At 40.4% G+C, this 288,358-nt stretch overlaps 2 protein-coding genes across 8 annotated transcripts; one reads left to right on the forward strand and one right to left on the reverse strand.

The window, feature by feature from the left end:
- Positions 1 to 378: 378 nt before the first annotated feature.
- On the reverse strand, positions 379 to 180,378 carry cblb (Cbl proto-oncogene B, E3 ubiquitin protein ligase). 7 transcript variants are annotated; one of them, XM_063050589.1, is made up of 18 exons: positions 179,728 to 179,843; positions 157,241 to 157,301; positions 89,619 to 89,765; positions 75,472 to 75,628; positions 70,790 to 70,911; positions 58,222 to 58,359; positions 58,010 to 58,097; positions 57,229 to 57,360; positions 50,841 to 51,038; positions 44,258 to 44,443; positions 38,991 to 39,356; positions 27,985 to 28,085; positions 23,997 to 24,152; positions 16,960 to 17,039; positions 12,789 to 12,923; positions 10,129 to 10,272; positions 4,697 to 4,819; positions 379 to 4,091 (listed from the first exon to the last, which is right to left on the reverse strand). In XM_063050589.1, exons 3-18 carry the CDS (start codon positions 89,726 to 89,728, stop codon positions 3,811 to 3,813), a joined length of 2,517 nt encoding a protein of 838 aa, XP_062906659.1. In that variant the 5' UTR covers positions 89,729 to 89,765; positions 157,241 to 157,301; positions 179,728 to 179,843; the 3' UTR covers positions 379 to 3,810. The 7 variants fall into 7 exon arrangements, with proteins under 7 accessions (XP_062906659.1, XP_062906658.1, XP_062906657.1 ...); XM_063050588.1 differs by lacking the exon at positions 157,241 to 157,301 and having other exon boundaries at positions 12,789 to 12,893; positions 179,728 to 180,378; XM_063050587.1 differs by lacking the exon at positions 157,241 to 157,301 and having other exon boundaries at positions 4,697 to 4,816; positions 179,728 to 180,378.
- A 71,388-nt stretch (positions 180,379 to 251,766) lies between these two features.
- LOC134347504 (general transcription factor IIH subunit 4-like) lies at positions 251,767 to 253,113 on the forward strand. The gene has a single exon (XM_063049839.1). It carries the CDS (start codon positions 251,767 to 251,769, stop codon positions 253,111 to 253,113), a length of 1,347 nt encoding a protein of 448 aa, XP_062905909.1.
- Positions 253,114 to 288,358: the final 35,245 nt, after the last annotated feature.

The raw sequence follows: 288,358 nt of genomic DNA on the forward strand, positions 1-288,358 counted from the left end.
CGCCTGAAACAGCATGGATAATTTAACTACCTCAACACTGAACGAATTCCACAACCTATGGATTCACTTTCAAGAACTCTGCAACGTATGTCCCTAGTATTATTTATTTATTTACCTAGTTTTTTTTTTTATTTGCAGTTTCTCTTATTTCGCACATTGGCTGTTTCTCAATCTTTGTGTATAGTTTTTAATGTTTCTTTATTCTCCTGTAAATGTCTGCAAGAAAATGAATCTCAAGGTAGTATATGGTGACACGAACATACTTTGATAAGAAATTTATTCTGAATTTTGAACTTTTGAATGTTATGAGAAAAAGATCACAATATATGAATACAAACTGAAAATAAAAATTCTTCAATGTTACAAATAAGAAGCAGACACAATTTATTTGTTAATACTGATTTTATAAAATATTTTACATGAACAGATAAAGATTGAATACTTAAAATTGAAAGATAAAAAGGATGTTGAATAAAATATAAATTAATTGCACACATTAATAGTTTGCCATGTTAGACAAATAGAAAGGCATTCTTTTCAACACAACGTTGAGTTAAAATGAAGTCTAAGAAACTACTGCCTTTTTTAAAACGTGAGTTCAGAGAAAAGGGGTACTGTACCTGATTTCAATGAACTCCACCAACAGAATGAAGAAGCTTCCATCTGGAGGCAATACTTGGTAGCGCACTGCATTACTTCACAGAGATAAAGAGCTGCTGTTTAGCTCAATCACAGAGCAACAATGAGATAACTGCACCAGAAAATATTCCACAAAAGATTTTGTTCACCATTTAAAAAATGCACACACACTTTGAGCACGTTCGACATAAGTGAACCTACTATAAATGCAGAGGGGTGAGGTGTGATTGTCAACTTTCTCTAGGCTTATGATGCAAACTATTTACTTTCCTCTGCAGGACAGCTAGTACCTACAACCAGCTATAACCAGGACTATACATTTTTTCACAGAATGCTTCCATTTTAGAGGGTACATGGGTTCCACGTAAAGACCAAATGGAAAAAAACTCCATTGATTAGACATCCAGAAGTATTACAGACTTGTGCAGCACTTCCAGCCTACAAACACATACAGCTCCAGCTACATGTGCCTTGAAAGTGAAACCTCTCTATTTTGCCTTTAAAGCATATTTTAGTTTTTAAGCTTCAAACATTTACACACAAAGGCTTAAGGAAAATACACAAGGAAGCCAACAAACTCACCAGTGCAAAGGGACTAAATAGCCTCCAGTTGAAAATGAACAAAACCCGAATTTCAGAAATATCCAATAAACGTGCTTGGCAAAAGAATGTTATTCACATTTATTTAAACAAGTTATTTGGCATGGTAAGTGCCACTCTTGATCTTGATTTCAAAATTATTTTCCTATGAATTTCTAATGTTTAGACTGAAATAGTAAGACAAGAAACCATAAAGGTCAACCCTCAGCTAAATATGTACCCATTGCAGAGTTTTGATGCCAGCCATGACTGTTACAAATTATTTGCCTCTGTCTCAGAAAAATGTTTTAAATACAAAGTAATATAATGCCAATATTGGTTGCTGATGTAAATACTATAATATTTAAATGACTTACTACTTTAAGTAACTTCTATGGAAAAGCAGCAATACTCCACTACACTAGCAGGAATTATTATGTGCAAAGGGAAGGCAAACTGCACTTCCATCCCCTAATGACAGGCAGTACTTTGATTGGCCATGGCATGACATCGGTGACTGGGATCATTATGACCTTGAACAATACCATAACATCAATATCAAATAGAAATGAAAATCATAACGGAGGTGTATAATGGGAGACTAAAGTGATTTGTCCATTCAACACAATTCTGCTTCCACTGCATCGAACCTAGAGGAAGCTATGGAGAGTCAAATACATTAATGCACCAATAAACACATTAAAAATGCAAATACACTGCATTATTCCCTCTTAGTTACCTCATTGTTTAAGATTATCATCAACAATATTTTGTTAGCATTCCAGTAGGGGGCATTATTAAACCATAAAACATAATTTAAGTCTGCAGCTGAGACAACCCACTAAAGAAGAAACTGAAATCAAGGTACTGTAATTATAGAGTTGCTATGATTTAGAGAAAATGTACTGTACATATTTAATAATATCAAGACCTTGGCAGGAAGTATTAATACTTTTAGTTGACCTGTGAGTGAGTTTACATCAAGGCATCTTAAAATTGTACAGCTCCTATTACAGAGAAGTTGAAAGAATTTCAATTGCAATTAAGGGTTTAACTATAAAGTCCTAAAGCAATGAAGTAAACCAATTTCCTGTAATGTCATTGTCGAACATAATTTACAAAAGAACCATGATTTACATATAATGACAAGAGATTTGCGCTCAGTTTAAAATCCACTAGAAATTATGGTACAAGGTAATGCTTATTTACCATTTCTTTCACCATGGTAACCTAGAGAAAGGCATCAACAGGAACAAGTTCTTTTATTATCCATTATTAGATGCAAGGAAAGAAATAAACATCTCGAACTAACAAGGGTACTGATCATTTCAAAGCTGCAATGCTATTTGACACAATATTAACAGTGCAAGATGTATTCCTTTGTTTAATTTGAATAGTTATCCATTATCAATTCTAATTTACAGTGATACCAGACTTGGAAAAGTGACTTCACTCATACTTTTTCCTAAAGAGGATACTGATGCTAGTAATGAAAACAACTGTATTGCTCCCCGCCACCTCCGGCACAAACAAATACAGCAAAACCAAGAAACCAAGACTCTACCTCTGCTACACAGTTCCATCAATATATTGGCACACAATTGAATGCAGGCAGAGTTTTACATTCAGTTGGCCATCATCAGTGTGTATAGATCTTGTGCATTGCCTCTGTTGCTTTTGCTTTTCTATATCCAGCATTATAAATGATTTAAAAATATAAAAAGGCAAACATTTTTACTTCAAAATTGATTCCATTAATGATGTTACAATTCATAAAAATAGGTTAACTTTTTTGTTGCATTAACCAGAAACTTCAAAATCAGTTTTGTTCCATCAGAATATAGATGAATTGGCTGCCTCATAGGAACGGAAACGGATGTAATAAATGCAGTAAAGGCTGTGCACAATGGGAAATTGCAAAGGTTACTGTCAAAAATTACCTTAAAAGGCAATATACATAGACAAATATATGTACTTTACATTCAGAAAGTAGTTTTTTTAATAAAGAAATTTCACTATCTCAGAAAAGACTCAGTAGTGAAGGCCACATGCTGTTTGCACCTGTTGAATAGATTGTAATGCAGCAAATTAAAGCATCTTCATTTAGTCTGTGTTTTAGACTGGACAATGGGATGGAGGGAGGAAGAGGTCAAACCAACAGTGTGTCCCCATCAGTGCAGATGACATAAAAGAAATACTGAAGCAGAAGTGACTGGTTCCCATTTTCCAGACATAATAAGTACTTAGGCTGACAAGGCTGTATTATCTCAAACAAGGAAGTTCAGATGATACTCAAAAAAAAAATCTGTTGATAATGATAAGCAGCAGAGATCTCAAGCAATTCACAGGAGTGAAACAGTAAACTTTCTTCTTCTCAGTTGAACCCTGATTTTTAACATTATGGCTAACAAAAATACATAGGTATCATCGCTATCTTTTATTAGAAACCTTCCCAAGAAAGCCGCAGAAGTAGGCTCCACACAGTTGGTTCAAAATTGTTCTGATTGTTGAATGTTACTTTAAAATTCAATGCTCTTGTGAAACTCAGAAGCCTATTCTCTGGGTTTTCCACTCACATGCGAACAGCCATTGCTACGGATTAAGACGTGGAGAAATAGGAGGAAAGCTGGCAAATTCTCTTAAAATATCTCTTGCCATCTCTACTTTGTTACTAGCTATCAAAAGAGCTCGTTTTACATCTTCAAACGAGTAGCCTTCACCCATGAGTTTTGCAATTTTTGCATCCACATTTTCTTCCGATTGGCTGCTCTGCAAAGAGGTTGGTTCTTGAACATGAGTTTTTTTGTGGTAACCGTCTGGTGCAGTCTTGCGGGGAAGTGGTTTAGGAGGTCTGGCTGGTGCTTGTGAAGAATCTGGAACAGAAACAGACAATGGAATACCGATTCTAGTAACAGTAACAATTGAAACATTTTCTCTACCATTATTGCTTAGGTTTATTGTGAGGTTTTGGTTTACAGCTAATTTCCCTGACATTTTATCCACAAAAATCAGGGCCTAATTTACATAAGTTTGTTTTGTTTCACTGCTATGGACTGGCAGTCTATAGTAGCTACTATGTTGTCTCAGAAAAAACATCTTTGTTTTCTTATGTAGTTGTAAAACAGACTTAAATATTAGAACCTTTAAAACACTATCAATAATTCTTTAGTAACTCACTTTCTCCCCATTCACAAACTTATTCAATCTGATACTCAAAAAAGATTCTTTTCTTTACATGCACAACTCTCGATTTATAAATTTACACAGCCTCATCTTTTTGAAGTAGTAACTTGTTCAATTAATTTAAGATACTTTTTCAAGCACTTTCTTAATACCTGGATTTTATGAAGACTGCAGACAAATGGTCAAAATAATTCAGAATTACATTATGCTATTTGCTTTCATTAACTAGTATCTGTATCAAAACACATGATTAATTTTCTTTGATTTTCTCAGATCAAGTTTTGCCCCATCTTACCTGTCAGTGATGGGAGCTGGTCATAGTCTTGTGATGTCCTATTAGATTTCTGATTTTCTTCAACTGTCCTTCTAGCAGGTGGCACAGGTACAGAAATACTCGGGGCGTCAAAGGCAGCATCTACTTAAATAAAAAATAAGATTTTTGTTTACAAAACTTTTCAACCTCATACTTTAACACATTCCTCAAATGGCTGTTTTATGCATAATATATTGCCAAGTAACAAGTTGCTATGTGTATAAGCCAAGTATTTTGTACATAGAGCCAATGAACAATCAAGCTGACTGCTTGAGTGTGTAGATTGAAATTCCCGATCTTCTTTTCTCTAGGGTAAAGGTTCCTGCACTCAACCAAACCATCCATATTTAAATAGGAAATTGATAGCCATCTATCAAAGGTCACAAATTCCTTTTCCATTTGCCTACCCTTAGCATCCCCAAGTAAGTCTGCACTAGAAAAGCCATTGGCTAGGATTCTGCTGTCAACAGCACACTGCTGGTATTCCAGTCCTTTAAAATAAACTAAATGAAGTAGGGAGTACAGTGAGGCAAGGGTGGGTGGGATGGATCAGCGTGTGAGTGTGTGCGTGCATATCTGAAGGCAGATGGTAGCTGCGTAGGGCGAACTGAGAGCCACAGTCTGAGTGTGATGGAGTACCATGGAGCACGAAAGAGGTGGGAGGGAGGAAATACAATTCAAGAGTTATGGCTTTCTCTGCTGTTCCCATGAGTAACCCATATCCAACAACGCCTCAGACCAATTTTCTTTAATGGCAGAGTAGATGTTGCATGAATGAAAACAATGCATTTGTAATTTTTAAAGAAGTGAGTGAAGTACTTTTCCAGAAGCTGCAAATTGAAATGGGCATCTGTTTCAAGCCTGAGTGTTCAATAATACACATCATTCCCAAAACCTGACAGCTGCTGTCTTCTACCAGCTTTCAAGTTATGAAAATTGTTGTTCCTCTCTGTGCCTTTTGGTGCATCAGGCGGCAACCTTGCCTTTTCTTTAGCATTTGTCTGTTTTCTTATGAGGCCAGGTTGCCAGCTTGACGTTCGACCCAGCACAGGTGGAGAGCGGGCAAGGTGCTGGCCGGACCCAGCACGGGTGGAGAGCGAGCAAGGTGCTGGCCGGACCCAGCACGGGTGGAGAGAGGGCAAGGCGCTGGCCGGACCCAGCACGGGTGGAGAGAGGGCAAGGCGCTGGCCGGACCCAGCACGGGTGGAGAGAGGGCAAGGCGCTGGCCGGACCCAGCACGGGTGGAGAGAGGGCAAGGCGCTGGCCGGACCCAGCACGGGTGGAGAGAGGGCAAGGCGCTGGCCGGACCCAGCACGGGTGGAGAGAGGGCAAGGCGCTGGCCGGACCCAGCACGGGTGGAGAGCGGGCAGATGCTGGCCGGGCACAGCACAGGTGGAGAGCGGGCAAGGCGCTGGCTGGGCACAGCACAGGTGGAGAGCGGGCAAGGTGCTGGCCGGGCACAGCACAGGTGGAGAGCGGGCAAGGCGCTGGCCAGACCCAGCACAGGTGGAGAGCGGGCAAGGCGCTGGCTGGGCACAGCACAGGTGGAGAGCGGGCAAGGCGCTAGCCGGGCACAGCACAGGTGGAGAGCAGGCACGGCGCTGGCCAGCTTCAAACCCGGGACCACGGGCCTCGAAGTCTGGTGCAGATGCCACTGCACCACTGCCCAGCTAAGTTATGAAAAATGAAGAAGTCTGTGAAAATTTATAGATACCTTATAGACTCAATAAAAATGGAGGGTGGTTTAAATTATCACAATTAAAAATATTTATATAGTTTGCAAGACACACAAGCTTTATAATGATTAAAAGTCAATGTTGCAGGACACTTTCTGAAAATTTCAACATAAAACAAGTTGCCTATTGTTAAAATTCACAGTTTTAAAGAGACATTTGCAGCTGAAGTGATAAAGCGCTGAATTTACATTTATTCTCTAAACTAATGAACTGTGTTCCAGCTTATTTCCAGTAATGAGGCTATAAACCTTACTGAAAGAGATTGCCTATTTCTCAATATACTCTAAGTAGATTATTTAAGGATCACTTGCAACGACAGGAAATTAGGAGGAAATAAATTTACTAAACATATGGAGATACGAAGAAACAATTGCATATGTTTAAAAAATATATCTGCACACCCTGTTATTAATGTCAATGATAATAACTAGCAATAGAACATAAGAAATAGGAGCAGGAGTAGGCTATCTGGCCTGTCGAGCCTGCTCCACCATTCAATAAGATCATGGCTGATCTGACCATGGACTCATCTCCACCTACCTGCCTTTTACCCATAACCCTTAATTCCCCTACTAAGCAAAAATCTATCCAACCTTGTCTTAAATATATTTACTGAGGTAGCCTCCACTGCTTCATTGGGCAGAGAATTCCACATTCACCACTCTCTGGAGAAAAGCAGATCCTCCTCATCTCCATCCTAAATCTACTCCCCTGAATCTTGAGGCTATGTCCCCTAGTTCTAGTCTCACCTACCAGTGGAATCAACTTTCTTGTCTCTATCTTATCTATCCCTTTCAAAATTTTATATGTTTCTATAAGATCTCCTCTCATTCTTCTGAATTCCAGTGAGTACAGCACCAGGCAACTCAATCTCTCCTCATAGTCTAACCCCCTCATCTCTGGAATCAACCTGGTGAACCTCCTCTGCACTGCCTCCAAAGCCAGTATATCCTTCCTCAAGTAATCATAGTCATAGTCATACTTTATTGATCCCGGGGGAAATTGGTTTTCGTTAAAGTTGCACCATAAATAATTAACTGGTAATAAAACCATAAATAATTAAATAGTAATATGTAAATTATGCCAGGAAATAAGTCCAGGACCAGCCTATTGGCTCAGAGTGTCTGACCCTCCAAGGAAGGAGTTGTAAAGTTTGATGGCCACAGGCAGGAATGACTTCCTATGACGCTCTGTGTTGCATCTCGGTGGACTGAGTCTCTGGCTGAATGTACTCCTGTGCCCAACCAGTACATTATGTAGTGGATGGGAGACATTGTCCAAGATGGCATGCAACTTGGACAGCATCCTCTTTTCAGACACCACCGTGAGAGAGTCCAGTTCCATCCCCACAACATCACTGGCCTTACGAATGAGTTTGTTAATTCTGTTGGTGTCTGCTACCCTCAGCCTGCTGCCCCAGCACACAACAGCAAATATGATAGCACTGGCCACCACAGACTCATAGAACATCCTCAACATCATCCAACAGATGTTAAAGGACCTCAGTCTCCTCAGGAAATAGAGACGGCTCTGACCCTTCTTGTAGATAGCCTCAGTGTTCTTTGACCAGTCCAGTTTATTGTCAATTCGTATCCCCAGGTATTTGTAATCCTCCACCATGTCCACACTGACCCCCTGGATGGAAACAGGGGTCACCGGTGCCTTAGCCCTCCTCAGGTCTACCACCAGCTCCCTAGTCTTTTTCACATTAAGCTGCAGATAATTCTGCTCACACCATGTGACAAAGTTTCCTACCGTAGCCCTGTACTCAACCTCATCTCCCTTGCTGATGCATCCAACTATGGCAGAGTCATCAGAAAACTTCTGAAGATGACGAGATTCTGTGCAGTAGTTGAAGTCCGAGGTGTAAATGGTGAAGAGAAAGGGAGACAAAACAGTCCCCTGTGGAGCCCCAGTGCTGCTGATCACTCTGTCGGACACACAGTGTTGCAAGCACACGTACTGTGGTCTGCCAGTCAGGTAATCAAGAATCCATGATACCAGGGAAGCAGCCACCTGCATCGCTGTCAGCTCCTCCCCCAGCAGAGCAGGGCGGATGGTGTTGAACGCACTAGAGAAGTCAAAAAACATGACCCTCACAGTGCTTGCTGGCTTGTCCAGGTGGGCATAGACAAGGAGACCAGAACTGTACACAGTACTCCAGGTGCAGCCTCACCAGTACCCTGTACAGTTGCAGCATAACCTCCCTGCTCTTAACTTCAATCCCTCTTGCAATGAAGGCTTGAAGGCTAACATTCCTCTTGCTTTCTTGATAGCACCTGCAAATCAACCTTTGTGATTCGTGCACAAGCACTCCCAAGTCCCTCTGTATAGCATCATGTTGCACTTTCTTACCATTTAAATAATAATCTGTTCTTTCATTTTTCCTTCCAAAGTGGATGACCTTGCATTTACCAGCAATGTACTCCATCTGTCAGGCCCTTGCCCACTCACTTAACCTTCTCTGCAGGCTCTCCATATCTTCAGCATAACTTGCTTTTCCACTCAATTTGGTATCATCAGCAAACTTAGATACATTACACTCAGCCCCCTCTTCCAGATCATTAATGTACATCGTGAACAGTTGCGGGCCCACTACTGTGGCACACCGCTCACCACTGATTGCCAACCAGTGTAACATCCATGCATCCCAACTCCCTGCATTCTATTATTTAACCAATTCTCTATCGATGCTAATACATCACCCCAACTCTATGTATCCTTATCTTATGGATAAATCTATTATGCAGCACCTTGTTGAACACCTTCTGGAAATCCAAGTAAATAATGTCCATCTGTTTCCCTCTATCCGCTGCACTCGTTATATCCTCAAAGAGCTCCAGTAAATTTGTCAAACAGGACCTGCCTTTGCAGAATCCGTACTGTGTCTGCCTGATGGATCCATTTCTTTCCAGATGCCTCACTATTTCTTCTTTAATGATGCTTCAAGCATTTTCCTAACTATAGATGTTAAACTAACTGGCCTATAGTTACTTGCCTTTTGCCTACATCCTTTTTTTGAACAGCAGTGTGAAACTTGCCTTCTTTCAATCCACCAGGACCTGCCCAGACTCCAGAGAATTTTGGTAAATTATCACCAAAGCCTCTACTATAACTTCTGCCATTTCTTTCAGTACCCTGAGATGCATTCTATCAAGACCAGGGGACTTGTCTATCGTCAAGGCCACAAGTTTGCTCAGCAAATAATAGTATAATAACAACAATACTACACTTATAATCAAAACTGACTGATTAAGCTCGTTATGTTCCACTACTTTCTTGCCTTATTGAACATGCTATAGTGGAAACACTGATACGATGCAATGATTGCTACAAATTTTAGAAAACTGATTTCTATTTTGTAATTTTTCCAAAGATATTTACAATAGAAATATTTAAATAAATAGAAGACAAAATAAATGTTTTTAAAAGGGGAACCAAATTACATTTGCACGTTCTAGTCCAATTATCCCGCTGTGTGCTGTAAAACAGGGGTTCAATTTTTGGGAGTACTTGGGCAGGAATAAACCCCAAAACATCTCCAATTTTAAGAATCGAACCTCAAACATTAATGCAGTTATAATACGAATTGATTCGATAAACTAAGGGTAATGTTAAGTATTTTCTCAGTCATATTTAAAATCTTACATGCACTGGGCACACAGTAAGCTGGCTTACCTGCACTGAAATGGAAGGAGTCATGACCAGATGTGGGTCTGCTGCCTGAACCAGATGACCTGGGCAGATCTGGCAGGCTAACACGAACAGGAGGAGGTGGAGGAGGCAGTGAAGGAGGTGGGCTGTCAAATGCATTATCACTTGCTAGTGGCAAAAAAAGAAAACATTTACATCAAAAACTGAGAAGACAAAGACCTTTGTTGACAAATCAAAAGCATTATTGCTATTAAAATTCATATTTTAATATTAATAATAGCTTCAAATTCAAAGTATCTAGCATGAATCTATAATAGATTTCTATAATTGATGGTTTTAATTTGATCATTGTTTTTATCTTTTGTCAGGTCTCATATGATTTTGAACGTTTGCAGCTTTCAAAGACAATAACAATGACAGCTGTGTACAAGCAAGCAAAGAATAGGGTCTCAACATTTGTTAAACTGCTCTGAAAGTAAAGCTGACTAGCTGTATTGGGCCCCTTTCCTACAACCTGCCATTCTGAAGTACTGTGAGCCCTTGTGATCGGCATCCTGCTAATACCTAACAAGGTGGCCTAACAAACTATCATTAACATGAGAAAATCTGCAGATGCTGGAAATCCAAGCAACACACAAATGCTGGAGGAACTCAGCAGGCCAGGCAGCATCTATGGAAAAGAGTAAACTGTTGATGTTTCTATGCTCTAGGGAATAAAGTAAATTGTTTAACTCTTCCCTATGTCAGATTCTCAAGTCCAAGCAACGTCCTTGTAAATTTTCTCTGCACTCTTTCGATCATATTGATATGTTTCCTATAGGTAGGGGACTAGAACTGCACACAATACTCCAAATTAGGCCTCCCAACATCTTATACAAATCAACATGACATTCCAACTCCTATACTCAATACTTTGATTTATGAAGAATGTGCCAAAAGCTCCCTTTACAACCCCATCCATCTGTAATGCTACTTACAAGAAATTATGGATCTGTGTTCCCAGATCCCTTTGTTCTTCTGCACTCCATAAACTTCCACTGCCTTGTCTTCATCAACTCTCCTGATAACTTCCTTAAAAATCTCTTGTGAAGATTGGTTAGACATGACCTACCACGCACAAAGCCATGTTGACTACCCCTAATCAGTTCCTTTCTATCTAAAAACTTATACTGTATATCTGGTCCCTTAAAATAACTTCCAATAACTTATACACTACTTATGTTAGGCTCACTGGCCTTTAATTTCCCAGCTTGTTCTTAGAGCCTTTCATAAACAATGGAACAATATTAGCTATCTTCTGATCCCCTAGTATTTTAAATATCTCTGCTAGGGCCCTTGTAATTCCTTGTCTCCCACATTGTCAGGCCCTGACGACTTATCCACCCTAATTTGCCTCAAGACAGCAAACACTTCCTTCTCTGTAATCTGTATATAGTCCATGACCTCCTCGCTCTTTTGCCTCTCTTCTGCATATTCTGTGTTTGGCTCCTAAGTACAGATGCAAAATATCCATTTAAGATCTTCCTCATCTTCTTTGCCTCTATACATAGGTAGTGACTCCGATCTTCAAGAGGACCAATTCTGACCTTTGCTATATCTTGGGATTCTCTTTCACCTTGTCTACTAAAGCAACGTCATACCTTCCTTAGGACCTCTTGATTTCTTTCTCAAGTTTTCTCTGACATTTCTTATACTCCTCAAGTACCTCATTTGCTCCTTCCTGCCTATACCTGCTATGCACCTCCTTCTTCTTCTTCTTAATCAGGGCTTCAATATGTCTCTAAAGCCAAGGATCCTTAAACCTATTATATTTGCCTTTTATTCTGACAGGAACATACAAAGTCTGTACTCTCAGAATTTCACCTTTGTAGGCCTCCTACTTAAAAAGCACACCTTTGCCAAAAAGCAACCTCTCCCAGTGCACACTTGCCAGATCCTTTCTGAAACCATCATTACCTTGGTTACCATCACTGCCATAATAACCTTGAAACTAATGGCATTGTGATTACTAGATGCAGAGTGTTCCCCTTCACAAACTTCTGTCACTTGCCTGTCTCATTCCCTAACAGGAGATCAGGTATCATACTCTGTGTTGGGAAAATGACATTGTAAACGTTAAATTTCATGCAGTGTTACCAGGAAGCTAGCATTCCAGTCTGGCCTATCACTGTTGCTTTTGAGCTCAGAATATTCAAGGAAATTCTCCTGGAAATCTGCTCCAGCCATTCCAGAAAGAGGAAAGCATGAAAGTTTAGGTATTATTAAGCCAAGTCAAAATCAAAATTTCAGTAAATAGGAAGTGGCTCTGTGAGATTAATAAATAGAGCGAATCATTCAGCAAAGACGACAATCTGAGCTTTCTGTCCCCTGCCTGAGTCAGAGGACCTGGGTAGATCACGAGGCGGATAAATCTAGGAGGTGGTGATGGTGGTACTGGAGGAAATAGATGTCAAATGCATTAGCATCCACTGGCAACAACGAAAATATTTAAGTGAGAAAACAGAGAACAAAGATGTTCATGAGTATGCAAAACAGAAGGATTATTACTAAAAAAAAACATAAAAATAATAGCCTCAAATATAAATTATTTTCTTAAGTATAATTCTGAACAAATTTCCCAAAGAAGTTCTTTTTATATTAGTTAGGATCTTATCTGTGAATCTAACAAATTCTAAATGAAGTACCTTGTGGAGGAACCAGAAGATCATAATCTGAAGGTGTTCTGTTCAGAGAAGAGCAACTTGGTTTTGGGTTGTCTCTTGCAGGAACTCTAGCTGGTGGTAATGGAGCTGGAACAAAAGAAGCCTCAAAGATATCATCTGGAAATAATAGAGAGAGATTTATCTCACTAACAGTATAATTTCAATGTTGATCTTCAGCATAATAGGCCATCTGGGTTAATTCTCCTGTATGACTTAAAAAACATAGAAACATAGAAAACCTACAGCACAATACAGGCCCTTCAGCCCAAAAAGCTGTGCTGGACATGTCCTTACCTTAGAAATTACCTAGGGTTATCCACAGCCCTCTATTTTTCTAAGCTCCATGTACCTATCCAGGAGAATCTTAAAAGACCCTATCGTATCCATCTCTACCACTGTCGCTGGCAGCCCATTCCACGCACTCACTACTCTGCATAAAAACGTACCCCTGACATCTCCTCTGTACCTACTTCAAAGCACCTTAAAACTATGCCCTCTCATGCTAGCCATTTCAGCCCTGGGAAAAAAACCTCTGGACTATCCACACGATCAATGCCTCTCATCATCTCATACACCTCTATCAGGTCACCTCTCATCCTCTGTTGCTCCAAGGAGAAAAGACTGAGTTCACTCAACCTTTTCTCATAAGGCATGCTCCCCAATCCAGGCAACATCCTTGTAAATCTCCTCTGCACCCTTTCTATGGTTTCCACATCCTTCCTGTAGTGAGGTGACCAGAACTGAGACAGTACTCCAAGTGGGGTCTGACCAGGGCCCTATATAGCTGCAACATTACTTCTCAGCTCTTAAACTCAATCCTACAATTGATGAAGGCCAATGTACCATATGCCTTCTTAACCACAGAGTCAACCAGCATAGCAGCTTTGAGTGTCCTATGGACTCGGACCCCAAGATCCTTCTGATCCTCCACACTGCCAGGAGTCTTACCATTAATACTATATTTTGCCATCATGTTTGACCTACCAAAGTGAACCACCTCACACTTAACTGAGTTGAACTCCAGTTTTGCATCCTTTCAATGTCCCGTTGTAACCTCTGACAGCCCTCCACACTATCCACAACACCCCCAACCTTTGACAAGAAAAATTATTTCTGAACACATTGTGCATGCATTCATTTCTCCATGCATTGTAAACAACAGACAGCACATTTCCTTTAGGTCATAATTAGATAAAGTCCTGTTTAGAATGAATTTGTTCTTTGGATGTGGGAACTAAAATGAGAAATCTTTCCACTCATTTAGACTGAACTCAAGGAAGCACTAACAAAAATTCAAGTTCAAGTTTGTCATTCAACCATACATAAATGCTCGTGTATACAGCTAAATGAAACAGCATTTCTCCAGGGCCAAGGTACAAAAAACAGTATCAATAGTCATAAATCAGCAAAGAATCAAATAGCACATATAAGATGGCAGTAAACATACAATCACATACAAAAAATCAAGTCCCTGAGTGACATGTCCTGCAAATTGATGGTGCGTGGATGACTGTTGGCGAGAACAAGCCCTCAGCAGTAACTGAAGTGAATGCACGCATGCAATCCTCCTTGCCTTCCACCAAGTGAACAGTGGAGGGCAGCACTGACTGGAGGGGTCTGCTTCCAATGCAGCATGACACTACAGCACAGCACCTCCTCTCCTGGACACCTGCAACAGATGAGTCCGCAGCAGGAGCCCTGGTCTGTGCTACAACCAAGGCCACACAGCTCCCCCGCCATCGGTCTCACCAATAAACCAGTGAACCAAACTTGCAGTATTCTACTTTACCAATATCCAACAAGGTTTGGCGATCACAAGAAAAATGTCCAAGACAATCACTCGCTGTTAGACTGCACACCACCTTCCCGCACCGATTCTGGCGCTTTTCTGTAACATGCAGCAAAACAATCCACACCAAATTCAGCTCATCTCCGCAATCAAGCAGTTCGCTGATGGGATAGACCTGCAGTACTTGAAGTTCTTAATGTCCAGCAATGTCTTACAATTGTAAAAAGACATTTTAAAAAAAACGCCTTCGGTTGATGTTGCGTTGTACTGAAAGTAGCTGAGGTTACCAGGAAATACATCTATTCTTTTGCCCATGGACCCTGATTAAACAATCAATCAATTTGTGGAATGAATAATACATCAGTAATTTACATTCAAGTTAATGCCATAACACATGCCAATCATTTCAAAGAGTGCTATCAAACACACTGTGACACTGGACCACGGAAGAGTGGTGACTAAAGGCTTGAACAATTAAAGCAATAATTAGCAATAATGTTGCTAGTTCAAATTAAATATTTTCATCTATAGCATCAAACTCATGACAATGTATAAATACAAAATTTGCAGATGCTGGAAATTTTGTAACAAAATGCTGAAAAAGTCAGGCAGCATTTACTGGAAAAATTCAGTTCCTCCAGCATTTTGTGTCATTTTATGTCATGAAGATACAGTGCCGATATAAAGTATTCACCCTCCCCACCCACCTTGGAAGTTTTCATGTTTTATTGTTTTACAACAATGAATCAGTGGATTTAATTTGGCTTTTTTGACTTTGATCAACAGAAAAAGACTCTTTCATGTCAAAGTGAAAACAGATCTCTACAAAGTAATTTAAATTAATTACAAATATAAAACATAAAATAATTGATTGCGTAAGTATTCAGCCCCTTTAAATCAGTGTTTAGTAGATGCACCTTTGGCAGCAATTACAGCCTTGAGTCTGTGTGGATAGGTCCTTATCAGCTTTGCACATCCGGTCACTGCAATTTTGCCCCATTCTTCTTTACAAAACTGCTCAAGCTGTCAGATTGCATGGGGTTTGAGAGTGAACAGCCCTTGTCAAGTCTAGCCACAAATTCTCAATTGGATTGAGGTCTAGACTCTGACTTGGTAACTCCAGGACATTAACTTTGTTGTTTGTAAGCCATTCCTGTGCAGCTTTGGCTTTATGCTTGGGGTCTTTGTCTTGCTGGAAAACAAATTTTCTCCCAAATCACAGTTCTCTTGCAGATCAGGTTTTCCCTCCAGGATTTCCCTGTATTTTGCTGCATTCATTTTACCCTCTACGTTTACAAGCCGTCCAGCACCTGCTGCAGTGAAGCATGCCCACGGTAGGGATGGAGTGTTTTTGATGATGCGCAGTGTTTGGCTTACGCCAAACATACTGTTTAGTTTAATAGCCAAAAAGCTCAATTTTGCTTTCATCAGACCACATAAGTTTCTTCCAGCTAATTTCAGAGTTTCCCACGTGCCTTCTTCAAACTCTAGCCAAGACCTCATGTGATTTGTTTTTCCAAAAGTGGATTTCATTTTGCTACTCTCCCATAAAGCTGCGGCTGGTGAAGCACCCGGGTAACAGTTGTTAGATGTACAGTCTCTCCCATCTCAGCCACCGAAGCTTGTAACTCCTCCAGAGTTGTCATAGGTCTCTTGGTGGCCTCCCTCACTCGTACCCTTCTTGAGGATGGTTTGATCTAGGCAAATTTACAGATGTACCATTCTCTTTCCATTTCTTGATTATTTGACTCCAAAGGATATTCAGTGACTTGGAAATTTTCTTGTATCCATCTCCTGACTTGTGCTTTTCAATAACATTTTCGCGGAGTTGCATTAAGTGTTATTTTGTCTTCATGGTGTAGTTTTTGCCAGGATACTGACTCACCAGCTGTTGTACCTTCCAAATACAGGTGCATTTTTACTTTAAGTCAATTGAAATACCTTGACTGCATACAGGTGATCTTCATTTAACTAATTATGTGACTTTGAAAACCAACTAGCTGCACTAGCGATGAATTGGTGTGTCATACTAAAGGGGATGAATACTTATGCAATCAATTATTTTGTGTTTTATGTTTGTAATTAACTTAGATCACTTTGTAAGGATCTGTTTACATTTTGACACTTATAAGTCTATTTCTGTTGATCAGCATCAATAAAAGCCAAATTAAATCCACTGTGATTCAATATTGTAAAACAATGTGGTTGAATGCATTTTATAGGCACTGTAAATTTAAGAGGTTAAATTAGCAGGTTGCATATGTTTGTAAAAACACACAGTGGTTGCAATTCTTGCCTGCTCTTATTTTAATTACTATTCAGATAATTTTAATATATTATAAGGTAAAAGTAAACATGCTTTACCTATTTCCAATGCTTTTGGTTTCTTTGCTTCAGTTGTGCTATTGTGAGTTCCGTTAGCGCATTGTCCATTTTCAAACACTCTAGAAAAATTTGACAGGATGAAAAGTAAGATAGGAGAGTGTTACAATTATACCCTATTCCAAGCTCCCAAATTAGACCATCTTCAGTTCCTGGTCTCTTGAGACCCTTAATGTTCCAGTTTTCTCAAAACAGTGAAGCATCCATGCATAACAGACCACAAGATATACGAGCAGAATTAGGCCATTTGGTCCGGGTTTGCTCCACCATTTTAGCATGACTGATCATTTTCCCTCTCAGCCCTAATCTCCTGCCTTCTCCCCGTATCCCTTCATTCCCTGACCAATCAAGAATCTATCAACCTCTGCCTTAAATATACATAAAGATTTGGCCTCCACAGCCACTTGTGGCAAAGAATTTCACAGATTCACCACTCTCTGACTAAAGAAATTCCCTTCATCTCCATTCCAAAAGATGCCCCTCTATTTTCTGGTCTTAAGACTCTCCAACCATAGGAAACATGCTCTCCACATCCACTACATCAAAACCTTTTATCAATCGATAGACTCCAATTAGGTCATCTTCCATTCTTCTGAATTTCAGTGCCCAGAGCCATAAAACACTCTTCATATGACCAGCCGTTCAGTCCCAGAATCATTTTTGTGAACCTCCTTTGAACACCCTCCAGTGTCAGCACATCCTTTCTAAGATAAGAGGTCAAAAACTGCTCACAATACTCTGTGAGGCTTCACCAGTGCTTTATGAAGTCTCAACATTACATCCTTGCTTTTATATTCAAGTGATGAATGAATGCTAACATCGCATCTGCCTTCCTCACCACAGACTCAACCTGCAAATTAACTTTAAGGAAATCCTGCACAAGGTCTTCCAAGTCCCTTTGCACCTCAGTTTTTTGAATTTTCTCTCCATTTTTATTTCTTTTACTAAAGTGCATGCCCACACACTTCCTGATACCGTATTTCATTTGCCTCTTCTTTGCCCATTCTCCTAAGCTAAGTCCTTCTGTAGCCTACTTCCTCAAAACTATCTGCCCCCCACCTATCTTCATATCATCCACAAACTCTTCGACAAATCCATCAATTGCACCATCCAAGTCACTGACATATAACGTATAAAGCAGTCCCAACACCAACCCCTGTGGAGTATCACTAGTCACCAGCAGGTAACCCGAAAAAGCTTCCATTATTCTCACTCTTTGCGTCCTGTCAATCATCCACTGCTTTATCCATGCTAGTATCTTTCCTGTAATACCATGGGCTCTTAACTTTTTAAGCAGCCTCGTGTGGCAACTATTGTTCAGAGCAGATAGGGGAAACATTAGGGCATTCTTTATTGAATGTAACAGCAATATCTGGTACAATAATGTACCAATGTCATTCCACGTTGTTCACAACAATATACTCACATTCATGCATAAAGTACTGCTTCTGCTTTAAAGGTGAAATCAACCCGTGCAAACCAATATACACATTATGTTATACCTTCAGGTAGAGGTAGCACCGTGATCCTGCACGTACTACAGTTGTCTCATAGAGACCAAGCAACCCAAGATAGATGGTGATGCCTGGTGCTATCTTTTAGGAGTTTGCATGTTCTTCTTGTGCTGCCATAGATTTTTCCCTGGCTGCTGCCATATGCTGGAGACAGGCTGGTTCGTAAAGTTCATTGACTTTTGTAAACTCGCTCTAAGGCTCTGAGGATTTCTACCAAGTAGGTACACAATGCAATGTGATGGAAACATTTCAAATTCACAAGCTGTTCCATTACTTGATTTGCTGCTGTCTCTAGACTTCCTTCATCCTAAATGAGAGTCATGATGTCATTGAGTGGTGCAGGAGGCAAGAGAGGTCAAATGACTAGCTCCTGGATCTTATTTCTTATGACAAGAACAGCAAGTGATCTTGAATGGACATTCTGGAGCTGTGGTAAACACCTAGACAGGTAAGCTATAGCCTATCCACCTTTAATACTTGCATCTTACACAATCAGGAAAGGTCACCAACACCTCTTCTTTCAGAGGAGGCTGAAGAAAGCTGTACTCATGGCCTTCTACAGATGAGCAGTAGAGAGCATCCTACCATGCGACATTACTGCATGGTACAGAAACTGCACTGCAGCAGACAGGAAGGCTCTACGACAAGTAATCACTCTGCTTTGGGCCACTTAGACAACAGCAAAAGATAAGATAGTTTGCTGTTTACTGATTACAGCTTGCATTCAATACCATCATCCCCTCAATATTAGTCACCAAGCTGCTAAACCTGGGCCTCTGAGGCAGATCACAACTGGTTCTCAACCTCGTTATTGGGAGACCACGGTCAGTATGGATTGGTGACAACATCTCGGTGACAATTAACACAGGCGCACCTCAAGGATGCAAGCTTAGCCCTCTATTCTAATTTCTCTACATCCAGGATTGTGTGGCAAAGCACAACTCAAGTGTCATTTATAAATATGCAGATGACACCACTGTTGTTGGTAAAATCTCAGATGGCAACAAGGAAGAATTCAGGAGAGAGATAGATCAGCTGCATGTGTAATGTGGCAACAACAATCCCGCACTCAGTGGCAGCCAGATCAAAGAACTGATTGTAGACTTCAGGAACGGGATGTCATGAGACCATGGACCAGTTCAAGTTGAACAGTGGAAAGGGTGAGTAGCTTTAAGTTTCTGGGTGTGAACATCTTAGGGGATCTGCCTTGGATCCAACACCATTGATGTAATCATGAAGGTGGCATGATTCTAATTATTAGTTGAGGAGATTCAGTATGTCATCAAAGATTCCTGCAATTTTCTATAGATGTACAGTTGGAAGCTTTCAGACTGGTTGTATTACAGCCTAATATGGAGGCTCTAATACACAGGATTGTAAGAAGCTGCAGATAGCTGTTATCTCAGCCAGCACCTTCATGGGGATAACGCTCCTTACTATCGAGGACATCTTCAAAAGGCAGTGCCTCAAGAAGGCAGCATCCATTATTACGGCCCTTACCATCTAAGACATGTCCTCTTCTCATTACTACTGTAAGGGAGGAGGCACAGGAGCTTGAAAACCCACATCAATGATTTAGGACAGCTTTTCCCCCTCTGCCAACAGATTTTTGAATGGTTCAGATCCCATGAATACTCCCTCTTTATTCCTTTTTATTGCACTTTTTATTTATTTTCTAATTTTTAGTAATTTTGTCTTTGGATTACTGCTGCAAAACGACAAATTTAGCATCACATGTCAATGATAATAAACCTGACTCTGATTCTAACCTTGCTGATAGTTTGTTGTATTGATAGATTTGTCCGTTTTGTTTATACCTCCAGCTCTACTGCTAGCAGCAACATTGCCTCCTTCTTTATGTATTATAATGCTTTGGTATTCTGCATCCTTTTAAGGACTTCAATTCTTTAAAGAGCAGTACTGCACATCCACATATATAGGGAGAACAATAGAGTCTATATGCAATTTGTAACATTTATGCTGCTAAAGAACTGGGCAATGTCTACCTCCAATAAGAGAGTCTACTCAACTATCCTTTATTTTATGATAATAAATCAATGTCATTATATTCACCAAGTTCCCAGTTAACAACATGGTCAGTTGACCATAAGCTAACCTGAACAAGCCAATAAACACCATGGTCACAACAGCAGATCAGAATCTAGTGATCTAGGACTTGTGGCAAGCGACTCACCTCCTGGCACCCTAAGCCTTTCCACTGTCTACAAGAGAGGGCCACAAAAGAATATTCTCTCCTTGCTTGACACCCATAACGAAACTTTACACTGTACAGAACAAATCAACATACACCACCCTAAACATTCATTCTCTTCACCACCACAGCACAGTGGCTGTAGTGTGTGTCAAAGATAAGATGATGTACTTGACCGAGATAGTCCGACATTTCCCTTCAAACCCATGATACTTATCATTAAGAATAGGGAAGCAGGCACATGGGAACACCAATGGCGGGTTTCCCTCCAAATCTAATTAACAACAGCACTGTAGAAGTAGCTTCACTACTTCCACTATAAGAGTTCAACAAGGCAATTCATACCACTTTCTCAATGGCTGTTTTGCTAGCCGCTGAAAAGAAAAATTTTAAGCTTTTCAGAGTTTCACGTGTCTATTTCCTGACTTGATTGTCTCTTATCACTATACCTGAATTATGTCTCTAAGCACTCTTTAAGATGCACATATAAACTTATTAGCAATGTAGGTTTTGTGGGTTTCTCTGGTGCTGGTGCAAGTACCACCATTTTTTATTGAAACTAACCATTCCCAAACTAAGCAGTGATTAGTACAACAAAGTATCAAGGTCTAACCAGGCAGTACACTTAATTTATAAATGTACATTCACACTCTGATGTATAGTACCACACCAAACAACGCAGCAAACCATTCAATAGCATGCTCCCTACTAACCTTCCCAATCACCTTCATATCTACCTATTCATTGCACAACTGCCCAGTTTTTAAAACTTATTTCACTGTGGCAGTAAAACCTCTTTGCACATTAAACCTGTTGAGGCTGGTTCAATTGCACAGATTACCTTGAACCTAACACTCAATACAAATTTGCTGCATTTCCCCACAGGACTGACACACAGTGCCACTCTGGAGTGTATTTCACATTAGGAATGAGTTTCAAGGTTTTTGTTTTCTTTAATTCTCATCTATTCTGCTCTCCAGTTTCAGAGATAATAATCACATTGCCATCTCTGAAATACGAGAACTTTTTTTTAGGTAATTCCCCCCCACCCCTTTCTTTATATAAAAAAATTTACCATCACTAAATGAACAGAATTCTACTGCACTTCAATAACTTTGCCATGATTATGTGTGAACCTAAATGGCAAGTACTGAGAAGCTATTTCATACTGGCTGGATATCAGACAAATCCAACTCTTCTTTCACTCACCATTTCTTTGACTTCCTTCCAACATGGACATGTACGTTAGGATTCCAAAATTATTTTCTATTTTTAAAACATAATTAACTGTAGCATCTTGTCTGGATACTGATTGAAATAGTTCAAACTTAGAACTGAAGGGGATAAAAGCTGAAGTCTTCCTGTTCTACAAGTTCACTAACAGATGAGCCAGAATTCCCAAGTCTAATGTAAGTAATTTTCAGATGTTTTTGAAATATTGATCACTGCAATATTTAGAATTAAGCAGTCAAAATGAAAATTTAAATTGAAATGTTGCCATTTAGGCAGCTTGAGAAAAGGGTGAAAGGCTGATAATAAACATTGATAAAAACATTGCAAGGTTATTAAAGTTAACCACTTAATAATTTGCACATTAAAGTTAATTGGAGAGGTTACTAAAACAAAGATCTGCCATTCAATTATGTCAGATTTAAAGCTATAAAACTTTTTTTATTCTGTAACTTACTCACCTTCACTTAATTATTCTTAAATGCATTCAATTTCCATTTAAAGCAGAAACTGAAACACTTGTTTCATTATATAAAAGAGCTGAGGTTAGACAGAGAACTTCAACAACATGGGTGTTCAACTTGTATCATAGCTACAGTTGAAATTCATCAAACTGTTCGCTTGCTTAGAAAACTGGTGGAGTAGCAGGAGACAGAAGAGGAATAACAGGCAAGTATTCAAATTAGCATTATGGAATGATTGATGTCCTGCAAGGTCTCAAATAGACCACAGTTATTCACCTCAGAAATGATCAGGATGACAGGATAAAGCGACAAACAAGGCTAAGTAGCATTGTAAACAGTGTAGGTGGAAGTAAAAATTACAAATATATTAGGAGTAGATTGATTTAATTAGCAAATAGGGGCCATATTTCATTTAATACAGGCAAATAAGGGTGTTGGGGTTAGTCCCTTTGGACCAAAATGGACATAATTATGTATTTTTCAATTGACAAAAAGTAGAAGCAACGAACACCAAAAGAGACTTTGTGGCACTCCTTGAAATGGAAAATTATGTGGGGTCAATTGTTATTTTTACATCAGAGACTGATAGAATTTCCCTTAAACTGTGGTGTTAAGGAAAAGATGAAATCATGACCTTAGGATCAGCCATAATCTCAATGACTATGGATACAAATAACTTCATCCTTTCCCATATTCCTAAGTTTGAATGGAACTAATAGCTTTAAAATTACAAGCAGAAAATCCAACAAAAATTGTTAAACGTAGAAAAAAATGGTTCTAGTCTGGATACATCATGTTCATTATCATATGATATTGTTTCCATTATGTCAAGTAACATGCAAGAGCTAGGCAGGAGGAAGCCATTGTAAAGTTCTGGAAAAGAAACAAGTCACCCTTGACTGTAATGCTTGCCCTGATGATGGTTGCTATCAAAGGTGTTATATTAAGAACAGTCTCTTGGACAAATAATGGCTAACATTAGAAATGCATCTCAGCAAAGTTTCATTGTCTTTAGTGCAAGGAAAGGGAAAAACTGGATATAGAAATGGGATGTTAAAGCTTTACATTCCTCATGCAAGTACAGATTGTAGTCCAATTGTTATTTGTAATAGCCTAACACCTGTCAATAATACACTAGTCATTACATGAACAGACATTTGTCTATGCATAGGACATCAAAACCAATAGTTCCCAAGAAAAGATCACCATCCACATTTGATAAAATACATGCTCCTACATCCATGCCTTATCACGTTAGGAACTGGGGTTCTTCTTGGCATTACTAAACAGTTACTAGCCTCATGGTTAGAGCAGCCTTTGTGTTGATTGAACTTTTATTTGTTTTACTCGTTTTTGTGAGTTTTCTAACTAAATTATATCAATATTGTTAAAAGCTTCATGGACCTCATTTAACCTTTGTGATGGGCAGGCCAACAATATCAAGAGAATCCAGCACCCCAATCTGATAGCTCACTTGATATTTTTTTTAATCTAACCCAAAGTTTTCCTTAAAGTGTTAAAGATACAAATAATTATTTTTTGTACTACAGAATTATATGTCATTCATAACGTAAAGTAATAGCCTCAAAATAACCAGACCTTGAAATCCGTGGTTTCACAGTTTGTAAGTGAGTGGAATGCGTAGATATGGACAGAGGATATGATGAAGGGATCTTGTATTCATCTTCATTGTCCTCATTAAACACTCTTGATTTTTCGGAGTTTGTCTGTAAATTTGTGAATAGATGGGATTGTCTACAAAAGGAAGACTTACATAAATAAAACACTTCACTGCAGAGACATTATTAAGCTTTAAAACGTACTTATTTTTCTGATTTTATGTACCTAAAGCCACAATTGACATTACCTCAGAAAAGCAGGCAATAAAATTGAGGTGAAATAACAACTAAAATGAAAACATTCCAAATTTATAATTTTAAAAAACCTACCAGACGTTGTTGATAAAAAAAATGTAATGAGGCACATGATATTCATATGCTTTATCTCATAATCCACAGTAAAATAATGAATAGAGCAATATGGTCAAGAAGACTTAGTCACTTGGAATTCAAGATGAAATAATAAATTTGATTAGACATTGGTTTTGCAGGAGAAGCCAGAGAGTGGCAGTAGAAGGCTGCCTCTCTGACTAGAGGCCTGCGACTAGTGGAGTGTCACTGGGATCAGTGTTGGGTCTGTGTTTTTTTTCCATCTATACCAACAATCTGGGTGATAATGTGGTATGCTGGATCAGTAAATAAATGGATAACACCAAGATTTGGGCTGTAGTGGACAGCAAGGAAGACTATCATGGTTTGCAGAGTGACCTGGACCAGCTGGGAAAATGGGCTGAAAAAAGGCAGATGGAATTTAATGCAGTCAAGTGTAAGGTATTTCAATTTGGGAGGACAAAGCAAGGTAGGACTACATACTGAGAGGCAGGACACCGAACAGTGCAGTAGAACAGAGGGATCTGAGAATACAGATCCATAATTCCTCGAAAGTGGTGCTATAGGTACATAGGGTCATAAAGAGAGCTTTGGCACAATGGCCTTTAGAAAAAGTTGGGATGTTATGTTGAAGTTGTATAAGATGTTGGTGAGGCCTAATTTGGAGTATTGTGTCCAATTTTGGTCACCTACCTACAGGAAAGATGTCAATAAGCTTTGAAGATTGCAAAGAAAATTTACAAGGACGGTGCCAGTACCTGAGGACCTGAGTTATCAAGAAAGGTTGAATAGGTTAGGACTTTATTCTCGCCAGCGTTGAAGAATGAGGAGAGATTTGATAAACAGAATAATGAGGTTTAGATAAGGTAGATGCAAGCAGGCCTTTTTCCACTGAGATTGGGTGAGACTAGAGGTCATGGGATAAGGGTGAAAAGTGAAATGCTTAAGGGGGACATGAGGGGGAACTCCTTCACTCAGAGTTTGGAAAGAGCGTGGAACAAACTGCCAGCAGTAGTGGTGGATGTAGGTTCAATTTCAACACTTATTTAGTTCGGTACATGGATGGGAGGAGTTTGGAGGGCAATGGTCCAGGTGCAAGCCAATGGGACTAGTCAGATTGATAGTTTGACGTGGACTAGATGAGGTGAAGGGTCTGTTTCTGTACTGTTCTATGACTCTATGGTTATTCACATAAAACCTTACTGTGAAGCTTACTCAAAAAAGCCACCTCTATGTTATAATAGCTCAGTCTTTTGTTAAAAATTAACTCAATGCCTTATGGCTATGGAAACAAAACATATCCAGAACTGTGACAGAGCTGCCAGGGATCCGTAGAATACAATTTCTCCACGTTGTGTATTCCTTGAACTTTTGACCATGGAGATAGGGGATGAGAGGGAGGGAAAACCACATCCAGCTGTCTTCAACATCCATAGAGTTTATTAATATTAGCACTAACAGAGCCCTGAAGCTAGTTGTCTATCTGCCTGTCTTCTTCAACATGAATATGTCAAACTGGATTTCAGAAGGAAAACAAAAGAAAAATTGACTGGATTATTAAATGGATTTATACATGATTTCCTCTTAGATCCTATAGATTGAGAACAGTTATTTCCTGCATATGTTTCATTGTGAAAACAAAATTAGTTTTTCTCTTCTGTGATTCACTTTATCTTCTTTTCTGCCGGGGGAGCAATTTTTCTTGTTTATTGAGAAACAAAGCCCTGGTCTTTGATAATAGCTTTATCGCCATAAGATGTTATAGTAGAGCTACTGGCAAGCAATATGGGAATTTGTTCAGGTATGTAAAGTATCTCTTTTTTCATAAAAAAAGCAAAATCCTATCCACGAATTAATGCCCTGTCAAACTACTCTCAGTGATGAGCAGCATACAACCAAGAGTCAATCAATCATATCTAAGTCACAGTACAGTAAGTTTAAAATAAATTGTTAATTCAGTATTTTTTCTGTAAAATCAAACAATGGTTCTGATTCAATATATGTATTCCCATCATAAGATTTAACAAGCAGCAGCGTGCAGCTTTTCTTCTAATGGATACTTAACAATGGCATGTGCAGAATTTAATAGTAACATGTGCAGAATTTAACAACTGCATGTACAGAATTTAACAATTGCATGTACAGAATCTATCAGATACAGGTATGCAAATATGGTGGTCTGACAATACTATTTATTCTGTAGGAATGTCCACTTATTTTTGCAGCAAAATATAGCTTTAGAAAATTAATTCTTAACTCAATTTCCCCATGAAAACATTACATCTGCATAGTTAGATGCTGAATGTAAGTTTGTATATATACATTCCAATTTACGATTTATTGATTATCCCCACACACTTTCATGTAAAGGAGAACTCTCCCACCTTCCCCCCCAAACAAAAATTTCCTGCAATATCATGCTTCCTCACACAATATTTGCCTTTCAGAAATTCACAAAAACTAACCAGCTTTTTAATGTACAAGATGCTCAAATGTGATGGCCCTTGAACTTAATTTTCCCTTCACTGAAATAGCTTTCCAAGAAGATGTCACCAAGTAATCCTGAAGTCCTGACTGATTTTTATCCTTCTAGACACAGATAAAATTGCACAATGGTGTTAGCACAGTGAGCGGTCACTCTCCAACTGCTCAAAATTGCAATTCTAAACTTAAGGGCAGATGGTGTTGTATCAAAATGTACGGGAAGCTGAAAATTTCTATGAATGAAATTAATTCAGCAAAGAAATACATTAAATTGGCCATTATTTTCAGTTAGTGAAAATCAGTAACACATCATGAAATATTTGGGAGGAAATGGACACAATACATTTTTTCTTTTGTTTACTGTGAAAGATGCTACAAATGCTTTTCTGGATTACTGACAAGGTATTTATAAATAAACCACTGTGGTGGGCCTCATTTTGACTACAAGCCAGACCATAGGATTCATGAAGTGTTTTTATATCAACCTAGTAGCACTTTTCTTCTTTTAAAAATCCAGATTAACTCTGACATCAATTCAAATCAGCTGGTGGTGTTATTTCAACTAACTTCTCTGGGATCAGCTACCCAGATCTCCATGAGCTAGCCTGCTGAACTGTGTTACTGTACTCATAGTATAGGGGGAGAAAGCACAGCATTAAGGTCTTAATTATACTCACTCAGCTCTGTTGGGCACACATCATTGTTATACCCAATACTGGACTTCTAAAATAGATGTTCCATTCTGAGCTCTGCACAGCTAAAAATTACAAGGGAGGGAGGACAAGGCCTATTCAAAAATTATTCAAAGTGGCATTGTGAACCTTAAGTCCATACATGAGCAGCATGGTGGAAAGAGTACACATCACCTCACAAGTTTTCTGACTCTTCAACAAGCACCTTTTACGCAGATGTAATTCCAACACAGGCATCATAGGCTACTTCAGAATTCACACAACTGGAGTGGACCTTGATCCCATGGGACGGCTTAAGAGGATGATGATAAAATACCACACTCCAATTTTTTCATGCTTTTTATTTACAATAATCATGAATTATGGAAATGTTTTCAGTACAGAAAAGCACCATAACTCTTAGCATCAGTGTGCCTGATGAAGCTACATTGTTATTTTTAATCAAAATAAAAGATAACTTACTTTGTGCTGTTGGAAAATGCTGCAAGCGTTGGTGGTGGTGGAGACTGTCGTAGAGGTGGAATATCATACTCGTCAGTACGCAAAAGTCCATTGGTGAGTGTCTATAAAGTAAAGCAATAAATTGGTAAATTAATTTATTATTGTTCCATGTACCAAAGTACAGTGAAAAAAACTTGTCTTGCATACCATTCATACAGATCAATTCATTATAACAATGCATTGAGGTGGTACAAGGTAAAACAACAGAGTGCAGAATAAATTGCTATAGTTACAGATAAAGTGTAGTGTAGGTAAACAGCAGGGTGCAAAGTCATAACGAGGTAGATTGTGAGGTCCAGTTTTGGTATAGGCGTCCATTCAATAGTCTTATAAAGTGAAAGCATTTGCCATACTAAGCCGTGATACATGCTTTTTATTATGCATCAAAGGGGCCATGCCACATTTCTTGAGCCTCCTGAGGAAGTAGAGGAGCTGGTGAGCCTTCTTGGCCATTGCGCCAACATGGTTGGACCAGTACAGCCTGTTGATGATTTCCACTCCTAGGAGCTTGAAGGTCTCAATCTCAGCACCATTGATATAAAGAGGAGCATGGGCACCACACCCCTTCCTGAAGTCAATGACCATCTCTTTTGTTTTGCTGACATTGAACATTATGTTATGATACCATGTCACCAGGCTCTTTATCTCTTTTCTGTCCTCCAACTCATTATTATTTGAGATATGGCTCACCACAGTGGTATCATCTGCAAGTTTATAGGTGGAGATAGAGCAAAATGTGAGTGCACAGAGAGTAGAGTAAGGAGCTGAGTATGCAGTTGAGGATAATCATGACAAATAACAATTATCTTTAAAAATCTACACCATCTACCATTAAGGTAACTATAAATTAAGATGTCGAATTCACCAAGAATGAATATTGAGGAGCAGTGATACAGAAGCCCTGCAAGCTTGTTCAGCCATTCAATGAGAACATTGTTAATTCATTTACAATTTTAAATGCCTGCCTTTAGAATTGGTCACAGATTCGTGATCCAAAATGTAAAAGAAAAATTAACAGGATCAACTTGCATGAATTGGAAATGATTTATTATCACGTACCAAAATTTAGTAAAAATACAGTGTAACACATTTGTTTGCATGCCATCCAAAAGATTATTTGATACACAAGAACAATGAGGTATTAAAAAGGAAAAGAAAAATCCTGGAGAAACAGCAGGTCAGGCAGCATCTATGGAAGTGACTAAATAGTTGACATTTCAGACTGAGACCCTTCATCAGAACAAAAGAATACAGCATATAGTTTTGCAGTTCCTGAGTAGTGTAGTGCAGGTAGACAATTGCCATTTGCAGAAGAAAGCATTCCAATCTTCTCCCACATTTTGTTTGTAGAAGCAAAACCAAACTTCAGAGCTAATAGATCAGAATCTTATTCTTAGGTTACAGCCTCCAGGCTGAACCCTTCATCTACTGGAAAAAGTTGTTTTCCCCCTCTAGCTGTACCATCAATTCCCTTCACTATCTTAAGAACTTTGATCAAATCATTCCTAGAATATTCATGGCACACAACCATTGTTTTGTCACTGTAAGGCCAATGAATTGATTCTTAGGTGTGGTGCCCAAATTCTCACAATGCTCTTTGACATTATCTTCCAGAGCTTTATTAGACTGTAATATAATTCTAAATCCTGTCCTCCAGGTTTGTATCCATTAACTTTGCTGTCCCTGACATTTTATTGAAACATTTCTTTTTTAGAGCCTGAACTGCAAAGCAAGTGAAGGGTTTTTGTATTGATCACAAATTTGCTAGTTGCTTTGGTCAGCTGCTGAAAGCTGATCTCCTTTATCTAGGTTTCTGACAGACTCCATTGTGTCAGTCTGAATGACCAGATGCAGTGTTTTACCACAGCACCCCTCACCCAGTGGGAGGGTTGCTCATTTATGCTGCCTATTGTCTATTGTTCCAATTATGGACATGGCTTTTGGACTTTTTCCGGGCACGAGCATGGTATGCTTTGGAGGTGGGCAATGCTTGGTACAGGATCATTTCTCTCAAGGCATCTTTCAACTTCCAAATTGCTCAGACATTTGTTTGTAAGCTCAACAACTTGCTTAGATCTCTGTTCTTGATTCTTCAGATGTATATGCACTCTCTAGTAACACACTCAAAATGCCGGAGGAACTCAGCAGGCCAGGCAGCATCTATGGAAAAGACAACAGTCAATGTTTTGGGCTGAGACCCTTCAGCAGGACTGGAGAAAAAAAGATGAGGAGTAGAGTTAAATGGTGGGGGAGGGGAGTGAGAAATACAAGGTGATAGGTGAAATGGGTGGGGGGGGGATGGTGGAGGTGTGAAGTAAAGAGCTGGGAAGTTGATTAGTGAAAGAGATACAGGGCTGGAGAAGGGGGAGTCTGATAGGAGGGGACAGAAGGTCATGGAAGAAAGAAAAGGGGTGAGGCACACCAGAGGGAGGCGATGGGCAGGCAAGGAGACAAGGTGAGAAAAGGAAAAGAGGATTGGGAATGATGAAGGAAAGGGGGGTGCCATTATCGGAAGTACAAGAAATTGATGTTCATGCCATCAGGTTGGAGGCTACCCAGAAAGAATATAAGGTGTTGTTTCTCCAAGCTGACTGTGGCCTCATCGTGACAGTAAATGAGGCCATGCATAGACAAATCGGAATGGGAATGGGAATGGGAATGGAATGTGGAATTAAAATGGATGGCCACTGGGAGATCCCGCTTTTGCTGGCAGATAGAGTGTAGGTGCTCGGTGAAGTGGTCTCCCTATCTACGCCGGGACTCCCCGATATACAGGAGGCCACACTGGGAGCACTGGACACAGTATTTAACCCCAACAGATTCACAGGTGAAGTGTCGCCTCACCTGTAAGGACTGTTTGGAGCTCTGAATGGTAGTGAGGGAGGAGGTATAGGGCCAGGTGTAGCATTTGTTCTGCTTGCAAGGATAAATGCCAGGAGGGAGATCAGTGGGGAGGGACAAATAGGCAAGATGAGTAGGGAGTGATATCCTGCAGAAAGCAGAAAGCTGGGAGGTGCGGGGCAGGGAAGGATGTGTTTGATGGTGGGATCCCATTGGAGATGGCGGAAGTCGCACTCTCTAGTAAGCTTGTTGCCCCTAATGTCATATAAATTACCCTGCACTCTGGTGCGTTTGCCCATTCCGCTGTAGTTCTTTTATCTTTCACTTCACTTTTTAGTATTTTTTGCAACTTTTCTCCAAATCAAGTTTTAGCTGCTGAATGCCTTCAGAGACCTTCTCAAGTGTGTGCTTAAATCTGCTGCAGTACAAGCCTCCGTTCTAACAATGATTTCTACAATGTCATTGTCTCTAGTTTCAATTTTCATACACACATATCCATTTTTCATCTCAGGAGGAATAGCTCTCCTAGGAACTCTTCTTATTTTGGATCCCTTTCCCTTGGAATACAGTTTCCTCTCGAGCTTTTCAGAGAAACTCATATCTGCCTTTTCTGGGAGTGACTAGTAACGTTGTTTACACCAGTAGTATCTTACCATCTGAAGATTCAAGGCAACTAAGTTTGTTTCCTAAATACTCACTCTCTTTCCACCTTATTTCAATGATTGACTAAGTCTATCAGCTCCCGTGAACCAACAATACCACATAATCCAGATAAGGTAATTCCAACAAGGATGGATTACAAGATTTTCACTCCATCTCAATTCAGATTACTGGTTGCAGAATAACTCAATTTATTGGATCATTAAAAAGAAATATCACAGAAAGTCAACATGCAACCAATATGTGATATTGACTCGGTTGGTCAGCAGGCATGAAATAGAGAATGCTTAGCTCTAGAGGCAGTAGGACTGCCTTCTTCAACCATCTTCCACAACAGATCAATGTGTTAAGTCATAAAAGGCTACCAGCAGATCAGTTTAAAGCATGGAATGTCCACTTTCCTACTTTAATATTATGTATTCACATTCAAAAGATCTGTCAGTATCCACAGAGCATTACAGCATAGAACAGGCCCTTCAGCCCATCTAGTCCACACGAAGATGATCTTCTTCCTAGCCCACCTACCTGTACCCACTCCATATCTGTCCAACTCTCTCCCTCCCATCTATGTACCTCTCCAAATTTTTCTTAAATGTTTCAATTGAACCCACATCAACTTCAGTTGGTAGTTCATTCCACACTCGCACCACCCTTTTGAGTGAAAATGTTGGTCACCTCCAGCCTTAGGTGCAAACAACTGCAGACCTGCAAGTACTCCAGCAGACTGGTGCTTAATGAGCTAATTGCATTATGTCTTTCTCTATCTCTAGGCTTAATCAAGTTACCTCACAATGTCCTATTTGAAGACCTCCTCAGAAATGGTCTTTTCCAAGTCACCCATTTAACTAAATTAACACTTTGTCAATCAAGATGTATTAGTGCTTAGTTCTTTCCATGTTATTCACATCTTACCAAGTTACCGGGCTTTAACTGGACATTGGTCGATAACCTATGAGATTGAGAAAATAACGTCAAGATAAGGAAGGGTCAAGTATGGACTATAAAGAAGTGAAAGGAGGGTGGAAAAGTGACCAAGATTTGAGTTCTGTACAATTCTGGGAAGCAGCACATTATAGTCATCAATGCAAGGGAAAATGAAGTGAGGCAGAGGGCCCAATAGGACAAAAATAAAGTCTATTCCATATATCAAACTGATATACTTCCATTCCTGTCTAACATCCCTTTCCCTCTTACTACTCACACCCAAAAGTACAACTAAAACATTTGAATCCTGAGCTTGGAAAATAAATCAGAGTAAGGACAAATGATCTGAGCACAATGATTCCATCTCACCAGTAGCAGTGAAGGTTAAAAACATATCATGACCATTGTGGGATGAAGGATAATAATGCTTTATTATTCCATCCTTTGAAGCATACCAATTTACGTGATTGGCAGATAACAAAAATAAGATTGAACTTAGCTGGGCACAGAAGGTGGGGAAATTCCCCAGCACTCTGCAACAAATCTAAAAAGAATTTGCTTATGACACAATTGCACACAGGGGTTTCCCCCACAGGTTTTAAATACGGAACTTAAGTAGATAGCTTAGAGCTCAAGGAACCGTTACATTCAAGACAAACCATTTACCTTACAACATATGATGTTTTAGTTACAACTCTGAAACTGTAATCAACATTTCTCCTATCAGGCAGAAAATACAAAAGCCTGAACATAAAACCACCAGATTCAGTTTCTATCCCGCTGTTATGTGAATGGTTCCCTAATACACTAAGATAGACCTCACAATTTACCTCATTGTAACCCTGCACTTTACGGTCTACCTGCATTGTACTCTCTGCACTATACAGGTCATTCTGAACTCTGCTATTGTTTTATCTTGTACTACCTTAATGCATTTTTATAATGAAATAATCCGTATGAATGGTATGCAAGACAAGTTTTTCTCTGTTCTTTGGTATATCTGACAATAATAAACAAATTTACCAATTACCCATTTGGTGGCAATGTTGAACCAGTATTAACTTCAGAGATGCATTTCATTTATTGGCCAAAGAGGGGTGTGAAAATATGAGGAAATAATTTCACATGGCTTGAGTTTACTTTTGTTAACTATTAGCTCCATGAAATTGTTTCATTGGACAGCCAGATCAATAATAAAATTCACTTTGGTCATTCTTCATTAAAGTCATAGATCAAGCAAAAGTAATTTTTTTAACAAACTGATTTTATATTGAATGTACGTCATTCAATCAGTGTGCCTGCTCACTACTCTGGGTATATAATTACAAAAATTCATAACACTAAGAAAATATTGCTTCACACCTCTTAAATAGGGAACCATGTCTTCTGAAATTATACATAACCCCAACCTATCAATTCCCTTTAGGAATTTTCCTGTTTCAGTAAGAATACTTCTCATTGAAACTCCATTGAGTAAAGTCCCAATCTACTCAACATTTTTCATACAGCAACCCCTTCATCTACTGAATTTTAACATAGTGAACTTTCTTTACATTGCTTCCAATTCAAGTACAGTAAAACTTAGCACCTGCTAATTAATTATATGAGAGTTCCTAATAATTTAACATCTGGCTCACAAGATGACATTTCCCACATTCCCTTCAAACTCATTGGAGCCTGTCTATTGCACAGCCTTGAAACTTAAATCTACTGGAATATTTGTAATACTGTGTAGTAGCCACCAAGTAATTGAATTAAAATGTGTTGAGTTAGAAACAGGAACAACATCCAATAATATGGAACATCTGCCAATCCAGTGCCTGCTGGATAACTGGAATTTTAATGTACATTATTCCCTGAATAAGGAGGCCAAAACCTCACAGCACTGCATGTATGGCTTCACCAGCACTCTGTAAAACTGCACCACACCTTCCTACTTTTATGTTCCGCATACCTTACAATCTAGCTCAAGATTCCATTAGCCTTCCTAACTACTTTCATCTTTGTGTTTCATGTACTTGGACTCCAGATTCATTTGTACCACAGTCTTTTGTGTTCTGATTTGACTTAATTAATAATTGGTTTCTTCATTCTTTCTTCCAAAGTGGATAACCTGACATTTCCCCCACTTACACTCTTACCATATCTTTTGCTGACTCTCTTGATCTATCAATCACTTTGAAGATAATTCGTTCGTGCCCTCCTTGTAATGTACTGATCCACTCAACTCACTGAAGAACACTCTCATACTTTTTTCCAAAACATCCATAAACTGTAACAGTCAATCTTTATGATTTCACAAGTTACTGAATGCCAATCTGAGAATTTATCCACATGTTTTTCCCCATTAGTTAGCCACTCCCTTACCTCCAACCTCACCCTTGTGCCATAATATTTATGTGGCTTGTTATCAAATCCTTCTGGAAATGCAAATAAACTACGTCTACTGCTTCCCCTTTAGTAGCCTATTTGTTCCAATCCCAAAGAATCCAAACAAATATGTCAATTTTAATTTAAAGATTTCCATTTAAACCATTTTGATTCATCTTAATATGATCATATGATTTTCCATATATCCTGATATTAAGTCCATAATAACAATTTCTATTATTTTCTGAATGACATATGTTGGATTGACCTATAATTTCCCCATTTTGTACCATTGTCTTACTCCCACTTACGTTCTTGAATAGTGAATTACACTTAAGAGTTTTTGAAAGTTTAGTCTTCTCCATAATCTGGAGAATTTTCACAGATCATAACCAATGCATCCGTATCTTAGAAGCTACTTGCTTTCAGAATGTAGGATGCAGGCCACTTGTCCTATAGGGGACTTGTCAGCCTTCAGCCTCATTATTTTACATTATACATTTGTTCCTGTGGTTGAGAGAATGTTAATTCCACCCTATAGCCTTTTAGTATATGATACTATTGGGATTTTTTTTAGGTGTTTTCTATCACAAAGAACAATCCAAAGTATTGGCTGCTGTTCCTAAGTCTGTGGAGAGAGGACTGATTAGTCTCCTAAACCAGGAAGCACAGTTTTGTTGAAATCTGATATTCAAATATTCTGATCTCCAGAAGGATTTGATAAAGAAAAGGAACCATCCAAATATTTTTGCTTCCTATTCTAGTATCACTCATGTTTACAGCAGAAACTATGCAAGAATATTCTTGACAAAGATTCCAAAATAAAATCACCCAAAATATGTTGGCAACACAAACAAAATCCAGGAGGAACTCAGCAGGCTAGGCAGCATCTATGGAAAAGAGTAAACAGTCAATGTTTCGGACCAAGACCGGCTGCAGGACTGATACTTGGATTTCCATCATCTGTAGATTTTTCTTGTTTGAAAATACGTTAGTATCTCATTTTGCTGTGTATAGGCATCAGAAATGCAACTAAAACTTTAAAAGAAAGACACTAAGAATAGGAAATGATCATGAAAGAGCTTTTATTTCCTGCGGAGCATCAAGAAAGCTCACCTCTGTCCCAGGACTTTTACTGCTGTACCATTGAGAGCATACTCACCAACTGCACCTCAGTGTGGTATGGCAATTGTCCCGTATCGGACCGTAAAGCACTCCAGTGGGTGGTGAAAACTGCCCAGCGGATACTCGGCACCCAATTGTCCACCATTGAGAACATCTATCATAAACGCTGCCTGGGCAGGGTGAAAAGCATCATCAAGGATGCATCTCACCCTAACCATGGACTTTTTACTCTCCTCCCATCCCATAGGCACTACGGGAGTCTCCGCTCCTGCACCAGCAGGCTCAGGAAGAGCTTCTTCCCTGAGGCTGTGACCCTGCTGAACCTCACATCACAGCGCTAAGCAGTATTGCACCCATATTGGACTGTCTCATACTTTAATACTTGTGTGCTGTAGCATCTACTTTTTATTCACAGTTATTTCGTAAATAACGCTGTTCTTTTGCACTTCTGGTCAGAAACTAATTGCATTTCATTGGCTTTGTATCTGTACTCGGCACAATGACTATAAAGTTGAATCTAATCTAATCTAAATAGAATAGATTGGCAAGACAATTCACTAAAATACAATGCAAAATAAAAATAAAAATCAAGATGAGTCGGTTGTACATCCCCTCAAGTATCAGACTGAATTTTGGGTTTAATAATTTATTACAACAATTAAATATGTATTATGCCAAATGGTGATCAATAGCCTGTCACACTAGTAATGCGTCCTGTACAGGCAACAGGACCAAGCACAATGCATTCTGACTAAACCTGGCAACATTCAGCCTTAAAAGTGGTATTTGAAACGACTACTATAGCCACCAAAAACAAGCTTTTCAAAAATTTTGAAAAAATTTAATCTTAAATGCCCTGTCAGGGTGGTGGTTGAGGCAAACAATATTAGAGACACTTAACAAAAAGACTCTTAGATGGGCACGTGCATAAAGGAAAAACGGAGGGCCATGTGGAAGGAAAAGGTTAGATTTGTCATTGAGTAGGTTAAAAGAGCTGTACTATCTATCTAATCTCTTAGTTAGGAGGTTCAAGAGCAGCTACTTCCCTTTATCCATTCTGTTCTTGAACTGGCAAAACCCTAATCACTATAGTTTAGCAACACTTTTTATCACTTTATTCTAAAGTGGATTTTCTTTGTTTTCTTCAAATCTGTGTACATACATGTACTGATGCTTCTGGACACATCTTCAGTGATGTTCCTGGAATCATCGGGTGTTTTGGGTCTTTCAACATCATACAACATCCTCCAGGTGACCTAGCCGGGGCTGATTAGACCCCAGCTTGCGTCCAGATGGCTAGCTACTTATGACGCCGTGGCTCCCCTCTTTTGAGCCACAGCCATCTTGAGGTCCTCTCTGCCGCATCGGTGGTACTGCGGATGGCTCTCCTCTTCCTCTCTCCCTCGATGACAATAATTGTTGTCATGGCTTGCAGCTTCCTATCAACCCCTCCCTTCGCCGTTGCCTCCAGAATCTGGTTAACATCTTCATCAAACTGCTTCCACAGTGAAGTCATGTTAGCTGCAGGCCACTTGATCCGCCTCCTGTTAGACTTCATGTTAGAGGGATTAGTTTGAGTCCTTTCTTGTAAAAATAGTGTATAATTTATGTTTTTTCTTGAGAATACTACCTATATGATGCTAAGTGTCTATGGTCTGCTGCAGGTAAATTTTTTATTGCACCTGCGCATAGCTGTAAAATGTCAATAAAGTAAACTTTAATTTTGAGCACAACCAAATAAGCAGTAATACTGAGCAGGCAGTCAGTCCTACAATTGACAAAAAGCATCATCAAGGATGCATCAACTATTAACAAAAAATTTAGGATTTTGGAATTTGATCAGGATAACCCATTTATCACAAGTGTTTCTTCTCCAAAGTGCAGTTCAGGCCACTCTTTTTTAAAAATTTGATCCTCCTTTTCATACCCTCTAACCATCAGCCCACCCCCTAATGAAATATTGAATAAGTAAAAGAATTACAGCAACACAAAACCATGACGTTTGATCCTTAGCTTATACCATCCTGGAGCACAAGGTGGTAAGGAAAAGCAGCATTAAGTGAATTTGAGAGTTTACTGGTTGATTTTTAAGATGCTATAAAGCATTCAATCAATTATTTTAAGTATCATCATTTGGTTAAAGGATGCCTGACTTCTGCTTTTGTGCTAGAAAATAAGGAACAAAAAATCTCTCGTGGGTGATGTAATTAATTGCTCAGTGCATATTTAGAGGCAAGACGCACAAAGTTATGAAATTTCCTATACAAAAAACTAATGTGATGATTGCTCATGGATACATTAAAAATAATTTTATTGCTAGCTTCACTTGTAATCATAATTGCGCAAGCAGCTAGCACTTGATCTAACATCATTTCATGATGCAAAACCTGAATAGCTCACTGCTAGTTGCACAATAGTCAGTAATAATACTCTCTTCATATGCCTTTTCATTATTACCTCTTCTCCTCATCTGCCTATCATTTTTCCCTAGTGTCCCTCCTCCTTCCTTTTCTCCCATGACCTTCTCCTATCAGATTCCTTCTTCTCCAGTCCTTTGCCTTTTCTACTTAAAACACTGTTATTCTGCATCTTGGTTATGTAATTTTAATAGACTTGAATGTCTAATATTGATTAACTTCAATTTTTTTCCTCCCACCGTAACTGCACTAGCTTTCATGGGGACAGAATTGAATTTCTTCCTTACATCCATCCTCCTCAGTCAAATGTTACCTTTGTCTCTTTGCTCTAGACTCCCTAAAAGAGGGATCAGTTCTCCCTAGCTTCCCTGACAAACCCTTTATGTGACAGCTATAATTGGAAAACAATTGTATGCTTCTTCATAGCTCATGAGCTCATCATTTAAAAATAATCAATTTTTCACTGATTTAAATTAAATTCATCACATTCTCTATTGCAATAATTATCTGACTGCAGCTTGTGCAGAAGTAGAATTGGCATCAATATTATATCCAAGTTTCAGCTTTCCATAAATCAACTAAAAAAAGCAAAGCTATCTCTTGATTAAAAACAACTATTTTATATCTTACCTTTGTACTATCATATGTTGTATCTTGGCGCCTGCTGGGTTTGCATGGAAAACTTGGATCTGTAAATTGCCAGCTTGATCTGGTATTTAAATTAACAGGTGGTGTGTGGCCAGATTTAGGAGATCGATCACATCCAGACCTGCAGTCTGCTGACGTGGTAGAACTATGTGCATCCCTGGGGCATCTTGCTTCATGTATTGCGTGCTGGTCCCTGACAGAAGCGACACCAGAAGGATGTAGTGAGCGTGCACCTCTGCTTTCTGGTGGGATGGGCGGTGGTCTCTCAGGTGGAAGAGGGGGTTCTCTGAGGGGTGGTGGTGGTGCTGGGAGAGGCTTGTCTTGTTTTCGAACCATGCATGGAGAAGACTAATTAAAAAATAAGAACATTATGTAATTATAGCTTTACATTAAGTAAAAATTCAAAACTAATTCAACAGCAATTGATGACCAACATATTCTTTCTTTTCTAGGGTGATTAGGGGGACAGACAAAATTAATCTTTATGTAAAAGGTACACTTTTACAGAATAATTTCCATTTACAAATAATTTTGGTCATTCAGAACATTACACATAAAATCTAGCACTCAAAAAAAACCACACAAAATATATTGGAGGAACTTAGCAGGCCAGGCCAAACCCTAGCTTTACAATTCTTTCTATCAGTTAGCCAAGAACGGCAAAATTAATTAACATATTGTCAGCCGTTGTGGATTCTAGAAGGGAAAGCAGAAGAGAACATTGAAGTGTTGTCATAAGCAATAAGTAGGTCATTGCACTCGGTCTTCTCCCAAGCACCTTAACTTCAGAGGTGAACTAACTATCTAGAAACTTCTTTCCAAATCCCACCACAACAGTTAATTAAGTCCATGTTAATCCTATGACCCAGTATTTGGACCATTTATCTCTATGCCCAAGTATTTCAGACGCTCACCTAAACACTTTTAAATACTGTTCAATGACATATCTTCAACCACTTTCTCAGCTGAAAGGAGGACCCCTCACATTCCCTCTAAAATCTCTTCCCCTATACTCTAAACCTGAACTCTCTAGTTTTACCTGTCTCTGATACTGGAAAAAGTTTCCTGCAATCTATTTATAATCTCTCAATTTTATATACCTCATTCCTATCTCTCAATTTTATATACCTTATATTCCCATCCCCTCTTATCCTCCTCTGCTCCAGGGAGAAAAGACCTAACTTCACTAGCCTCATCTCATAACTGAGCTTCTCCATCTGGGCAACATCTTAGTGAATTCCTCTGCACCCTCTTCAGCACCATTATATCCTTTCTAGACTTTGATGATCAGACTGCACATTGTATTCCAGCTGAGGTCTGAGCAAGATTTTATTAAGTTTGAGTGTAGCCTTCTGTTTCTGATTGCCAAGCCAATTTTGGATGCAGTTTGCCAACTTGCCCTGGATCCCCTGGGCACTGATCTTTTGAATCAGGTTCCACAACGAGACCTCACCAAAGGGTTTACTAAAGTTCAAATAAATCACACCTACTACCCTGCCTTTAACAATATATTTTGTTTGAACAATACATCTTTGAACAATTCAGTCCAACTGGTAAGATGATTCTGCTCGACAAATCCTGTCTGTGTCGGAATAGTCTCTGCCTTTCAAAATGATCATTAATGTTTTCACTCAGTTCTTTTTCAGTCTATTCCCTACTACTGATGTTAGGCTCATAGATTTATAGGGCTTTCCCTTGTTGCCTTTGCAAAAGAGGATCACTCTGCTGTCCTTTAGTCACCTGATGTACATCCGGCAAATACTGGAACATCTCAGTTAGAACCCCAGCAAATTCTTCCCTCCCATCAAAATCTGTAACAAATCCGACCAGTTCTGGGGACTTATGCTGCTTATTGTTGCTCAATTTGTGTTCTGTTTCACCCAAGTGTAAACCAAAGAGTTGAATTCAAGAGATGAGGGTAACTGCCCTTAACATCAAGATAGTAATTGACTGGGCGTGGCATCAAGAAGCTCCAAAAGAACTGGCATCAATTGGTTATCAAATTGAGATTGCTCCCAGATGTATATCATAAAAGGAATAGGGGCTGGCAGCTCTAGGTTAACTAACTCAGTTTGAGGAATGTGTTGCAAGAGATCTTCAGGAAAGTAACCTTGGCTGAACCTCCTTTAGGTCTTCTTCAATGACCTGCCTTCCATTCTAAGGGGATGTTTGCTGATTTCTGTCTTCTGTGTTCAGTTTCATTCATGACTCCTCAGAAAATTAAGGTGACCATGCCTATATGCAATAAGATCACAACAACACAGCAACAAGACCTGACAGGTAGACCCAACCCACCTGGACAAAAAAAGACACGTACATTCAAATGGAATTTGGAATTTGGAATTTAGAAGGCTGAGAGGGGATCTTATTGAAACATATAAGATTACTAAAGGATTGGACACGCTGCAGACAGGAGGCATGTTCCCACTGATGGGTGAGTCCAGAACCAGAGGCCACAGTTTAAGAATTAGGGGTAGGCCATTTAGAACGGAGTTGAGGAAAAACTTTTTCACCCAGAGAGTGGTGGATATATGGAATGCTCTGCCCCAGAAGGCTGTGGAGGCCAAGTATCTGGATGCTTTCAAAAATGAGATGGATAGAGCTCTTAAAGATAGTGGAATCAAAGGTTATGGGGATACGGCAGGAACTGGATACTGATAGTGGATGATCAGCCATGATCACAGTGAATGGCGGTGCTGGCTCGAAGGGCCGAATGGCCTACTCCTGCACCTATTGTCTATTGTCTATTGAATGTTGTTCATAGACGTCAGTTCAGCATTCAACACAATTATTCCTCAGAAACTGATTGGAAAGCTGAGCACACTGGGCCTGAACACCTCCCTCTGCAACTGGATCCTAGACTTCCTGACTGGGAGACCTCAGTCAGTCTGGATTGGAAGCAGCATCTCCAACACCATCACACTGAGCATGGGGGGCTCCCAGGGCTGTGTGCTCAGTCCACTGCTGTTCACTCTGCTGGCCCACGACTGTGCTGCAACACAGCTCGAACCACATCATCAAGTTCGCCAATGACACAACTGTGGTGGGTCTCATCAGCAAGAACGATAAATCAGCATACAGAGAGGAGGTGCAGTGGCTAACGGACTGGTGCAGAGCCAATATCCTGTCTCTGAATGTGAACAAAACAAAAGAGATGGTTGTTGACTTCAGGAGGACACGGAATGACCACTCTCCGCTGAACATCGATGACTCCTCTGAAGAGATCGTTAAGAGCACCAAATTTCTTGGTGCTCACCTGGCCCCTCAACACCAGCTCCTTAGCAAAGAAAGCCCAGCAGCAACTCTACTTTCTATGAAGGCTGAGAAAGTCCATCTCCCACCCCCTCATCCTCACCACATTCTACAGAGGTTGTATTGAGAGCATCCTGAGCAGCCGCATCACGGCCTGGTTCGGAAGTTGCGCCATCTTGGATCGCAGGACCCTGCAGCGGATAGTGAGATCAGCTGGAAAGATCACTGGGAGCTCGCTTCCTGCCATTAGAGACATTTACACCACACGCTGCATCCGTAAAGCAAACAGCATTATGAAGGACCCCACGCACCCCTCATACAAATTCTTCTCCCTCCTGCCATCTGGCAAAAAGCACCGAAGTATTCGGGTTCTCACGACCAGACTATGTAACAGTTTCTTCCCCCAAGCCATCAGATTCCTCAATACCCAGAGCCTGGACTGACACTAACCTACTACTGTATACCCTCTACTGTGCCTATTGTCTTGTTTATTATTTATTGTAATGCCTGCACTGTTTTGTGCACTTTATGCTGTCCTGGGTAGGTGTGTAGTCTAGTGTAGTTTTGGATTGTTTTACGTAGCTCAGTGTAGTTTTTGTATTGTTCATGTAGCACCATGGTCCTGAAAAACATTGTCTCGTTTTTACTGTGTACTGTACCAGCAGTTACGGTCGAAATGACAATAAAAAGTGACGACTTGACTTGATATAATATTCTTGAAAGTCAAGTGTCAGGCAATGAATATCTTGAACTTCTCCTAAAGCACTATCATTTAATGGTAATTCCATTAATATTTTGTTACGCTATTTGGCCCATTGAGTCTATGCTGGTTCACAGAGCAATCACAGTCCCCCACTAATTTTCCCATAAGCTATCCTTCCAATATTCTCATCAATTCTACCATTTGCCTACAAGTAAGGGCAGCTTATGACTGCTAATTAACCTGCATTTTTGCGGTGTGGAATGATTTCAAAGGACCTGGAGGAATCCTATACAGTCAAGGGAAGAATATGCAAGCACAACAGTGTTGTAAGGGCTGAACCCAGGCCACTGGAGGTGTAAGGCAGCAGCTCTACTAACTGTACAATGACGCTGCTCATCTTCAAGGGAAGAGTCACCACTGCCTATCAAAAACTTAACTTGAAGGGTCACAGAATTACCATGGCAACAATTACAAGTCTAAGGCCAATTATCCCACAGCAGATGACTCAGCCCAACTCCTCAAAGCTTGCCCACCATCCACAAGGAATGTTAGAAGAATGATAAAATATTTTTCACTTGCCCAAATGAATGCAGTTGCAACAAAGTTCAAAAAATCTCAACACTGTCCAGGAAAATACAGCCTGACTGATTGCCAATCAATCCACCACACACTCTCCACTACCACTTGCAGTTCTTTGCTGATGCTACTCGAACAATACCTCCCCAAAACACGGCCTCTCCCGTGGGTATGACAAGGGGAATTACCTCTGGGAAGAGCATCACAGACACTTTCCCCTGCAATTAAAAATATACTGCCATTCTTTTGTCATTAGGTCTTTTTGATCAAGTCCACTTCCCTATAAAACAGAGCCAATAACTATTGACATTGCAGTATTTGGCTGGAAAATTCATCTCTTTTTTCTTCATCTCTACAGACTCAACCCCAATGCCTCAAAGTCCCTCACTAACTCAAAATAAACTAATCAGGAGAAGCTTGATGTATAATTCAATGCATTTATTAAAATAAATTAGCACATTTAATATATTTGTAGTAGGTATAGCAGCTTTAACAAACCTGCCTTATAGATCAGAGGGAACGAAGACAAAATGGCACAAATGATTCCTTGTAACTGGGAATGAAACAATGCAACCAAACATAGTATTCAAACTCATTTTCTAACTTTCAAAACTTATTTTAAATTCAAAGATGTCTGGGACAGTAGCACTGTAAACCAAATCAGTCAGCACTGTCTAATACAGCTGATTTTTAAAAATGTTGGGCTTTGATAAATTACCTTTGGTGAACCAGTGGGACTAGCACAAGGTGACCGAACCACTCCTTTCTGAATGAGATCTAACCGAGGTGGCACTGGAGGAAGATTGAGATGTTGAATTTGAAGTGGATCTGGAGCAGCTTTTCGGCGTAGTGCAACAGGCGATGAGTTTGGTGAGGACACAGGAGATACCTGTCTTTCTGTACACTGTGAAGACCAAGTAGAATCAGGAGACAATTAATACTCCATCAGTACTCTGGTGGTAACAAATTTCATAGGAATATTTAAAAGAATGTACATCAAAAGAAATTCAGTTACAGGATTTTTAGAAAAATATCTGCTGTTTTGGGCCAAAACTAGACAACTGCTGTTGAATTCTCTTCATAACTTAGATGCGTTTTCTGAACAATACATGAGGTAACATCTATGTGTTGACTGGAAAACCAAAATAAGAATTATTCATCAGTGTACTTTGAGGTCCTTGGTTATGCTGACAGGTTTTGCCAAGTAGAGCAAAACTGTGTAAAGTACTTTGGGTGCAGTCTCACCAAGACCCTCAGATATTTAGAATTATACTCTTACTACAATAAAGACACAACAGAGAAAATTTTGCAGCTTTCAAAACAAAAGATTATAGAATCAATTTGGTTGGAATATGGCAGACAACACTGGTAAGAATGGTTTATTGAATTATTCATGGGATTTTTATTGTTAATTAAAGCAAATAGTGGACTTCCATCTTTCTATAAACTGGGAATACCAAACTTGCAGTGGCAGTAAGAGTAATAAGTTCATGGACTGTGTCCACATGACTTCCTAGATGAGTACATCCAGAAGAACAGACTGGAAAGACAAGCTACTGCAGTTTATATCTACTATCATGTGTTGTAAGAAGGAAAATTAATAAACATAAACCAAAGAAACCAAGAGAAAAATGATAATAATATTATCTAATTTTATTTATGAGTGATTTAGTGAAATTAGAAACTGTAAGCAAACTTTGCAGACAAACTGATTTATGAAGCTGCTGCTACAATGAACTATAATTGTAACAAGCGAAGTATTGTAAATAATATGAGTGTTAAACTGAACAAATGGGAATGATCTATTTCACTTCATAGAAATGACAGCTGGGAAAATATACTTCTTATTCAATACAAAGATTAGAGGCAAATTGAGAATTTTTTCCCCACTCAAGGAGTTATGAGGGTTTGGAATTCACTGCCTGAAAAGTGGAAGCAGAACCCCAAAATGCATTTTAAAAAGCACCTGTTAAATAATCAAAAGACCGTAACTTATATGAACATAGATCAAGAGCTGGGAAGTGAGATTAATCCAAAATTTAATTTTGTCCTCCATCTGTGCTGTATATTTTTATGATTGCAAGGTAGGATGGGAAGCTATGTACTGTACATTAGAAAATATCACAGCAGTGAAGAAATGGCAAATAAAAATGGCATTGTCACAACTTACATTCCTTCAATGAATAAAAAAATCCCCAACCACATAGCTAAGAAGCAAATGTATGAATGATATGGTACTAAAGGTTCATAATTTTGTTAAGGGCACCAGTAAACTAGAGAACTAAAATGAATTTTATAATTTACCAAATGATGACAAACAAGTTGATAAAGGCAAATTAAAAGAACAGGTTAAAGGCAAAGGATACCATCACACTTTTGACTCCGAAGCATAGGGCACAGAGCATAGTCTGCCCAACTGTTACTCTACCTAGTCCTATTGACCCACACCTGGACCATAGTTGTCCATTCCACGTACGTATCTATAAACACTATGAAGCCTCTTACAGTCTATAAAGATTTGTATACTTTTACAGACTGAAGAATGATTTTGGGGATTCAGCAGGGGTGTCACTCATCTAAGTTTGGGAATCATTTGAATGATTGCAACTTCAACATCTATGCTTTATATCTTTCAGGAAAGTGCAGCTTGCTCAAATAGTGCACTATCTACCATCTAAACATTCAGCATTGCTACAACAAGCACTTGTAGTTGCAGTGCATCCCTTTCAAGGTAAAGTAACCTCAGAAACTCTACCAAATAGAATGACAAGGCCATCAAGCCCTTGGGAATACTTTTATCTGCATGTCACCCTCCAATTTGAATAGTGTGCTGACTTGAAGCCATATTGAATTTTCTTCTTCATCAATGGATCTAAATCATAGTACACTTCAACAACAGAGTGGGGATATTTCTGATGGTTAATTTCCTGAAGTCCATTAAATAAAGAGCAATTCCATAAGCCGGTTTTACTTTCCCGATAGTTAGGAAGAATAACAGATGATTTAGTTGAAACAACTAAAATTGTGAGGAATTTTATTGTGAGGAATAAAAGAAGTAGATTGTGAGGACTTTCTTTGTCAGGAAATATAAACTAGGTATTGATTTCCAGAATTAAAAAAGTGCATAAAAAATGAGATGAAAGTTATTCATTCAATAGGTTGAGATTTTTTTGGGGGCATTGTTACAAAAGACCACATTTCTCAGTTTACAGGCATAATCAAGCTGATAATTCCTTTGATATCCACAAAACCTAAGCGATAATGAACATGGTGCAGGACAGTGATGATGAAACTGAGAATCAAGCATAATTTTTCTGAATGACAGTAGAGGCCCTAAAGATTCATGTCTGTTGTTCCTATTTTCACTGCTACAAGTCACTTAATTGTGTACTATAGGGCCCACTGGGCCATATTTAAGCATATTAAAATAGTTCAAGTATCAAATTTGAAGAACATTTTATAAGAAATTACCACTAAATCATTTTAAGGTGCTTTATATGCAGCAGTGTATAATTAGATATCTGTTTGCATGTAACCTATCTTGTCCACGGATCTATAGAAACATAGAAACATAGAAAATAGGCCAATCGGCCCTTCGAGCCTGCACCACCATTTATTATGATCATGGCTGATCATCCAACTCAGAACCCCGCCCCAGCCTTCCCTCCATACTCTCTGACCCCTGTAGCCACAAGGGCCATATCTAACTCCCTCTTAAACATAGCCAATCAACTGGCGTCAACAGTTTCCTGTGGCAGAGAATTCCACAGATTCACCACTCTCTGTGTGAAGAAGTTTTTCCTAATCTCGGTCCTAAAAGGCTTCCCCTCTATCCTCAAACTGTGACCCCTTGTTCTGGACTTCCCCAACATCGGGAACAATCTTCCTGCATCTACCCTGTCCAATCCCTTTAGGATCTTATACGTTTCAATCAGATCCCCCCGCAATCTTCTAAATTCCAACGAGTACAAGCCCAGTTCATCCAGTCTTTCTTCATATGAAAGTCCTGCCATCCCAGGAATCAATCTGGTGAACCTTCTTTGTACTCCCTCTATGGCAAAGATGTCTTTCCTCAGGTTAGGGGACCAAAACTGCACACAATACTCCAGGTGTGGTCTCACCAAGGCCTTGTACAACTGCAGTAGTACCTCCCTGCTCCTGTACTCGAATCCTCTCGCTATAAATGCCAGCATACCATTCGCCTTTTTCACTGCCTGCTGTACCTGCATGCCCACTTTCAATGACTGGTGTATAATGACACCCAGGTCTCGTTGCACCTCCCCTTTTCCTAATCGGCCACCATTCAGATAATAATCTGTTTTCCTATTTTTGCCACCAAAGTGGATAACTTCACATTTATCCACATTAAATTGCATCTGCCATGAATTTGCCCATTCACCCAACCTATCCAAGTCACCCTGCATCCTCTTAGCATCCTCCTCACTGCTAACACTGCCACCCAGCTTCGTGTCATCCGCAAACTTGGAGATGCTGCATTTAATTCCCTCATCCAAGTCATTAATATATATTGTAAACAACTGGGGTCCCAGCACTGAGCCTTGCGGTACCCCACTAGTCACCGCCTGCCATTCTGAAAAGGTCCCGTTTATTCCCACTCTTTGCTTCCTGTCTGCTAACCAATTCTCCACCCACACCAATACCTTACCCCCAATACCGTGTGCTTTAAGTTTGCACACTAATCTCCTGTGTGGGACCTTGTCAAAAGCCTTTTGAAAATCCAAATATACCACATCCACTGGTTCTCCCGTATCCACTCTACTAGTTATATCCTCAAAAAATTCTATGAGATTCGTCAGACATGATTTTCCTTTCACAAATCCATGCTGACTTTGTCCGATCATTTCACTGCTTTCCAAATGTGCTGTTATCACATCCTTGATAACTGACTCCAGCAGTTTCCCCACCACCGATGTTAGGCTAACCGGTCTATAATTCCCCGGTTTCTCTCTCCCTCCTTTTTTAAAAAGTGGGGTTACATTAGCCACCCTCCAATCCTCAGGAACTAGTCCAGAATCTAACGAGTTTTGAAAAATTATCACTAATGCATCCACTATTTCTTGGGCTACTTCCTTAAGCACTCTGGGATGCAGACCATCTGGCCCTGGAGATTTATCTGCCTTCAATCCCTTCAATTTACCTAACAGCACTTCCCTACTAACATGTATTTCAATCAGTTCCTCCATCTCACTGGACCCTCTGTCCCTTACTATTTCTGGAAGATTATTTATGTCCTCCTTAGTGAAGACAGAACCAAAGTAATTATTCAATTGGTCTGCCATGTCCTTGCTCCCCATAATCAATTCACCTGTTTCTGTCTGCAGGGGACCTACATTTGTCTTTACCAGTCTTTTCCTTTTTACTTATCTATAAAAGCTTTTACAGTCCGTTTTTATGTTCCCCGCCAGTTTTCTCTCATAATCTTTTTTCCCCTTCCTAATTAAGCCCTTTGTCCTCCTCTGCTGAACTCTGAATTTCTCCCAGTCCTCAGGTGAGCCACTTTCTCTGGATAATTTGTATGCTACTTCTTTGAAATTGATACTATCCCTAATTTCTCTTGTCAGCCACGGGTGCACTACCTTCCTTGATTTATTCTTTTGCCAAACTGGGATGAACAATTGTTGTAGTTCATCCATGCAACCTTTAAATGCTTGCCATTGCATATCCACCGTCAATCCTTTAAGTGTCATTTGCCAGTCTATCTTAGCTAATTCACGTCTCATACCTTCAAAGTTACCCCTCTTTAAGTTCAGAACCTTTGTTTCTGAATTAACTATCTCACTCTCCATATTAATGAAGAATTCCACCATATTATGGTCACTCTTACCCAAGGGGCCTCTCACGACAAGATCGCTAATTAACCCTTCCTCATTGCTTAAAACCCAGTCCAGAATAGCCTGCTCTCTAGTTGGTTCCTCGACATGTTGGTTCAAAAAACCATCCCGCATACATTCCAAGAAATCCTCTTCCTCAGCACCTTTAGCAATTTGGTTCACCCAGTCTACATGTAGATTGAAGTCACCCATTATAACTGCTGTTCCTTTATTGCACACATTTCTAATTTCCTGTTTAATACCATCTCCGACCTCACTACTACTGTTAGGTGGCCTGTACACAACTCCCACCAGCGTCTTCTGCCCCTCAGTGTTACGCAGCTCTACCCATATCGATTCCACATCTTCCCGGCTTATGTCCTTCCTTTCTATTGCATTAATCTCTTCTTTAACCAGCAACGCCACCCCACCTCCCCTTCCTTCATGTCTATCCCTCCTGAATATTGAATATCCCTGAACATTGAGCTCCCATCCCTGGTCACCCTGGAGCCATGTCTCTGTGATCCCAACTATATCATAATCATTAATAACAATCTGCACTTTCAATTCATCCACCTTATTACGAATGCTCCTTGCATTGACACATAAAGCCTTCAGGCGCTCTTTTACAACTCTCTTAGCCCTTATACAATTATGTTGAAAAGTGGCCCTTTTTAATGCTTGCCCTGGATTTGTCGGCCTGCCACTTTTACTTTTCTCCTTTGTACTTTTTGCTTCTACCCTCACTTTACACCCCTCTGTCTCTCTGCACTGGTTCCCATCCCTCTGTTGTGAACTAACCTCCTCACGCCTAGCCTCTTTAATTTGATTCCCACCCCCCAACCATTCTAGTTTAAAGTCACCTCAGTAGCCCCCGCTAATCTCCCTGCCAGGATATTGGTCCCCCTAGGATTCAAGTGTAACCCGTCCTTTTTGTACAGGTCACGCCTGCCCCAGAAGAGGTCCCAATGATCCAAAAACTTGAATCCCTGCCCCCTGCTCCAATCCCTCAGCCACGCATTTATCCTCCACCTCATCGCATTCCTACTCTCACTGTCGCGTGGCACAGGCAGTAATCCCGAGATTACTACCTTTGCGGCTCGAATACACATCAGCTAGAGGCTGATTGAGTGCACATTTCGTGGTTTTACGTGTCACGTCCACATACTGAATGGATGGTCCCTACCCACTATTCGTTGGGAACGGTTTTAGCCGGTGTTATGGGCTTTTAGACCTACTCCCTAGGTGGGAAATGGTTACTGCCGGTGGAAAGGGCTAGTAGTCCTACTTCCTCCCTATGGGGAATCGTGATTTCCGGTGGAATGGGATGTGAAATTTGTCTTGGCGTTGGATTGTTCGACATGTTGAATATATGACCATCACCACACTTTGTCACTTGTCAAAGGTGTTAATATACAAACATAACTTACATTAACAAGATTTAATTCTATTGCATTGTTTCAAACCTACCTTTCCAAATGATTCTAGCCTGTTCATAATCAGTGAATCATCACGATCATCATCATCATCCAGGTCCAATATTGGCATATTAAAATTGTCTAGGCAACATTTGGCTCCATCATCTCTTGGATCAAAGGGATCAACAATAATTGGTTCTGTACCTTTGATTTCACAACGGCAAAACGGGCAGCCCTGACCATCAGATTCCTATATGGGAAAGAAATCAAGTGTTATGTAAAAATAATGAAAGATTTGTCTGTCTAAAGTTGTAGTAGAATAAAATTATTTACCTTCCTCTTATTCGTGGATTCCCAAAAATATATAGGTAATACAAGGATCAATCTATATTCATCTACATTGGAATACGCTTCCAAAGCGAAATGCATTACAAAAATGTCGAATAATTTGGAATTACATTTTATTTTACACAATCATTTCATTTTTAAATCTTTTTATTAATATAATCTTCTACAGCTACAAAATAGAGATTCAACAAATTACTATATATATATAATTAATAAAGCTGAAGAAAAAAACCATATAAATGCTAATGGAAAAAAAATTTTTATATAAGAAAAAGAAGCAAAAAAGAGAACCCCAGCTAACTAAAAAAAAAACCCACTAACTATAAAACAAAAAAAAAGAGGGAAAAAACCCATAAGGAACCAACCCCCGGAGCGATACATCTTACAACCATATATATATATATAAAGAAAACAACAACCACCAAATCACATTTATATAATATAAAATTGGAAGGAAACCATGTACAAAAGAGCCCCACCTTCTCTCAAAATCAAATTGGGGATCAAAAGTTCTACTGATTTTTTTCCAAACTAAGACATAACATTACTTGGGAAAACCATTGAGTTAGTGTAGGAGCAGAGGTATCTTTCCACTTCAATAAAATAGCTCTTCTTGCCAACAATGTAACGAATGCAATTACATGTTGGTTTGAAAATGAAATACCCTGAATATGATGCGGAATTATTCCAAATAGAACAGTCAATGTATTAGGTTGTAAATTTTGTTTCAAAGCTTTAGAAATTGTAGAAAATAAAGATTTCCAAAAAGATTTCAACAAGGGACACGACCAGAACATATGTGAAACACAGGCATTTAAAAAAAAGTTTTCTGAAGATCAAGAATTTTATATTTAAATTGGAAAATCTCAAAGCCAGTAGATTTTTAAAATCTAATTCCATTATCTATTTAGATTACCTTAAAGAATTATTTTCTTTTCAAATGAAAACATGATCATTTAGAAAACCAAACTTCCTGTCTTTCCCTACTTTTATGTTTCTAATTTTCTATGTCCGTAACATCTGGTTTTAAATCCATTGCTGATTTTCATTTTGACAGCTATTCTATTATCTCATTAGACTTTAAAAAAACAGTTGAAATTCCCAACTTCGGCAGTCAAACTCCAAAGCCAAAAATGGGGCCCTTAATATCAAATACTTTGTATTCATTAATGTGTGAAAGGCTTCTCTTTGGTTTATTCTCTGAAGACTCTGAATCAGATTCTAACAGTAAGTGAAAACCAAAAAACTGCAGATGCTAGAAAACTGAAATAAAAATAATGCTGGAAACACTCTACAAGTCGGGTAGTATCTGCATTATAAGAAACAGAATTAACTTTCAGATTGAAAATCTTTCATCAAAACTGCAAAAGTGAGAAAGCAAGTTGGTTTTAGTTTGCATAAACAGTTGTGTGGGGAGGACAAAGTGAGTCTAATAACGCAGCACAAGATTTGACAAGGTGATTATACTGCTTACAGAACTGTCTTAGTGAGGATTGCTAGAGAGAGAAAAGCAAGAAAAAAGCCTGTAAAAACTAAGAATTCATGACTAACGATGTCCTGTTGCAATTACAGATGGATTTGGTGATGAACTATCTCCTCACTTCCATGGTTCATCCTTTATCGATGCCATCACCTCTGTGCCTGGACTCCCTCAACTGTTCATTCCTTTTATGTGCCGTGTTGTATGACGTGGACGATCATGGTCTTTTCATGACAAATTTTATACAGAAGTGGTTTTCCATTGCCTTCTTTTAGGCAGTGCCTTACAAGATGGGTTACCCCAACCATTATCAATACTCTTCAGAGACTGTCTACCTGGCATCAGTGGTTACATAACCAGGACTTGTGCTATGCACCATCTGCTCAAACAGCTATCCATCACCTCCTCCTATGGCTTCACTTGACCTGGATCGGGGGACTAAGCAGGTACTACACTTTGCTCAAGGGTGACCTGCAGGCTAGCAGAGGAGAGGAGCACCTTACACCACCTTCGGTAGAGACGCATCTCCACCCCACCACCCAAGGTATAGCTAGATCACACTTTGAGTAATGAGTGCGGTTTGGTCTCCTTATTGGAAGAAGAATGTTCTCATTGGGGGCGGATGCAGCAAAGGTTCACAAAATGGAATGCTGGCATAGCAGGGCTATCTTATAGAAGTTAGATTGATTATACTTATATTCAGTTTAAAAGAATGGGGGAGCTCCAGGGGTCACAACCCATGGAAAATGCTTTTTCTCAAACTTTCGCTTGCAGTTATCACTTGAACAGTCCAGGAAGCCACAAAGAGATTAGAGTGGGAGGCGAAAGTAGCATGAGGAATTAAATAGCAGGTAAATGAAAGTTCAACATCAGCCCTTTAGACTAAACACAGGTGCTCTGCAAAGTGTTCACTCATCAGCTTCTGGTGTTCCCAGAGGGGAAGAAACACATGTTAATCATTGCTTCACATGAAAGGATTATTAGGTCCCTGGATGGCGAAAAGGGATTAAATTAAAAATAAAAGCAGGTGTTGCATCTGCTGCAGCTGCATGGGAAAGAACCATGAGAAGATGAGAGGTTGGTGGACATAGAAATGGCATAGCAAGGTGGCAAAAAGGGAATGACCCCTCTGTAAAGCTGAAAAGGCAATGAAGGTGAAGATATGCCTTGTGATGAAAAATTTTTGAACGTGGTGGACAATGTGAAGGTCCATCTGTTGAATGAGAAGGTTGATTAGATGAAAGATGAAGACTAGATGAGATATGTATCAGGTTTCAAGCCATGATAAAGGACAGGGAAAAGCATCTCAGAATGGAAAATCTCTTTATCGGAGCAGATACATAGGAAATACAAAAAAGAAAGATTGGAATGGAATCCTCACAGGAAGCAGCTTGGGAAGAAATATACATGACATAGTTGTGGGAGTCTGGCAGCAAGAATAATAAATTCACAAGTTCTGTATAAGTGCAGGAAGCAGCATCAATGTAGTTAACCAATGGTCCAAAAAAATAGCTGAAGGGACCAGAGTAAGAATGAATCAAAGACGGCTCTATGTATCCTATAAAACATGGCATACTGTGGGCCCACACTATTTTCAAAGCTGTTGTTTTCATCCAAAGAAAGTGAACTTGTTGTTATTTAATATGAGAATGAGGTCTTCAGTCATTCGCCTAGCAACGATGGAGAAGAACCAGTTGAGCCTCTGTTGGCTGAAAAAGCAAAGATCATCCCACTGTGTTACATAGAGTGTAAAGGGCTATATGTTTAGAATACAGGTGAGCCTGTAGAAACCAGGAAAATGAAAACTGTTATAGTGGTAGAGGGCATCAAATGTGACTGTAAGTGGGAAAGGCCTGGATCAGGACAGCAAGGATGGCGCGGAGGTGGGAAGAAACAAGTTTGGTGGTGTAAGAACAGTCAAAACAGCCTGACAGTCCAGATTGTGGATCAACATGTGGGGACAAAAGCGGGCTTTTTCGGGGTTAGATGACTACAAGGATGGTGGCTGTGAAGGAAAGATTTCCAGAGAAAATAAGGTCACTGACACTCCTATGAGACAATTACCTGATGCTGATCGTCCAGAAGAATATACAAAGAGGTAACTGAGAGCTAAGGTTTGACCTCTGTCATTTCACAAAGGCACAGCAGCACACCCTTGTTGTTGATAACAATCAACAACAGAGTGCAAGTGGATTCACCTCATACGCCTGATCTCACACTTCCTTTGCTCTATTGAAATCTCACACATTTTCTCTGCAACTTAAAGCTAATTTGTTTTGCAATTTTCCAGTTTTGACGAAAGATCTTGGATTGGAAACATGAATTTGTAAAACTATACAGGCACTATATGACAACCCTACTGCTACAATTAAAATCAATGGATATTTATCAAATAGTTTTACCCTAGAAAGGGGCACGAGACAGGGTTGTGCATGGTCACCGCTACTCTTCGCATTATATCTGGAACAATTAGCTCACTATATCAGACAAAATGAAGATATCAGGGTAATTACTTTTAAAGGGACAGAGCATAAATTGGCCTGTTATGCGGATGACATTTTGATCTACCTAGAGCAACCAACATACTCTTTACCTAAATTGAGGCAATCCTTTGAACAATATGGTCAATTATCAGGATACAAGATCAACATAGATAAAACCCAACTACTTTCATATAACTATAGCCCACGAAGAGAAATTGAAAGTAGATATCCCTGGGCATGGCAAACAAGAGTCTTTCAAATATTTGGGCATTATTATGCCAAAAGATTTGTCAAAATTATCAGAATGCAATTATCAGCCTATATATAAAAAATTAAGGAAGATATAACAAGATAGAACCTAATTCCTTTTTTCAGTCTCCGTTCAAGGATTGAATCTATTAAAATGAATATATTGCCCAGACTATTATATCTCTTTCAGACCTTACCAATAGAGATTAATCAGAATCAATTCAATGAATGGAACAAAATGTTATCAAGATATATGTGGCAAGGTAAAAGGCCTAGAGTTTGTCTCAAAAGTTTGCAATTAGCCAAGGAAAAGGGGGGATGGGGGCTACCTTCTCTTAGAGATTATTATTTTGTAGCACAGTTGAGTGCTGTGATATGTTGGTGCAATCCAACATATGACGCTCAATGGAAAAACACTGAGGAGGGGATACTTCCCATCCCCATCCGGGCAATTTTGGCTGATAACAACCTACAAAGTTTGATAAATAATATTGACAACCCGTGGGTGACATGGACTCTTAAAATATGGAAAACTATTATAAAAGAATATAAACTAGAGGGAGATATTGCAATTCTTAAATGGTGTGCATATGACTTGGATTTTATGCCGAATAAACTGGATGCTAGATTTAAGAACTGGAAGCTAAAGGAATAACAGTTCTTTGCAATATAATGAAAGAAGGAACACTGTTCAGTTTTGAAAGGCTTAAAGAGAAACACATTAGAAAAACGAGACTTTTATCAGTATCTACAGATGCGACAGCATGTTAATAGGATGGTTAAAATGTAACCAAGGCAAGTACACGTTTGATAGAGCTATTTAGAAAAGCATACAATTCAGGTAACGGTAGTAGAATCATTTCAAGCATGTATAAGGGTTTGTCAAATCTTAAAACACATACGACTTCATACATTAAAACAAAATGGGAGAAGGAAGGAGGGATAATTATATCTGAGGAAGGAAGAAGACAATAATATGGAGGTATCAATGGAAGTGTACCAGTTCACAGAAATAGAGGGAGTTTGGATGGAAAAACTTGATAAGATATTTTATTACACCCTCTCAGAAATCCCATTATGACAGTAATCTCCTTGTTTGCTGGAGAAATTGTGGAAATCAAAATGCAGACCATTATCATATTTTCTGGGAATGCCCCGTTATCAAAGACTCTTGGAGTGGGATACACAATGCCCTACAAGACATCTTTAAATGTGAAATACCCTCAGAAAGTAAGACCATATATTTTGGGTATGTACCTCAAGAATGGTTGAAAAGACATAAATATTTAATGAATATACTGCCGGTGGCTGGTAAAAAGACCCTTACCAGGAAATGGTTATCACAGGAGAGCCCAACTTTAAATGCATGGATGGAAATTATGATGGACATTTACAAAATGGAGAAGATAACAGCATCTGTTAATCATAAGTTGGAACAATTTGATTCATACTGGGGAAAATGGTTCAACTACATAACACCTCATAGGCCTGATTTTATTCTCACAAATCAATGACTATGTTGTAAAAAATAGATCACTCCCTACTTGTACATAGTTTTCTCCTTTTGCTTGTTCTTTCTTTCCTCCCTTTTCTATAAGCCTACACCACAGATAAATATTATGTGGAGATTTGTGGCAAATACGATTATATGATATATATGTACAATATCTGAAATACATCTTATGGAAATGTTTGTTTGATGATGAACGTCAATAAAAAATAAATTACAAAAGAAAGAAACATGAATTTGGTTCCTTTTTGGACAGATGTTGCCTCATTAGCTGAATACTTTCAACATTTTATATTAGACATTTTGCATTACATTTTTCGGTGCCTTTGTGGACTCTGCAGTCACAGGAATTCTATGTTTGTCCACATACCTGCCATGCCGTCAGACAAGATGTGCACATCAAGTGACCACATGGTTCAATCTTCACATCCTTATCGTTCTCAGCACAGATTTTACACAACTGAAATGTAGAACCCATCTCACAATAGAGCTCATATTGTTCCTAATGGGAGAGAATTTTAAAAGGTTTACAAAATTAGTGAAATTTATAGAATACTACTGGTAATAGTCTGCTGTGGCAAACTATCCATTTTACCACCCACCATATTTGAACTTGTTTCCAAATGTTTCTGATGTAATCCTTATGTCTTTCGTATTTAATGAAGTTGCCTTTGTTATTGATAAATTTTGCAGAGGCCTTCAATTAAATACAAGGCTCACTGTTTGTGCAAATGCTGGTTTCAGATGTTTGGCTGGTTTGTAAAACTCAAAAACTTTGGCAAACCTCTATAGATGTGTGGTGAAAAGTGTATTGACTGGCTGTATTATGGCCTGATATGAGAACACCGATGCCTTTGAGTGGAAAATCCTACAAAACATGGGGGATTCAGCCCAGTACATAATCAGTAAAGCCCTCCCAACCATTGAGCACATCTACAAGAAACGTTGCCATAGAAAAGCAGCATTAATCATTAAAGATCCTCAACACCCAGGCCATGCTCTTCTCTCGCTGATGCCAACAAGTAGAAGTAACAGGTGCCTCAAAATGTCTGCACTCTGGCAGATTAGGGCCATGATAAAAAAAAACAATGATGTAATCTACCTTTAAGACAATAAAAATTTAAACAATACCTGGATAACAATAACTTTACCTGTGTAACCTTTATGTGATCATGAGGTGTTGGTTCACATAATCCAGTTAGATCTGGATTGTAACTTCGTCCATCTGGGTATAAATAACTAAATAAAAGAGGGGGAAAAACTTTACATATTTCAAATACTCACATCATAATTAAAATGTTGAAGAAGATTTTGACATCATTTCTTATTGTTTATTTGTAACTTATCAACATCAAATACATACAATCCTTCTCGGCATCCATCTATTAGCGCTTGAAAAAGTGGTTTATTGTGTGGAATGGTCTGCAAGATGTTTCCATCATTTGTTACATAGCCAATAGCCCATTGGCCAAGTCGGGTACAACTGAGCCTAAAGATGTAGCTGTGGCAGAAACAAAACAAAGTAACTAAGCATGAACATACAGAAGTTCCAATACTCAGATCAACTTTATATAAGTGGACTTAAAAGGCAATTCAAACAGCATTTTATTTACACAGAACAGTCAGGTTTTTTTGTAAAACAAAAAAAAAATCACAATTTGCAGCATTTAGAACTAAATTTTGTAAACCTGCCACAGGGAGCTATTGCCATGTCCAGAAGCCCACTGTTTGCTGTTTGTGCAGCCTGTATATATGAACAAATGTTTGGGATGCTGGGAGTATGAATTTGCCTGCTGCTGCAGGGTTGCAGCCATCTGTTAGGAACAATTCACCGGAATGGAACATGGTATGACCTGGGTAGGACCTGTACCATAGGCTCTGAAATAGAACTCAGTTAATGAAAGACTGAATTGCATTGAGTGATTTCTGAAATGCTACTTACTCCAGTGTGTCTCATGGAAAACCATTAGTTAACTAAGTACTTAATTGTGTCTAACATAAATAATTTACGATTACTGTTGAAAGTTGAAGACCAAGACTAGAATTCCTACTTGAAGAACTAAGAGGAGCAGGAAATGCTCATTCAGCCTTGAGGCTGCCCATGGTTGACCTTCAGTCTCAAAGAGTTTTCTTGATATCCATCAACTCACTCAGAAAAGATTGGTTTGCAGGTACAACAGTTATTAAGGCAAACAGAATTTTATTTTATTTTTATTAAGAGATATAGCACAGCAACATGCCCCTCTGGCTGAATGAGCCCATGCCACTTAATTACACCAATGTCATCAATTAACCTACTAACCCAGACATCTCTGGAGGCAACCAGAGCTCCCAGCGGAAACCCATGCAGCCACGGGGAGAACATACAAGAACCCTTACAAGACAGCAACAGAAGTTGCTGGCACAGTAACAGTGGCTAAGACAATGACAGTTAAGGGATAGGGGTATCCATTTTTCGAATGACCTCAAGTGCACAGGAATTGTGGTTGCCACAAAAAGACTAGATATCACAACAGATGAGATTAAGGTTTAAATATTTTAAATGATAAATTCTAAATTAGTGACTCCTATAGAATGCAAGTATGAAATTAGGAAGAGGGCAAGAAATGTTTTAGCAACTAAAGAGCTACATTAAATAGTAAACAAATTATGGAGGATCAGAATATTATCCAGAATGTTTAATAGATAAAGGAACAGAACAGAAGGACAGAGAGAAAAAAACTAATTTATTTAGGCAATGAAAATTTATTGCCACCATCACTGTATGTGAATGATTATGGTGAAATATAAATTAAGGCCAATGCAAGCATTTTTTAAAAAAAGGATTATAGATGCAAGTTCATGGATTTTGTACTTCAAAAGCAGAGTTTAGGTTGAAGTTAATAATATTTCAGGAATGAAGCAATTCAATATGGAGTTAAATAGAGGTACCATTTGAGTGTTCTTGTAAGCTACAGTAAAGCAGAAAATGTAGAAACGCTCAGCAAATAAGACCATAAAACTATAAAACCTAAGCGCAAAATTAGGGCATTCGGCTCACCGAGTCTGCTCCACTATTCCATCACGGCTGATTTATTATCCTTCTCAACCCCATTCTCCAGTCTCCTTTCTCCCCATTACCTTTGACACCCTTACTAATCAAGAACCGATTAACCCCTGCTTTAAATATACTCGATGACATGGCCTCCACAGCAGGCTGTGGCAATAAATTCCATAGACTCACTGTCCTCTGCCCAAAGAAATTCCTCATCTTTGTTCTAAATAGACATCCATCTATTATGAGTTTGTGATCTCCAAGCAAAGGGAACATCCTCTCCATGGACAAACCTAGGCATTTCAACATTCAATAGGTTTCAATGAAAAACCCCTCATTCTTCTAAACTCCAGTGAGTACAGGCCCAGAGCCATCAAATGCTCCTCCCCCGGGAGGAGCATTTGATCCTGGGAATGAACCCCTATCGTTCCCAGGATCATTCTCTGAACTTCCTTTGGACCCTCTCCAATGGCAGCACATCCTTTCTGAGAAAAGGGGCTCAAAAATGCTTACAATATTCCAAGTGCAGTCTGACCATTCCTTATGAGGCCTCAGCATTACAGCCTTGCTCTAGACCTTTCAAAATGAATGCTAACATTGCATTTGCCTTCCTTACCACCAAGGCAAACTGCAAGTTAACCTTTTGGGAATTTAGCACAAGGCCTCCCAAGTCTCTGTGCACCTCTGATTTTTGAATTTTCTCCCCATTTAGAAAATAATATATGCCCTTATTCCTTCTATTGAAGTGCACTTCCCTAGACTGTATTCTATCTCCTATTTCTTTGCCCTATTATTTCTACTAATCTGTCCAAATCCTTCTGTAAATCCCTGATTCCTCAGCACAACCTGCCCTTCCACCTATTGTTGGAATCATCCACAAACTTGGCCACAGACCCATCAATTCTGTCATCCAGAGCATTAACATACAACATGAAAAACAGTGGACACCACTATTGTTAGTCACAAGTAGCCAACATGAAAAAGCACATTTTACTCCCACTCTTTGCCTCCAGACAGTCAATCTTCTATCCATGTTAGTATCTTTCCTGTTGTACCACAGGCTCTTATCTTGTTTAGCAGCCTCATGTGCAGCACCTTGTCAATGGCCTTCTAAAAGTCCAAGTAAGCAACATCCACTGACTCTCCCTTGTCTATCCTGCCTGTTATTTCCTCAAAGAATTTCATTTTAAGGAAACCATGTTGACTTCAGTCAACTACATCTGGCAGTACGATGATGAGTAGAAGAATCAACAACTAATCTGGTATCTTAATTTGGCTCTTATCTAACTTGTACATTTTAAACACTTTGTTTTAATTTCAGATTTTTCAACATTAGCAATATTTTCCTTCTGTTCACTTATACCACCTGAATAGCTGGTTGTGAGTAACCATACCAGTTTCAAAAGGTGCTTTCTCATCAGGCCATCAAATGCTGTTGCACGACTCCAAATCACACTTTTGAAAATATACCATCCAACCTCCATAAACTCAACAGCACTACAGTGTTATACAAGGTTCCATTCAAATCCCATCTACCCCACTCAGACACCTTATAGTTGGACTGTGTTGCAATAAGGCAGAATGCTGATCAAATTCAATAGGCAGAGCAACATAGCATATTAAAAGAAAAAATACCATGGTGCAATAAACAAAAATTATTCTTTGTATTATTGTTATGCACTTCAAACACCCATTCAGAAGCAATCTTCTGTAATTGCGTGAAAATGGTAGCTACAGTTCATTTTAAGGCATTAGAGGTGGGTCAAAGTTGCACAGTAAGGGGGAGAAAAAACAGGATTAGGGCTAAATTTCCAAAAACAAATCTAAAGTGTAGTATGGTCAATGCACAATGAACAGTGTAACTTTCTTGTCAACTCCTTTATGCCTTATAGTCCATTTAAAAGAAGTGTAGCAAAGCATCTTTGGAAAATGTTCGAAGTTTAAAGTTCAAATCTCAAAATTATTATCAAAGTATGTAAAGTATGTATCAGCCTGTTCTAGTTATTCCCTGATTTAACAAAGGGACACATTCAATTTGTCAGTGTCAATATAAACAACCTATTGCAGTTCAACTTATTACAATCTAACTGCCTTACAGCACTGTTAATCTTAGCCACACAGGTACTTACAAAAAAATTAGTCCCAATCTTTATCAACAGGGATGTCCTTGCTAAGCACTATGAGATTAGCCCTTTCAGCATTAAACAAAGATCTTAGAAATAATTTGAAATGAATAGTTTGAACACAGCAGGATAGTGCCAATGTATTGCCAAAGGAAAGTATTCCTGTGCCCTAGGCCTTTAGGATTACATTAAATCTAGATATACAGCTGCAGCTGACAGTCTACCGTACTTTGTCAGACATAACTTGCAAGTAAAGCTTATAAATCCCATCTCTCAGTAAATTAAACTAATAATTATTTTAAATTGTCTTATACTTAGAATCAAGATAATAACAAAAGCAATCAGAGAGCATATGATATAAAAATGTACAGAAGGGTTCACAGAATAAGTAACAAAGGCTAGAAAATGACCAGCCCTCCAAATACCGTAACAAGCATATAACAGATACCATGCACCATGTTAAGCAATTTTAGACCTCTCATCCAAGCATACCAATGTAGAAAATTAATTTAAATTTAGTATAATTTTGATTATGAGAAATAGAGAAATTGTCCAATTAACATTTTTATAAACGATAAATACCAGTAGACTTTATGTGACCAACAAATAGATTAAATTCATCGAAGGTGCATGTTAAATGTATGTACTTTTACCCCTGAACTCATTCAGAATGTTTGAAAACTGGTGACTTCAGTATTCAAGTTCTGTGACCATGCAGGATAGGCTGGTTACAATAATATTGGATTAATAACCCAGAGTTCTACGAGCTGTTGTTTGCTGTTGTGTGCTGGGGCAGCAGACACCAACAGAATCAACAAACTCATTCGTAAGGCCAGTGATGTTGTGGGGATGGAACTGGACTCTCTGACAGTGGTGTCTGGAAAGAGGATGCTGTCCAAGTTGCACGCCATCTTGGACAATGTCTCCCATCCACTACATAATGTACTGGTTGGGCACAGGAGTACATTCAGCCAGAGACTCATTCCACCGAGATGCAACACAGAGCGTCATAGGAAGTCATTCCCGCCTGTGGCCATCAAACTTTACAACTCCTCCCTTAGAGGGTCAGACACCCTGAGCCAATAGGCTGGTCCTGGACTTATTTCCTGGCATAACTTACATATTACTATTTAACTATTTGTGGTTTTATTAGAATTTAATTATTTATGGTGCAACTGTAACGAAAACCAATTTCCCCTGGGATCAATAAAGTATGACTATGACTATGACTATAGATTAAAAGATCATGATCCAGAGAGATAAGTTACAAATCTTAAATTAATAATTCTGACAATTTGTAGCAGTACTGCAAAAATGGTAATAATCCTGTACCGTAGTAAAACCTCAAATATTACATCACTTTCAATCAGTGAAGAATCAGATATATTTATCTGTCTGACACACATCAAATTCCATTTCCAAACAGTCCCACGCACCTCCTGCTACTTAGAAATTTTCAGATGGGTCAGCAATAATTAACTGGGCAATCTTAGTTTCTACTCTGAAAGGCTCTGTTCTCTCCATCCTCTCACTTAAAACTTTCTTGGTTTCTTACTTTTCCAGTTCTGTTCGAGTCATTAACATGAATCTGAATTTTTGCCTTCCACTGATACTGCCTGATATGCCAAGATCTTCCAGCGCATGATCGAGTCCTAAGGTCTATGGCGGACGCAATCAGCACACCGATTCAAGACAGCAAAAATCAGCATGCTCTCAAACAGTCCATCACCTTTATCAGAGCGGGGGAGAAGGCTCAACATCGGCCTAGCTCCTCGGGAGGGCTTCCTGCCACTGCACGAGACTGGCAGCTTCAAGTCGACCTTGGGAGGCAGCTCAAGTTCCCAGAGAACATCGCAGCCACTCCACTCTGCCTGGACATGGTGTTAATATCGGAATCTACAAAGCAAGTGGTCCTGCTGGAACTTACTGTCCCCTGGGAAGACTGGATTGAAGAGGCCAACAAGTGCAAGAGGGCTAAATACACAGATCTTGTTGCAGAATGCTGGAGCAATGGCTGAAGAGCTCGCTGTGAGCCAGTTGAAGCTGGGTGCTGTGGCTTTGCTGGCCATTCATTACAGCAGACTCTAAAACTTCTTGGAGTTAAAGGACTGCAGTGCAGAAGAGCCACCAAGAACATTCTGGAGGCTGCTGAAAAGGCCTCGCGGTGGCTGTGGATCCGGAGGGGAGATCCGTAGATTAGTGCGCCACTTGGACACAAGTCGGGGGCTGATCACCCCTGGCTGGGTCGACCAGGCGAGGGTGTCTGATGATTAAAGACCTAAAACACCCTATGATCCCGAGTTCATCACTGAAGACGTGTCCAAGTAGCACCAGAAGGTGTATCCTACAACAACTGGTGCAATACAGTCCTGCACTAGGTTGTCAAAAGGGAGGATTAAAATCCTGTGCTTCCCACAAGGAATGGAAAATATTTCACAACAATTACCTTAAAAATACATTCCTCATTGTTTCACAAAAATCAATGTGACATTGGATCATAGGAGTGAAATACAATGGGTATAAAACCGTAAAACATACAAACCCCATTTCCAGAAAAGTTGGGATATTTTCCAAAATGCAATAAAAACAAAAATCTGTGATATGTTAATTCACGTGAACCTTTATTTAACTGACAAAAGTACAAAGAAAAGATTTTCAATAGTTTTACTGACCAACTTAATTGTATTTTGTAAATGTACACAAATTTAGAATTTGATGGCTGCAACACACTCATTAAAAGTTGGGACAGAGTTAAAATAAGATTGAAAAGTGCACAGAATATTCAAGTAACACCGGTTTGGAAGACTCCACATTAAGCAGGCTAATTGGTAGTAGGTGAGGTATCATGACTGGGTATAAAAGTAGCGTCCATCAAAGGCTCAGTCGTTGCAAGCAAGGATGGGTCGTGGCTCACCCCTTTGTGCCAAAATTCGTAAGAGAATTGTTAGTCAGTTCAAAAGGAACATTTCTCAACACAAGATTGCAGAGAATTTAGGTCCTTCAACATCTACAGTACATAATATTGTGAAAAGATTCAGAGAATTCAGAGACATCTCAGTGCGTGAAGGGCAAGGTCGGAAACCACTGCTGAATGCGCGTGATCTTCGAGCCCTCAGGCGGCACTGCCTAAGAAACAGTCATGCTACTGTGACAGTTATAGCCACCTGGGCTCGGGAGTACTTCGGAAAACCATTGTCACTCAACATAGTCCATCGCTACATCCAGAAATGCAACTTGAAACTGTATTACGCGAGAAGGAAGCCATACATCAACTCTATGCAGAAACGCTGGTGAGTTCTCTGGGCCCAATCTCATCTCAGATGGACCGAAAGACTGTGGAACCATTTGCTGTGGTCGGATGAGTCCACATTTCAGCTAGTTTTCGGAAAAAACGGGCGTCGAGTTCTCCGTGCCAAAGACGAAAACAACCATCCACAGTGTTATCAGCAAAAGGTGCAAAAGCCAGCATCAGTGATGGTATGGGGGTGCATCAGTGCCCACGGCATGGGTGAGTTGCATGTATGTGAAGGTATCATTGACTCTGAGGCGTATATTAGGATTTTAGAGAGACATATGTTGCCATCAAGGCGACGTCTCTTCCCGGGACGTCCATGCTTATTTCAGCAGGACAATGCCAGACCACATTCTGCACGGGCTACAATAGCGTGGCTTTGTAGACACAGAGTGCGTGTGCTTGACTGGCCTACTGCCAGTCCAGATCTATCTCCTATTGAAAATGTATGGTACATCATGAAGAGGAGAATCAGACAACGGAGACCACGGACTGTTGAGCAGCTGAAGTCTTATATCAAGCAAGAATGGACAAAATTTCCAATTGCAAATCTACTACAATTAGTATCCTCAGTTCCAAAACAATTAAGAAGTGTTATTAAAAGGAAAGGTGATGTAACACAATGGTAAACATGCCTCTGTCCCAACTTTTGTTGAGTGTGTTGCAGCCATCAAATTCTAAATTTCTGTATGTTTACAAAATACAATTAAGTTGGGTCAGTAGAACTATTGAAAATCTTTTCTTTGTACTCTTGTCAGTTAAATAAAGGTTCACGTGAATTAACATATCACAGATTTTTGTTTTTATTGCATTTTGGAAAATATCCCAACTTTTCTGGAAATGGGGTTGTAGAATCAGGCCATTCTGTCCATCAAGTCTACACCATTCCATCATGGTTGATTGATTATCCCTCTGAACCCCATTCTTATACCTCTCCCCACAACCTTCAATACCTTTACTAATTATGAACCTACCAAGCTCCGCTTTAAATATACCCAGTGACTAGACCATCACAGCCATCTATGGAAATATATTCCATAGATTCACCACCCTCTAGCTAAAGAAATTCCTCCTCATCTCTGTATTCTAAAGAAATGTCCTACTATTCGGAGGCTGTGCTCTTTGATCCTAGATTCTCCCCCTCTTGGAAACATCCTCTCCATTTCCACTCTATCTAGGCCTTTTAATATTTGATAGGTTACAATGAGACCCCCTTATTCTTCTATGCTCCAGCAAGTTTGGGCTGAGAGCCATCAAACACTCCTCATATGTTAATCCTTTCATTCTCAGGATCATTCTCGTAAAGTTCCAATGGCTCTCTCCAATGCCAGCACATGCTTTCTTAGATAAGGGGCCCAAAACTGCTCGTAATACTCCATATGTGGTCTGACCAATGCCTTATAAAGTCTCAGCATTACACCCTTGCTGTGAGATTCTAGTCCTCATGAAATGAATGATAACATTGCATGTGCCTTTCTTACCAACAACTCAACTTGCAAGTTAACCTTTAGGGAATCATGCACAAGGACTTCCCGTGACTTTGCACCTGATTTCTGAATTCACTCCCCGTTTAAAAAATAGTCTATGCCTATATTTATTCTACCAAAGTGCACGACCATACACTTCCTTGCACTGCATTCTATACGCAAACAACAGGAATTCACGAAGGGTCTCGGCCTGAAACGTCGACTGCACCTCTTCCTACAGATGCTGCCTGGCCTGCTGCGTTCACCAGCAAATTTGATGTGTGTTGACTGCATTCTATATGCCATTTTTTTGCCCATTCTCCTAATCTGTCCAAATCCTTCTGCAAACTCCCTGATTCCTCAGCACTACCTGCGCCCCCCCCCCCACCTATTAATGACTCATCCAGAAACTTGGTCACAAAGCCATCTATTCTGTCATCCAGAGCATTAACATGTAACATGAAAAACAGTGGACACAACACCCAGCCCTATGGGACACCACTAGTCACTGGCAGACACCCTGAAAAAGCCTGCTTTATTCTCACTTGATGCCTTCTGCCAGTTAGCCAATTTTCTAACAGTGCTAGTATTTTTCCTGTAATACTATGGACCCTTATCTTGTTTAGCAGCCTTATGTATGGCACCCTGTTAATGGCCTTTGGCTGACTCTCCTTTGCCTATACTGCCTGTACTTACAGGTATCTCAAAACCTTATCCTCAATAATGGACTCCAACATCTACTCAACCAGTGAAGTTAGTTTAACTGGCCTATAATTTTCTATCTTTTGCCTCCCTCCCTTCTTAAAGACTGGAATGACACTTGCAAATTTCCAGTCTTCTGGCACCATTCAAGAATATAGTAATTCTTAAAAGATCACTACTGATGCCTCCCCAATCTTTTCAGCTACCTCTTTAGGAATCGGGGATGTAGTACATCTGGTTCAGATAATTATCTACCTTCAGAACTTTCAGTTTAGGAAACGCCTTCTCCTTAGTAATAGCGATTATCCTTACTTCTGCCCACACCACACACAGATTTTTGGCATGCTACTGATGTCCTCTACCATGAAGACTGAAGCAAAGTATCTACAGCATTCAGTCTGTGTGCCCATACTTGTCCCCCTTTACTACCTCTCCAGAGTCATTTTCCAGCAGTCTGATTCAGTCTACGTATGTCCTATTGCAGAATCAAGGTACCGTTATTTTTTTCTCTTATTTTCTCTGTCATTAACACATTTAGAATAATTTCATACACAGTTACAGGACACAGCTAACACATTGGATCCCAGGAACGCCTGGGGGGGGGGGGCTGATTACTGAGGCCTCACCAATAGCTTGACCCTTATTGTTGAAATACGACATCAGCAACCAAGAAAAAAAACTGAGTAGGTGGTTCTGTGTATGTCCCAAAAACACGCCAGAGCTGTGACATCAATCAATATGCATCAGGTAATTGATGCCTGTCCTGTCAAATTGGCCCATATATATTCAACTAATATGCAATGCTAGTCATACATGGGCAATTAGTCCTAAAGAACAGAACAAATCTCCAAGATATTGAAAGGGGAAAGCCTTAAGAATCAGCAGAGCTGTATTTTTGAAATGAAGAAAACGAGGATGATTTTTGTTTTTGCTCTGTGTCAAACTAAAAGCCTTGTTTTCTTTTTCTTGAAATTGGTCTCTTACTGCATCTAACACAACCAGAGGTAGGAGGAGGAGGAGGAGGACTGAAAGGACAGCTCTCAAAAAGGTGGCTGAAGGATAAAAGAGGTTAAGACTTCAGCCATGACAGTCTATCCCTCACAGTGTTTTGATGTTCAGGTAGCAATATTCCTACGTCCACTAATCCATAGACACTAACATCTTCAATGGTAATGGTGACTGAGACCCAGAACCTTTTTGTACAGCTTCTCTCATTATTTTTAATAATAGAGAAAATCAGCAGATGCTGGAGATCAAAGCAATACACACAAAAAGCTGGAGGAACTCAGCAGGCCAGGAAGCACCTAAGGAATGGAGTAAACAGTTTAATGATTTGGGCAGAGACCTTTCATCAGACTGGAAAAAAGAGATGAGAAGTCAGTGTGAGAAGGTGGGGGGAGGGAAGGAAGAAGTACAAGGTGGCAGGTGATAGGTGAAACTGGGAGGGCGAAGTGAAGTAAAGAGCTAGGAAGTTGGCTGGTGAAAGAGATAAAAGGCTGTAGAAGGTGGAATCTAAAAGGAGAGGATAGAAGGCCAAGGAAGAAAGGAAGGAGCACCAGAGGGAAGAAATGGGCAGTTAAGTAGTTAAGTTGAGCAAGGGAAATGGGAATGGCGAATGGTGGAGGGGTGGGGAATTTCTGGAAGATCAAGAAATTGGTGTTCACGCCATCGGGCTGGAGGCTACCCAGACGGGATACAAGATCTTGCTCCTCCAACCTGAGTGTGGCCTCATTGTGGCAGCCGAGGAGATCATAGACTTACATGTCAGAATGGGAATTGGAAGTAGAATTGAAATGGGTGGCCACCGGGAGATCCTGCTTTTTCTGGCGGATGGAGAGTAGGTGCTCTGCAAAATAGTCTCCTAATCTACATTAGATCTCACCGATATACAGGAGGCCGCACTAGATACAATAGACAACCCCAACAGACTCACAGGGGACATCTACTGTATCCCTCACCTGGAAGGATGACTGTTTGGGACCCTGAATGGTAGTGAGGGAGGCGGTGTAGGTGCAGATGTGGCACTTGTTCCGCTTGCAAGGGTAAGTACCAGGAGAGAGATCAGTGGGGAGAGACACATGGACAAGGGAGACGCGTAGGGACCAATCGCTGCGGAATGTGGAATATGGGGGCGGGCGAAAGATGTGCTTGGCGGTGGGATCCCGTTGGAGATGGCGGAGTTTACAGAGAATTATGTGCTGAACATGGAGGCTGGTGGGGTGGTATTTAATAACAACATGATATCATCTTATACTTTTTCTTCAGTTAAGATAACCATACTAAGTATATTTGTCTAATTCTACAACTTGTGCAATCAATTAAAGATGATGGTTTAATTTAGAGTTATAAAACACTACAGCACAAAAATGGGCCCTCGATCCCATGTAGTCCAAGCGAAACTATTAATCTGCCTAGTCCTATCGACCTGCACCTGGACAATAGCTCTCCAAACCACACCCCCCCCCCTCCATTCATGTACCTCTTCAAATTTCTTAAATGTTGAAATCAAACCCACATCTACCACTTCTGCTGGTAGTTCAGTGAAGGAATGTCCCCTCATATTCCCCTTAAACATTTCACTTTTCATCTTTAACCCATGACCTCTAATTCTACTTTCACCCCACATCAATGGAAAAGGCCAGCTTGCATTTACCCCGTCTATACTCCTCAAAGTTTTGTATACCTCTATCAAATCTCCCCTCATTCTCCTGCATTCTATGGAATAAAGTCCTATCCTATTCAACCTTACCCTCTAACTCATGTCTGGCAACATCCTAGTTAATTTTCTCTGCACTCTTTCAGTCTTATTGATATTTTTCCTGTAGGCAGATGACCAGAACTCCATATAATATTCCAAGTCAGGCCTTACCAACATCTTAAAACAACTTAAATATAACATCTCATTTTTGGAAGATGCAAGAGGCACAACTGTTTGCTTAAAATAAAAGCACGATGAATAATCCTTTTGAATAATAGCCTTGTTCTTCAGACACTACCATGCAACTTTATTACCCCCAATCCACCCCAAAGAAAAACAGTTAATGAATGTGAAACATACAAGACGCAAGTGGGTACACTTTAGTTAAATAATGATTTAATAAATTGCTGCTCCAGGATTACTTTTATTTTGTGCAATCTGTAAAAATAATCTCATCATTATATATTTGACGAAGGAATTATACACAAACATATTATTATACACAATTATAATTAAGCATCAGTGGAGAAAACTTTTTACTTTCTGGAACAACAGGACCATAATATAGAATTCACTTTAAGAACTCTGTTTACAATGCAATTAGTTTCTTCCTTACCTGCCAGGTTTATTGATATATTTTTGGAGCCGAGCTTTCACCTCATCATACGTAAGAAAAGCCATGTAGCCAGGGTGGGTCACAGCCAAGAAATTCCAATTTCTTAAAATAGAGGCCCAAGGCTAATGAAGAAAAACATTATTATTTTTTTTCCTGTGAACAATTGAGGTAGACTATGTACGCTAAATGTTAGTAGACTACTATCTTCAAACTTCAAGAAAACCTGTACTGAAGAATTGCAGTTATATTTTTTATAGGGATCTTTGTTTAATTAAAACCAGAAGACAATTTTGTAAATTTCACAGCATGTATTTGTCTATTAATAAAAAAATAAGGATGTGACCTTCAGACAAGTGACGACTCAGCTCTTGAAATTACATTAGTGCTCAGCTACCACAGAGCAACAGTATGCTAGTTTACAGCACAAAATAAATTGGCATTCAGTCTGTCATGTACTATATGTGCCAATGGCTAATCTGAGCAAACAAAGAAAAGTAAACTTACTCTCTGATTTTATCCCAAATTCCTTTCTATTACAGGCATGATCTATTATCCATTATTTTTTGCAAATTATGCAACATGGCCTTGATCTCAACCACTCTGTTTTGATAAATGCTCTTCTTTTGACCAAACTTAATACTTTTTTTCTACACCCGTTCTTCAGTGATAATTTTGAACCGCTGTCCCCTTGTGGCTATTTGTTTAACCCAAGGAACAAGTATTTCTGTATTTAGGTATTCAAAACTCTGAAGATTCAAAATTTCTATTCACCTTCCAGCTCCATTACATTGGCAAGATGCCAATTAAATTATTTTTCTGCTCTTACCATGGCTTTCCAGTCATAGCTCCTGGTGGCTTTAATGTGCTTTCTCCAATAACAGCGTAATGAGTAATGTCATCTCTTTGCGGCTATCATTGGGCAGAATGTACAGAAAGCGGAAGTCCCTCACCCCTAGGTTCAAGAACTTCAAGACTTCTCTGCAACCATTCACCCTTGAACCAACCAGCAAAGCCCTAATCACAATTACAGTTTAGCAAAACTATGATTACTCCAATCACTTTGTATTAAAATTGACTTTTTTGGCTCGAATTCTGCTTCTTTTCTCTTGTAAAAATTGTGTAGAATTTACGTTTAATACTTGTGAATGTTGTTTATATGATGCTATGCAGCTGAGGCTACAGCAAGTGAATTTTTCATAACACATGTGCATATGATAAAAACTCACTTGACACAACAGTTAAAACTATGTTCTTCATTTAAATGTGGTCTAAACTAAGCTTTGGAGAATTATTTTTCATGTATTTGTTTAATCTGGTACCCCATGCCTGTTTAAGAAACAGAGTTAATTAGAAATACAAATATGATTTGAGTACAACTGTAGAAAACACAACATAAAACAGTGCAGCATAGTACTTCAGCCCATGATACTGTGCTAACCTATATAAACAACTCCACGATCAATCTAATCTTCCCTCCCACACAGCCCATAAGCCCCCAATTTACTTATATCCACGTGCCCATCTAAGAGCTTCTTAAATGTCCCTAATGTATCAGTCTCTACCACTACCCCTGGTAGTACATTCCAGGCACTACCTTACTCTGACATATTTGCTAAACTTACCTCCAATCACCTCTCATATAAGCCATGACACCCTGGGAAAAAAGAGCTAGCTGACTACTCTACCTATGCTTCTTATAATTGTATACACCTCTATCAAGTCACCTTTCATCCTCTGTTTCTCCAAAGACAAAACTCTAACTTACTCAACCTTTCCTCAAAAGATATGGTTTCTAATCCAGGCAGCATTCTGGTAAATCTTCTCTGTACCCTTTCTGAAGGTTCCATATCTGTCTCATAATGAGGTGACCAGAACTGAATATATTTAAATGTATCACACCCAAACCTTCCCTTGGGTTTTATTGTATTCCCCAGGCCCATTAAGGTTCTCTCCAGTTTATGAATATCCAACGTGCATATAGCCTATACGTACAAGTGAGGTGTTCATAGACAAGTGGAACAGATTTGCCAGCTACTACAGGCACCTTCTGTCACCTGAGAACTTGATTTGCTAGCAGATTCATTCTACTTGCCGATCAACACCTCGCTTGTATGTATAGGCTGTATGTATGCAAGTTGGACATTCGCACCTGCAAACTGCCCGGGTTACAAACTGTTGACAGGAATAGAACTTGTGAAGCCTGGAAAGGACCTGTATTTCTTTCAAATAAATATCTTGAATATTAATCTTCTCATTTATGACACAATATCTGCAGGTAGGAAATTCATATTTAAGGAACAGCCTTGTTTTAACCTCTCGGCAATTTGTCCTCGAATATTCACATCCATCAGGAGGTAAGACATGCACTGATGCCAGCGCTTACTACCTGCTACATACTTTTACTTGAAGTATTTCTCAAAGTTAAAGACTTCATTTATTGTAGTTCATATAACCACACCATTCATATGATTTTTCTTAATAACTTTACTCCTGACTAGAAATATATGCCATAAACAACATCATCAATTACCTTTAACTTACTCTGGTGGGTAAAACAGAGAACACACACCTATATTATGGCAATTTATTTTACTGCTTTAATTGGAAATATTTGTGTTACTGTATAAAATGGGATCCTTTTTTCCTCCGGTACAACATGCGGAACTACATTATACACGTCACTCAAGAACTGAGTTCAGGTTATGGATGGAGGATTTCCAAAAGTCCAACTGTTGAAATATCAACTGATGCAACACACACAAAAGATGATGGTGAACGCAGCAGGCCAGGCAGCATCTATAGCAAGAGGTAGAGTCGATGCTTCGGGCCGAGACCCTTCGTCAGGACTAACTGAAAGTAGAGATAGTAAAAGATTTGAAAGTGGGAGGCGGAGGGGCAGATCCGAAATGCTAGGAGAAGACAGGAGGGGGAGGGATGGAGCTAAGAGCTGGAAAGTTGATTGGCAAAAGGGATATGAAGCTGGAGAAGGGAGAGGATCATGGGACGGGAGGCCAGGGAGAAAGAAAGGGGGAGGGCGGGGGAAGCCCAGAGGATGGGCAAGGAGTTAAAGAGTGGGAGGGACAGAGGGAGAAAAAAGAGAGAAAAAAGGGAATAGAAAAAAAAAGGGATGATGTACGAAGGGGAGGTGGGCCATTAACGGAAGTTAGAGAAGTCAATATTCATGCCATCAGGTTGGAGACTGGCCTCCAACCTGATGGCATGAACATTGACTTCTCAGAGACCTCCTAGGCCTCCCGTCCCATGGTCCTCTCCTTTCTCCAGCTTCGTATCCCTTTTGCCAATCAACTTTCCAGCTCTTAGCTCCATCCCTCCCCCTCCTGTCTTCTCCTATTGTTTCGAATCTCCCCCTCCCCCTCCCACTTTCAAATCTCTTACTATCTCTTCTTTCAGTTAGTCCTGACGAAGGGTCTCGGCCCAAAACGTCGACTGTACCTCTTCCTAGAGATGTTGCTTGGCCTGCTGCGTTCACCAGCATTTTTTGTGTGTGTTGCTTTATTTCCAGCATCTGCAGATTTTCTTGTGTTTGCGTTTTTAAGTATCAACTGATACTGTGTTTCATCACCTTCATACCTGTACTGCACAGGAAGTTACTCTTGAATGGACCACAGCGTTAACGTCAGATAATATTTATTTGCAAGTTATATTTGCAATATTCCAAAGGGCTCAATCTTTTCTGAAATAACTTCTCTGGCTTCAAATACATCATCTCAAATAAAAATGTGAAAAGTACTGTAAGGAATTTTGTTAATGATTAAAAAGCTAGTTAGAATTTGTAATCAAGAAATGTTGAAAGACTTTTTTTTAGCTTGAAATACACTGCTCTTGGAATTAACTTATTTATACAGATCTTACAACTTGTAATAAACCTACCTAAAAATCAAATACCAAGTCCCTTCCAAAGAGGGGAATGATTCTCCCTGTGTCAGGTCCAACCTTTAGTCCAATAGTCCTTTAGTTCCACCTTCCACGCACCCCCAAAAGGTACACATACGTATACACAAGTGCACACACTAACTCTTTCTTCTGCCAGGAACATTAGTTTATACCCCATGTGCTCTCTGAACTCAAGAACTATTTTGAAAATGTGGCAAACAAGTTTGTCAATCCAAATGCCATTCTATGCCAAAGCTACCAAAATCTTTTCTTTCTGAGCACCCCAATAGCTCCGTTTTCAGAAATTCCTTACAAATGTGCAAAACTAGAAGAAACTGTAACAATCTTCTAGTCCAATGGATTTTAGCTAACACATACTTAAGATACCAGCTACTGTCACTGAGTTCCAAGTTGCAGGAAAACAGTTAACAAGACTCCCAACTCAAAGGACTTGCATAATAAATTTGTACACATCTACAATCTTCATCCAACGCCTATGATCTTGCCACCCTCAACCAACCCCAGTTTTAAAATATTCATTCTAGCCAAGCAACAATTGAAAAAAAATCTATAACTACTTAGATTTTATTTAGCCTATTAGAAATTACAGCTTGTTCATAACACAGCTTAGTTTGATCTTCTTTGAAAAGCTTAGACTAGCTAGAACTACTCAAAATAATATACTTTTAACATATGGAATAAATTAAATTAGCAGAGCAGGTGAAATGGCAAATTAAAACACAGAAATGTATTAATTAACAAATTTATTTTAATAGTCATTAACTTACCTGAAATAGCCTGGTAAAGATATCAAATTCAAAGATTGAAATGTAATCGTTACAAGTTAAATCAATTGTAGACTTTAGAGCCATGGCTTCCAAACCAGAGCTGATAGAATGAACTTCATGAAGGCACTGTCTAAAGACTTTCCAGGGTACAACGGTCCTGAAAGAAGGAAAATCCTGTAACTATTCTTCAATATTTCTGTTTTAAAAATCACAGTAATGTGCATCAAATACAGAGCAAACATCACTATTATTAATGTAGCCTGCCTTTTTTCAGACTTACCGTCCATTTATCCCGGGAATAAAATAACTTTGCTCATACCAAATATGCCTTTATTCAAGCACAAAAAAAAACTATTAAAAACAAATCAACAATTAATTCAAAATAAATCAATTCTGGCAATGACAGAGAATGGCCTTCCCATTTTTTTTAACTTCATAATCATTTAAAATTAGCATTTATAATTTTTCATAACATTAGCTAGAAATAATGGTATTTGAGGGCCAAAAGGTCATATTAAACAAAACCAAGCCATGGGTTTAAATAGAGCTTTCAACAAATCAGAATAATCTACGGTAGCGAAAATGAGCTTTATCAAATAAATATGATAACCAGTTCCACTGGGGTATACAAAGATAGCTAATCAATTTTGTTCAGAGGGATAATTTTAAAGAACCATCTTAAAGGAAGAACAGATGGATAACATTGAAGGGGATTCCAGAGCCCTTGGGCCCAGGATACAGACAATATGGCCATTAACGTGAGACTGATCAAGATGGGGAATGCGTAAGAAGCCAGATTTACAGAATACCTCATCTCTGTTACCTTTTCCAAGACATTTCCTACTCCAAATGAAAAATGCACAGAATCAAAGAACTATTCAGTAAAAAATGCAAAATAATGAAAAAAATGGCCAGAGTTTAATTTGCTTTATTACACAAATTAACACAAAGGAACTTTCAAGCACATAGGTTGTGAAAAAACATAACAAAATTGTGGTTCACTGCCCCAAGTATTACGCTCCCACATCCTTGTTTAGTAGTTGCCAATTGCAATACAACAAGATTGGCATATATTTTTATAAAGCTGTAATTGACACTGTTAACTTGTACAATAATTTTACATTGATTTCCAAAGGCAACTTCTGAATAAACCATTGTAATTCATAACTTAGAGACTTTAGGCATAGTCAAAGACCTGTAGTTTAAGAATAACCTTAGTAACCTTTACAAGGACTATATGAATTGATCTTGAGGACACCCATCAGGCATCTTGATTGCATGTTTAGATGCTATGCTAAACATAGGCTACGTCCGCACTACGCCGGATAATTTTGAAAACTCCAGTTTTGAGTAAAAACGACAGGCGTCCACAATACGCGTTCTTCAAAGTATCTCTGTCCACACCAAAAAGAATATTTGGACGGATCTACTTCTACTGGGCATACACAGACACATCTACAGAAAACAAGCGAAGAGGAAACGGTATAATATTTACGTTTCCACGGCAGCGTTGTGCTAGAGTACCAACAACAACAGTGAAAGAAAGTTTTCAATAATGTCTTCGAGGAATACAAAGAAAACCTCCGCTGGAAAAATCAGACCGGACTTCTCCGTTTAGACAGACAATGAGGTCGAGCTGTTTCTGCGAGTTACAAATGACTACAAAGTCAGCAAAGCAGTAGGGTTGTTTAATTCCAAACAAACTATTAACGTAGACAATAAAGTAAACAACACACGCATGAAGCTGTCCTCCACCCAAGATCAACAAGCGAGTGGAATCTTCTGCCGCCAGACCTGCACAGTATTTCTGACATTAATATTTTTAAAGATAGACTCAATCAAATCAATTTAGGGGATCTAGTCAAAAAAGCTCACTTTACAATTTAACTCTCACGCTGTTCACACCGACTGCGCGTTATAACAGCGGTGGTCAGTCAGCGATAGTGCCGGCCTGGAGACCCCGGGGTACGACCACCGCAGACTGGGAGACCAGAGGATATGGGCAGAAGAACAGAGGATGCAAACAGAGAAACCGAGGGGACCAGCTTGAAAGCCACCTCCAGTTTAAATTCCATGCGGAATATTTTGGAGGATCAAGAACCAAGAAACAAGAACAGCCGTCCGGCAGTGCTTGCGCAGTCCCAAGCAGAAGCAGAAAAAGCATTGTTGTTGTAGTGTTGTCATGACAACATTTTTAAATCTCTCCATTTACCCTGTCTACACTACAACGCGAACCAATCGTTTTCAAATTTACACACTCTGGAGACTGTTTTCAAAAATCTCCGTTTTCGGGGGATGAAAACGCAGGTTCAGTGTGGACGGAGGGTCAAAACAAAGAGAAAAAGCTTCATTTTCAAAATTATCCGGCATAGTGTGGACGTAGCCATAACATCTTTAGAAGGAAATCATACATTTAAAATTGAAAAGGGTTAGCATACTGAACATCACACATTACACATTTAAATGCAAATCCTTATTCAGCTTAACTTTTGCTACACGAACTATATTTTGTTGTTCTGGAGTTTACCAATCCAAAGGAATTTCTAACATTTCGTTATATTTTACAGAATTACAGAAACTCACTACATGAAAACAAGGCAATTTGACAATTGAGTCCGTGTAAAAGAAGCAAATTAGTATTTCCCAACTTTCAGGGCTTAGCCAAGTACTTTCTTCAGATGCGATGATGAGTTTCTCCCTCCACACTTTCAGGTGTCCATTTCCAGGCTCCTACTACTTCACTTTTTCCATCCATTCTAGCTCTTCTACCAATTAACCTAAGTCTAATCATTTCTGTTAAGAGACGTATGTCCTTTCTTTCACACACCTATACCCTTTCTTTCACCAATCTCCTACAAGTCCAAAACAACCAGCCTAGCAGAACATTTCTTTTCATAATTAAAGTCAATCCTCAATTTTCCTTGCCACCTTCTACTATCACATCTTTCCAGAGATGCATGGCCAGAAATTTATACAATTTTGTACCATTTATTTTGCTTTCCAAGTCTCAACTGATATAGACACCTTTACTGTGTGCCTTAATCATTTCAACTGCTACCCAAAAGGAGCTGTGGGGATATACAGGTTTCCCCCGCCATCCGAAGGTAGAGCGTTCCTATGAAATGGTTCGTAAGCCGGAATGTCGTAAAGCGAAGAAGCAATTACTATTTATATGGGAAAATTTTGTGAGCGTTCGCAGACCCAAAAATAACCTACCAAATCATGCCAAATAACACATAAAACCTAAAATAACAGTAACATATAGTAAAAGCGGGAATGATATGATAAATACACAGCTTATATAAAGTAGAAATACTATTCCACAATCATTGCCTGAACTGTTCTCCGTAGCGAAAATCTCACCCAAGCGCCGTCGACAAAAACACGGCGCAAGCGCTCTCCAGTAACCTTTAAGCTATGAAGCTGCCAAATCACACCAAATAACACGTAAAAATACACAGCCTATATAAAGTAGAAATAATGTATATACAGTGTAGTATCACTTACCAGAATTGGGACAGCGTCGAGCACACTGATGATGGTGTGTTAGGCTCAGTCGGAGGTTGGTGTGGTGCAGTGGCCCCCACCCTCTGGGCAGCGACCCGATACATTGCCACGAAGCATGCAGCGGTAGCCGGGAGGCACACAGTACATCTTTAAGAAAAAAGCCGAAATAAACAAGCTAATTAATTAGGTGCCACCCGGCACGTAATTAATTAGCATGTTTATTTTGGCTTTTTTCTTAAAGATGTGCTGTCTGTCTCCCGGCTACTGCTGCATTCTCCGCGAATTGGTATCTGTCTGCGGCTTGGGTGCTGGGGTCGTGGGACACTGGGGTGTCATCTCATCGTCATCTGTTTCCATTAGAGCAGGCAGCTCATCTTCTCCTATTTCTGCCCACCTCGATGTCAAAGGTCGAGGTTCGTCGTCTGCTGTGGCTGATGTGGAAGGCTTGCTTGACTGCTGAGCCTTGCAAGTTTTTCTGTCATACAGTTCTTTGTAAGCACTCAAACCATCCTGCAAGTATCCCCTAAACTTACGTACCCTTTCAAAATTAAAGTCGTACTTTATCATTACTCAATCGGTTTCAATTGTTATCCTTTCCTCTTCCAATTGCATCAGCTCATCATCTATCAGTTCTTGGTCATAGGATGCCAAAACCTCTTCAACATCATCTTCTTCAGCTTCCACAAGCCAAATTCACTTAGTCCTTACTTCGTTCACCACTATCAAAACACTTAATTATATCTAGTTTTACGCTAAGTGTAACACCCTTACGAGTTCTTTCAGGCTTTTCCGATACCTTAGAACTCATCTTGCAAATGGATGCTCACAGGCACGTGTTTAAGCAATGCCGGCGATTTTGCAGTTCTAAATCCGGGGGACAGCGGCTGCTCGGGGCGTGCACTGATTTTTTCGTAACAGTGAAAACACCTTCTGTTAGCGAAAACAGTGTATTAATGTAGGTCTTTCGTAACAGTGAGGTTTCATAAAGCGAACGTTCGAAAAGCGGGGAACACCTGTACTCAGCTTTCAGCTTTCTTGTCCCTCTACATTCTTTATTAACATATTACTGATTATATATTCCCTTGCTTTATTTGCTGACTTTAAGAACATTTCTTCATATTTGTGGATTGAATTCCATTTATACTTATATGCAATCAAAGAGCAATATTTAAATATTTCCAAATTCTGATGAACCAGACCCAAATGTTAGATCTGCTTCCCTTTCACAGATGTGGTCCAACCTGCTGAGGGCTTTCAGCATTTTCTGTACTTATATCAAATTTCTGACATTTGGAATTGTAATTTTTCAACAGAATCTAATAAAACAAATCATGACATTACTAATCTTGTCACATGTACAGGTTTCCCCCGCCATCCGAAGGTAGAGTGTTCCTAAGAAACGGTTTGTAAGCCGGAATGTCGTAAAGCGAAGAAGCAATTACCATTTATTTATATGGGAAAAATTTGTGAGAGTTTGCAGACCCAAAAATAACTTACTAAATCATGCCAAATAACACATAAAACCTAAAATAACAGTAACACATAGTAAAAGCAGAAATGATGTGATAAATACACAGCCTATATAAAGTAGAAATACTTCTCTACAATCGTTGCCGCACTGTTCTCCGTAGCGCAAATCTCACACAAGCGGTCTCGGCAGAAACACTCTCTCCAATAACCTTTAAGCTATGAAGCTGCCAAATCATACCAAATAACGCATAAAAATACACAGCCTATATAAAGTAGAAATAATGTATATACAGTGTAGTATCACTTACCGGAATTGGGAAGACAGCGCCGAGCGCACTGATGATGGTGTATTAGGCTGAGTCATCGGAGGTTGGGGTGGTGCAGTGGTCCCCACCCTCCAGGCCGCGGACCGATACCGATCCGTGAAGCATGCAGTGGTACAGCACTGGCCGGGAGGCGCCCAGCACATCTTTAAGAAAAAAGCCGAAATAAACAAGCTAATTATTTACGTGCTGGGTGGCACCTAATTAATTAGCTTGTTTAGTTCAGCTTTTTTCTTAAAGATGTGCTGGGTGCATCCTGGCTACCGCTGCATTTTCTGCGGCGACGTATCGGTCCGCGACCTGGGGGTTGGGGTGGTGGGACACTGGGGTATCACACTTCCTCCCTTACCACCATTCAGGGCCCCAGACAGTCCTTCCAGGTGAGGCGACACTTCACCTGTGAAGCGGCTGGGGTGATATACTGCGTCCGGTGCTCCCGATGTGGCCTTCTATATATTGGCGACACCTGATGCAGACTGGGAGATCGTTTCGCTGAACACCTACGCACTGTCTGCCAGGGAAAGCAGGATCTCCCAGTGGCCACACATTTTAATTCCACGTTCCATTCCCATTCTGATATGTCTATCCACGGCCTCCTCTACTGTAAAGATGAAGCCACACTCAGGTTGGAGGAACAACACCTTATATTCCGTCTGGGTAGCCTCCAACCTGATGGCACGAACATTGACTTCTCAAACTTCCGCTAATGCCCCACCTCCCCCTCGTACCCCATCTGTTATTTATTTATATACACACATTCTTTTTTTCTCTCTCTCTCTCCTTTTTCTCCCTCTGTCCCTCTGACTACACACCTTGCCCATCCTCTGGGTTCCCCTCCCTCCTTTTCTTTCTCCCTAGGCCTCCTGTCCCATGATCTTCTCATATCCCTTTTGCCAATCAACTGTCCAGCTCTTGGCTCCATCCCTCCCTCTCCTGTCTTCTCCTATCATTTTGGATCTCCCCCTCCCCCTCCCACTTTCAAATCTCTTACTAGCTCTTCTTTCAGTTAGTCCTGACGAAGGGTCTCGGCCCGAAACGTCGACTGTACCTCTTCCTACAGATGCTGCCTGGCCTGCTGCGTTCACCAGCAACTTTTGTGTGTGTTGCTTGAAATTCCAGCATCTGCAGATTTCCTTGTGCTCACTTTGTCCTTACTTCGTTTACCACAATCAAAATGCTTAATTATGTCTAGTTTTACACTAAGTGTTACACCCTTACGAGCTCTTTCAGGCTTTTCCGATACCTTAGAACTCATCTTGCTAACGGCTGCTCACAGGCACATGTTTAAGCAATGCCGGCGAGAATGCAGTTCCGGGGGAGGGGCTTGGCTGCTCGGGTTGCGTGCTGCCTTTTATCGCGCGATGCCTTTTATCTTGCACTGCTTTTTATCGCGTGCTGCCTTTTTCCCTAACAGTGAAAACACCTTCTGATAGCCAAAACAGGTAACTGACATAGGTCTTTCGAGACTTTTAAAGCGAGGTTTCGTAAAGTGAACATTCGAAAATCGGGGGACACCTGTACATTCTCCCTGTACCTGTTTCAAGGTAGTTTACATGGCTTGCATGCTTTCTAAAAAATTCTCGATGAAGCCACAAAGCAACATGCTTAAACCTCCCTTACAAATAAATTCGAGTAATAATCTAGTAGTTGATCATACTGAAACATCAAAATATCACATACTCCATTATAATCCAGGAAGCCAAAAGGTTTGGAAGAACATAGAACATAGAATAGTACAGCACATTACAGGCCTTTTGGCCCACAATGTTGTGCCGACCCTCAAACCCTGCCTCCCATATAACCCCTCCCACCTTAAATTCCTCCATATTCTTGTCTAGTAGTCTCTTAAACTTCATGAGTGTATCTGCCTCCACCATTGACTCAGGCAGTGCATTCCACGCACCAACCACTCTCCGAGTAAAAAACCTTCCTCTAATATCCCCCTTGAACTTCCCACCCCTTACCTTAAAGCCATGTCCTCTTGTATTGAGCAGTGGTGCCCTGGGGAAGAGGCGCTGGCGATCCACTCTATCTATTCCTCTTAATATCTTGTATACCTCTATCATGTCTCCTCTCATCCTCCTCCTCTCCAAAGAGAAAAGCACCAGCTCCCTTAATCTCTGATCATAATGCATACTTTCTAAACCAGGCAGCATCCTGGTAAATCTCCTCTGTACTCTTTCCAATGCTTCCACATCCTTCCTATAGTGAGGTGACCAGAACTGGACACAGTACTCCACGTGTGGTCTCACCAGAGTTTTATAGAGCTGCATCATTACATCGCGACTCTTAAACTCTATCCCTCGACTTATGAAAGCTAACACTCCATAAGCTTTCTTAACTACCCCATCTACCTGTGAGGCAACTTTCAGGGATCTGTGGACATGTACCCCGAGATCCCTCTGCTCCTCCACACTACCAAGTATCCTGCCATTTATTTTGTACTCTGCCTTGGAGTTTGTCCTTCCAAAGTGTACCTCCTCACATTTCTCTGGGTTGAACTCCAGCTGCCACTTCTCAGTCCACTTCTGCATCCTATCGATGTCTCTCTGTAATCTTTGACAATCCTCTACACTATCTACAACAACACCAACCTTTGTGTCATCTGCAAACTTGCCAACCCACCCTTCTACCCCCACATCCAGGTCGTTAATAAAAATCACGAAAAGTAGAGGTCCCAAAACAGATCCTTGTGGGACATCACTAGTCATAATCCTCCAACCTGAATGTACTCCCTCTACCACCACCCTCTGCCTTCTGCAGGCAAGCCAATTCTGAATCCGTCTGGCCAAACTTCCCTGGATCCCATGCCTTCTAACTTTCTGAATAAGCCTACCATGTGGAACCTTGTCAAATGCCTTACTAAAATCCATATAGATCACATCCACTGCACTACCCTCATCTATATGCCTGGTCACCTCCTCAAAGAACTCTATCAGGCTTGTTAGACACGATCTGCCCTTTACAAAGCCATGCTGACTGCCCCCGATCAGACCATGATTCTCTAAATGCCCATAGATCCCATCTCTAAGAATCTTTTCCAAGAGCTTTCCCACCACAGACGTAAGGCTCACTGGTCTATAATTACCCAGACTATCCCTACTACCTTTTTTGAACAAGGGGACAAGATTCACCTTCTTCCAATCCTCCGGTACCATTCCCATGGACAACGAGGACATAAAGATCCTGGCCAGAAGCTCAGCAATCTCTTCCCTCGCCTCATGGAGCAGCCTGGGGAATATTCCGTAAGGTCCCGGGGACTTATCCGTCCTAATGTATTTTAACAACTCCATCACCTCCTCTCCCTCAATATCAACATGCTCCAGAACATCAACCTCACTCATATTGTCCTCACCATCACCAAGTTCCCTCTTACTGGTGAATACCGAAGAGAAGTATTCATTGAGGACCTTGCTCACTTCCACAGCCTCCAGGCACATCTTCCCACCTTTATCTCTAATCGGTCCTACCTTCACTCCTGTCACCCTTTTGTTCTTCACATAATTGAAAAATGCCTTGGGGTTTTCCTTTACCCTACTCGCCAAGGCCTTCTCATGCCCCCTTCTTGCTCTTCTGAGCCCCTTCTTAAGCTCCTTTCTTGCTTCCCTATATTCCTCAATAGACCCATCTGATCCTTACTTCCTAAACCTCATGTATGCTGCCTTCTTCCACCTGACTAGATTTTCCACCTCACTTGTCACCCATGGTTCCTTCACCCTACCATTCTTTATCTTCCTTACTGGGACAAATTTATCCCTAACATCCTGCAAGAGATCTCTAAACATCAGCCACATGTCCATAGTACATTTCCCTACAAAAACATCATCCCAATTCACACCCGCAAGTTCTAGCCTTATAGCCTCATAATTTGCCCTTCCCCACGTTTGATTACTGGAACAAAATATTTAAAGAAGTCATTTTAAATCACATTGCCCATTATTGTTGCTCTTTAAACCACAAACCACAAATGTGACCACTCTGTTGTCTGCTGGTCATTATAAACATTGCAAATTAGGTCATAAAAGGATCAAAAAGTTGCAATGAATGTGCAATGCAAAATATTCTCTACTTTCTGAAGATAAAGCACGCATTGGATACTGACAATTGCATCATCTTCCAAGGACATGCATGAAAAAATTAAAATTGTACTACATTGTGTATAAAAAGATGTTTCATACTTAAAGGCTTTTGAAAAGTTAGTCCTTGCATCCAATCTTACACAATTAAAATATCTGCCAAGCTATGAAATATTTTTTTCACACCATTGCATGGCATCCTGAAAGTTCCACCTCTCCTAGCTTTTACCATATTTTCAAATAGAATCTAGTAAGATGCCCGTATACTGTTTTTCACATGTAGTGTGTCTATATCTACTCAGCATTACTAAATTGCCAAGATGACAGAGTAAAGGAATGGTTGAAAAGGATTGAAATAACAAACTAGAACAAAATTAACAGATGAAAATAAAGGTATAAATAAAGAATGTAATTAACAAGAATTTTAGTCAGTGAAGATGCTTAATTTTATCATTTAAATTTACTCAGAAAGGGAAATGAAAAGTTACATCTTATATTTCCAAGATTGGGCAAGCCTAAGAAAATGGCAATGCACCATATGTCTTCAATATTAGTGATCTATCAGACACCATCCTAGATGCTTGACAAACAGGAAACCACTTGGTAACTTGCTGACACACCACATCAGAGGATACCTACAAAAATTGACGTCTTTCAATATATATGTGACAACGAAAGGTTACAGCTTGAAATATTGTGACAGCACAAAATGACTGTATTCTTTAGTGTCATTAACTTAGTCCCTCAAATGCCCAACAGTAAGAATATTAAGGTCATGCACTAAACGTCATATATCATAATTTGTGTATTTTAGGCTTACACAGAACACAACTTTAAACATTTAACAGTACTTCCTGTGTAAGTATTTCGATGTCCAGTGATTTCACTCCATTTTATATTGAGACATTATTATAATTTTAATTACTCTACCACTAGGTTTGCATGAATATCCCATTGCAAACAATTCATTCAAATTTCCGTTCATCTGAATCCTTCTCAAATGGACTTCCATGATGGCACTTTCAGTCGACAAAAAAATAAGATTGTATAAAATATGGAAATGGTAAATGGGACTGAAACAGGTTAAGCCAGAAATGATATGAACTTAAATTCAATAATATTATTCAATCCCGTAAACAGTATTTCTTTTCAGTTAAGCTAGATTTAAGTGCACACACTATTTTCACATTTATCCATCTGTAGGTGCATGGAGAGTGGTAATGCAGGAGCAAGGTGATGCATGACAGGAGGTTGGCAATGGCTGGTCGTGACTACAGAATTCCCTTTGGTTTGAAGTGAACTAAATGTTTTCTGATACTCCATCAACAAAAACACATTTAAAAGCTTCCCCTTTTCTAATGGGGGAAAAATAATCCTCTTTCTTTAGCTTGGTAGTTTCACTAAGTATAACTTTAAAACACCAACTGATATTCATTGTGGTTAAACATCCTGTATCTTTATGAAAATGTTTTAAAACAAATTTTGATGTCAATGCACATTAGAATATTTCAGGGCTGCTCACTTAGTTCATTTTGAGGAATGAAGTTAAGTTGTTTGAAATAATTCGCAGAAGGAGGGTTACAAATAAGTTCCATTTTACGTTCTAAAAGATCAGTAAAGAGGAAACTCAAAAATTGGTTCTAGCTTTATGGAGTATCATATAAAGAATAAGAAATAGATTAGGGAGGCTTACAGAGGAAGACCATAAGAACTCAAGAAATTAGGCCACCATGCCCCTCAAGCTTGCCATGCCATTCAGTATATTCAGTATGGTTATGGCTGATCTATACTGGCCTCAACTTATCTCTGGTGTAGGTTTCCACTAAAGTTCAATTCCACGATCTTTCAAAATTTATCTGATATTAACTGGCCTCCATCACCTGCAGGACAGAGAATTTACCCAATCTATCCTGAGTTATGGACTCATACATTGAAAATGAAACTGCTCATGATTGAATGATTAAGTTGAGGGGTGACCAAAAATCCAACATTGAAGTAGCACAGTTATCTTGGAGGGTAATAGCACTGGGAAAGATTATAGAGATAGAAGGGTGAATCTATTGTTAATCTAGAAGCCAGCAAAGTTTAGCAACCGGGGAAAAAATTGCTAGGAAATGGGCAAGAGAATTTTGTGAGCCTACAATTTTATCAAGGAGAGCATGAGGGAAGCCAATTGGTAGTAGTCAAGTTTGGAGGTAAAATGATTTTGGTGCAAGTTTCAGCAGCAAATATATGGATAGAATCAGACAGCATTTCTCCATATGTAAATGATACAGAAAAACAATTCAGGATCAAATATCACACTGTAGGTCTGAACAGTGTTGTTCAGTTTCAGAAGCCTTATTCGCTTTCAGACCATCTCCAAAGGGAGGGCTGGAGTCATAGATGACATAATCCAAAGATGACTGCTTCAGCATTCCCAAAAGTTAGCTGGTGGAAATTCTCTTCATCTAGCACTGAATGTTGTTCAGAATGAACATAGCAGCAGAGTCAAGAAAGGTACTGAGATCAATCAAGATACATATTGCAAGTGAAAATAAAGCAATAGCTTTCTGGAACTCTGGATCAGAACATCATTCATAAAGTAAAGCTGATCAAAAAATGAAATGGATTATATCAATCACTTCCTAGGATTTTTGAGATGATTGCATTGAAAAAGAATGGTAGGCAAAATCTGGGTCATCAATCTAATGGTTTGCTGCACTACATGAAATTACTTTTATTCTTATCTGCGGATCTAGTTTTTACGATCACTTTATGGAACAATGATAGAGAAGAAATTAGTATGATTAAAGAAAAATCAGATAATTTTAGATTTTTAATAACTACATTAAAATTTTGCACCTCAAATATTCTTGATGTGCTACAAGACTTTAATTGGTCTACATAGACACTAATGAGTAACTATACCAAAGTCACAAGACTAGGAAGTTTCATTTATTATTAAGTAACTTCTCCAAGGGAAATTGAGTATAAGAGCAAAGAGGTCCTTCTGCAGCTGTACAGGGCCCTGGTGAGACCATACCTGGAGTACTGTGTGCAGTTTTGGTCTCCAAATTTGAGGAAGGACATTCTTGCTATTGAGGGAGTGCAGTGTAGGTTCACAAGGTTAGTTCCCGAGATGGCGGGACTGTCATATGTCGAAAGATTGGAGCCACTGGGCTTGTATACTCCGGAATTTAGAAGGCTGAGAGGGGATCTTATTGAAACATATAAGATTATTAAGGGATTGGACACGCTGGAGGCAGGAAGCATGTTCCCGCCGATGGGTGAGTCCAGAACCAGAGGCCACAGTTTAAGAATTACGGGTAGGCCATTTAGAACGGAGTTGAGGAAAAACTTTTTCACCCAGAGAGTGGTGGATGTATGGAATGCTCTGCCCCAGAAGGCTGTGGAGGCCAAGTCTCTGGATGCTTTGAAGAAAGAGATGGATAGAGCTCTTAAAGATAGCGGAATCCAAGGTTATGAGGATAAGGCAGGAACTGGATACTGATTGTGGATGATCAGCCATGATCACAGTGAATGGCGGTGCTGGCTCGAAGGGCCGAATAGCCTACTCCTGCACCTATTGTCTATTGTCCACCAAAAAATACACTTAGAATGTTACAGATGCTTTCCTAAAACAAACATATGAATTACATGGGTTCAATTCTAAAACTCAGCCATAATATGGGTTTATTTTCTGCAAATTATTTAAAAAGGAACAAAGATAGAAGTAATCAGAATATTCAAAGCCACTCTGAATAATTTGCTCCTATCATTCCATACATACTAAAATTCAAATCTAATGTCCTGCTAAATTAGGCTCGAGTGGGCAATCAATCAATCACCACATGGTAGGATACCCTTCATCAGGACTCAGGAATCAGGTAGCATAGAATCAGACCCTGATGAAGGGTCTCAGGACGAAACGTCAACAGTTTACTCTTTTCCATAGATGCTGCCTGGCCTGCTGAGTTCTCCAGCATTTTGTGTATGTTGCTTAAATTTCTTCAAGCTATTTGTTTCATGAGTTTTAGAATGATCTCTTCATGACGGAAGATTTAGGATTTAATAGTAATGCAAAATTGTTTTCAAACATACCAAACCTACAGATTCCAAGACAGTAAAAACAGAATAAAATGTTTTTCAGGAAAATGAGGTAGTATGGTAAGGAAATAGTTTACTTTACTTCAAAAATATTTTTACATTTTCTAAGCATATTATGAAGCATGAGATCATATCCCTATTGCACAAATAATTTGAAAAGATGTAAGAGAATTTCCTTCAGTATGTTTAGAAGCTTAAAATTAATTCAAAAGAAGTCATGTAGCAAAATTAGTAATGGTCTTTAATGTTCATCCTCTAAATTTCCATTAGATGGAGATCAAATGGCATTTTGTTTTAGATTATTTTGTACATCAACTGTTGCAGTAATGAAGCAACCAAATGTGAACTTAAAAGTAGCCGTAAAGGTCAAACCAGAGAAAATAATCTAAACAAACTGAAGAAATCTACATATGCAACAGCAGACATTTTTGCTCTGTTGGCCACATAAAAAACAGTACTTAATGCATGCTGCAATGTCTTTTTTCTAAAAAAATTCTGCACAATTGTGTAGGATATTGGTAACATCATGTTTTTCAGAAAAACATTACAAAGAACTGGACAGTTTATTGGCCAATTAATAATCAGCCTCACAAGTACACTTGAATGTGACTGTCACAAAATCCATTCTTCCCAGCCATTTAAGAAACTAGTTTTTTAGAAAAGGCTTTAAAGTCATACTTACTTGTCATCAAAGGCACGTTTCCAAAATTCTGCAGCATCTGCTTTAGTGATGCGAAAGATGTCACCTTGAAAATGTCCAAAAGGGAATATGGCTTTAATTTCCGCAAGCATGTGGCTAAAGATCAGTGACAGCTTTGTAAGATTTCTCCTAGGAAAAAAAAGCGACACATCAGAATGCTAAATATTCCAATCCAACTCTAAAACATGTCTACATTTCATCCAATGCTCTGGAGTTTGCAGAAGAGTTTTATGACTTTCAAGTACTGTCTGCAAATGGACTAAATTCCAAAACTGCAAGAGGAACAGTCCTTACAGACTGGGAGACAGTGCTCTTCACAATACAAAATACCCTGAAGGCCAACCATTTTACAGTGGAATACTTCCAACAATTATACAGAATGAGAATATCAGATGACACTAAATTACAGGACTTGCAACCTTGACCAGTCTAGGCAAAGCAGAGATCATCCAAACAGACTTAAAAAATGTCATACCAAATGAAGCAAAAGCTTTAAACCACAATGTCAGTGTTTAAATTACTAGATACTTATCAAAAAGATGATTCATCCTATTTCCAGACATAAAAATATCCATAATGGGCTATTCTTGGAAAATTTCAAATTGTGGTAGTTCAACACTGAACTGCCAAAAATTCTCAACAGTAGTGTAACCTAGCTTGGGAATGATGTGTAAATGAGAAAGTTCTGAATTTTCTAGTTAAGCTTCACTGGCAATTCCCCAGTGGTGACCCAATACTGGAATCTAACACTGTGCACATACTTGCTGCAATTTCCCAGGAGTTGTCCTCAGAATGAACCTAGTGCAAGAACAGCAAGTTAATTTCTTCAAATGGAAAGAAATGGATGAAAGGGAGTTCAGGAGGTAGAACATAATCGATTTTTATTCAACTAATAGGATTAGCTTTGAAGCTTACTGATATTTGAAATGTTTGTCCTTAACATGTTTTCAATTTGTTTAACTGATGCAAGGGATGGATCAGGGATATTGAGAAATATTTAAAATGTGTTGTCCTGAAACAACAGGGCATTTGAAGCACCTCGAGGAAAAAAAGTTAAAAAGTTTTTTTTAAAAAACAATCAGGGAATACTCAATCATCATTACTGAATTATTTCAACATTAAATCAAGCTATGGAACATCAGGACAAATTACAAAGACATTCAGAATTTCAAAATTAGAATTTTAATTTCTAATTATTTATTGAACAGAAATTGGCATTTAGCATTTCTTTAGTTTTAATGGGGAAGGTCACAACAATCTTGCTTTCACAGAGAGAAACTATTCAACCCTAAAAAGTTAGGTTAAAAAACAAAAACAAAACTGCAGATGCTGGAAAACTGAAATAAAAATAGAAAGTGCTGGAAACAGTCAACGGATTACACAGCATTTGTGGTAAGAGAAATGGAGTTAATGTTTCAGGTTGAAGACCTAAAATATTGATGCATCAGGAAATTGAGACTGATGTGTGACAACTTTATTTTAAGGAAGTAATGTAATAAACTTCAAAAAGCGTGCTTGTGTTTTTTTTAAAAATCCAAGCAAGCACTCTGAACTCACTACTTTAATTGAAGACCAATGCAACTTGAAAACAAAAAGTAAACATTGAAGATGTCTTACAAAAAAAATAGGTTTTGGCAGATGCCAGAAAACCTTCTGTGTTCAATTATAAAAGAGATCTTGTTTAAATGCATGAAGTGAACCAACATACACACCAATTAGTCTGTGTTTACTTTTTTTTATTTTCATGTTCAGGGGACCGATGTAAAGGTGCCCTTTGACTCAGTTAATCATTTTTACTGTTTTGTATAAATAGAGCAAGAGCTACTTGAAGACAAATGAAAATATATGTATATATCCTGTACATTTTATATTCAATGTATATATGAACAGAATCTGATAAAGTTTGACAGGACTGCAGAAACTTGAGTCTACAATACAAGGCTGTGTCAAATTGGCAGCTGTTGACCACCTCATCAGTATGTACAGAGTGTATTTAATCAAACTGAGAAATGGAAATAACTTCACAGTACATTAAGCACTTTAATTCTGTATGATGTTTAATATGTGTTGAAGTGGCAAAACCAAAGGTCCTAAATAAAATAGAAAGTAGTAAAATTTTGACAAAATAGTGCTATATCCTCCCAAAAGAGAAATGAATACACAGGGAAAAAAACTGCATTACAATTGCCCATGTGGCAGATGTGCTTGCTGAGTAATGAATAATTCCAGTCCTTGGAATAATAAGGGCTAAGAAAGCATGAGAAGGCTTCATGCCCTTCATCATAATCCTTGTGACAACACACACACTACTGCTAAATATCACACATCTCAAATTACTTTTCTGTAAGAAAATGCAAACACTGGCCACTGGAAGACTATTGTTATAAAAAGCATCTTCCAGAAATAACATAATTTCTAAAATAATTTTCAAGGATTTTCAAGAGTCACATCCTTGTACTTTGCATTGAAAGTAGACTTCTTAAGGTAATACAATTTAATTGCAGTATAATATTAGTCTACAAAGGGAAAATTTGCTCAAAATCTGTGTAAGAGCCAGTTTTATAATCAACATGTTTATAAGTGTGATGTGAAACTACAAGCAATAGAGGTCTTGTGGAGCAATTTCTCCAGGCAGTATTAATTCAGCCAGAAAGAACATCTAGTGGAGCCCAGGTTGGGAACTCCTGTATAAGAGGATTTATTAAAATTATTCTCCACACTGCATCAGGGGTCACTGGACCCACAATTCAGTGCATTATCAAATTTGTGATACTGGTAGAGGACTTGGAGACGTGCACCTTTTTAAATTACAGAACAAGTGGTTACTTTTACAAAGTGTTTCTTGGAATAAATTTGTACATTAATACTTCCCAAATCATAATAGCTTAAGTGCCGCCTTCACTTCCCATCCTACTGCCAATATTTACAAAGCAAATTACTCAGGTTGTTGTAGTCACTGTTTTGATAATACCTTAAATGGAAATGAAATTTTAAACAGATGGTGCCTTATTCTAAATATTTATCTAAAGAATGTGTACACAAGACTATGTTCTTTCATTTCACCTCTTATAAGGCTTATTTAATTAGAAGAAATTGATCATGGGAAATTTTTCATGTGGTTACATTTTGCAATATTGCACTATATGATATATAAATGCATGGAAGTTAGATACTTCAATTTCTCATCACTGTGAGTGCGATTATCTGTTATATTTCAAAACTAAAATTCAAAATTTTGCATGATAAATTAACTCAATATAATCAGGCCATGGGTCTCTGGAGCCTGGTTTTCTTATACATGCAAATGCTTTGTAAACCACAACTTGGCCACAAAAACCTTTGCCTGCCCTGTAACGACATAACTGGCCTCAGCCATCATAAAATGTTCTGCATTAAATTTACATTTTTACCAAATAAATTTGTATTATATTACAATATTATATACTATAAAAACATACACACACACACACACACACACATAAATAAATATATTACATATAATTATAAACATATATCTGTGTTTGGGGCATCCAGAGAAGCAGAGAGGGATAGCACCTCTGGTGAAGAGGTTTGTGATGTCCATTTCAGGGCAGTTCACTCACCTTCAGTTCCCACCTGACACTCAGCTCTCAGCTGTAGCTCCAAGTTTCTGTTTGAATGTGACAGCAGCCACACTTTGGCTCGCCACTTCAACAGGCAACCTAAACCAGGTGAGGGCAGCCGGCATATATCATACCCAGTGAGATAAAGACACGCCATTCTTAGCATGCAAAGCAATCTCCAGCAGACTAAGCGGATGAGATCTACAGTAAGATCCAATGGCCAGTAAGTTGATACTGCAACTCTCGGTGGAGACCAAAGGGCATAACCAGGCACAGAAGATGCCATGGTCATCCTCTGCAACCAAGGCAGACCCCAGTTTGTGACAGTTATTTGTACTACTGAGGTCAAGAGAGTGGAATTGCCCCAACGCAATGACTTTTCCACCTTAAAAACTTACCAGCACAAGTTTCCTGTCATCGTCAGACATTATGGGCAACCACCAACCATATATACAGTGGATTCCAGTTAACTGGGACACATCATCCCAGCACATTTTGGCCCAATTAAGCAGCTACCCTAATTAGTTGAAGTGTTATGAAAATAGTTCGAAAATTATTAAAAGACAAACTGCATAACAAATTATGTATTTAAATGAAATACAGAACAAATTAGAACACGAGCTATAGTAATAGAGTACAGCTATATTAGTTCTGAATATTTATGGACATAGGAATTCATCCAGTGTACGCCATCATTTTCTTTTAATTGACAGTAAATGAACAATATCAGTGGAGACACCCAGTGCAGATAAAAGACTGCTTTCATACAATGCTATTGAAGACGGCAAACTCCAAATCTTCATTTTCATTGAAACATTCAAGATGATTGCCGATACCTTAAAATTCTTCATAGTTCCTAATTTGTTGAAGTAGTAAAATCGTTTCATTTTAACTCCTAGTCAGTCCTGGTATCTCCAAGCCTAAATGCTTGAAACCACACTGAGCAAAACAGTGCCAAATTATCTTGGTGCTCATTTCTAGCCAACTATCAGTGATAAAAATCATTGCTTTTTGAACACAAACACGTGCAACTAACGCTACTTTGAAACTGTTTACTCTGGTTAGAAACTGTTCAGCAACAGTCTCCTGCCCCAACATTTGCATAATTCCTGGTAGGTCATGCAAATTGTAGCTACAGTGCACCATTGGTGAGAGAATGGTTAACAATCAAGCAAGCTGCTCAGGTAGATGCCCAGAGCTACAAACAAAGCAAGTCTCATAGTCCTGATAAAGGATCGACTGTTTACTCGTTTCCATAGATGCTGCCTGGCTTGCTGAGTTCCTCCAGCATTTTATGTGTGTTGCTTGGATTTCCAGTATCTGCAGATTTTCTTTTGGTTTTTTTTCACCACAGTCCTGACTGCTAATACACAACTAATCTGCAAGAGCAGTCAAAAACTATTTAAGTAGTATCCAAGTATACACTGCATGGCAGTGGATACCAATGCATGTTTTCTGAGTGACAGTCAGGCACAACCAAAAAACTAAATTCTGTGGACCTTGGAACTCAAAACAAGTTCATGCTTTTTCTTTAAAATCCTTTATTTTAAATAAAAATGGAACCACGCAGTGCACAAATGTGGAGTATGCGTTCCTGCTTCAAAGCCATAGTATCAAGTTTTAGAAGGTATATTAGCATTTTCTGGCTTGGAAAGTTAATGGCACAGTTTACAAAATACTTTTGAAATCATTACCAGCCAAGTAGAATATACCACATTGTGCATCATGAGCATTTTCATGCACTTGTCATGAAATGAAAGAGCAAAAGACTGAAGTTCAACTCTTTATCTTTAGGATGATCTTTCCCAGCATCTAAAAGTTTTCTACTGAGCAATTTCCAATACGATCAAACTCTAAAATTAGCAAACTAATCCATTTCACCTTTTACTAAAATGCCTTAACATGATTTTAAGTTTCTTCAGTTAAGGTTGATCTTCTATCAGAATAACTTAATTCACGGTGTGTTTTTCAGATACAAGTCTTACTTTAATACAGAACAAATCATTAAAACAAGACTTGAGACTTTAAAAAAAATTAACTACTGATAATAGCAAAATTGTCTGCTCCAATATTGCTCAGTTCTAAAGAGCACTATATATGAGGTCAACTGTGCTGCTCCAAAGAGCGCTATATGAGGTCACTCTTACTCCTCGGTCATTAGGCTCTATAATGAGTCAATCTATAGCTGAGGAAGTGATGACCCCCTCCTGTTAAGACTGTTCGTGGTAATTTATGTTTTATTCTTTCTACTTCTCTTCTAATATTTATATCTGTGCACTTGTAATGCTACTGTGACACTGTAATTTCCTTTGGGATCAATAAAGTATCTATCTGTCTATTCAACCCAACCAACAATTTCAACTTAAGTGTACTAAACAATTTCCTCTAAATTATGTTATGCAGAACATGAAAAGGTGTAGTCATAAAAAGTCCTGATTTTCTTAAAATACATTCTGATATATACACACAGTATCGCAATTTCAGCTGATCTTCTTGTGCATCATATACGGGAAAACTTTTGACAGAATGACCCAAGAGACGCAATGTTTACTCTACAAACCAAACCACCGCTGTGCTCTCCCTGCATAAAGTTAGACTTTTAACTTAGAACACATAATGTGCATCGACACTTACAGAAAGTGCTTTGAGACACAAGAAGCTACAGTTGCTGGATTCTACAAAATACTGGAAGGAGGGAAGGACTCAGTGGGTCAGGTACCACCTTTGGCTAAATGGGGCAAGTTAAAAGTTCTTTACTTAACACCTAGTTTTAATAAACTCTTTAATTTTTCAAACTGATCCAAACACCCTCATTTGGAGTAATTGGGAATAGAAAAAAAGTGGTTAATCACAGTGGTATTGTTGTCATTCAGCTCCATATATTCAATGACGCAATGCCCTGATGAATGGCTACCTAACCCTTGCAACTAAACTTGAAATTAAAATCTTCTGAAGAACATTAGTGCATTTAACCATGCACCCATGCTGTCAAACTGTTGCTTTAAAATCACAAACAAGAAATGTGCAGATGCTGGAAATCCAAGTAACACACACAAAATGCTAGAAGAACTCAGCAGGCCAGGCAGCATCCATTGAAAAGAGTACAGCTGACGTTTTGGGCCAAGACCTTTCAGCATTTCTGCTGCATGGCTTGCTGAGTTCCTCCAGCACTTTGTGTGTGTTGCTTTAAAATTAAAGGCAAAAAGTTACAATAGGATAACTTTTTTTCTGTATACATTTGTTTGTTCAGATACAATTAAAAAATCCTTCAAGGTCTATGTTTGTACATCACTGGTAGCCTAGAAAGTACCTTGTTGTTAGGTCGTTGACAGAGAAAAACAGGAACAAAATTGTAATAAGTACAAAGTGGACCTATCAGGATTCATTCACAGTTTTGGTAAAAGTGGCTTTACCCTTGCATATTTAATAAACTTTTCATCAAAAATACTTCTACACAAGAACAAGACAGCACCAACTCAATAAATTGAGGAAAACATAACAAATTAGTTTTCTTTAAGGATAAAACCAGTCTTCAGCCTACTTACGAAGTATCAATAGCTATACAAAAGAAGTTCTATTTCTTCTTAAGAAGACTTGAAGAGTCAAATGTATCCCATTTTCTAAAACTTCCATACGTTATCAGTAACAAAGGACAGAGATAAATAGATCATACTTTGTTACAGTTCAGCTTTCAAACATAGTGCAAATGGAAACATTTGATTACAGCTAATTATTATGCCAGAGGAAATTGCAAAGTCCCAAAAGGATTATAAAGAAACTTAAACCACAGCTTGTCTAACTTCTGGCATTATTAAGACAAGCTTCCTAATAATCCCTCTGGCTGCAGCTGAGACACCAATTTACTGGAAAAGTGTCTCTTGTTTTCAGTCACATACTATATTATTCTTCTACTAGAATGCAAATAATACCATTATCACCAAGAACGAGATACTACTCACCCAGTGGATAGCAGGTACAGGCCGACCTTCACTAATCCGGCACCATTGGGACCTGAGGAGTGCTGGATTAGTGAAAATGCCGAATTACAGAAGGATCACATTAAGCATAATCAGTGCCGGATTATTAAAAGAACCGGATTACAGGTAGTCAGATTAGTGAAGGTCGACCTGTATTTGTTGAAGCAAGATCTTTTCTTACTAATTCACAGTATTTTCAGAATCACTGAAAGTTTTGCTTCAAAAATCCAATTATTGAAATCTCCCAATTGTTCAGTTTGAACAAGGGTTTAAAAGTAAACAGAGGTCAACATAGTGGATGCAAAATGTTATAATAACTGAAAATACCTAAATCACCCTAATTCACAGGGCACTTGTTACATTCAATTCTGTTGCTACTGTTGCATTGAAGCAGTTCCAGACGAGCTATTTGTTTTTTTCGGTTACAAAGTGGTGAAACTAAAGGTCATCCATCATATTTTCTTGCATATCTACATTAGAACACATGATTTTATTACCTGATTTTATCATAAATCAAATTTACAAGCTAATTACATTCACTACTCTGATGCTACCTAGTTGGTTTGCACCAATTTTCAATTATGCAGTGGAACATTCAATTATTTAACAAGCAGCAGAAAAGCAACTCCTCTGACATTAAACATTCAACAAGGCACTAAGATATTTGTTCGAATATGTTGTTTTAAGAAAAATCCTTAATACATAGCATTCAAAGTCGCAGTTAATTAAGATTACATTTTGCAGAAAATTTCATTTCAAAGGACAGTCATTGTAAACAAAACCATGACCTTGCCTATACTGATCAGAAGGTGAATACAACTGGAAAGCTCTAAATGGCCACGGGGTTTATTTGTTTTAAACATCTGTTCGGAGTTCAATTCCAGCACCGTCTGTACAGAGTTTGAATGTTCTCCACATGGGTTTCCTCCGGGGTCAGGTTTCCTCCCACAGTCCAAAGAAGTATCGGTTAGTAGGTTAACTGGTCATTGTAAATTGTCCTGTGATTAGGTAAGTGTGAAGTAGGTGGGTTGCTGAACAGTGTGGCTCGTTGGGTTGGAAGGGTCTGTTCCGCACTGTATGTTTACATCAATAAAACTAATTACATACAGTACTGCTGGTCCATCCTCTCGTATCAAAACAGCTACACCTCTCCCTCCTTACTTGCCTCCACCTCTGTCAAACTGTAGTTTCTGTATCCTACCACTTCTGCCCTTCTCCCATCCACGTTTCTGTTATTACTACAACATCTCAGTTCTCAGAATCAATAAACACTGAGTTCATCTGCTTTATTTAATATTTATTAACACCAAAGTAGATAACTTCACATTTATCCACTGTGATTTAGACAGGTTGAGGGAGTGGCACATTCCCTCAACCAGTCCAAATCACTCTGGAGGTTCTCAGCATTCTCCTGGTTGCTCACTCTTCCACCTAACTTTGTGACCTTTGCATATTTGGAGATATTACATTTAATTCATGCTAATATATGTTACAAGTAGCTGGGATCCTAGCACAGATCCTTGTGGTAACTCCACTTTTTCCTCAGAGAAAGCAACCTGTTTGTTCCCCGTTTCCTGTGGGTTTACAGTTTCTCTATACACATGGGTACCATACCACCAAACCTAAGTGTTTTAAATTTCATTGCTAATCTCTTACATGGCACCTTGTACAATGTTTTCTGCAAGTCCAAATACACCACGGCCATTTGTTCCCCCTCAGCTATTCTGCTGAATGCATTTTCAAAATATTTCAATATACTTGTCAAACATATTTACAAAAGTGAAATTGTTGATTTTGTCTGATCATATCACTCTTCTCCAAGCACTCTGTTATTATGCCTTTTATCAAGGCCGTAATCTTTTCCATACTATTGATGTAAAACTGATCTATAATTCCCTGTTACTCCCTGTCTGCTTTTTAAAATTTTAATACAGTGAGCTTGCATGAAGTACCCTCCCATTGTAGGACTGTTCAAGTGCCCAAAAAATGTCAGAAAATGGCCACCAATGCATTCATTATTTTTTGGGCCACTACCTTTAGCTCTCTGGAAAACAGGACCTGGGAAATGATTGGTCCATAATCCATTTAGTTTCCCTGAGACCATTTCCCAACTAATTGTGGATTTTATTTAATTCCTCCCTTTCACAAGATCCCATGTGCCCCCCTCAGTATTTGTGGTTTATTATATCCTCCTTTGTGAAGGCAGGACCAAATATGTATTTACAATTTTAAAAAGCATTATGACATTTATTTTACATCTATTCTCTTGAGGGCAACTCTTTGGACAAGTATTTCAATCTCACTTCCTTTCTCTTCTGTGGCCTCAGTTATGTGAATGTGGCCTTTAAAATGCGTAGACACAGTTATCTCTTCACCACAATCACGATGTAGGCAGCGCAACACAGTCAACACATTTAGTGTTTCCTGTCTGTCAACAGATCTAACTTGTTGTTTTCTTTAAATATTTAGCTGTTCATAAATAAGCAAAATTAATAGGGAGGAATTATACACAATAACCACACTTACAGCTATCCTCCAGCTGCATTGTATTACTAAAAAAAACCAATGGTTTGGCCACCACAATAGTTTACAAAGTAGTTATAACAGAAATGCATTTCTCTCCAATCTTCACCATCATGTACTCTCAAATTCTACATTACAAACGATACTTAGAACATCAAGACTGACCAGCACAACCTCTCAATCTTTCACAAGTTATTTTACTGTGGTTTTGGTCAAAACAATTCTGCTTTTTCTTTCTTTTTGCAAGAGCTCGATAATAAACTTACAGAAACATTGCCAAAGAACAATGTTACAAAATATTGTGTAATAGGAGTTCATTGCTTCAATATTCAATGCCTATCCTAAACAAGTTTGTTGCAACTTCCAATTTATGAACACAATCTCAATCATAGCCCTTGGAAGGAAAATGCAAGACTTTTTCCATCACTAATACTGGACCATGCCTATATTCTCAGAGCATTCCACCTGGTACCAAAATGGGTGAGGCAGAGCTCTTAGTTGAACAGAAGAACTTGTAAAATGAATAGATTTGTTTTCCATCCTCTTAACCTTATTGCTTACTCAGGTCGAATCAGATGTTATTACTTCAGCATTCAGATGGAACAAAAGCCAAGATCCCAATTTCATTTTCTATATTACACTAACTGAGCATGCTTATACTGTACTGCCAACAACATAATCGGATTTGAATGCTATCATACCTTTCTATAACTGAAGCACTTGCCTAACTTGTTGAACACGCTGTTGCTATTAGCACTTGCTTCCTAGTCAACCTCTCACCTATCAAAAACATCATTCACACTTGGCCTTAAACTAATCCAAAATGGATATGATAGATGGGCCAAATCTGAAATAAAGACAGAAGGAAAAAGGGCTAACAGATTGCTAATCTTGCAGAATTGTCCTGTGCTAAGTTTTCCTCACCATACTCACTGATTTCTAGTACTCTGAACTCTAAAATTATCCACGTTATCATATTTCCAAAGGTTTATTCCCTCTTATCTTGGCAACTACAGTACTACCAACCTATATCACATATACACCCCACAAATACATGAGTACTTCGTCTCTCTTCATCAATTATTAGCCACTCTCATTAAGGGGCCGATCATTCAGCGATTTTCCATTTTCCCTTTTCTCTATGCTACCATCAGGAAGGAGCTCTAGGAGCCTGAAGGCATACACTCAATGATTCAGGGATAACTTCTTCCCCTCCACCATCAGATTTCTAAATGGACAATGAAACCATGAACACTACCTCAGGCCTTAACTATCCAAGTCACCATAGATTTCATCCTTGAGAATTCCATCCAGTAACTTCGCTACAACTAAAGTCAGATTCAACAGCTTATAGCTCCCTGAACAACAGAACAGAGCTAGCCATCCTCCTCCTCCAGTGTTCTGGAACTTCACCAGTTGCTAAGAATAAGGTAAATATCTCTACAAAGGCCTCCACAATTTCATCCCTAGCCTCCCATTAAGTCAAGTCGTAGGGATTTGTCCACATTAATGCATTTCAAGGCTACAAATATCTCCTTCCTCATAATATGCATATGTTCCAAGCCTTCAATACCTAGACTCTCAATTCTTTGGCATCCATGATATTCTCTTTTGTGAATACCGACGAGAAACAAATATTAAAAAATCTTTGCCATCTCCCGTGGCTCTGCACATAAGCAGCCCTGACTGTCTTTCAGAAGACTTAGTCTCTCCAGAGTCACTGTTACTGTTAATATTGAAGAACCTCTTAGAATTATCTTTAACCCTGCCTGCCAATTCCATCTCATACCCTTTTTTTTGGCCTCCTAATTTCCCACTTAAGCTTTTTATTTTCATTGGAAGATTCACTTGTCCCCAGCTGCCTAAAAGTGATGTACAATTCTTGATGAAAGCCTCGTTATTTCTCCATAGTCACAGTTCAATGAATTTGGTATGTCTACTATTCAGCCTAACATGTACAGGCAGACCGTGGACTCTTGATATGACCATTTAAAAAGCCTCCCACTTGCCATTTTGTCTGTTTGCCTTTAAGTAGAAATGCCAGCCAACCCAGGTTAGATTCTACCTTATATCCTCAAAGCTGGCTCTGCTCCAGTTCAGGACATTAATCTGTGGAGCGGTTCTTTATTTTTCCATTACTATTTTAAAACTAACAGAATTGTGGTCACTGGACACAAAGTGCTGCCCAACTACCACTTCAGTTACTTGGGCAAAACGATTTCCTAAGGAGATCCAATATTGCTTTTTCCCAAGCAGATATTTCCACATACTGTATTGCATGAGGAAACTGACTTACATGCAACCACATAAATTCCGTCCTATCCAGGCCCTTTGCACTCTTGAGTGGCCTAGTCAGTACCAGGAAAATTGTAACTTCCCACTTGCACCACCCTACTATTCTTGCAACTATGTGCAATTTCATGAATGTATCTGTTAAAGTTCCCACTGATTATTAGAGGGGCCATTGACTATTAGAGCGTGCCAGCAATGGTGGAAATAGGATGATTTGGCAGATAACTGTGTGGCTGTGAAGGTGGTGCAGGAGCAGAGCTTCAGGTTCTTAGAACATTGGGATCTCCTCTGGGGGAGGTATACCAGTACAAAAGGGACAGGTTGCACATGAACCTGAGGGGGGACCAACATTCTTGGCGGCAGGTTTGTTAGAGCTTTTGGGAAGGGTTTAAACTAATTTGGCAGGGAGATGGGAACCAGAGTGGAGGGACTCCAGGATAGGACCAAAGATAGCATGCAGTCAAGCGTGTCAGAAAGGGCAGGCAGATGATAGGACAAAATTGCAGCCAGCAGGATGAGTATCAGTGCATTAGGGATGCAGAATCAAAAAGGATCGTGAATACACTGCTCAAAGTGTTATATCTCACTGCACAGAGTAGGTGGATGTTCTTGTTCCACTATTACAGATTATCGGGTATGATGTTGTGGCCATCACTGAATCAAGACTGAAAGTCAGTAGCAGTTGGGAGCTGAATGTCCAAGGCTATACATTGTATCAGAGGGATAGAAAGGTAGGCAGAAAGGGTGGCGTGGTTCTGCTGGTTAATAATGGCATCAAATCATTAAAAAGATGCCACATAGGATCAGAAGATGTTGAATCTTTGTGGGTTGAGTTAGGAAACTGCAAGGCTAAAAGCACCCTGATGGCAGCTGTATTCAGGCCTCCCAACAATAGCTGGGACGTGGACTACAGATTACAATGGGAACTAGAAAAGGTGTATCAAAAGGGCAATGTTGTGATAGCCATGGGAGATTTTAACATGCAGGTCTATGGGGAAAATATGGTTGGTAATGGATCTCAAGAGATTGAATTTGTTCAATATCTATGAGCAGGTTTTTTAGAATAGTTTGCCTTTGAGCCTACTAGGCGATCAGCTATACTGGAATGGGTGTTATGTAATGAACCAGAGATGATTAGGGAGCTTAAGGTAAAATAACCCTTAGGAGGAAGTCATTGCAATATGATTGAATTCAACTTGAAATCTGATAAGGAGAAAGTAAAGTCTGATGTAGTAATATTTCAGTGGAGTAAACGAAATAACAGTGGTATGAGAAAGGAGTTGGCCAAAGTAAATTGGAAGGAGATGCTGGCGGGAATGACAGCAGAGCAGCAATGGCTTGAGTTTCTAGGAAAAATGAGGAAGGCGCAGGATAGATGCATTCCAAAAACAAAGAAATACTCAAATAGCAGAATAGTACAACCGTGACTGACAAGGGAAGTCAAAGCTAATGTAAAAGCAAAAGACAGGGCATACAACAAAGCAAAAATGAGCAGGAAGATAGAGGATTGGAAAGCTTTTAAAAACCTACAGAAAGCAACCAAAAGAATCATTAGGAAGGAAAAGATAAAATATGAAAGTAAGTTAGTAAACAACATCAAGGTGGATAGTTAAAGCTTTTTCCAGTATATAAAAAATAAAAGATATAAGAATGGATTCTGGACTGTTATAGAATGAGGCCGGAGAAATAATAACAGGGGACAAGGAGATGGCAGGTGAACTAATCGAGCATTTTGCATCGGTCTTCACTGTGGAAGACTGTAAAGGAAGGGAAGTGAGTGTAGTTATTATTACAAGGGAGAAGATGCTCAAAAAGCGGAAAGACCTCAGGGTACACAAGTCACATGGACAAGCTGAACTGCATCCTAAGGTTCTGAAAGAGATAGCGGTAGAGATCGTGAAGGCATTAGTAATGATCTTTCAAGAATCATTGGACTCTGGCATGGTTCCAGAGGACTGGAAAATTGCAAAAGTCACTTCTCTAAAAAAGAAGAGAGGCACCAGAAAGGAAATTATAGACCTCAGTGGTTCAGAAGATGTTGAAGTCAATTTTTAAGGCTGAGGTTATGAAGTGCTTGGTGACACAGGACAAAATAAAGTCAGCATGGTTTCCTTAAGGGAAAGACTTGCCTGACGAACCTGTTGGAATTTTTTTGAGGAGATTACAAGTCGGATAGATAAAGGGAATGCAGTGGATGTTGTATACTTGGATTTTCAGAAGGTCTTTGACAAGATGCCACACATGAGGCTGCTTACCAAGTTAAGCACCCATGGCATTACAGGAAGTACTGGCATGGTTAGAGCATTGGCTGATTGGTAAGAGGCAGCAAGTTAGAATAAAAAGGCCCTTTTCTGGTTGGCTGCCAGTGACTGGTGGTGTTTCGCAGGGGTTGGTGTTGGGACCGCTTCTTTTGATGCTGTATATCTATGATTCAGATGATGGAATAGATGGCTTTGTTGTCAATTTTGCAGATCATACGAACATTGGTGGAGGAGCAGGTATTGTTAGGAAACAGGAAGGCTGCAGAAGATCAGGAGAATGGGCAAGAAAGTGGCAAATTAAATACAATATGAGCAAATCATGGTCATGCATTTTGATAGAAGAAATAAATGTGCAGACTATTTCCTGAATGGGGAGAAAATACAAAAATCTAAGATACAAAGAGACTTGGAGTCCTTGTGCAGAATATCCTAAAGGTTAACTTACAGGCTGAGTCAGTGGTGAGGAAGGCAAATGCAATATCAGAATCAGAATCAGGTTTATTATCACCGGCACGTCACGTGAAATTTGTTAGCTTAGCAGCAGCGGTTCAATGCAATACATAATCTAGCAGAGATTAAAAAAAATAATAAACTATAATAATAAATAAACAAGTAAATCAATTATGTATATTGAATAGATTTAAAAGAATATGCAAACACAGAAATACTGTATATTAAAAAAGGTGAGGTAGTGTCCAAAGCTTCAATGTCCATTTAGGAATCGGATGGCAGAGGGAAAGAAGCTATTCCTGAACTGCTAAGTGTGTGCCTTCAGGCTTCTGTATCACCTACCTGATGGTAACAGTGAGAAAAGGGCATGCCCTGGGTGCTGGAGGCCCTTAATAGTGGACACTGCCTTTCTGAGACACCACTCCCTAAAGATGTCCTGGGTACTTCGTAGGCTCGTGCCCAAGATGGAGCTGACTAGATTTAGAACCTTCTGCAGTTTCTTTTGGTCCTGTGCAGTAGCCCCTCCATACCAGACAGTGATGCAGCCTGTCAGAATGCTCTCCACGGTACAAATATAGAAGTTTTTGAGTGAATCGGTTGACATGCCAAATCCCTTCAAATTCCTAATATAGTACAGCCGCTGCCTTGCCTTCTTTATGACCACATCGATATCTTGGGACCAGGTTAAATCCTCAGAGATCTTGACACAAAGAACTTGAAGGTGCTCACTCTCTCCACTTCTGATCCCTCTGAGGATTGGTATGTGTTCCTTCGTCTTACACTTCCTTAAGTCCACAATCGCTCTTTTGTCTTACAGACATGGAGTGCAAGGTTGTTGCTGCAGCACCACTCCATTAGTTGGCATATCTCACTCCTGTGTGCCCTCTCGTCACCACCTGAGATTCTACCAACAATGGTTGTATTGTAAACAAATTTGTAGATGGTATTTTAGTTATGCCTAGCCACATAGTCATGTGTATACAGAGTCGAGCAGTGAGCTAAGCACACACCCTGAGGTGCGCCAGTGTTGATCGTCAGCGAGAAGAATATGTTATCACCAATCCACACAGACTGTGGTCTTCTGGTTAGGAAGTCGAGGATCCAATTGCAGAGGGAGGTACAGAGGCCCAGGTTCTGTAACTTCTCAATCAGGATTGGGGGAATGATGATATTAAATGCTGAGCTATAGTCAATGAACAGCATCCTGATGCAGGCATTCATTTCAAGAGGTCTAGAATATAAAAGCAAGGATGTGATGCTGAGGCTTTATAAAGTACCGGTGAGGCCTCACCTTTACTATTGTGAACAGTTTTGGGCTCCTAATCTAAGAAACGATGTGCTGGCATTGGAGAAGGCTCAGAGAAGTTTCACAAGGATGATTCCAGGAATGAAAGGGTTATCATACGAGGTTCGTTTGATGGCTCTGGGTCTGTACTCAATGGAATTTGGAAGGATGAGTGGGGGATCTCATTGAAACCTTTTAAATGTTGAAATGCCTAGACGGAGTAGATGTGGAAAGGCTGTTTCCTATGGTGGGGGAAGTCTAGGACAAAAGGGCACAGCCTCAGGATAGAGGGGCATCCATTTAAAACAGAGATGTGGAGAAATTTCTTTAGTCAGAGGGTGGCGAATTTGTTACCAGGCAGCTGTGGAGTCCAGGTCTTTGGATGTATTTAAGGCGGAGATTGATTGGCCACAGCATTAAAGGTTACGAGGAAAAGGCCGGGGAGTGGGGCTGAGGAGGGGGGACAAAAAAAGGATCAGCCATGACTGAATGCTGGAGCAGAATCGATAAGCCAAATGGCCTAATACTGCTCCTATGTCTTATGTTCTTACAGATAATCCCTCAAGAACACCCGCTCTAAGCACTGCTGATACATCCTTCCTTATTAACTCCACTCCTTGAACTGTGATACCTCATTTTAGTTGCACAAAAACCATGAGTTGCCTCCCAGAGAGGTTAGTCAAAAATTAAACAATTTCCCCCCAGCACATTCTTAGCACATACTGCCACTTCTCAATTCTTTTTCAATCATACTAAACTATATAATGGAACAGAATTTTCCCGTTCAAAAGAATAATGCATGAAAATATATTTTATTTTCATAAGGAATCAAACAATTCAATCCTTTGTAACAGATTTACATTGCAGGACTCTGAACAAAACAAACTTAATTAAATTTAACTCAAAATGGTGCTGGTGATATTTGGCTGACCTAATTATTCCATGAGTAATATATGCCAAATGCTGTACTACAAAATGAAGTTCAAACTTCAAAGTAAATTTATTATGAAAGTGCATATGTCACCATATATAACCTTGAGATACATTTTCTTGCAGGCATGCTCAATAAACCCATAATAGATCAACAAAAGACCACGCCAACTGGGAATTCAACCAGTATGCAAAAGTCAACAAACTGCAAATACAAAAAGAAAGAAATAATAATAATAAAAATTAAATAAAGCAATAAATACTGAGAACGCGGGATGAAGTGCTCTTGAAAGTGAATCCATAGTTTGTGAGAACATTTCAGTAATGGGGCAAGTGAAGTTGAGTGCAGTTATATCCTTTGGTTCAAGAGCCTAAGGCTCCTGTACCTTCTTTCTGATGGCGGCAGCGAGAAGAAATCATGGCTTCGGTGGAGGGAGTCCCTGATGATAGATGCTGCTTTCCTGAGAAAGCACTCTGTATGGATGTGCTCCATGGTCGGAAGGGCTTTGCCCATGATGGTCTGGGCCGTATTCACTAATTTTTGTAGGATTTTCTATTCAAGGGCATTGGTGTTTCCATGCCAAACAAACTATGACGTAGCCAGTCAACATAGTCTCCACTGCACATCTATAGTAATTTGTCAAAGTTTCAGATATCATGCCAGATCTTTGCAAACTCCCAAGGAGGTAGAAGCACTGCTGTTTTCTTTGTAATTGCACTTATGTGCTGGACAGGTCCTCCAACATGATAATACTGAGGAGTTTAAAGATGCAGACCCTCTCAACCTCTGATCCTCTGAGGAGGACTGGCTAATAGGCTTCTGGTTTTCTCCTCCTGAAGTCAATAATCAACTTCTTGGTCTTGCTGACATTGAGTAAGAGGTTGTTGTTGTGGTACCATTCAGTAAGATTTTCAATCTCCCATCTATATGTTAATTCATCACCACCTTTCATTCAGTCAGCAGTGGTGTCATCAGCAAACTTGAATATGGCACTGCAGCCATGCTTAGCCACACAGTCATAAGTGTACAGCAAGTAAAGCAGGGGGCTAAGCACACAGTCTTGTGGTGTACCTGTGCAGATGGAGATTGTGGAGGAGATGTTGTTGTCAATCTGAACTAACTGGGGCAAGAGTCCCCAACCTTTTTTGCACCTCGGACCGGTTTAATTTTGACAATATTCTTGCGGACTGGCTGACCCGGGGGTGGGGTTGTGTTAATCACAACCGGAATATAGGTGATAAGTCAACTATAAGTCACTTATAAGTGGCTAATACACTCAACTTCGTTTTTTAAAGGATTTATCTAATGAATTTAATATCAAACACAGCGCATATTCGCCCATTTTCCTCGCATGAATATAGTGATAAATCAATTATGTCACTTATAAGTCAATAGCATCATAACATTTTAAGTTACGTTTGAATATCAAACACACAGCACATATTTTCCTTGTATGAACATATAAAATCATTGCAACACACCAATATCGCTGAATCAGTGGGAGCCCTGGGCTTATTTCCCTGCAACAAGACGGTCCCATCGAGGGGTGATGGGAGACAGCGATACTCAAAGGGGGTTCCTTATGTCCAGTCTATTCCACAATTTAGTTTTCATTGCATTCATTGCAGAAAACCCCGCTTCGCAGAGATATGATGTTGGAAATGGAAGCAACGTTTGCAGTGCTTTCGTGGCTATCTCAAGATATTCGGCCTTGACTTTGATCCAGAATGCCGGCAGAGATGTTATGTCAAACATACTTTTCAATCCACTGTAATTTGCCAACTCGAGGAGTTGATCTTCTTCCCGCGCTGACATGGATGATTCACCGGGGACAGTCACAAAAGGGTCACGGACCCATTCCTTTGCACATCTTGAGTCATTTGCGGTTGGGAAGTAACGCTCGAATTCTGTCGACAGCGAAGATAGGTGATCGCGCACCAGCTGTGAGAAGGACAGTGCACCTCAGACTCTCCCAAAATCCCAGCTAATATTGGGAACATGTCAAATATGCCCCTGTCCACTCGCCGTCCCCACAGTTCCAGTTTGGCTTTGAAAGCAGACACTTTATCTGCCAACTTGAAGACAGTTGTCATTCTCCCCTGAAGTGACAAATTGAGTTCATTGAGCAGGTTGAAGATGTCACACAGATAAGCAAGTTTTGCTATCCATTCTTCGTCACTGAAGTGTGCTGCCAGTGTGACTTTTTTCCTGAAAGAAATCTCTGTAGCTGCTCTCTTAACTCAAACACCCTGGCCAGAGCTCTCCCCCTTAATAGCCACCTGACTTCAGTGTGTAACAGAAGGCGCTTGTGCTCTGCATCCATTTCCTCACAAAGCTGCTCAAACAGATGTGAGTTAAGGGCTTTTGCTTTGATGTGATTGATAACTTCAACAACATCACTCAATACGCTGTTAAGATCAGGTGACATTCTTCGGTTAACCAGCATTTCCCTGTGTATGACACAGTGTGTAGACTGGCATTCAGGAGCAACCTCTTTGACTCGGGTAGTGAAACAAGACAGCCGTCCAGTCATAGCTGCAGCCCTGTCTGTGCATATCCTCATGCACATAGTCTTGAAACATATATCGCACGTAAACCAGCAGTATTGCCTTGTTGTCGACATTGGTAGACTCGTCAACCTGGAGAGCATACCATGGTGACTCGTTAAGCCGTTTCAACAGCTGTGCTTCGATGTCCTCCGCTATGTCATCGATTCTCCTTGAAACTATGGTAGCTGCAAGAGAAACCTGTGCCATCTCGTTAGCTGCAGCTTCTCCCAACAGTTCATGGCACGTGTCCTGGCAGCAGGCAGAATCAATTCTTCACCAACAGTGAAAGGTTTCTTAGCCTTAGTAATACGGCTAGCCACTAAGTACAACGCTCTCAAAGCAGCAGCATTTGTGGAGCTGGTGGCTCTCAGCACTTGCTTCTGTCCCGCTTGCTCACATTTTTTCCGCTCAAAAAACTCAACGGGTTTGTCTTTAAGTTCAGGGTACTTGGACTCAAGGTGCCGAAGCAGTTTTGAGAGCTTCATTGCCTCATTAGACAGCTTGTCTCCACATATCACACACAGGGGGCTTGGACCGTGTGAGTCACCGGTCACAATAAAGCCATATTTTATGTACAACTCGTCGTATTTTCTGTTGAAGGAAGTTTTTTTTTTGCAGTCTCGGCCTCAGCTGTCTCTGCATTATCATCATCGTTAGGCCTTTTATGTCCCCACCACCTCTTCCAAAGAAACTCTCAAGCAACGTTTGTTTTTTACTAATCCAGTAGTTGTAGGTTAATGACCAACAAATGATCTCACATGCCTAATGACCTCGTGTGCGTTCAAGTTCAACAGTGGGTGTGACAGGGAATGAAGAAAGGTGCAGCGGACTCCTATCGTTTCATATTGCCAAATCATATCATTTCCTCATGGCCTGGTAGCACATGCTTTGCGGCCCAGTGGTTGGGGACCACTGAACTGGGGAATCCAAGTTAAGAAATCACGGTTCAACACAGGGAGGTATTGAGGCCAAGGTCTTGAAGCTTATTGATTTGGTTTGAGGGGATGATGGTACTGAATGCTGAGGTGTAGTCAATAAAGAACATCCTGAAGATTGTATATTTGCTGACCAGATGTTCTAGGGTTGAATGAACAGCCAACGAGATGGCATCTGCTGTAGACCTATTGCACCAATAGGCAAACTCGAGGGGATCCAAGTGTTTCATCACCAACCTTCCAAAACACTTCATCACTGTGGATGCAAGTGCTGCTATCAGAAAACTTGAAAGAAAACTACAAATGCACATAAATACATAAAATGCACAATTATAAGGCCTCCGGATAAAGATAAAAAGATTAGGAACACAGATCTTTAAACCTTTCAGAAGCTACAGTGCATTTCCAACATTTTATTTCATATAATTTAAGTAAAAAAGTGTAGAAAAAGCATATATTGCAGGCCTTTAGTTTCACAAGCACATTTGTTTGCTAAGTCCAGGATTCTAATTTCCTATGGGGAAAAAAAATTATACAGGCACTTGGTGTCTCACATTTGGCTAATTACACATGAAATCCTAACAAGACTTTGTTAGTTAATTGAAGAGAAATGCTAAATATTCTGAAATTGATTGTTCAAGTGTAATACAATTATCAATCCTAAATCACCTTGTCAACTTCCAAAAATAACAACTTGCTGATACTTTAGTGAATGAACAAGTCACACTGAGACACACACTCTATATTTAAGAACTTGACATTATCCAAAAAGAGCTTTTTGGACCTTGGAGACACGGGGGATATATGGATGCTAGAGATCAGGAGCAGCAAGTGCAGGCCCAGCAGGTCAAGTAGTGTGTATGAAGATGAACGGGGGAGGGGGTGGTGGCATTTCAGAACAAGACCCTTCATCAGGTCTGGAAGGAAAGAGGTAAGAGGCCCGAGCGAAAAGGTGGAGGGGAGAGGAGAGGAAGTACAAGCTGGCAGGTGATGGGTGAGGCCAGGTGAGGGGTAAAGTGGGTGGGTGGGGGAGGGTATCTGATGAGGATCTGGGAGGTGATTGATGGAAGAGGTAAAGAGCTGGGGAGGAGGGAATCTGGTGAAAGAGGGCAGTGGTCCATGGGAGAAATGGAAGGAGGAGGTGCTGAAGCCCTGGAGAAGGGTCTCGGCCTGAAGCATCGACTGTTTACTCTTTTCCATAGATGCTGCTGAGTTCCTCCAGCATTTCATGTGTGTTGCTTTGAATTTCTAGCATCTGCAGATTTTCTCATGATTATATTCTCTGGTGCACTTGAGAATAAGGAAACTGACACACAAAAAGAAAGCAAGCGTATTTTTCTCTCTATATCAAATACATAACAAATAGCAATCAATAAAGGAACAAATCTGATACTTTCATAAATGGTGTTTTTAAAATATGACTAATTTAGTGAACAAAATGCATTTCTCTCATTGTATGATATTGGAGAAAGCAAAATTGAAGTATTCCACATATTTAAAGTCAATGTAGTATTTATCGCCAAATACTCTCTTGAGATTCCTTTCTCGTAGGCATTTACAGGAAAATAAATACAATAGAATTTATGAAAAACTACACTTAAATGAAGACTGACAATCACTGTTCAAAGATAACAAATTGTGCAATTAAAAAATTAAATAATACTGTAAGCAAGGATTGTAGATTCCTTGAAAGTGAGTCTGAAATTAGTGGAATCAGTTGAGGTGAGTGAAGTTATCCACACTGTTTCAGAAACCTGATAGTTGTAGGACAAGAACTGTTCCTGAACCTAGTGGTGTGGGACTGCAACGAAAATATTTTAAAAGGTGTTTCATGTTCGTGTTCTTTTCTGATTTAGTAGGGACATTTGCAAATGTATTCGCAAACAAAGCTACTGTACATGTGTTAAACCACAAATAATCCCTTTATTAATTATATAAAACATGCAATACAGGAAGACAAATGGTTAATGAAATAGCAGTACAAAAACAAACTAATATCATCATCCACTAAGTGAGCTGATCTGCAGAATGCCGGAGGGAACCAGAATGCGCACAACCTTCTCTCTCCCACGACGTCCTTGTCCCCATCTCCAATTCTTAATGCTAACATGAGTCTTCAGGTACCCTACCAGAAGATTCCCCCTTGCACAAAGAAATTGCCCCTTTTTATACCTTCAAGATCCCACCAAAACTCTAACACAACTCTTACCCCAGTACTCTCTCATAAGGCACCAGTTGCTACCTGCACCTGTACAATGACCTCACCTTCCCCAGCCAAACATGCATTCACCATTATCTACTCTCAAGGCTGTAGACTTAAAGTGGTGCTAGAAAGTTGTGAACCCTGTAGAATTCTCTTTTTTCTGCTTAAGTATGACCTAAAAACTGATCAGATCTTCATGCTAGTCCTAAAACTAGACAAAGAGAATCCAATTAAACAATAACACAAAGAACATTATACTTGGTCATTTATTTATTGAGAGAAATGATCCAATATTACATATATTTTTTGGAAAAAGTATGTGAACTTTTGCTTTCAGTAACTGGTCTGATCCCCTTGTACAGCAACAACTTCAATCAAACCTTTTTGGCAACTGTTGATCAGTCCTGCACATCAGTTTGGAGGAATTTTAGGCCATTCCTCACAAAACTGCTTCAACTCTGAGAAGGTGGTGGGCTTCACTGCATGAACTGCTTGCTTCAGTCCTTCCACAACATTTCTGTTGGATTAGGGTCAGAACGATTAGGGTCAGAACTTTGACTCAATGTTTGCAAGCTGTCCAGGTCCTGAGGCAGCAAAGCAGCCCCAAATCATGATGTTCTTTCCACCATGCTTCACAGTTAGGATGAAGTTTTGGTGTTGGTGTGCAGTGCCCTTTTTCCTTCAAACATAGCAATGTACATTTCTGCCTAAAAGTTCAACTTTTGTTTTATCTGTCCATAGAACATTATCTGAGAAGCGTTGTGGAACATCCAGGTGGTCTTTTGCAAATTTGAGATGTGCAGCAATGTTTTTTTGGAAAGCAGTGGTTTCCTCTGTGGTGTTCTTCCATGAACACCATTCTTATAACAGACACAGGAACACAGACTTTAGCAAGTTCTCTAGATTTCTGCAGGTCTTTGCTGTTACCCTTAGATTCTTTTTCACCTCCTTCAACATTGTACATTGTGCTATTGCTGTGACCTTTGTAGGATGCCCAATCCTAGGGAGAATATCAACAGTACAGAGTTTCCTCCATAGACAATTTCTCTTACTGTGGACTGATGAACACTCAGATCTTTAGAAATGCCATTGTAGCTTTTCAAGCTTCATGCAGCTCTACAATTCTTCTTCTAAGGTCCACTGAAAGTTGTTTTGATCAAGGCATGGTGTACATAAACAGATCTTTCTTGATAAGAGCAGACTCTGTCAGTAATAGCTTTTGAAGAAGGCACTATCCCAGAGGTTCACATACTTTTTCCAACAAATATATGTAATATTGGATCATGTTTCTCAATAAATAAATTAACAAATATAATGCTTTTAGTATTATTTTTAATTGAGTACTCTTTCTCTAGTTTTAGGACTTGCATGAAGATCTGATCCCATTTTAGGTCATATTTATGCAGAAATAGAGAAAATTCTACAGGGTTCACAAACTTTCTAACACCCACTGTATACTCCATTAACTTTCTCATAACAATCCCACACCAGGCTAACATCAACTTGTGTTACAGACTTTTATTTTATTTTAGCATACCAAGGAGGAATCATTTAACTCTTTCCTCACAGGGACCTAAGGCTTCTGTACCTATTGCTCAATGGCAGTAGTGACAACAAGGCATGGCCTGGAGTTGGTGGGTGCTCTTGATAGCAAATGCTGCTTTCCTGTGACAGCACTCTTTGTAAATGTGCACAGTGGTGCAGAGGGCTTTGCCTGTGACAGGCTGGACTTATCCACCGCTTTCTGTAAACTTTTCTATTCCTGGGCATTGGTGTTTCCATACCAGGCTGTGATGCAACCAGTTGGGATACTGGGCCACTGTGCATCTACAGAAGTTTAACCAAGTTTTAAGTGACATGCCTTCTCTACACAAAATTCTAAAAAATTAGAGGCGCTATTGCGTCTTCTTTGTGATGGCGATTACATGCTGATCTCCGGACAGATTTTCTGATATGATATCACCAAGAAATTTAAAGTTGCTGACCCTCTCCACCTCCAATTCCCTGAACCCGAGGCACAAAGACCTCGGGTTTCTTCCTCCTGTAGTCAATAACGAGTTCTTTGGCTTTGCTGATATTGAGTGAGAGGTTGTTGCATTCAACCAGTTATTCAATTATTTCTATGATCTTCTGAGCAACACCTCGGCAAATTACTGTATGTTTGGATTCGTATACAGGGGAGTATCATGTACAAAAGTGATTCACTTTTACAGGCTCAATGCTTAGGATTTAATTGCACAAGCAGTCAATGTACTGAATGTTAACAAATTTCATGACACATGCCGATGATAATAAACCTGATCTGATTCTGAATGTCAAAAGCTTTCTCTTGTCTTACAGAAATTCAGTATGCAGTAAATCCGGGCATTTTTTTTGGAACTTGGGTAAACATATGGATATGGATATGACTTTCATGTTACGAGAAAATAAATTATTGAGTGCTCAAAATGCAGGGTTAGTTTGCACAATTCTGCCAAATTGCAACCATCAGTATTCCACAAAATGCATTCTTACGGATAGCTGGCAAGGTATTGAATTCCATTGTTAGTGAGTTCAATACCTTGCCAGCTATCTGTGAACTTCACTATCACTTCGTCTGTGAAAATGAACCTAACTGTGGTCATCTATGAAACGTGTCAAAATGTGTAGGAAACAGCTCTTTATATTTTGTTGATGGGACAGCTGATTCATTTAGTCTCTTTGGCATGTTCTGTTGCATTAGCACCTGAAGTTCAGGAAAATTAAAGTTTGATGATCTACTGAAGTTACCAAATTACCACTTAACTTTTTGTTATCATTTAAAAGCTCTTTACATCTTTTCTAAAAGCAGACTTTGATATTATTATGTGATATCAAATGACCAGATTGCTACACAAGTAAAAATTTGGTTATTTTGCCTGTTTTAAAACATGTTTTTAGTTTTCCAGAAGAGGTCACATTTGTAGTCCTCTTTGTACTCATGCATTACATAAATGATAGCAAACATATACGATCCATTAACAATACAAAAGAAAAACTCTATCATAGAGCATGGAAACAGGTCCTTCTGTCCAACTAATTCATGGCAACGATAATACACACCTGAACTAGTCCCATTTGCCCTGGCAAAGGTCCCTCTAAACTTGTCAGATCCATGTACTTATCAAAATGTCTTTAAAATTTTGTTATTGCACCTGCTTCAACTACTTTCTCAGGCAGCTCATTCCATATGCATACCGTCGTCTACGTGACAGGGTTGCTCTCAGGTCCTGGTTAAATCTTTCTCATCTTACCTCAAAGCTTCTATTCTCTAGTTTTCGGTTTCCTTTTGCTGAGAAAATCAGTGTGCATTTACCCTTGATGATTTTAAATGCCACAAAAAGGTTACCCCTCAGTCTCCTATGTTCTATGGAATAAAGTCCTAGTCTGTAAAACTTCTCCCAAAGTTCCAGAAACACTCTGGAAACAAATCTTCTTTGCACTCATTCTAGCTTAATGACACCTTTCCTATAGCTGTGATCAAACCATACACAATACTTTAAGGGCAGCCTCACCAGCATCTTATACAACTGCAACATGATGTTTCAACTTCTAAACCCAATGACTGATAAAGTCCTGAACTTTCTTTACTACTGTTTTCATGTGATGCCAATTTCAGCAAGTTACAGGCTTGCATTCCCAGATCACTCTGTTTCACAATAATCTCAAGATCCCTACTATCCACTAGCCAAGTTCCACCTGGTGCGACTTCTCAAAATACAACACCTCATCTACATCAACTTAGACTGTAATTCTAGTCAAAAAGTACAGTCATTTGTAATTGATTTTTCAAATCAAAAATCCTAAATTACATTGAGCTCTATGCACCTTCCGTGAATGAATGGGTCAGGCAACCCATAAAAAACATTAAAAACAAGTGCTGTGCATTTTGTCATTCAAGAGTTGTAAGTCTCATGCTTTCTTCATGGTAAAACACTGCACAGAACTCAACTGCTTCTCGTTACTCAAAAATTAATTTTCCTTCTCAGCTCAGTTCAGTTCTTGGCAGCCCACATAACCTGGATGCAATAATTTTGCCAATTTTTATTTCTCGATTACAAGCTGTTATATGCTGAACACATGTTGTGCTCTGCTGTAAGTGTATAATTTCAGAATTCTTCTATACTACTGAATGATAAGTACTTAATGAAGAATAAAGATGAGCAACTTCCATCTTTGAGATCTTGGAAAAATCCTTGCAACAATTATGGGCCATAGATCACCACCATCAGTATCTATGAGGAAACAAGCCTAAATTTATGCAAGTTGTCATAGAAGTCTATAGACTTTAATTGGCTGTGGAATATCCGCTCTTCACAATCTTGCATCAGTGATTCAGACAAGTAGATCTAATACAACTCTGATAATCCACCCTTTTAAATTGTTTAGATTTACTAGTGGTATGGCATCAGGCTCAATCAACAGTCTATTGAGTGGGCCATATCTATGTGCTGTCAGATTTGGGGTAAACCCCATAGTGGATGTACATTTCAGTTTGCTCGGACAAATTGAAAAGAACAAATCGAAACTCACTATGATATATTTCCTGCTGCCTTTAAACTTCACAGCATTCACTTGGGGTGGGGGAGTGGTTTTGAGAAAAGGTGAAATAAAGGCATATTGGGGTATTAATAGGTGCAATATCCACTAGTCTAGAAAATCTACCAGTCTAGCATGACTGCAAGTCCTGAGGTTTCAAGTTCAAGATTCAACATGGTTTAATGTCATTTCTAGGACCCAAGTGTAAAGGAGAACAAAATAATTGTTTCTGCGGATCTGATGCAGCACAAAAAAAACACAATAGGATGAAGAATAAAATAATAATAAAATGCAATAAACATAAATACATAAAATAACTTGTATACATAGATTGATTGTACGTCCATAAAGTGATGCTAGGCACAGAAGTGTCTATACTTGGGTGACTCTGACAGTAGTAGTGGTGGGGTGGGTTAGTGAATGCAGATGTTGATCAGCCTCACTTCTTGGGAAAGCAACTGTTTTTGAGTCTTGGTGGTCATGGCGTAGATGCTACATAGCCTCCTTCCTGATGGGAGTGGGACAAACAGTCCACAAACAGGTTGGGTGGAATCCTTCATGATGTTACTCGCCCTTTCCCTGCACCTTTCTGCATATATATCCTTGAAGGCAGGTGATGCATTGGGCAGTTTTGACCACCCACTGTAGTGCTTCCCTGCCTGCCGCAAAACAGTTTCTGTACCACGTGGTCACACAGCTTGTTAGGGTGTGTGTTCGCAGAAGAGGGGGAGTATAGATGTGCATAGTCCAGCTCTCTTCAGCCTCTGCAGAAAGTAGAGATGTTGGCAAGCTTTCCTGATTGTGTAAAATGTGTTCTGGGACCATGAGCAGTTATGTGAAATGTGCACTCCTAGCAGTTTGAAACTGCTTGCATTTTCCACTACTATGACGTCAATGTAAAGAGGGGTGTGAGTAATGTGAGTTCTCCTGAAGTCAATAACACTGGACAACAAAGATTTTGTTTCCTGAATACCTTTAGGTGTGTCTTATGAACTGATCATGAAAATCACATGAAATATCCCTATCACACAAATTTTTTAAAATAAACTTATGTTTATTATTTCAATTCACAATTCAATTCAAATGTTGCCTACAATGTAAGCTGGAAAGTTTCCAATCTTGTCCAGACATGCTTGGTCATGCTCAGGCGGTGCGGCTGCTGCATAGCAGGACAGGTTTTAGTAATAACTATTGAGTTCAGGACTGTAAGGATGGAATTTGCTATCACCAGGCACAAAAATTTCTATGAAGGATTTTGATATTTGAGACAGATGCTTCCCAGAATAACTGATGCCAAGATTAAGGAAAGCATTTTTGTTGGTCCACAAATCAAACAGGTCATCAATGGCAGGCAATTTGAAGAATTTCTAGTGGGACCCGAGAAAATCACATGGAAGGCATTCAAGGAAGTTGTTGAAATTTTTCTCGGCATCTACAGAGCACCAAACTACATGCAGCTGGTTGAAAGCATGCTTCAAGCATATAAAAACATGAAATGCAACATGTCACTAAAGATTCATTTTCTGCATTCCCATTTAGACTTCTTCCCTGCAAATCTTGGCGCTGTTAGTGATGAGCATGGTGAAAGGTTTCAGCAGGACATTGTGGTCATGGAGAAAAGATACCAGGGCAACTGGAATCATCAATGCTGGTGAATTATTGTTGGACACTTAAGCAAGAAGCCTCAGACACTGAATACAAATGAAAATCATTAACAAAATATTTTTACTTAGTTGAACTATTGCAAAGCATCAGCACCATTATGCAATTAAACACATTATATTCAATAAAAGTTCATTTGTTGTTTCTCCAAATTCCTGCGTGATACAAGTAGTCTGAAATTATATGTGTTCATCTTCAAGCAGTCTTGCAAAAAAGAATTCTGAGGAAGCAACACTTCTGAAAAAATTTGTTGTCTAGTGTAATCATCTCCTTTGTCTTGTTGATATTGATAAAGAAGTCATTTGCCTGGCAACAGGCCCTGAGCTCTTCCACCTTCTCTCTGTAGGCAGTCTCATCATTGGGTCCAGCTCCACCACCACTGTTTTGTCATCAGTAACATGACAGGGTTTGGCCATGCAGACATGTGTGAGCAGAGTAACTCAACACACAGCCATGGGGGCGGGGGGTAGAAATCAGCACCAGTATTGAGGATGTTGGGAGGGAGGAGTGGTTGTGTATCATGACTATATGAGAGCTGTTGCTTAGGAAGTTCAACACCCAGTTGCACAGCAGTGCATTTAAACTGAGAAGTAGAAATTTGTTCACTGAGGTCTGTGGGACAATAGTGTTGAATACCAAACTGAAAATCAGAAACAACATTCTTACACAGTGTCAAGTTTATTGTTGTAGCATATATATCCAGGGTGTAAGTGTCATGAAAATTAGCTTTTGCAGCAGCAGCAGAGTTTTACTGTATCCAGATATACTAATGAAGCTAAATTAGGTGCAAGAGCTGCAAGGAAATTGCATTGCAGAGGGGATTCTGTGGAGTACAGACAGGGTATATGAATGAAAATCTTCCATCATTTTCTGTTGTTATCTTATGACAGTATACAGATTCAGCAACAAATTAGGAAAACAAACAGTAGTATCACTTTTAGAAGAGAATTTGAGAGGAGGCATCATGTTCTCATTACACTGCGATAGGTGACAGCACATCAGGAATTCTGACAAAGAGTTGCAGACCTCACAGAAATGACCGCACGTACTGCCTGAGATTTTTCAGCATTTTCTGGTTTTATTTCTGGCTTCAAACTGCTGATTCTGAGAGTCTAATTTTCACTACATCTGGAATAGTGTGCATAGTTCGGTCTTCCTATCTAAGGAAGCTTATTTGTGATAAAGAAAAATGTAGAAAAGGTTCACCAGATCTGTTTGCTATTCTACAGCAAAGAAGAGGAGAGGAGAAGATGCCGGTGCGACACAGCACACAGCGGCCACTCCGGTGAAGAATATCTGTTATCTGTCAAGTAGGGTGCAGTGCACAATTCTGATTTGATGGTGAAACTTCTGAAATGCCTGTTTCGCTGCCGCTGCTACTGTGTGATCCGAAATCTCCTGAGGGGAAGGCCTCAAGTCCTCGGCTTTGCTTGTTGCTCGGTGGCCGGGGCGGGTCGAAGCACTCGGCAGAGATGGTGCTCGGTGTCGGAGGGCTGGTCGGAGGCTCAAAGTTTTTGGACAAATGCAGAGTCAGCTGTGGTCGGGTGCTTCCAGGATGCTGCATTGGCAAGCTTGTGGCGCTGGAGGCTCATCGCAGGGAGAGTTTCTCCCTTCTACCGTCTGCATGAGATGTTGGGGCTATCGGGACTTTAAGACTTTTGTTTACCGTGCCCATGGTCTGCTCTTTATCAAATTACGGTATTGCTTTGCACTGTTGTAACTATATGTTATAATTATGTGGTTTTGTCAGTTTTAGTCTTGGTTTGTCTTGTGTTTCTGTGCTATCATACTGGAGGAACATTGTATCATTTCTTAATGCATGCATTTCTAAATGACAATAAACGTGGACTCAGTGTCCTCATAATCTAAAAAAAAATCTTATCTGGAGTTTGAAAAAAATAATAAGTAAACTCCTTGAAAAGCAAAGTTCTTATACGTTTGATAGGATCATAGAAACATAAAGCACAGAAATAGGCCCTTTTGTTTCCCAATGCCCCAGTCCATGCCAACCTGGATGCCTATGTATGCTCATCCCATTTGTCTGATTATATGATAGGAATCAACAGCAATGGAGACAGTGGAAGGAAGGGGCACTGAGAGACACAGACACAGAATTATGCCATTCAGCCCTTCGAGTCTGCTCCGCCAATCACCATGGCTGATTTATTATCCTTCTCAACACCATTCTCCACCTTCTTACTATAACCTTTGACGACCTGAAGAATCAAGAACCTTTCAATCTGCTTTAAATACACTGAATGCCTTGGCTTCACACAATGACACCATACTGTCTGAAGGTATGGAGAATGCACAAATTCTTTATACACACATTAATCTATGCACCACAATTTGACACTAAATGGGACCTCAACGATTCTGCTAATGTCATATGTTCAAATCATATAGTGGTGCTAGAAAGGTCATGAACTGTTTATAATTTTCTCTGTTTCTGCACAAATATGACCTAAAATGCGATCATATCTTCATGCAAGTCCTAAAACTAGATAAAAGGAACCAAATTAATTAAATAACACAAAAACACATTATACTTATTTATTGAGAAAAATTATCCAATATTACACGTATTTGTTGGAAAAAAATTGTGAACCGCTTGGATTATTAGTTCATTTAAAGGGGAAATTTAGAGTCAGCTGTTTCAATTAATGGGATGACAATCAGCTGAGATGTGGGAGGCCCTGCCCTATTTAAAGAACATAAACCTGGGTCTTCACTATCAAAATCCAATCTTCACCACACCAGTGTGCTAGGCGTCAATCAAAGGAGATTTCTGAACCCCTCAGAAGAAAAGCTGTTGATGCTCACCAGGCTGGAAAAGGATACAGAATCACTTCTAATGAATTTGGGCTCCACCAATCCAGTCAGACAGATGGTGTACAAATGGAGGAAATTCCACACTGTTGTTTCTCTCCCCAGGAGTGGTCGACCAACAAAAATCACTCTGAGCAAGTCGTGCAATCTTCCAGGAGATGACAAAGAAACCAGGGCAACATCTAAGGAACTACAGACCTCTCCTGCACTGGCTAATGTCAGTGTTCATGAGTCTACCATCAGACAAACACTGAAGAATGGTGTGCATGGCAGGATTGCAAGGAGAAAGCCACAGCTCTCCAAGAAAAACATTGCTGCCCGTTTAAGGTTTGCTAAAGGCCATGTGGATAAGCCAGAAGGCTACTGGAAGAAGGTTCTGTAGACTGATGAGTCAAAAATAGTACTTTTTGGTTTAAATGAGAAGCATTATATTTGGCAAAACGCAAACACTACATTCCAGCACAAGAACCTCATCCCATCTGTGAAACATGGTGGTGGCACTGTCATTGTTTGGGTCTGCTTTGCTGCCTCGGGACTAGGATGGCTTGCCATCATTAATGGAACAATGAATTTTAATTGTTCCAGCAAATTCTACAGGAAAGCATTAGGGTATCCATCCGTGAACTGAAGCTCAGGAGAAAGTGGGTCATTTAGCAAGTCAACAACCCTAAACATGCAAGTCAGTCTACCATAGAATGGTTAAAGCAGAAGAAATTTCATGTGTTCAAACGGCTGAGTCAAAGTCCTGACCTTATTCTGTTAGAAATGTTATGGAGGACTTGAAGCAAGCTACTCATGCAAGGAAGACCATTCCAGAGTTGAAGCACTTTTGTAAGGAGGGATGGCCTAAAATTTCTACAAGCCAATGTGCAGGACCATTGACAGTTGCTGGAAACGTTTGGTTGAAGCTGTACAAAGCTGTCATACCAGTTTCTGAAAGCAAAGGCTCACATACTTTTTCCAAAAAATACATGAAATATTGGATCTTTTTCTCAATAAATGAATAAGTATAATGCTTTTTGTGTTATTTAATTGGGTTCCCTTATCCAGTTTTAGGACTTGCATGAAGATCTGATCACATTTTAAGACATATTTATGCAGAAATAGAGAAAATTCTAAAAGGGTTCACAAACTTTCCAGCATCACTGTAAGGAATCCAGCAGGGAGAAGAGATTTAAATAAATCAAGTAGTTACAGCATTATTGGTGATTGTTTTTGAAGGAGAATCAGTTATAGTGAATTGGTGCTCTTTACTCTTTGGAGAATGTCGCAGCTTCAGAAATTGAGGAAGTGATGTGAATGAAGCCTTTTAAGCAAATGTTAACCAATATTTGTTTCTTTCCTCCAGATTTATACCAAGATGGGGAAAACAAGGATTCACAGAGCAGATCAATCTTTGGGAAAGGGGATGAGAACAGGAGGGATGGGTATTCAACAGGAAACCTTATCCTCCCAGACTTTTGACCTTAGTTAGGAGCAATTTGTCAAAAACCAAGAGGACTTGAAGAATCTACTCCTGCTTCTGCATCTTGTGTTTTATTGAAAGACAAACCCTTGTGGGTTGATATTGTGACAAGATCAATCGTGTCTAAAATTTCAGCATTCTGTTGACAACCCCACCCACTGGAACAGAAAGCCAGGCCTAGTGCAAGCAGCCCACATAAGGTGTACAAACAAGCCAAGATGCAAAATCTGCATAAAACCAGATACTGTTATAGCATTGATGGAGGATTAATTTACAGAATAGGCATAAATGATTTAGTTTCAAGCTAGCAGTTGTAACTCATTTTATCTACATATTTTATGTACTTTATCCACATTTGCAGATATTTCAAGGATTTGTAGGGAAACAAATCAGAGAATATAAAGATCGTATAATACAAGGAAGCTGGTAGATGGGATAAATGAGTAGGCAAAGTATAAACAAATATGATATAATGCCGTGAGATTAGAGCTTATCTGCTAAAACAGAATATTAATTATGGGAGGGCACGGAATGGCAATTTTCAGAGATGTGGGTGTCCTTTTACAAGACTTGCAGGAAGTTAGCATTCAGATATAATAATTAAGCAAATTGTATTTTCTTCCTTTATTGCAAGGAAAATGTGATTATAAAGGTAAGGAAGACTTGCTGGAACTGTACACAACTTTTGCATGATGACATCTGCAACACTGCATAGGATTTTGTATTTATTTCCAAGGAGAATGATACTCTGGCCTTGAGGAGAGGTTTACTTGATTCCTGGGTTGGGGTGGAGGCAATGTTACAGCAGTTATAATGGGTGACTTCAATCTACATGTAGACTGGGTGAACCAAATTGCTAAAGGTGCTGAGGAAGAGGATTTCTTGGAATGTATGCGGGATGGTTTTTTGAACCAACATGTCGAGGAACCGACTAGAGAGCAGGCTATTCTGGACTGGGTTTTGAGCAATGAGGAAGGGTTAATTAGCGATCTTGTCGTGAGAGGCCCCTTGGGTAAGAGTGACCATAATATGGTGGAATTCTTCATTAACATGGAGAGTGACATAGTTAATTCAGAAACAAAGGTTCTGAACTTAAAGAGGGGTAACTTTGAAGGTATGAGACGTGAATTAGCTAGGATAGACTGGCAAATGACACTTAAAGGATTGACGGTGGATATGCAATGGCAAGCATTTAAAGGTTGCATGGATGAACTACAACAATTGTTCATCCCAGTTTGGCAAAAGAATAAATCAAGGAAGGTAGTGCACCCGTGGCTGACAAGAGAAATTAGGGATAGTATCAATTCCAAAGAAGTAGCATACAAATTATCCAGAGAAAGTGGCTCACCTGAGGACTGGGAGAAATTCAGAGTTCAGCAGAGGAGGACAAAGGGCTTAATTAGGAAGGGGAAAAAAGATTATGAGAGAAAACTGGCAGAGAACATAAAAACGGACTGTAAAAGCTTTTATAGATATGTAAAAAGGAAAAGACTGATAAAGACAAATGTAGGTCCTCTGCAAACAGAAACAGGTGAATTGATTATGGGGAGCAAGGACATGGCAGACCAATTGAATAATTACTTTGGTTCTGTCTTCACTAAGGAGGACATAAATAATCTTCCAGAAATAGTAAGGGACAGAGGGTCCAGTGAGATGGAGGAACTGAGCGAAATACATGTTAGTAGGGAAGTGGTGTTAGGTAAATTGAAGGGATTGAAGGCAGATAAATCCCCAGGGCCAGATGGTCTGCATCCCAGAGTGCTTAAGGAAGTGGCCCAAGAAATAGTGGATGCATTAGTGATAATTTTTCAAAACTCGTTAGATTCTGGACTAGTTCCTGAGGATTGGAGGGTGGCTAATGTAACCCCACTTTTTAAAAAAGGAGGGAGAGAGAAACCGGGGAATTATAGGCCGGTTAGCCTAACGTCGGTGGTGGGGAAACTGCTGGAGTCAGTTATCAAGGATGTGATAACAGCACATTTGGAAAGCGGTGAAATGATCCGACAAAGTCAGCATGGATTTGTGAAAGGAAAATCATGTCTGACGAATCTCATAGAATTTTTTGAGGATGTAACTAGTAGAGTGGATAGGGGAGAACCAGTGGATGTGGTATATTTGGATTTTCAAAAGGCTTTTGACAAGGTCCCACACAGGAGATTAGTGTGCAAACTTAAAGCACACGGTATTGGGGGTAAGGTATTGGTGTGGGTGGAGAATTGGTTAGCAGACAGGAAGCAAAGAGTGGGAATAAACGGGACCTTTTCAGAATGGCAGGCGGTGACTAGTGGGGTACCGCAAGGCTCAGTGCTGGGACCCCAGTTGTTTACAATATATATTAATGACTTGGATGAGGGAATTAAATGCAGCATCTCCAAGTTTGCGGATGACACAAAGCTGGGCGGCAGTGTTAGCAGTGAGGAGGATGCTAAGAGGATGCAGGGTGACTTGGATAGGTTGGGTGAGTGGGCAAACTCATGGCAGATGCAATTTAATGTGGATAAATGTGAAGTTATCCACTTTGGTGGCAAAAATAGGAAAACAGATTATTATCTGAATGGTGGCCGATTAGGAAAAGGGGAGGTGCAACGAGACCTGGGTGTCATTATACACCAGTCATTGAAAGTGGGCATGCAGGTACAGCAGGCGGTGAAAAAGGCGAACGGTATGCTGGCATTTATAGCGAGAGGATTCGAGTACAGGAGCAGGGAGGTACTACTGCAGTTGTACAAGGCCTTGGTGAGACCACACCTGGAGTATTGTGCGCAGTTTTGGTCCCCTAATCTGAGGAAAGACATCTTTGCCATAGAGGGAGTACAAAGAAGGTTCACCAGATTGATTCCTGGGATGGCAGGTCTTTCATATGAAGAAAGACTGGATGAACTGGGCTTGTACTCGTTGGAATTTAGAAGATTGAGGGGGGATCTGATTGAAACGTATAAGATCCTAAAGGGATTGGACAGGCTAGATGCGGGAAGATTGTTCCCGATGTTGGGGAGGTCTAGAATGAGGGGTCACAGTTTGAGGATAGAGGGGAAGCCTTTTAGGACCGAGGTTAGGAAAAACTTCTTCACACAGAGAGTGGTGAATCTGTGGAATTCTCTGCCACAGCAAACTGTTGAGGCCAGTTCATTAGCTATGTTTAAAAGGAAGTTAGATATGGCCCTTGTGGCTACAGGGGTCAGGGGGTATGGAGGGAAGGCTGGGTTCTGAGTTGGATGATCAGCCATGATCATAATAAATGGCGGTGCAGGCTCGAAGGGCCGAATGGCCTACTCCTGCACCTATTTTCTATGTTTCTATGTTTCTCTGAAACGAAAGAATCTTAATGAGATTCTTAAGAGGATCGATAGGGAAAAGTCAGTGAGAATTTTTCCTTGTGGTGAAAGCCAGAGCTCAAGTGCATAACATCCAGATAAAGGAACCTCCTATTTAAGACAGAGATGAGGGGAAATGAATTCTCTGAACCTACGAACTTTTTTTGGTATGGATGCTGAGCTATGAAATTTATTTAGGGTTGAGAGACTTCTGGATTATAAAGAAAATCCTGTGATATGGAGCCAGCCAAGGAACTGGGCAAAATTACCATCGTTAAGCACCTTTCAACGACTGCCACAACCACTTGTTTCTATTAAAATGTTTCACAGCCTTCAATTCAACTTAACGTGAAAAACAGAAATCAATTTGTCTGCCTCCAGCACAGATAGTTGTAAATCTGTTTAATGCTTACCATATTTTGTTATTTTTCTTGATTCATAAAGTAATTTGTGAAAAGTATATTATGCTTAATCAGGACTATAAAAATGAAGATCAATCATAATCTAAATTATTCATTGAGATAGAGGCTTCTAGAATTTAAGGGCATGGGCATAACATTTTTAGAAAATCTCTGCAAACAAGAGAAAATCTGCAAATGCTGGAAATTCAAGCAACACACACAAAATGCTGGAGGAACTCAGCAGGCCAGGCAGCATCTATGGAAAAAAAAAGTACATTCAACGTTTTAGGCCAAAACCCTTTGGCAGGACTGGCAAAAAAATATCTCTGTAACACTTATTATTTTGCAAAAATCAATTCTTATTTTCACTTCAGGTTACACAAGTAGTTAACTATTCAGTTCCCTGAGCTTGTTTATTGTACCTCTATTCCATTTAGTAGCATTTCCGTTAACTTGCTTGACAAACATAAAATTCGGTGGTGTTTGAAAAAGAGAAATTGAACTCTTGCCACAATGCTGTTGATTTTTCTTGCATTAAAGTAATCTGTAGAATTCACTGACATTCCATATTGAGGTTATTGCATTAGAGAACTTCAAACGGGGGAATAAAAGCACTCAAAACCCACACACCAGTATGACATTTATAGAACTTCAAGTTGAATCAGTTTTGAGCTCCGGGGAGGTTCAACCTTGACCAACGAGGGTACTCCAGGCTACACTGGTCAATGAAACAAAGCGTAATAAATTTTTTGTGGTATAACTAGGAGGTCCTGTCCTTTGTACAAGTGGTAGAATTCCACTTAGGACTCTTTCAGGAAATTGTGCAGACTGGGCCAAATGAAGACATCAAATCATGGAATAAAACAGTAGCAGTTAATCGAGGGTTCCAGCAAATTGGAACATGGGTAAAAAAGTGGGGATGAAATGCACATTAATGAGATTACTCTGAGTGGTAAAGACAAAAATTATCCTAGTTAGTTTTTCTAAGTAATTGGTCATGAATGTTTTAATGCAAGCAAACACCCACATCTTCCTGCAAGTGGTTTAGGCTGAGATGGCTGTTTTTCTATTTGTTCTACTTCATAGTCATAATTTGGTGACATTTATTTAAACAGTGATCTCAGTTTAACCTTGAAGAATAGCAGCAGTATCCAGCACCTTTGATACAGAATCACATTAAAGTTGAACGTTGAGTTGAGGAATCATGGATTTTATACAAATCAAGACTCGTGAATCTTTTTAAGTTGGAGGAATGAAAGATGATTTTGTTTCATCTGAACAGGCTAAAAATATGAACCTGTTCAGTTTTTTTTGGAAGAGGAAAAAGAAAAGCAAGCAGACAAAGTATTGAGTGCTTTGGCTTGTTGAACTGAATAAACAGTCTTTATTCAATTCTGAGCTTACTTTATTACATTATAATACACTGCATATTATTGTAGGCTTGTGTTATTTTCTATATTACTTCTGCCTAGAAATACTTGCATACTTGCATCTTTAAATATAACTCTTTGTTGAAACAAATAAAATTTGAAGTTACTGATTCACTGCCACAAATTCAAAATTTAGATCAGGAAATAAAATACCCAATAATGTTTTATGTTTAGAGTGAAGATACAATTTTTACAATAGGATTATATTGCAACGTTTCAGCACACTGCCTTTAACACTTAATACACATTTTCATTTTAACTCAAAATCTTGAACAACAAAAAGATTCTGGAAACTATACTTTTACAGAAACTCTCTAGAGAGCATTTTCTCTTAAAAGTTTCTGTAGATATCGGGTGGGGGAAGGGAAAATACTACCAAATCTGAAAATAGGATTAAAGGAGTTCCCAATTTGGGGATTCCCTGAAAGGGTAGGAACATAATCTAAACTGTACTTTAATAGCATTTAAATTTGTGTGGGCTAGATGACACATGTTGGGTTATCAAACCATTTTTAATTTTCCAGTGAGAATCGAAAGGGTACTTCTCTTAAATAGGCCTTTGGTGAACACCCTTGTTTCCATTCAGTGATTCGTTTTTCCACTTCCCATCTCAATGTGCCTCAAAGCTGTTAAATTTGCATGATTTTTTTTGCTTGACTGCAGACACTGTTCTTTTACATTGAAGACATACATTTTTCTAGCTTTTGAATGCATCTGACAATTTACATTCACAGATGATACTTCTATCCCAGCACAGCGTGGAAAGTGTCAAGAGTTCATGTAGGACATCCTGTTAAGAGATTTATAAATGGAAACTATTCCAGGGCATGGTTTGGAAATTATTTCTCTCGGTTATATACAAAGATCTACAAATGCAGTTTCTAATTTTTTGTTACATCTCCACGGTTGCAATGTGATTATTATGTCTGACCTAGCCTTAAACCCATGTTAACTTGAACTTACTGCTTTGTTTTAGTGCCCTTGTCATTTGTTCCAGTGCCTTTTCTTTGGGGTTGCAAAAGAACATTGGCCATGCTGATCTGATAATTTCATTGCTATCAATGCTCATTGGTCACTCGCTATATTGCAGATATCTGAAATAAAATTTGTAGTTTAACAATAGCCAGTTTAAAAACGTACAAAATAATGAATCTATAACACTTAAAGTGTTAAATTTCCCGTTATAATGAAAATATAATGTGCTGAGTGTAACACAAGTTTCATTACTTTAATGCCTTTATTTCAGTTAACATCAGCTTTACAGTTAAAATTGCTTTATAGTACATACTAGACAATGGGGTGACCCATTGTGGCACCCTTTGAGAGAAGGGTAGTGCAATCTGATGTGAGCAGAATGAACATTAAATTTTCCTGAATACCACTGGTATCGCTTTGCAGAAAAGCAGAAAACCTCAGTTTATTAAAGAAGAACGACGCATAGCAAAGCAAATATAGCTCCTCCTCGTTTAATGAAGGACTCTTTTGATGGTATCATTTCTGGTTTATCTGCCACCCTCGTGCCTCTCTTTGTCATTCTGGAAATGTGCAGTCTTTTCATCCCCCATCCCTTTAGCTCTTCTGCTGTTTGTTATTTGTTTCTGATCCTGGAGACGTGCATGCCTCTCCTCCTCAGTCTCTTCTTCTCTCATCTTTTTTTGTCCGGACTCTTTGATCCTGGAGCCCTGTGGCCCTGGCCTCACCTGATTCTTGTTCTCTCCTTATCCTTGCCACTTTTTGACGATGTTTGCCGTCATCTTGACCGTAATGTCCCCCTTCCCTTTCCACGCAGCATAATTAAGCTGACCTTTTTTTTACCCTAATGCCGGATAGAAATTACGAAGCACTAACATCAAAGGATGCTGATTATTCTTGATGATGTGGTTGGTACTCTCCTAAATGGACATGATATAGTCACCACTGTCCTTTGACTGCAGCAAAGAGTTTTATGGGTGTCTTGAAGCATGTCATTACAATAAGATTTAATTATCTCTTATTGATGGGTGACAGTTAGATCTGTCCCAATCCTGCACACGCTGATGGTGATTAGCAGAATGTGACCCTTCGAAATAGAGCTGCCCTGCTCTTTTGCACCAGTAGGTGTCGCTCCTGAAGCTGGCCGTGCGCATGCGTCGCGCTGTCGCGTCCAAATTTCCTTGCTGTTGGATCGGCTCTCGGGTTAAAAGGGAGCCCGTTGATTTTGGCGAATGAACAATTTTATACGAATATATAACCCTGCAGTTTGCCTGCATTCTGTAAGTTAGCACATTTTAATTCAATGCAGCAAAAAAAAGTGCCACTGTAATGCACCATTTGCGCTAATTGGAGATCACAAACAGACAGAGCACGAGAGTTTTAGTAGTATATAGATTGAATGTTAAACAAACAATTCCTCATTTTATTTTCTACCATTTTGAATATGCTGACAAGGACTACTGTTTGGGCCACATGAGTGACATTTTATGGAAGAACTCTGATCCCTCATTATCCCTTCATTCAGGTATCCAGTTCCTACTTTAAAAAGTACATTGCTGACCTTGTTTTGACTACATGGATAAATTTGCTTTCATTTCAATGTACAGCTAGAATGAAGGAGAAATTTGAGCAGTCAAAATTTTATCAGGTTTCCAATGCTGTGCAAATGCACATTTAGTGTGGAAACACTCATGTTTAAATGAAAGGAACTGAGAAGTTATTTTGTTCATTTTAAATCATTGCCTTGGTATGTTCATGCTCTCTGTGGAAGTGAGGATGAAAGGAGCCTGTTCCAAGGCTCAGTATTCAGAACCTTGCCCTTCAACAAATGCATAAGATTTAGATTTAAAATGTTGGGGATATGAAAAAATGGTTTACAAGTGTTACAACTTGCTGTAGGCTTGTCGATGGCCTGTCTTTTCATCTGAGGAAATATATTTTATGAAGATATAGATAGCTTCGTCAGCTTGCCAGTGAAGTGTAAGACCATGCATTTGGGTAAGTGTGATAAAGCAAGTAGCCTATAAAGGAAGGGATATGGAACTGTCTAGAGGAACAGTAGTATTTTGTAGGGTGTGTGCACAAATCAATAAGGTGTTTAAAAATGCAAACATAATGCTTTCTTTATAAGCTATGGCACCATTCCCAAGAGCAGTGGGTACTCTTTAATACCATAATACAAGAAAGGATGAGAAAAATAGAGACATTACAGAAAACAGACCCTTCAGCCTAGTGAAACAGAACTGACAATCAACTATCTACTTTTTGCACTAATCCCATCTGTATCCTCTTATCTCAATTTCCTCAAAATTCCACTACTCACCCATTTGCAATGGCCAATTAGCCTACCAATCCACATGTTTTGAAAGTGGGAGGAAATCTGATCACTCAGAGGAAATCTACACAGTCACAAGGAGAACATGTAAACTTCACACAGATGATGCCCAAGGTCAGGATTGAACCTTGCTCGTTTTATCATCCAGAAAACTGAAAGAGCTTGGGCACAAAACATAATCACATTTAAAAATGCATGTTAACATGAGGAGCTGGGACCTTCAGGGTTATCAAATAAGAGCATGATGATGGAATTTGGTTGTGCAGCTCTTTTACCAAATGGCCCAAACAATTATTCAGCATGATCTGCAGTTCATCAGATGGATTAGAAATAATGTATTGCTATCTGCAAAGAACTGATACCAACTAAAGAACGAAGTGGCGTGCACTTTGGTCCAAAATAGCTGGATGTTGAACAAGACAGCCTATCCTTGATTCAATCAGCATGCCAGGTTGATGACTTGAGGACAGAAGCAATGATGCCATGCTCTCCACCCACCCCAAGATACCATGATGTAGCCTAATTCCATACCATTATCAATGTTGGGCAGATGATATTGCTTTCTCATTAGGTTGCCTTCATTCCCTCATAACAGGATCTTGTAGATCCATTCCTGCATTCAAGATTTTCTGTAGATCAAATGCTGAATAGACAAATGCTTCTTGTTCATTTTAATTGTTGTAGACAAGCCATGAATGAATTATCTGGTTCCAAAATCACAATGGTATTCAGAATATGCTTGGATTTGTACAGTAGGCTTAGGAATTCCACACCCCCCCAAAAAAAAAAGAAAAAACACCTTTACAATTGCTTTGCTGAGCTCAGCTGCTAACTCTGTATAATTATCCATGCATTTTTTGTTTGGCTTTCACTCTGCTGCCGGAGAAGTATAAAAAAGCTTTCTTTCCTTCCTCTTAACATTTAGAAACTTTGGAGGGGAGATATCCCATGTTGTTTACTTAGGCACAAACTTCGTGATGCGTTTTGTGACAACTGGTATTAGGTTCACTTTCTACATCATTGGCCTCCATTCCTCATCTTCCAAAGTGGCTTCACCAATAAATGGTATCAAGAAACAAAAATCTGGCTGCCACACAATTCACCTATAAAAAGCATTATTCAACTGATCTTAGATATTTCAGAATAATCAGAAAATGACTGCCACCACCACATTAGAAATGTAGTTTTCTTACATTTACACTCAAAGGAAAAGTTTATCCTCTGACTAAATATAATGTCACTGAAATGTCATCAAATGATCTTCACTGGAAATTAAGCACGTGAAGGCAACTAAACAATTTGAGAGAAATAATACTCTCAAAATTAAATCTGCATTAAATGCTTTATTAAAAAAACTCAAAAAAAAGAGGGATTTCCTGGGAATACTTAACCCCAGTTAACTTTTTTAGCTCTGCTTCAAAAGCCTCCCATCAAAATCCCAGCTAACATTATAGATAAATTTGAGAACAAAAGGTAAGAATAAAGTTTAATAATGTTTCATGAGTGTACTTCTTTATATTAGCCATTGGTACAAAATGCATGGTTTTACTTTCCACTAGTGGCATCAGTAATAGACAAGCATGAGACAATCACAATGGCTTTATGAAAACAACAACTCTCTGGGTGCAGCGCTACTGCCAAGACTGGGACATAATGCATATTTCAAGCTGAAATGGTGAGCAGTTGTGGATGATCCACTCACTCAAACTGACGTGCTTGAATTTGATGCGAGTTGTTCTTTTTTCAAATATACTACCATTTCTTATCATCAACTTTCTTAGCCTGGAAGAAGCTGTCCCGGAGACTGTTGGTCCTGGCTTTTATGCTGCGGTACTGTTTCCCGGATGGTAGCAGCTGGAACAGTTTATGCCTGGGGTGACTGGGGTCCCCAGTGATCCTTCAGGCCCTTTTTACACACCTGTCCTTGTAAATGTCCTGAACCATGGGAAGTTCACAACTTCAGATGCACTGGGCTGTCCGCACCACTCTGCAGAATCCTGCGATTAAGGGAGGTACAGTTCCCATACCAGGCAGTGATGCAGCCAGTCAAGTTGCTCTCAATTGTTCCCCTGTAGAAGGTCCTTAGAATCTGGGGGCCCATATCAGACTTCCTCAACCATCTGAGGTGAAGGAGACGCTGTTGTGCCTTTTTCACCACATAGCTAGTGTGAGGTCCTCGGTGATGTGGATGCCGAGGAACTTAAAGCTGTTTACCTTCTCAACCCTAGCTCCATTGATATCAATAGGGGTTAGCCAGTCTCCATTCCCCCTGTAATCCACAACCAGCTCCTTTGTTTTTGCGACATTGAGAGAGAGGTTGTTTTCTTGACACCACTGTGTCAGAGAGGTAACATCTTCCCTATAGGCCACCTTGTTATTGTTTGAGATAAGGCCAATCAATGTAGCGTCACTGGCAAATTTAATTAGCAGATTAGAGCTGCTGGTGGCGACATAGTCATGGGCATACATAGTAAAGCAGGGGACAATACACAGCCCTGAGGGGTTCCTATGTTGAGAGCATCATCTTTTTACACCCTTACTGCATCCTTGCCATAATTTGAAAATTCTTCCAGTTAATGGAATGCATTGTTATGCCATTTTCATCATTAATGATGGATGCACAACTCTGCACCAATTTCTAGAATTATTTGAACCCTTGTCCTCACCTACCACCACACCAGCCTCCGGGTCCAACATATAATACTCCGTAACTTCCGCCACCTCCAACGGGATCCCACCACTAAGCACATCGTTCCCTCCCCCCACTCTGCTTTCCACAGGGATCGCTCCCTACACGACTCCCTTGTCCATTCGTCCCCCCGATCTCCCTCCTGGCACTTATCCTTGTAAGCAGAACAAGTGCTACACATGCCCTTACACTTCCTCCCTCACTCCCATTCAGGGCCCCAGACAGTCCTTCCAGGTGAGGTGACACTTTACCTGTGAGTTGACTGGGGTGATATACTGCATCCGGTGCTCTCGATGTGGCCTTCTATATATTGGCGAGACCCGACGCAGACTGGGAGATCGTTTTGCTGAACACCTACGCTCTGTCCGCCAGAGAAAGCAGGATCTCCCAGTGGCCACACAGTTTAATTCCACGTCCCATTCCCATTCTGATATGTCTATCGATGGCCTCCTCTACTGTAAAGATGAAGCCACACTCAGGTTGGAGGAACAACACCTTATATTCCGTCTGGGTAGCTTCCAACCTGATGGCACGAACATTGACTTCTCAAACTTCCGTTAATGCCCCACCTCCCCCTCATACCCCATCCGTTATTTATTTATATACACGCACATTCTTTTTCTCTCTCTCCTTTTCTCTCTCTCCTTTTTCTCCCTCTGTCCCCTCACTATACCCCTTGCCCATCCTCTAGTTCCCCCCCCCTTTTCCTTCTCCCTTGGCCTCCTGTCCCATGATCCTCTCATATCCCCTTTGCCTATCACCTGTCCAGCTCTTGGCTCCATCCCTCCCCCTCCTGTCTTCTCCTATCATTTTGGATCTCCCCCTCCCCCTTTCAAATCTCTTACTAACTTTTCCTTCAGTTAGTCCTGACAAAGGATCTCGGCCTGAAACGTCGACTGTACCTCTTCCTAGAGATGCTGCCTGGCCTGCTGCGTTCACCAGCAACTTTTATGTGTGTTGCTTGAAATTCCAGCATCTGCAGATTTCCTCGTGTTTGCGCTTTAATTTGACGCAGCCTTTCTCTTACTTCCATCACAAAGACAATTCTGCTATTTCTCAATTAACAGCATGTCAAAGCAGAAGCAAAAAAAAATTTCTATGAAATAGAGGTGCATTTTAGTAGTTAGCACCTATATCCAGCTACACAAATTTTGTAATTTCAATATTCAATTATATTCATTAAAATTTCATTTGGTGTTCAACATGTATTAGTAGCAGAAGGGCTGGTAATAATTGCAAAGAAATAAAAGGGCTTGACACAGAATTTAAGCAGCACTGCAAATAACCACTCTAGAAACCCACAAAGGCAATAAATAAACTTTCAAATGGTGAATCAATATCACAAAATCAATCTCCCCCCCTCCCCCCCACACACTGAACCAACAATAAGCATTCCATAATAGATTCGGCTAGAGCAGCAAGGACTATTCAAACCCATTCTCTACCCCAATTTGGAATGTTTTCTAGATTTTACTTTTAAGCAAATAAAGCAAATATCAATGTGAAAATTTTGAATTCAAATATTCTGATGTGTCAGAGAAATTCCAATTATTTTAAAAACTCAAAAAGCTTAAGTAAAATTTTTTTTTAAAAGATCCAATCAAATTCAATGACAATCAAAAATTGACACCACGTCTATTTCATGATTAGATTTACACTCAATTCATAGAATATCAAACTGAAGGGCACTTTTGTGGTTCAAGATTATTTACCTGCAATAATGAAAGGATAATGAAATCTTCAGAAACTGCACCGAGAAACAATAAGCTGGAAGTGCCCAGGAGGTTATTCAGCATAAGAAAAGTTTAACATTTCAGTGCAGTGCACGAGCTTTCATTAGGTTAGCTTTTCAAAGGCGATTGATCCACTTACTGTTTTTGAGCAATGTAGTACTCAAATTGCTTCCACGTTTTACTAAGTTCAACAATGCCTACATTTCAGAAATTCTGAAACATTTGGAGACCTAAATTATGTGAAAGGCACTATCTTTGCAATTTATTTCCTCATCATAAATCCAAAGCTCAAAAGTATATTTGTGACCTCCAAAAAAAAACACACACAAAAAAAAAATCACATTCCACCACCAGCATCAGGTTATAGTTCCAGGTTTCCCAAAGAAAAAACAGGGGTATAATACTTTCAAATTAAGACTTGGTAATAAAAGATGCATCTTAAGTCACGACAGTATTGAAAACATTTGCCTCAAACATACTTTCATCAAGCTAACACACTAGCATGTTTATATTTCAGAACAACTTCTGTTTACTGTAGAATAACCTTTTGATGTATGCATAGAATTATCAAAATAACAAACATTTTGTCAAATGCTCACTAAATTTATTACCATACAAACAATAGTTTTGTTGAATTTTAGTTAACACAATGTAAAATGCTACAGGTGAAAGCAGAAATATTTCTATGGGAATTGGAGTATTATTGTCACATATACTGAGATACAGCAAAAAGATTAGTTTGGCAAGCTATCCACCCAGATCTTTTCAAACTATTAGCACGTTGAGGTAGTACAAGGGAAAAACAATATCAGAATAAAGAACACAGTCTTACAGTTACAAAGGAAGTACATTGTAGGTAGAAAATCAAATGCAAGTGCCTTTATCATATAAATTGTTACATCGAGAGTTCATCTTTAAGATACAAGAGGTTATTTCAAGAGTCATACAAAGTGTCCTTGAGCCTGGTTGTATGCAGGTTCAAGCTTTTGTATTTTCTGCCGATGGAAGGCAGTAAAGAGAATGTCCGGGGTGGGTGGGGTCTGATTATGCTGGCTGTTTTTCCAATGACAGTAAGAACTGTAAAGTGTCCATGAAGGGGAGGCTGATTTCCATGATGGATTGAGTGGTATCCACAACTCTCCATAATTTCCTGCTATTTTTGGCTGAACAGTTGCCATACCAAACTGTGATGCATTTATAAAAATTGCTGAGGGTCAATGGGGGCATGCTGAATTCCTTAGCTTTCTGAGAAAAATATTTCCTATTTGAATGGAAAGATACAAATTCTGATACTTAGAAGGGAAGAGCAGTAAGATGTTAAGTTTTAGCCAATTTATTTTTTTAGATATTTAAATCTGTCTAATACATATTTACGTAATTCTGACACCACAGTAGCAGTTAGCATGACGTTATTATATCTTGGAGCATTCCAGAGTTTGGAGTTAAATACCAGAACCATCTACAAGGAGATTGTACGTTCTCTCCACAACTGTGTGGGTTTCCTCTGGGTGTGCCATGGTTCTTCCCCACAGTCCAAAGGCATACCAGTTAGTAAGTTGATTAGCCATTGCAAATTAGATTAGATTATGAGGACACTCAGACCTCGTTTATTGTCATTTAGGAACGCAAACACTAAAAAAATGATACAATGTTCCTCCAGAATGATATCACAAGAAACACAGGACAAACCAATACTAAAACTGACAAAACCACATAATTATAACATATCGTTACAACAGTGCAAAGCAATACCGTAATTTGATAAAGAGCAGAACATGGGCACGGTAAACAAAAAGTCTCAAAGTCCCGATAGCACCATCATCTCACACAGACGGTAGAAGGGAGAAGCTCTCCTTGCCGTGAACCTCCAAGCGCCGCAAACTTGCCGATGCAGCACCATTGGAAGCACCCGACCGCAGTGGACTCTGAGTCCGTCCGAAAACTTCGAGCCTCCGACTAGCCCTCCGACACCGAGCACCAACTACCATCCTCTGCCGAGCGCTTCGACCCCGCCCCGGCCGCCAAGCAACAAGCAAAGCCAAGGACTCGGGGCCTTCTCCTCCGGAGATTCTGGATCACACAGTAGGAGCGGCAGCGAAGCAGGCATTTCAGAAGTTTCACCAGATGTTCCTCCGTGCTCTCATGTCTGACTCCATCAAATCAGGATTGTGCACGGCACCCTACTTGACAGATAACAGACATCACTACTGGAGTAGCCGCTGCGAGCTGCATCACGTCGCCATCTTCTCCTCCCGCCGAAATTGTCCTGTGATTAGGCTAATGTTAAATATGTGGGTTACTGCGCAGTGTGGCTTATTGGGCCAGAAGGGCTTGTTCTGTGCTGTATCTCTAAATAAAAGTAAAATAGTTGATTTCATAATTTTAAAATATTTCTGCCTTGTTTTGGGTACAGCTTATTCTGCCACCAACCTCCCCCAAACTCATTCACCACAGTAGGCCCAGTCACAAAGCATAACCTGCACCAAGGTTGGGGCTGATTTCATTCCTGTTTCTCCATTAGGTAAACCACATAAAAAAAACTAAGCACAGGCTGTATCTATGGAGGGAAATGAACAGTTAACATTTTAGGTCAAGGTCCTTTATCAATATGTTTCCCCTCAATAGATGTTGCCAGACCTACTGATTTCCTCCTGCAATTTATTTTTTGTTCCCAATTCCAGCATACAAATTACATTAATTGTTCAAAAATGTTACACATCCTTTCACTAGAGTCACCTTTAGCGTAGTATTTAGTGCAACACTATTATAGCGCATGGCGTCAGAGTTCTGACTGCAATCCCGGCATCCTCTAAGGAATCTCTGTGGATTGCATGGATTTTCTCCAAATCCTCTGCTTTCCTCTCACAGTCCAAAGATGTAGTAGGTAGGTTAATTGGTCACGATTAGATTAAGTTTAAATTGAGTTTGTTGGGGGTTGTCGGGCGGTGTGACTCAAAGAGTGGGAAGGGCTGTATTTCTAAATAAATAGTTGAGGCCCCAGTACTGTTCACACAAAACCAGTTACAGATTGCCAACCCAATCATAATCCACTACACTATTGGAGACTTGTTTTTCGACAATTCGGTATGCGTTATCTTTATCAAGTACCTTTTGCAAATCCAAACACATCTTTATCCATTCTGCCTTTTTACATCCTCAAAGGACAGTAATAAATTTGGCAGATCACAATTTCTCTTACTGAAAGGATTTTAACTCTGCTGGTATTGTAAATGTCCTGCAAATACTTCCTTAATAACAAATTCCGGTATTTTTAACAATGACAGATATTGGGCCAACTGCACTGCAGAGATCCATTTTAGATGCAGAGAATTTTGGAAATCACAATAATTTATCCACGATTTCTGCATTCACTTATTTTAAGATTCCAAAATGTAGCCCATCACATCCAGAGGATTGTCAGTCCTTAGTCTTGTGAATTTGTGTATCATCCTTTCTTTAGTAACATAGGTTTTCAATTTTGTTTTTAAAGCTACTTCCTCTGTTAACTCCAAGCTTATATTAATGGAATTTTTTTGACACCTTCTACCATAGAAATATTTGTTCATAACTTACTTATTTTTAATTAATTCCCTCTGTCTAATTCTACAAACAATGTTTAACTAGAGTCTTCAATTTTATTTATAAGCTCTTGCTATCTGATTTTATATTTCTTGCTAATATGTATTTATATCAATGGCAGATTCTAACTATCATGCAATTAGTTCAGCCGACAATAAATCTGGGTCTCCGCAAGTAGTCGTCATTTCATAAAGAGCAATATGAAGCAGTTCTGTTAAGATTTATTTAAACACACACACACACTCTTTCTTTACAGACGAGGAATGTAACATGGCAGTATTATGTTTGAGCCACCATGAAAATTAAAAGGTGTGGTAGTCTGTAGCTTTCTCTCAAATGATAAGAAAGAAACTAAGAAAGTGATTAAAAAGAAATTGTAATTAGCTTTGAGATGAGAACAGTAAATATTGAACATCCAAGGGAAGGCTGGATAATGCAACTTCAATTTCAGACTTAAAAACCAAAATTAAACTGCCATTCAATTCATTTCAGAATTCTTTACAAAAGAAAAGATTTTACAGTACAAATTTGAAAAGTTGCATTATTAGCAGCTTTGTTCACTCAACTAGCATAACTCCTAAAAACAAGTTTGTGGGTAGGAGAAGACTTAACCCATCTCTTTTGGCCCAAAGTGACACAGAACAATCACTAACCATACAGCCCATGAATAACCTATAATTTTCTTGATGAAACTTGGCTGCAAAGGACATTGAATGTAGTCTAGGTAAACAAAATAAATGATACAGTCAATCACTTACTACTGAGTAATTTTCCAATAAGATTACAGTGCTCAATTCTGTATATGTGATGCTTAACATTCCTCCAGAGTACCACCACCTTAAATGAAATAATTACTCCAACACTATATAAATAGCTGGTAGTAACCAAATGACCAAATTTCAAACTGCCGCTCTATAGTTTATAAAACTAAAGCCCTCCGGCTACTGGTGAATTTCTGATCGTTTGCAAGGGCAGAATGTGGAGTTATTTTTCCAATGCAAGGATCTTGGAAAAAAAAAGGATGAACTGTAAAGTCATTAAAGATTTCTAAGTTGATTCCCCTTGACTAGCGGCAATTTGCTGTCACGCTGTTGACTGTTCCTTCTGTCCAAATCCGGTTCCCTACAAGTTCATTTCTAATCGCTTTCAAGTTTACCTTAGATTATTTAAACAGATGTACGAATAGTTTTTCCATTGCAGAATTCAGCTCATAGCTTTCAAATGCCAAGATGTGTCAAACACAAACTATAATTTTTTTTAAAACATTCTCTACTTGGCAATCTATGAAATGGGCATAGTGGAGAAATGCAAGTATGACATTATTGGCACGTGTGGGCTTGGAGAGCATATCAAGTGTGCGTTAACTAAATATATGGTATATGTTGAAAGAGCACACACATCGACAAAAAAAAAGGACCAATAAGGATGAACTACGATGACAATATCTGTAGATCATAAAGCACGTAAATAATCCTCCCAAGGTACACCGGACGGGATTCTGTCAGGGATGCAAAGCTTCATTCGGGAGAAACCAGAATTTTAATGAAGGTTCTCAGTAAACCACAAGTGTATCAGAATGGAACATTTTTTTTTACATTCCCCCATGAGGATGACTTTCCTCATTACCCAGCCATTACTCAACTGATGAGCAATTCATGGGCCTACAGTGGAAAGGCAATATCTGCTATTTCGAATTACTATAAAAGCAGCCTGTACTCCTTTGAAAAGATAACTGAAATGCCACAAACAGGCAGTACTAACCATATCTCATGGTTCAATTTCCTTTTGCATACAAGACATTGAAGTTATTAGTTAAGTTTATAATACCAAAAGTACTGTGGTGCTGGAAAGTTGGTGAACCCTGTAGAATTTTACTCATATTTATGCAGAAATAGAGAAAATGTGATCAGATCTTCACGCAAGTCCTAAAACTAGATAAGGAAACCCAATTAAATAAATAACACAAAAACACATTATTCTTGTTCATTTATTTATTGATAAAAATGATCCAATATTACATAAATTTGTTGGAAAAACTATGTGAACCTTTGCTTTCAGTAACCGTTGTGACTCCCTTACACAGCAATAACTTCAACCAAGTGTTTCCATTAACTGATGATCAGACCTCTACATTGGCTTGGAGGAACTTCAGGCCATTCCTCCTTACAAAACTGCTTCAACTCTGGGATGTTGGCGGGCATGAACTACTTGCTTCAGGTCCTTCCACAACATTTCTATTGGATTAAGGTCAAGACTTTGACCTGACCATTCCAAAGCACAGATTTTCTTCTTTTCAAACCACTCTGTTGTTGATATACTCTTGTCTTTCAGATCACTGTCTTGTTGCACTATCCAAATTCTATTAAGCTTCAGGTAACGGGCTGAACCCTGACATTCTCCTGTAAAATGTCTTAATACAATTTTGAATTCATAGTTCCCTCAACAATTGCAAACTGTCCAGGCCCTGAGGCAGCAAAGCAGCCCCAAACCATGATGCTCCTTCCACCATGATTCACAGTTGGGATGAACTTTTGATGTTGGTGTGCAGTGCCCTTTTACCTCCAAACATAACAATGTGCACTTCTGCCTGAAAGTTCAACTTTTGTCTCATCCGTCCACAGAATATTGTCCCAGAAGCGTTGTGGAATATCCATGTGGTCTTTTGCAAACTTGAGATGTGCAACAATGTTTTATTTGGAGTGCAGTGGTTTCCTCTGTGGTGTCCTTCTCTGAACACCATTCTTGCTCAGTGTTTTTCTATGGTGGACAGGTGAGCAGAGACTTTAACAAGTTTTCTGGATTTCTGCAGATCTTTTGCTGTTACCCTTGGGTACTTTTTCACCTCCTTCAGCATTGTACGTTGTGCTCTTCGTGTGATCTTTGCAGGATGCCCACTCCTAGGGAGAGTAACAACAATACTGAGTTTCCTCCATTTGTCGACAATCTTTCTTACTGTGGACTGATGAACACAGTTCTTTAGTAATGTTCTTGTAGCCTTTTCCAGCTTCATGCATCTCTACAATTCTAAAGTCCTCTGAAAGTTGTTTTGATCAAGGCATGATGGATAAAATCAGATCTTTCTTGAGAAGAGCAGGCTCTGTCAGTAATCTGACTTTGTGTGTCTTTTTTAAAAAAAAATAGGGCAGGGCACCTCTACAATCCACACCTCCAATCTCATTGATTAGAACACGACTCCAAATAGCTTTTGTAGAAGGCATTACCCCAGAGGCTCACATACTTTTTCCAACAAATACATGTAATATTGGATCATTTTTCTCAATAATAAATGAACAAGCATCATGTTTTTGTGTTATTTAATTGGGTTCTCTAGTTTTAAAACTTACATAAGGATCTGATCATTTTAGATCATATTCATGCAGAAATACAGAAAATTCACAAACCTTCTAGCACCACTATGTAAATAAAACAAAGATGCTCTGGAAATCTCAACCACATTCCACTTCATGTACAACTTGTTACCTCTCACTCTAAAAGGGCAACTATTCCAGAGTATTTCATCATATTTTAGCAGTGCACATTCAGCCCCTTTCCTTTCTTTTCCTGTTTTTTTTTAAATTTATTGACCTACAGCTTCGAAAACTGCACCCAACTTTTGAGTTAAAATACATTTAATAAACTGGTACAAAATGAAACTTTTGTAACTTTGGGCTGACATCTGGTTCTTCCCTCTACCTAGCAGTACCTCAGAGAACTGTGATCACCTTTCAATAATGATTAGAAAATGTGTAACTCAACATTGATTTGGGATAAAATAAGAGAATCCTGTTTATGGTGTGCCACTGGGATCCATGCTGGGTTAAAGGTATTTGTTATCCAGATTATTAAATTAGATGACAGTGTTATTAACATGGTTAGGAAGTTTGTTAATGACACCAAAATTGGTGGTGTAATGGGGGCAGAGAATGACAAAGAGGCAAGTGTGAAGTGTAGCAGTTTGTAAATTAAACTAGGGCAGAACTAAATGGCACGGCCCTGGAAAGTACTGTAAAACAAAAGACTGAGGTGTACAGAGGCATAGTTTGATTTACATTCCTCTAAAGTGGCCTTGTAGGTAGACAGAGTTAGGCATACTTGCCTTTGTCAGTCAGAATACTGTTGTACAAGATGTTGGTGATAGCACATTTACAATTCTGTGTACACCAAGCTGGAAAAGGTGCAGAACGTATTCATGAGAATATTCTTGGGAATGGAGGCCTTGATCTACAATAGACATTGGATAGGATGGGACCCGTTTCCCTAGGAGTTTGAGAGGATGAGAGGCAGATTTATAAATCATGAAGGCCATAGACAGAGTGAATGGTCATTCTTTTTCCCCAGGGTGGGGAATGCAAAAATAAGCAAGCTAAGTTCTACATATTTCCTTCTCATCTTTAAAAAAAACCTAAGGGGCATCTTTGCCATAAAGTGGGTGGTGGGTAAATGGAACAAGCTGCCAGAGGAAGTGGTAGAGGTGAGTTTACAAGATTTTAAAGTCCGCTTAGACAGCTGCTTGGATAGGAAAGGTTTAGAGAGAGATGTGTGTTTTTTGTGCTGTATAATTGTATATTTAGGAATCTATAAAGAATTACAAATGTCTGGTCTAACAGATAAGCAGATAGGCACGTATGTATTACCTTACCCATATTCTCTACGTTTAACTTCATACAGCAGGAGAAAGCAGCTTTGACCAAAACTCTATTAGTAATAATTAACAGTTTAACCAAATCCTGATGGTTCACTGAAAACAGGAAAAAGATATTAAAACCTCAAAATACAAATTAATACAAATTAACTATCTATAGATCTACAGCTGCAGGTTTAGTTCATTGCAAACTATTACCCATGAAACATGTTAGAGCTATTAAAAGCACCACACAACTAATTAAGCCATTCTGAAGGTACCAGGCAGTAAAAGTGTGCTTAACAATGAACAAACTTGGTTGCCAGACTCTGCCACAAGGGAAAAGACACCTCTAAAGTTGATTAAACCTTACTTAGTGAAAATAAATCCTTCTGAACAAACTTAACTTTTAGTTGTACTAATGGAATTTACACAAACCATTTACACTATTTTAACATGCATTCCAAATGAATGCGACCTTAGTTGCAATGTTAATTTTTGCTGTAATAATGAGAGAAAGCTCAACCAGTCAGACAGCATCAACGGAGAATGAAACCAAGCTAATGTTTCTGGTTGCAAGAACTTAAAAGAACAGATTCATTCTTGGTGTCATTCAACCTCATTGAAATATCCACATGAACATATCACAATTTAACAAGGTGAAAGTGAAAAAGATTGCATTGGGTGAAGAAACTGTGTGAACATTCAGACTCAAAAGTAGCAAGATTTATGCTACCAAGCATCATTCATTATTCGGTCTCAAGATTAAACCTTAATTAATACAATTAAACAAAAGTGACAAAATAAATTAATGAAGGAAGAGTAGTGGATGTGGTCAACTAGTGATTTTAGCAAGGCATTTAACAAGGTTTGATAGTGAGCTCATACAGAAAGACAGGAGACATAGGATCCAGGGAAACTTGGCAGCATGGATTCAGAATTGGCTTGTCCACAGAAGGCAGAGGGTGGTATTAGATGGAACACATTCTACCTGGAGGTAGGTTTCCAGTAGTGTTCCACAGAGTTCTGTTTCGGGACTTTTGCTTTTAGTGATTTTTTTAAAATGTGTCTTGGATAATGAAGTGGAACGGTGTATTTAGTGAATTTGCAGATGACAAAGGTGTTGCGGATCGTGTAGAAGGTTACCACGGGACACTGGTAGGATGTAGAGATGGGCTGAGGAGTGGAGGTGGAGTTCAATGCAGAAAAGTATGAAACAATACACTTTGGATAGTCAAACTTGATGGCAGAACACATGGATTGATGGAGTTAATGATGGGATTCTTAGTAGTGTGGAGGAGGAACAGAGGGGCTTTGATCCCTGAAAGTTGCCATGCAAGCCGACATGATGGTTAAGGTGTATGGTGTGTTGGCTTTAATTTGCGAAGATTATTGTTAAAGAGCCACAAAATAATGTTGCGGCTCTATAAAACACTGGTTTGAACACATTTAAGAGTTGTGTTCAGTTCTGGTCTCTTCATTATAGGAAGAATGTGGAAGCTTTAGAGGGGGTGCAGACATTTATCAGGATGCTGCCTGGATCAGAGAGGATTTCTTATAACAAAATGTTGAGTGAGCTAGGTCATTTTTCTTTTCTTTGAAATGAAGGAGGATGAGATGTGACTCGAAAAGAGGTATACAGATACAAGAGGCATTGATGGAGTGGACAGCCGCCCTCCCCCCCACCCCCCCATTAGGGTGGAAATGGTAATATGAGAGGGCATAATTTTAAGGTAACTGGTGGAGAGCATAGGGGATATGTCGAGGTAGTTAATTTTCATACAGCGTGCTGGGTGCATGGCCATGCTGCCATGGGCAGTGTAATTAACAAACTTTGACAGGCAGATAGATGAAACAAAAATGGAGGACTATGTGGGAGGAAAGCATTAAGCTGATTTTGCACAGTAATAAGAATGTTTAGAAAGTAAAACTGACAATTAAAATGCAGTAACTAAAGGAGTACAAGTTGTTTTGAGGAAAATCAAGTCATTCAGAGGAATCAATTCTGTTAACTCAATTATTTTGCAAATGGGTGAACAAAACTGAATAAAATGTTTCCCTCTTGACAAAGAAAACAAAGGTACAGCAAATGAGCAATCTGTATCATCTATATCAACAATACGTGATCGTAAGTTGCATAACAGAAATTTGAGTAATGTCCTAGGTTTAAAGTTAAGCCTCTGACACAAAATAATAAAAAGGTAACTAAATCTGTACTCAGCAGATATTTTATTTAGCACTTCCTTTAGTAGATTCAGGGAATGGGGAGATATAGACCATGTGCAAGCAGATAGGGTAGGTTTCAATTGGCCAGCACAAAGGACTATAGGACCTGTACCATACTGCTTTATATTCTATATTTGCTGTAGAATGGTCTTCAACAATTCAATTACACAAATGTTTATGGGTGGTTGTATGATCAATTTCCACACTAATCCATGACTTGCGAAAAGCATTTGGAATGCATTGCCAGGGAGTGGTGGAAACAGTCACTGACAGCCTTTAAGAGATTTCTCGTTAAGGATCTGAATCGCCTGGACATTGAAGGCTATGAGCTGGGAGCTGGAAAATCGGATTAATAATGAATGGCTTGTTCTCATGCTGTGTGAATCCAGGTTCAGGTTCTGTCATCTATGCAAATTGCAGTAAACAGCAAGTTTTTAAACTACTGGTAGTGGAAAATGTACAGAAAAAGATGACTCTGGAGCTTCATACTCAAACAAATTATTCAACACAAAAAATGAGTTATTGATTTCAGAAACAGGATTACTGGTTAATTTTCAACACAAGTATAATTTAACAACTTTTTACAGACTTGAGTAGTTCTTTTAAAAAAGTCCAATCATTGACCTGACTATAAGCTTGGAGAGCAAATTCCATAATTGCCGATTTCAAAAAGATACAGAGAAAAATAGGCTTAAGATGGAGGTACGAAAAAAATTTTAGAACAGATATACATCGATAAGTTTTTTAAAAAATTGTAGGTTCCTAGAACATGCAGCCAAGAGAAGTAGTAACAGACATGATATTTCAAATATTTTACTTTTAATTTAATTTTTCAATTTTTAGTAAATTGTTGACAGGTTTTGGAAGTTTTCTTTTAATTTGACATGATGCACAATGTTCTGGAGGTGAGCTCATAAATACCTAATTCAATATATTTTAAGCTTAGAAAATGTAAAATTTGAAAATAGTTGTGGAGGACTAAAGTGTTTCTAGGCATTGTATATGACAAGAAAAACAGTAAAACCGATTATAAAGGACTCAAATGCATGCTTATCTCTATTCAAAAACTGTTTCGTGCTACTCTGAGTCTTGTATCACACACAGTACATCAAGCGTTCTTACAAAACCATGGATGAATACTTTGTGTAAATCATTTATCAGGTACTGCTATCAAATAGTTTTTGAAAGGGCATTATATACACATCTACTGCAGTATCTTCTGTTTCTACAAAGAGGTCAAGTGAAATTACCATGTCAAGATTTACCTGTTACAATATACAAGCCTGTCACTCATTAAACATCTTTCCCCAAAAGGAAATGCATCCTAAGCAGGTGACCAATCACAAGGTTTCCAGTTGTTTTAGAAATGTCAAACGAAGTGCCACAGTGAGATATTAAACTGAGTTCATTGCACAACCTAAGCAAGCTGACTCAGTTTCTGCCCACCCAGAAACAAAAGCAGATACTCAACACTTGAAAGTGGTAAACTGGTTTAAAATGATAAAATGTACAAAGGTAGAGTGAAAATAGTTGTTTAGCATACCATCCATGCAGATCATTTTACAACAATAGTACGTTGAGGTAGCACAGGGAAAAGCAGTAACAGAATGCAGAATAAAGTGTTAGAGTTACGGACAAAGTGCAATGCAAGCAGACACTAAAGTTGCAAGGCCATAATGAGGCAGACTGAGGGGCAAGAGCCCATCTTATCATACTAGGGAGCTGTTCAATAGCCTTATAAGAACAGGAGTCTGGCGGTATATTATTTTTCAGGAAATTGTATCTTCTGCCAGATGGGAGAAAAACAATGTCTGGGGTGGGTAATGCCTTTGATTATGCTGGCTCCTTCAATATGCTTTAATTATGCTAGTTTGCAATGAGAAATGTAGACAGAGTCCATGGAGGGAAGCTTGTTTTCTGCAATGTGCTGAGCTGTGAGCACAGCAATATCCAGACAGGAAGCATCCTATGGTGCACTGATGAAAATTGTTAGGGTAATAGGGGACATACCAAATTTCTTTACCCTCCTGAGGAAATAGAGGCACTGGTGAACATTTTAGATTGTGGTCTCTACATGTTTGGGCCAGTAGTAAAAATGCTCACTCCCAGAACTTCAAGTTCTCAACCCAACTGACCTCAGCATTACTGATATAAACAGGAAGATGTGCAACACATCTACCCCCTTCCCTAAAGCCAATTACCAGCTCTTGTTTTGCTGACATTATGGAAAATGTTATTGTTATGACACCCTATCACCAGACTCTCCAATTCCCTTTAGTACTCTGGCTCATCATTATTTGAGTATTGGCCTGTTACAGTGGTGTCATCTGCAAGCTCGTAGATGGAGTTAGATCAGGATCTGGCCATGCAGCCATGAGCACCATAGGCAGCTGAGCGTGCAGTGCAATTTGTGCAGAGAGATCCCAGTAGTAAGCCTCAGGTAATGTACCACTGTCCTGCTCCTGCAGCACCCCGATTGCCTTGAACAGAAGATAAAGCTAGGAAGGCCAAGTTTCAACTGTTGTCAAAGCTACCAAGGCTTTGTAACAGTTTCTAAATAGCACTAAAAACATTGTCGAGCACTGAACAATAAAATCTGTCATCCAAAACACACAGGCTGATCAAGATACATATTACTCAATTAACCTATTATGTGAGTTATCCACTGCCCCCACCCCAAAGATGATCAGAATAGGATATTTACAACCATGCCCAATAAACCAGTCACAGGAAACTACTATCATGTGGTGAATAGTTACTATGTGGAACTCAGTTACTGGAGAACAGTAAACTCTACCCAGAGGTTTCCAAATTGTTGCTAACCAAAGCACTAAAGCTTACTGAATCATTCCAACATGCAAACTATACATTTAAAAATAGTGACTGGGCTAGGATTTAAACAAGTAGAATGCTCCAACTTCAAACGTTCCTCATACTGGCAGCCCTCAGGTTATGCAAGGATTCTGTTCTAACAATTGTCAACAAAGTACGTTTTCTCCAAGAAAAATCTGTTCTTCGGTTACCCATATCATTTTGCTTTGTACACACTTTCTATAATTCTTTCATTTCATCAACTATTCACTAAATATTTCCCCTTAATAAATTAGATTAATGGAATACAAGTTGCATTAAATTGTTAGTGACTAACACAAAATACTATACTACAACAAAAATTCTTTAAAAACTTAAAAGGAGAATTTGTGCAAGGTCAAATTTCCAAATATCAAGAGTAACAAACAATCTGCTGGAGAAACACCAGCGGGCTGAGTAACATCAGCGGGTCCAAATGCTGCCACCACCACCCACAACCCTCCCCACCCCCACAACCAGCTTCCTACAACAGACTGCCTACTGTCTCACATTCCAGCATATGCTGTCTTGTTTCCCCAAGTCAGGTCTTCCGTAACCCAGGAGCTCCTGTAGAGGTTACAGAGAGGTTCTGATCAGAAACTTAACGTTCGTATGCTGATGCACACAGGCATAAAAACTTAAGTCATTCAACCAAAAAAATAGCCAAGGTAAGCACTCTGAAATTCCCAATATGGTAAGTCACAAAACATCAGTTCTCCAACAGTGAATAACAAGGATATCTAGAATTTTCCAATAATTACACAGAAAACAAGGCAGAACTAAAGCTACAATGCCAAAAGTCATACTCAAAATACTTATGGCTCACATGCTCTTGAAAAGATTTTCTTTGGTAATGAGGAAATCTTTAAAAAGCTGTTGCAAGACAGATGGCTTAAAATCTTATGAACATAGAAAGTCACATGCAGTATCACTGCCACTGAAAATGGATAGTTGTAATTAATACAGATAAAAGAAATTAGAATTGCTTTCAGTCTGCTGCACAGATTAAAAAAAGTTCTAGCTACTTTATTGAAAGTACCCTCAAGTTTCAGTGACTGAATACAAATCAATGGGACACAAAAAATACCTAGTTATTTAGTATAATCTATGACGAATACTTCGAAATTGATTGGAAAGGCCATATTTCTGTAGAACATTTCCAGAAAAATATCCATGACTATATAACTCAGATCAATTACATCCAGTTGACTGGTCGGCAACATGACAGCAAAACTTCACTAGTTGAGTTCTGCAAGCTAGTTTCCTGTCCTACACCAACACAATCTCACTGAATAATAAATCTGCAGCGGGTTAATTTATTTTAAACTGTATACAACTTCTCATGGTTGAACCTTTCCACTTCTGATGAAAATTTAAATCCAGAACTCTGGTGACATTTTGTGCAAAATCATTGCGTCTCAGGAGAAAATCTTAACAGCATCTGCTCATGAATAACAACCACACTTTGTATTTTTACATTTATCTCATAACATTTTAAAACATATACTTCTCATAAGATCCGAAACGGATCAATTGCCATACCACACTGAGATGCAGTTGGTGAGTATGCTCTTAATGGTACAGCTGTAAAAGTCCATCAATATCCTGGAACTCTGCTCAAGATGGAGGAGTTCAGGGCCCAGGTGAGATCCTCGGAAATATGGGCACCAAGGAATTTCAAGCTTGATACATGCTCCACAACAGATCCGCTGATGTAGATGGGGACGTGAGTGTGACTCCTGCCATGCCTGAAGTCCACAATGATCTCCTTTATATTTTTCCTTTAAATATCTCCTGGATATTTATCCCATTAATATCCAGGCATCAGCTGATATCTTGTTCCAACGGAATCAATGAATCAGCATCCAAAGGTAGAGAATTCTGGAGAATCACTGCCCTGATAAAGGAAGAAATTTCTCTTCATTTCAATCCTAAATGGCCAATTCTCCTTATTTTGAGACTGTGACCCTTATTTCTAAAGTCAACATTCTGGGGAACAATGCATCTTTTCACGCCCTCAGAATTTTATGCTTCCAAATGTTACCTGTCTTTAATCCAACCTTCAGAAAACAGAGGTCTATCTAGCCCAATCTAGAATGGTAGATCCACCAACCCAGCAATTAGTCTGGTGATCTGTGTTCTATTCTCTCAAGATTCAAGATCTTGAAAACACAGCCCTCATCAATACAGGTCCGCAGGCCTGGCATTTGACCATGAGTGTGCTACGTCCACGTCACTGGCCTTCGAATGCTGAGCGGAGGCTTAGAGTCCAGCCTGTCCCCTAAATTCCCCCACATCTCTGTCCTTAAACCCTAATCTGACCTCTAACCTCTATTGGTCCCCAAAACCATCCCTAAAAAGCTAAAGAACTAAAATAACAGTCTGAGCCATAATCATGATAGAGACCACAACTCGTTGCAATCTGGAAAAACAAATGGATGGATTAACCAAAGTAACAGGAATTCTGCAAATGCTGGAAATTCAAGCAACACACATAAAAGTTGCTGGTGAACGCAGCAGGCCAGGCAGCATCTCTAGGAAGAGGTGCAGTCGACGTTTAGAGATGCTGCCTGGCCTGTTGAGTTCACCAGCAACTTTTATGTGTGTTGATTAACCAAAGTATTTCTTTCCTAAGAACAGAAAAAAGGCTAAATTAAATTTTTGATTTTCAAGTCATTCATATCGCATCAACTTGATTGCAAAGCTAACATTTACTCCTTTTTGAAAACGGCAAACTAATTTGGAACAAAAAACTTAAAATCAAAGGTTATCCAAGACTGTTACATTTGAATACAAGCAGCATCATCTGTTTAAAAAAAATAAACAACAGATATAACACATAGTATCTTCCTAATACCACTGGTGTTTATTTGGCACAATTACTGTATGTGAAACTATTGGCAGAATATTTCACTCCCAAATACATCACAGCAAAGTTTGGTTACATCCTAGCTCACAAATAGAGATGTTCTGGCAGTCAAAACTGGAAGGCTACTTGGATCTTCCTACCCAAAATGATAGTACTTACACTTCCCTATTTCCTTTGGTATAAGAAAATGATCTGAACTGTGTTGTACAGCTACAGAAGGAAAGAGAATGGATAGTAAACAAATCTATGGCTTAAAGAGCACAATCAGGAGAGCTGGCTGAAAGATTAGTCAATGATCCTTGTACATATTTAAAAGGTAAAACTAAAGAGAAAAAAAAACTAGCCCCCCACCCCATAACTTTAGGTTGTCCAAAGTACTTTACAACCAGTTAAGCATTTCTGACACACTGTCAAAGTTCAACATGGGATGGGTAAAAACCAAAATATACATAGCGGCTTCTCAGAAATAGCATAGTGAAACTAATAGGTTAGTGATAGTTGTGTGAATACGCCACTGTTGTCAGTCTTCCCTAACCAGAAGCCCTTGATGAACCAAGAGATTTGCAATCTGCGGAGGGCACCCGGGAAAATACAAGACCTCCAGGTATAACCTCCAGAAAGCCATCTCACAAGCGAAGTAGCAATTCTGGACCAAACATGAATCACAGAAGGATACATGACAGCTGTGGCAAGGCTTGAATATCATCACCTCCTACAAAGCAAAACTAAGCAACATAAATGACAAAAGGCTGCACTCTCAGATGAGTTCAACACCTTTTATACTTGCTTTGATCGATAGAACATGGAAGCATCTTTACAAACTCCCACTGGCCCAATGATGAGCTCTACAACTCATTCTCATTAGCATTTACTTGTTTTTTTTATTTGCAGTCTGCCTCCTTTTGCACATTGGTTGTTTGTCAGTGTTTGCTTGTGTAGTTTCCCATTGATTCTACTGTATTTCTCTGTTCTACTGTGAATGCCTGCAAGAAAATGAATCTCAAGGTAGCATATGGTGACACATAGTACAAACTTTGATACTAAATCAGATATTTTTAACAATTCTGATTGAGAATGAAGTTGTGTAGAATATTAGGAATAAAATCCATGTCATCTTCAAAACAGTGTAATTACATATTATGATAATGTCAATAGCTTAATGTTGCACCTGAAAGCCAAGCCACCTAACCCAAATAAAATGTATCCCAAACAACAGGAATTCTGCAGATGCTGGAAATTCAAGCAACATACATCAAAGTTGCTGGTGAACGCAGCAGGCCAAGCAGCATCTATAGGAAGAGGCGCAGTCGACGGTAGGATCTGAGGGAGACGGGATTGCAGAGTATTGGTGGGGGAAGGGGAGACGGGAGTCATAACAGCAGCACCCTCTCCATTGACACCCCCAGCCTCCCCCCTCCCCCCTCTGATCCCAGCTCTCAAGATTCCAGCCTTGAACTCCAGGCCGGGTCTTTATGTGCTGCTGTTGTGACTCCCGTCTCCCCTTCCCCCACCAATACTCTGCAATCCCGTCTCCCTCAGATCCTACCGTCAGCTCCTGGGCCCTCAGAGGCTCCATCTTCCTCTCATCCCAACCCTCCCCTCTCCATTGACACCCCCAGCCTCCCCCCTCCCCCCTCTGATCCCAGCTCTCATCCGTGCCGGGTCTTTACCATCCCCTCCGACCTTCAACTGTCGGAGGCAGAACGCTCTGTTCTCAGTAAGGGCCTCACCTTTGTCCCCCTTCGCCCACACCTCAGTGAGTTCCGTGTTTGCCATGATGTGGAACTTTTCTTCCGCCGTCTCCGTCTCCGAGCCTACTTCTTCGGCAAGGACTCTTCCACCCCCACCGATGACCCCTTCTCCCGTCTTCAACCCTCCTCTTCTTCATGGACACCCCGCTCTGGTCTTCTGCCTGCTCTGGATCTCTTTATTGCCAACTGCCAACGGGACATCAACCGTCTCGACTTCACCGCACCTTGTCCCCATTCCAACCTCACTCCTTCGGAACGCTCTGCTCTCCACTCCCTCCGCACTAATCCTAACCTTATTATTAAACCCGCTGATAAGGGGGGTGCTGTTGTAGTCTGGCGTACTGACCTCTACCTTGCCGAGGCACAGCGACAACTCGCGGATACCTCCTCTTATTTACCCCTCGATCGTGACCCCACTAAGGAGCACCAGGCCATTGTCTCCCACATTATCAACGACTTTATCCGCTCAGGGGATCTCCCATCCACTGCTACCAACCTTATAGTTCCCACACCCCGCACTTCCCGTTTCTACCTCCTACCCAAGATCCACAAACCTGCCTGTCCTGGCCGACCTATTGTCTCAGCTTGCTCCTGCCCCACCGAACTCGTTTCTGCATACCTCGACACTGTTTTATCACCCCTTGTTCAATCCCTTCCGACCTATGTTCATGCCACTTCTCACGGTCTTAAACTTTTCGATGATTTTAAGTTCCCTGGCCCCCACCGCTTTATTTTCACCATGGATGTCCAGTCCTTATATACTTCCATCCCCCATCAGGAAGGTCTCAAAGCTCTACGCTTCTTTTTGGATTCCAGACCTAATCAGTTCCCCTCTACCACCACTCTGCTCCGTCTAGCGGAATGAGTCCTTACTCTTATAATTTCTCCTTTTGCTCCTCCCATTTCCTCCAAACTAAAGGTGTAGCTATGGGCACCTGCATGGGTCCTGGCTATGCCTGCCTTTTTGTTGGGTTTGTGGAACAATCTATGTTCCGTGCCTATTCTGGTATCTGTCCCCCACTTTTCCTTCGCTACATCGACGACTGCATTGGCGCTGCTTCCTGCACGCATGCAGAACTCGTTGACTTTATTAACTTTGCCTCCAACTTTCGCCCTGCCCTCAAGTTTACCTGGTCCATTTCCGACACCTCCCTCCCCTTTCTAGATCTTTCTGTCTCTGTCTCTGGAGACAGCTTATCCGCTGATGTCTACTATAGGCCTACTGACTCTCGCAGCTATCTGGACTGTTCCTCTTCTCACCCTGTCTCTTGCAAAAACGCCATCCCCTTCTCGCAATTCCTCCGTCTCCGCCGCATCTGCTCTCAGGATGAGGCTTTTCATTCTAGGACGAGGGAGATGTCTTCATTTTTTAAAGAAAGGGGCTTCCCTTCCTCCACTATCAACGCTGCTCTTAAACGCATCTCCCCCATTTCACGTACATCTGCTCTCACTCCATCCTCCCACCACCCCACTAGGAATGGGGTTCCCCTGGTCCTCACCTACCACCCCACCAGCCTCCGGGTCCAACATATTATTCTCCGTAACTTCCGCCACCTCCAACGGGATCCCACCACTGGGCACATCTTTCCCTCCCCCCCTCTCTCTGCATTCCGCAGGGATCGCTCCCTACACAACTCCCTTGTCCATTCGTCCCCCCCATCCCTCCCCACTGATCTCCCTCCTGGCACTTATCCGTGTAAGCAGAACAGGTGCTACACATGCCCTTGCACTTCCTCCCTTACCACCATTCGGGGCCCCAAACAGTCCTTCCAGGTGAGGCATCACTTCACCTGTGAGTCAACTGGGGTGATGTACTGCGTCCGGTGCTCCCGGTGTAGCCTTTTATATATTGGTGAGACCCGACGCAGACTGGGAGACCGCTTTGCTGAACATCTACGCTCTGTCTGCCGGAGAGAGCAGGATCTCCCAGTGGCCACACATTTTGGTTCCACGTCCCATTCCCATTCTGACATGTCTATCCACGGTCTCCTCTACTGTAAAGATGAGGCCACACTCAGGTTGGAGGAACAACACCTTATATTCCGTCTGGGTAGCCTCCAACCTGATGGCATGAACATTGACTTCTCTAGCTTCCGCTAGGCCCCACCTCCCCCTTGTACCCCATCTGTTACTCATTTTTATGCACACATTCTTTCTCTCACTCTCCTTTTTCTCCCTCTGTCCTTCTGAATATACCTCTTGCCCATCCTCTGGGTCACCCCCCCCCCCCGTCTTTCTTTCCGGACCTCCTGTCCCATGATCCTCTCGTATCCCCTTTTGCCTATCACCTGTCCAGCTCTCGGCTCTATCCCTCCCCCTCTTGTCTTCTCCTATCATTTTGCATCTCCCCCTCCCCCTCCAGCTTTCAAATCCCTTACTCACTCTTCCTTCAGTTAGTCCTGACGAAGGGTCTCGGCCTGAAACGTCGACTGCGCCTCTTCCTATAGATGCTGCTTGGCCTGCTGCATTCACCAGCAACTTTGATGTATGTTGCTAAAATGTATCCCAGCCTTTTACGAATCTTCCAATATGTTTTGGCTCCAGACGTATGCAGAGGTATAGGAGTTACTGATACAATGACTTTGTTTAAAACTGGGGAAAAGGAATGGACCTAATAATTACAGATTCATCAGTCTGACATAATTGCAAACTATGATTATAAACTTCATAAGCAATGTCATCCCAGTCAAAAATATTTGTTTTTGATGAAAACAAAATAGCCAGCCAAAGTGGAGATAACTGGTCAGTTCTCATCTCTTAAATGTGGTGATCACACTGTCAAAAGTGGTAGTGAGCTTAATCTTGTATATGTAACTTACATGCTGTTACCCTTTATTCTTTGCAATTTTCAAAAGGAAGTGACCCTACTTCACTGTAACAAGTTGTGAAAACTTGTTTCCTCTTTTCTTTAAACAAACTGTGAAGTGTCAAATGACATCTCACAATTTATTGGCAATGTACATATGAATTAGGAGCCACAGAAAACCTCTTTGCTTCTTAAACCTCCCCCACATTAAGATCACAGCTAATCTGCAACCTAATCTTACACAAATATCTATACTGTATAACTCTGCCCTACCCTTTGAGAAAGAGAATGTTCCAAAAACTGATGATATTCAAAGACTATGTCTTAGCCATCTTAATTGTGTAACCACTTGTATTTAACCAGCAAGCCCTTGTTCTAGATTATCCCAGAAAATCTCCATTAACCCAATCTAGAGTTTACAGGATCTTGTACGCAAAATCCTTTTTTTCTTTTAAATTTCAACAGATACGTCTTAGTTTGTCCGACCTTCCATCAAAGGCTACTCACCCATTCCAGGTATCAGTCCAGGATACCTTCTTTGAATGCTTCCAACCAATTTACATCCTCCCTTAAATGAGAACAATAATGCATTCAATATCCCAGATATGCTCTTACCATGCTCTACATAATTGAAGCATAGCCTCTCTACTATTGTATTGAGATAATTAACATTGTTATTTTTCCCTAATTATTAACTGTATTTGCATTCTATTACAAACATGTTTGTAGATCCCCCTGTATCATAAAGCTCTGCAAAAGCACATTACTTACATAATGTACTTTACTAATTTTTATGCAAAATTATAGTCCTTTTATCAACTATATGTTTGTAATCTCCTTGGCTCCTCTTCGTAACTTAGTATCATCATCCAAGTTGTTTATGTAACTAGCAAAAAACTGAGGTCCCAGTACTAGAAAATGTCCCAATCTTGTTAGCAAGGAAATAATCTATAGATACCAAAGCATTTAATTCCCATAATAACATTTGATGTGGCATTTTATTAACTCCCTCTGGAAATCTCAATGGATGCTTTATTCACAGGGCATCAAGGGAGGTGATGAATTTAGTTGAGAGAAAAAAAAGGAAGCTTTGGAAGCTAGAATCAAATAGCACCCTGGAAGATTATAAAGAAGCCAGAAAAGAACTCAAGAAAGGAATTAAGAAAACCAGGAGGGGTCGTGGAAAGTTTAGAAAGTAAGATTAAATAAATTCTCAAAGCATTCTATGCAAAATTCAGCAGCAAGAGGATAACTAGGGAGAGGGTGGGACCACTCGAGGTTAAAGGGGTGAATATTTACTTAGATGTGAAGGATATGGGACAGGCCCTTAATGAGTACATTACATCAGTATTTACCAAGGAGAAGGACATGGAGGATAGAGAGATCGGAACTGAGTGTATTAATATGCTAGGGCACTTTGAGGTAAAGGAGGTAGTAGGTACTGGGTCTCATAAAGAGCATTAAGGTGGACAAGTCACCAGTTCCTGATGGGATATATCTCATGTTATTGAGAGAGTCAAGTGAAGAGATCTGCTGGGCCTTAACCATTATTTCTGTGTCCTTTCTAGCCACAGGAGAGGACTGGCCAGTAGCTAATGTTATTCCATTGTTCAAGAAGGGAATCAGGGATGATCCTGGAAACTATAGATTGCCATGTCTCATGTCAGTGGTAGCAAAGCTATTGGGAAGAATTCTTAGGGATAGGACTTATGAGCGTTTGGAAAACTACAGCCTAATTAAGGAGAGCCAGCATAGCTTTGTGCAGGACAAGACATGTCTTACTAACTTGACTGAGTTTTTTGACAAGGTGAGAAGGGTGATTGATGAAGGTAGAGCTGTGGATGTTGTCTACATGGTTTTAGTAAGGTATTTGACTAGGTCCCTCACAGAAGGCCCATCCAGAAGATTGAGATGCATGGGATCCATAGTAAATTGGCCATTTGGATTCAGAACTGGCTTGCCCATAGAAGACAGAGGTTAATGGTCAAAGGGACTTATTCTTGCTGGAGGTCTGTGATTAGTAGTGTTCCAAAGAGATGTGTACTGATATGGACCCTCTGCCGTTTCTGATGTATATTAATGACTGGATGAAAATGTACATGAGTGGGTTAGTAAGTTTGCAGATGATACAAAGGCTGGTGGTGTTGGAGATAAAATAGATATATGACTGGCAAAGAATAAAGCAGGATATAGATCAGTTGCAGATATGGGCAGAAAAATGGCAGACAGATTTTATCCCAACCAAATGTGAAGTGTTGCACCTTGGTAAGTCAAACATGAAGAACAGTACACTGTTAAGAGTCTTAACAGTGTTGATAAGCAGAGGGATCTTGGGGTCCAAGTTCATAGCTCCCTGAAATTAATCATGCAGGTTGGTAGGGTGACTCAGAAGGCATATGGCATGCTAACCTTTATTAATCAAGGCACTGATTTCAAAAGTCAGGAAGTTATATTGCAACTTCATAAAACTAATTAGGCTGCATCCAAAGTATTGCACACAGTTCTTGTTAACCCATTATAGGAAGGATGTCAAGGCTTTGGAGAGAGTGCAAAGGAGTTTTACCAAGATGCAGCCTGGATTACAGGGCATATACAATAACAAGAGGCTGGACAAACTTAAACTGAAGAGGCAGAGGCTGAGGTTTATAAGATTATGAGAAGTATAGATAGAGCAGACAGACAGCATCTTTTCCCCCTGGATTGAATTATCTAATACTAGAGGGCATGCATTTCAGGAGAGAGGGGATAATTTTAAAGGAGATGTGAGAGGCAAGTTGTTTTTTTTTAAAAAAAGTGGTAGGTGCCTGGAATGGTGGTAGAGGCAGATGGATTAGGAATATTTAAAAAACATTTAGATAGGTACACAAAATGTAAGCAAGATAGAGGGATATGCACATCCCTGATATCACATTGTCCAATTGCTGATTTGCAGCTCCTTTTGGAATGGTGCCTGCAAACAAAATATGTTTAAAGAGATTGCAGGTAAATTAGCTTACATAATTTTCCCATTTTCCAATTTCTATAGGATCAGCCCTTTTTTCAAAAAATGCAAATATCGCTTGAATTTTTCCAGTTTTATATTTATTGTATTTTTAAAATTTTTAGTCATTCTTTGTCGTTTTAAAATGTATTTATTCTTCTCATTTCCCACCCTTTAAGCAATCATATGCTTTCTCTTTGATGTTATTTGAACCAGAAACATCTTTAGAGTCCTTTTCTAGGATTTTTTTCTTCAACATTGGCAAGTATCTAATCTGTATATGCTGAAAGAGTTCCTTCAGTATTTACCATTGCAATGTGACTGACCAATCTCTTAGCTCAAATCTGCTATATCGCATTGTCCGCTAGCTTTGCTTTCATGCCCTTATTTAACAATGATTATTAGCCTCGTACACTCTCTCCCTCAAACTGAATGTAAAATTCAATCATATTATGATCAATGCTGATTAAGGGCACCTTCACTATGAAGGCCAAAACTTGCTATCCTCAGAAGTTATCCCAATAATCCGCCATAAACCGTGATCTGAACTACTCTTGCCCATCTGATTTTTTTTTAAAATCTATATTAAAATCATGATTATTACCACAAGGTTATGGAAGTCACCCATTATTTTAGCCTTTATATTCACTTCTACGGTAGTTACTATTTGGCACCTGGAGATCACTTCCAAGTCTGACTTGTTGCTTTTGTTTCCTATATCCACCAAAACTGCTTCTACGACTTAGTTTTCAAACTTAGGCTATCCCTATCTGGTTGATCATCAGTAATTTATCATCAGCTACACTTCCACCTTTTTCTAGCTTCCCACCCTTCATAGATTTCATATACCCTTCAAAATGTAGATTCCAATCTATGTCATCCTGCAGCAAAATCTCTGTGGTGGCTATCATTCTACATTTTATCTCCCCTTTCTCAATTTATTATTTTTGTTTTGAATGTCAGGTACACTCAGATACCTTTCATTTTGTCCTTCTATTACTTTTGTAACCCCCAGATTTATCTACTGTCTACCATAACAATCTGATGGTGAGTACACAGAAATGGATCAACCTTCTAGAACCATCCTTAACATACTCTTAGACTTGTACTGCACGTCTCCCTGTCAGTCTATGTATCACTTCCTAGTTTTGGCACCCTAGCGTAGTGGTTAGCACAAGGCTTTACAGTAAAGGCGACATGTGTTCAATTCCCACTGCTGCCTGTAAGGAATTTGTAAGTTCTCCCTGTGACCATGTATGTTTCCTCCCACAATCCAAAGACGTACCAGTTAACTGGTCATTGTAAGTTGTCCTGCGATTAGTCTAGGGTTATATCAGGTGGTGTTGGGTGACTTGGTTCAAAGGGCCAGCAGACCCTGTTCCATACTGTATCTCAATAAACAAACAAATATCTTCTTTCTAGCTAAAACCATGTCAGATCCTAAATGTAACTACTTTACTCTCCCCACACATTGCAGCCTGGACTGCTTGCTATTTACAGTTTTTTTTTTGTTTTCATTATAGTCATACTTGATGTTTCTTTTAAAGAACAGTGCATGCTGTTCAAGTTCACCAAAGCAGTCGTACACAGACATGTGACTTCCTGTGTGAAAATTTGCAGATTCTAGCGCTGACCTTGACCTAATCTCCTTGTAAAAGTCAGAGCCAGTAATTTTCATCCTTACCTTTAGATCCTTTGCCACAGACTTCTGGCATGTATATTGCATTGATATCTCAGACTCATTCTAGCCTTTCAAGAATCACTTGACATTTTTTCCCCCACCATCAGCAGACAGGAAAAGCAGAAACTGCCAGCACAGCTGACTTACTAAATATGTAGGACCTCATACTGCACCCGATAATAAACCTTGAGGTTTTCATGTCCAGAAAAGACTTCCATTCTAGCTAATCACAAGAACTTCATCAAAGTTAATATTAGCTTCCCAGAAAGTTGGTACTAAATCTTATTATGTGTCAATATAATTTACTACCCTTATCTTATTTATGAACACAGCACAGTAACTGGTCCTTCAAGCCAGCGAGCCTGTGTTGCACAAGTACAACCATGTGACTAATTAACCTACTAACCTGTATATCTTTGGAATGTGGGAGGAAACCAGAGCACCTGGAGGAAACCCTCGCGATCATGGAGAGAACATACAAACTCCATACAGACAGCAGCAGGAATTAAACATGGGTTGGTGGCACTGTAAAGTGATGGGCTAACCACAATGCTATCATACCACCCAAAGGACGGGAAGAATTATCTGCATGATGGTTTCAGCATTTAGTATTAGAAAAATGTATTGAGTTTTAGAGATGAGGTTCCATTCCCTTCTACAGTGAGGTGGGAGGAGGGAACAGTGGGGAAGTTGACACTTAATGAACTTAAGCAAAGCCTGCATTATATGCATGATTGACCTACTAACAGGGCAGAGTCCTTGCCAGAGGAAGTAATGAGGAGGAAGGCACCTCAATAGAGGAGGAAGAGGAGAACAAAACACAGTTGTTGCAAAGAACAATGCAAGGCAGTACTGGAGACACCTTTCACTGCCAGAGCTGCAAGACTTGGGCCACAAATTTTCACTGCCCATGTTGTAATTAAAGCAGAATGTCAAATAGTAGTTTTAAATTACTACCAAATCTAAATCTTCTATTCAGAATGGAATAATTGTATGTTTGCAGTCTTGACTAAACAATTTGCCTAAATAAATAACAACTTGATAAATGAAGTCTTGTCCTAATCCAAAACATACATTATACAGAAATAAAATTTCAATCTAATTTACAACAAACATTAACAGTTGAAACTAAAACTTACTTCAGAGTTCATAGAAAACGCTTTATCAAATCTAATTTGACTGTGGAATTCATTGCAACTAATGGCTGTAGAGGCCAAGTCATTGGGTATATTTGAAATGGAAGATGATAGGTTCTTGATCAGTAAGGGCATCAAAGGTTACAGGGCGAAAGCAGGAGAATAGTATTGAGAGGGATAATAAATCATCCATGATGGAATGCTGGAGCAGACTCAATAGGCTGAATGCCCTAATTCTACTCCCATGTCTTATTGACTTCTATCAATACCACCAGAGGATAAATTTAAGCACCATTTCAAAAATCACCAGCCATAAACAGCTTACATTGTTTTTTAAACTCTCGGCCACAATGCTGGCATCTTTAAGTGCTTACAACATTTGAGCTGCAAATTATGCTCAGTGGCCACTTTATTAAGTACACCTACTCGTTATTGCAAATATCTAATCAACCAATCATGTGTCAGCAGTACAATGCATAAAAGCATACAGACATGGTCAAGAGGTACAGTTGTTGTTCAGACCAAACATCAGAATAGGGAAGAAATGTAAGCCAACTGCTCATTTATATCAGATTGTTTTTTTTTACAATGAACATTTATGACATTATACATTATTGTCAAAGGTCATCTGTTGCCAACATTAAGAAATGAACCTTTACCATGAAATACACTGCTTTGCAAAAGTATTTATCCCCAACCCTTTGTTCACATTAGCATTACAACCAGTGATTTTGATCAGTTTAACTGAGAATTTTAATTTGTGAATCACATGCTCCCCCCCAACAGTTCAGCCCCAAAAAGGGAAAATTGTAAAGAATGAAAAATTAAAAATATAATAACTAAAATGTCAGCAGTTCAAAAGTATTCATCCCCTTTTGCTCAGTACTTAGTTGAACCACCTCTCATAGCTATTACAGCCAGAAGTCTTTTTGAATAAGTCTCTACTAGCTTTGCACAACATAGAGCAAGATTTGCTCATTCCTCCTTGAAAAATTGCTCAAGTTGTGTCAGGTTAGTTGGTGAGTGGTGGTGGACAACAATCGATTGATGTTCCATTGAATTAAGATCAGGACTCAATTGGGCCACTCAAGGACATCAATTTTCCTCATTTGAAGCCACTCCATGGTTGCTCTGGCACTGCACTTTGGGTCATTATCCTGCTGAAAGATGAACTTGCTCCTCAGTTTCAGCTTTCTGGCAGAGGCTAGCAGGATTTTTTTTAAAATCCAGGATCACTGTATTTAGTATTATTTACCTTCCCATCAATCCTGACTAGATTTCCAGTCCCTGCTGCTGAAAATCATCCCCACAGCATGATGTTCCCTCCACCATACTTTACAGTAGGGATGGTGTTATCTGGCTGATGTGTGGAGCAAATCTAATACCACGCATCAATCAGGTACTGCTTAGTGTTGAGGCAAAGTTTCACTTTAGTCTCATTTCACCACAAGACCTTCCTCCACATCTTTACAGTATCTAAGTGATACTTACCAAGTCTGTACAGGCAAGAATATGCTTTTCTTTAAACCTAGGGCTTCTTTTCTACTCTTTAATAAATACCCTTTTTGTACAAGGGCTTAGAGATTGCAGAGCTATGAACTTCATCTCCAGTTGCAGCCTCTGACTTCTGCAGCTCATTCAGAGTGACTGTTGGTGTCACAGTAGCCTCTCTTATGAGTGCCATTCTTCTCTGGCAACTAAGTTTAGAGGGCCAGCCTGGTCTCACCAGTGTTGCTCTGGGTTCATATTTTTTCCTGTATTTTTCATGATGGACTGCACTGAGCTCCGAAGTATGTTCAGTGCCTTTGAGATAGTCTTGTACCCTGCTGCAAATTTGGGCAGCGCCTGATGGCATAAACATCGATTTCTCAAACTTCCAGTACTACCTTCCCCCCCCCTCACCATTTCCCATCCCCTTTTCCCTCTCTCATGTCATCTCTTTACCTGCCCATTACCTCCCCCTGGTGCTCCTTTCCCCCCTCCCCTTTTTTTCTTTCTTCTATGGCCTTCTGTCTCTTACACCAATCAACTTACTAGCTCTGCTTCATTCCTCCCCCTCCAAGTTTCACCTATCACCTGGTATTTCTCTCCCCATCCCCCACCTTTCAAATCTACTTTTTTTTAAATTATTAAATGCAATCGTGAACAATAGCCAGATCAGAAATGCTGATCAAGTCAACTAGTTCCCAAAGAGAACTCTGATAGGCCAATCAGATGGATCACTGCTGCTCAGCGATAGAACACAAAAAATCATATGTACAATTAAGAAACATTAAAAAATAATAGTCATGATGATCATGATGAAGTCTGCTAGAGAGAGACATTTATACACATGCTGTCCTCCATAATTCAAAGAGATTGAAGGATAAGATTGCAGGGTGACAAAACATGGCAGGAGCACATGGAACTAAGCGCTAATCCCTACCGGGAGAAAACAGCACCTGTTCTTTCCGCACTGTTCTCCAGCAGTTTAAGAACTAAATCCAGCCGAAACATCTCCAGTCCTGCCGAAGGGTTTCAGTCCAAAACGTCAACTGTACTCTTTTCTATAGAGTTCCTCCAGCATTTTGTGTGTGTTACTGCATTAAGAATGGCTCTGTCACTTTGGTTCTTCATTCTGTATTCACTGAACCTTGATGTTAGTGTTAATGAGAATTGTTACTCTTTCTACTGCTTTGTTTCAGAGTTCTAATCACTCTTAGAACTCCTCTCAGCCGCCTCTGTTCGAACAGAGGCGACTCCAACCTCTACAGTCTATCTAGCTAACCATACATCTCCTACCCCTGGAACTCATGCCAGTAACTTTCTGCTCCACTCTTCACAGCCGTTGTAATTATTTCCTATAACTGTGGTCCACTTTTATAAAAATTTCAAAATCTCGTTGACTTACAAAGAGTACTAAAGTGACAGGAGATTTTTGTTTAAATGTACTTAGTGGTTGGATGCAAGAAAATCAAAAGGCCTAAATAAAATATCCCTTAAATATCAGGAGAGAGAAGAAAGGGGGAAGTAGCTTCTCACTACTACCATTGGGCAGGAGGTCCCACACAACCAGGTTCAGGAATAGTTATTACCCTACAACCATCGGACTCCTGAGCTGGAGGTCTGTGAAGTCATCCACGCAACTCTGAACTGATTGAACAACCTACAGGCTCATTTTCAAGGACTCTACAACTCATGTTCTCACTACAGTGGATTCTAGTTAATTGGGGCAGCCACTTAGTTGGGTTAACTCTTAAAAAACAAAAGCTAATGGAGAACATATCCAGATTCCTTTCATTTATTTGGGACACTGTTATGCTTAATTGGGACAGGAGACTGTTGCCAAAGTTTCTAACTAGCATCAGTCACATTCACTTGAGTAGCCATTAGACATTGCACTGTATTTAGAATGAAGTTTTTAAACAATAGTGTCAGTTGTGTGTATTTATGTTCAATATACAGTAATTCTTGTCATTGATAGTTGACGAGACACAAACAACAAGACAATTCAGAAATGTTTTGCTCACCGCGGTTTCAAGCTTCGAGATGCCAGGAATGGCTGGCAGTGAAAATGAAACGATTTCACTACTTCAACATGTTAGAAACTATGTAGAATTTGAAGCTTTCAATGATCATCTTGAATATTACAATGAAAATGAAGACTTGGAGGATGCATTGTATAAAGGCAGTTTGCCCTGATTTTGTTCTTTCACAATCGAAAGTACTCTGGATAAATTCCTCTATTAGGAACTAATACTGCTTTATGTTACTAGTAGTAATAGTTGTTGTATTTGTAGTGTTCTAACTTGTTACTCTTAAATTGTAGTTTGTCTTTTTTTTTAGCCTTTTTAATTAATATTCTAGAGCGAAGGTTGCTTGTGCTGCACGGGGGCGAGGGGATTTAAACGAGGGAACTGTGGCATTACTAGTCAGCACTCAGTCAGGGCAGGGGGAGAAATGTGAAGCTACACGGGTAGAAGTAAAGAATTAAAAAGGTATGATCACGTTATTGGGATTATATAATATATAATTCAACAGTCTGCAGAGTAAATTCAGAGGAGTAAATTTGTAGAGTGATTGCAAACTGTTGCAAGAAACACAAGGTTGAGGTAGTAGGTAATTTTAACTTTCCACATATTGACTGGGACTCCCATACTGTAAAAGGGATGGATGTCACAGAGCTTGTCAAATGTGTTCAGCAAAGTTTTCCTCATTGGTACACAGAGGTCCCAACTAGAGAAAATGAGACACTAGATCTCGTATTAGAGAATGAGACAGAGTAGGTGACAGAAGTTTATGTAGGGGAACACTTGGCATCTAGTGATCATAATGCCATTAGTTTCAAGGTAATTATGAAAAAGGGTCGGTTTGGTCCTTGGGTTGAGATTCTAAATTGAAGTAAGGCCAATTTTCATAGTATCAGAAAGGATCTGGCAAACGTGCATCCGGATAGTTTGTTTTCTAGCAAAAATGTACGTGGCAAGTGGGAGGCCTTCTAAAGTGAAATTTTGAGAATGAAGTTTTTATGTTCCTGTTGGAATAAAAAGCAAGGATAAAAGGTTTAGGAAACCTTGGGTTTCTAGGGAAATTGAGGCCACTGTTAAGAAAAAGGAAGAGGTGCTTAGCAGGAACAAATGAAGTACTTGAGTTTAAGAAATGCAAGAAAAGCCCAAGAAAATCAGGAGAGCAAAAAGACGACATGAGGTTGCTCTAGCAGACAAGGTGAAGGGGAATCCCAAGCTCTTCTACAGATATTAAGAGCAAAAAGATAGCAATGTTATAAAAAAAAATAAAAAATGGTTCTCTGGAAGATCAGAGGGGTAATCTATGTGTGGAGCTGAAGGAGGTGGGGGGATCTTAAATAGATTTTTTGCATCTGTATTTACTCAGGAGATGGACACAGTCTTATAGATTGAGGGACTGCAGCAGCGAGGCCATAGACCCTGTACAGATTACAGAGGAGGCGACGTTTGCTGTCTTGAGGCAAATTAGGGTGGATAAATCCCCAGGGCCTGACTAGGTCTAGGTGTTTCCTTGGACCCTGTGGGAGGCTAATGCAGAAATTTCAGGGCCCCTAGCAGAGAAACCCAAAAAACCATAAGGTATCCAGAGGCAAAAAAAAAATACACCTATGGGATCCAATATGACAAACTGGATCCAAGACTGCTTCCTCCCACTGAAACTATTTGTGATGGGGTTTAATGCTAGAATCCTTAGTTTGCATCAAGTTCAAAATACATGTATTATCAAAGAACATATGAATTATACAACCCTGAGATTTGTTTATTTACAGGCAATGTAAGGAACCTGAAAGAACCCTTTTTAGAAAAAAAAGACCAATCCCCAATGCAGACAGAGAAGGACAGAACAATAAATCACGCAAACAACAGCATTCTGAACCAATTTGAATCCAAATCCCTGGAGCACCCCAGAGTAGGTCCAAAGCCTCGGTATTCAGTTCAATCTACTAGCAAGGCAAGTTGCCCAAAACTTGCAGACACGAAGCACAGCAGCCAGGGGCAACCTCACAGCCTTTGTGTCGCGGAGAGAGGGGTCCCAGTGCGTCTTGGCCAGCATTTACCTCACACGAGGACTTGGGACGTAACGGCAAATCACTTTAGGCCTAAATTTTGCTGCTGAAGGTGCTGTCCTCGACCTCTCCTTATCATCTCAGCACAAAGAGTGATCCAACCTCGCCCAACTCTCGACACCCTGCCCTTCCAGTCTATATGGGTCAGCATTTAGATAGTCCAAACAGCAGACTGAACCTTGCATATGGACCCAGGCCTTGCTGTGGTGAATCGCTCCAGGCCTACAGCACATCGCCCAGCGATTGCTTTGGACCTAGATTTCACTGAAGAAGTACTCCTCCACCTTTTCAAATCAAGTCGACACTTAGAGTAATTTACCCTTGTAACCGGGCCAGCTGGACTGGCATCAGAACTCCTCTGTACAATGTTCTCCCCTCCAAAGTGTCCACTATAACTAGCAACTCCAAGTGTGTTGATTTTGCAATGCACAAGCAGGGCACATCTTGCCAATTTGCTTGGCTGTCGCTCACCTCTGCATTGTTTGTGGCGATAGTTCACCACAATTCACCTTTAAAAAAGTGTTATTAATAATATTTTAATCAAATTTCTTTGCTTTTGAACCACAAAGAAGCTGTCGCACACCTTCGGTATCGCCATCTTAAACCGGAAGAACCATCATATCAATAGATAATTAATTTAGAACTAAATGTCGAAGCCATGGTTTAGAGATTTTGAGATATTAAGAGTTGGTTGAGCTGTTCATTGTGGGAACTACACTCTATACTGCAGAGAATTATTAATGAGTAGATCATCTATACTGAATTCTTTCTGGGTAAGTGAAAGATTATGCACTCTTGCATGAGAGGGTAAATAAGGGCAAGAGTAATAACATAGGGTAGAATACTTCAGTATAGGGAAATAGAGACCCAAGATTCCATGATATTCCTCTTTTCTAACAGAGGCATTAAATAAGAGCAAAGTGGTTCTGTTGAATCCATGTTTAGAAAAAAAATTACACCACAGCTGACCAGCTAGATCCTTGGATAAAGTTTAAATGTGAAATCTAAATTTCTGTTGTTTATACATGAGAAGGATCGGGTAGCATTGATTAAGGTTCTGGGGGTCGTTACAATGGAGCTGTCAAGGACAGGGAAGTTTACTATGTGGGAAGATTGCGTGGTGTTGTTTCATTCTAGAAGAGGGAGGGCTGAGGGAAAGTTTAACAGATGGGTCAATATCCTTCCGGCATAAATTTAAGCTAATCAATAAAAGAATCAAGTAATTTGAGCAAAAAACAAAAAAATACATTTACAGTCTAGAAATGTGGTTGAGCCAGAAATGGTGATAATATTTCGAAAGAACCTGGATAGGCAGTACATTTGCTGCCCTCTTCAAGATCATGATTGCAGTGGAAGGAAAAAGAAACATCCACTGCAACTTGCTGTCAAAAACAATATTCACCCTTCAGTACAATTTTCCATTCATCAGAATGATGCTGCATTATTTACCCAGAGGAAGGTTCTCTTTTTTGAGCGAGCTCAGCATAGGAGAAAACAGCAGTTTTCTTTTAATTAGAAATTGTACAAAATATACCAGAAAATTATATATTTTTTTTACAATAGAAAAGGCAGTACAAAGAACATTACCGAAGTATGCTACATACAAACTTGAGATTCATCCCCTTACAGGCAACCACAAGACAAAGAAACCCAATAGAACCCATTAAAAAAAGACCGTCAAATACCAAACGTGCAGAAAAAAAAGTGACAACAGTAAAAATAAGGAACTAACATTCAGAACTGAAGTTCACGAATGCATGTCCACAGCCACAAAGTCAGTCACAGTTCAGTGCAGAGACAAGTAAACTTTATGAGCACAAGCTGAACAATGGCCTGTCCCTCGCCTCCATCCCTGACACCCTGACCTTTTCAATCTGGCCCGGCATTAAATTGGCCTAAAATTGCTCTCGGACCCAGGCCCTGCCACTTCAATACACTCTTGGGCCTGATTCAGCACATACCTGACCTTTCCAATCTGTCCCAGCACTTAAATCAAACATCAGCTTGTTCCTCACACTCAGGCCCAGGCCCCAGCCCCAAGGCCTTGGTTGTGGCACTTGGAATCAGCTCCGAAGACCAGACATTGGCTCGTTCCCTGCTCTCGGGCCCTGCCACCTCAATTCACCCCATACACACCATGCTGCAACCATCCTAGCACCCTCAAGACTTCAGTCCACACTACAAAAAAAAATGCAAGGTCATACAGGTGGTTCAAAACCTCAACTCCAAAAGAGAAGTTACAGACTATTGATTGCAGTGATCATTTTACAGAAAACATATGATTAATAAAATAATTAGTCTTGTTTGCTGCCAGCAAGTCACTGTGCTTCACCATCACTCCCTTAAACCAGAAACTTAAACGACTTTTAATTTAGCGTTGTAACATAAAGTTACATAAACATAAAACATAACTGCTTAGAGAAGCAGCTTTTAGAAGAAAAATAAAACATTTGACTTCAACATACTGCAGTCACTAAGTTTCTTCAAGTAACAATGCAAGTACAAATGGAAACTAGCTTCATCACAGCTATTGTAGTGCCACAGGAATTCTAGAAGTATTGTAATGATCATACTGAACTAATGTATAACAAAGCAGCCTCACTTCACTCCTGGAAAATATAGGACAGACCACAATATACACGATTTCAATGCTTACAACCACCCAGAATGAGCTAAGCAGTATCGGTGATGTTATTGTTGTTAGGAGCCAATAAATAAACTAACTAATCAACCAAAGAAAACATAGGATCTCTGCAAATTCATCGACCTAAATATTGATTCATCTCCTGTGAAAAACAACAAAGTTTAATTTTCACTGGCCTCCACTTGCAATGACCTAATGTCATTCATGCAATGGTATATTATTTCTAAGTGTATCCAAGTCTGGGCTTCCTGCTGTATGCTTCAACATACATAAAAATCAAAAATGGTGCATAAAATTGCAATAATTGATTTATTTCAGCATCAATTGTGTCCACCCACATCAAAGAGAATGTTATATCAGATATTAGAGTTCCATTATGTTCTATACTCCCTCCTTCACTTCTTATAGCTTCTAGATTAGCACACAACTGAAGTAGATAAACACAGGATAAAATGGCATTTAAAATTTTCCCCTCGGCATATGACAGTACAAAATGTGTCACATTCGGCTTTTTATATAGTACTACAATTCTATTTTTAAATCCATTTTGCCCATGCTAGCAACTAGAAAGAAGAAATGGAGCCACTGACATTCAAAACTACTTTTTCACTAGTCAAACTCCTCCGTCATCAGTAACCTAACATTTTGATGAAAACAGCAAGAAATATGCAACAACAGTGAAATGTAATCTGGCCAGAAACATGTACTTAAGTAGGATGCACTAGGCAGAAAATAATAGGAGAATATGAAGAGGGCTGAGAGGTGGTACTATATGGCACCACTGGGGTCAATGGTTTGCTTGTGCTATTAGTACGACATGATGTCACACTGGCTGGGCTGATGGCCACTTGTGAAAAATCTGAGGCACCCAACTGTTCAAACAAAATTTATACTTGGCTTTTAAAGCCATACATTGATCACTGAACGTATCTACCAGCAAAATAATTGTCTGTTAATACACATATGTAATATTAATTAAAGCTCAGAATCTGTTGAGATTTCCCCCAAACACTCAAGAATTCACAAATGGGATCAGTGGTTGCAGAGTCAAAAATAGCATATTAGTCACTGGTTAAAATAATATTTGGAGTGTAGCAAATCCACTTGACTGCCCTACATCCTAGCCACCCAGACTGAGAGGAACTGGTGCATAAACACATTTCATTCATGTGCACAGATCAACATTAAACCCCGTTCATTAAAATACCTATAAATTTTTAATAAAGCAAGAAGTACTGCAAGTATAAAGATGTGTAGATAGATAAACTGAGCTAACATTTCAAGATTGTGAGCTTTCATTAGAATCAGAAAATTTTAAGATGCAGAGAAAACGATTAAGAAAAAAAGTCACTGATGGGGTGGAAGATAAGAGATAAAAGGAATTACTAACAATGGAGAAGAAGGACGGATAAAGTATTAGTGATGCTCACACAACTTACCCAGATCCCAGCCCTCATAGAGGGCCTCTCCACATCAAGCCGTGGGCAATTATTTGCCCTGGGTCACCAGCAAAAAAGTTTTACACCAGGCTTCTGGCACAGAAGCATACAGCTGTGCAGATGCAGTTTCAAATGTATGGGATATATTTAAACACTATAACCAGAACTCTGCTGGATACCAAAGTACACCAGTTGTAGCACAACCTAATTCCAATCAACCACTACCGCTTTGTTTTAGAGGTCATCTTTGGAAAACCGTAAGAGTAGTTCTCAACAGCATTTATTTATAATTAATTTGGGCAAGTATTCAAAATTTGGATAGCACTTTAGTCCTTCAGTCTATTTTCTACTCTACAATGTGTTATTCTACAGTTAAAACAAAAATTATGAAGAGGGTTAACTGAGGAACTATGGCCAAGGCTGAAACAGCCAAAGTGTTTCAAAGTTTAAAAGGTTTTACTACATGCCCATCAGACTACAAATTCCAATTTCCAGGCTTAATACATCAGGAATTCCATCCTTTAAATGTTTTCACATGATGTAAAGGTCACATAGACAGGTTACAAATCCACTGCTCATAGGATTGCAAAACTAAACTGGTACATTTTTCCAAAATATTCCAAATAAAACTTCTGTACACTGCTAAAACATCACGCATTAAAAAAAATCATCTATAATTTAAATTCCTAAAAGACAGTGTCACTCTAAGTGAATATTTTAGTTTTAGTGCTGCCCACATATTCTAATGACTGGAGCAAAATGAGTTAACTGATGGATTTTAAAACACTGCCATATCACAAGCAAGATGCAGCATCTTCCAAATCATTGACTTTTTAAACTAGACAATACAATTCTATAAAACTATTTAGTTCACAAAGAAAATTTCCTGCTCTTTTTAAGACAAATGAAAATAGAATTATCACTAATTCCATCTACTGAAAATGAAAATTAAAAACATACGCATTTTAGCCCAGCTTACATTTAGGAAGGCGTTAGTGGCCAAATGAAAAAAGCAGAAGTACTAAAAATGCATTTTAAATTATAGTACTTCAGCAAAATGTTGTTTTTCATATACAATTCATGAATTTAAACAGATTAAAAAAGACAAGGGATGACATGACTGCTGTTTTTAAAACACAGAGTCTAGACATGCTCTGCTCAGGCAGTATCTCCATTATCATTGTATCACACAAAGATAGCAGCAGACTGACAGGAACACAGACTGTGAAAACAAAGCACTCTGAGTCCCTTCGAAAAGAATTCAGTTCAAAAACGGAGACATACGATTATGAAGAACTTTGGTAAAACACTCAATGATATGCCTTGTTAAGGTCGCCAAATTACCAAAACAATGTTAAAGCATCACAGTAATTACTACAACGCTACCAGAATTGAGAGAGTACAGTTCAAGGAAAGAATAAACAGATTAGGAATGATTATTCTAGGAAAACGAGTAATGGGAGTTTGACTTGATAAAGATTTTTAAATTATGGTGGACATCAACAGAAGTTGAAAAGATTTCTGTTTGTAGCAAGCTTAAAAACTAGCCACCATAAATCTAGTGAGTAGATCAAAAGAAACATTCTTCACTCACACTGTGGTGAAAATTAGGAATTCTTGATCCTATGTAGTAGCAACCAGCATTAGGCTTGATAGCTACATGAAGAGGAAAACAATACAAAATGCTGATAGGATGAGATCAAACAGCTAGAATCACAAAGTGGTATTTATCCTATTGAGTGACCAGTTTTTTTAAGAAAAGCAACCCTATTAAACACACTGTCTAGAACATTCTCTATATCCCTACATTTCCCCCCACCTACCCATTTATTTACAATACCTGAATCATCCTCGGAACCATTGTAGCCAGTATTCAGAATTTGCAGACAGCAGCGAATCGCTCACCAGCCAACCTATTCAATGCCCAAAATCAACTTGCGTGGACACCACCCTCGCATCAAATTGTGGCTCTATCCTTAATGACAGCAGCATAGTAGTTAGCACAATGCTATACAGTACAGGCAACCTGGGTTCAATTCCCACCACCACCTGTAAGGAGTTTGTATGTTCTCCCCTTGAACACACGAGCTTCCTCCATGTGCCTGGTTTCCTTGCAGTCCAAAGACATACTGGTTGGTAGGTTAATTGCTAATTGTAAATGGCCCTGTAATTAGGCCAGGGTTAAATCGGGGGACTGCTGGACTGCGTGACTTGAATGGTTGGAAGAGGCTATTCCACGTTGTATCTCAATAAATAATAACCCTTTCATGCTCATCAGGAGTAGAACAAACTTCAACAGCTGGCTTTGCCATCTGGTAAACAAAATATCTGACCAAAAAAATCAAACTATTGAAAAACCAAAATTTTCAACAGCAAAAGTAGGGCAATTCATTTAAAAACTAATCTATTTACCTTGGTCCCTCACTGATGTTCCTCTCCATTTCAATGAATGGAGATATGTTCTGGAGCCAGATCCAATCTTCAGAACTGGCACAGATTCAGTCATATGAAAGTTTTATATCAGGTGTAAATTTTGAAATGATGCCTACAGTCCCAAATAAAATGGCAGAAGGCTCGTGTGGACCATAAACATTAATCATCTGACTCTGTGCTATAAATTCTTGTAAAATCCAAGTCATTAGCATAAAATAAAATATTTCTTAATTGCACAGGGCTCAAGGCACAAATCTCCAATCATTCAGATAATGTTAATGTTTACTTCTGCTTGATTCGTCTATAAAAGACAACTTGCAACAAAGCAGCATCTCAGAGCCCTGCTCTTATCTGAATAAAAGCATTCTTGATATGACACTTCATTCTAACCATATCAAAATGATTCAAAACTAATGTGTATCAAATTACAAGAGATTTTCCTGTTACTTACTGCATCCTTTCTCTCCTTAATACAAAGCAAAGTGACCTGCATCGAGTTCTCATTTATTGTTACTGCAATCACAAGTCCAGGCAGCTTTGGAAAGATAAATTTATCATCGACAATAAGACATTGGAGCAGAATTTGGCCATTCTGCCTATCGAGTCTGCTCCACCATTCTATCATGGCTGATATTTTATACCTCTTAACCACATTCTTCTGCCTTCTCCCCCTTACCTGCAATGCCCTTACGAATCCAAACCCTACCAACCTCCACTTTAAATAAACTTTGGTCAAGCAACATATGCTGAAACACATCAAATTAACTAAATCCATTTTTGCTTGTTGCAAGTGAGCAATAAAATGGCAGTAGATAAATGCCTTTCAAAATCAACCCATCACAGAAACTGTTTAAGGGGTGCAGCAGTGATGCTCAAAAACATAACCAGGGGTATCACTTGAAGCTTTTGCACACTTTCTGGTTTACACAGTTCTGAATCTATGAACAGTTTGTCTGACCGACTTGCGGGGATCTTTTTGGAATAGCAGGGCAGTTACCTGATCTGTTGCTTCTCCAATACAAGGAGGCAGCAGTATTGTCTAGCAAAGCAAAACCATGCCAGTTTCCAGAAGCAAATGAAGAAGCCTCCAATTTCAGTACTCCCTCTCATTCCCTTCACTATGTCCCTTTTCTCCCACCTACTTAGTGTGAACAATGTTAAGTAAATCTTTATCCAATCACATCATGTCCAAGGGTATGACAGTAAGGCAGGTAAGTTATTGGGTTAGTAGGTAGGGTTCTGGACTGCTAATCAAGCAACATGGATAAATGATTGTTGCCAAGTTTGCAGATGATATGAAGATTGGTAAAGGGGCAGATAGTGTTGAGGAAACAAGGAGGACTTAAGACAGATTAGGAGAATGGGCAAGAGTGGCAAATGAAATACGAGGTTGGAAAATGCATAGTCATTGACTTTCCAAGTAGAAATAAATGCGTAGATTATTTTCTAAATGGGGAGAAAACCAAAAAATCTGAGATGCAAAGGGACTTAGGAGTCCCTGTGTAGAACAGCTTAAAGGTTAACTTGCAGGTAGAGTCGGTGGTGAGGAAGGCAAATGTAATGTTTGCATTCATTTCAAGAGATCTAGAATACAAGAGCAGGGATGTGATGCTGAGGCTTTATAAGGCACTAATGAGGCCTCACCTTGAGTACTGTGAACAGTTTTGGGCTCCTCATCTAAAAGATGTGCTAGCATTAGAGAAGGTGCAGAGACAGTTCACAAGGATGATTCTGGGAATGGAAGGGTTATCATATAAGGAACTTTTGAGAGCTCTGGATCTGTACTGGCTGGAACTTAGAAGAATGAGGCAGAATCTCATTTGAAACCTTTTGAATGTTGAAAGACCGAGACAAAAGGATATTTCCCATGGTGGGGGAGTCTAGGACGAGAGTACACAGCCTCAGGATAGAGGGTTTCCATTTAAAACAGACATATGGAGAAATTTCTTTAGCCAGAGGGTGGTGAAATCGTGGAATTTATTACCACAGGCAGCTGTGGAGGCCTTGTCGTTGGGTGTATTTAAGGCAGATCTTGATAGGTTCTTGACTGGACACAGCTTCAAATGTTACAGGGAGAAGTCTGGATAATGGGGCTGAGGAGGGAGATAAAGGATCAGCCACGACTGAATGGCAGAGCAGCCTCAATGCACCAAATAGCCAAATTCTGCTCCTATGTCTTATGGAATACAATGGAGGACAGGTGATTTAAGTAAGTCCTGTATTATTAAAAATACACCAGTCACAGGATTGTCATTAAAACCCATCTGGTTCCTTAAGGCTTAAAGGAGGAGATCTGTGATCCGTACCCAATTTCACATTCTCATATTTCCATGATATTTAGCACATCATGCTCATGCGAACTCTGAAAGCAATCGCCAACCCAGAATATTTCCCGGTAACCTATTCTCCCTCATGACCATTAACACCTCCCTGATTCTCTGACTACCCAAATACATTGCAGTTTGGGGGGGGGGGGGGGAGAAGAGGAGGAGGTAATTTATGGCAGCCATTTAACCTACCAACTAGCACATATTTGGAATGTTGGAGGAAACCAGAGCAATCTCAGGAAAATCCACGCAGATGCATTCTCTGCAAATGCCACACAAACAGCACTGGAAATACTAATCAGACCCAAAATCCCTCAAGCTATTATTCAGCACCAATGTTCACATAATCTGGAATAAAATATAAAATATTCCTGTAATCTTGCAGGCTGAAAAATTTAAACACAACAAAATTCAGTATTTTGCAAACTCAATTCACTCAACAACTTCTCTGTTCTGCAGGATAATATACTCAAGAAGACAACATCTATTCTGTCCTAAACAGCAGCTAATAAGACACTATTCCCTAAACATTCTGGTGTATTTATCATTAAACATCCGAGAAACACAAAGCCAGCTATCCAAACTTCAGGAGGATGCATTTCTTTTAGGCAATTCACATCTGACTGTCAGCAGCACAGCTCATAATGACTACATCCGCTTGGTAATAACATCCTTTTCTTGGGGCCAAGTACGGGTAAAAGTGGATTCTGTCTGGAATGCATTACATTTTCTTTTTTTAATGATTCCACTTCCAATTTCATGGCTTATCAACAAGTCTGCAACCACACTTTTCTTCATAAAATGCAAAGATAAAACATGTGAGTTCTTTCTTTCCTTTCATTCTCTCACCCAACCCCCGCCATCCCACATTCTACAAAGCCTACAAATGGAGAGTTTATTTTAGATTGTTTGCTTACATTGTGCATTTCCTTCCTCCTGTCTGTGAATCTATCTTTGAGCAAGAATCCAAAGATAAATTAAAATGTATCATGGCCAGAATTTTCATTTACAGTGCTTACACTGATCACCTTAATTCCAGCATTATATTTTCCCTGACAATAATTCGCTTTTTTAAAAAGTTGTTATACTCTAAAGATATTTTTCTGTTTAAAAAAGAGCAAAAAAATGTTTCATTTCCTGTTTCCAGTTCCTAACTCTAATTCCCAACAGTGTGACCAGACATCCAGGTACAAGATGAAAGCAGGAAGTCACTTTGCCTTGTTTTTTTCCCTTATTTGGGAATAAATTATACATATATAATTTATACAGTACATGCATAGAATTCACAAAGTAGATCTTGATGGATCCAGTTTCCTTGTTCATCAAATCTGTTTTTCTCCAACATCCACCATTCCTCTCCAAAACTTTGTATTACAAATTCAGATACTTATCAGCACCTATGTATCAAGCAACCACCAAATCTTTGTTCATTTCGTATGTGCTGACCTTTTCAAACTCATTGGCATTCTACTTTGAAAATGCTTTGGTCCTTCATTTTGTTTTCTCAAATTTAAAAAAAAATGGAAATTGATGCTTTTTTAAATAATCAAAGAACATGTGTCTTTCACAACCTGAGATTGCTTCAAAGTACTTTTCATTCTATTAATTAGTTGTGAGCGCTTTGGATAAATACAGCTGTCATTTGTGCAAAAGATTATGTGAACACTAAAGGTAGTAGTTTAAATATTTTTCAGTGGTATTAGTTGAAGACTAGCTGACACTGAGCGGAGTTCCAGTCTTCAAAAAAAAGTTTAACACCTTTTTGGGGGAGTCTCAGGTAAGCACTGCCACAAAATTGAGGTTTCAGCAATATGACATTTGACCATCAGCAGAGATTACATCTTCTAATCCTGTGATCTATATTATAGTTTTATTTTACATGATTGAGATGAAGATCCAATTTTTCACCCGATGCAAAAGCAATTACTAAACCCAAATCACACATGCATAAAGCTGTCAATTCTACAGAATAAAAATCTAATCCAATTTAAACCTGGATGTCATCAAGCTAAAATGATGGGACCAATATCATAGCCCATAAATGGTGCTAAAGATTATTACAGGAAGAGCTATTTCATAACTTTTTTTGGAAGTGTGTTTATGTAATTCTATGCCAGTACCGTACCAGTGTTGCTTCCACCACGGACTACCAGTACACCCACTATTGCTATACGATGACGCTAAAGATTAACAACACTGACGTTATTACCAGCGCATCAAGAATCTCCAGCTGATTACCGGGAAGTTCTGCAGTCAGTATAATTGTCTTCCATTTGTAGTTTCCAAATAAATCATGGAAAAAGGAAATAAAATATTCTCCTGATTCTGATATCTTGCTCAGCTAATTTCATCACAATGTCTTGGAATTTAATTCATTCGCGGAACAGATTTCCATTTACTGAACGACTTTAATCACGATTACACTTCATCCGCAATGCACTCGAATAATTCGTTCAGAATAACTTGAATGCATTTGGTTTTAAGAATAACAGAGGAAAGAACGGCGCTGTAGAATTTGTACACAGCCTGTTATTTAGATGGAAACTTCAGTCGAATTCGGAACTTATTAATGGAGCAAAGCAAATACCACATATCCAGAAATAACATTTTAGTCACCTACGCGAAAAATGTCAGCACTCTGCAATATTTGACAGCAATACTTCTCATTAGATCATCATGTTGCAAGGAATAAGAAAAAGTTAATGGCAGTGAAAGGAAAGGGATGATGCAGAGAGAAATGAGTGGTCAGTGTTTTGGGGGTGATATACTTATTTTCTTTTACCTATCCTGAGATTGCTCCTCATACATCCTCTCTTTGCCTTCCTTGAACAGTCTGATTGCCCGCTTGGATTTCTTCATTAGGCTGTCGATATAAATCTTGAAGTACTCGTTCTCACTCAGGACATGCATGCGATCCTCATACTTGGACAGAATGAGGCGGAGATGCTGGTAAGTGTCCGGCAGAATGTCCAGAATGTACGGGGGGCTGTTTTTCAACTGCAACTTGGAGTTCTGGCACAGCCTCACCACTTTGTCCATCAGCTTCCAGGTCTTCTCAACCATCCGCTTGTCCGCCGCCTGCTTCGGCGGCCCAACGGCATCTTGGATGGCGTCGATAAACCCCAAAATCCGACCCTTTTTAACATTGCTACGTGGATTCCTCGGCGCCGCCGCCATGTTCCTGCCCCTTTCCCCCTTTTCCTCAGGACTGCTTTCAAAAAAACTTCAAATATATACAAGAACTCCTCCCAACTGCACCAAATAAATTAAAAACTCCGGAACTCACGGAAGGAGTGGGATCACGCGAAATGCGGGGCGAGTAACAGCACCATGTGCATGCGCTGTATCCTAAGAGGAGGAGCTGTGTGTGGGATTTTTTTAAAGGCCCTAACGCGAAACCAAGCCCGAACCGACTCGCCTCAGCTCCGCACAAACAGAGCAGCAAGGAAGAAACGACCGAGGCGGGATCACCTGACGCGTGCCCTAATCCACCAATCCGTTTTGAGGATTAGCTCGAAGCCCCGACCGCTCCGCCCCTCAGATCCGCCCACTTCGCGCATTATCCACTCAGAAACAGGCGAGGAGGTAAAACTAAACGTACGTCCGACTGACATTTAGAACGACCAATGAATGATGAAGGTTTTCACAGTCTGCTATCTGATTGACGCACCACGGTTTGAGGCGGAGCGTACACGAGGTGGGGCTGGGCTTGATTAGCACCAGGAATAGCCAATAGAGGACGGGAAATGAGATCCGATCAATCAATCGAATTGACGTTTTGCGCGAGCTTTTTGCTGGTAGGTTTAACGAAGTAATTGACAAAGACATTTGACCAACAGACATCAAGTAGACAATCTTAGCCCCGCCCCACACGCCTCTGTTGACAGGCGGGGGGGGATGTTGGTGGTAATGGATTGGCGGTGATTTGCTGTTTACGAACTCGAGCAATTTGCGAGATTCTTATAGTTGAATCCATGATTGCTTTTAAAATGCCCGGCAGGCCCGGACGCTTAATGTAAATTCCATTGATGGAAATACGGAAGTTATGGGACGTCATTTTATTTACATCTAGGAGAGCCAATAGGACGATAAGTAGAATTGTAAACAAAGGGAGTAAGGATTTCCGGTCCCAGAGCCACCCTTGTGGGTGCGAGCCGGTGAGGAGGGAATTTTGAATTACAACCACCTCGGGATTGTGAGCAGGAGCGATACAGACAGCAGTGTGTATCCTTTAGTTTTATGGTGATCCATGAACATTTCCAATAATGGAGCAGAACTACCAGCATTGTCATTAGGCTTTTCAAAATATATTAGGAGGATGCTGATTCCATACTTTTCCAGTTGTCACAGCCCTTCTTGGTTCTTGATCCTCCAAAATATCCCGCATGGAGTTTAAACTGGAGGTGGTGGAGGGTAGGTTTAAGAAGGAGATTTTTGAAGAAGAAAAACTGCCTTAAATTTAATTGGGTTTGGTTGTGTGACTGAGGTAGGATGAAGATTATTCCATGCATTAATTGTGCGGGGGGGTGGGGGGGAACGAATTACTGTACACGTCTGACTTGGTAGTTAGTGTTTCAAATTGAGTTGAGTGCCCTCGTCTGCTCCTAATAGGTTTGGGTTTGATGTGGTAGTCTATGTCGAGCTGAGCATTTAACATTTTGTAAAAACAGGTCAGGCGGTGTGCTCCACGTCTATCTTGGAGAGAGTTCCACTTTAATGAATTTAAAAGTTGAGTAACACTCGCTTCTCTCTCATAGATGTTTGTGACAAATCGGGCTGCCTGTCTTTGGACTCGCTCGATGGAAGTAGCGACTGAACCCTTATTACGGGTTCAGACAGATTATCGGAAGAATCGGAATCAGATTTATTGGCACTGGCATGTGTGGTGAAATTGGTCAACTTTGATCGCTGCCATATGTGTGAAATTTGTTGTTTTGTGGCAACAGTAAGACAAACTGTAAGTTACAGTACAAATAAATAGTGCAATAGAGGAATGGCGAGGCAGTGTTCATGGGTTCGTGCACCGCTGATTGCGGAGGGGAAGAAGCTGCCCCAGAAACGTTGAGAATGGATCTTTCGGCTCCTGTACCTCTTTCCTGATGATCGTAATGAGAACATATCATCACAAATGAAACTGATACTTAACGACACCGGCATCATGGAATTCCTTCCAGCATCAGTTTTCCTGGATTTAGCCAGTGATTAGAAACTCAGTTTTAATTGCCGGAATACTGTGGAATGGTTTGGAGATTAGCTTCCTGCAGGCCTTGCTTCCCCAGATCTTTAAAATCCATCATTAAGTACAAGAAGGAATTATCTTGTTATACCTATCCAGATGCCATCAATTTACCTGGATGACAGTAATTCCAACAACAACTGCGCTGCGCGACATTATCCAATATTTAAAGCACCAGACACGACCAGCAGTGTATTTTGACAGTTGTCAGTGACGTCTGCAAAATGCACTAAGGAAACTTGTCAAAAGTTTCACAATAACATGTCACAAATCCATGATCTTTGTCACACAATGGAGGGTGGAAACACCACTGCTTCCAAATTCCCTTGTTAATCAGATAAATATATCAGAAGTACTTCATAACTTCACTTACCTAACAATAGCAGAGTGCAGTGCCTCCATGACTGTGTCTGCATCAACGTAAGCAGGCGGTTCACTACCACCTTCTCAGAAGAATCTGGGGGTAGTCAGTTAATGCTGGCCCTTCCAGCAATTTCACTCTCATAAATTAATGTAGAAAGTAGTCTGGACAGATTCTATTTCTCAGACAGGAGAACACCAAGGAATCAGATAAATGACATTCAGGTGTTTGCAAGAGGACCTAGGGAAAATGCAAAATAGAAGTAAAGTTTTTGAAAACTTGAGAAGGGAATATAAGCATGGCGGCAGGATGACTGAAGAAACACATAATATGATTTTGAAGATCAGATCAAAGTAAAGTCATTCAGAAATCTGAGTAGGAACACAATGTGATTTCTCTTTTAACTGGGAATACTGAGTCTAATTGTAGCATTAATCATGGTAAAGATTCACTAATGAGATTGAAACTGAGGATAAAATCTAAAAGCTTTCCATTCCTTATCTCTGTTTCTTAGAAACTGGTGCAATTACAAACTAAAACATCACATGAAAATATATTGAAATTGAAATAACCACATATGCAATTGTATGTGTTGTAATCCTTATAAAAACAGAACATTCTGGAAATACACACAAGGTGAACTAGTTCTGATAAAGAGTCTTTGAAATGTACTGTTTGCTCTGTTTCTCTTCACATAGATGTAGCCTGACCAGTGGAGTATTGCCAGCACTCTTTAAATTTCTAATCACTTTGATTTTTACTCATTGTAATCATTGATATCATGAATGGAGTTACAATATACATATTAAGTACTGAAACTTAACAGAGGAACATTTTTTGCTTCCTCTTAGGATTTACCTAAGTATTATACATAAATCAGTTGTCACTAATTTTAGACAACCACTGACATTTAAATAATTCAAAAATATACTGCAAATAACTTCACAAAGCAACAATAATTCAGTTGTGATATTTTTTCTCTGGTGTTAAAACAGTGTCATCAATTTCCTTCATTTCAGAAAGCTTTTAAAAATAACATGAAATTTGTCAACATCATTTTCTGAGCAAGCGCCAGCAGGCTCCCTTTTGTAATGTTCCTCAGTTTATGGAACAATGAACATTAGCAGTGAAACATTTTGTGTTGGTTGCATCATCCCTCGCAGCCCAGTCCTCAAGAACTCCTTAAGGGTCAAACAACTATACAGACAAGTCTTCCAGCTATTGAGAAGTGATGATGTACTGTTGAGTGCCTAATGGTGAGGGAGGTGAAGTTGTGACCAGTGGGGTTGTAAGGACTGGAGCACCTTTTCATACCTGCACTTTCAGGAGTGCTATATGACAGCCAAATGCCCCTTGCCAGGTGTGAATTCAAAAGGTACATTTATCAAAAAATCGATTTCCCAATTTGCTAAAGAACAATTATTTTTGAATTATCTTTACTCCAAGTGGCAGTGAAATTGTCCTTACCACAGTCCTCACCGCTTTGTAACATTTAGCAAAAGTTGGTATGAAAGTACAATATTTGTATTATGTTAATCCTGTTCAGCTTATAAGAAGTAAGAGCAAGAATAGGCCATCTAGACCTTTGAGCCTGCTCCACCATTCATTAGGTCTATGGCTGATCACCTGAACACCATTTTTTTTAGCACTACACACATATCACTGTACTCCTTCAATATACAGAAATGCATAGATTTCTGTTTTGAATGAACCCAACAAAGTAGTCTTCTGTGCTGCGACCAGCACAGAGGATATTTCCTATGGTGGCGAGCCTAAGACTAGAGGGCGCAGCATCAGAAAAGAGGGGTGACCTTTTACAGCAGGGATAAGGAGGAATTTCTTTTGCCAGTGAATGATGAATCTTGGAATTCTTTGTAACAGGCAGCTGTGGAGTCCAAGTCTATTTGGGGCAGAAGTTGATAGATTCTTGATTGGTCAGGGCATGAAGAGATACAGGGAGAAGACAGCAGATTGGGGCTGAGAGGAAAAATCGATCAGCCATGATGAAATGGTGGAGTAGAGACGATGGGCCAAATTGCCTAATTGCTCCTGTATCTTATGGTCTTATGTAATCATAAGTAAAGCAAGCTGGCATCTTTACTTTCTTAGAAGGTTAAGGATGTTCATCGTGTTGCTGAACACCAATAAACTTCTACAGAAGTATTGTTGAACGTATCCTGACTGGATGCATTGTGGTCTGCTGTAACAATTCAAATGTGCAGGAACGTAAGATGTTGTAGGCAGTACTAGATTCTGCCCAGTATATCACAGGCACGTCCCTTCCCACCATTTATAGTATCTACAGTACTATGCAAAAGTCTTAGGCACATATATTTAGTTAGGGTGCCTTAGACCTTTGCACAGTACCCTTGTAATCTTACGTATTGCATTGTACTGCTATCGCAAAACAAAAACAAATTTCATGACCTGGGTAGTAATAAAGCTGATTCTGATATGGGTCTCTATTGTGGAACGGGGCAGGGAGAAGGGGAATCATGGTTGGGAAAAGGGGAGGGAGCAGGAACCACCAGAGAGAGATTCTGTAATTCTCAGTACACCAATTGTTTGGAATCAAATTGCCTTACCTGGTGTCTCAGAACTGGGAGTGTCTGCACCATGCCAACCACCCCCCCACCCCTGGCACTCCTCTGCTACCCACCCCACACTCCTCCCGTGGCACTCTACCCTCACCATTCCCAACACCCTTTACTCCTGCCAGATTTACAAGCTCACTCACAGCTCCACGTTGACAAATACAGTACTGTGCAAATGTCCTTGGTGCAAGGAAGTTGGAGAACCCTGTAGAATTTTCTCTGTTTCTGCATAAATATGACGTAAAATGTGATCAGATCATCATGTAAGTCCTAAAACTAGATAAAGAAAGCCCAATTAAATAAATAACACAAAAACATTTACTTGTTCTTTTATTTATTGAGAAAAATGATCCAATATATGATGTATTTGTTGGAAAAAGTATATGAACCTCTGGGGTAATGCCTTCTACAAAAGCTATTTGGAGTCGTGTTCCAATCAGTGAGATTGGAGGTGTGGGTTGTAGAGGTGCCCTGCCTTATTAAAAAGACACAGAAAGTCAGGTTACTGGCACAGCCTGCACTTCTCAAAAAAGATCTGTTTATATCTACCATGCCTCATTCAAAACAACTTTCAGAGGACCTTAGAAGAAGAATTGTAGAGATGCATGAAGCTGGAAAAGGCTGCAAGAACACTTCTAAAGAACTGAGTGTTCATCAGTCCACAGTAAGAAAGATTGTCTACAAATGGAGGAAACTCAGTACTGTTGCTACCCTCCCTAGGAGAGAGCATCCTGCACAGGTCACAGCAAGAGCACAACGTGCAATGCTGAAGGAGGTGAAGAAGAACACAAAGGTAACAGCAAAAAATCTGCAAAACTCTCTAGAACTTGCTAAAGTCTCTGCTCACCTGTCCACCATAGAAAAACTGAGCCAGAATGGTGTTCAGAGAAGGACACCACAGAGGAAACCACTGCACTCCAAATAAACGCAAACACAAGGAATTCTGCAGATGCTGGAAATTCAAGCAACACACATCAAAGTTGCTGGTGAACGCAGCAGGCCAGGCAGCAGCTCTAGGACGAGGTACAATCGACGTTTCCGGCCGAGACCCTTCGTCACGACTAACTGAAGGAAGAGCTAGTAAAAGATTAGAGAGGGGGAGGGGGAGATCCAAAATGATAGGAGAAGACAGGAGGGGGAGGGATGGAGCCAAGAGCTGGACAGTTGATTGGCAAAAGGGATACGAGAGGATCATGGGATGGGAGGCCCAGGGAGAAGGAAAAGGGGGAGGGGGGGGAAAACCCAGACGATGGGCAAGGGGTATAGTCAGAGGGACAGAGGGAGAAAAAGGAGAGAGAGAGAGAAAGAATGTGTGTATATAAATAAGTATCGGATGGGGTACAAGGGGGAGGTGGGGCATTAGCAGAAGTTAGAGAAGTCAATGTTCATGCCATCAAGTTGCAGGCTACTCAGATGGAATATAAGGTGTTGTTCGTCCAACTTGAGTGTGGCTTCATCTTTACAGTAGAGGCTGTGGATAGACATTACAGTAGAGGCCTTCTATATATTGGCAAGACCTGACGCAGACTGGGAGATTGTTTTGCTGAACACCTACACTCTGTCCGCCAGAGAAAGCAGGATCTCCCAGTGGCCATGCATTTTAATTCCACATCCCATTCCCATTCTGACATGTCTATCCACGGCCTCCTTTTGCCAATCAACTGTCCAGCTCTTGACTCCAACCCTCCCCCTCCTGTCTTCTCCTATCATTTTGGCACTCCCCCTCCCCCTCCCACTTTCAAATCTCTTACTAACTCTTCCTTCAGTTAGTCCTGACAAAGGGTCTCGGCCTGAAACGTCGACTGTACCTCTTCCTAGAAGTGCTGCCTGGCCTGCTGTGTTCACCAGTAACTTTGATGTGTGTTGCACTCCAAATAAAACATTGTTGTACACCTCAGGTTTGCAGAAGGCCAACTGGATGTTGCACAATACTTCTGAGACAATATTCTGTGGATAGATGAGACAAAAGTTGAACTTTTAGGCAGAAGTGCACATTGTTATGTTTGGAGGTAAAAGGGCACTGCACACCAACACCAAAAGTTCATCCCAACTGTGAATCATGGTGGAAGGAGCATCATGGTTTGGGGCTGCTTTGCTGCCTCAGGGCCTGGACAGCTTGCAATCATTGAGGGAACAATGAATTCAAAATTGTATCAAGACATTTTACAGGAGAATGTCAGGGTTCAGCCCGTCACCTGAAGCTTAATAGAATTTGGATAATGCAACAAGACAATAATACGAAAGATGAGAGTGAATCAACAACAGAGTGGTTTAAAAAGAGGAAAATTTGTGTTTTGGAATGGTTGGGTCAAAGTCCTGACAATCATATAGAAATATTGTTGAAGGATGTGAAGCAAGCAGTTCATACTGGGAAGCCCACCAACATCCCAGAGTTGAAGCAGTTTTGTAAGGAGGAATGGCCTAAAATTCCACCAAGCCAATGCGTAGGACTGATCAACAGTTACCAGAAATGTTTGGTTGAATTTGTTGCTGTACAAGGGGATCACACCAGTTACTGAAAACGAAGATTCACATACTTTTTCCAAAAAATACATGTAATATTGGATCATTTTTCTCAATAAATAAATGAACGAGTATAATGCTTTTTGTGTTGTTTATTTAATTGGGTTCTCTTTATCTAGTATTAGGTGTTACTTGTAGATCTGATCACATTTTAGGTCATATTTATGTAGAGACAGAGAAAATTCTACAGGGTTCACAAGCTTTCTAGCACCACTATATGTACCTATGATATAGAAACACAGAAAACCTACAGCACAATACAGGCCCTTCGGCCCACAAAGTTGTGCAGAACATGTCCCTACCCTAGGAATTACTAGGCTTACCCATAGCCCTCTATTTTTCTAAGTTCCATGTACCTATCCAAAAGTCTCTTAAAATACCCTATTGTTTCCACCTCCACCACCTTTGCCGGCAGCCCATTCCACGCACTCACCACTCTCTGAGCAAAAAAACATACCCCTGACATTCCTATGTACCTGCTCCCCAGCACCTTAAAACTGTGTCCTCTTGTGGCAACCATTTCAGCCCTGGAAAAAAGCCTCTGACTATCCACATGATCAACGCCTCTCAACATCTTATACACCTCTATCAGGTCACCTCTCATCCTCCGTCGCTCCAAGGAGAAAAGGCCGAGTTCACTCAACCTATTCTCATAAGGCATGCTCCCCAATCCAGGCAACATCCTTGTAAATCTCCAATGCACCCTTTCTATGGCTTCCACATCCTTCCTGTAGTGAGGCGACCAGAACTGAGCACAGTACTCCAAGTGGGGTCTGACCAGGGCCCTATATTGCTGCAACATTACCTCTTGGCTCCTAAACTCAATCCCACAATTGATGAAGGCCAATGTACCATATGCCTTCTTAACCACAGAGTGAACCTGCACAGCAGCTTTGAGTGTCCTATGGACTCGGACCCCAAGATCCCTCTGATCCTCCACACTGCCAGGAGTCTTACCATTAATACTATATTCTGTCATCATATTTGACCTACCAAAATGAACCACTTCACACTTACCTGGGTTGAACTCCATCTGCCACTTCTCAGCCCAGTTTTACATTCTATCAATGTCCCGCTGTAACTTCTGACAGCCCTCCACACTATCCACAAAACCTCCAACCTTAGTGTCATCAGCAAACTTACTAACCCAACCCTCCACTTCCTCATTGGGAAGAATTGGGATGATGTTTTTGCAGGGAAATGTACTATGGACATGTGGTCGATGTTTAGAGATCTCTTGCGGGATGTTAGGGATAAATTTGTCCCGGTGAGGAAGATAAAGAATGGTAGGGTGAAGGAACCATGGGTGACAAGTGAGGTGGAAAATCTAGTCAGGTGGAAGAAGGAAACATACATGAGGTTTAGGAAGCAAGGATCAGATGGGTCTATTGAGGAATATAGGGAAGCAAGAAAGGAGCTTAAGAAGGGGCTGAGAAGAGCAAGAAGGGGGCATGAGAAGGCCTTGGCGAGTAGGGTAGAGGAAAACCCCAAGGCATTCTTCAATTATGTGAAGAACAAAAAGATGACAGGAGTGAAGGTAGGACCGATTAGAGATAAAGGTGGGAAGATGTGCCTGGAGGCTGTGGAAGTGAGCGAGGTCCTCAATGAATACTTCTCTTCGGTATTCACCAGTGAGAGGGAACTTGATGATGGTGAGGACAATATGAGTGAGGTTGATGTTCTGGAGCATGTTGATATTAAGGGAGAGGAGGTGTTGGAGTTGTTAAAATACATTAGGACAGATAAGTCCCCGGGGCCTGATGGAATATTCCCCAGGCTGCTCTACGAGGCGAGAGAAGAGATTGCTGAGCCTCTGGCTAGGATCTTTATGTCTTCGATGTCCACGGGAATGGTACCAGAGGATTGGAGGGAGCCAAATGTTGTCCCTTTGTTCAAAAAAGGTAGTAGGGATAGTCCGGGTAATTATAGACCAGTGAACCTTACGTCTGTGGTGGGAAAGCTGTTGGAAAAGATTCTTAGAGATAGGATCTATAGGCATTTAGAGAATCATGGTCTGATCAGGGACAGTCAGCATAGCTTTGTGAAGGGCAGATCGTGTCTAACAAGCCTGATGGAGTTCTTTGAGGAGGTGACCAGGCATATAGATGAGGGTAGTGCAGTGGATGTGATCTATATGGATCTTAATAAGGCATTTGACAAGGTTCCAAATGGTAGGCTTATTCAGAAAGTTAGAAGGCATAGAATCCAGGGAAGTTTGGCCAGGTGGATTCAGAATTGGCTTGCCTGCAGAAGGCAGAGGGTGGTGGTGGAGGGAGTACATTCAGATTGGAGGATTGTGACTAGTGGTGTCCCACAAGGATCTGTTCTGGGACCTCTACTTTTCGTGATTTTTATTAACAACCTGGATGTGGGGGTAGAAGGGTGGGTTGGCAAGTTTGCAGACGACACAAAGGTTGGTGGTGTTGTAGATAGTGTAGAGGATTGTCAAAGATTGCAGAGACACATTGATAGGATGCAGAAGTGGGCTGAGAAGTGGCAGATGGGGTTCAACCCAAAGAAGTGTGAGGTGGTCCACTTTGGAAGGACAAAGTCCAAGGCAGAGTACAAAGTAAATGGCAGAATACTCGGTAGTGTGGAGGAGCAGAGGGATCTCGGAGTGCATGTCCACAGATCCCTGAAAGTTGCCTCACAGGTGGATAGGGTAGTTAAGAAAGCTTAGGTTTCATAAGTCAAGGGATAGAGTTTAAGAGTTGCAATGTAATGATGCAGCCCTATAAAACTCTGGTTAGGCCACACTTGGAGTACTGTGTCCAGTTCTGGTCACCTCACTACAGGAAGGATGTGGAAGCATTGGAAAGGGTACAGAGGAGATTTACCAGGATGCTGCCTGGTTTAGAAAGTATGGATTATGATCAGAGATTAAGGGAGCTCGGGCTTTACTCTTTGGAGAGAAGGAGGATGAGATGAGACATGATAGAGGTGTACAAGATAATAAGAGGAATAGGTAGAATGGATAGCCAGCACCTCTTCCCCAGGGCACCACTGCTCAATACAAGAGGACATGGCTTTAAGGTAAGGGGTGGGAAGTTCAAGGGGGATATTAGAGGAAGGGATTTTACTCAGAGAGGGTTGGTGCGCGGAATGCACTGCCTGAGTCAGTGGTGGAGGCAGATACACTAGTGAAGTTTAAGAGACTACTAGACAGGTATATGGAGGAATTTAAGGTGGGGGCTGAAATGGGAGGCAGGGTTTGAGGGTCAGCACAACATTGTGGGCCGAAGGGCCTGTACTGTGCTGTACTATTCTATGTTCTATGTTCTCATCCAGGTCATTTATAAAAATCACGGAGTAAGAGTCCCAGAACAGATCCCTGAGGCAATCCACTGGTGACCGACCTCCATGCAGAATATGACCCGTCTACAACCACCCTTTGCCTTCCGTGGGCAAGCCAGTTCTCAATCGACAAAACAATGTCCCCTTGGATCCCATGCCTCCTTACTTTCTCAATAAGCCTTGCATGGGGTAGCTTATCAAATGCCTTGCTGAATTCCATGTACACTACATCTACTGTTCTTTGGCACTGATTTTTGCACTGTACTATACAAAATGCCTTGCCTCAAAAAGGCAACATTAATCATCAAAAATCCCCACCATCCGGGCCATAGCATCTTCGCAGAGCTCCCATCGGACAGGGAGTACAGAAACTTGAAGTCCTACACCACCAGTTTCAAGAACTATTTCCCTTTAATCAATCGGTTCTTGAACCAACTAACAAAGGCCTACGCACTACAATTTAGCAACACTACAACAACATTGACAATGTTGCACTAAACTGGACTTTGTTTTGCGTTCTTGTAAAAATAGTGTATAATTTATGCTTATTTATAATTTCCTTGTGAATATTGAGTATATGATGCTATTTGCCCGTGACACTGCTGCAAGTATGTTTTTCATTTTACTTGCGCCTTTGCCAATAAACTCCACTTTGACTTTTTCCTTAGGCCTCTAGAGTACAAAATTTTTAAAGGTTCTTCAATCTCTGTATTTGTCCTACAGCTTTATTATGCCGAAGTTTCCCTGATCCTAGGTATCTCAGCCTGATAAAGCATCCTCCCTGCATTTAGCTTCTCAAGTTCTTCAATGATTTAATATATTTCAGTGAGATATCTCTCATTCTTTTAAACTTTGGATTATACATACCCAGTCTACTCAGTCCTTCATCATCATTGGAAACAGGAATGGATGTTTGCTCCAGTACCTCTGTGACAACAACCATCCTTTCTCAGGTAAGGAGACCAAAACTACTCAAAATTATGATCTCTCACACATTCAAAATTCAAGGTTAATAACTGAAAAATTATTCAGACTAAATTAGTCATTTGATCAGCAGACTGCAATATTTGGATGAATTGATATTTGATGTCAGATGTGGTGATGATTGATTTCATTCTGGACTGAAGCAACTTTGTTCAACAATGTATATACAGTAAAAGATACGGTAAAAGATACACTAAAACACTGAATTTGATACTAAGACACTTTTTGTACTAAGACCATTAGTATATTCTCTTAAAAGTGTAACGTGAATAGAACACACCATTCATTAACTTACCAACTACAAATCTTGATCAAACCTTAAATATCTAAATGAATCTTCCACAGAATTCCCTGATGTGCATGTCTGTGTTACATAATGGATTTAATATATACGTCACTGTTGAACCAGACCAGTGTAATATTTGCTAAAGTGGTACTATTCAGATAAATCTGGCTTTCGAAGCTGGAAAAACCTCTTTTATCAGTCGTACTTCCGGCTGTACTTAGAACCCTAATTAAATGATAGTAGAGTTAGGCTTCACTCCAGAGGTCTGAACACAAAATCCGGGCTAGAACTCCAATGAGTGGGGTGCTGCACTGTCAGTGATAGTGTTCATCCTCTGGAATGGGCCTAGAAATCTAATGGCCTTATTCAAAGAATATGCTGTTTCCTACCATCAACATTACGCTGATATGCGGAACTTGCTGTGCAAGGTTTATCCGCCCAATTTTCAACATTGTATGAGTAACAACACTTAAAACCAGATTTTTACAAAGAATTCACAGACGTAAACAGACTTGTTAACCTAACATCTGTGTTGTTGTTTGCACTCCATACAAACCTGCTCCTGTCTTATTTCATCTCAACAAAGTTTTCTTCACCACATATACTTATCTAGCTTCCTTTTTAATGCATTTAAGCTATCTGTCTCCCCCGATCACTGTGGTAGTGTGTTTCACATTCTCACCACTCTTTTAAAAAACATCCACAACGTAGAGTTTTGTCTTATGTTGCTGTGAAGCTCCAATGAAAATATTTTCTCATCGTTAAAATGCTATGTAAATGAAAATTGTGGTTGTTGAATTCTGGGTTTACTATTGATTATCTTTTTCTAATGGCCCCACAAATAGAAGTGTCATTTCAGCATTTTTGCCTTTTTAATGCTATATTTGCCATTACTAATATTATTTTCCTTTTCTACTATCTCAATGTACATACATGGAATTATCTGTCTTGATAGCATGCAAATAAAATCTATTCACTGTATCTCAGTACCTATGACAATAATAAACCAGTTGCCAGTGACTAATTACTTGCAGATTTCTATCATGTAAGTACTTTCTTTTCATAGAGCATAGTACAGGCCATTCAGTTTCCAATTTTTTACTGACCTCTCAGCCTAGTCCAAGATCAATCTAACCCTTCCCTCCCACATAGCCATCCACTTTTCATTAACCCATGTGCATATTCAAGAGTTTCTTATATGTCCCCTTAAATGACTACTTCCACCATTGGCATCTCCTCTCCACCCCCTCTAGAACTTCCAACGAGAACTGAACAATATTCAAGTGTGCAACACACACAAAATACTGGCGGAATGCAGCAGGCCAGGCAGCATCTCTAGGAAGAGGTACAGTCAACGTTTCAGGCCGAGACCCTTCGTCAGGACTAACTGAAGGAAGAGTTAGTAAGAGATTTGATTTCATGGGACAGGAGGTCCGGGGAGAAAGACAAGCGGGGGGGGGGACCCAAAGGATGGGCAAGGGGTATATTCAGAGGGACAGAGGGAGAAAAAGGAGAGTGAGAGAAAGAATGTGTGTATAAAAATAAATAACAGATGGGGTACGAGGGGGAGGTGGGGCATTAGCGGAAGTTAGAGAAGTCAATGTTCATGCCATCAGGTTGGAGGCTACCCAGACAGAATATAAGGTGTTATTCCTCCAACCTGAGTGTGGCTTCATCTTTACAGTGGAGGAGGCCATGGATAGACATATCAGGATGGGAATGGGATGTGGAATTAAAATGTGTGGCCACTGGGTAGCCTCCAACCTGATGCCCGAGACAAAGTCGAGCCTGCAAACATAAATCTCAAACAACAGGAATTCTGCAGATGCTGGAAATTCAAGCAACATACATCAAAGTTGCTGGTGAACACAGCAGGACAGGCAGCATCTCTAGGAAGAGGTACAGTCGATGTTTCGGGCCAAGACCCTTCATCAGGACTAACTGAAGGAAGAGTTAGTAAGAGATTTGAAAGTGGGAGGGGGATGGGGAGACCCGAAATGATAGGAGAAGACAGGAGGGGGAGGGATGAAGCTAAGAGCTGGGAAGTTGATTGGCAAAAGGGATACAAGGCTGGTGAAAGGGGAGTATCATGGGACGGAAGGACTTGGAAGAAAGAAAGGGGGAGGGGAGCACCAAAGGAAGATTGAGAACAGGCAAGGAGTTATTGTGAGAGGGAAAAAGAGAGAGAAAAATAATTAGGGATGGAGTAAGAAGGGGAGGAGGGGCATTAACAAAAGTTAGAGAAATCAATGTTCATGCCATCAGGTTGGAGGCTACCCAGACAGAATATAAGGTGTTGTTCCTCCAACCTGAGTGTGGCTTCATCTTGACAGTAGAGGAGGCCATGGATTGACATTTCGGAATTCAAGTGTGGTCTAACAAGAATTTCCTTTTTTTTTGCTTTTTTGCCTTTAGCTTTCTTTTTGTTTCTTTTTTTTCTGGTGAAGGTTTTACATTAGTGCCAGTGAGACCAGAAGTAGGAAGATTATACAGTTTAACATGTGGCTAAGGTGTTGGTGTAGGAGGGAGGACACAAGATATTTGAATCATTGGTCTTTCTTCCAGGGAAGGTGTAACCTATACAGAAAAGGCAGTTTGCTCCTAAACTAGGAGAGGACTAATATCCCCGCAGGATGGTTTGCTAGTGCTGCGGGGGGGCGGGGGGTTTATACTAGAGTTGCAAGGGGATGGGAACCAGAGAGCTGGAACAGACAGTAGAGAGGTTGTGGAGACAGATGTTGTTAAGACCGCAGACAAAGTCAGGAATCAAAAAGTTGAGCATGGTATGACTGGCGGGAGGAGAGAGAGCAGCGCGCCGCGTGTGCACAGCCCTCCGGTGAGAAATGATATCGTATCCATTAAATAGGGGCCGTGGACAATTCTGATTTGATGGAGTCGGACGTGAAAGCGCAGAGGAACGTATGGAAAAATTTCTGAAACGCCAGTTGGCTGCTGTTGTTACTGCGTGATCGGGAATCTTTCGGAGGGAAGGCCTCAAAATCCCCGGCTTTGTCTGGTGTTGGTGACCGAGATGGAGGTCGAATCGCTTGGATAGAGATGGTGCTCAGTACTTGGTGTCGGAGAGTTGATCAGAGCTCGAAGTTTTCGGATGACTCAGAGTCGGACCGAGGTCGGATATGGCAGGGAGAGATTTTCTTCCTTCTCCCGTCTGCTTGAGATGTGGGACATTTGAGAGACTTTGAACTCTTTACTGTGCTCATGAACTTCTTCATCAAGTTATGGTATTGTTGCACTGTTGTAACTATATGTTATAATTATGTGGTTTTGTTAGTTTTTTTCAGTCTTGGTCTGTCCTGTGTTTTGTGATATCACACCGGAGGAAATATTGTATCTTTTTTTAATGCATGCATTACTAAATTACAATAAAAGAGTACTGCGTGTCTTCATAATCTAATCCTGAACTGTGTGTATTCCAATGCAAGAAGTATCATAGGAAAGGCAGACGAGCTCAGCGCATGGATCAACTCCTGGAATTATGATATTGTAGCCATAAGTGAGACTTGGTTGCAGAAAGGGCAGGACTGGCAGTTCAACATTCTGGGGTTCTGTTGTTTTGAACATGACAGAGAGGGTAGCACTACAAGTTAGTGATCAGTCAGGACAGACTGGAGAACTTGACTAGTGAGGCATTATGGGTGGAATTGAGAGGTAAGAAAGGTATGACCACGTTAATGGGGCTATATTACAGACTGCCCAATAGTCGGAGGGATTTAGAGGAACAAATTAGCAGAGATATCACATATTATTCTAGTAGGTGATTTTAACTTTCCACATATTGACGAGGACTCCCATACTGTAAAAGGATTAATTGTCAAATGTGTTCAGGGAAGTTTTCTTAATCAGTACATAGAAGTCCTAATAAGAGAGTCTACTATTAGGGAAGGTGATAGAAATTCGTATAGGTGAACACTTTGCATCTAATGATCACAATGCCTTAGTTTCAAAGTATATATGCAGAAAGATAGGTCTGGTCCATAAGTTGAGATTCTAAATTGGAGAAAGGCCAATTTTGATGGTATCAGAAAGGATCTGGCAAGTGTAGATTGGGAGAGAAAAGTACAAAGCTTGTATGTGCCTGTCAGAACAAAAGGTAAAGAAAACAGGTGTGGGGAACCTTGTTATCAAGAGATAATGAGACCCTGGTTGAGCTACAAGAGGAGGTGCATAGCAAATATAGGCAGGTAGGAACAAATGAGTTACTTATGGAGTATAAAAAATGCAAGAGAACACTTAAGAAATCAGGACGGCTAAAAGAAGTCATGGGGTTGCCCTAGCAGACGAGGTCCTAAGGGATTCTACAGACATGTTAAAAGCAAAAGGATTGCTCTCAAAACGACTGACAGAATTAGTCCTCTGGAAGATCAGAATGGTAATCCATGCATGGAGGCAAAAGAGATGGGGGAGATCGTAAAAGCATTTTTGCATCTGTCTTTACTCAGGAGAAAGACACAGAGTCTATGGAAGTGAGACAAAACAGCATCAAATTCATGGACTCTGTACAGATTACAGAGGAGGAGGTGTTTGCAGTCTTGCGGTGAATTAGGGTGGATGGATCCCCAGGGCCTGACAAGGCGTTGCAGGAGGCCAGTGCAGAAATTGCCAGGACCCTAGCAGAGATATGTAAATCATCTCTAGTGACCGGTAAGGTGCCAACCGATTGGAAGATAGCCAATTTTGTTTTACTGTTTAAGAAAGGCTCTAAAATAAACCGGGAAATTATAGGCTCGTGAGCTTGACATAAGTAGTGGGAAAGTTATTGGAAGGTATTCTAAGGGAGCAGATATATGAATATTTGATTTGACATGGACTGTTTAAGAATAGTCAGCATGGCCTTGTCCATGATAGGTCATGTCTAACCAATCTTAGAAAATTTTTGAAGGGAGTTACCAAGAACGTTGATGAAGGCAAGGCAGTGGATGTTGTCTACATGGACTTTAGTAAGGCATTTGACAAAGTCCCACATGAGAGGTTGGTCAAGAACGTTTCGTCACTCATCATTCAAGGTGAGGTAGTCACTAGTGAGGTGCCGCAGGGTTAGGTCTTATTTTTTGTCATCTATATCAACAGTCTGGATGATAATATGATTACCTGGATCAGCAAATTTGTGGATGACACCAAAACTGGGGGTGTAGTGGACAGTGAGGAAGGCTATCAAGGCTTGCAGTGTGATCTGAATCAGCTGGAAAAATAGCAGATGGAACTTAATGCAGATAAGCGTGAGGTTTTGTACTTTGGTAGGACCAACTAGGGTAGATCTTACACAAAAGGGGTGTGGTAGAACAAAAGGATCTGAGAATGCAGGTCCATAATTTGTTGAAAGTGGCGGCACAGATAGATAGGGTCATAAAGAGAGCTTTTGGCACATTGGCCTTCATATATCAAATTGAGTACAGGAGATGGGACGTTTGTTGAAATTGCTCAAGACATTAGTGAGGCCTAATTTGAAGCATTGTCTACAGTTTTGGTCACCTACCTACAGGACTGATATAAACAAAGTTGAAATAGTACTGTGAAAATTTACAAGGATGTTGCCAGGTCTGGAGGACCTGAGTTACGGGGAAACATTGAATGGGTTAGGACTTTATTCCATGGAACGTAGAAGACTGAGAGGAGATTTCGTATACAAAATTATGAGGTGTATACATAAGATAAATACAAGCAGGTTTTTTCCGCTGAGGTTGGGTGAGACTACAACCAAAGGTCATGGGTTAAGGCGAAAGGTGAAAATTTTAAGGGGAACATAAAGGTAAACTTCTTCACTCGGAAGGTTGTGAGAGTATGGAATGAGCTGCCAGCGTAAGTAGTGCATGCAAGCTCAAGCTCAATGTTTAAGAGAAGTTTGGATAGGTACTTGGATGTTAGGGCTACGGGGATCAATGGTCCCAGTGCAGCTTGATGGGAGTTAGCAGTTTAAATGGCTCGGCACAGACTAGATGGACCAAGGGGCCTGTTTCTATGCAGTACTTTTCTGTGGCTCTCTTACACCAAAAATATTTCATAGGAAAAAGAACCTCAACATATCCTATGAAATGTTCCTTTTGGTCTTGTGCAAAACCTTGACCATGCTGTCTTAGGAGCCACTATTATTGGGCACTCCCAGAGAGCTGGTTCTTCATGCCATAATGCTGGTGATCAGCAAAGGTTATGCCCTGTCTTACATTCTCCTTGCATGTGTTTCCCCCGTAAGAGAACTTCACACACTCACCATATTCTCCCTGCAATTTCACTCCCAAACCTCAAAGAAGTCCACACCATGACCTACCACAATTTCTGAGGCCTAGGTGGCCTCCCACTCATCATTTACCTAATCATCTGCTTCAGTTCCCAGTTCCTCTTCCCGTCGTTAGCCTAGATCAACCCAGCCTCCTCCAAATCCTTTTCACCCTGCCCCAAACTTGCATGTTTACCGTACACACTGCCTGATTACAATAATAGTCACAATCATGCCGACAGACATTATTAATTGCAAAAACATGAAATTTAATGGTGACTTTGGCGTAGTGATGAATTTAACCAAAATAGTCACTAATACTGTACTGCAACACCAGTCAAGCTCATCCAATTACATAAATTTCAGAATCAGAATCAGGTTTATTATCACTGGCATGTGACGTGAAATTTGTTAACTTAGCAGCAGCAGTTCAATGCAATACGCAGTCTGGCAGAGAGAGAGAGAAAAAAAATAAATAAAATAAAACATAATAATAAATAAGTAAATCAATTACGTATATTGAATAGATTTTTAAAAATGTGCAAGAACAGAAACACTGTATATTAAAAAACGTGAGGTAGTGTCCAAAGCTTGAATGTCCATTTAGGAATCAAATGGCAGAGGGGAAGAAGCTGTTCCTGAATCACTGAGTGTGTGCCTTCAGGCTTCTGTATCTCCTACCTGATGGTAACAGTGAGAAAAGGGCATGCCCTGGGTGCTGGAGGTCCTTAATAGTGGACGCTGCCTTTCTGAGACACCGCTCCCTGAAGATGTCCTGGGTATTTTGTAGGTTAGTGCCCAAGATGGAGCTGACTAGACTCACAACCTCTGCAGCGTCTTTCAGTCCTGTGCAGTGGCCCCTCCATACCAGACAGTGATGCAGCCTGTCAGTATGCTCTCCACGGTACAACTATAGAAGTTTTTGAGTGTATTTATTGACATGCCAAAACTCTTCAAACTCCTAATGAAGTATAGCCGCTGTCTTGCCTTCTTTATGACTACATCAATGTATTGGGACCAGGTTAGATCCTCAGAGATCTTGACACCCAGGAACTTGAAGCTGCTCACTCTCTCCACTTCTGATCCCTCTATGAGGATTGATATGTGCTCCTTCGTCTTACCCTTCCTGAAGTTCTTTCTTATCTATACGTATATTTGAATACAGACAAAGGTTAAAGAGAAATATTCCCCTCCCATCAAGAGGGTTGATGTCCCTTTTCCGTTTTTGTTCATTTTTTGTCCGGGAGGAGGGACTTGGAGGTCAATGTGCCTGTTCCAATTTTGCTCATTTTTTTTGTGTGGGAGGTGGGTTTTGGGGGTTGATAATTGTGCTGCCTTTCTTTTCTTTCTTGGTTTCATGGCTACCCAGAGAAGAAGAATTTCAGAGTTGTATACTTTGATAATAAATTAAACTTTGAACCTTTGAGTTTGTTGAAAAGAACAATTTTGCCATTTAGCCAAGAGTAAATATGCCACAATGCTCTAACAGTTGATGACGTGCTCAAAATATTAACTACCAAAAATTCTGAGGACTAGCAGACATTAATGAAAAAGACTTTGATGGCAATTTGACACATGGTTTCACACTTGGACTTAAGCATTGGCACTTTGACAAGAGGGACTGAATGCACTGTTTTAGTAAAGCAGTAAACACAACTTAATAAATCAAGCCACTTTCTATTTTGCTTTTGCTTTTGTAACTCAGTTTTATTTATTCAGAGGTTATTGATTTGTCAGACCCAAGTGTTATTGCAAATGACAGTAAAGTAGAGTGGATTGATGATATTATGGAGGAGGAAAACATAAGAAACTAACCTGCACAAAAACTGCTTTTCTCCTCCCAGTTTGTAAAGTGCACTTAAGGTTACCATTCCTCTTTGTATATCCTGGAGTGTCCACATGTGGAAGGTTAATTGCTTTGATAGTGATAATTGGAAAAAGTATTTTTGAAATAACAGTTAAGGCCAGTGTACTTAACTCACTTATCACACAATGATCCGAGCCATAAAACCTGATGAGAGGTTTCAGCCTGAAACTTTGACTGATCATTCCCTTCCATAGAAGTTCCTTGCTGAGTTCCTCCAGACTTTTGTGTTAGTTGCTCAAGTTCAACCCTGTATTCAAAGGTTCAAAAGTTCTTTTTTTTTGTCATAGTATGCATGTGCAATACAATTCTGATATTCATCTTCTCCAGATAACCATGTAATACAAAAAATTGGTAGTTGTTGCAAGAAAAGACATCATCCCCCTGCGCGAAAGAAAAGAAAAAAGAAACAATACTCGCAAACCCCCCCCCCCCACACACACACACACTCCCCTCTTTCACACAAAAGACTAACATATCACCCACACGGAAAACAGCAGCATTCTTTTTCTGCTAATTGGCCCTTCTCCATTCCTGTAAGTATGGTACTCTGGCATTCCTGGCAAGAGCTATGCAGTGGATGAGTGAGATCAGGATGGAAAATGAATTGCCCCAATAAATCAACTTTCTGAGCCACTTTGCATATGTTAGAAATGAAAAAAAAAATCCATGGTTTTTGTAGCTGGACTCTAATATCAAGAGGGCCAGTTGGATCCGCATATCTGCTCTGCCATTCAAAAAGCACATAATCTGTTTTTGGTCTCAGGTTCCTCTTATTCTTGATTTCTTTTTACACCAAAAATCTGACTGTATTGGCTTGAGTGTGTTCAAAGTTCCTGTCTATGTGTCTCTGTGTAGGGAATTCCAAGGATTCTCAATTCTTTAAGAGAATTTCTCTTCATCTCCTTCTTATTCTGAAACTGTTACCTAGTTCTAGATTCTCTCATAAGGAGGAATGTCTTCTGAGTGTCTATCAACCTCCTCAGAACCTTACGTGTCTTATTAAATCACCTTTCATTCATCTAAGTGCTAGAGAAGTAGGCCTAGTTTACATTAGCATTCCTCATAAAACAATCCTTCTTCCAGGAAACAACCAGCAAATCTCCAATACAAATATATCTCTGCTTAAAAAATGTAAAGTGAAGAACTTCAGATTCTGGAAACCTGAAATGAAAACAGAAAATGGTAGGGGGCAGGTTGTAATTGTAAAGAGAGGAAAAACAAAAGATTTCATTAATGACTATCAACAGATATAGTATATGCTATGTGATCTGCTAATTGTCCTCATCATTTTCTGGTTTTTTATTCCTCCCTTAAGTATCGTGCATTAATAAATGTTTGCTTTGCATGATACCAAATCCACACCCCTAACCACCACTACTTCATCATTTCCTGTCAGTTGCCTTATGTACAAACACTCCTGTGCCTAGTGTCACTGTATGGACATACAATCAATCCTTGTACAGTATATAAACTGTCCCATGTATCTATTGTGTTTATTTAAATTATTATTGAGCTCTTTCTCTTATTGTGTTTTGTTTGTGGTGCTGCATTGGATCCAGAGTAACAATTATTTTGTTCTCCTTTACATTTTTCTATTGGAAATAGCATTAAACAATCTTGAAACTTGTATGATTTTTGATCACATCATATATATATAGTTATTTTTCAAAAATCTACTTTAATTTACTTATAGAGCTGTATTGCACTGAAACTCGCTGGAATTTAGAAGGACGAAGAGAGATCTCATTGAAACTTTTCAAATATTGAAAGGCCTAGACAGAGTAGCTATAGAAAGAATGTTTCCCACGGTATAGGAGTCTAGGGCAAGAGTGCACAGCCTCAGGATAGAGGAGCGTTCATTTAAGACAGAGATGTTGCGAAATTTCTTTAGCCAAAGGATGGTGAATTGTGGAATTTACCACCACAGGCAGCTGTGGAGGACAGGTCATTGGGTGTATTTAAGGCAGAGCTTGATAAGTTATTGATTAAGGCAGCATCAAAGGTTATGGGGAGAAGGCTGTAGAGTGGGTCTGAGGAGAAGAAAAAAAGGATCAGCCGAGATTGAATAGTGGAGCAGACTTGATGGGCCAAATGGTCTAATTCTGCTCCTATGTCTTATCATCTATGGCCTTATGAAACAGGTCGTTCAGCCCAACTCGTACTTTTCGATCATGATGCCTTTCAATGCTAGTCTCATTTGCTTACTTTAGGTCTATTATCACTTTACTTCTTTCCTCTCCAAGAACCTGTGAAGATGCCTCCTAAGTATTGTATTTGTCTCTACTGCCTCCCCGAGCAGCTCATTCTGTATAACCATCACCCTCTGTGTGGTAAAACCTGCCCATCAGGTCCCTTTAAATTTCTCCCCTCTCACCTTAAACCCACACTCTCCAATGTTGGATTTCCTTACCCTAGCAAAAAGACTCTGACCATCTATCCTATCTGTGCCCTTTAGAATCTTATGAATCATTACCTTAGCAATACAAGGCTAGTAATTAAACTAAGTTAAATGCAATGTATTCTACCAGCAGTCAGCATGTCTTATGACTAAGCCATGTTAATGACTATCGTGTGACCAAACCTCTGAAAATAAGTACAGTTAAAACTTAGAGCACTAGATATGGCAGAGGAGAAAAAGGAAAAGGGACTGAATGCTAATAAGACTCTTCAAACTGTAAGGTTTTGTTTATTTATGTACTGCAGCAAACCACAAAGACTTTTACAACTCTGATTTCTCCATCTGGAAGGGGAAGAGCAGCAGCCACATGGGATCGCAACCCATCCCAAGTCATATATCCTCCTAAGTTGGAAATATAATGCTCACCCTTCATTCTGGCTGGTTCAAAATTCAGACACTCACTGCCTACCAACGCTGTGGCTTCACCATTGAGAATTATACCACCTTTTCACTGGTATTCAGAACTGTTGGCCAGAAGGAACTACAGTATGCAAGGAATGGATTTGATGGATCAAGGACAGGGGAAGCAGACAAACCAGTTGTCTTTGTTTCCCTCCATTTTGTGGACTGTGAATTGATTCTTGCTCTGGGATAATCTAATCAGAGCAATTGAATGTGGACACAGGAAGCTTCAGGTAATGACCTGCTAAGTCTGAGACCATTCTTGGACGAGTAGCTATGTATTCTGTAAAATGCCAGACCGACCAAAGAAGCAATATGTAATTTTGTTAGACTGTCTGGGTTGCCTCACTTAACTGGTTTGGACCAGTCAGAGTTAAAAGACTCAAACACATTCAAAATTGGGGTGGGCAGAGCCATGAAACAATGTTGGTTGTAGCCCTGTACAATGACCAGTAAGAAGATGACCCAGGTAGGTCAGGTGACCATGAGCCAATGGGATGGAGATCCAATGGCTCAATTGATGAGGAACACTATAAGAATCAGGAGCTCCAATACATTGGGGCGATAACTCTCCAGCAACCAGAGACCAACCATCGCAAATAAGGAGGACTGCATGGACATGTGGAGATCAGGACCACGAGGAATGCCTTGCCAGCGTAGACTCCTTTCCTGGGTAATATCCTAAATCTTCATTGACTGTTCATGGAGGGTCAGGGATTCTAGTGGGGTGCACACAGGCAGATAGTTTGTAAATCACGTGTTTTTTAGTTGAAACAATAAAAGTTACTTGTTGGTAAATACAGATTCTCTGTGCCTCACTGATCATTATTACAAGGGGTGATTCTTGTAACAGAATAGTCCAATAAATGCTGGTCTTACAAACAATGCCAATATTTTCATTAAGATAAGTGAAAATAAACCAATTTTGTCAACTTAATGTTAAACACTGAATTCGTGGAAGTGGTGGTAGCTTAGTCATAGCAGGATAATATATGACAGAAAAAGGACAGGGGATCAAAGGATATGGTGAGAAGGCAGGTGTATGGGTTTGAGTGGGATCTGGGATCGGCCATGATGGAATGGCACAACAGACTCGATGGGCTGAATGGCCTAATTCTTCTCCTATGTCTTATGGCCTAAAATTTGAGAATTCAGAGCAAATGTAACATCCTCGGTTCTGCAATTCAGATCAGCTAGTCCCATGGACTGGAATTTGTAAGGGATCAGGCAATGCCTTGATCTATTGGGCCAAAGGGTTGAAGACTGAACAGGCGTACCTAACTACCAACACATCTAACATCTATGCACAGAACAACATGTGGTAAATTTCACAGCGCTGCCGTGGGATTGAGGGGGAGGAGAAGGAGGTTTATGGTTTATGATGCATACCTTGGCAGACCAAAGTAAACAGAGTCCTGCCTTCACATCTTATATTTAGCAACTGGTTACAGTGAGCTAAAGAAATGTCAAAATAAGCAAAAGGATCATGCCAAAATGAAGAAATTATTCATTACATTTTTACTTAAGGGTCACAACATCATTCTATCATTACTATTAACCAAGCTTCAAGACTGGGCCTCTGTATCTCCCTCTGCAATGAATCCTCAACTTCCTTATTGGGAGACGACAGTTAGTTCAGATCGGAAATAACCTCTCCTCTTCATTGAATATCAACATAGGCACACCTCAAGGAGTCATGCTTAGCCCACTCTTCTACTCCCTCTGCATCCATAACTGTATGGCCAAACACAGCTCAAACGCCATCCATTAAGTTCACTGATGGCACCACTGTTGTTGGTGGAATCTCAGGTGGTGATAAGGAAGCTTACAGGAGTGAGTTAGATTGGCTGATAGAGTGGCGTTGCAACAACCACCTCAGAATCAAGACCAAGGAATTGATTGTGAACTTAGGAAGGGGGAAGATGTGAGGACACACACTGAGGGGGCAACAGTATAAAGGGTGAGCAGCTTCAAGTTTCTGGAAGACAGCATCTCGGAGGATCTATTCTGGATGCAACACACTGATGCAATCAGAAAGGAAGCACAACAGCGGCTCTGTTTCATTAGGAGTTTGAGGAGATTTGGTATGTCATTAAAAACTCACACAAATTTCTGTAGATGTGCAGGGGAGAACATTCTGACTGATTGTATCACAGCCTGCTATAGTCCTTCAAATACTGGTATGGACCTTCAAATACACAGAATCACAAGTGGTTGCAGACGGTTACAGATTCAGCCAGTTCCTTCATGGACACAATCCTCCCCACCACTGAGGACATCTCCAAGAGGCAGTGTCTCAAGAAGGCAGCATCCATCAATAAACACCCTCATCATCTGGGCAATGTCCTGTTCTATTTACGACCGTCAGGGAGGAGGTACAGGAGCCTGAAGGCACACAGTGATTTAGGAACAGCTTCATGCCCACTGCTATCAGATGCCTGAACAGTCAGTGAACCCATGAACACTATCGTGCTATATCTTTTTATTGCACTCTTTATTTATTTGTAATTTATCGTAATTTTGTCTTTGCATTGTATTGCTGCTGCATAACAGCAAATTTACACTATTTAACCAATTTTGTAATTTATAGATTTTATGTCTGCAGTATACTACTGCCACAAAACAACAAATTTCATGTTGTACTATGTCAGTGATTATGAACCCGATTCTGCTTCTGAGTTTGATACTTTTACCTCAGACATTTGAATGAACAATGTCAATATTATATAGATTTATGTGATGTTGACTGAACAACGTGCTCCATGACCAAAATAAGACTACAAAAAGCAGTTTTCAAAGCAAACTATTTTGACTTTGTAAATTTCCACTTTTTACTAAGCATAATTTCTCAAGAAATTCATGGGCTGCCAACTGAAAATTAGTATTTCTTGTTACAAACACCTGTTAGGGTGCATTCTCCAGTTACCTTATAAGGTAACTGTAGCCTTCAGCCAGGAGCAGATGTCATCAGGTGGTTCCCAACCTTCACCAAGTGTTTCGACCCTTAACCACAACACTCTCCAGTTGGTGGGCCGGCAGTGGTGGCCAAATCACTGCCCATCTGCTCCTGGCTTCCAGCTTCCCTCCTCTCGCCTACTCCAAATCCAACAAGAGGCTCGTTCTGCCTCTTTCCCCATCCTACGAGCTGCTTGTTTTTTGGTCCTTTTGTCCAGGCCCAGATCTGACAACAACCGCCATGCTGATTTGGCTGGGAAACCTCTGCAGCCGATCTCCACAGGGAGCAACCATGCCTGCCATCCCTTGTCTCTACGCTCCAGCGCTAAGGGCTGGTACTTCAAGGCCTTTCTCTCGTGGGCCTCTTCCCATCCCTCCTCCCATGGCACAGTCAGCTCAACCAGAATTATTTTCCTGTCTTTGGTTGACCACAGTACAATGTCCGGGCATAGGATTGTGTGCACTACATCCAGGAACTGCAACCTCCTTCCCATACTGACCCTCATCTCCCAGGACCTGGCCGTTAGCAGCAGATTGGGCTTTGGTTGTTTGGTTACGAAAGGCCTAGCTCCCTCTTTGATGAAGGTGATGGCCTTCCTCAAATCTGTGCCAGCCGCCCTCTTCTCGCATCTCTCCCGCTCTAGTGTGTCAGCAAGAGCCAGAAGCACCTTATCATGGCGCCACCTATAACGTCCTTGAGTTAGAGCTGTTTTACACCCGGACAGTATATGAGCCAGTGTCCCCTTTCGACCACAGAGCTTACAGTTCGGGTCCTCTCTCATCCCCCATGTGTACAGATGTAATGGTGAAGGAAGGGTGTCATACACTGATCGCAAGAGGAAGGAAATATGGAAGGGCTCTAGTCTCCGTAACTCTGCCCATGAGATCTTGCGCTTGGGCAAATCCCATTTTGTCCAGGCACCCTGGGACCCTTGTTCCACTGCCTTTGACATCTGCTTCTCTTCCTCACGGATCCGTACTTCTGCCTGTATCATATCTCGCCTGTTCCTTATGCTTGCGTTTCCCCACTTCTGGAAGTGAACTGAGCCGAGGCCTTGCTGCCCGACACAGGGGTTGCCAATGATATCTCGCAGCTTCAGAGAACACACTGCCTCCTCCACAGCTGCGTTGGCTGCCCACTTGCACCCAGATCTGGTTGTAACGCCTGCTTGCTTTACTAAGACATCATTGGAATCTCTCAAACTTAATAAGGCTCTGCATTTTGCCACCTTGAATTCCTCCCCAACAGATGACAGGGGAAGCTGCAGTTGCCCAGAACAAACGTAGAGGCCCACTGAAGAGAAGCTTGGGGGAACTCCCAACCATCTCTGCAGGTGCTTGTTGGTTTTCCTCTCGATGCCCTCTACGGCAGTCATGGGGAACTCATAAAGTGTGAAGGGCCAGAGAAGCCTGGGCAGAAGGCCGTATTGGTACAGCCAGGTCTTGAATTTACCCGGAAGTCCAGATTTGTTGATCTTCTTCAGCCATTTGTCTGTCTGCTTCACAGCATTGGTGACATTGGCCCCTTCTGTCAGTGACACATTAAACCACTTCCCCAAGCATTTTATCGAGTTATCTTCGATGGTAGGGATGACCTCACCCCGAACTTGGAGGCTAAACTTGCTAGTAACTTTGCCCTTTCTGATCACCATGCACCTGGACTTCTTGGTCTTGAAGGACATCCTCGCCCAAGTGGCTACATTACCCGGGGTTTCCAATACCCATCTTGCTTGGACATGTGACACAGTTGTTATAGTGATGTCGTCCATGAATCCTCGTATAGCCGGCTGAACAATGCCTGACTCCAGCATTGGGCCACGGGTTACATCTTCTGCTGCTGATAATAGGAGGTTCATTCCCATAATAAATAGGGTGGGGGAGATGGTGCACCCTGTTGGAATCCCCTTCTGGAGGTCCTGCCAACTAGTTTAAAATGGGCTGATGTAAATCTGAGTTTGAATCCTCCTAGGTAGCTGGTAATCATGTCTCGAATAGCCACTGGGATGTAGTAGTGGTCGAGTCTCCTCGGATGGTGTCACGTGGAATAGACCCGTAGGCGTTCGCGAGGTCTAACCAGACAACTGTTAGGTCGCCTTTTTGCTTCTTGGCCTCACGGATCAAATAGCTAATCATTGAGGTGTGTTCCAGACACCCTGTAAAGCCTGGAATACCGCCTTTCTGGATGGATGTGTTGATATAGCGGTTCTGCGTCATGTAAGAAGTCAGCCTTCTTGTGAGCACAGAAAAGAAAATCTTACATTCCACATCCAGGAGAGAAATTATCCTAAAATGGGCACTTGTGGAAGAAACCGTTTCCTTTGGAATAAAGCATCCCTCTGCCAATTTCCAACTTGATGGAATAGTACCTTTGGCCCTGATCTTTCTCATGACCTTCCACAGCCTCCAAAGTAGTTTTGGGCATTTCTTATACACCTTATAAGGTATGCCGCTTGGGCCTGGGGCAGCTGATGCTTTAGATTTCTGGATGATGTCCTGGATTTCCTGCCATGTAGGCTTCTTCATATTCAGCTCAACTGATGGATTTTTCGGTCTACGCACAGCCTGATTGGTTCCTAGTCCCTGACCCCTCCGTGGGTCGCTGTGTGCCTCCCGCAGGAACTCCTCTACCTCTGGCTTCGAGCTGGATAGTATACCAGATTTTTGTTGGCTGAGAACAGTCCTGGTGAAGCTGAATTTATCTCTCACAAACTGCGCTCACCTTTTCTCTTTCTTCCTTCTTTGCTGTCGCAGATGTTCCGCCCTCCGGAGTTTGCACAGTTTTTCCCGCAGCATACTGGTTAAGTCCTTGATACGTTCCTTTTCAGCCGGTGAGCTGGTTTTAAACCTCTTGTTGAGCGCATTTAATTCGCCTCTCAAGCAACGAATCTCTGTTTCCCTCCTATTTGGTTGCCGCGGTAACTCTGGCTGGCTTCTCCGCTCCATTGGGCCAAATCGTTCCTTAGCTAGATTGCTAGAGCATGATTTCTCCTCCAGGCCCTGGAAAGCACTTTCACACTCCTCACTCCATTCCATAGGATTATGGGCCAACTTGCAAGTGAGTTTGGTCAATCGGGCTGCCAGGGTTGAAGAGTGAGGGATGAACCATCGGTACCAGCCCACTAGGCCAGGCAGGAAACCTGGTACCTGGGGTATCAGTTGGGGAGAGGTGAAGTCCGGCCTCAAGTGGATAAAGTTGAGGCCATTCTGAACAGCCCCAGGCCCCGTACCAAGACCCAGGTCCGGTCTTTTCTTCTCACAGTTTTTTGTGACATACGCTATGGCTGTGAGTGAGTCGATCTTCCTATGTACTGGACCTGCTAAGGCAACTTCCAGGATGCCGTCTAGATCATTATCGAACTGCATCCAGGTGACGTTGTCTGATGATCTATGCCATTTGATCCTGTCTTCCCTTGACGAATGGATTGGGGTAGCCAAAGAGGAACTCACTAGGTTTGTTATTTGGTGCTGAGGCGACCCAAGTGCGGAGAGATCTTCAGCTCTGTGGGGTGCTTCCTGGCTGGAATTCTCCTTCGTCTCACCGGACACCAAGTCCGTGCACTGCATTTGGGTCAACATTGATCCACATTTCGACTTGCTCTGGTGTATCTTGAGTCCTCTGATGTTTTTGCAGACTTTCCCGCAATGACACCTTACCGTGAATTCCTCTCCAGTCAGTGTTGTTTGCTTTAGCTTCCTCGTAGTCGTGTTTCCTTTCCTGGCCATTGCTGGTATGACCGTCCTGTTGAGTCTGTCATCCTCCCCCCGTCTCGGGAGACTCTGGGGGTACTGCTCTTCGTGTTCAGTTGTAGCTTGAGTGGTGCCCTTTTGCGATGCTGCCCACAAGGTCGCTAGCCTTGTGAGCCCGTGCCAGTCTTTCCTGGGGGGCAGCTGTCTCTCTGGCATCACCGACCTTCCTCAGTTGCCATCCAGTCTTTCCTGGAAGACACTGGTACAAACCAGAGATTACTTGTTACATACACCTGTTAGGGTGCATTCTCCAGTTACCTTATAGGGTAACCGTAGCCTTCAGCCAGGAGCAGATGTCATCAGGTGGTTCCCAACCTTCGCAGAGTGTTTCGACCCTTAACCACAACACTCTCCAGCTGGTGGGCCGGCAGTGGTGGCCAAATCACTGCCCATCTGCTCCTGGCTTCCAGCTTCCCTCCTCTCACCTACTCCAAATCCAACAAGAGGCTCGTTCTGCCTCTTCCCCCATCCTACAAGCTGCTTGTCTTCAATGCTCTGGGCTTTTCAGTAAGATGTCCATAAATTTGAATTCTGTCTTGAACATCTGCTTACAGAGGCTTAAGTTCAATATCAATTGAGCAAAAGGATTGACCAATTAGAGAGATCAAGCACTCTATTCAAGGGAAAATAGAAATTATAGTAGAAAACATATAATTATGCAAATTTCTTATAAACTGAAAAGACTGGGAGAAATGCATTATGGATATTTCAGCACCCCACATTTCAATGGTCAGAGAGTGACATGTCCCTTGTTAATCAATAATATGTACCCCATGAAATCAATTGCATAATGATGAACATTCATAAATCAGACTTTGATAAGTCATAGAATAGCTGTACTTGATATTTAAGGGAATACAAATGCACTCTAGTGTCTTACAAAAGCTCAGCATTATTTCCTTGCATCTATATTCTATTCCCCTTGAAATAAATGCCAAAATTGTATTTGCCTTCTTTACAGCAGACTCAACCTATAAATTAACCTTTTAAAAGTCTCGTATGAGGACTCCTAAGTCCCTTTGCACCTCTGATGTTTGAACCTTCTCCCCATTTAGATAATAGTCCGCACTATTGTTCCTTTTACCAAAATGCATTATCATACATTTCCCAACTCTGTATTCCATCTGCCACTTTTTGCCTATTCTCCAATTTGTCTAAGTCCTGCTGCAATTGCATTGCTTCCTCAGCACTACCTACCCCTCCAACTATCTTCGTATCATTTGCAAGCTTTGCCACAAAGCCATCAATTCTATTATCTAAATCATTGACAAACAATGTGAAAAGCAGCAGTTCCAATACTGACCCCTGAGGAACACCACTAGTCACCAGCAGCCAACCAGAAAAGTCCCCTTTTATTCCCACTCACTACCTCCTGCTTGTCAGCCATTCCACTACCCATGCCAGTATCTTTCCTGTAACACCAGAGGATTTTATCTTGCTAAGCAGCCTCATGTGTGGCACCTTATGAAACACCTTCTGAAAATCCAAGTACATCGACCGCCTGCCCCGCTTGTTACTTCCACAAAGAATCTGTCAGGCAATATTTCCCTTTACAGAAACCATGCTGACTTTGACTTATTTTATCATTAGTCTCCAAGTAGCTGGAAACCTCATCCTTAATAATAAACTCCAACACTTTCCTAACCACTGAGGTGGCTAACTGGCCTATAATTTCCTTTCTTTTGCCTTCCTCCCTTTTCAAAGAGTGGACTGACATTTCCAATCTTCCAGTCCTCTGATACCATGCCAAAATCAAGTGATTCTTGAAGAATCATGACCAACGCATCCATTATCTCTTCAGCAACCCCTCTCAGGACTCTGAGATGTAGTCCATCTGGCCCAGGTGAATTATCCATCTTAATGCCTTTGAGTTTGCCTAGCAATTTTTTCTTTGTAACAGCAATGGCATTCACTCCCGCTCCCTGACACTCACAGATCTCTGGAAAACTGCTAGTGTCTTCCACAGTGAAGACAGATACAAGGTACCCATTAAGTTAATCTGGCATTTCTTTGCCCCCCTCCATTACTATCTCACCAGTATCATTTTCCAGTGCTCCAATATCAACTCTCACCTCCCTTTTACTCTTTACATTACTGAAAAACTTCTGGTATCCTGCTTTATATTATTGGCTAGTCTGCCCTCATATTTCATTGTTTCCCTTCTTATAGACAGATAAATCCAGAAAAAGGGGAGGAAGAGTCAGAGATGGAGCATGTGAATGATCATATGAGCAAGGTGCAAAATGGCAGTTCTACACAAGTGAAGGAGATGGGACCAATGTACCAGAAACGATTTGAGAGAGTGAAGCAGAATAGGATTGCATGAAGCACTGTTCTATGTATTCTACAAAGCAAATATGGCTTGGCCCCATGTGATCCCACTGAATGGAGTTGGAGTAGCAGCTGTCCAATATAGTAAAAAGTTCACCCAGGCAGTTTATTGGCAGAAGAGAATCAACTGGGTCTCTTTTAAAGGAAGAAGCAAAGGGCCACAGATCATCCAGCTGTAGAATGAGCTGAAGTGTAGAGGAATTGCATGTCCACAGCTAAGCCAGTTAGAACCAGGGAACTGAAAAATATCAGTGTGGCAGGTGGCAGTGGAGGTGTCGCAGATGTAAGTGGGAACGGACTGGTCAAATGGAGAAAGGATGGTATTGGTGTAGGGAAGAATAAGTTCAGTCAGGCTAGAGCAAACAAACAATGGGTCTTTTCTAGAGAGTTTTGCTTGAGGATCTTGGAGAGCAAGTCAAAGTACAACATGCAGGTCTGGAGACAATAAGACTGGAGTCTGTAGGTGGAAGATCTCTGAAGGAAATGGGGTTGGTGACTTTTGGTAGACAATAGCCTGATGTTCAGTTGTAAGAATGTGATTTAGAGAGTGGGCAGAGAATGTGTTTCAAACCTAAAGTTTGGCCTCTGTAAGATAGAGGTCAGTTGGCCAAGACACCCTTAACAGCAGGTTTGGTAATGATAATCAGGTTTGGTCCCTAGTGAGCAGTGTTTTGCAAGTTCCGAAATTAGAGAAGATTAGAATGAGTAAGAAAAGTGGAAAAATTGAGATAGTGAATTACACATTGGTAGTTCACAATGAATAGATCTAGCAAGGGTAAGAAGCCACAATCTGGAATGAACACATCTGGCAAAATGAATTAGCATGGAGAGTGAGGAGGTGGAAGAAAAGCTCAACCTCATGCTGGTCTTGGAATTTCATAAGATGATAGCACAGGGACGAGGCTGGCTCCTCTGCTCAGGACTGATGTTCACAATCAGAGGGGGGCAGATCAGAAGAAGTAAGATGTGGGTAAATTGAGGTTGAAATTTAACGACTCCCATTATTAGCAAGGCTACAAACTCACAAAATCGTAACTCATATCTAACACATGCCAAAAGAGCAGGGAGTAGGAGTTTGACACTTTATTGGAACTTCTGCACTGTGAGTCAATGCCTTTAGGCTAGAATAAACTAAAATAAAATAATGATGAGTGTTAGAATTAGATTTTATCTGTTGCTGAACTGTTTAATTTGGTGTATATGCATACAAATGTTAACTTTTTAAAAGATTTTTCAGTGCTCATAATTCACTGATTAAAAGATCTTATGTTTGCATCAAGAGCCAGCAAAAATCTCCAAATTAATTATCTGTAAAATTTGCTTAACTGAAGAACAGATGTTTTGTAGATACATAACTTTTAAATGTACAAGTATTAGAAAGTTATTAAGTGAAACTCTTGGAATTCAAACCATCCGGACTTATTCCCTAATGGCCCCACAGTCTTTTACATTGCAGGGTAAAATTTCTTCCAGTAGAAAATACCTAAGCAGTCTTTAAAATCTTTATCCAATTTCAGTAATTTTTGTGAATGAGTGGATTTTCCCTGTTTTTACTGGAACAGGAAATTCTAAGAAACTGACGTCATCAAGGCAGGGATTGCTACAGCCAGCAGTCAGAGGAAGCTGCTTTCCATGTCACTTACTGCACTTCAGTGAGTAATCATTGTGTGCGATTCCCAAGCTATTTAGGAAATGCTTCATGCATAGAAATCAAAGCAAAGTTAATCACTATTACGGTTAACTTCAATTATTAAGTGACTGTCTTACAGTTATCCACCCATGCAAGTTTTATCATTGCATATTTGTGCATTCTGTATGTAATTTCCATTTATTCAGCAAAAGGTTACTGGGTTCCTGAAGGAGTGATTTACTGATTGCCTGAATAGTTAACTCGTGATTATGCATGTTAGTTAAGATTCCAGAATTGGATGCACATTAACTCTGACAGGGCTTGCAGGCCATTACTTCTAACAACGCAAACCCTAACATCAGAAATGACTGTGATGCTTCACTCCCAGATGTGCTCAATGCCTTTTATACATGCTTTGAAAGGGAGATGTGCAAATCCCTGAAACATCTGGAGACCCTGTGTCTTAGAGGCTGACATCAGAACATCTTTCAAGAGGGCAAACCCTCACAGGGCGTCAGTCCATGATAATGTATTTAATAAGGCACTGAGAACTTGTGCCATCCAACTGGACATCTTCAATCTCTCACTGCTGCAGTGGGAGGTCCCCAGCTACTTCAAAAGGGAATCACTATACCAGTGCCTAAGAAGAGCAGGGTGAATTCCATTCCACCATGAGATTTTTGAATGAACAATGAACCCATGAACACTTTTTGCTCACCCTTTGTACTACTTAACTTTTTATATTAATATTTCTTATAATTATAGTACATTTTACATGTTACACTGCACTGCTGCCATAAAACAACAAATTTCACAGCATATGTCAGTGAAATTAAACCTGATTCTGGTTCTGATTTTGATTCTAAATCCAGGTTTAGGTTCTGGATCTAGAAATTTTACCACATTGCACAATCAAAAGAATGAAAAAGAAACAAGGTGTAAGTGGAGTGGCATTTGTTGGAGTGGGCAGTATTAGAGTGGCCAGGCTTTGGCAAGAACAGGTGCAGGCTAGAACTTAAGTTTGAGAACTTAGGGGTATAACAAATGGTAGTTAAGGCAGTGGAATGCTCCTCCTGTGAGATGTGGGATTACCTAACCATCTCCCTGATGACTACATCTGCAGGGCATGCACCCAACTTCCACTCCTGACTAACAAGGTCTTGGAACTGGAGCTGGAGCTAGAAGTACTCAGGAGTATTTAGGAAGTTGAAACCCTCATAGATGGGACTTTTACTGAGATGGTCACACCTAAAGTGCAGGCTTCAGATGGTAGATGGGTGACCACCAGGAAAAATAAGGGCAGTAAGCAGTCAATGCACGGTTCCCCTGTGGCTATTCCTCTAAGGGGTGAGTACACCCCTATGGACACCACTAGGAGGATGAACTATCAAGGCACAGCAGCAGCAGCCAGGCCAGTGGCAGTGGCTAGTTCTAAGGCTCAACAGGGAAGGGGAAAGTCAGGCAGAGCGATAATGATAGGAGACTCGATAGTTAAAGGGTGGACAGGAGATTCTGTGGTTGCAAAAGAGAAGGTAAGATGCCTCCCAGGTGCCAGGGTCCAGGATGTCTCAGAGCGGCTGCAGAAGATTCTCAAGAGGGAGGGTGAAGAGCCACACACTGTGGTGCATAATGGCACCAATAGCGTAGGTAGAAAAAGGGAGGAGATCCTGTGCAGTTTATATAGGGAGTTAAGGAAGAGGCTGTAGAGTAGGACCTCCAAGGATTGCAGGGATTTGTGGATTACACCCAGTACCACATGCTAGTCAGGACAGGTTTAGGATGACAGTACAGTTGAATGAGTGGCTGAGGGAGTGGTGCAGGGGGCAGTGCTTCATGTTTCTGGATTATTGGGATATCTTCTGGGGAAGGTGTGACCTGTACAAAAAGGATGTGTATCCTCTTCAGGTTCAGGTGTAACCTGTCCTGTACACAATGAATAGGTTACACCTGAATCCAAAGAGGACAAATATTCTTGTGGACAGGCTTGTTAGAGTTATCGGGCAGGGTCTAAACTAAATTGGCAGGGGAATGGGAATGGGAGTGATAGGGCTGAGGATAGGGCAGTTCGTATACAAGTCGATGCATTGTGTAGTGAGACTTGGAGGAAGAACAAGCAGATGACATGGCAAAATTGCAGTCAGTGTAATATGGGAGAGAAATTGAAAAGGGTGATGAATACAAGACTGAATTCACACAGTATACAGAATAAAGTAGGTGATCGTGTGGCACAGTTAGATATTGGCAGGTATGATATTGTGGGCATCACTGAGTTGTGGTTAAAAGAAGATCATAGTTGGGAGATTAATACCCAAGGATACACATTGTATCGAAAGGATAGGCAGGTAGGCAGAGGGGAGGCATGGTTCTTGGTAAAAAATGAAATAAAATCCTTAGAAAGAAGTGACATAGGATCAGAAGATGTCAAATCGTTCTGCGTAGAATTAAGAAACTGCAAGGTTAAAAAGACCCTGATGGGAGTTATATACAGGTTTCCATACAGTAGCCAGGATGTGGGATACAAATTGCAATGGGAGATAGAAAAGGCATGTAAAGACAATGTTACGATAGTCATGTGGGATTTCTATATGCAGGTAGGTTGGAAAATCAGGTTGATGCTGGATCCCAAGAGAGGAAATTTATAGAATGCTTACAAGATGAATTTCTAGTGCAGCTTGTGGTTGAGTCCACTCGTGGAAAGGCAATACTGGATTGGGTGTTGTGTAATGAGCCAGATTTGATTAGGGAGCTTAAGGTAAAGGAACCCTTAGGAAAGAGTGATCATAATATGATAACGTTCACCCTGCATTTTGAGAGAGAGAAGATGAAGTCAGACGTATTAGTATTACAGAGGCATGAGATACGAACTGGCCAAACTTGATTGGAAGAGAACACCAGCAGGTATGATGAAGTTTCTGGGGACAATTCAGCTGAACAGGAGAGAAAAATCACAAAGATGAAGAACTATTCCAAAGTGAGAGTGAGGCAACCGTGACAGAAAAGGATGTCAAAGACAGTATAACAGTAAAACAGAGGGAATACAATATAGCAAAATTAGTTGGAAGTTAGACAATTGGGAAGCTTTTAAAAACCTTCAGAAGACAACTAAAAAAAGCCATAAGGAAAGATGAAATATAAAGATAAGCTAGCCAATAATATAAAAGAGGATACCAAAAGTTTTTCCAGATATATACAGAGTAAAACAGAGGCAAGAGTGGTTATCAGACTGCTGAAAAATGATGCTGGAGAGGTAATAATGAGGGACAAAGAAACAGACAAACTTATTAAGTATTTTGCATCAGTCTTTACTGTGGAAGACACTAGCAGTATGTCAGAAATGTCAGGGAGCAGAAGTGAATAGTTGCTGTTACGAAGGAGAAGGTGCTTGAGAAGCTGAACGATCTGAAGATAGATAAGTCACATGGACCAAATGGACTGCATCCCAGGGTTCTGAAAAATGTAAGAGATTGTGGAGGTGTCAGTAATGACCTTTCAAGAATCACGAGATTCTAGAATAGTTCTGGAGGACTGGAAAATTGCAAATGTCACTCCACTCTATAAGAAGGGAGGGAGACAGAAGAAAGGAAATTACAAGCCTATTAGCCTGACTTCACTGGTTGTTAAGATTTTGGAGTTCATTATTAAAGATGAGGTTCCAGGGTACTTGGAGGCACAATGTAAAGTAGGCCAAAGTCAGCATGGTGTCCTCAAGAGTAAATCTTGCCTGACAAATCTGTTGGAATTCTGTGAGGAAATAACAGGTAGTATAGACAAAGGAGAGTCGGTGGATATGGTTTGCTTGGATTGCCAAAGACGGCTATGGAAGCCAAATCAATAAATATATTTAAAGCAGAGATTGATAGTTTCTTGATTCATCAGGGTGTCAACGGTTACAGGGAAAAAGCAGGAGGATGGGGTTGAGAAGGATATTCAGACATGATGGAATGGCAGAACAGACTCGAAGGGCTCAATATCCTAAATCTACTTCTATGTCTTACGATCTGATGTTCTTATGTTTTCCATTACTTCACAACAATATAGTGATTGTTTTCATGCTTCATACATTTCATTGCTAAATCCGGGAAGCCCCATTAAAATTGGAGATGAACCAGCAGTAAGGGAGGTTCTGAGTACAGTTTTGCATAAGTCACCAGACCAAATTAATAAAGCAATTCAGCTCAGTGACAACTCTGTTCAAGGACTATTTGATGAAAATTTTGAGAATGTGGAAGATACATTGCACAACATATTTAGGACAACAGAATTTGGTCTGTGTTTGGATCAGTCAACTTTGCCAGGCAACATATCTTTGCTTCTTGGTAACGTTTGCTTTATAAAGGATGAAAGCACATTTCAAGATTCGTTATTTGCAGGGGAAGTAAAAACAGTGTAATTCACAGTCAACATCTTGTTGCAAAAGCCTAAGGGATCAGCTGCAGAAATCACTAATAACAGTTATCACACCGGTAAACTTGGTGCCATGATAGTGTAGCAGTTAGCGCAGTGCGATTACAGCTTGTGGCATTCTGGAGTTCGGAGTTCAATTCCGGCACTGTTCTTCCCACGGAATGCATGGGATTTCTCCAGGTGCTCCAGTTTCCTAACAGAGTCCAAAGGCATACCGGGTAGGTTAATTGGTCATAGCAAATTGTTCTGTGATTAAATGGCGGTTAATCGGGTTTATCGGGGTTTGCTGGGGCGGCGTGGCTCAAACGGCTGGAAGGACCTACTCCACACTGTATTGCTAAATAAATAAATGAATGGAATCAAGTCCCATGCTCCCAGCTCTCGACTATTACATGCACTTTGTATTGAGAACGATGAACAGTTTCAGTACTTGCTGTTGCACACAGAAACCAGATAGCTCTCAAAAGGAAACCATCTGAGGCACTTTTATGTGCTTTTTAAAACTATGATAACATTTTTTGAAGACTCAAATGCTTCATTCAGTAATCAACTCAAGAATATTAGGCATGATATTGCTTATTTGTCAGAGTTATTCGCCAAGTTGAATGAAATTTCTGTGTCCTGAGCCCTCTTCTCGACTCCCTATACACCCATGACTGTCACAAACAAGAGAAAATCTCCAGATTCTGGAAACCAAGCGACGCACACAAAATGCTGGAGGAACTCAGCAGGCCAGGCGGTATCTATGGAAAAGAGTACAGTCGACGATTTGGACCGAGACCCTTTTGCAGGACTGGCTGAAAAAGCTGAGGAGTAGATTTAAAAGATGGGGGGAGGGGAGAGAGAAACACCAGGTGATAGATGAAACCTGAAGAGGGGAGGATGAAGTAAAGAGCTGGAAAGTTGATTGATGGAAGAGATACAGGGCTGGAGAAGGGGGAAATTTAACAAGAAGGCTCTGGAAGGAAGAAAAGGGGGAGGAGCACCATAAGGAGGTGATGGCAGACAAGGAGATAAGGTGAGAGAGGGAAAAGGGAATGGGAAATGGTAAGGCATGGGGAGGCATTACCAGAAGTTTGAGAAATTGATGTTCATGTCTTTAGGTTGGAGGCTACCCAGTTGGAATATAAGGTATTGTTCCTCCAACCTGAGTGTGGCCTCATCATGACAGTGGAGGAGGTCATGGACTGACATATCGGAATGGGAATGGGAAGTGGAATTAAAGCGGGTGGCCACTGGGAGATCCTGCTTGTTCTGGCAGATGGAGCGTAGATGCTCGGTGAAGTGGTCCCCAATCTATGTCGGGTCTCACCAATATACAGGAGGCCACACCAGGAGCACTGGACACAGTATATGACCCTAATAGACTTACAGGTGAAGTATCGCCTCACCTGGAAGGACTGTTTGGGGCCCTGAATGGTACTGAGGGAGGAAGTGTAGGGGCAGATGTAGCACTCGTTCCACTTGCAAAGATAAGTGCCAGAAGGGAGATCAGTGGGGAGCGATGAATGGACAAGGGAGTCACAAAGGGAGCAATCCCTGCAGAAAGAAGAAAATGGGGGGAGGGAAAGATGTGCTTGGTGGTGGGATGCCATTGGAGATGATGGAAGTTATGGAGAATTATGTACTGGTCGCGGAGGCTAGTGGGGTGGTAGGTGAGGACAAGAGGAACCCTATCCCTGGTAGGGTGGCAGGAGGATGAGGTGAGAGCAGACGTGCATGAAATAGAAGAGATGTGGTTGAGGGCAGCATTAATGGTGGAAGAAGGGAAGCCCATTTCTTTGAAGAAGGAGGATATCTCCTTCATTCTGGAATGAAAAGCCTCATCCTGAGAGTAGATGCAGTGGAGACGGGAATTGAGAGAAGGGGCTAGCATTTTTACAAGTAACAGGGTGGGAAGAGGTATAGTCCAGGTAGCTATGAGAGTCCGTGGGTTTATAGTAGACATCAGTAGATAAGCTGTCTCCAGAGATAGAGGCAGAGAAATTGAGAAAGGGGAGGGAGGTGTTGGAAATGGACCAGGTAACTTTGAGGGCAGGGTGGAAGTTGGAGGCAAGGTTGACGAAGTCGACAAGATCTGCATGGGTGCAGGAAGCAGCAACAATGCAGTTGTCGATGTAGCAAAGGAAAAGTGCAGGATGGCCACCCGTGTAGGCTTGGAACATAGACTGTTCCATGTAGCTGACAAACAGGCATAGCAGTGCCCATGGCTACACCTTTTGTTTGAAGGGAGTGGGAGAAGCCAAAGGATAAACAATTAAGAGTGATGACAAGTTCCGCTAGATGGTGGTGGACAGGAACTGGTCAGGTCTGGTATCCAGAAGGAAACGGAGAGCTTTGAGGCCTTCCTGGTGAGGGATGGAGGTGTCTAGGGACTGGAGCAAAAATAACTCATGACTGTGTTGCCACGCACAGCTCTCATCTGCTGATCAAATTTGCAGATGACATGACATTGATGGGCCTTATTTCCAACAATGATGAGACAGCCTACAGAGGAGAAGTCAATGCCCTGACACAGCGGCGCCAAGAAGACGACCTCTCCCTCAATGTCGAAAAAACAAAAGAGTTGATCGTGGATTACAGGAGGAACAGAGACAGGCTGGCTCCTATTGACATCAATAGGACTGTGGTTGAGAAGGTGAGTAGTTTCAAATTCTTCGGTATACACATCACAGAAGATCTCATCTGGACTGTACATGCCAGCTGTGCCACAACAGCACCTCTTTCACTCAGTCGGCTGAAGAAGTTCATCATGAGACCCCAAATCCTCAGGACTTTCTACAGGGACACCAACAAGAGCATCCCGGCTGGCTGTGCCATTGCCTGGTACGGGAACTGTACCATCCTCAATCGCAGGGCACTGCAGAGAGTGGTGCAGACACTCCCGCACATCTGTGGATGTGAACTTCCCACTATTCAGAACATTTACAGCAGCAGGCGCGTAAAAAGGGCCCAGAGGATCATTAGGGGACTCCAGCCACCTCAACCACAAATTGTTTCAGCTGCTTCCGTCTGGCAAATGGTTCCACAGCATTAAGGCCAGGACCAACAGGCTCCGAGACAGCCTGTTTCACCAGGCCATCAGACTTATTAATACACATTGATCTGATTGCATATCTGACTGTACATTGTATCTGATTGTGCATTTGACTGTATGAGAAAGTGTTGTGAATCTGGATCAAAATCATGTTTAATATCACTGCCATATGTCGTGAGATCTGTTGTTTTTGCAGCAGCAGTGCAATTCAATACATAATAACAGAAAAAAATGTGAATTACAGTAAGCATGTATATATTAAAAACTTAAGTAGTGCAAAAATAGAAATAAAAAGCATTGAGGTACTGTTCATGAGTTCAATGTCCATTCAAAAATCAGATGGCAGAGGGGAAGAAGCTGTTCCTGAATCATAGAGTGTGTCCCCACTTCTGACCTTATGACGGAGGAAAGATCATTGATGAAGCAGCTGAAGATGGTTGGTCCTAGGACACTTCCCTGAGGAACTCCTGCAGTGATGTCCTGAGGATGAGATAATTGACCTCCAACCACCACAACCGTCTTTATGTCAGGTATGATTTCAACCAGCAGAGGGTTTTCCCTCTAATTCCTAGGAACCTTGACGGCATACTCAGTCAAATGCTGCCTTGATGTCAAGGGTTATCACTCTCACCTCACCTCTGATATTTATCTCTTTGGTCCATGTTTGGACCTAGGAGGTGATGAGGTCAGGAGGTGAGTGGCCTTGACGGAACCCTAACTGGGCATCTGTAAGCAGGTTATTGGCGAGTGGGTGTGCGTGATAGCACTGTTGATGACTCCTTCCATTATTTTGCTGATGATTGAGAGTAGGCTGATAGAGTGGTAATTGGCTGGGTTTGACTTGTCCTGTGTCTTGTGTACAGGACATACCTGGGCAATTTTCCACATTGCCGGGTGGACGCCGGTGTTGTAGCTGTCCTGGAACAGCTTGGCTAGTGGCGTGGCAGGTTCTGGTGTGCAAGTCTTCAGGACTATTGCTGGGATTTTGACTGGGCCCATAACCTTTGCAGTATCCAGTGCTTTCAGCCATTTCTGGATATCACGTGGAGTGTATCGGACTGATTGCATACTGACATCTGGGATGCTGGGGACTTCTGGAGGAGGCCAAGCTGGATCATCTTCTTGGCATTTCTGACTGAAGATTGTTGCAAATGCCTCAGCCTTATCTTTTGCACAGGTGTGCTGGGCTCCTCTGTCATTGAGGATGGGGGTATTTGTGGAGCCCCCTCCTCCAGTGAGTTGTTTGATTGTCCACCACCATTCACAGCTGGATGTGGCAGGACTACAGAGCTTAGATCTGATCCATTGGTTGTAGGACCACTTAGCTCTGTCTACTACTTGCTGCCTATGGTGTTTGGCATGCAGCTGGTCCTGTATGATGGCTTCACCAGGTGATGCGTCATATTGAGGTATGCCTGGTGTTGTTCTCAGCATGTCTTCCTGCACTCTTCATTGAACCTTTCTGACGGTAGCAATGAAAACAAGGCATGTCCTGGGTGGTGGGGGTCCTTAATGATGGACGTCACCTTTTTGAGGCATCATTCTTTGAAGGTGTCCTGGATACTACAGAGGTTGGTGCCCATGATGGAGCTGACTAAGTTTACAACTCTCTGCGTCTTATTTCAGTCCTGTGCAGTACCACCTCCACCATCCCAGAAGGTGATGCAACCAGTTAGAATGCTCTCCACAGTACATCTGTAGAAATTTGTGAGTGTCTTTGGTGACATACCAAAGTTCCTCAAACTCCTAATGAGATTTCCCGCTGTCATGCCTTCTTTGTAGCTGCATTGATATGTTCGGTCCAGGATAGATCCTCAGAGATATGGCTCCCAAGAACTTGGAATTGCTCACTCTTTTCACTTCCGTTCCCTTTATAAAGACTGGTCTGTGTTCCCTCGTCTCACCGTTTCTGAAGTCCACAATCAATTCTTTGGTCTTACTGACTTTGAGTGCAAGGTTGTTGCTGCAATATCACTCAACTAGCTGAAATATCTCACTCCTGTATGCCCTCTTGTCACCATCTGAAATTCTGCCAACAATAGTGTATCATCTGCAAATTTATATATGACATTTGAGCTGTGCCTAGCTACGTAGGCATGGGTGTAGAGAGAGTCTAATCAAAATCAAATCAGTCATCTTCACACTTCTGTCCAAGTTAACCCTATTTAACTGCAACATTAGCTGTTGTGACTTTTTTCAATTTCCGAGACTCTCTGAGTTGGAAGAGAAAGAAAGACTAACAGATGATGATCTTCAAGTGTACTGTGCCCAACTGGGTGATCTGCAAAAAGCCATGTGACAGTTTTTAGAACCTTTCCTCATCCAAATTCCAGATTGGGTTATAAATTCTTCTTGTCAGTGTTAGTCTTTGGTCTGTCTTGTTTTCGGTGATATCACTCTGGAGAAACATTGCATCATTTCTTAATGCATGTATGCATTTCTAAATGACAATAAAAGAGGACTGAGAGTTCTCATAATCTAAATTCATTTCTAGACACTTGTAATGAAGAATTATTAGGAATAATGGGAGGACGAACTGATCTCACTACAAAATACTCCGAGCTGAAGCCGAGGTTCAAAATATCATATCAAGACTTTTGGTTGCAGAAAGAAATCTCTAAATGCGATCCTGCACAGTGGGAAAAGGCCAAGGTCTTCTTTATTTCCTTTCCAACATCGTGCTTAGTGGAACATGGTTTCAATGCAGTCGCCCAACTTCTTTCAAAGCAATGAAACAGACTGCTAATTACTGAATATGGGATCTGAGGTTCCTTCTGAGTGACATTCAGCCCGATGTTGAGAAGCTGATCTCTCTGCACCAAGCCCATCCATCTCCTTGAAAGGTGAAAAAGCAATGGAGCAGTGAATCATTGATGAAAATTGTTTTTACTGTAATTAAATAAGGAGGTAATTTTATTTGTAGCTTTAAATAGATTTGAGCTAGCTTTGCAATTATTTGTCACTGCTTTGAATTTGCAGTTCTTATTTCACTGTGCATTGTAACTCAAAATTCTTTATTTTTAATGGAATGGCTGGAAAGGGAGATGGGGGTGCTGGGGATGTGGTCTGGGAGCCAAGGGACAGTAACACAAAATAGTTTTGGAAGCACTGATGTATATGGCATACATATACATGGAAGCCGCCAGGGATTTGCTGAGAGGTGAAAGGATGTGCAGTCCATATCCATGTGTCACTCATGCAGATGAGGCCTGCTGCTGGACTGGAGATCGAAGCCTTCTTTGATTTTGGCTAAAGAGGGCTTGATCTTACCTGGGTTGCTGCTGTACCCTTCTCCTTCTTTTGTGGTTTTCTCAATATTCACTTCTAATCCCAACTAATGATCGCCAATCCTGCCCTGTTCTTCCTTTGTCTGCAATCTTCCCTTTATTCAGCAGCTTCACATGCCCTTCCAGATCCTGACTTTATGGAACTAAGTTTAGCTTGTTGTAGACTTAGTACCTCTCCTATTAGTGTCCTAATCTTTGATGTGGAAGTATCAACAAATCTAATTACAGTTTAGCCGTCCTTGATGGGCATGAATGTGTCTTTTGTTACATGTGAACAATGTTAGGTATCAATGGTGCTAATGGAATCTCGTCCCAGTAGCTTCCTTAGGAAAATTGTTTTTATTGTAGAAAATGTTCTTGGAAGGCATTTTCCCATGTTTTACAGTGATCTTTACAAACTCTGCTTTCTCCCCACCTTTCCTGTACACTTTTTGTTTATGTATAGATTTTCATATATAATAACAGTAACAGTAAATTCTGAGACAGTGTAATGATACAACCTGCAACTTTTTGGTTGGTATCATGTTTAATTATAGTTTTCATTTTTCAAATTATTTTAACAAAAACATTAGCAGCGGTTCAGGAAAATAAATTAACTACATTTCTCATCTCATTTGTTACTCAGCCTGATTTAGAACCCATAAATAGCTCTTTTTCCAGTTCAGTGACGAGACTGCGCTTCCCTTCCTTTATTAGGATGACCTCCAGGAAATAAAGCAGGACCATGACTTCCTCGGCATGTCAAAGATTTTGCACTTGTGGTATACCTCCCCCCTCCATACAGTCTCTGCATTTGGTGGTTTGTGGTAATAATTTAGTTTGAACCTCTGTCTCACATCCTTCTTTGTTCCTTTGATAATAAACGTGGAGATATGTTATTGATTATGTCACAGATTTCTCTGTGACAGATGTGCTTTCTGTGGGAGTTAGTTCGTATGCTTTGAAACACACAGTTTTAATTATAAAACATCTTGCCAAATAACCCCAAATTCATTTTCTGTGAAATATGTTTTCCTTTGTAATGTTCGTCATCTGCCATCCCCACCCCCAGTGCCAGAAATAGGACTGCCACCCATCTAACTTACAGTTTGCAGAGGAATAATAATTTGTCTTGCTCCTCCGTGACCATCTAACCAGTGGAGAGAGGGAATTGGCAGCCCATGTGCTAGTGAAGGGGATAATTTTGGAAACTACTGTTACTGAGCAGTTATAAATATGGAGTAAATGATCAATGTGATGCTTTCACAACTTGTTTATACTTTTCTATTGCGTGAAAATGGTTGAATATTCCACAGCAGGCATTTTGTTCACAAAGACTGTAATGACCACCAACGTCAGAACCGTAGTATGATATTGCTCGGAAGGATGCTATTCGAATCCACTGAGCTTGAGCCAACTCTTCAGCAAAGCTATCTAATTAGTTCTATTCCACTCTGCTTTCTCCATAAGTTCAGAATCAGGCTTATTATCACAGACATACATATGCCATGAAATCTGTTGTATTGTGGCAGCAGTATAGTGCAACACAAAAATAATACTGTAAGTTACAATAAAAAATATAACAAAGTAAATAAGTAATGCATGAGGAGAGCAAGTGGTGAGGTAGTGTTCATGGATTCAGAAATCTGATGAAAAGGCTGTTCCTGAAATGTTGAGTATTTGTCCTCGGGCCCACTTTCCTCCTCTATGACGGTAGTAATAAGAAGAGGGCATGTCCTGGATGGCAAGCATCCTTAATGATGGATGCCGTCTTCTTGAGGGATCGACTTTTGAAGATGACCTCAATAGTGCAGAGGCTTCATAAATTCTTCCAATTTCCTTTTGAACTTATTATCAAATCTGTTTCCTTTGCCCCCGAAGATCATTATATCTCACTGCGCAATCTTTTCACTCAAGTTGTCTCTGGTTCTTTTGCCATTACATTAAATGGTTAGCACCCATTCTACTGCTGAATAATTTCTTATTTACTTTATCAAAACCTTCCTGACTTTTCACACTGGAATCAAATCTTCCCTTTACCTTTATATACCTTATGGTTGTTAAACGGGAAAATTGATTCATGATTATCATGGTACAGTAATGATTTGCTTTAAAGAGAATAGCTTACACTTTTCAACCTCCATGCAGCTGTTGTCTTTCTTCCCTGTTACCATTCTGGTGAGTGTCTTTGCGTTCAGTTCTTTCGTTATATTTCTCAGTTTGAGTCTCAATATGAATCCAATACACTGCCAGGGGCTTCAACAATGCTTTAAAGGTTTCATGTAACTTCTTGTTTTCTAGATTGCATAATTTTAAGGTGAGAGGGGGAAGATTTAAAGGGAACTGAGAGGGACATTAATTCCACACAGAGGATAGTGGGTATACGAAATGAGCTGCCAGAGGAAGTGATAGACACGCATACAATTACAAAATTTAAAAGGCATTTGGACGTGGAAATGACAGGAAAGTTTATGAGGGATTTACGCCAAATTATGGAAAATGGGACTAGCTCAGATAGGGACATTGGTTAAATTCACCCAAAGGCCTGTTTCTGTGCTGCATAACTCTAACCCTGAGGGTAAAACTGTGTCATTTGATACTCTCTTTTCACTCTTCACACCAACCTTCATATCTTTACACTTTTCGCCAACTTTCATTCACTTTGTTTTCTACAATATCGTAAGTTTGTTAATGTCTTCTTGATGTCTGTTACTACCCCTCTCACCGTCATTTGATATTTGAGCTTTGTTTTCAGCTATGGAATTTGAAATGATACAAGTACAGATCATAAGCAGAAGCAAAATCAAGAAATATGCACTAATTGGAGATATCATTCTCAATTTTTCTCCTATCTGAAAAATGAATGTTAACCACCTTTTCAAGAACATAAAGTCATAGACAATAGGGGTAATTCTTTGACTCCTGGTACTTGCACTACCATTTGATAAGTTCATGGCTAATTTGTAACCTCAGTGTAATCTTCTTGTACTAAACTTATATATCTTTGTTTCTCTTAATATCCAAAAAAAATCCATCTCTGCTGTGGATATATCCAGCAATTATATGATCTTATGGGTAGATACAAGAGAGATTGCATATACTGGAAATCTGGATCAATGCACACACACAAAATGCTGGAGGAACTCAGTGGGTCTATTATGTTTTGTAACTAATAAACATTAAACTAAATCAACGCGAGACACAGGAGTCCAGGAATGCAAGTCTAACTTTGTGTTTACTTTAAGCGAGATGCGCACATATCACATGGTAGCATCATGACGTATGCAGTTCACGTATTTATACATATAACTCAGAATGAATTATTTAAACGAACAAGAATGCTTAATCAACCACTATTTGTATACAAGATTACTCAAATTTTACTTAAATATTTAATATACAACAGAGTCTGACTCAAAACATCACCTGTTTGTTTTCCCTCTGAGTTGAGTTCATCTAGCAACTTCTACGTGTGTTCATCTCACAGATAGGAAATTTCAAAAATTTTCTACCCTCTGGGTGGAAAAAAATCTCATTTGAGTCCTAAATGGTTGATTCCTCATTTTGATACTGTGATACATGATTCTAGAAGTTCCAGCAAGAAAAAATATCGTATATGCGTCTACCCCACTCAGCCCATAAGAATTTGTCATGTTTCGATGAGATCACTTCTCATTCTTCTAAATTATTTTGCAGGCCCAATCAGTATGTTGTCTCCTTATAATGTTCTCCCCATTTCTGGGAATCAATCTGGTGAAATTTCTTTTATTCAGTCTTCAATTTTGTACTTGCACAATTTCTGCCTCTTTAATCCCATGTGCTTTAATTTTATTAATGAAATTAAATGGTTGTGAAATTACTATTTCAGAAATACAATGGAAGGGAAATTTAAAGATTTAAGCATGGAAAATATTTCACTTGTTGGGCATCATCACATCGTAAAATTGGCCATACTAACTCAGACCAGAGACTGAAAATGAAATTGACTTGCTTCTTATGGTTTGGTACCATGCCACACAATTGTGAGCCATCTGCTGAGAATAACCAATTAATTACAGGTGCATTTATGATAAAAATATTCAGTTAATGTCATGTGAATAAGTTAAATGCAGTAGTGAGGATGTTGTCAGATTTAATAGCAACAGTTGTGCAATTTTGAAGCAGCTGCTGTTGTAATATTGGGCTACATAGCGGCAATTTTGATGACAATATTTTTGTCATGAACTCCTATTAAAAATTGTGTGCGAGGATGCTAGGGTCATCAAATAACCTGCTAAAATTTGCTCCTAATCTAGCATACAATGATTGTATTCTACACTACTTCAGGCAAGGGTACAAACCCATGGTTTGGGAAGAACCCAAGGCCTTTATGTGAAGAGTTTGCAAACTATTAAAACGCACAACAGGGGAAAAAAAGTACATAGGTTTAATAATATTTTTGTGCATATGTAATTTTTAATTATCCTTTGTGTTTCAAACATTGTACCCAACAAAGTTTTGATTGTTGAGAAAAATGTAGACACCTATATTTTTATATCAATCAATGTTTTGCAGAATGTAATTACACATGAATTACTGGTCTCTTTTTACAGCTTTCTTCGAATCTAGTACAGTTTAATCAACTTCTTTCTCATATACAGTACTCACAACATTTGGAAACCCTCTTTAATATATAAAATAATTCCACTAGCTCAAGTGTTCCAGTTATCAATTTTGCCACTAAGTGAAGTAAGAAACTTTTCTTAAGAATTTAAGAGTAGCGCTTTAATAATGGTTATTCAAAAATGCTCAGAGTTTCACAATTCCTTTTTCTGAACTCTAGCTTTATTTGACTGTATTCTACATATCTCCATCTCTGGAAGCATTTACATTGGTATTCAAATAAAACTATGAGCCGCATTATGGCTCACAGCAAATATGCAAACATAAATGACTGCAGACACAAATTCAGAACTTTGGGAGTATAGAAATCTGTCAAATGTTAGAGCAGTTTTATGGTGATTGTCCAATAAATAAAAACTACAAGAATTGTACATGTGTTTGAAATAGATTTAATGTAAATGCCAATAACTAAAAGATAAAACATAAAATGAGAAAAGGACATGATACCCACCTGATTCAATTGACAAAACCTACATAATTTCCACCAATTTAAGATGTACTCTGCTTATTTACTTTCCAATGCAAGCATGTCACAAAGTCTGTGGCCTTTATGAGATTAATTAAGAGAAACTCCAAAACATTTGTCTAATGCATATCAATTATTTTAACTCCTTAGCATAAAGTGCCTCTTGTTTGTCCAGTGATGTCCAGTTTCAAAGCTGGTAATAAAATTTCAGATAGTCCAGTGATTATGTGCTTGTACCAGTAACCTAACCAAATACCAACACCGAGAATTTCAGCATATGAATCAGGTTTAATATCACTGGCGAATGTCATGGAATTTGTTGCTTTGTGGCAGCAGTATATAGCAGTACACTATAATAAAGCTATAAATTACAATAAGAGGTATATATGAAAATTAATTAAATAAGTAGTGCAAAAGAGGGAAAATACTGAGTAAGTGTTCATGGGTTCATTGTCCATTCAGAAATTTGATGGGGAAGAGAACAAGTTGTTCCTGAGATGTTGAGTGTGTGTCTTCAGGCTCCTGTACCTCCTCCGTGATGGTAGCAATGAGAAGAGGGCTTTCCCTGGGTGACGGGGGTTTGGGGGCGTCTTTAATGAAGGATGCTACCTTTTTGAGGCATCACCTTTTGAAGGTGTTCTAGGTGCTGAGGAAGCTGGTGCCCATAATGGAACTGGCTGAGCTTAAAACTTTCTGCAGCTTTTTTCAATCCTGAACAGCGGCCTTCACGTTCCAGACAGCGATGCAACCAGTTAGAATGCTCTGCTTAGTACAGCCGCAGAAAGTTGTGAGTGTCTTTGGTAACATACCAATTCTCTTCAAACTCCAAATGTAATATAGCCACTGTCATGCTTTCTTTTAATTGCATCGATATGTTGGGCCCAGGATAGATCCTCAGAGATGCTGACACCCAGGAACTTGAAACTGCTCACCCTTTCTAATTCTGATACCTCGATGAGGACTGGTGCATGTCTCGACTTCCCCTTCCAGAAGTCTGCAATCAATCCTTTGGTCTTACTGATGCTGAGTACAAGGTTGTTACTGCAACACCACCCAACCAGCTGATCAATCTCACCCCCTGTATGCCTGCTTGTCACCATCTGAAATTCTGCCAACAATAATTGTGTCCTCAGCAAACTTATAGATGGTGTTCCTAGTCATGCAGTCGTGGGTATAGAAGGAGTAGAGCAGTGGGCTGGAAATAAAAACAAAGTTGGTGCCAGCAAAAATGACCATGAATATATTGCCCTGCCTTAAAAGCTAATTAATTAATACCTTCTAGGAAGAACCTGCTTACAATTGCAGAAATATGACTCCAGTTATGAATGTATGAACTCTAAAGTAGGAGGAGTAGGCCACTGACCCTCAAATCTGTTTTGCCATTTTATCAGATCTTGATGAACTGCACATTCCGAAACCTTTCACTCCCTTGCTCACGAGGTATCTACCTCTGCCTTAAAAATCCAACAATCTTGGAAATCTCTCCCTTTAACAAAAAGTTTCAAAGAATCATGGCGCTCTGTGAGAAAAATATCTCTGCTTTCGACCTCTCCAATTTTTTTTAGACAATGATCCTTAGTTCAAGATTCTACTACAAGGGAAAGCATCCTATCCATATCCACTATGTCAAAAGCTCTCAATATCTTAGAAGTTTCGTGCTTTCTTCATAAGACAACCACTTCAATCCTGTGTCAATGCAGTAAATCTTCTCTGAACTGTTTCCAGTGCATTAACAGCCTCCACTAAGTAAGGAGATCATTTCTATACACAGTACTTAAGATGTTTATTCCTAATGCACTACATAACTGGAGGTTTATATTTAATTCTAAGTTCTGTACGGTGTGGTATCACCAAACAGATAAAAAAAGAAAATACATGCAATAACACAGCAGTTTTCACGTTATCATTAAGATATACTGAAGTAGTTTAGCTCCAATAAGTAGTTACAAAGAGTAGTTATTGTTGTTATATAAAAACTTGCGTGTCTGGTAGTCCCTCCGCAGACAGCAAAATAACATTTACTTACTGTATTACTGACATGGAAGAAGCCAATTTGGCCTATTGATCCCATGCTGTTCCCAGCAGAGCAACTTCATCAGTCTCATTCTCCTGAATTCCCTGTAACCCTGCAACATATTCTCTCTCACATATCCATCAATTCACCTTTCTGACTCTTTTGTCACATGCCTACAATAAAGGGACATATGTAGTATCCACTTAACCTTTGAGACGTGGGAGGAAAGGGAAGAACCAAAGAGAAACTTGCATAGTCATAGAGAGGATGTGCAAACTCCATGCAGATAGTATCATTTTAATAGTTTTTAAATATTCAGATGCATTAAAAATATCACAGCTTTGACAAATAGCTATACTACTGATAGAGAGTCCTGTTTCTGACAAGGTTTAGTAGAGAAAGCATGCACCTAACTGGTTCCTGTTACATCTGGAAACTTAGAGATGCAGGTTTGGATTCTAATCAATGGTTTCCAATGTAAAAATTCATCACACCCTCCGGTTTGATTTCCAGACCTGCTATTATTCTTTGACAATGCATTGCTTGCTCCTGGGATCTCAGTGTTGATGCTACACGTGTGTCTAAAGGAGCCACGTGATCCAGGAAATGTTCTGGAATGAAGAATCGTTGCTTGTATTTCTCTGATGGGTGAGAGGGCACCAACAGTGATTTTCACTTTCCACCACTTCTTGTGATCCACCAGTAGAAAAGAGTATGTAATAGATGCTTCACTGCAAAATGGACTTCTGAAGGAAACCTCAGTCAACCCTTGTGCATCATTTAGCCGATTAATGCACTTTAAGCCAAGTTATAAGTCAGGCTATGCATTAGCAATCATCAGCCATTTGAATTATCCCTTTGACAACAAAGGAATAGTGGACTAGTGGACGCATAACTTGGCCTCTTGGTTAGATCTTGGCTGAGAGATAGTTGTACCATAAAACACAAAACCTCCATGATTATTCTTTAAACGGATATGTTATGCCCACTTAAGAGATGGACTGAAAAATCTCCCTCTGAATGGAACTCATGTTTCTGAAGTATTGCTGGAACCAATCACTTTCTATTACAGAGAGGTAATACCCCTGGTTTAAGACTATGCTTTATTGTATTAATGCAGTTATGCTGTTCAGTATTTTATCTTATGTAGATTTTCTCAAAATGCATCGTGTTCCTTTAATTACATTGTACAATTGAATATTTCTCTTTTTTTGCTGTTTAAAATAATAATTCAGTTGATTAAGTTAGGCTTATTGTAACAGCCAATAGGATTTGCCTTGTTTATATTAACAAGGAACATTCTAAAGGGTTCGGGGGTAGCCACTTTCTGGAGAGAGTGCAGGTGTTTTGGAGGAAGAAGGAGGAAAAGGAAAATGGAAACGGACAATAAACACAGCAGAAGAACATGAATCCTCATGCAAACTTTGGTCTCACAGAGAATGGGCAGATAAATTTTAATTAGCTAGTTATCACATAACCTTAGAGAAAGTTCAAGATGCCTCGTCCTTGAATATTCACTTATGCTTCACTTGGACTGTTTTCAGGCAGAATTTCTATGTTTCTATGTTTCTAATTGTTTGGTACCGTGAGTAAACGAAGTGAAGCAAACCAGATTGATTACACAACAATGAGCTCCAACAATTATGTGCACACTAGAGGCTAATTAATATATATGTGAAGTGGGCCCTTTACTTCATTTTGTTTGTTACAGTTTAAAATATTTTCTCAATACAAATTTAATCTAAGCCTATTCCGGTGTGAGTTAAATTATTGTTTCCTGGCGAACAGTAAGTTTGCATGGGTGTCACTATTCATGTATGTAACAGTCCTACTTTCCCTTAAAGGGACATCCAACCTTTTATGTGTTGCATTTACCTGAATCATCTTTACCTTAGACATGTTTACTTTTTGGAAATGGCCTTCTCATCGTTATTCCCAATGCATTGTAGAATTATGTTGCAGCTAGGATGTGATCATAGTAATAGCTAATTCATTACAAGCCTGTGGTGAGAGGGTTGCGGATATAAAAGTCCTCTCAGTGATTGAAGGCTGGCACAGAAGTAACAAAGAACAATAGCGTATGGTCCTTGGGAAATGATGTGCAAGCAATACTTCATGTGTCCCTGCCGATTAAGGACCTCCAATTTGTTGTGTAGATGTTAGAGTCTGTATTTGGTAATTTAAGATGGTGCCTACATGAGAGATTCAAATATTATTGATAAGTGCATAAAATAAACCTACCACTGTTAATATATGATGATTTGTCCATAGAGTTAGCTAAAATAACGAGTTGAAAGTGACTTTCTAACAGCTTATTTCTGAAGATCATTGAAATCCAGCATGAGAAATTATTTTAACTGCTATAGTCTAATTTGATAAATAATCTTACTGTTTTGTGCAGTTTCATCTGTTTTACTTCTTTATATTCTATGTCCTACAATTGCTAACAGCTTACGTACATAGGGTAAAATTATGTGCTGATTTCATTTGAATGAACACATCTTAAATTCATTAGATAAATAGATCTATTTATCACCAGATGAAATTGAACAGTTTTTAGGTGAATGGAGCTATCCCATAATCCCTCCCACTGCCCCATTCTAACCAATTTTTACAGAAGCACCATTGACAGTATCCTAACCAGCTGCTCCACCATCTAGTATGAGAATTACAATGCATCTGACCACAAGACCCGACAAAGGATTGCACGGACTGCTGAGAGGACGATCTGAGTCTCTTTTCCATCCATTCAAAATAGGTATCAGTGGCTTTGCATGTGCAGGGCCCTAAGCACTGTCAACAACCCCTCCTATCTGTCCTACAATCTCCTTGACTACCTACCATCAGGCAGGAGCTAATGCAGTTTCAGGGCAAGGACTCTTAGGATGGAAACAGCTTCCTCCCCACCCCAGGCTGTAAGACTACTGAACTTCCTGCCACCACCCAGATCTCATCACTTCTGAAACATCAGTAACACTATACTGTGATAGTACTGGGTTTGCTGAATGCAAAGTTCAAAACTCAAATGTAGACCTTAAGCCCGTAAGTACTCTCACTAAAGGGAAATTGTACTGTAACTATCCAGTCTTCAAAGACGAGTTCATTTCCCTATTTATTCTCCACAACGCAGTTAGTTGCCAATACTCACTAATTGAACAGTAGATTCTCTCTGCCCACCAAGGAGAAGATACTTCCAGTGAACAAAGCAGTTTAAAACACAGTTCATTTATTTTCAGTGATACACGTTTAAATCGAAACAACACTCTTAAAGCACACTTAAAGCTTACAGAGGACTTCCATCGCAAACACACAAATTACAAACCATTTCTAACACATAAATCATTTCTAAAATGCAAAGTATCACTAAAACACAAAGCACAAGGGATTCTCAAATCACAGGTACTATTCCTATAAGCTAAAAAGACACACCAATGGTGCAGATGAACACATCGTCCATCACAGAAGCTAAATCCAGAAGAATGGGTTCTGGATTCTAGTTCACCTCATTTTTCTTTCATAGCTTCTTGATGTTCTTTACCCCATTCCTTAAAGTCTGAACTGCTCTCTACAATTATACTGTTTCTACCACTTGGGTGACTTCACATATACATGATATTACCTCAGAAAACCTTTTTACACAAAAGATTTTAAAGATTTTTAGAGAGACAGTTCCACAATTAATGCTGTGAAGCTAACTTCATATGTACATAAAACTTCCAACATTAATAGATCAGTTATGGATATGCTAAGTGATTGTTTTCTTCTGGTCTGCAAGCTTCTTTGAACAGAACAACGTACAGTAGCTTCCCTGTTTTGAAACAAGCCAAATTAAATAACCCATTGTTTTATACCGCACTCTCAAGCAATAAATAAACCAGGTGCAGTGACCAACATCTTGCTTTCTGCAGATAGAATGTCTGCTATGTACTGAGCTTGTTTGCAAAGCTATGTTTTAAACTGCAGGCTGATTACTGTTTTTCATTTACATTTTGAGAACCATTTACGACCAGAAGTTAAATAAAGCATTTTAAATGGAAGTTTACTTAGAACTGCCTTGATCCTACAAGGGGCAGCTGCTGTGTTTAGAAAGTGAGCTCAGTAAAACATGAGACCCCAGAAGTGAATATCCATCACAGTACCATTTAACTTTTGACTTCTGTTATAAATGCACATTATGCTAAATGTCAATCTTCTGGAAAATAACTTATTATTTGTTAATTTAGTTGTGGTTGTATTACTTTATGTGTAGTGTGTGATTTATAGGTACTGTGTTGTGCACCTTGGTCTGGGGGAATGTTGGAGGAACTGGTCAATGGTGTTAAAGACACAGGAACAATTTGAAAGTGTAAGAACAGAAAAAGTTATGATAATTGATTGAGAACTGAAACAGTTCTATATTTCATCTTGCAGTCCCAAAAATTCCACTCAATGGTGAACTTTTTCAAATATCCATTATACTTTCCAAAACTGTCTGACTTCATTGCTTCTCAGGGTAAACTTTTATGACTTGTGCCTTTCTATGTTACTTTGGCACAAATAAACTGGGAACACTTGCCTTGAGTCACTTATCAGAAATAGCTGCCTACTTGTGCTGCTGAAATACAATTTTTCATCAAGGTCAATTTAGTGGAAATAATTTACAATTAATACTGCAATATTGCAGTCATGGCATGTTTTATGGCCCTTAGTGCACAAAGTATAGAACAGTGGGTGAAGATTCTTAGGACAGGATTTACAAGCATTTAGAAAAGCATAATCTTATTAGAGATAGTCAGAGTGGCCTGATAGAATTCTTTGAGGCTATGAAAAGCACATTGGTGTAGGTAGAGCAGTGGAGATGGTGTAAGGCATTTGATAAGGTTCTCCATGGTGACCTCATGCAGCAAATCATGAGGCATAGACTCATAGAATATTTGCTGCATGATTCAGAAATGTCTTGTCCATGAAATGCTCAGTGTGGTAGTAATGGGGTGTATTCAGCCTGGAGGTCAGTGACTCATGGTGCTCTGCACGGATTGGTTCAGGGCCCCTGCTCTTCTGCAGATGACACAAAGGTTGGACGTGTTGCAGATATTGTAGAAGATTGTCATAGGTCACAACAGGATATAGACATGATGCAGAGTTGGAGAAGTGGCGGATGGAATTCATTTGGAAAGTGTGAAAAGTTCAAAGTAAAATTTACGATCACAGTACGTACATGTTGGCACAGACAACCCCAACATTCTTTTCTTGTGGTCATACTTATCAAATCTGTAGAACAGAAACCATAATATCAAGAACTGTTAACTGTAAACAAACTGTGCAAATGCAGATATAAATAAATAGCAATAAATAATGGGCACGAAATAACAATATAACAGAGTCCTTAAATGAGAGTAACTGTTCTCTTTTGCTGAGGAGCCTGATGGTTGAGGGGTAGTAACCGTTCTTGACCCTGTGGTGCGAGTCCTGAGGCACTTGTGCCTTCTACCTGATGGCTAATTGATTCATCCTTTGACTCTACCTAGCCTTTTTTAAAAGTTGTTATGAACTGAAGAGATTCCGCAGTTGTTGGAAATCCAGGGTAACAGACACAAAGATGCTCAAGAAACACATCACATCAGGCAGTATCTATGGAGCCAATGTTCTCAAAGCTCATAAAGCTCAAAATTCAAAGTAAAATTTATTTTCAGAGTACATACATGTCACACATAGAACTCTGAGAATCTTTCTCTGTGGGCACACTTTGCAAATCTGTACAACAGTAATTGTAAACTGTAAACATCAGGAACTATTAACTGTAAACAAACTGCAAATGCAGATATAACTAAATGACAATAAATAACAAGTATGAAATAACGATATAACAGAATCCTTAAATAAGTATAGCTATCCCCTTTTGTTCAAGAGCCTAATAGTTGATGGGTAGTAACTGTTCTTGAATCTGGTGGTGCGAGTCCTGAGGCACCTGTACCTTCTACTTGATGGTAGCAGCAAGCAAAGAGTGGTGAGGATCTTTGATGATGGATGCTGCTTTTCTACGGCAACGTTTCATGTAGATATCCTCAAAAGTTGGGAGGGTTTTACTGGGCCGAATCCACTACCTTTTGTAGGATTTTCTGTTCAAAGGCATTGGTGTTCCCATACCAGGCCGTAATGCAGCCAGTCAGCACACTTTCCACTACGCACGTACAGAAGTTTGCCAAGGTTTTCAATGACATGCCGTGCCTCCGCAGACTCCTGAGGAAGTAGAGGCACTGTCGTGCTTTCTTCACAATCATATTTATATGATGGGTTCAGGACAGGTCCTCTGAGATAGTGACACCCAGGAATTTAAAGTTACTTACCTTCTCCACCTCTGATCCTCCGGTGATTGCTGGCTCATGGACTCCTGGTTTGCCTTTCCTGAAGTCTACAATCAGCCCCTCAGTCCTATTGACATTGAGTGAGAGGTTGTTGTTACCACTCAGCCAAGTTTCTATCTCCCTCCTGTATGTTGATTCATCACCACCTTTGATACAGCCCACAACAGTGGTGTTGTTAGCAAACTTATATATAATGTTGGAGCTGTACTTAGCCACACAGTCACAGGTATAAAGTGAGTAGAACAGGACCTGTTGCTTTGGTAGACAAATTAGAGCAGATCCAAGTCACCACTCAGACAAGAGCTGAGATGCTTCAATACCAGCCTCTCAAAACACCATCACTGTGGATGTAAGTACCACTGGGCAACAGTCATTCAGACTGGAGTTGATATGCTTCAATACTAGCCTCTCAAAACACTTCATCACTGTGGATGTAAGTACCACTGGGCGATAGTCATTTAGACAGGCTGCCATGCTCTTCTTGGTCACTGGTACGATTGAAGCCTGCTTGAAGCAGGTGGATACACACACTGCCGGAGTGAGAGGTTGAAAATATCTGTGGATACACTGGCCAGTTGATCAGCACAGGTCTTCGATACTCAGCCAGGTATTTCATCTGGACCAGATGCTTTCCTTGGATTCACTATCCTGAAAGCATCCCACGGTTCCGGTGATGTCATCATCCAGAATGGCAGCTTAAGTCAATAGCTCCTCCGGAAAAACGCATATATTGCCCCGTTAATCGATCAAATATAAGATCTTTCGAAATTATCTGAATTGATAAGGGGGGTAAGAATGGGAAAAAAGAATGGAGATAAAAAAACATCACTGCGGAGCCTATGGACGAGAGAGGTGCAATGCATGGCTCTCCTACCTGAACGCATGCTCGCGAGGCTGACGATGGGCCTCGTTCAGGCGAAGCGGCAAATATGATAAAAAACTCTGGAAGAGATACGGGGATTCCAAAAAGATATAAAACAGCAAGTCAATGATATCAGGTCAGAGCTCGCCAATGTCAATCAGAAAATAGCGGTGGCAGAGACTCGAATTGAGAAGGTGGAAGATCACGCGCAAAATGTGGAACGGGTACTAAGTAAGATGATGAAAATAATAAATCAACAAGAAAGTAAACTGATTGACCAGGAAGGAAGACCACGACGGAAAAATATCAGGATATACAATGTTCCTGAAGGAACGGAGGGTTTGTCCATGATGGAGTTTGGAAGAAAGTTGCTGCGGGATGCGCTAGAGATTCCCTCCACTATGGAACTTGAAATTGAGAGAGTGCATCATGCGCTCGTTCTGAGGCCTACTGGAGACAGAGAAGATAAGCCACGCTCAATAGTAATTAGATTCCTTCGATACAATACCAAGGCGGAGATTCTATGGAGGGCCTGGGGTAAGAAGAGGGTGTTTTGGACGGGAAATTAATATATTTTGATCAAGATTACCCCTGGCGGTCCTACAGAAATGTAAAGAATACTCTGCATAAAGCGAATATTAAAGCAAGGAAAGATTAGATTCCAAACTCTGTACCCTGCTAAACTGCGGGTGTTTTATGAAGATGGTATGCAACTGTATCAGACAGTGGAAGATGTGACTACAGACATGAGGTACAGAGGGCTGACGGCAGCATGATCAAACCGAGGGAAAGCCTGGCTGAGCAGTTATCCCAATCTGCTTGGGAAATAGTAAGAGAACCGAGAAAGCAGGGGACAGGAGGAGGGCGAGAGAATATCAGGAAGAGACTGAGTTCTCTGAGGACAACCCTCACCCCCTCCAGAAGAGCCATAAGGTTTGGCTAACTTTAAAAGTGTTGTTAAGATAAATGGAAGCAAAAATAGACGGTGCTATACCTATTTCAAAAAATACTTATTATAATGTAGATTTTATATTACTCAATTTTTTTTATTCATACGTTCACTCCTTTTCCTCATCTAAATGAGAATATATATGTGGGAGGAGTACACAGGGAAATCCTTTCTGTGTAATGGACATAGATTTGTTCACTTATTTTTATGGGTACTGTAATGGGGGCCCCCAACTCACAGGGAGGAGGGGCTATCCCCCACGGCTAGGCGTTTCCTTTAGCTCAACTCGGGCATCTACGAGAGACCTCAGCCTGGGAATCACACCTTTGTTGCTTTTTTATATTATTCGCGTTTCTTGGTTCTTATTTGTTCAGCAAGTAGATCGATAAAGTTTTATTCTGCCAATCTCAATAATATATTGACAGATAAATGCACATGGCTAAGGACAAAGTAAAATTCATTTCTTTTAATGTCAACGGGCTTGTTAAATCCAATCAAAAGCAGTAAAATTCTATCCAAAATGTAAAAAGAACAAGCCCATGTAGTATATTTACAGGACACTCACTTAAGTGATAATGAGCATGGAAAACTAAAGAGAATGGGCTTCACTAATTCGTTTTTCTCCCCATATAGATCAGGACATAGGAGAGGAGTTGCAATTCTTATCTCAAGCAAGCTAAATTTTGAAAAAGTATTCGAAATGGGAGATAAGGAGGGCAGATATATTCTGGTAAGAGGGAATATAGATGGAAATTCAGTTACTCTGTTGAATATATATGCACCCCCAGGAAGTGATATTAGTTTCTTTCAGAAAATTACTAATGTTATGGTAACGGAAACAGAAGGTCTCTTGATATGTGGGGGAGACTTAAATTTACAATTACAACCAAAGTTAGACTCTTCCAACAGAAAAACTTATGAAACAAAGTCCTTACATAAGAAAGTTAACACTCTTTTTGAGGATGTTGGTCTAATTGATATATGGAGGGACCTTTTCCCCGACAGAAGGGATTACACTCATTATTCTGCCCCCCATTCTGTATACTGTATACAAGAATAGACTATTTCATAACATTTGGAAAAGACAAAGACAAAATAAACACCTATGGAATTGGGACAATATATGTAAGTGACCATGCACCTATATATTTATCTGTTGATTTTGACCTACAACCAAAGAATACTATTTGGAAACTAAATTCAAGTCTACACAAACATTCCTACTTTAAGGAACAAATTAAAAAAGAAATTGGTCTTTACTTAGAATTCAATGATAATGGAGAGGTTCCACCTATGGGATTCTCTGAAGGCTGTCTTAAGAGGGAAAATTATAATGATATCTTCATATAAGAAAAAATAAGGAATATAACATTAGAGGAATTACAAAATAGGCTGAAGGAACTAGAAAAAAACAAAAATTGAATTTGGCATAGGATACATTAGAGGAAATTTTAAAAATTAGGAATGAAATTAATAGTTTGGCTATGCAAGAAATCAGGAAAAATTTATTGTTTCTGAAACAGAGACACTATGAAAGTGGATCTAAGTCTATGAAAATACTGGCGTGGAAACTGAAGAAAAAGATAGCAAAAAATACAATTTGTAGAATTAGGGATCCGAGAACAAAAATGATAAAAAAAAAAGCTAAGTGAAATTCAAGAAGCTTTTAAAGTGTTTTACAAAACTCTATATTCCAAAGTTCCAGAGGGAAGCATAACCCAAATTGACACCTTTCTGAATTCTCCAGAGTTACCCACTTTAAGCGAAGAACAAAGTAGAATGATGACTGCTGACACAACTGAAGTTAAACTAAAAGCTGCAATTAGAGGCTTAAATTAAGCAAGTCACCAGGTTCAGATGGGTATACGGCAGAGTGGTACAAAGAATTTAAAAATGAGTTAACTCCTGTCTTACTCCCCACACTGAAATGGGCTCTAAAAAAGGCCCAAATGCCACCCAGTTGGAAGGAAGCAATACTCTCAGCTATACCAAAAAAGGCCAGGTTAAAATGGAATGTGGGTCATTTAGACCAATATCTGTTCTTAATGTAGATTATAGATTACTTACCTCCATCATGGCCAAACGATTAGAAGAGTTTCTACCCATACTGATACATAAGGATCAGATAGGTTTTATACAACAATGCCAAGCACAAGACAATATATGAAGGACACTTCGCATTATGGATCATATACAAACAAAATAAAATCAAAGCAATAGGGATAAGTGTGGACACTGAAAAGGCATTTGATTGGGTTAATTGGAATTTTCTTTACAGAGTTTTACATAGATTTGGTTTCCATGACACAATTATTAAAACTATATAGGCTCTATATGACAACCCTACTGCTACAATTAAAATCAATGGATATTTATCAAATAGTTTTACTTTAGAAAGGGGCACGAGACAGGGTTGTGCATGGTCACCGCTACTCTTCGCATTATATCTGGAACCATTAGCTCAATACATCAGACAAAATGAAGATATCAGGGGAATTACTATTAAAGGGACAGAGCATAAATTGGCCTGTTACGTGGATGACATTTTGATCTACCTAGAGCAACCAACATACTCTTTACTTAAATTGATGCAATCCTTTGAACAATATGGTCAATTATCAGGATACAAGATCAACATAGATAAAACCCAATTACTTTCATATAACTATAGCCCACCAAGAGAAATCGAAAGTAAATATCCCTGGGCATGGCAAACAGGGTCTTTCAAATGTTTGGGCATCATTATGCCAAAAGATTTGTCAAAATTATCAGAATGCAATTATCAGCCTATATATGAAAACATTAAAGAAGATTTAACAAGATGGAAACTAATTCCTTTTCTTGGTCTCAGTTCAAGGATTGAATCTATTAAAATGAATATATCGCCCAGACTATTATATCTCTTTCAGACCCTGCCAATAGAGATTATTCAGAATCAATTCAACGAATGGAACAAAATGTTATCAAGAACAAAATATTATGGCAAGGTAAAAGGCCTAGAGTTTGTCTCAAAACTTTGCAATTAGCCAAGAAAAAGGGGGGATGGGGCTTACCTTCTCTTAGAGATTATTATTTTGCAGCACAGTTGAGAGCTGTGATGGAAAAACACTGAGGAGGAGATACTTCCCATCCCCATCCAGGCAATTTTGGCTGATAACAACCTACAAAGGTACATAAATACTATTGATAATCTATGCGTGAAATGGACTCTTAAAATATGGAAAACTATTATAAAAGAATATAAACTAGAGGGAGATATTGTAATTCTTAAATAGTGCGCATATGACTCGGATTTTACGCCGAATAAACTGGTTGCTTGATTTAAGGACTGGACAGCTAAAGGAATAACAGTTCTTTGCAATATAATGAAAGAAGGAACACTGTTCAGTTTTGAAATGCTTAAACAGAAACACTTATTAGAAAAACAAGACCTTTATCAGTATCTACAGATGCGACAGTATGTTAATACGGGGGTTAAAAATGTAACCAAGGCAAGTACATGTTTGATAGAGCTATTTAGAAAAGCATGTAATTCAGATAACGGTAGTAGAATCATTTCAAGTGTGTATAAGGGTTTGTCAAATCTTAAAACACATACGACTTCATACATTAAAACAAAATGGGAGAAGGAAGGAGGGATAATTATATCTGAGTTTATTGAATTATTATTGAATGGACCATAATATGGAGGTATCAATGGAAGTGTACCAGTTCACAGAAATGGAGAGAGAGTTTGGATGGAAAAACTTAATAAGATATTTTATTACACCCTCTCAGAAATCCCATTATGATAGTAACCTCCCAGTTTGCTGGAGAAATTGTGGAAATCAAAATACAAACCATTATCATATTTTCTGGGATTGCCCCATTATCAAAGACTCTTGGAGTGGGATACACAATGCCCTACAAGACATTTTTAATTGTGAAATACCCTTAGAAAATAAGACCATATATTTTGGGTATGTACCTCAAGAATGGTTGAAAAGAGATACATTTTTAATGAATATACTGTTGGTGGCTGGTAAAAAGACTCTCACCAGGAAATGGTTATCACAGGAGAGCCCAACTTTAAACGCATGGATGGAAATTACAATGGACATTTACAAAATGGAGAAGATAACAGCATCTGTTAATCATAAGTTGGAACAATTTGATTCATACTGGGAAAAAATGGTTCAACTAGATAACACCTCACAGGCCTGATTTTATTCTCACAGATCAATGAATATGTTGTAAAAAAAAATAGATCACTCCCTACTTGTACATAGTTTTCTCCCTTTGCTTGTTCTTCCTTTCCTCTCTTTTCTATAGGTATATACCTCAGATAAGTATTATGTGGAGATTTGTGGCAAATATGATTATATGATATATATGTACAATATCTGAAATACATCTTATGGAAATGTTTGTTTGATGATGAACTTCAATAAAAAATAAATTACAAAAAAAAGAAAGCATCCCACATGTCATTTTAACATGCTGAGATCAAAGGATCATGGGGAGACATGGGAGTGCACGATGGTTCCTCCTGTTCTGGTTCTGTTCTGTTTTGAACTTTGAATTTTGAGGATGCTGCCTGGACTAGCGAATCTATTTTATGAGGAAAGGTTGAATGAGCCAGGCCTTTCTTTTTAGAGTGACAGAGGTTGGGAGGTGGCGAAATGGAGGTGTATAAAGTTATGAGAGGTACAATTAGGTTAGTCAGCCATCAGCTTTCTCCCAGAGCAGCGATGGCAATAGCAGAGGACATCTAATGAAGGTGAGTGGAGGAAGTTTCGGGGAGTTGTCAGCGGCAGGTTTTTTACACAGTGAGTGATGGGTGCCTGAAACACACAGCTGGGATAGTGATAGAGGCTGATACAAAGCTCTTAAATAAGCAAAATGGTGGGTTATGGAGGTTGTGTAGGAGGGGAGGGTTAAATTGATCTTGCAAGTGGAGTTATATTGTTGGAACAACGTTGTGGGTCAATATGTCTGCAGGGTGTCGTGCTTGTCAATGTACTATCACTGGACAGGCAATTTGGCCCATGATATTGTGCCAATCATGATGCCAATTTTTACTAAATCTCCTCCTCCTGTATATCATTCCCCCACTCGCTTCATTTTCATGAGTAACTAAAAGCTTCTTAAATGCCACCAAGCAGTTTGATTCCACTACCACCTCCGGTGACTCATTCCAGATGCCTACTGTATATTCCCTATGTAAAAAATCTTGCCCCTCACGTCGCCTATAAACTTCCCCTCTCTAACCTTGAAAGCATGTTCTCTGGCATTTGACATTTCAACCCTATGGAAAACATTCTGAATGTATACCCTATTCATGCCAATTATTTGATCCTTTCTAACCCTAACCCTAATCCAACATTCAGTATTTCCTTCAGAATGATTTTTAAAATACCTACAAAAGTTTTCTTGGGTTCTATTTAATTGTCTCAGGAGATTTATTTGTTCTTAGTATCTTTGGATGCAAAAGGATTTCAAGGCATTTTAAAGAACTTTACCATCAATGAAGCCCTTTTCAATACGTAGTCAACATTGTAATGCTGGGCCCTATATTTAAAAATAAAAGATTATCCATTACAAATTTACATACATAACACAGTATTGTTCATCCACTGATTTAATATTAAGCCATATTAAAGAAGATTCCTAAATTTGATTCCAGGACTGTTCATTCTACGAACTGTCAATTAAGATGGTAGTACAAATAGCTTCATCCTTCATACAATAGTGCTATGTTAACAAATTTCACATCACGTGCCTGTGGTAATAAACCTGATTCTGATTCTGAAAATAACAATCAAAGGCCTGTTGCCATTTACTCTTCAGCTCGTTCAGCGGGCTGGAGATATCTGCAGAAAAGTACTCATCTTGTGTCAGTGCCTTCAGGGGGTAAGACAAGAAAGAACATGACCGAAAAACATAAGATTATTCCAGACAATGTTTGGATGATTCATCTCACTAACCTCTGAATGTATCCCTACCCCTAGGTAGAAGGAGTTCTTGTAATGGATATCACTCTGTCACTCGCATGCTCCATATAGAAGTGGGTTTGATTTTAAACTGCAAAGCTGTCAGCGGTGACTCATTGATTTACCGGTGACAGCACCTAAAGACAAGAAAAAAAATATTGATGAAATCTATTTTCATGGGGGAAACTTAAGTCCAATACATTTTATACAAAATTATGGATTCAGATGTTTTACAAAAATAAGTCACATAATAATGATTTAAATGCATGTTATTGCAAAAGAATGCATTGAAAAACTTACAGTTGAATTTGGGTTTGTGATTTATTGCGACGGATTGGCTGTTTGAATTTCAAATCAACAAGTAACTGCAGTGGTTAAATGAGCAACAGTATTATGATATACTGCCCACAGACCCAGTACTATCTATACAATAATATGCCGTGTTTATACGGTATAGGCAATCACACAAGTACAGCAAGCTCAGGTTAAAATTATACATGTAAGAATAGGATTTATTTTGATTTGGAGTTGTTAACATTGAAACATTGGAAAAGTTTGTACATCCATTTCTGCTTTGGGCTCTTTCATCATTAGTAGTATCACAAATTTAACTCTGGTTATTTAAAAACCTTGGAATCTGCAATTCCAAAATGAGAATTTTCTATCCTATTGTTAGAAAGATCATCAGCAAGTGAGATAGCATTGTGTTATGTGACAGGACTGGTTTCCCTACATCTAGATGAGTGAAACAGTTCAAATATTTTCATGTAGATGTCATCTTTATACTCTGTAAATTAAACTATCTGTTATGTAATGCTACTAATAATTAAATTGACTGTTAACATTTCAGACATCATAAAAAGCTTATTTGGTTCACCGAATGTTTGTTTTAGGGGAAGGCTGTTGACAGCTCTGCTGTTTTTTTCCTCATCTCCCCTACCTGTGACACAACAGAATGAAAGCAATGTGTTTGATTCTTTAATTATTCTCTGAAATACCCTATCATTATCACTCAGCAGAAGGACAATTAGATACAGGCAGTACATACAGTACTGGTCTTGGCAACAGCAGCCACATCTTATTAATAAATCAAAGAACAGATTTGTACAAGGATTGACAACTCTCTGGGATCACTCTGAACCTATTATCATTTACAATTAATTTGTGAACATTGTCGCAGGCACTTTGGAAGAAAAACAATAGAGACAGTAAGAAGAATATGCTTCTTTAATTTTTAACACTTTTAATTGTTAATTATAAAAAGCAATACAATTGGGAAAATGGGTATTAGACTTGACAGACGATTCTGTGATGAAGTTTCCGGAAATACATCCAAAGGGGATGAGCAATTTGATGTGAATACCCATTAACACAGGAAGAGATTCATCAACAGATGGTTATGGCAAGAAAGTAACCAAAAATTGTATCTAGTAACCAATAATGATGTTTCTGTTTTATTGAAGAGTGTCTCTCCTGCCATCCATCATGATACAGAGCAGGGGTTCCCAACCAGCGGTCCGCAGACTCCTTGGTTAATGGTAGGAGTCTGTGGCATAATAAAAGGTTGGGAACCCCTGATATAGAACCATAGAGCAATACAGAATGTGTACAGGCCGTTAAGCCCAACTAGTCCATGCTAGCTACCGTGTCCCAGTTCCTTGTGTTTGGCCAATATCCTTTTATACCACATCCCTCCATGAACCAATCTTCTTAAATGAAACTGTTGTACCTGCCTCAACCACGTCCTCTGAACACCTCGCCATGCTCTGCATGAAAAGGTTGCCTCTCAGGTCCCTTTTGCCCTAAATCTAATCCCCTAGTTTTAGATTCTTCTACCTGGGGTAAAGACAGTTACCTCATATCTATGTCTCTCATAATTTTAAACATTTCTATAAGGTTTCTCCTTATCCTCTCATTTTTCATAGAAGAGAGACCTAACTTTGCCAACCGCTTCCTATACTTCAGGCCTCCCTGTCCTAGTAATATTCTCATAAATCGTTTCTGCACCCTTTCCACTTTAACCACATCTTTCCTATAACAGGGTGACCAAAACTGTATACAATACTCCAAATGTGGCCTCACCAACAACTAATACAACTGCATCATAATGTTCCAACTCCAAAACTCAATGCCCTGACTGATGAAGACTAGTGCACTGAACAGATATTTCACCACCCTATCTACCTTTGATGCTCCTTTCAACAAACTATGCACTCATTAACTCCGAAGTTCCTCTGTTCCCTTACGCTCCCTAATGCCCTACCATTGACAGTATAAGTCCTACGCTGGTTTGACTTTCCAAAGTGCAACTACTCACACTTATCTGTATTGAGGTCTACTTGCCACTTCTTAGCCCACTTCCTTAACTGATCAAAATCACCTTGTAATCTTCAATATCAGACCAGGCAGCATTTATGGGAAAGAGTACAGTCGACATTTCGGGCCGAGACACTTAAGCAGAACTTCGCCCAAAACGTCAGCTGTACTCTGTTCCATAGATGCTGACTGGCCTGCAGAGTTCCTCCAGCATTTTGTGTAAGCTGTTTGGAAATCAAGCATCTGCAGATTTTCTCTTGTTTGTAATCTACGATAACCTTCTTCACTATCAACAACACCTCTTAATTTTGTGTCATGCACAAACTTACTAATCAAGCCCTGTGTATTTGCACCCAGGTCATTTATGTAAATAACAAATAACAAAGATCCTAACCCTGACCCCTGCAGTCACCAAACATCATTGTGGTAAACAGCCTTCAACCTCTGCTTCTGTTTCCTACCTCTGAGCCAATTTTGAATCCACTTAACTAGTTCTTCCTCAATTCCATGTGGTCTAACCTTCCAGACAAGCCTGTCATTTGGGACCTTGTCCAAGGCTTTGCTAAAATCCAAACAAAGAACACCTTCTGTCAAATAGGCACCATCCACTATCAAATGAAGTTACAGCTGAGAATATTGCTGTTCCACAACTGAGCCAGAACACAGAGGAGATCTTCATTTTCCCTCTGTTGGTCGGAAATAGCTCAATGAATGTCATTTGAAGATTGAGCTAGTTATTGGCCTGAAACTTAGGCCATAGTTGGAATATGGATTGATACAGGAACAACATGAGAGGAGTGTAAAATGTCCTTTACATCCCATTTGATATGTACAAGAGGTCAAAAGGTATTAATTAATGTAAACAGTATGCTCAATTACAGACATACATGTTCTCCAATTAGGACATCCTGAAAATAATTTTCATAAAATATATCAGGAATCTTGCATATTGGTAACTTTTATTTTGCAGAGACATTAATGAGTTGAGCAGAAGCTTGTTTGCTTGTTTCTCTATATAATTTTAATGTTATCACTCATCCAGTGAACTGATGATGGATGTAATGCGAGGTTTCCAATATTTGGCTGATATAACTTCTCGGATAAACCACTCTCACCTCATAGGAGCTTCTATGATGCTTTTTGTAAAACTGAAATTGCTTTGGTTCTTCCCAATTAAAACCTTAAAGATGCAAGATTCAACATAAAGGATAAAATATATCAGATAAAGAAAATGTCTTTTAATAGAATCCATAAGCCAAATTGGAAATAAGTTACATAAAGAGATAACAGAAAATTCTGAAAATACTCGGCAGGTTAGGCTGATCTGTGGTGATCAGTCAAATGAGAAACAGCATGAATATTTCTTATAGTTGGTCTCACTGAGAATTATTGATGTGTAGAAATTCAATTTTTCCAGCAAAGTCACAGCACCACAAAGTTTATTTTTTGCAATTGGATTCATTTAAGTACATGACAGTAACATTTGCTTTACATTGTTTTTACTCATGATTTTATTTTCATTTGTACCATTTTAATCGCATATCTGATTAAAATGTGACATGGGTTTATTTTCACATGATAAATACAAAGATAAGTAGAGATGGACAAAGGCCATCTGACTCATCAAACTTTTTTTTGCAAAGAAACTTACATCCCCACCCACTAACTCCATAATGTCTTGAATAATCCCTGCAGTAGGTTGCCACAATGGACAAAGGACAAGGCCCTCTCCTGCTATTGGCAATTAACAGTTATAGCACCAGAGTAACAAACATTTTTTCCATCGTTGGAATATGTAAATATATGGTCTCCAGAAATGAAGGTCATCAAATAGCTACTACCCTCTAACCTAGCAGTTTTATTCAAAAAAGAAGAAAATGACTGTGACTCCTTGATTTTCTATGATACTATAAAATAATGGCAGAGAGAAAAAAAATCTGATGTTCTTAATGCAACTGCTTGCAATATATTGTGACTTTTCACTCTCTGAACTTCATCCTTGTCAACCTAATGAAAAGAAACAATACACCTCAGAAATACCTTCCAAAAGCTACTGCACAGGATACAAGAAAGCAACCAGTTGTTCATTTATATATAAAACTTTAATATACAGTCTACTACACAGAAACATAGAAAACCTACAGCACAGTAGGCCCTTCAGCCCACAAAGCTGTGATAAACATGTCCTGACCTTAGAAATTACCAAGGGTTACCCATAGCCCTCACTTTTTCCTAAGCTCCATGTTCCTATCCAGGAGTTTCTTAAAAGACCCTATCATATCTGCCTTAAACACTGTCACCGGCAGCCCATTCCACGCACTCACCACTCTCTGTGTAAAAAACTTACCCCTGACATCTCCTCTGTACCTACTTCCAAGCACCTTAAAACTGTGCCCTCTCATGCTAGCCATCTCAGACCTGATAAAGAGCCTCTGACTATCCACACAATCAATGCCTCTCATCATCTTGTACACCTCTATCAGGTCACCTCTCATCCTCCGTCGCTCCAAGGAGAAAAGGCTGAGTTCACTCAACCTATTCTCATAATTCATGCTCCCCAATCCAGGCAACATCCTTGTAAATCTCCTCTGCACACTTTCTATGGTTTCCACATCCTTCCTATAGTGAGGTGACCAGAACTCAGCTAAGTACTCCAAGTGGGGTCTGACCAGGGCCCTATATAGCTGCAAACATTACCTCTTGGCTCCTAAATGCACCATATGCCTTCTTAACCACAAAGTCAACCTGCGCAGCAGCTTGGAGTGTCCTGCAGACCCGGACCCCAAGATCCCTCTGATCCTCCACACTGCGAAAAGTCTTACCATGAATACTATATTCTTCCATCATATGTGACCTACCAAAATGAGCCACCTCACACTTATCTGGATTGAACTCTATCTGCCACCTCTCAGCCCAGTTTTGTATCCGATCAACATCCCGCTGTAACCTCTGACAGCCCTCCACACTATCCACAACACCCCAAACTTTGTGTCATCAGCAAATTTACTAACCCATCCCTCCACTTCCTCATCCAGGTCATTTATAAAAATCACGAAGAGTAGGGGTCCCAGAACAGATCCCTGAGGCACACCACTGGTCACCGGCCTCCATACAGAATATGACCCGTCTACAACCACTCTTTGCCCCCCGTGGGCAAGCCAGTTCTGGATCCACAAAGCAATGTCCCCTTGGATCCCATGCCTCCTTACTTTCTCAATAAGCCTTGTATGGGGTACCTTATCAAATGCCTTGCTGAAATCCGTATACACTACATCTACTACCCTACCTTCATCAATGTGTTTAGTCACATCCTCAAACAATTCAATCATAATCTTGTTGCACGGCACGGCCGGCGTGCCGCCTCACCCAATGGACCAGCTCACCATGTCAGCGTATCCACTGTGACGTCAATGAAATGCGCGCGATCGTCATTTGACTATGCCGTTCCCATGTAAACATGGCCTGGTGGAGTCTCTGCTGTTTGATGACATTTATCCGGCTAAGTTCTTTTGCAAGCTGCACGGCCCACCCATTGTTCTGAGCGGGAAACTTTTACATGGCCTGGAAACTGTGCAGCACTTGATGAACAGTAAACCGCGTGCGAACAGTTTATTAACACCAGGCCAGCCATGCAGCAGGGAAAGCTGAAGTGTAAGAACCTCCATGAGTACATGAGGAGTCTCAGCCCGGCCATCCTCGACAAGCTGTACAATCACCCGGCCACCTGCCTGGCCGTCTTCAGGGAACTGCCGGAGCTGGCTCGGAACTACGTGATGCGACTGCTGTTCCTGGATCAGCCCTTGCCCCAGGCTGGCATCGCCTCCTGGGTAAAGAAGGATAGCCAACGAGACCACAACGACTGCATGAGCATCCTGACGGGCCTACAACTCTGGCATTCCCAGCAACTTCCCGGTGGGCTCCAGGGCCTGATCCTCAATCCAATCTTCAAAGAGAACCTGCGCATTGCACTGCTCGGCAGGGGTAAAGTGTGGGCAGATGACACAAGCCAACTGGGACCAGACAAGCACGCTCGAGACATCCCCTCCCTGGACAAGTACACTATGGAATGGTGGGAGGTCATTCTACACTTCATGGTGGGCTCTCCCAGTGCAGCGGTCAGTCAGGACCTGGCTCAGCTCCTCATTCAGGCCAGACTCATGAAGAGTGAAAGGATGGAGGCTCCATGCATCACATCCGCAGCATTCCAGTTCCTCCTGCTTGATATCTCGTCCCAGCTCTGGTACTTCATGTTGCAGTACCTCCAAACAGCCGAGTCCAGAAAGATGGACCTGGTTGAGATCCTGTCCTTCGTGTTCCAGCTCAGTTTCTCCATGCTGGGCACGGATTACTCCGTGGAAGGGATGAGTGACTCCCTGCTGACCTTCCTGCAGCATCTGCGGGAATTTGGGCTTGTCTTCCAGAGAAAGTTTAAATCCCAGGGGTTTTATCCCACACGGCTGGCCATTAACCTGGCATTGGGTGTATCAGGCAGCGCGATTGACGTGCGTTGTCAGGGCTATATCGTCGTGGAGACCAACTACAGGATCTATGCCTACACTGACTCTGAGCTTCAGCTGGCTGTCATTGTGCTCTTCTCCGAGATGCTTTACCGATTCCCCAACCTGCTGTTTGCCCAACTGACCCGAGAGAGTGTGCAGCAGTCCATCGCCAACGGCATCACTGCCGAGCAGATCATCGACTTCCTGCGGATGAGAGCACACCCCATCATGCTCGAAGAGAACCCGATGCTTCCTCCGATGATCACCGACCAGATCCAACTGTGGAAGATGGAGAGAGACTGTCTGCGATTCATGGAAGGTGTGCTCTACAAGCAGTTCCTCTCCCAAGTGGACTTCGAGCTGCTCCGGAACTACTCTCGAGACCTGGGCATCCTGGTGTGGGAAAACCCGAGCAAGAGGCTAATGGTGGTGACTCCCGAGGGTCATCCCGACGTGAAGCGCATCTGGAAGAGGTAGAAGCATAACTGAAGGGCTGGTGAAGGGTGACAGGGTGTGACCTCCCCCTTCCTCCCCACTCCCCCCAATGTGGGCGGTTGGCTTGGTTGGGGGCCAGAGGCTGCAGCTACCAACAACCCCAACCCCCCTTTGCTCAAGCACTGCGGGGCAGAAAGATCCACCCAAAACGGATGGCTGAACAACATGAATCCCCAGGACAGGTGAGAGAACTGTGCCACAGCAGATCACCAGCCCTTCAGGAGACAGAAAGGACTGACCCCACCTCCCCCCGCCCCCCGCCACCCCTGGGAACCACTACGCTGTTTCTGTGTGTTTTGTATTTTCCTAATAAAATATTAAAGAGGAAAAAAAATTCAATCAGGCTCAGAAAGCACAGCCTGCCTTTGACAAAGCCACGCTTGACTATTCCTAATCACATTATGCCCTCCAAATGTTCATAAATCCTACCTCTCAGGATCTTCTCCATCAACTTAACAACCACTGAAGTAAGACTCACTGGTCTATAATTTCCTGGGTTACCTCTACTCCCTTTCTTGAATAAGGGAACAATATCCGCAACCCTCCAATCCTCCGGAACCTCTCCCGGCCCCATTGATGATTCAAAGATCATCGCCAGAGGCTCAGCAATCTCATCCCTCACCTCCCACCATAGACTGGAGTACACCTCGTCTGGTCTCATCTTATTACATAAGACAAGGGGAACTTTGTATATCTTAAGTAAATTTTAGGAGTAATTTTGATTGCCATCAGACAAGAAATTTGTCTTTAAATTGCAAACACTTCATTTCTCTACAATGAGATTTTTCTTTCACAGGATTTCGCCTCCAATGGGAACTTATCTAAATTTGTTGAAAGGGTAGTGGTACAGCGATCACAGAAGGGGAGGGTTACAAACTTAAACGACAAGCAGCAATTTGGATAAGGATAAACAGTGTGAGACAGAATGGAACAGATGGTGCCTCGGTAAGTAGCATCAATTCAAGAAAAGAATGGTAATTAAAGCTATAATACCTGAATACACAAAGCATTAATTAAAATATTGATAAACTAACAACCCAATTAGAAGTAAATGAGAACAGAGACATGTCTGTATGATGACCAGAGCTGTAAATATATATTAGAAGGAACCTAGAAAGTATATATTAGAAAGAACAGGAAAAAAGGACATGGAAGAGTGAGAACAGCTGATAATAAAGAAAGAAATTAGGACCGTTGTAGAGGATAATTTTGTGAAGAAGAATGAGAAGTAGAACCACTATGGATGGTAAGATGTAAGATGAGTCACAACTACTGGTTGATGTAGTTTATAGGAAAACTAACAGCAGAAATGTAATTTAAGAAAACCTTATTTTAGATTAGATTAGATTCAACTTTATTGTCGTTGGGCCGAGTACAGATACAAAGCCAATCAAATGCAGTTAGCATCTGACCAGAAATGCAAAGAATAGTGTTATTTACAAAATAACTGCGAATAAAAAGTAAGTGCTACAGCACACAAATATAAAAGTACTGAGACAGTACAATATGGGGGCAATACTGCTTAGCGCTGTGATGAGAGGTTCGGCAGGGTCACAGCCTCAGGGAAGAAGCTCTTCCTGTGCCTGCTGGTGCGGGAGCGGAGGCTCCTGTAGCGCCTACCAGATGGGAGGAGAGTAGAAAGACCATCGTTAGGGTGAGATGCATCCTTGATAATGCTTTTCACCCTGCCCATGCAGCGTTTATGGTAGATGTTCTCAATGGTGGGCAACTGGGTGCCGATAATCCGCTGGGCAGTTTTCACCACACGCTGGAGTGCTTTGCGGTCTGATACGGGACAATTGCCATACCACACTGAGATGCAGTTGGTGAGTATGCTCTCAATGGTACAGCGGTAAAAGACCGTCAGTATCCTGGAACAGGGGTGAGCTCTTTTGATGCTCTGCAGGAAATAGAGTATATTCTTCAACAGAGTGAAATAGACAGCCAATGTTTTGGTCTGTGAAGAAAGCACGCCAGTGCCTTTATTTCCTCAGGACTCTGTGGGGTTGCACTATGTTTTTGAAAACCTTGGCAAACTTCTACAGATGTGTGATGGAAAGTGTGCTGGCTGGCTGCATTACGGGAACACGAATGCCTTTGAACGGAAAATCCTACAAAGGGTAATAGATTCAGCCCAGCCCATCACAGGTAAAACCCTCCCAAACTTTGAGCACATCTACATGAAATGTTGCCATAGAAAAGCAGCATCCATCATCAAAGATCCTCACCACCCAGGCCATGTTCTTTTCTTGCTACTGCCACCAGGTGGAAGATACAGTGCCTCAGGACTCACACCACCAGGATCAAGAATAGTTACTACCCCTCAACCATCAGGCTCTTGAACAGAAGAGAATAGGGCACTGGTAAGGCCTCACCTTGAGTATTGTGAACAGTTTTGGGCCCCTCATCTTAAGAAAGATGTGCTGGCATTGGAGAGGGTCCAGTGGAGGTTCACAAGGATGATAACAGGAATGAAAGGGTTATCATATGAGGAACGTTTGATGGCTCTGGGTCTGTTCTCGCTGGAATTCAGGAGGATGCAGTGTGATCTCATTGAAACCTTTTGAATTTTGAAGGATCAAGAACGAGTAGATGTGGAAAGGATGTTTCCCATGGTGGGAGAGTCGAGGACAAGAGGACACATCCTCAGGATAGGGGGGGGGGCGCCTTTTCAAAACAGAGATGAGGAGAAACTTCTTTAGCCAAAGGGTGGCGAATTTGTGGAATTTGTTGCCACATGCAGCTGTGGAGACCAGGTGGTTGGGTGTATTTAAGGCAGAGATTGATGGGTTCTTGATTGGACATGGCATCAAAGGTTACGGGGAGAAGGCCGGGAACTGGGGTTGAGGAGGAGATAGAAAAAAGGATCTGCTATGATTAAATGGCGGAGCAGACTTGATGGGCCAGATGGCCTAATTCTGCTGCTATGTCTTATGGTCTTATGATCTAACTACACTCACTTAAGGGGCCTGTTATATTGTTATATTATGCTCATTATTTATTGTTCTTTATTTATATCTGCATTTGGACAGTTTGCTTACAGTTAATAGTTCCCAATGTTTATAGTTTACGATTACAGTTCTACAGATTTGCAAAGTATGCCCACAGAAAAAGATTCTCAGAGTTGTATGTGGTGACATGTATGTACTCTGAAAATAAATTATACTTTGAATTTTGAACCTTATGAGCTTTGAAAACATTAGCTCTTTATTCCTCTCCATAGATGCTGCCTGACCTGCTGTGTTCCTCCAGCATTTTGTGTCTTTTACTCTGGATTACCAGCAACTGTAGAATCTCTTGTGTTCATAATAATCTTCAAAAAAGGCTCGTCTTATCAAAGGATGAATTTACAGATTAGTTTTCTGTAACAATTAATCTCAAATTAATGGAGCATGCTCTATTTGACAAAGTATCACATAATCCATCATCATCATTACATGCTGTGTTGTATGATGTGGGTGATCATGGTCTTTGACTATAATTGTTCTTGGCAATTTTTTTTCTACAGAAGTGGTTTGCCATTGCCTTCTTCCGGACAGTATCTTTACAAGATGGCTGAGCTCAGCCATTATCAATACTCTTCAGAGCTTGTCTGCCTGGATTCAGTGGTCGCATAACCAAGACTTGGGATGGGTGGGCTAAGTAGGTTCTAGACCATGCCCAAGGGTGACTTGTAGGTTAACAGAGGGAAGGAGTGCCTTACACCGCCTTTGCTAGAGACATATCTCCTCCCCACCACCCAAATCACATAATTAGAAAGAAATAGTTCATAATCTCAAAATAAGAGGTCCGCTGTATTGTCCGGATCCTCGGTTGCATAAGGAAAATCAATGATACCTTCCATTCAAAGAGCGCCGAGTAGATTTCATTTCTCCTTGACAGAAAGCAACAGGTGGAGCAAGCATTTGGCTTCATTAGAATTTCCAACTCTACCACGGTGCAGCACACCATTGACTCTTTTTGCACTGCTTTGTGACTCAGAGGTGAATAGTAATGGAAAGAGATTCCATTTCCTGAAAAATCAGCTTCTGTGTCACCACGTGTCATATTATCCAAGACCATGCCTGATCTCCTAGCAACAGGTTACAGGGCCTTCATTTTCCAAAAGACCCTTGTCGCTAGGCAAAAGGTGACCACAGAGTGACTGGGCCGTTGTGAAGAGTTGCTCTTTACTGCTAGCTCTATGACAAACAATTGTGGAGCAGGGATGAGCGAGAATGCAAACTGCAGCTGATCAAATCTGTCTTTGAATAGCTCATTGGACTGCAATACAAATAGATATAACCTCATATTCTCAGACCTAGAACTGATTCTGTTCCTCTCACTGCCAGAGATCACAGGATGTACTTCACCACAATGCAAACAGGAAAACAGATAGAAAATTAAGATTTCAAAGTACTTTTAATAAACAAAGTAAACTGAGCTGTATAGAAATGTCACTAGTCACATTTGAGGATTCCCTTAGTCTCTGATTTCTATGAGCCTGTTCTAGTATTCCCACACATTGCCTGACCACTGGTTGGAACATGTCTTATTAAAAACAGCAGATGGCCTTGAAGGACAATGCTGAGCTGCTCTCTCCTTAAATAACCTGTCTTAAGTAAGCACCTTCCATGCATGAATGGCAGCAGCCCAGGCAACATGGTTGATCAGCAACTCCAAGGAGACAGGGAGAATGGCGACAGTGGGATCCTGAGTGCTTTCATCCTGTGCGGATACAGCAGACTCGTATTCCATGGATACGCTATCCTGATCAGGGTAGTGCATCCTACTAAAGGTCAGATCCCTGGAATGTAATCACCTTTTGGACACAGACAACCAGAAACATGATTTCAGCATTTGGAACTTGCAAGTGCCCATTGTTGAGTAGATTATCCCTGTAATCAAAAGTAGGATAGCAGCCATCAGCTGGCTCAGGTTTGACTCCACGGGGACCCCAGTGCATATTTCCACCACTTCTGCACTGGAAAGGACGGCATTCAAGTTCTGCACAAATCCCCATGCAAAATTTGTAGTGGCTGCTGTCTGCTCCTGGCAATTGCAACAGAGCTTTCTCACAGGCCTACCACAGCAGCAGGCATTTGCTTATGCAAATACTTTAACCTTCTTTTAAATTAATCTTCTTTTGTGATAGTGAAGGGTAGCCAGTAATTCAAATTAACAGGCAAAGGTATTTTATTGAACAAGTAACTTACGTTGTGCAATGAAGCATTTCCTCTAATGTCTTGCTCAATATATACATGCAGTCTCTGTAAGTTTCTGTACAGAATTGTATCATATTGGCATAACAAGTCACAGTTCCTGAAGTGATACGGACCAACATTATAATTTACATGTTAATCATTTGATTATTGGTGGGACTGCAATATAAGCAAAAAGGTTGCCTCATTTTCTACATATCATTTGATTCTGGAGTAATTATTGTTACTTGAAGCTCTTTATAATACAATATATGTAAACATGCTATGTAAATGCATATTTTTATGATTAAACCTCACCTGCTTACCTCCTTTAGCACAGCTAGGGAGCTAAATGTTACCCATTATTCTGAGTGCATTGTATATTTGCAAAAACCTGGAACACAAAGTCCAAAAGAATATATATTTTTTCCAAAACATTTGACAACAAGGGAACCGCATTGAAAATTCTGACTGTTCTCCCTGTGGCATATTTAATTTTTTAAAATATAAAACATTCTAGAAGTATTCCATGGTAATACTCCACTGGAAGCATGAGCAACATTTTTGACAAAATATTTCTTTTGTTAAAAGTACATGTTCTGATGCATAATTCAGAGGAATCTATGAATACAAGTTCTCCCTAGATATTTCAGACCTATAGCTTTCCTTCAACAAAACATATAAATATTTTCCAAACCCTTATTTTGAGGATTGTATCTCTGCTTGGTATTGCAAAATAAATGTAGACTAACAGCAGTATATTGGAGGTGATGGATTGTTGTTGATGCATTGGATGTGGCACAGTTACGCTGGCCAGCGCCAATCTCGTCTGGTAATGGCGGACAAAAGTCCTGGCTACATGACAAGGGTGAAAGAATCCTAGCACCATTCAGCAACTGTACTATTATATCCTAACAGCCAGATTAAGAATCTGGCATAAAATCTCCTTTGCCAGAGAAGCAGTGCACAAAAAGTTAATAACTTATAATTTATACTTGCATTTTGTTGTTTAATAATTGCTATTAAAGATCTGGAAGTAATTGCTTTCAATCTGAACTAATATTCACCAGAAAATTAATTAATCGAACATTATCTTGTATTTGCGAGATCTTGTAATGTACAGAATTTGCCTAAATAACAAAGCTGATAGGGTTCAAAAATAATTATGTGCTTTGCTTTCAATCATTTGTCAAGGACATCACAAAGTGATATAAGACATCATATTTTCAAGTATCATTTGATTTTGGGATCATGGGGTTCAAGTCCATAGCTCTTTAAAAATATATAAGGTGGCACAGAAGACAAATAGTATGCCTGCCTTCACTGGACAGGACAGGAGGTATAAGAATAAGGAAATCATGTTGCAGCTACATAGAACTTTGGTTTGGCTGCATGGACTGTTGTATGTATTTCTGGTTGCCCCACTATAGAAAGGATGAACAATGATTTTCAGAAAGCTAATGACCAAGGACTTCATTATGGCCACACAACTTAATTGACAGGAAATGATCCAATCACCTCCATTTTGGTGTTGTCCTTGTGTTCTTAAAGCAGTATAAGGCCTATGTTGATACTTCATTCAGCCTGTTGACATCAGAAAGTGGAACCTCCAAGCCTTGGTGTGACTGAACAGTAGTGCATATTTGATTGCCAAAATTACAACGATGCCAGGAGCAATCATCTTTACTTATGCACTGCAGCATCTTAAGTTGAGAGCAGATGTATGAAGAAAAGCAGAATTCCACAAGTTGGTATCCAATTTGAACAGGTCCAGTTTCAGATGTGCAACTCTCTGACTTAACAATTGAATTGAAGTGAATGTATGAAACCATTTTGCAGCGATTCAGTCAGAACACATCACCGCAGATCCTCCCACCCACGCTAACCTGTCCTCAAAATGGAGGGCCAAGTGATGCAACACACCATGCCCAGTAGTAGTCTTTCAAAGTGGACTTGTTACTAGACAGCAGCTAGGCTCTGGCAATCAGGTACTGAGGCTAACCCAGAATCTCCTAGTGGTCTTTGGACAGAAACATTTTAAAAATTCCAAATAAAATTAAAGAATTCTACGCATTGCAGAATTATTTACCAGTTTAAAAATAACTTTTAAAACTCCTTAAAGTTCAAGTGATTGATTTAAAGGATTATGAGAAAGACCAGTAAGTAAACCACTTAGCTGCATTTACCCTTTTGCTCAGGGCCATTGACCAGATTAAATGACACAAGCAAACCTAATGCAGAGTGCTGGGCTGGCTTCTCCAGCAAGTTAAATCAGAATCAGAATCAGCTTTATCATCACCAACACATCATGTGGAATGCATTGTTTTGTTGCTGCACTACATTAAAAAAATCACAAAATAAATAAATACATGCATAGATACAAAGTTCAAATGTGAAGCAACCTTGTTTGGCAACGGATGGTAACATTCCTGTTCAGGCAGACAGATGTGGACTAAGTTATACTGCTTGTCTAGTCTTAGTGGAGGAGGTTGCAGATGGCCTGGGAGAATGATTGTTAGAGAAGGCTGTTAAAAGAAGCGAGGGAGGAAATAACAGAGGCTCTGACCAACATTTTTCAATCCTCCCCAGTTCCAGGAATGGTGCCAGAGGATTAGAAGACTGCTAACCCTGTGTTATTCTATTAAAAGGGAGGAAGGGATAAACTGTAATTACAGGTCTGTTAGTTTAACTCAGGAAGTGGGGAAGTATCACGTCGATTCTGAGGGCTAGTATAAACCTTCACTTAAATGTGCACAGATTAATCAGAAAACGCCAGCATGGATCTGTTACAGGAAGATATGTGTAACTAGTTTGATAGAGTTTGTTGATTAGGTGACAAAGGGTATCATGAAGGACAATTTGTAAAGTTGTAAGTTAGTTTATTGCTGTCACAATGTACCAAATTACAGTAAAATCTGTCCTTTTAGATCAAACATGAGGAAATCTGCAGATGCTGGAATTTCAAGCAACACACATCAAAGTTGCTGGTGAACGCAGCAGGCCAGACAGCATCTCTAGGAAGAGGTACAGTCGACATTTCGGGCCGAGACCCTTCTTCAGGACTAACTGAAAGAAGAGATTTTAGATCAATTCATTACGCTGGAGCATTGAGGTAGTATAAAGTAAAGCAGTAACAGAGCGCTGGATAGCGTGCAGCAGCTACAGAGAAAGTCAAGTGCAGGTAAATAGTAAGGTGAAAAGGTCACAAGTTAGATTGTGAGGTCAAAAGTCCATCTTATCATAACAGGAGAAAATCTGCAGATGCTGGAAATCAAAGCAACACACACATAATGCTGGAGGAACCCATATCTCAGAAAGGATGTGTTGGCATTGGAGAGAGTCCAGAGGACGTTCACAAGGATGATTCTGGGAATGAAGGGGTTAACATATGAAGAGTATTTGGCAGCTTTGGGCCTGTACTCACTGGAATTTAGAAGAATGCAGGGGGATCTCTCTGAAACCTACCGAATGTTGAAAGGACTAGATAGGATGGATATGAACAGGATGTTTCCTATGGTGGGCATATCCAGAACTAGACGACACAGTCTCAAAATTGAAGGGTGATTCTTTAGAACAGAGGTAAGGAGGAATTTTTTTGCCAGAGAGTAGTAAATCTGTGGAATGCTCTGCCTCAGACAGCTGTGGAGGCCAAGTTGTGCATATATTTAAAGCAGAAATTGATCATTTCCTGGTCGGTCAAGGCATCAAAGGATATGGCAAGAAGGCAGGTGTATGGTGTTGAGTGGGATCCAGGATCAGCCATAATGGAATGGCAGAGCAATCCTCCCCTTGATGGGCTGAATGGCCTAATTCTGCTCCTGTGTCTTATGGTCTAACTCAGCAGGCAAGGCAGCATCTATGGAAAAGTGGAAACAGATGATGTTTCAGGCTGAGACCCTTCTTCAGGACTAGTGCTGCCTGGATGTTCTGGATCCTCGCAAAGCTTCAGTTTGTGACCCTGGCGAGAAAGCGGGTCCACAGGGCCGCACAAGGCCACAGCCCGAAGGCACCATCTTCCAAGCCACGCCTGGAGATATGGAAAACGCTGCTGATCGGCGAGCTCCAGGAATGGGAGCACGCTGTTGTGAAAAACCGCAGTATGAGTGCAGCTATAGATCACGGGCTCTGGCAGCACCCCAGCTACCTTGAAAATGACAAAAAAGGGGGGCATTAGAAGAAGAAGAATTTAAACTGGTCCGCTGATGGGCTGGGAGAAGTAGCCCTCTGGCATCATACTTAGCTCTGCTCCCTGTATATCTCAGGGTTGTGTACTGCATATACTGATAATAAATGTACTTTGAAACTTTGAAGCTATAGAGGGAAATAAACAGTCAACATCTTGGGTCGCGATCCTTCATAAGGGGTGGAAAATAAGGGGGGTTGGCAGAAGCCAAATAAGAAGGCAGGGAGGGGCAGGAGTATAATATGGTAAGTAATAGGTGAGACCAGGTGAGAAGGATGGTGAATGGGTGGGGGAGGGGTGATGATGTGAGAAGATGGGATGTGATAGGTGGAAGAGGTAAAGTGCTGAAGAAGGAATAATCTGATAGGAGAGGACGCTGGGCCAAGGAAGGAGGAAGGTAATCAAAGGGAGGTGATGGGCGTGTCATGAGGGTGGGGGAGGAAAAGGGAAGGAGCAAGGGGGCTAACAGAATGGTGAGAAACAAAAAAGGTGGATGGGAATAGAAGAGTGGGGAGTGGTTGCTAGAAGATAGGGGAATTGAGGATCATGCCGTCAGGTTAAGAACTATCCTGGCAGAATATGAGGTGTTGCTCCTCCAACTTGCATTTGGCCTCATCGTGGTAGTAGAAGAAGCCGTGAGGAGGCACTGTAAACTCAGCTCCATCTACCTGCCTTTTCCCCATAACCCTTAATTCCTCTACTGTGTAAAAATTTATCTAACTGTATCTTAAATATATTTAGTGAAGAAGTCTCAACTGCTTCCCTGGGCAGAGAATTCCACAGATTCACCACTCTCTGGAAAAAATAGTTTCTCCTCATCTCTGTCCTAAATCTTCTCCCCTGAAACTTGAGGCAGTGGCCCCTAGTATTCTCACCTACCAACAGAAATAACTTTCCTACTTCTATCTTATCTATCCTTTTCAAAATTTTGTATGTTTCTATAAGATCCCCTCTCATTATTCTGAATTCCAGAGACTATAATCCCAGGCGACTCAATCTCTCCTCATAGGCTAACCCCTTCATCCCTGGAATCAACCTGGTGAACCTCCTCTGCACTGCCTCCAAAGCCAGTATATCCTTCCTCAAGTATGGAGACCAGAACTGCACACAGTACTCCAGGTGCGGCCTCACCAGTATCCTATATTTTTGCAGCATGACCTCCCTGCTCTTGAATTCAATCCCTCTAGCAATGAAGGCCAACAATCTATTGCCGTCTTAATAACCTGTTGTACCTTCAAGCCAACTTTTTGCAATTCATGAACAAGCACTCCCTTGTCCCTCTGCACAACAGCATGCTGCAATCTTTCACCATTTAAATAATAATCTGGTCTTCTATTATTCCTTCCAAAGTGGATGATCTCACATTTACCAACGTTGTATTCCATCTACCAGACCTTGGCCCACTCACTTAACCTATCTATATCCCTCTGCAGACTCTCCACATCCTCTGTACAATTTGCTTTTCCACTCAGTTTAGTGTCAACAGCAAATTTTGCTACACTACACTCAGTCCCCCCTTCCAAATCATCAATGTAAATGGTAAACAGCTGCGGGCCCAGCACCGACCCCTGCGGCACCCCACTCACCACCGACTGCCAACCGGAGAAACACCCATTTACACTAACTCTCTGCCTACTACCGGTTAACCAATCCACTATTCATGCCAATACACTTCCTCCGACTCCATGCATCTGTATCTTATTTATGAGTCTCTTGTGCGGCACCTTATCGAACGACTTCTGGAAATTCAAGTATACGACGTCCACCTGTTCCCCTCCATCCACTGCACTCATCATGTCCTCAAAGAACTCCAGTAAGTTTGTCAAACAGGACCTGCCCTTTCTGAATCCATGCTGCGTCTGTCTAATGGAACTACTCCTTTCTAAATGTTTTGCTATTTTTTTCCTTAATGACAGTTTCAAGCATTTTCCTGACTACAGATGTTAAGCTAACTGGCCTACAGTTGACCATCTTTTGCCTACATCCTTTTTTAAAAAGTGGTGTGACACTTGCTGTCTTCCAATCCGAGCAGAACATGTCATTGCAATTTCTTTGGGTGATGTGGTTGTGATAATTGAAGCATATGAAGATAGTGAGATATGGGTCAGAGATTGCATCACCACAAGGATAAGATGGAGTACATGAATATTATACAGGAGTCTGATTGATTATTGATGAGGGAGCAACAAGAATTGGGTAAATTGAGCAGTGTCTGAAGCTACTTGTGCAACTAACTAGATAAGGCACCCACTGATGCTTACCACAAATCAGGTTTAAGTTCAAGTTCAAGTTTAATTGTCATTCAAGTCATTCACATTTATACAGCTAAATGAAACTACGGTTCTCTGGTTCCAAGGAACAAAACACAGTTCATACAGTTAACACAAGCCCACAGCACATGTAGTTGCAAAAGCAGGTACAGTCATAGATAATATTAGCACAAGTTCCTGAGTGGCATGCCTGAAAGATTGATGGTGCATGGGATGTTGTCCTGGAGCCGCGTTTCTGCAAGAACAAGTATGCAGCAGTTCTTCATCTCGCACTGGTTCAGCAGAGGAAGGCAAAGCAGCTTGTCTCATGCTGGGTCAACTGCAGTCAATCTAGTTTGTTTTGTAGTGGGTGAACACTGGATTCCAATGCACCCACTGTTCCCCTGTTCTCTCCCACACCGCCCCTGACATTTCCTTCCCTGGCTGGCTATAACAGGCATGAGGGCCTGGTCTGCTCAACAACCGAGGCCAAGCAGATCCCTCACTGTCTCACCAATGAGCCAATGAACCAGATCTGCAGTATTTCATATGCCATAGAGAGATAGTGTCTATAGACAGCCAAGAAACAGGCCCTTCAGCCCATCTTGTCCATGCCTTGTCCAACAGGATCTTCAAATAAAAGAAAAACATTTAAGACTCACATGTGCATATTTGCTCGACCTGGAGAGGCCACTGTGACCAAGTGTGCTGCCATCTTATGGGAGCTACTTTCAAGTTTGTTCATCTTTGCTCAGGTTTGCTGCATGTTCTGACCTGCAAGAAATAATTAGCCCTGGAGAACATTTCTTGTTGTCATGGCTTGGTATGGCAACTGCTCTGCCTGTGGCCACAAGAAAATGCACAGACAGAGCGTAGCACATCACAGAAACCAGCCTTCCCTCCATAGACTCCATTTGCACTTCTCACTGCCTCGGTAAATCAGCTAACCAGACATTCTCTCTTTCTCCCCTCCCGTTGTGCAGAAGATACAAAAGCCAGGAAGTATATACATCCAAGCTTATGGGTAGTTTCTATTCTGCTGTTATGAGACCCTAGTACGATAAGATGGACTTTCAGCCTCACAATGTGCTTTGCTTATGGCCTTGCATCATATTGTTTGCCCGTAGTGCCCTTTCTCTGTAACTTGAACGCGTTATGGACACATATCACTATAGCATAGTACAAACCTTCAGCCTCAGGTGTTGTGCTGACCTCTTAACCCACTCTAAGATCAATCTAATGCTTCACTCCTGCATGGTCCTTTATTTTAGAACATAGAACATAGAATAGTACAGCACATTACAGGCCCTTCGGCCCACAATGTTGTGCCGACCCTCAAACCCTGCCTCCCATATAAGCCCCCACCTTAAATTCCTCCATATACCTGTCTAGTAGTCTCTTAAACTTCACGAGTGTATCTGCCTCCACCACTGACTCAGGCAGTGCATTCCACGCACCAACCACTCTCTGAGTAAAAAAACCTTCCTCTAATATCCCCCTTGAACTTCCCACCCCTTACCTTAAAGCCATGTCCTCTTGTATTGAGCAGTGGTGCCCTGGAGAAGAGGCGCTGGTTGTCCACTCTATCTATTCCTCTTATTATCTTGTACACCTCTATCATGTCTTCTTTCATCCTCCTTCTCTCCAAAGAGTAAAGCCCTAGCTCCCTTAATCTCTGATCATAACGCATACTCTCTAAACCAGGCAGCATCCTGGTAAATCTCCTCTGTAGCCTTTCCAATGCTTCCACATCCTTCCTATAGTGAGGTGACCAGAAATGGACACAGTGCTCCAAATGTGGCCTAACCAGAGTTTCATAGAGCTGCATCATTACATCGCGACTCTTAAACCCTATCCCTCGACTTATGAAAGCTAACAGCCCATAAGCTTTCTTAACTACCCTATCCACCTGCGAGGCAACTTTCAGGGATCTGTGGACATGTACCCCCAGATCCCTCTGCTCCTCCACACTACCAAGTATCCTGCCATTTACTTCGTACTCTGCCTTGGAGTTTGTCCTTCCAAAGTGTACCACCTCACACTTCTCCGGGTTGAACTCCACTGATTTTCTCTCACTGATGCTCAAATGTTCTTTTTATTGTCAAAGTATGCATGTACAATACCAACTCTGATATTCACCTTCTCCAGATAGCCATGAAATGCAAAAAAAAAACTCTTGTAAGAAAAGACATCAACCCCCCTCCCCACATGAAAAGGAAAAAGAAACAAAACTCCCAAACCTCAAACCCTCCACCTTCTCCGTTGCATAGAGAAACTAACAGATCGCCCACACGAAAAATAGCAGCTAGAACACCAAACCTCAAACTCCCCAACCCCCTCTCTTGTATGAAAACCAACAGAACACCCACACAGAAAATGGCAGCCAGAACATCAAAAACCCAAAACCCCCAATCCCTTCTCCCACAAAAAAATAACAGCGACATAAGCACCAAACCCCAACCCCTTCTACTACACATAAAAACCAACAGATCACCCACGCAGAAAAACAACAAGAACATCAGACCCCAACCCCTTCCTTGCACAAAAAACAACACATCGCTTACCCAGAACCCCAACCCACCAATCGGCAACAAGAAAGAAAGCAACAGAGAAAAGTGAAGGAAAGCAACATAAACTACAGTCCAATAATCACACACATCTCAGAGTTTCGAAAACATCCTCCCACCAGAACCGAGGAGAGCTGCTGTTCAAATTCAGTCCATCCGTGAAAAATGTCTGCTGCACCACTGCGCCACTGACCTGTGGCCTTCCAAACGCCACGTACTCGGCAACCAACTGTCGTCAACCCAAGGCCTCCGTGGAGAGCGACTGATGACCTCCTCGGCATCGATTTTGATGCTTCAATCTTCCTCGACACCTCAAAACGGAGTTGATCATGGCCCCGCGCCCTGTGTCTGGTCTTCTGCAGGAGGCAGCCCATGCTCGTGGTCCTCTCCAGGCACAACAGAGCACCAGATCACTTAATCAAACTCCAAAACTGTGCATCACAGTCTCCAACCGTCTGCGAAACATAATCAAGACAAAAAGAACAAGCAGGAGGTGCAGAAAACGTGAAATAATTGAAGAGATTGGCTATCTGGAAGATGTCGCCCGAGGAACTGTTGTTCGCTGGTGCCATCTTGACCAGAAGAACCCTTCCCTCCTACATGGCCCTCTATTTTCTATCATTGGAGTGCCTATCTAAGAGTTCCTTAAATGCCCCTTATGTGTCTGCTTCTACAGTTACCCCTGGTAGGACATTCCACACACCCACCACTCTCTGTGCAAAAACTTACCTCTGACATCTCCGCTATACTTTCCTCCAAACATCTTAAAATGATGCCCCCTCATATGAACCATTTTCTGTATTTTGCTGTTGTTCTTCTGTGTACTACCTGAATATAGGATGAAATTATCTGTATGGATTGCATGCTAAACAAAGTCTTTCACTGTACGTCAGTACATGTGACAATAGTAAACCAATTTACCCACACACCAGTTTTACCCAATACTCCTTTCTATCAAGACGTTAAGCCCTCATGAAACCTTGGAATCCACTCTCACTCTAGACTGTTTAGGCATAGAAATGAAGAGCAGAGCAGGGTAGTTATGATAAAAATGCACGAACATTTCATTAGACCACAGACAGAGAGAACTGTGTACATTTCTATTCAAGCAACACACATCAAAGTTGCTGGTGAACGCAGCAGGCCAAGCAGCATCTATAGGAAGAGGCGCAGTCGACGTTTCAGGCCGAGACCCTTCGTCAGGACTAACTGAAGGAAGAGTGAGTAAGGGATTTGAAAGTTGGAGGGGGAGGGGGAGATCCAAAATGATAGAAGAAGACAGGAGGGGGAGGGATAGAGCCAAGAGCTGGACAGGTGATAGGCAAAAGGGGATACAAGAGGATCATGGGACAGGAGGTCTGGGAAGAAAGACAAGGAGGGGGGGGTGACCCAGAGGATGGGCAAGAGGTATATTCAGAGGGACAGAGGGAGAAAAAGGAGAGTGAGAGAAAGAATGTGTGCATAAAAATGAGTAACAGCTGGGGTACGAGGGGGAGGTGGGGCCTAGCGGAAGTTAGAGAAGTCAATGTTCATGCCATCAGGTTGGAGGCTACCCAGACGGAATATAAGGTGTTGTTCCTCCAACCTGAGTGTGGCTTCATCTTTACAGTAGAGGAGGCCGTGGATAGACATGTCAGAATGGGAATGGGATGTGGAATTAAAATGTGTGGCCACTGGGAGATCCTGCTTTCTCTGGCGGACAGAGCGTAGATGTTCAGCAAAGCGGTCTCCCAGTCTGCGTCGGGTCTCACCAATATATAAAAGGCCACATCGGGAGCACCGGACACAGTATATCACCCCAGTCGACTCACAGGTTCTATTTATATTTATTCAGGGTTAGCTTCTTCCTCTTTGTCACCACATTTCTAAAGAACATTTCCTCTACCTTTTTTTTCTCTTTTTGAACTATTTATTTAATTTAACATTTTAATATATGCATATATTCTTACTGTAATGACAGTTCTGATTATTATATATTGCATTGTACTGCTGCCGCATAACAACAAGTTTCACAACATATGTCAATGATATTAAACCTGATTCTGATTCTAATGATCGCATTAGGGAGGATGGGGAGTGAGATGGGAAATGGGATTAACTTAAAGTTTCATTTCGGAAATATATATGTGATCATTAAAATACTTAAATTTGCTATATACTATATATGGATGAATTCTTCAGTGAAACAGTGAACTCAAGAACATGGGGAAGTGCATGACCTCACTACATAAAACTCCATTTGCCAAGTTTCACCCAATTACTCAATCTAGCCCTAAACCAATTGCAGAATCACAATACCCTCGTCACAATATGCCTTCATTTATTTTTATATCATCAGCAAACTTGAAAGTATTCCTTTCATTTACCCCCTCAGGTCATTAATGTAATTAGTAAACAACTGAGGCCAATCTTCTGATACCCCTGTGGAGTTCAACAGTTTCAAACAATGGGTCCACTATCTTTGCAGCAATTCTGTTAAAAGCCTTGGACGCAGGCCAGGTTTGTCTGTCGTGTTTTACTGGTTGCACATTACAACGCTGGCATTTATGGCAGCAATGAAGGTCCTCCATCTTCATCTGTCCTTGGCCGTCTTCTCTGTTGTGCCCAGGTGTGGATCAGGGTTCTTATTTCTGCCTCTATGATACAGCACCAAGTTGTCTTTGGTCTCCCATGTTTCCTCCGCCCTTCAGAAGTCCAGTGAAGTACTGTTTCAATGACCTCACTTCTCATCACATGCCCCATCCATCTCCAACACTTCCTCATGACGCTTGTGGCCATATCCTCTTGATGACACTGAAGGAGAAGAGCATGGTTGGAGATCTTTCTTGGCCAAAAGATAGGCTTGTGCTGTAAAATGGTGGCAACTTGGCAAGGTAGCTCTCTGTCATGTGTGAGCATCTTGACCTGTGCAAGAACGTGGACAGAACACAGCTTTACTTTGGCGTGGACACTGCACTTGGTTATTTATATCCCCATGAACAAACCTTCAGTCAGTCCTGACAAAGGGTCTCGGCCCAAAACATCGACTGTGCCTCTTCCTAGAGATGCTGCCTGGCCTGCTGCGTTCACCAGCAACTTTTATGTGTGTTGCTTGAAATTCCAGCATCTGCAGATTTTCTCGTGTTTGTAGTATCCTTTATCTGTCTTTAGCTCCATGAATTTGTCTTGTTATGTAACCGGCAACAATGAATATCAATCGAGACAGGTTGTATAAAAACAATCAAACATTTATTAAACACGGATAAACAATAAAAAAAAACGAAAACCTTAACCGGAAATTAACCGCTATGCAGCCGTTCAACAAATCGCCTCTCGGCACTGGTTTTGAAAGCGATAAATGCGAAAACAGTTCTTAAAGCGGTAAAGTCAGATACAGTTCTTAAAATGGTAAATTCGAAAGTCGAACAGATTTATATGTTCAATTGGGAGAGACTTCTCTAGAGAAGGGTTTCTTCATAGACGTGACTTCCCTGCTGGTTCTGACGAAGGATTCACAATGCAGTAAATAAATAGTTTCAAACAACTGACCTTAATTTCTTTTAGAGAGCAAACCTTGCATGAACTCTTTTCTCTTTTGGCAAGAGTTATCTTCGATGCAGGTCACTACTCTTTCAATGAAGACTCAATAAGGTCGATCCGTTGTTAAACTGCCGAACGAAACCGACTCCTCTCAATCCTTCGGGTCCTGTACTTCTATAAAGTCTTCACTCTCCCTTCTACTACTGCTAGAATAAGGTACATCAACACATTTAGCAAAAATTTCAGTCCAGCAATATTATTCCTTGCAACGAACGTAACAACTATTTAAAAAATGAAACTGCGTCATAAAAACAAGTACACAACAGAAGCGGAGACACAGTACGTTCTAGCCGGAAATCTAAAAACTAAAAACTAACTGCATCATCTGGGGTCTTCCTTTATATACCCGTGGTGCACATGTCATCATGTGACCTCACGTCGGCGGGAAAATTACATCAGGTGACATCCAAAGGACCATTACAGCATTCTCACAAAAAAAGTCACAGATCTCCTTGAGGCATGTAACAGTCTCATACGTTGTCACTTGAGATTGGAATTTTTGTAAGTTCCTCACTGTCATATGAAATTAGCTCATTTGTTATCATAGGCATATTTGCGATATGTGTTCTACAAAGTGAAGCTTGATGTCAAAAATTGACTTAACATGTCTGTTATTTCTTTGTTTTCTGTTACTAATTGTTCTCTAGCAGTCCTATACCAACCTTAACCACCTTCTTTCTATTTATGGTGTATGTTTATTGAAACTGTTTGTTTTGATCTTATGCACAAGCTTCCCCTCAGAATCAATTTTCTCCCTTCTTTTGGAGTCTGATGATCTCTTTCCTTATGAAGTCTTGGTGTAGCCTCCTGGTAAGCCTCAGGCTCACTCAGCTCGCTTTCGTCTAGGGAGAGCAGCCTACGGTGGTCGACCAGAGCGCGTCCAGCACGTCCTTCCTCTTCGGTTCTCCTCCCGAAAACCCTGGGCCTCGGACTCCCGCTCGGGGTCTGTTCTGTCGCCCAGCTTACAGCATCGGTCTTCTCTCACTGTCTCCATCGCGCCTTCTGCCCCAAAGCCCATGAAAACAATAGCTTACAGACACACAAGAAAGAATGACATCTATCCCAATTGGTTAGCAAATAAATACAATTCTCATTATCAGTAATATGACTCAAACAAGCTGCTATAGAGAAGCACTTTCTCAGCAGTTAACATAACAAAGAAGCCATTTTATACTAACATAACAAAGAAGCCATTTTTTAATTAGCTTTAGCAGTAGCATAAAGGAAGAAACCCCTTACTTTGGCAACAAACATAACCATACTTGGTATTTCTATCAAAGAATACTTGCTAGCTGAGGTACAATGAGCAAGCATCCTTTGATAGTAATACATGAAAAGTCAGAAAAATGGCTTGGTCATTTCTCATTTAATATTGCTGGTTATCCTCTGCCACATTTACTCACATATGAGAGGCAAGATGATGTTTCAGTTTGGTGCTGCAATGCCTTTGCCCATTGTCAGTGCTATTTTAATGCCACTGGCTGGCAGTGAGCTCTCTTTGGAACTCAAGGAAGAGGGGAAATTGTGAAGAAAACACTCACTGAACCAATGAACAGAGCATGAAGGAGGAGGGATTTCACTCCCACATAATTGGTTCACAGGAACAAATTCTGAACTTTCTTGACCAACTGTCAATAAAGTTAGCCTCACATATTTCAGCACATGCTTTGTTTAAGCATGCACAGCAATAACCATACCTGTTAAGGTCACTGTGCCCTTAACTGTTATAGAATAGGCTGCTTCCGAGGTGCAGCAGTAACACAGAGAAATTAAACTAGATGCTTCAGCAACAGGTAATATTATGAGTTGTTCACATCAGACATAATTAATGTGCACATAGTAAAGAAGGGTGTAGTTGTGCAGGTGCTAATAAGTTTTTTCATGTGTGAAGCTAACCTGGAGAACAATGAAGAATCATAGACTGGCAGACATTTATTGTGGTGCATCCATAGTGTCAGGGGATACAGTTGCATCCTTTACCCTACAAAATAGATTTCTGAACACTACATGAATTCATGAACACTACTTCATTATTCCTTTTTTGGCTCTATTTATTTATTTATTCTAATTTATAGTAATTGTATGTCTTTGAGCTACAAAACAACAAATTTCAAGTCAGAGAAGATAAACTTGATACTGATTCTGACCTGTCCACCTCCCGAACTATGGCCTCCAAAGAATTATCAGAGAAGCTTGGTGCCGCATTGGGCTCTCTTTGCCAAGTTTCTCTTTCGCTTCTCACCTGACTGCACATGCACTTGGTGTTTGCTATCTCTGAGGAATATGAGGAAAGGTTAAGTGAGGTGGGGCTTTTCTCTTTGGAGCGTGAGGATGAGGTCTGGATAGGTGTGTATAAGGTGATAAGAAGCATAGACAGAGTGGACAGCCAGAACTTTTATCTCCCAGGGTAGCAATGGCTTATGTGAGAGGGCATAATTTTGTGATAGGAGGAAATCATAGGGGTCTGTCAGAGGTAGGATTTTTAGTGTAGTGGGTGAGTGGAACGTGCTGCCACCAGTGGTGGTAGAGGCAGATCCATTAGGGGCACCTAAGAGACTCTTCATAGGCACATTTGTGCAATTAAATTGGAGGGATATGTGGAGGAAAGGGTTAGATCAGGGGTTCCCAACCTGGGGTCCATGGACCTCTCAGCTAATGGTAAGGATCCATGGCATTTAAAAGGCTGGGAACCCCTGGGTTAGATTAATCTTAAAGGAGGTTAAAAGATTGTCACAACACTGTGGGCCGAAGGGCCTGTACTGAGCTGTATTGTTCTATGTTCCATGTCTCTGGTGATGAGAGACATGGCTGGATCCAAGGTGGTGCCAATTTATCAAATCATCAATATTGCAGTACACCTAGGCTACCCAAGGACAGCCCTCATAGACAACTTCTAAACAAGCTGTCGCTGATTCATTGCCTGCCGTTCAGGCTCTTCGTAAGCTCTAGAGAGGAGGGGCCTGCCCCCGGTTCCCAGCACTCCATTTCCTGCACATTGTCAGTAACATGTCTGTATAACGATCGCTTTGACCATGATTTCCTTCATGCTTTTGTTCCTGGAAATGATTCTCAAACTCTAAGGTACCAGTGTAATATTAACAACAATATCTCTATCTAATCATTTCTGTGAAACAACAGAAAATGCTGTGTCTATTCAAAGACCAAAGTAAGTGTATTATCGAAGTACATGTACTATGGTGAGGAGAGAGCATGGCCTGTATGGTGGGGATACTCGAGGACAGATGCTACTTTCCTGCGGCAGCTCTCCTTGTAGATTTGCTCAGTGGTGGGTCAGCAGGTCAGGCAGCATCTGTGGAAAAAGAAACCGTTAACATGTCAGGTTGATAACCTTCCGTCAGAACTGGGAAAGGTTAGAGATAAGCTGCTGAGAGTTGGGGAGAACGGGTAGAGAGGGGGAGGAAGTAAGGGATAGAACAGCAACGGGCTCAGAATGAACTTTGTTTGTGGCCTTGTTTGGTTGCACTGTAACACAGCACAGGCACTTCAGCCCACGATGTTGTGCTGACCTTTTAACCTGTTCTTAGGTCAGTCTAAACCTTCTCTACCATATGATTCATCTGTTATGTGCTATGTCATATGACGTGCCCGTTCATGATCTTTCCATGACCATGATTGTTCTTGGCAAATTTTTCCACAGAAGTGGTTTGCCGTGGCCTTCTTCTGGGCAAGTGAATTTACGAGATGGGTGACCCCAGCCATTATCAATGCTCTTTCAAGGTTGTCTGCCTGACATCAGTCGTTACATAACCAGAACTTGTGATATCCACCAGCTGTTCACACAACCATCCACCTCCTGCTCCCATGGCTTCACATGACCCTGATTGGGGTGGGGGGAGGGGGGTTAAGCAGGTGCTACACCTTTCCCAGGGTGACCTGAGGCTGATGGAGGAAAAGAGTGTCCTACGCCCCCTTTAGTGGAGACGAGTCTCCACCCTGCCTCCCATCTCTTCTGCATAGCCCTCCACTTTCCTATCTTCCACCTGCTTACCTAAGAGTTTCTTAAACACCCCCAATGTATGGGCCTCTAGCAGCACCTCTGGATATTTCAACCGGTGAAGTTTGAATGGAAAGGTAATTAGATCCAGCTGAACTAGGGTGGCAAATGCTGGAGAATAGCAAAAGGGCGCAAGGAAAAGATGAAATATGAAGTCAGCAGAAGGAAAAAAAAGTTATCTTTAATCCAAAGACACTACCTGAGGGGAAGAAAGGTAGCAAAAGGGAGTATATGCATAAGGTTGTAAGCAGTAAAAGTAATAAAACGTTCTGGTTTTGTGTGTGAGCAGGTAGAGACAGCAATGTTAGTGTACCAGAAGAGGTTAGGGTGGGGTTCTAAAATACTGAAACAAGGAATATGCCAACATGAAATGTGTCAGGGAATAATCATTCCTGATACATATTTAACAAACCCATACTGTATGTGCACAAACAACAGAAAATCTGCAGATGCTGGAAATCCGAGTAACACACACAAAATGCTGGAGGAACTCAGCAGGCCAGGCAGCATCTATGGAAAAGAGTACAGTTGATATTCTGGGCCAAAACCCTTCAGCAGTCCTTTTCCATAGATGCTGCCTGGCCTGCTGAGTTCCTCCAGAATTTTGTGTGTGTTGCCCATACTACATGTAGTTATGAACAGGCAAAAGCAATTCTGGTTGTATCAGCTAATCACTTAAATATCTACTGAATGAAAGGAGAGCCAGTTAGCCAGGCCCATCAAAAACGGGAGATGCTGGAAACGTGCTGGTCAGACAGTGTCTGTGGGAAGGGAGAGAGTTAATATTTCTGACCAGAAACGTTAACCAGTTTTCCTTCTACAGGTGATGTCAGATGTGATGAGTGTTTCCAGAACTTTCTGTGTTACACAGAGCTATTAATCACTCACCCATCAGAAAAGGTTGTACTTATTATTAATAAGCTACTAAAAAGCAGGTTCTTTTTTTTTCCCCAGCTTCTGGTCACAGATGTCGTTAGTCACTTCCTCTCTAGTATTTAATTCCCCAGCCATCATGATTTGTAGTCATCCAGAAATGGCTTGCCTACTGACAGCAGCCAATCACGGTACAGGAATGATCTGAGGAGGTCAGCTGACCTTGGCAGCTGCCAGGTAGGTTTACCACCAAGGATTTTGATGAGTACATTGTGACTCAGTTGCCATAGCAATCGTCCTAATGTTAGTGCTTACCAATCACTCATCTTTATGCGACAGATGAAGGCAAAAAGTGAGTGACAATATAAGGTAGCAGATAGCCGATAGTGATTGCATTAAACTGATTTTTATAAGATCATGTAATTCTGACGGCACTACAGACCATTGAGACTGTCAAATCTACACTGGCAATTTTTCTTGTTTTATTCCTTTCCTCCCTCTAGGCCGCTGAATTAAATCCCCTCAGATGCCAATCTGACTCACCTTTAAAATCCATAGGTGCTGGTACAAGTGTCCAAAAAGAACACACAATTAATGGGAACTTCTGTTCCTCACCACTGCTACAGAGATCAAGCACCAAGTCATTATTATTTTCTGCATCAAAATGTTTTCCCTCATATCCAGCATTTACCCAACTTTAAAAAATAGCGTCCTTGAACCCTCCACTAATGAGAATACCTTCCCAGTATTTACCCATCTACATTAGTCATTATCTTGTACATCTCCTTCAAATCTCCTCTCAAGTTTGTCTTTCTCTTTCTCTTGATGGTGTTAACTCATATTGGGGGTGAGTTTCAGAGTTGAGGGTTATTAACTTATTATCCTGTTCAATTACATTTTCTTCCGTCTATGAGCCACAAGACACAGGAGCAGGATTCGACCATTTGGCTCATCAAGTTAGCTCCGCTATTCCATCGTGGCTGACTTATTACCCCTCTCAACCCCATTCTCCTGCCTTCTCCCAGTAACATTTGATGCCCTTACTAATGAAGAAACTATCAACCTCCACTTTAAATGTACCCAATGACTTCGCTTCCACAGATGTCTGTGCCAATGAATTTCACAAATTTACCACCCTCTGGCTAAAGAAATTCCTCCTCATCTTTGTTCTAAAGAGATGTCCTTGCATTCTGAGGTTGTGCCCTCTTGTCCGGGACTTCCCACTATAGGAAATATCCTCCATGCCCACTCTATCTAGGCCTTTCAATATTCAATAGGTTTTAATGAGATTGCCCACCCATTCTTCCAAACTCCAGCGAGTACAGGTCCAGAGCCATTAAATATTTCTCATACATCTGATTCACTCCTTGCTAAATATCAAACATTTTGCACCGTGATTGTGGGCAGTGGTGGAATTTCAGTTCTTTTCTTGTCCTTCTTAATAACCTAATGTAACTAGGCTAATTTAACAGTGATGAGGGTGGGGCAGGGTGGGGGTTCGGAACAGATATTTGCAGAAGTATGAATTAATAAACAAGAGACAGCTTGTTAAAGGGAAATCATGCTGAAATAAAATTAAATTTTTTTTAACCGAAGTAATAAAAAAGACTGATTCAGAGAATGTAATAGATGAATTTTCAGAAGGTGTTTGACAATGTTTCATTCAAAAAGCTGGGTATAAAAACTGATGACCACAGAACAACAAGGGTTAGTGGCAGGGTAGAAAAGGAATTGGCTCCTGGGCAGAAAACAGAAACTTGTGGTAAATTCAAACAACAGGAATTCTGCAGATGCTGGAAATTCAAGCAACACACATCAAAGTTGCTGGTGAACGCAGCAGGCCAAGCAGCATCTATAGGAAGAGGCGCAGTCGACGTTTCAGGCCGAGACCCTTCGTCAGGACTAACTGAAGGAAGAGTGCACTCTTCCTTCAGTTAGTCCTGACGAAGGGTCTCGGCCTGAAAGGTCGACTGCGCCTCTTCCTATAGATGCTGCTTGGCCTGCTGCGTTCACCAGCAACTTTGATGTGTGTTGCTTGTGGTAAATTATTATTTTTCAGACTGGGGATGGGAGATAATGGTGTTCCCAGGGGGTTATTGTGAGGTTCACTGCTTTCTCTGGTGTACATTATTGATGGAAATATAGGTGTGCAGTATAAAATTTCAAAATTGAGAGTTCCTGCAAAACTGGAGGGTAAGGAGGAAAGTGATATGTCACAGAATGTTAGGGATAGACCGGCAGACAAGTGGCAGGTAACATTTAATACAGAAAAGCATGAAGAGGTACATTTCACCCAGAAGGGACAAGGAGAGATAATATAGATAAAATAGCCTAGTTCCAGAGAATGTGCAAGAACAGAGGGAGCTGTAGGCTCATGTGGTTTAATATTTCATGGCAGTTCATTTTGATTGCATAGTTCATAAAGCATAGGAGTGGTGGGCCTCATTAATACAGGGACAGAGGAAGGTTTCATTGAACCAAACTATACTTTTAGCTACTTTGGAGGTTGCATCCAGTTCTAGTCACACCTCTTTAAGAAGATTTTAGACAGGTCACAGAAAAGATACAGCAGCAAAGCAAAACCATAAGGGTGGCCCTGAGTTTCCTGTTGCATTTCACCTTAATTCTCAATCCGAGTCCTATTCCAACCCGTTTGTCTGTGGCCTTCTCCACAGCTGCAGTGAGGTCCAACATGAACTAACATCTTATCTTCCATCTGGGATGAACACTGAATCTTGCAACTTCAGGTAAGCTGTTCTCTCATCATTTCCCGTCGACATTGTTATACCCCTTTCTAAGCCAGATATGATGAAAGGTCTTTAACAGTTAGCACTAATGCTCCTGATCATCTGATCTTAACGGATCATCATAATGGTTTTTGTCTTTCACCATACTTCCCCTGGCTCCGCTTTAAAACTATAAACCTTCCGTTCTCACTCCAGTTCTGCAGTAGGGTCCCTAATCCAAAACCTTGTGTGAAATTATCTCAGCAAACCAGACAGCTTCTATCGAAGAGAGTAAACGAGTGCTCCCTTCTATAGATGCTGCCTGACTTGCTGAATTTGCACATGGTGCTCAATATTTCCAGCACCTGCAGAATTTCTTGGGTGTTTGAAATTATCTTCCTGGATGATACATAAACAAAAAGCTTTTATTTAGTTTTATTGTGTTTATTTAGAGAAACAGGGTGGATCAGACCCCTCTGGCCCACTGAGCTGTGTCTCCCAGCAACCCACCTGTTTAACCTTGTTGTTGTTCAGTTGTTTAGTTGAGTCTGACTCCTCATGACCTCATGGACCATAGGGTCCATAGGGTGTTCATGGCAAGATACGGAAGTAGATTGCCAGGCCTTTCTTCCGTGCAGGTACTGCAGCTGCCCAGGTTGGCACCCGGCCGGATTTGAACTCAGGACCATCGTGTGCTGATGCCACTACACCACCAGCTGGCCCATTTAACCCTAGCCTAATCATAGGACAGTTTACAATGGCCAATTAACCTATTAACTGGTACACCTTTGAACTCTGTGAGGAAAACAGAGCACCCTGAGGAAACGTGTATGGTCACTGGGGTATGGGGAGAAGATACTCCTCACAGAGAGCACCAGAAATGGTCTCCAAACTCCGATGCTGTGAGCCGTAATAGTGTCTCACCAACCAGTACGGGACTGTGGCACCCCACTGTATCTTGATGCATGGAACAAAAATAAACCAAACTGATGCTAGTTTGTTTTCCCACAGATGCTGTTTGACATTACCACTCTCACACACGTATCAACATGTTGAAGTTAAGGTCAAGTTTATTGACAAATGATTGATTGAATGCATGTATGCAAAGGCCCAGTTCAACTTGCAGCAGCATCACATCTGCATAGGATCAGATAAGCAGTGTTGAGAAGAAAATCCTAAACTTAAACACATTTTTAACAAGAAAGAATACAGAGTGGAAAAAGAACAAAATCCATTACAATGCAAAGCGACCAAAGAGGATTATAGTTTTGCTATATTGAGGTAGTGAGTAGGGTTGTGTAGGCTGTTTCAAGAGTCAAAAGGCTGAAGGGAAGTAGCTTGACTTGAAACTCAGTGAAGCCTGAGAACTTCTTATTTTCCATATGGCCATCAAATTGAAAGATCCCAATGATAATACTGACTTTGGTTAAGTATTCCGAATGAGATACAACAGTTAGATGGAATGGAAAGTTTTTGTACTCAGATTCAACAAGGTCTGTCAATTGCATCCTTTGAAGAATATAGTTTTCTTATCATATCATTGTAGCATTTCATTTCCAATACAAGTAATGCTGACAACTTTCAAACTTAAACTCTCAAAATGAGTTGTTGTGAAAGACTTTTTTCCACTGAGAAACGAGTTGAGGCAGCCCGGATTTAAGCTCAGTACTTTATACAATCACCTGACAGCAGAGCCTAATACAAGTCATCACATAGAAAGCATTAAAAACAAATCAGTGGATCCCACTAAAACATCTATCGTGCAGGAAGAGCCACAGGAGCACAGGATTTCCAGCGGCCATCAATCGCGAATTTGAACTGTGGAACAGGCAGTGTTCAACAACGCACAGGGTTTTTTATTGCTGGGGCAGAGAGGATATCAGGCATGTTGTCTACATTATTTAATCATTCTTTATACTTGTGCGATGACGCAAACAAGATCACAATTGCTAGGCATTCCACTCACAGATAAAACCATAATCATTTACCAAGCTAATAATTAGTTAGTTCCTCAATTTTTTAGAGGTCAATTGATCTCAATAGAAATATATGCCAGTGCGATTTGTCTTCAAGGGAAGATGGGAGAACTGGAGTGGAAAATCAATAACCAGAGAAGCCTAGATGGTTGGTACATATATGGGTCATAGGGATTATTGTCTTGTAATCTAATCCTGCTATATTTCCATGTGACAAATCACTTCAGTTTGATAGGATGGAGAAAACAAGAAGACCTTTTTGTAATTTTAAGCATTAATCTATATTTAACATTGAGGGATTTCCTATCCCAAACTATCAATAACCCCAGGAACATGTTTCCAACTCATGTATTAGGTAACATACATCAAAGTTGCTGGTGAACGCAGCAGGCCAAGCAGCATCTATAGGAAGAGGTGCAGTCGACGTTTCAGGCCGAGACCCTTCGTCAGGACTAACTGAAGGAAGAGTGAGTAAGGGATTTGAAAGCTGGAGGGGGAGGGGGAGATGCAAAATGATAGGAGAAGACAGGAGGGGGAGGGATAGAGCCGAGAGCTGGACAGGTGATAGGCAAAAGGGGATACGAGAGGATCATGGGACAGGAGGTCCGGGAAGAAAGACGGGGGGGGGGGTGACCCAGAGGATGGGCAAGAGGTATATTCAGAGGGACAGAGGGAGAAAAAGGAGAGTGAGAGAAAGAATGTGTGCATAAAAATGAGTAACAGCTGGGGTACGAGGGGGAGGTGGGGCCTAGCGGAAGCTAGAGAAGTCAATGTTCATGCCATCAGGTTGGAGGCTACCCAGACGGAATATAAGGTGTTGTTCCTCCAACCTGAGTGTGGCTTCATCTTTACAGTAGAGGAGGCCGTGGATAGACATGTCAGAATGGGAATGGGATGTGGAATTAAAATGTGTGGCCACTGGGAGATCCTGCTTTCTCTGGCGGACAGAGCGTAGATGTTCAGCAAAGCGGTCTCCCAGTCTGCGTCGGGTCTCACCAATATATAAAAGGCCACATCGGGAGCACCGGACGCAGTATATCACCCCAGTCGACTCACAGGTGAAGTGATGCCTCACCTGGAAGGACTGTTTGGGGCCCTGAATGGTGGTAAGGGAGGAAGTGTAAGGGCATGTGTAGCACTTGTTCCGCTTACACGGATAAGTGCCAGGAAGGAGTTATCCCCCTTCCCTCCCCACTGATCTCCCTCCTGGCACTTATCCATGTAAGCGGAACAAGTGCTACACATGCCCTTACACTTCCTCCCTTACCACCATTCAGGGCCCCAAACAGTCCTTCCAGGTGAGGCATCACTTCACCTGTGAGTTGACTGGGGTGATATACTGCGTCCAGTGCAGGTTCACTGCAAATGTTTGGTAGTGGCTGATACTACAGGTAGCTGGCACTCCGGATGACAGACCTTGTGGTTGGTGGTATCTTGTGGAAGTTGATTTATATCACTTTCTGGTGTTGGAAAGATGGTTCTTTGAATTTCCTGAACTCGTGTAAATTTTTTCAAATATCTCTGTAATTGTCTCTCCTGGAAGGTTGCCAGACTGCTGCTGGGTACAGAGCTTTAAACCATCAGACCATAAGATACAGGAGCAGAATTAGGCCATTTGGCCCATCAAGTCTGCTCTACCATTTCATCATGGCTGATCCTTTTTTCCTCTCAGCTCCAGTCTCCTGCCTTCTCCCTGTGTCCCTTTATGCCGTGACTTGGCCTCCACAGCAGTCTATGGCAACAAATTCCACAGATTCACCACTCTCTGGCTAAAGAAATTCTTCCTCACCTCTGTTCTAAAAGGATGCCCCTCTATTCTGAAGCAATGTCCTCTGGTCTTAGAATTCCCCCCCACAGGAAACATCCTCTCTACAGCCACTCTATCAAGGCCTTTTCAACATTCACTAGATTTCAATTAGGTCACACCTCATTCTTCTAAATTCCAGTGAGTACAGGCCCAGAACCACCAGATGCTCTTCATATGACAAGCCTTTCATTCCTGGAATCATTTTTGTGAACCTCCTTTGTACGCTCTCCAATGTCAGCACATCCTTTCTTAAATAAGGGGCCCAAAACTACTCACAATACACCAAGAGGGGCCTCACCCGTGCTTTATAAACCCTCAACGTTACATCCTTGCTTTTATTCTAGGAAAGGAAAAAAGGAAATTGCCTTTTAAACTCATGAGGGAGCATAGGCCATCAACTTTTTGCTGTTGATGCTTGTGTAACAGGCAATTTCTTTTTTACGAGGTCGTGTTGCTAGCTCGATGCTCAACCCAGCACGGATGGAAAGCATGCCTGGGGAGCCAGCTGGGTTCGAACTCGGGAGCCTTCACTCCGAAGTCCGGCGCTGATGCCACTACGCCACCAGCCGGCTTGCTTTTATATTCTAGTCCTCTTGAAATGGATGCTAACATTGCATTTGTGTTCCTCACCATCAACTCAACCTGCAAATTAACTTTTAGGGAATCCTGCACAAGGACTCCCAAATCGCATTGCACCTCAGATTTTGTATTTTCTCTGCTTTTAGAAAATTGTCCACCCTTTTATTTCTTCTACCAAAGTGCAGGACCATACACTTGCCGACACTGTATTCCATCTGCCACTACTTTGCCCATTTTCCTAATCTGTCCAAGTCCTTCTGTAGCCTCTCTACTTCCTCAAAACTGCTTACCCCTCCACCTATCTTCGTATTGTCCACCAACCTTGCCACAAAGCCATCAATTCAGTCATCCGAGTCATTGAAATATAACGTAAAAAGAAGCAGTCCCAACACAGACCCCTGTGGAACACCACTAGTCACCGGCAGCCAATCAGAAAAGGCTCCCTTTATTCCCACACTTTGCCTCCGGCCAATCAGCCACTGCTTTAGGGATTGTGTGTCTAAAACCTGAGCTAAGTTTCACCTGTTTTGATTGCGCATTTTAACACAATGATGTCCATTTCTGCTGGAAGTCCCAGCCGGGTGGAACTTGGATGTATCCCTTCTAATTGTGATTCTCCTCAGAGCTGCAAATGTTTCTTGTAGGTTACTTGCACATGCATATCACCAACATGTACAGTGATAACATGCATCTTATGGCTTGATGATAGCTACTAGCAAAGCAAAAAGCAAATAGCCAGACATGGATTAAAAATCCTTGACTTGGGATCTTGATGTGTCAACAGGGCACCCGCTTGAGTTTTCAATGGTGCACGTACTTAACACATTATTGCCGGATCTCACAATGCTCTTTGCAGACTTTCAAAACCAGGCACAACAAAAGTGTACTGCAGTGTGCTGAATAATGAATCTATGGCTTGAAGTTTTATGGGTCACTTATAGCACAAAACTTAATCTGCAATGACAATTGCTCATGGAGAGAATTTTTTAAGGTTGTGATCTGCTTCTCAGAATTCTCAACAGCAAAGACACAGTAGCTGTGATTTCTGAAGGCATTCAAATTAAAGAAAACGGCAAGCAAGTTAGCTCCCAAGTATTATTATTCCAGTTACTAAAGCAAAACTTATGCTGGAATTCTGGGGAAAAATCAGAAAATGCTGGAAATACTCAGTAGGTCGTGCAACATCTGTGGCTAGAGAGTTTTTCTTTTTATTTTATTAGCAATTGTAGCTTCTGTTTATTCTTCAAGTTAGCAAATAGTTTCTTCCATTAAAACATTGTTGAATATGATAATTAAAGTAAGATTTATAATCACAAGCAAGGCCATTTCTCATATAGTTACAAGGATCGACATCTGTCGTGGGTGGACCCTAACTCTAACGATAACCCTATATTCCCTTAACGTTTAAAAACCTATCAGTTTCTATCCTGAATGGCTGAGCCTTCACAATCCATTTGAATAGTGAATTCCAAAGATCCACTATAGGTGAGAAAAAGCTTTCCTATCCTAGTCCTAAGAAGCTGATTCTGTTGCCAGCCAGGACAATCATCATCCCTACACTAATCCTGTCAGGCTTCTTGAAAATGTTGTACATCTATCTCATTGAGCTCATTTCTCATTCCTCTAAACTCAAAAACGTACAGACCTACTCTGCATAATCTCTCCTCATACACTCTCTCTCATCCTAGGAATCAATCCAGTCAACTTTCTGTTACTTAGCGTGTAGGAGGGAGATTGGAAAATAATGTTGAGTGGTGCCACAACACCAACTTCTCACTCAATATCAGCAAAACTAAAGAGGTGATTATTGACCACAAGAGGAAAGAGCCATAGTCCATAAGCCAATCTTCTTCAGGGGAACAGAGGTGGAAAGGGTCAATAGCTTCAAATTCCTTGGAGTCAACATAACAGAAGTTCTTTTCTGGGACCAGCACCTCTACTTTCTTAGAAGCTTGTGTAGATTCAGCACCTCACCAAGAAGTTTGACAAATTTCATAGGTGTCTGTGTTGGTGGGGTAGAGGTACCTACACCCGGACTTTGGAACAAGATGTCTCAGGTTTGAATCCAGCTGGTTCCTTGCACGAGCTCCACCTGTGCTAGGTTGAGCATTGTGCTAACAACTCGGCCTCGTGAAACAGACAAATGCTAAAGAAATGGCAAGGTTGTCACCATAAGAGCCTAATACCATGGGGAGGAACCTTACCTTCCACACTGTAGATGCACAGTGAAAAACACCTTCACTGGCTCATCACAGCCAGGTATGGAAACACCAATGCCCATGGATGGAAAAGACTTGCAGAAAGTTGTGGCCACAGCCCAGTCCATCACAGGCAAAGCTCTTCCCACCACTGGGTACATTTACATGAGCTTTGCCACAAGAAAGCAGCATCTATCATCAAAAACCCACACCATCCAGGCCATGCTCTCTTCTCACTATGACCATTGAGCAGGAGGTATAGAACCCTTAGTTCCCACACCACCAAGTTCAGGAACAGATATTACCCTGCAACCACCAGGCTCCTGAACTGGCATGGATAACTTCATTCACCACAATGCCGAACTGCTTCTACTACCTACAGACTCACTGTCAAGGACTCTTTACAGCTCATGTTCTCAGTATTATTTTTATTAGCACTATTAAATAAATACAAATTTGTCTTATTTTGCACATTGGGGTTCTTGTCAATCTTTGTCTGTTTATGTATAGTTTTTCATAAAATTATATTGTATTTCTTTTTGCCTGCAAGGAAATGAATCTCAAGGTAACTTTGATAATAAATTTACTTTGAACTTTGAAATTTTGAACGACACCAATTTTGATTTCACTTAAGCTCTGCCTCTTCAATTAAAGCTGAGTTTTAATTAAACACATGGGCTTTAATTAAAATTGTGCGGCTGTACAGTTACTAGATTCAGAAATAGAAGCCAGATGGAGGGAAAGTTTAAACGTTTACAAGCGTAAAAACATTCACTTGCAGAACATCATCACACAGAGAAATTGGTCAGAGACTGAATATTATAGACTAGGCCTTTAAATGCCCTATACCAGGGAAAGATAATTTCTCCCTCTACCCTGTCAAGCGCCATGAACGGTAAAAGAGTAATTAGAAAGAGACTAGTCCTCCTAAAACCATCAGAGCTGCCTATTGTGGAGCTGCTGAGATACCTGAGATTTTTTATGTCTATCTCTCCTCGGTGTTTGTCATGAATGGAAAGAAATGAGGGTAATAAATAGTGGCGTCTTGGATTGTGTACATATTAAGAGGAGGAAGGTGTTTGCAACCTTGAAGTAAATCTCTTTGCCCTGAGTTGACGCAGCCCCAAACCTTATGGAAGGTCAGGGAAGAAATCACAGAGGATCTTATAGAGATATTTGCTTCATCATTATCCAATGAAGAAGTTCCAGAAGACTGTGTATGGCTAAGGTAGACCCATCATTCTAGAAGGGCACAGGGAATCTACCTTGTCATGTCCTTGCATCTTACGTCTGCCTGCACGGCACTTTTTCTGTAACTGTAACACTTTATTCTGCACTTTGATACTGTTTTACCTTGCACTGTAGGTTTTCACAAATAAAGCGACATGAGGTGTTTTATTTTTAAGAAAAAACCATAACAATTCATTTATCAAGCTTCAGAAAACTGAACACAAGGCACTGTGTAAGTACTTTATGTAACTAAGTAATCATGCCAGGCACCCCCCACTTTTAAAGTGAACCCCAACTCAATGTCGGTGGTTGTAAATTCTGCACATTTCTACCAATTACATTACTCTACACAGCCCCCCGCCCCCAGAATTCACTAAAACCGGCATCGTGAGCGGGACTTGGGTCCTGTGTTCCATGGGTGGAAGAGCAGCAGGTGCCGCTGGCCCATGCAGGGGTGCTTGACATGCTTATACCCATGTTATGACGGCAGGGGCATAGTCGTGGAATGCTCCAAAACTTGGTGGGCCGGTTTACGGTGACCTACTGAAATACATTCATGCTTACCCCTCTTCTCTATGATAAAAATTTTTTCTCTCTGTATCAAAGCGTGGAAGAGGCCATTGTAAGGGGGCCTAAAGGGACGCTGGTGTGCATCAAGGCAGACTAACATAACCGAGGCAGGATGTAGGACAACAGGAACCCAAGAGTGCTGTACGCCATGATGGGAGGTAGGAATAGGTGAAAAGGAATTGAATTTACTGAGGAGGGTGGAATGCTGTTGAGAGGCTGACCAGGTGGGCTGTGGTGTCAGGAATGAAATCAACTGCTACTCATAACAGCTGCCCGTTAACCACCTCAGCCACAGACAACTGCAGCTCATCTTTTGGAGCTGTTCTGAGCCGCGGCAGGACCCTGGGGAGACAATCACGCCAATACTCATCAGTCAGGGAACCCCTCAGAACAGACTTTAAGGAGTGGTGAAACTGCTCGTACAGGCCATTAGACTGCGGGTGATATGCCGCGGTGTGGAGTAGCCTAACACTGAGGTTCTGGGCCATTGCAGCCCAGAGGTCTGATAGGAGCCATTTGTGGTCAATGAGCGCTGTGAAATGGTGACCCTATAGAAGAAAACAAAAAATGGCAGACAGCGAAATAGAGACCGAGAAGCTCACGGTCAATCATGCTCTAATTCCTTGCAGGGGAATGGAGCTGCCGGCTGAAGAAGGCCGGAGGCTGCCACATGCCTTTGACCAACAGTTCATGCACAGCACACACAGCATAGTCTGAAACGTCAGTAGTAATGGCTATAGGTGGGCATTGGGAGCAGGTGTGCCAGTAGGATTTGTTGGAAAGAGATTGTTTGGTATCATCAAATGCCCTGGTCATGTTCACTGACCAGTGAAGCACGTGATTAGGGGTATTGCCTTTAAGCACATTATACAGGGGAAGCATAAGTTCAGTCATTCAGGGAATGAAGCGGTGGTAGAAATGCACCATATCTAAAAACTGTTGTTTTTTAGTCATGTGGGGCAGAGGAAATCCATAAAAGTGGCTACTTTTGATGGCAAGGGTTTCACACCTTCTGCCGAGATGTGATGCCTGAGAAAGTCAATGGTTGACAACCCAAACAGGCATCTCGCAGGCTTGATAATCAACCTGCATTGGTTTAAGCGCTCCAAGTGTGCAGAGGTGGGATATGTGTTCGGATTTGGATGCTCTGGTAACGAGTAATCCATCCAAGCAAACAAAAAGCAAATCTAAGTCTAAGAGTCCATCAGCCATTGGAAAGTCTGTGCTGCATGTTTCAAACCAAGGAACATGCACAGAATCTCAAAGTGGCCAAATGGGGTTATCACACCCACACTGGGAATTTCCTCTGAGCACTCAGGCACCTGATGGCAGCCCCTAACTACATCAACTTTGTAAAATATTAACTTTTCGGCTCAGCGTGCTGAAAAGTCTTGGATATGTGAAACTGAGCAACAGTCAGGGATGGTGGCCTCGTTAAGCTGTCAGTAATCACCACATTGGCGGCAACCACCATCAGACTTGGGGACCATGTGAA

Source organism: Mobula hypostoma, chromosome 6 (genome assembly GCF_963921235.1).
Source record: "Mobula hypostoma chromosome 6, sMobHyp1.1, whole genome shotgun sequence".
Taxonomy (NCBI): Eukaryota; Metazoa; Chordata; class Chondrichthyes; order Myliobatiformes; family Myliobatidae; genus Mobula; species Mobula hypostoma.

Coding starts and splice junctions, on each gene's coding strand:
- cblb (XM_063050586.1), bottom strand. CDS start 180,122: ATGGCGGCGGCGCCGAGGAATCCACGTAGCAATGTTAAAAAGGGTCGG. Junction 24,153..27,984: donor GCATTTTCCAACAGCACAAA/GTAAGTTATCTT, acceptor TTCCTTTTGTAG/ACAATCCCATCTATTCACAA. Junction 10,273..12,788: donor TCTTCTGGTTCCTCCACAAG/GTACTTCATTTA, acceptor TTTTGCCACTAG/CAAGTGATAATGCATTTGAC.
- LOC134347504 (XM_063049839.1), top strand. CDS start 251,767: ATGCAGCAGGGAAAGCTGAAGTGTAAGAACCTCCATGAGTACATGAGG.